This window comes from Scatophagus argus, chromosome 3, assembly GCF_020382885.2.
Source record: "Scatophagus argus isolate fScaArg1 chromosome 3, fScaArg1.pri, whole genome shotgun sequence".
In the NCBI taxonomy this organism is placed as follows: domain Eukaryota; kingdom Metazoa; phylum Chordata; class Actinopteri; family Scatophagidae; genus Scatophagus; species Scatophagus argus.
Window position 1 is genome coordinate 7,837,897 of NC_058495.1, and position 288,358 is coordinate 8,126,254.

At 40.0% G+C, this 288,358-nt stretch overlaps 7 protein-coding genes and 1 long non-coding RNA gene across 11 annotated transcripts; 3 read left to right on the plus strand and 5 right to left on the minus strand.

Annotated features, from left to right (window-relative positions):
- Window positions 1–7,649: 7,649 nt before the first annotated feature.
- On the minus strand, window positions 7,650–26,455 carry znfx1 (zinc finger, NFX1-type containing 1). Its single transcript, XM_046383179.1, has 19 exons — window positions 26,174–26,455; window positions 22,360–22,439; window positions 21,314–22,254; window positions 20,500–20,722; window positions 19,967–20,319; window positions 19,701–19,880; window positions 19,329–19,435; window positions 18,297–18,535; window positions 18,011–18,142; window positions 17,593–17,741; window positions 17,191–17,334; window positions 16,961–17,078; window positions 15,561–15,799; window positions 15,073–15,212; window positions 14,405–14,537; window positions 13,698–13,865; window positions 11,826–11,936; window positions 11,036–11,131; window positions 7,650–10,811 (listed from the first exon to the last, which is right to left on the minus strand). The coding sequence occupies exons 2-19, from the start codon at window positions 22,394–22,396 to the stop codon at window positions 8,367–8,369; spliced, it is 5,955 nt and encodes a 1,984-aa protein (XP_046239135.1). The 5' UTR covers window positions 22,397–22,439; window positions 26,174–26,455; the 3' UTR covers window positions 7,650–8,366.
- An 845-nt stretch (window positions 26,456–27,300) lies between these two features.
- On the plus strand, window positions 27,301–34,599 carry tbc1d20 (TBC1 domain family, member 20). The gene is made up of 8 exons (XM_046383181.1): window positions 27,301–27,769; window positions 28,055–28,240; window positions 28,426–28,506; window positions 29,671–29,857; window positions 30,017–30,118; window positions 30,987–31,128; window positions 31,423–31,601; window positions 31,714–34,599. Exons 1-8 carry the CDS (start codon window positions 27,724–27,726, stop codon window positions 31,970–31,972), a joined length of 1,182 nt encoding a protein of 393 aa, XP_046239137.1. The 5' UTR covers window positions 27,301–27,723; the 3' UTR covers window positions 31,973–34,599.
- On the minus strand, window positions 34,182–42,470 carry rbck1 (RanBP-type and C3HC4-type zinc finger containing 1). Its single transcript, XM_046383180.1, has 13 exons — window positions 42,220–42,470; window positions 42,075–42,122; window positions 41,640–41,784; window positions 41,220–41,316; window positions 40,582–40,780; window positions 40,118–40,287; window positions 39,856–40,029; window positions 37,976–38,136; window positions 37,700–37,796; window positions 36,524–36,703; window positions 36,288–36,386; window positions 35,807–35,950; window positions 34,182–35,705 (listed from the first exon to the last, which is right to left on the minus strand). The coding sequence occupies exons 2-13, from the start codon at window positions 42,112–42,114 to the stop codon at window positions 35,625–35,627; spliced, it is 1,587 nt and encodes a 528-aa protein (XP_046239136.1). The 5' UTR covers window positions 42,115–42,122; window positions 42,220–42,470; the 3' UTR covers window positions 34,182–35,624.
- An 870-nt stretch (window positions 42,471–43,340) lies between these two features.
- necab3 (N-terminal EF-hand calcium binding protein 3) lies at window positions 43,341–78,736 on the plus strand. The gene is made up of 13 exons (XM_046383182.1): window positions 43,341–43,776; window positions 50,005–50,029; window positions 58,131–58,239; window positions 59,819–59,844; window positions 61,558–61,655; window positions 63,738–63,874; window positions 68,098–68,219; window positions 69,137–69,216; window positions 71,370–71,423; window positions 73,787–73,899; window positions 74,388–74,465; window positions 74,996–75,087; window positions 77,700–78,736. Exons 1-13 carry the CDS (start codon window positions 43,654–43,656, stop codon window positions 77,726–77,728), a joined length of 1,086 nt encoding a protein of 361 aa, XP_046239138.1. The 5' UTR covers window positions 43,341–43,653; the 3' UTR covers window positions 77,729–78,736.
- Window positions 78,737–87,241: 8,505 nt separating this feature from the next.
- Window positions 87,242–122,012, minus strand: cbfa2t2 (CBFA2/RUNX1 partner transcriptional co-repressor 2). 3 transcript variants are annotated; one of them, XM_046383183.1, is made up of 11 exons: window positions 121,800–122,012; window positions 97,092–97,250; window positions 96,661–96,902; window positions 96,429–96,518; window positions 94,260–94,444; window positions 93,916–94,169; window positions 92,088–92,173; window positions 91,667–91,859; window positions 90,085–90,153; window positions 89,719–89,909; window positions 87,242–89,103 (listed from the first exon to the last, which is right to left on the minus strand). In XM_046383183.1, exons 1-11 carry the CDS (start codon window positions 121,825–121,827, stop codon window positions 88,768–88,770), a joined length of 1,833 nt encoding a protein of 610 aa, XP_046239139.1. In that variant the 5' UTR covers window positions 121,828–122,012; the 3' UTR covers window positions 87,242–88,767. The 3 variants fall into 3 exon arrangements, with proteins under 3 accessions (XP_046239139.1, XP_046239141.1, XP_046239140.1); XM_046383185.1 differs by lacking the exon at window positions 121,800–122,012 and adding an exon at window positions 108,567–108,977; XM_046383184.1 differs by lacking the exon at window positions 121,800–122,012 and adding an exon at window positions 99,727–99,925.
- Window positions 122,013–131,143: 9,131 nt separating this feature from the next.
- On the plus strand, window positions 131,144–162,223 carry snta1 (syntrophin, alpha 1). The gene is made up of 8 exons (XM_046383186.1): window positions 131,144–131,667; window positions 139,495–139,680; window positions 156,971–157,166; window positions 157,449–157,638; window positions 158,070–158,200; window positions 158,636–158,832; window positions 160,135–160,322; window positions 160,614–162,223. Exons 1-8 carry the CDS (start codon window positions 131,385–131,387, stop codon window positions 160,704–160,706), a joined length of 1,464 nt encoding a protein of 487 aa, XP_046239142.1. The 5' UTR covers window positions 131,144–131,384; the 3' UTR covers window positions 160,707–162,223.
- LOC124056088 lies at window positions 138,660–141,398 on the minus strand. Its single transcript, XR_006842950.1, has 4 exons — window positions 141,257–141,398; window positions 141,063–141,144; window positions 139,973–140,111; window positions 138,660–138,851 (listed from the first exon to the last, which is right to left on the minus strand). It is a non-coding gene; the product is annotated as an uncharacterized LOC124056088 (long non-coding RNA).
- Window positions 162,224–177,358: 15,135 nt separating the features above from the next.
- On the minus strand, window positions 177,359–269,353 carry tox2 (TOX high mobility group box family member 2). 2 transcript variants are annotated; one of them, XM_046383187.1, is made up of 10 exons: window positions 268,704–269,353; window positions 236,705–236,797; window positions 221,267–221,326; window positions 205,179–205,466; window positions 189,661–189,924; window positions 187,971–188,201; window positions 183,156–183,236; window positions 180,114–180,527; window positions 179,880–180,028; window positions 177,359–179,078 (listed from the first exon to the last, which is right to left on the minus strand). In XM_046383187.1, exons 1-10 carry the CDS (start codon window positions 268,794–268,796, stop codon window positions 179,036–179,038), a joined length of 1,716 nt encoding a protein of 571 aa, XP_046239143.1. In that variant the 5' UTR covers window positions 268,797–269,353; the 3' UTR covers window positions 177,359–179,035. The 2 variants fall into 2 exon arrangements, with proteins under 2 accessions (XP_046239143.1, XP_046239144.1); XM_046383188.1 differs by lacking the exon at window positions 189,661–189,924 and having other exon boundaries at window positions 268,704–269,350.
- Window positions 269,354–288,358: the final 19,005 nt, after the last annotated feature.

The following is a 288,358-nucleotide window of genomic DNA, read 5'->3' on the forward strand; positions in this document are numbered from 1 at the left end:
AGGTAACTTTTAGCATACTAATGACAATCCCAGCAGCCCTACAAACCTCTTTTCAGCATGAGTTTCATTTTCAGCATGATCCTTTTACATGAAGCACTCCTCGTGTTACTATGTGACTCCAGTTGTGATTTAAACAGAGTAAAGTAACAGTGCTGAGTGCTGTGGTTGCAGGATTAGCACCTGCTATGGGACAGCTTGGTCATGTCACCACCAAAGGACCCATGAAAGGAACACAGGTAATACTAGTTAATGTGGGACAATAATATGGGTTGTTAATAATTATGGAACAAACAGCACTGAGTGAGCAGGAGGGGCTGCCAGTGACACAGACACAGCAGGTGTTGAAATTAAGTTGCCCCAGTGAAATACTAACTTAAAACAACTAATGTCGAATGCTGTAAAGAGGCAGGTTACCAGCATTTAAAAGTGAAACATTTTCATGACATAATATTTATACCATTAGTTAAGAGTTGTTTTCCTGAGCTCTGGGGATAGAGACCTTACCTGGAAGTGTTTTCTAGTTTCAGAAGCACTAGGAACAAGTATTCTGTCTGTGTAACTGAGGCACTGAATGTCGCCTAAGCATTATCAGATGGAGTCCCAGTGGTTATCAGTGCCTAGTCTCTGTCAGCATGGACGCAGTTCTGTCACCAAAAGGTCTGACAAAGGGCTTTTCATTGGCCTCTCTCCTGGATCCCGTACTGCTGGCAAGGCACAATGTGCCTTCATAGCTGTCCATATTCACTCTCCCTGCTCACACAGTGCTCAAAGCCAAGGCTGTTTCTTTCCAGAAAACAGAAAAAAAAAACATAGCAAAGTTTTCAAATAAAGGTCTGTGGTTGAAGTCCCAGACTAGAAACATGGACTTAAAATAATTTACTGCTGTAGGCTTCAAAATATTAACTACATCATTCTGTCATTTTAAGGTATGAAGCTAAGGGGGTACTTTAAATTTGTGGCCACATTTGAAGCTTTGCTTCTGTGCAACTTTATTCAAACTGAAACAACCATTTATCATTTTATAGCTCTTTGACTCACTATTACAGGCTTGCAGAATCAATCAATTCTGTTTCACCTTGCATCCCCTCCAACTTCTAAAGTTGATCTGAAGTGCTGGTATTTTGCTCACACCATGTCCTACATTGTCTCAAATTGTCTCAAACAGCCTCGTCTGCATGTAGCTCCTTTTCAAAACCACGTGCTTTACAAATTAAATGTCAGAAAAAGAGGAAATAAAAGAGACAGAAGATGATTTATATAAACAAGGACAAGAGCTAAGAGTATAAAGTGAATGAAACTGGTCGAAGGTCAAAGAAAATAAGTGACTTTTTAAAGATGCCTTTAAAAAATGTACACTGATCTGCCTCTGCAGAAGACTGGTTTTTTTGTTTTGCTTTTTTTTTTTAATTCAGCTGCACACCAGTACACTGACATTAATTGGTTTTCAGTGTACGCATGAAGCTTTCTGCTCAGAAGCAACCAAAGAGACATTTAACTGCAGACTGCATTGTTTTTCTCTCTTCAGTAGCTTAAATGCACAGAGGGGAGAATGAGAATGATGCTGCTGTGAGTTATTAACACATGCAATATTAACTCTTTTTTTTTACCGCAATTTTATCTTTAAATATCATGTTTAATTAGGAAAACTTAACCTATAATTTGGTATTACCTAAAGCCAAAGGAATAAAAAACGTGGATCCAATTTCGGTGGATCCAACAAAGCATAAAAGTGTGAACAAGACACTGGTGTGTCCTCCCTGCTGGGAAAGGAGCAGTCAGGCAAGGTAAGGCTCACTGAATGCTGACAGTAGTAATCAAATCTGGATCTCTATTCTCTCTAAATAGGTTACATAAACTCCACTGAAGACCTCTCTCAAAGTAGAATATGGAAACAACTATTTAATATGCCTGGTATGAATAAAAGACCGATTTTAGTCTTCGAAATCCATCCTTCTGATGAACCTACTACAATACATGTACATACCTGCATTTTAAATGTTTCTTAAAAAATTTGAATACAGTTTTGGTAAATACCTGTACTTTTTGAGATTTTAGTTTTTGTTTATCCTATCTTTATTGTTTATTCTATTTTCTATACTTCGCATTTTTCTCCTTTCTTGGTCGGGAATACTGCATGTGCAATGTCTGTAAGAACAAGAATTTCCCTCCAGGGATTAATAAAGGAATTCTGATTCTGATTCTGATTCTGATTCTGATTCTGATTCTGAATGTGCTTTTGATGCATCACTCTTGTGCTTTTTGTAGTAAGTATAATGATAATAAAAGTTTCTGTTCAATATTGTTTCAGAAACACTGCGAAAGAGAGGACGGTTGCTAAAACTGAACTCTTGATGAAGGTGAGTGTGTGGCACAGACTGGTGATGAATAAGTAAAACCTGACAATTTGGCAGGATAAAACTAGATGTAATGATGTGTCACAGGGGATGGTAAGCATGTGGGCCAATTGCACAGAGCATTTGTCAAATGACAAAAGCCTCTCACTCCTTCAAAACTGAATGACATTATGTAATATTACTCTATTATTTGTACCAGTGACAATACCAGAGATTTCATGTCGTGTCTATGCTCATGCGAAAAGGTCAGCAGAGGGTATTCTGAGCTTTCAGTATACACATTGCTGCTGTGGCATTAGCCTCGTCAGTGGTACTGCTGTAGTTCTGAGCAGGAGCGGATGAGTTTGGTGGTGCACAAATCATTGAAGACAAAAAGCTGGCAGTAGCCAGTACAGAGTGGGTGCTGGTCTGAGCTAACACAAATACCCATCCAACTTCTCTAGGAGAATCAGTCGTGTCGGGCTGGCAGCAGGGGTGTGTGCATCTTTGCCTAATGTTTTCCCTCGTTGGAGCAGAAACATAGTTTGTTTTAGGCCTGTCATGGCCTGTTGGGGTTTTGCTCGATGGTGAGATGCCCTAATACATATTGATAATCATACACTGATGGTAATGGTAATAAACCACCTTTGTCACAGCACTCAGGCACAGGAGAGTAGAATGGATTAGCCTGGGTGTTATCTTCCCTTTCAAGGCCATATTTCACTGCTGCTCTGTGAAACACCAAGCCAAACTCATTGCATATTCTGCAAAGCACATATGGTGTTGTATTAAAAATTTGGAGGTAAATCCAGACTTATGAAGTGGCAGGAGCCGCACTTGGAGACCCAATACAGCAAAACAACTTAATGTCATTCACTAATCTAGTTGCAGGTGTTCAGAAGAGCAGAGCTCAATTAAAACCAAATTGGCTTTCAAACAGTTATTTAAATTAGTATAGAATCAAACACCCAGAAACTAAATATGCTTACTTGGGCAGAATCCCCCTTCCCTTTAACTCCCTCCCTGCTGCCATACCAAGACACTGTCAGGATGGGAGGAGCTGAAATAAAATTGAATTTACATTTAAATCAGCCTGGAAGCTGAACAAAAATGTGATCAGGGTCTGTGGTTTTCCCACTGCCTTAATCAAAGTTTTGATGTGATGACCCCCCACCCATGAGAAGTTTCCTGGCTAGTATCTCAAGAGAGCGCCAAGGTAATAAGTTATTAATGTGCTGCCCATGCCTCAATTAAGCACCAATTAAAACCACAGGTTGTGTGTCTGACATATTACCAGACTCTAAACCTTTTAAACCTCTTCCTGTCTTCTAGCTCACTTCTAACAGAGTCTCAAAGTATATTCCATATTCCCAGGTTATGTTACATAAAACTGAAATGTAGCTGTTCAGAAAACAGCATGCAAAGAGACATTTTCCATATTTTGGAACTTATTTTTCTTTTAAAAATGTTTCTAGCCAAAATGAACCGCAATTATTCTGAGCACTTCAGGTTGTCTTTGTGTGTATATCTACTGATCTGGGTGGTGCACTGTCTTACAGATAAAGTTATTGGGCTATCAGTGTTTCTGTAAATCAGATATCACTTTTCCTGAATGTAAGAATGTAAGATTGAAAAAAAAAAGTCATTACTAGTGTGATTAGATATCCCTAGAAAGAAAAATCATCAGTCTTCTCCTGTGGTTGACACTGCTGTAAGCCTCTGCATCTCAAAACCCAGCAGCTGCTTTGCAAATCTTAATTGCAAGATTCATAAATTTCTCGCAAACTCATTGAAGAAATTAAGCATGCTTTAGCTGGTGGGCTGAATTAATCACTTCACTCAAAAAAAAAAAACTCAAAAAAACAACAAAAAAAAACTTGTTGTCTCTGCCGTTCATCAGAAACACTGCTGATCAACATGATGCAGCGTATCTTTACAAAAATGTGTGCTATCATAAACATCAAAAAGAATGCATTTCTACTTTAAAAATGTTCTTCCTCTTGCATCACACCCCATGTACAGGTCAGGATGACAAGGTGTGGAGTTTAACAACACAGAGCTGAATGTCTGCTGAATGTCAGCTTCACTTTTATTCTTGTTGGTTTTTAGTTTCTCCTCAATTTTTAACCTCCATTCACCCGTTCTCTCACCTTTTCCTCTTTCTTTTCTTTTTTCTATCTTGATTTTTCTCTTTCAATCACATTCACCGATCCATGTAGGGGAGGATCAGTCAAACTACTCCATTCACTTCATATCAAATAGGGCCTTTTCTCCCTCCGTATCATCTCTCTCTCTCTCTCTCTCTCTCTCTCTCTCTATCTCCGTCTTCATTCCCATATCAGCAGAGTCTCTGGTGGACTCAAAGCAGATTAGTCAACACACCCCCCCATCCACTTGGACTATTTCTCTCTCAAAATAATCTTTGTCTGTCTCTTGTTTTGTTTATGCGAATGTGTGGGTTTGTTTCTGCCTGTATTTCTTTCTCTCTTTTCGGTCCAGGAGATGAGGATCAGTCAAATCCAGTGGGAAGTGACCAGCATGTTAACAAACCCCAAAGCATCCGCAGGAATCGTAGCAGAGTGGGATGGCCAGTTGAGGCTAAGTGAGCCTGCCACTGTCGACCAGAGGGACAAAAGCCCTGGTGATCCACTCAGTCAGAAACTCACACCTGAGGTTGCTGAAATATTTTAAGAAAATTAGGGCCAGTGGGAGAATCGAGGCAAAAGAGATGTAAAATGACACCTAATGAAAGTGTGACAACTATAGTCTGACAGTATATTTACTAAGGAAGTGAGGACCCAGAAACTCAGAATCAAGGACTATGGTACATAATGAGTTAACCAGGACATCCAATATAAATGAATCATTAGATATAGTTCACAAATACATAGACTGACTGCTTTCTGAGTCCTTCATGATCTACTATGAAACAGCAACTGAGTAACTCAGAACCACTAACCACTAATTAATTACTCCTGACTATTACTCTTTTGTGAACAATGAAGTGATAAATCATACCGAGGACTTACCAAGGAGCCCCTTATTACTCCATGTCACCCCCTAAAGTAAAGCAAAACATCATCATATAAAGCTAACAAATACCTATGTGTTTGAAGTTACTGCCTTCAGCTCCATGTCTTAACTTACACCTGTGTATAATCTCTTTATGACATTATATGACAGGAGAATACAGATCTAATAATTATCTAGTCATTCACTCTGAGTAAGTCTGAGTAAGTCTTACTGAATATCACTCTCTAATTACTCAATTCTGTACACTTTAAGTGTCATTGTCCATGTAAACAACCTCACATAACTTTAGAATCTGGAGACACTGTTCACCCTATGAAGAGATTCCTTTAGCAACCTTTCTTTGCATCTTTTTGCTAAAAGAGCAAGGTTTTGTGAATTCCATCCACCTGCAACAGTTTCTGTCTTTATGTAGGCACCTTAGACCTTAACCAGTTTTACTGATGAAAAGCCTCTAAGGGAACATTAATGAGCAATTTTCTGATAATACAAACCCATTACCCTTGTGGCCGACATAATACCAGCAGTTCATTCAGTGACTATAGACTTTGTTGCATTTTCCAAGGGCTGTGAGTAATGCTGAGTTTTTCTTTGGTTACAATTTACCTGCAAAAGATGACCAGCTAACAAATAAAACTGTTGCAAAGTAAAATTTCAGACTTAGATTGCCTTGATTCAAGACCGGTGTTGCATGGTATTGAATGCAAGCAAAGTGTACAACAAAAAATTGATGAAACAATGACATCCAACAGGAATGAAGTGTGACATATACACAAAAGCAGAAAATGTGTTTTATTTGTCTGTAATAGCAAATACGCAGTTGGCTTTGAAAAGCTTTTTCCCCGTTATCACTCATTACAATTCTTACTTTCAAACTAAAAAGATTTTTGGCCCTCTGACTTCTGTTCAAGCCTTTATGTTTACCTGTGACCTTGGAGATTCCTTGCTAAATCAAGTTTCAAATAAGCTGTCTGTAATTTCAATTTTCATTGTAAAATCTTTAAATTGTGCTGCTTCAGTATGAACTGAACCATTTGACTTGTACTCAACAAGTAGTTTCACATTTGAGTGAGCCATATGAAAGAAGCCACAGTCAACTTAACCTGCAAGGTCCACAGTGAAACATGTATACACCAAAATATGTTCGGCAAAGTCACATTTTATCTGACAGAGTTTAGTCTCTTCTCTCTCTTAACAATCTCTTCCAATGGAGGAGGTTGTTAGAGAGAGAAAGAGGTTGTTAAAAAGAGAGAGAGAGAGAGAGAGAGAGAGAGAGATCTATTTAACCTCAACACAAAGTGGGTATCTTCCCATCGCCCCAGAAATCAAACTGCTCGTTATTTTAACTTGTACAGGTATCGAGTACAGGTACTTGAATTCAAGGTCCACTTACCATGATTTGCATGGCCTGTTTAGTATCTTCAAAATGTACTTTGTTGTTTTTTACTGCTACATACTGTCTTAAAAATGGTCCAGCATGTTTGTTGAAGGTCCAACATGAGGAAAGACAGACTAGCTGAAACTCTGACAATAACATATTTTAAGGCCACCTGACATGATAGATGAGACAGTCCACCCTGTAGGATATTACCATTTCTCTGCAGTGCCTCCTTTCATCCAGCTCCATCTCAGTCTGCTGCTTGAATCCTATAAATACTGAAAGAGTGGCACCCTTTGAGTAGGAAAAGTTTCCTCGGTTTTAACACTTGTCTTGACAGATTTTTGTTGTTCTTTTTTTCTGCCCTTGCAGATAGCACGGTTTGCATTGGAACTGTTCTGTGACAGGAACACATTCATCATGCAATAAAGTGATGCAAGCTGTTACAAATGCCGAAATGAAACTCAGCTACCGCGAGTCTGGTACAGTAGTGAAGAGGAATTGGGGCTATTTCAGGGTTCTTCCTTTGACTTTACTGCCAATGATGTCCTGTTAGAGACACAACAAATTACGTCCTGCTGATAACCACTTCAGTGTGCGTTGCGTGTTTGTGTGTGTGTGTGTGAGAGAGAGAAAAAGATTTATCCATGCATGAGGTAGTTAATATTTCTACAGAATGACAACTGATTTGTGAATATTGATTATTCCCTTGTACAGTGTTTATGTACATGTGTCTACACTAGCTTTTCTACATATTCAGGTCTTGTAGAAACAACATTACAAGTTAATCATTTCTGCTAAGCTTATTGCTCTCAACCTAATGACAGCCCACAGAAAATATATAAACACTGCTGACCATGATAATATTTCTTACAACATGGCATGTTTGTAAAATTAAGACAAGAATATGCTTATCAATTCAGTTTTATTGCATTTGAACAAGTTGCAGGCTTGGAGTTGAAAACTATGAAGTCATTTCTCTGTATTTTCTTTTACAGTGTTTTACTGCCACCTATTGTTAAGGTGTAGAACAACTGTTACAGAGATTTGAACATATGAAGGAGTTATAGATAATATTTGACCAAGTATATAATAACTATGGCATTAACTATCACCCATCACATATCATCCATCCATAACTATGATGAGATTCCACACTGATTTGTTTAGAAATCCTTGGTAATTTGTAAGCATATTTAAAACAAAACTACTACCCACTATGTCTACAGCAGCAAATGTTAAATCTTCAGTGGACTGAAAGTTAATACAGTGTGACATCAATTCACTATAGAAATTAATAAAGTGAATATTTGTTGACGTTAAAGTGTCACAGATTACTGGTAATACAACTGAAGGCTGACATTTCAATAAAGGGCTTCAAAAGTAATTTTTATGCAACAACATTACAAGCCGACTGCTTTACACAATCCATCTCTGAAGTGACTTGAAGTAGACAGCTGCATTTTCTTCCTTTATATACACAGAGTACAGTAATCCTTGTAGAGATCCCTCCTAGCCTGAATTAATTTTATTCTTTACAGTAAAAGCATAACTTGTTACCAATCATAGATTTTGTAACCAAAACATAGGACTGACAATGAACCAACAGACTGCTCAGACAGCTTTCAGTAGAAAAGCTGACCAAAGTTTACACGGTTATTGTTTTCAGACCAAGCAGGATGCTGTGCCCCATCCATCTCAGAGGCGACTTGGTTACCACTTGCCAGTCTGTGACTTTCTCCACCAATAGTAGCATTACAATCAGGGCAGAGTCGACTCTCCATAGCCCCTCCACACTCTGTTATAAGATAGACATGGCCATTAGGACATTTGTACCAGTGTCCAGGCCGCATTTTCAAGGCTGAGACAATCATTTCTCTCTCCTCCTCAGTGATCCCCAAGCCTGTGGGTGGAAGCTTGTTGTCTAGCTCCGTCATGGCTTCTTTCACTCTGGCTTGATCTTGCTCAGTGAATTGGCCAGACTTTTCCAAAACCTCACTTATTGTTTTTAACTCAAACTGAATTTTGGCACTTTGTCCTCTCTTGTCTGCCATAGCACAACGGATGTTGAGTTCAGTCAAGAGGGTGATTCTCTGTAGCTCTCTCTGCAAATCATAGATCTGTTGGTCTGTGAATTTTTGGTGACGGTCATTAAGCCAGCTAGCAAACTGCTCAACATACTTTTCTAATGTGTGGCTTTGGTGGTTTTCCCTTTGGATCTTCCTTAGCTTTGCAACTCTTACAAGGAAATTCATCTTGTTTTCCAGAATCCACAAATCATTGATTGTGAGATCATTGTTTTTCAGTTGACCATCGATGTCCATATATTCCTCAAGATGGTCCACTGGATAGGGAGCAAAGTTGTCCTCCCACTGATTTTCAAGGGTATTCCTGTGCACTTCAGTGTCTGCCTGATTTCCATTTATCTTTTTCTTTACCATCTCTATCTCAGCCAGACTTCTGTTGATGTGAGATCCATAGCGTAGATTTCTGCGGATTGGAGTTCGACACTTTGGACATTCCTTCAGTTTTATGCCCATCTGCTCTCCTTCACTTTCCTGCTGGTTGTCATCCATCCCCATGTATGTATCCATGGCTGTGTGTTCAATGATGTGTCTGCAGTCCTCTAGCTCAATGAAGTAAGCCTCAGGGTCATCCTCAGTGCCAAAGAAAATCTCTGTGACCTCATCACGATTACAGATGCGACATTTGCTTGGACATTTGTCTCCACACAGACCTATGCACGGGTGGCCGCAATCCAGGATCTTAGCACAGGGTTGGGTACACGGAGGACGATCACATGGCTCATGGCAAAGCTTATTGCAGCTTTGATGAGGGCATTTCCAAGCGCAGGGCTCTACGCATGGAGCACAGGGCTGTCCACATAGTTTCTTACACTTGCTGTGGACACAGCGATTCTCACATGGTCTCCGACAGGGAGGACAATCCCAAGTGCAAGGCTCCATGCACTTGTGAGAGCAAATCAGGAGACGCTCACAACGGTAATTACATGGGAAATGGAACCGTCCCTGATAACACTTGCCACAGTTACCACGACACACATGGCCACATTTTAGCTGATGCTCACAAGGGGTCCTACATTCAGGCTCCACTGGCTCTGTTTTGTAAAAGCAAGCACCTTGTTGGCTGTGACCACACCTTAGTTTTAAGGTGACCTTCACCTTGCACTTAATGGTGCATGGTTCCCCACATCGTGAATCACATGGATGTCCACAGTCAAGCAACTTCTGGCAAGGCTCCTGGCATATAAATGTCTTCGGGTCCTGGTGGCATGGAACCATCTGTGTGTGTTGACACTGGGGTACGATCTTCTCAACCTTCACTGGACATTTCTCTGGGCATGGTCTGTGACAAACATATGTGCATCTGTGTCCCAGGTCACATAAAATCTTCTGGCACTTCTTGACACACTTGTACTCCTTGTGCTGAGGGTCGTAGGGGTGGCAGACACTTGAACAAACATGGCCACAACTCAAACGGAAGTCACAAGGCTGGGTGCAGCCACCCTCAGGGGCTTGTTTGAAATCCTCAGCACAAGAAGCCCCCACCTGTCGATCTGGATGATTCTGACAACACAGGGTCAGAGCATTTCCAACCTGGTCATTCTCTCTCAAGATGTAGAAGATGTTGCTCCACAGTTTCACTTGTCCCAGCATTGCACTGTTGCCAATACAGTAAAGACCTTTCTTGGCACGAGACAAAGCTACACAGACACGATTGGAAATGTTCAAAAAGCCAACTTTGCCTTGCAGATTGCTGCGGACAAGAGACAACAGGACAATGTCATTCTCTTCTCCCTGGTACTTGTCCACTACATGCACTTTGACCCCTGTGAACTGGCTGGCAGGCATAAGTTTGCGCAGACAGTGGAGCTGGCCTGTATAGGTTGTAAGGATGGTAATTTGCTCTGGTTTGTAGTCTTGAAAGAGAAGATAGCGACAAAGAGCGACTACAAACATCGCTTCATGCTTGTTCTGATGGCTTTTTCCATCTTTGATCTGTTCTTCTGGGTGGTTGTGCTCCACAAAGAATAAATTGGTATTAAGGCCCTGCAAGACAACATTTAAAAAATACATATTCTGTTATTCATCATATGCTTTTGAATTCAGTAATCTTGTATACATTAGCTGAATCTGACTCAAAATATATTTCCAAGTTTAAGACGCAATGCAGATACTTTTTATCCATGCAGGATAAATATGCAGGCAGACATTCATTGGTGAGAAAAACAAGCAGAATGGAGACGCAGCAGGAGAGCAAATACAATACACACCTTGATGTTGTCATAGTCAAACACAGAGGAATGGTTTTCCAGTTCTGAGTAGATGTGTGGGGTAAGGAGACGGGCAATTTCTGGCCTCATACGATGCTGTGGAACAAACCAAAATACAAAGATGGATAAACTAGGCAATCATGTATAGATACAGAGGAATGCATGCACCTACAAGCACACACAATATTATACCAATTCGAGTGCAACTACTTTTAGTTCGATTCATTGTTTTGGACCAATATCAATCAATACATCAATTCAATGATCAATGATCCAATATGATCAATCCAAAGAGAAAACCTACATTGGTATCATTGGCTTTATGATAAGTCCTTATGTTGAAATTCCCATTGCACTTAGTCACTGTTCTCATCACCTTTTTCCAAAACATTCGAACAGTGTCAGCGTGAGGTAGCATGGTGAGCACTCAATATACACTGAGGACATAAATTGCTTGGGTGGAAGTACTTTCATTTTTGGAGAAAAGAAGGTCAACAGGCAAAGCACATGCCAAAAGCAAGAAATACCATTAAGAGATAAGCTTGCTGCTCATGTTGTGACATTAACTGGTCTGTTTAAACAATTTTTAGTTTTAATTTTACAAAAATTTCCAGTTGTTTGTTTTAATGTTTTAACCAAAGCCATAATAGAAAGGTTTGGCTGCTTCTTTCTTAACTTGTATCGTGATGAAACTTGTCATTTACACTCTTAGTGCTAAGCACGTGTAAATGTTGTTGATTGATAGATTCTGCAATAATATGAACAAATGAACAGATGAAGAAACACTAACCTGGTAGTTGAGCCTAACAAAAGGAAGTCCCATCTTCACCAGCCTCTCAAACATGGACATCTCTAGGTTGAAGTTCTTAGCAAGTTCATATACTGTGGCACTGGGCCGCAGCTAAAAGAAAAAACACATGTTCATTATATGCTCCAAACACATCCGAAGCTATGAATTATTGTGGAAAAAAAGCAAAAATGAAAAGCATAAATTTCTTTTTACAGTCGCAACTTGCTTATTTATAGTTTTTGGCTTTTACCATCCAGTGGTGATTAATTTAATTTTGCAAGTTCATGGTCTTATATTAGCATATTTATTAAAGAGCCTGGTGCATAACCGTGTAAGTGAAGCATAGAGGGATAATGTTTACAGTAGCAGGCCTAAGGTGATTGAAGCATAGAGGGATAACGTTCACAGTAGCAGGCCTAAGGTGATCAGTCCATTTGCAGTTATGTAAATGCTAGTGAACACTTATTATACAGTCCCTAGATACAGGTAGAATCCACCACACGGGTGCAAGCCTAGAAGGGCTAAACAGTATTCTGCTATGGGTTTCTGTTTTAGGTTGACCTAATGGAAATATAGATGTATATGTATGCAAACGCTCTCAAACTTTCTTTTGTTGTCCTGTCGAGTTTTCGCTGTTTCCTTGTATGTATGTGTGTGTGTGTGTGTGTGTGTGTTTGTGTTTGGGTATGTGTGTGCGTTTGGGTGTGTAAGTGTCTGTGTATGTGTGTAAACATACTTTATCTAGAGGACAGAGTGTGATTGTGCATGTATGTGGGAGGGGTGTGGGGGAGGCAAGACAAATTCTCAGAAAAATGTGAAGCATTGTGTTCTGCTCGATTCTACACCAAACCTGTGATTAATGAACAGCACAACAATGCCAAAGCTTATTTTACTCAGAAAGTGTGATCTTTCCACCTCCATTACATGCACAGATTTAAGTTTGGCTTTTTCAAAGAGTCAAAGCGCTATCAAATGACTTTATACCCATCAAAACAGTTTAACCCATATTTGTGCCATCAGAATGCCTAATCTTGCTTTTTTGTTGTTGTTGTTTTTAACCTCAGCTGTACTAATTTAACTATCCTGTAGTTTCTTTTGATAAATCACAGATACTTTAATACTGATTTATGCATTTTGCACTAGTAGTACATCTGGCACCTTAAATTGCACCCAGTTGTATAAAACAGTAAAGGGAGCCTTGGACACAGTGGTAGATCACTTCAGTATTAATCTATCTATCTATCTAATCTGTATCTGATGTATAGAAATTATCATTGATTTCCAGGCCTGTGTTACAATGAAAAGCGATTTAGGTCAAACTCCATTTTAAATCGCATTCTTATACTTGCTAAACTTTCAGTACAACTGTGAGGGAGTGTAAAGGGTTTGTATGTATATTCAAATGCATGCATAAATTCGAGCATAAAGTTAGCAGAGTGAACAAAAATTAGGAAAAGATCAGACAGAAGCTACACAGCAATACAAGACCATGGCAGACTACTGATATGTGTGATGGAATTGTGCGTAGTTGTGATTGGAGTCAGATTGCTAGATAGGCTTCATGGCCATATGTCCTTGGCAGTCCCTAACAAGTTGTTAGTCTACTGATGTCCAGCATATCACTCCTCGCTCCTCTCTATCTCTAATGGTTAGAATGTTTTTTCTCTCATACTGCCAGCCCAAAAATTACACAATGTCCCTCATGACAGGCTGTCCTTTAAAATTTCACCTAGGATTTTGAATGGGGTAATTTCAGCCAGAGTGTGGTGTCTTATTAAAATACACCAGTGCACAAATTGTCATGCAGCATTTAACAGGATGCCATCAAGAGTTTTAGCAATCATTTCTGTATATGTCTATGTGGTTTCATACCTGCTGGTGGTCTCCAATGAGAATGAGATGCTGGCAAGCTTGGCTCAGTGTGGTGATGGTATGAGCCTCGAGGACCTCTGCAGCCTCTTCCACAATCACCAGACATGGACACACTTCCTGCAGAACTTTACGGTATTTGGCCGCCCCAGTGGTAGTCATGCCAATAACCTGATGAAAAGTGTATGCTGCCATTTTAGGATTCATTCTATTACAGCAAACGGATAGTCTGCCTGCCATACAAGTATAGTATTGCTAATTTTAACACCAGACAATTGGTGTTATGATTTTTGGTGGGCTTATGCCCACAGTTCGCCCCATAGTTTGCTCCACAGTTTGCCCCCACAGTTAACCTCTTAAAATTGTCAAAAAATATGAACTGTATTGTTTCACATACACAATTCCCTTAAAACTGGTGTAGTGTGTAGTGCTTGAAGTTTAGAGCATTTAGTGTTGCATACTTTCAGACCATAGGAGTGCAAGGTATGCTGTCATGATGTGTGTATTCTTAAATGTTCTTCATTATACTCTTCAAATATTAAGCTGTAGACTAAATGAAGCTGATACCCCATGAATTCAAAAAGTATTTTTACTTCACTCACATTTAGGCCTACTTAATTGCACTGACTGTGTTGAATGTGTGACGAAACAATCATCTACTATACGAGGAAATAGTTTTAATACTATTTATTACTGCAATTGTACTGTACCGTGGCTTGCTTAAGGAGACAGAGGCTCTCATGCCGTTTTACATCAGCCAGTCTGTCCACTGTGTTCTGATAGGCCTGTTCAGTCTCTAGCACTCTGGTGCAAAGTTCATACCTGTAGCGTGACAACCACAACCTGCAGACATAAAGTAAATTAATAATAGTAAATAACAATAACAATGGAGTAACAATGAGACAACTGACTCAATTATACAGAAGTCTATAAGACTTCTAACTCTCATTATTTCAGTAACTGCAGTAAACAATTAAACAAATATGGCAAGGCATATTATATATGTCTTGGCAGGAACTGGCCCTATTTGTTAGTTTAAATGATAATTAAGACAATGTAAACATGAGCTCTTACAGTCCTGTTTTCAGAGTAATGTAAGTTAACGTCTTAGCTCTCTGAGGTGAGAAGATCCTCTGGGATTTATTTTTCTGGTGATTAGTTAATTAAATTATACACACTGGGAATAGACTACTTCTACCAGACTGAGTTTGCTTTGGGGGTGACAAGCCGCAGAGGAAAGGGAAGAAGAAAAAAAGGAGTGAAAAAAGGTAGAAATGTGAAAAAGGTGCTGAGGCAGGTGATGGGATGTAAGAATTGGAAAAGAGGCACAGAGTTAGTGAACAGAGGAAAGGAAAGTGAAAAGCGTATGCAGTCCTACCGATAGAGTCTCCATCTGTCTGGCAGGCTAAGGGTCCAGATATCCCAGACAGCCTCTTCCTCTTCTTCTGTCATAGCTGAGCTTTTCCCCAGCTCTTTCCTGATTCTGTTCTTCATCTTTTTCTTCTGTTTCCGTTGGAACTATACAGATCAGAACAGCGTGAAGTTTGAACTTCAGAATTTAACTAATCTCATATACTGTATATCACTCTTTAACTGAAATACGATGGTGCATCTTCTTAATCTGTTTCAAATGAAAACCTCTAACACTAACATCGAAGGGTTCGGTGTTATTGAGGGTGAAGTACAACAAGGTAGCACAGAAATAGTGGGTAAACTGTGACTATGACTGAAACACAGTGAAGACATGGATAACTTGCAGAGAAGGATTAAAATACCATTCTCAGTCAGTTTGTCTGGTTGAATAGGGACTGCAAAGATGTTAAACTCATTGCAATCTCCACAGGAGAAATCTGCTCTTAACTTTACCTCATATCCTTCCTCGCTCTGCTCAGGCTGCATTTCAGTTTTATCCAGATGCATAGCCAGCATCAGTTCTTCGATTTCTCTGACAGCTCCTGTGGTGTCTAACTTATTTCTGCCTTGTCGACCAACTCTGGGACCAGTGTTGTCTTCAATAATCCGCTCTGCCTCGATCAGATCTGCCTCCTCTGCGATTTCAATGAGGTCCTCTTCTTCCAGCTCCATCGCTTCTGCTGCTGCTACATCTAGCATGTTGCAGTAAGAATGAGCATGAGAATGATTTCATTCACCAGTACAATAGATTTACTCAATTTTAGTTTTGCTAGACAACTTATAAAGCTGCATGGAGTGCAGTTAACACACAAGAAATGGTCCACAGATACAGAGAGATAGCATCAGGAAGTCAGGGGACAGATAATACCAGTCAGGTTCATTAAATAATCCTCACTAAAATCACTAGTCACTAAAATGTCTACCTTTCCTGGCTGCTGGATTATTTACTGTTTAGCTACAAAATCCTGCTAGAGTATTTTGCCATTTTGTAGCTCTTAAATGTTCATTTAAGCAAGTTTGGAGCCTGCTGAACTTGAACTGCAAGGACTGTATGGCTTAGTGGCTAGTGTTCAACTGCTGTGGACTGAAAAGTGAAAATACGTAACTGTGGGTTTTAAACTGATATGTCTACCAGTCAAGTCACGCTTTATGGATTTCGATGACAATCATAACTAAGTGATAAAAAACAACAAATATCTCTTAATCTGGTGTATTCAAGAAAACAGGCTGTAAAAAGCAGGGCTTACAGAAAAAGCCTGACTTCAGCTGCCATAAACACTGAGCTGAGACACTGAGCACTGATCATGTCAACTTACCATGAAGGAGGAAGGGCTGCCAAATCGATAAGGTTATATTTTACATTTCATCACATATTTTTTTTCTTTCCACAAATCAGTTAATTGAAACTTTGTCAAATAAACAATTTGGTTGAATTATTGTAAATTATATTCATTTGTTACACTTTCTCAGCCATGTTTATCAATCTGTAATGGTGGAGTGCAATTAAATGAGCAGAGGCACATGTCAACACTAGATATTCTGAAACAACACTAGATATTCTGTTATCACTAGGTAGGAGTAGGAACACATGGAAGTTGCAATGTAAATGTAGCTGTGTAAGCTGTTTGTTAAAACATCTACGACAAATGAGAATAGTCCTCAACTGGTTTTCATTTGTTTGCTTAGAAAATGTGAAGGCCTCTGTCAAGAGTGTCTTGCGTTGTTAAAATTCAAACATACTGTGTATAGTTATTCTTCTGAGTTGCTGTTTGCTTAGTAAATCAGTGACAAGAAACCAGATCTTCTCACACTGTTTCAGTAGAGTACCATCTGCCTTACATTAAAAGCCTTACCTTCATTTTCATTTGCGTTCTCTGTCTCCCTCTGCAGGAAGAAACTTGTACCCAAACTCAACCACTCCATTATCCGACTGGACTTCTTCTCACCCCAAACCTCAAAGTCATCCCTTGCCTACAAATCATTTCAAAAACACAAACACATGAGTTTTCACTGTCTTCTACTCTGGCTAGCTCAGTTTGCACATAGACAATATGTTAAATGTTTTTTATTCAGTATGACTTACAGGAGGTTGGTGCAGGGAATCCCAGTGTCTGTCCAAAATGAACTGCTTTAAGAAGCATTCGCGCAGGATGCCTTTCAGAGAACACTCGAGTCTCATACTCTGACTCTGGATCTCCCTCTCCTCCTCACACAGCTGTCTGTAAATCTGTTAAACAGGTCACAAACACAGGGACTGAGTGGGAAAATCACACAAGAAAGCGCATAATATACAACAACAGATGAATTTCAAAATATAAACTGAGGAATTTTGATAGAATATAATGGGCTCAATTATTCCTAATTAATCAAAATGATCACATCCTGTCACATCTCAACACTTTGCTATGCATGAGAGCACTGAACAACTTGAAACATCGGGTTTAATTACGAGAGTCACACCGTAGCTTAGACACGATGAACTTACGTCACTGTATGCACGACGCAGGTGAGACGGCAGCGAACGTTTGAAGTCAGGTGAATGAGTCAGTTCCCTTAGATTGAAACGTTTCAGGATCTCACTGTTGCTGCGGCCTCCTACTCTCACTATGCCCTCTTGCAGAAATTTATGAATACCTTAGATGAAGAGGAAAACCAAATAAACATCACAAAGGCCAAAATATAATGATCATACATCTTATTATTTTTATTGTTAATTGTCACCGAGAAGGAGTTCACAAAGACAAATAATCAAATTAAACTAAGTAGATGTTGTTTCAACATAACAAATATAGAAAAGAAAAGAAAGAAAAATTGTTTGAATTACAAATAGACAGACATCATTGTGTTGACAAGTGCTTGCTTTTTTAAAATCCCAAATCCCAAACACTTTAGAAACTTCTTACCCTCAAGGAACTGATCCAGGGCATGGTTAGTGTAACACACCACCAGCATTGGAGATGTGCGAAATCTGCCCCTCCAGAGATTCTGATTGGTCAGCAGAGCCTGAGCAATCTTAAGGCCAACATAGGTTTTTCCTGTGAAAATGAGTGGCCTGATTTTAATGTATCGGAGAACCTAAGTCACGAGTTGCAATTCCTTGGATTCTGTCATTTTATAATCATGGGAAATACATTTTCATTCACAAATGAATGAAGTCATCCTTCCAATAATGTGTTTTCAGTGTCTCACCAGTGCCAGGAGGTCCCTGTATGATGGCCAGTTCCTTCGTGATGGCCAGCTGGAAGGCTTGCATCTGAGAGTCATCCAGACCCAGCTCCTCCATTTTCGGCCAGGCCTTCTCCTCCAGGCTGTGAAAGGGCTGTATTCTGACCTTATACTCAGGGTCAGCAACACTGTGCAGGTCATAAGTATCTTGCCTTTGCAGATAAGCTGGGGGTAGCACATCTGTATTGCACTCCACAATGTACCTAAAAGAATTGTGGATAGGATTGTATGTTTTAGTGTCTACTACATGTCTATAATTAAGATTTAGAGACATGTATTTTTCTACAAAGAAAGTTTTTCTTAATAGGTCACAATTAAACACTTTCAGTAAAATCCACTGCAATAAACACGCAAAAGCTCAGTTTGTTCTTATCATCACAGTGAGTCTATGTAACCTTTGCTGAAGAGAGTCCATTGTAGCAACAAGTTGCATTTATAGGATAATGATAAATGCTAAAAATATAATGTAAGACAAGCACAAGTAGAGAAGAGTAAATTTGCCATTACCAGTCATACCAAGGTCACAAAATATAACAGAAAGCAGCTGTAGCTCTTTTTGATATATAAGTGACTGATAACTCCCATGGTGCAGTACTGAAGAAAAAACAGTTGAAAGTTGTTTCGGGTAGTCACAAGACACTGGGACAAATGTCCCTCAAAGTGGCTTGTATAACAAATTACTTTGTGTTATCTATGAAGGTCACTGGGTGTGCAGACGTAAGTTAACTTTTGAATTCATCCATGCATGATAGCTTTTTAGGAATATGATAGTGACATAATTAACTCATTCTAATTAAAAACTGTCAACAACTGTCTTTGTTGAAGTTACTCCACTCCCCTTTGAAATTTTGAAAAACGAAAAATGTGAACTTGTTTTGAAAATACTGTGGGCCTACATAAAAGTTATGATCTTGATGATAAAAATGTGAAACTCCACTCCACTCACACACACACACACACACACACACACACACACACACACACACACAGTCCTACCTCTGAAAGGGCAGCCTGTCCTCATCCTGCTCCTGTAGGCCTTCTAGGACGTATCGATAGGCCTCAAAGTAGGCAGTGGTCTCAATCATCAGGAACAACTGACCTTTCTGTGAGATAAACAAAGTTTCGCTCATTGTACATCACTTTCATATAAAGCATATATTTCCCCACCCTGCAGCTACAATACATGTTTACATTAATGAGGTTAGATTTAATTACCTGAAACAACCAATAAACTTGCAATTCAATGTAAATTTCAATTATAGCTTGTGTAGATTAAGTGGCTGAAATTAGACAGGAATATCATGTATCAACAACTGCATGCATTTTTGCCACAAAACAACAACTGTTGAACACAAATTACTACCACACCTGAATTCTGGCCAACTTCAATCTGCTTTCTTCAGTAAAGGTAATCTGGACCTGCCCCTTTTGCAGGTCTCTGGGATCCCGATCTGACACTGTAGCAAACAAGAAGCTCTCAAAATTATCACAAGACAAACAGACCAGGGAACCGTAAATCAGCCTCTTGGAGTTCTGCCAGCGCACGAACTGTAGAAAAGGACAGAGTACTGTCAATGTACATGTTAATGTATTTCATTCTAACTCCAAATGCAGTTGACAATCCAGAGGCTTACCTGAAGTGGCTGAATGTCAAACTGCACTATGTAGGCGAGCCCAGTCACTGTGCATTTGGGCACCACCAGCTGCGTGTCAAAATATACTCTGATATCATCAAAACGCTTCGACTTCACTGGATTGTTATTTCTTTCCATGTGCATTTGGTCCAAAAGCAATTGTTGGACTCCTTCACGAAGCGGCCTCACAAAATCCTCTCTCAGCAACCTGAAGTGTGTGTCAAGGTAGAGGTGTGTGTTTGTGTAGCGACGAGATGTGATGTTGGGTCTAAGGAACGGCCTCTGGTCCTGATAGAACTCCTCTGGAGTTGGGTAGATGGGTATGGTCCTGAAATCTTGTTGGTCTTCATCACCTGGGTTAGAAATAGAGGGACTGTTTTGTCATATATCAATAAATCTTTGTGGCAATTTGTGGCAACATCCCAAAATAGGGCGGTAAATTTTGCATTGTTGGCTTGAGGGAGTATAAAAATGTTTTGAAAAAATGCATTTCAGTAAAAACAGAAAAAAGAGCCCATTATCTAATTTATCACCTCCAGTGGGTAGGAGAGCATAAGTATCCTTGTCTGAGCGCAGTGTACCCTCCCTGGATCTCTCCTGGAGGTGCCTGATCAGGCCCTGAAGATTCTCCACGCTCTCCTCCATCTGAGGCTTGATTTCCACTCCTGATGTTTTCAGACTGTTGATGGCAACTTGGAGCTGCGTCAAAAGCAAACTCACTGCCTGGACTGAGCTAGCAGGGAATACGCTGAGGACCTAAAAAGCACATATTGTGGATAATTTCTTTAAGTATGTATTCAGCCACCAGGAGTTCAAATTCTAATATAGGAATTGCTAACAGAAAGTTAGCTACTCTCTTTGTTTTACAACCACTGGTTTAACAAGATTTATTAAAGGCCCTGAAAAACTATTTTTTTAGTTAGTGCCTTCCTTGAAGATGTAAAGTTTGCAAATTATTGCTTATTTCAAGTAAGTGTTTTCTGTGTTTTGTATGTATTTTTCTTACTGGTTTGATGAGGCCTTAGTTGGACAAAGATGATACCACCTAGGGTGTTTAAAAAACTGATCAAAAAACAGCTAGAGCTTTTGAGGGCTGAGCTGTCAGCATGAATGTTTTTTTGTGAACTTAAATTCTGATTGATCCTTATTCAGTCATGAACATTTTATGAAATGCATATAATTTACAGTACAATTAAAAAATACATGAAAAAGTCTCAGCTGCACATAAGGACTTCTGTTTCTCTTCTGGATCTACACAATTATTTCAGTGCAATCCCACACTAATAATTTATCCTTCAGTTGAATTTACTACTTGATGAGGTTTTGTTCAATCCTTTCTTCGTTTACCTCTGACTGAATAGCCAAGATGTTTTCCAGTTCCTGAGGATACTGCGCCCTGCGGACAGCGTTGGACTCTGACTCAATGCCTGCCAGATAGTGGGGCAGGACGGTGCGGAAGAACGCTGAATCTTTTATGATGCCAGCCAGATGCTGCAGCGTGCCTCTGTCTGCACGTGATTCAAAGGCTTTACTGAGCACCGAGCAGAGGAGTTTGATCAGGTCTTTCTTCATTATTAACTCACTCAGGACATGTTGTAGGGCAGGGTGAGAGGACAGAGTGATGGCCACTACAGATGATTCTTCTATAGACAAATCCTCCAGTTTTTTATAGCCCAGTCCATGGCCGTGTGGTGCCCCAATTCTGCCTGTAGAATTTGATCCCCCTCCATTGCTCACTTTTCTGTCTCCCAGACCGTCTCTTCTCTTACCATCTCTAACTCTTCTTCCATCCACGCTATGCATTCCACTCCTCGCACCCACTTCTGGCATCTTTCTTCTTGCTCCTTCTCTTTCAGCTGCACCTTGCTCTCCATTTCTTCTCACCCCACCTCTCTCACGCTCTGCCCCTTCTCCAATTCCACCTCTACCCCTCCCTCCTCCTCTTCTCTGTCTTCCTCCATCTCTTTCAACCCCTCTCACTGGTGCTCTTCCTCCTCTTCCTCTTCCCTTCATCTCTTCACCCGCTGCTCCATCCCTGCCTTCCCTTCCTACATCTCTTTCAACCCCTCTTCCTGGCTCTCCTCTTCCTCTTCCTCTTCCTCTTCCTCTCCCACACATTCCTTCACCTCCTCCTCCTCCTCCTCCATCTGTCTGCTTTTCAACTAGACAACCCCCACAACTTTGTGCTCTTCTTCTGCCCTCTGTAACTCTCGCTCTGTCTTGCTGTGCGCCACTTTGTCTTCTCCTTCTGTGTGGACCAGTATTTTCACTTTGGCCAGTGTCAGTACCTGGGGTGAACAGCATTCAGACCATGAGACATTGAAAATTAATAGCTAGGTTGCTAGACTTATACTTAGGTTTTCACTGGATTGCCTGTCATACTGTATAATTACCATAATTCCGTCCTCCCCTCCCTGTCAGTCGTTCCATGGTCTTGCATGTGTTGTTGAAGTTGTTGAAATGGTGATGATTACTGAGTGGGAAGAGATTAGAGAGTGAATATATATAAACAAGACATTTGAGCATGATCACACAGGAATTTGAAGGTTGCATACTTTCTGTATAAGCGCTCAAAGACAGGTGGCATAAGAAAGCACCGAATGATGTTTCATTCATTCATTTTTAATAGGGAAAGTGGTTACATTTTCCCCATCAAAACTATTATCAGTATGATCAGCAAGGTCACAGGAGTGTTGGAGTCAGATAAAGAGGGGCAACTTTACAGTTTATGGCTTGAGGAAATGGAAGCAATCATTCTGTAAGCTAAGTTTTTGCGTGATATGCATTTGAATGCACATAGTACTGGTAGTATTAAATGTATTGTATGACATTTGTAATTCAATTGCCTTTTCTAATATTGAACTGAAAAGTGAAACATTAGCATTGAAACCTTTGTATTTGAAACCAAACAAACAAACAAATGTTTCATGTATTGGCACGAAAACAAATATTTGGCACAGAAAAAGTTCCACTGAAAAATAAGTCACAGACATGAAATCGTGTCATTTTATTATAACTTGAATTTCTGTGTTTTTCGATGTTAATTCTGATTTTTCCTCATGCATCCTTTTTTCGATTTTTTCGAACTGTCAGTATTTTTTCCAGTGTCACTTGTTATTAGTTTCAACTCTATCCCTGTTTGACATGGAAAGGAGGGGTTTGAGGGGAGTGACAAAGAGATTGTGACTGATAGAGTGTGATTTTTCTCCTCTGCCCTGGATCCTCAGCCTCTAACATGATTGCATGTGTAGTATACTGCTTCTATGATTTCACCTGAAACTCCCAACCGTAGGTATGTTGAGTCTGTCTCCCTCTGCTGTTGTATTTTCACATAGAATCTGCTCCTCTGTCACGTCAGAGGCTTTTACTGGGGTCACCTGCCGTTTCAGTTTTGATTGACATAAATGTACGACTGTTTGGAACAGCAACAAAACTTGTATTTCAGTAATCCCTTCTCACATTTTATATACCAAATAAAAATGACATGTTACACATCATACAGGTTTACTGAATAAATCTTGCTCAATGTGTGACGTGACTAAAATAGTGAAAATGTTCATTTGACCATGTTGAATCAGAAGTAATTCAACTCTCACCTCGAAAGATATTGGAACATACTGACAATTCCCTCATATTCAAAGTTTCCTAGAAACTTTGACCAAGTAGCTCTGACTAAAGCAAGCTACGAGATTACTGCATAAACATAGGGAGGTCCAGCTTTCTCTTTTCACTGAAATCAGACATAATTGAAATCAGGTGAACCCCAGAGAAGGAGCTCATGCAATTTCAGCCCTCAATGGACACAAGGTAAAGAGGCCCCTGTGGGAGAGCCAAAGCGAAGTGAAAACAATGATCTTAACCACTTGGTTTACTGTGGGGGTTTACCATTTTAGATAGAAATGCAAGATCCGGCAAGACAACAGTTTGGTGAAGGCCCTTTTCTATTTCAGCATGACTGTGCCTCAGTGCACAAAGCAAAGTCCATAAAGACATGGTTGGATGAGTTTGGTTTGGAAGTATTTGAGTGGACAGCACAGAGCCCTGACCTCAACCCCACTGAACACCTTTGAGGTGCACTGGAATGGAGACCGTGAGCCTTTTGGTCCAACATCAGTGCTTGACCTCACAAATGCTCTACAACAATTCCCACAGAAACAATTCAAAATCTTGTGAAAAGCCTCCCCAGACAAGTGGAAGCTGTTACAGCTGCAAAGCTGTCATGTATTTAGAATGCGATGTCATTAAAATCTGTGTTGGTATAATGGTTAGTTGCCGCAATCTTTTCTCCATATCCCCCTGACTACCAGTAGTTCAAATTTGTCATCCATGAATATCTCCCACCCACTGCATACTATTAAATTAAGTCCTTTTGCTACCTACATTTAGGGATTTTCAATGGTAGCGACTGACTCTGCAGAAAGTTGGCGATCTCAGTGCACTGTGGGCCTCAGCCTCCGCTGACCCCGCTCTGTCACTTTACGTGACCTACCACTTCATGGATGTGTTGGTGTCATTCCCGATTGCTCCCACTTTGTTATAATACCACTGACAGCTGACTATGGAATATTTAGTAGCGTGGAAATTTCACGACTGTACTTGTTGCATATGTGGCATCCTATCACAGTACCATGTTGAGATTCACTGAGCTCCTGAGAGCGGCCCATTCTTTCACAAATGTTTGTAGAAGCAGTCTGTATGCCTAGGTGCTGGATTTTATACACCTGTGGCCATTGAAGTGACTGGAACACCTGAATTCAATTATTTGAATGGGTGAGTGAATACTTTTGGTAATATAGTTTATATAGTGTGAAATAAGTGACATTGCACCCACGGGTGTAATTAATTTGTATATTATGCTCCAGACCATGTTATTGGTCATGGCCATGTCCATGTTACTATGGTTGGACTTAAGCTGCTCATTACTTCCAAAAAGGGGATTTCAAGCATAGACAGAGAGAGAGAACATCAGGTGGATCAAGCCCCTCAAGATTAGGCTTCTCTTGTTGGGTGATTGGAGATTGTGGTGGGTGTGACTCCTCTCCAAACAATGCCCTAATCAGTGCCAGGTCAGGGCTACAGCAGAGGTGGTGGGCAGTTCATAACCAAAGTGTCATTTTAATATGCAGCTAGAAGAGCCCCACTGATTTCTGTTCATTCTTTGTGGGCTAACTGTTCTTTTACTGCTGCTGTACTGCTCTATATACTTTTGTTTTGACTTCTGGTTTGGATTAATTTCAGTTCTTGTGGTTTTGCCTGTGTTTAAACAACTTGGTTATTTTTAAATAAGCTTCTGTGTCATCCAGACTGTAAATAATGCTCATAACATCTGCAAGGCTGTCTGTTGTCTCATGCTCTCATTTTATACTCTGCAGCAACCTGTAGATGGTGCTGCAGTTTGTTGTCCTGGACTATAATATTTTGCTAGTGTTTCTTATTTGTATGCAAATATGCTAATAACTCTCTATCAATCACAATCTTTTTGTCACTCCCCTTGAATCCCTCCTTTCCATGCCAAAACATTAACAGAGATAAAACCGAAAACCAGTGACACAGAAAAAATACTGACAGCAGCTGAAAAGAAAATAACAAGATAAAACATGAAGGTTGTCATTGAAAAGCACATCAAAATACATACATATCTATATTTCAAAATAACATGAAATCATTTTTGATGTCTGCTTTATTTTTCAGTTTCATATATTTGTTATAAATAGACTGAGGGATATTCGGTAATGTCTCAATGCAAATGTTTCCTTTTTCCTTTTTTCAAGTCATGCTTTGTTTTGCCATGTGCCAATGCCATGTTTTATTTTTTTTAATGCCAAAATTCACTGTCACTGTTCAATGACTTAGCCCAATCCAATGCAATGACTTAGTACAACAGAAAAGTGTGCCCTCCACTGGACATACCAAGCACTTGCATGTGAGTGTCGGTTTCTTTTCACCAGAAATGGGATAATAGCTTTAACCACATATGATGTTTTGTTCAGCGTGTGGAAACACCCTAACGACTTACAGAGACAGTTACCAAACACGCTAGTAAATGTACACAACCTTTTTTTAAGTCATAATTTCCTAATATTTTGGGCTTATACTCCACAAGAATTCTATACATAACAATGACAAGACATTTTTGATTTTTAGGTCGGATCTTTATTCTCGATCCTGCATTTTATTCATAAAGGAAGAAAGAAAGAAGGAGCTTACCTGGACTGAAATGCTCTTCGTGTTAATACTCTTATCTACACCTAACAGTATAGTTTCGGGCTACAGTAGAAGGGAACCTGTTTGCTATTATTACAGCATCTATCCCTCGGTCGGCTGTTCAGGACCTCAGCTTCCCTGTTGTTCGCTCGGCTATGTGTGGGAAGCTGCTATTTAAATGCACCGTCATTTTCGTTTTCGTTTCATCAGAACAAACCCTAGTCAGTGCGCGACACGATTTCGTTTATGACGAAAAGACCCATGACTAATACAGACAACTATTCCCATACTGTATATACGGCCAGTCACTAGCAAGCTAGAGTTCATGTGACAGCATACTGAGTTTAGTTAGGGTACTGTCAAAAAAGACAGTGATGGAAGAAGTGTCGCAGTGAGAACACTACGTAGCCTACAAGAAAAAAAATCGTGCATGAAATGTTGATAAACCCAGAAGAAGATTTTAATTAGTTTATTCAGTTTAAGACCTATGATAATTTTCTCAATAAACATACGCTTGATTCTGCACTGTATGACATTCATATTCAAAATCACCAGGGTTGGTGACACGTTGTTTACACTGAACACAGGTTGGTAGTATGAATAAATGTAATCTGCGAAGTTACTCGTAAGTAAAGCTGTCAGACAAACGTAAGAGAGTAAAAAGTACAATAGGCTAACTACCTCCGACATGTGAGCTAGTGGAGCAGAATTATAAAGTTGCACCAAATAGAAATACGCATGTAAAATTGGCCATACATGCGATATTTTAGTAAATGAAATACATTCCACCTCTGTACTGGTTTTATTTAAGGAACTGGAAGAATTATTCTGATGTTTTTACTTAATATCTCACTGGGGAAGACCACATTAGAATAAAATTAGTATTCCACTTATGTGCAGTAAATGTATGAAAGTATGATCAGCAAAGCGTAGTTTTAAGCATTAGCTACCACATATTTACGTGTTATCTGTATTATCTAGTCTATTGCTGTAGCAAACGTAAGGACGTAAAACGTTCAGCAATTCCTCGAGGAACGTAATACATTGGGAAACTCAAAAAATGTCATTTAAAGTACACGAACACCTAAACGGCCGTAAAGGTGGGCGCCTCGTCATCGTCCCCCGCGTCACCCCCGTCATCTTTGACCCTACGTCACCATGCAGTCTGAGTAGGGAGGCTAGCTAAAGCTGATGGATCCCATTGGTCGCTTTCGTCAGTGTAAACATGTAGCCGTGTCACCGGTATAATCGTGTTGCTATTAAGCTAGGTTTCCAGAACTCGTTTGTCATTTGTCCGAACAATGATGAGTATGTCGCTTAAAATACCATTTTCAGAAACAGGGCAGCGTAATGTTTTCTTGATAACTAGCTAGCTAACAGTGAATAGCTAACTATCGGGCCGTCTTTGCATGAAGCTGGCCTTGCTAATTAGACAGCTAGCTTCCAGTTGGCAGCCACGGAAAACAGGCTAAATCGAGGTTAGCCAGACAAAAGAAGATGGCAAGTATTTTAATCTAACAAGGAGTCACTAACTCAAGAAGTGGAAGAAAAAAATGAAGAACTCGAGACGTGTTGGTGCCTCGTCACCTGTGAATAACGGTATGCGTTAAGTCTGGCATGTAGCTAAGTTGACAATAGCTCTCTTCTTTCTGGGCTGACATATGTTTGGGACATTTCATGTCACCATCAAGAATAGTCTCCAGATTTGTGTTTTAATGCCGAAAAACGTGACCAGTTTTGTGTGTTGTTAGACACGTACTTTTTATAACGCCCCTATACGTGTTAGTCTTCGTTAGCTGCATGCAAAATAAACGTTAACTGGTAAGATAAAAGTGAACACAGTCCAACAACTACTCAGCGTAAACAGTGTTTTCTCTGTCTCAGACTGGGACACCAGACGGAAGAGGAAGATTGCGGACATTACACAGGCCCTTAGCATGAATCCAGTGGATGTGGCAGCTTTGAGGAGGATGGCTATCAGTGAGGGAGGACTGCTGACCGATGAGATACGATGCCAGGTCTGGCCTCGGCTTCTCAACGTTCCTCTTCACGTACTGGATCAAGAGCCAGGTATCATGTTAGCTTCTTCTGCACAAACAGAGCAGTGTAGGCTAAACATCTTGTATGCATATACAATCCGTTTCACACTGTACACGGCAAATATATTAACACAGAGTCTTAAAAGGTTCAAACTGTCCCAGTATTTGACTCGTTGCTAGTGTATGGTAATGCTGATGGTGACATGTCTTGTCCAGAAACGGTAGAGAGGGAGAATAATAAGGACTACAACCAGGTCTTGCTGGATGTCCAGCGCTCACTGCGGAGGTTCCCCCCTGGTGAGTAGAAACCGTACCCGCTCGGAACTGCTTCATGAAACTCAACAGATGAACAGACACAACCAAGCTGTGGTTCCAACTATAGTTTGATTTACAAATAAATGTGTTAAATATACTGCATTGTCCTTTATAATTTGTAAATCAGGGGATTTTTTTCAGTGTCAGTAAACTAGAAAGGAAACAACATAATCGCACAGGAGTAGAGGGATTAGTTTTCATATGAAATTTGTTGATATTTCATGTGGTCACATGTAATTCAGTAGAACTTTTAAGTAAACTGAGAAAGTTCCAGCTCTTATAAAGCCCTTTACTTGCCTCTGCAAAGGACTAATGGGCTACATCCACATTTATTATCCTACAGATCAGCTTGTGTCAAAAGCGTTGCCACTACTTGCTGTTAATGTTGTTTTTACTGGTAGTCCACTTGGCTCACAGACAAAATTTTTGAAAGAGCTCTTAAAGGTTGCAGCCATATGGTCTCCACTGCACTATTTGAATCTCTGCCGGTCCATCTCACTGGTATTAGTGCTCAGATTGTCAAGTCAAGTTCTACTGATTTAACACTGTACTTGAAAGAGCTGCACATAAAATTCTTTTCTGGGGAGGAAAAATGTCTAATCCGAGTGAAGTTTGATCTGTGTCCAAATGACATATGTCAGAAAGTGGTTGCAAATCAGGCACATCTGAAGCCCATGTAAACTGCCTTATAAATAAAATGGTAGAAGTTATTATTGTAACTTTTGAAATGAATTTATGTACTGTACTATTTTTTTTTCTTCAATCAGTTTGCTTTACAGGTATTAATATATTAGTCAGAATGCAGTGGCATTAGGCTTTATCCTGACATTATGGTTTTACTTTTTTTTCCCATTAATTGTTTTGGGCATATTTGACTGACAAGTCAACTGTCAAACAAATGTTGCCCTTCATGCTCCTTATTACTCATGTTATATTCTGTTAAACTGTGCAGTATAATGCGACAAGCACAGTTTCTATGCTGGTTAATCATACACTAGTATAAATGAACACGAACAAATGGTGATTGAATTTGTTCTGAGTAATTGGTATGGCTGACATTTTATATTTATGGCGTCACTAATGTAGTGGCACATCTGAAGCCTATGTAAACTAACAAATCTGTTTTATTTTGGTGGACTTGCACAGGTATGCCAGATGAGCAGAGGGAGGGTCTTCAGGAAGAGCTTATTGACATTATCCTCCGAGTTCTGAAACGTAATCCTCAGCTGCACTACTACCAAGGATACCATGACATTGTTGTCACCTTTTTATTGGTTGTGAAAGAGCGCCTTGCAACTGCTCTTGTGGAAAAACTCTCCACACATCACCTCAGGTACTTGGCATATATATATATGCACATACATTGATCTGCAGAAGATTTTTTTTTACCCATTTTTTAAAAAAAATACCCTTAAATATGTACTCCTTCTTTGACTCGCTCTTTCACCATTTTTAACTCAAAAAATGCTCTCTATTTTGTCCTCTTTTTCAGGGACTTCATGGATCCTACGATGGACAATACAAAACACATTCTTAACTATTTGATGCCTATTATTGCTAGGGTCAACCCCGAAGTGCATGACTTCATGCAACAGTAAGACATTCTGTTGTTTTAGTAATAGCAGGCCAAATAAAGTTATTTTTTGTTATTTTCCCTCTTTTTTATTACTTAGAAGACTTGGAACTTACTTTATGTGCCCTTTGTATATAATGTGCAAGGTGAGGCAGCTATCATTAAGGCAGAATATTCAAAATATTAAAAGGCTTCACACCAAACGCACCTTTCTTTATGGTTATCAGCTGTATTACTATTTCTATCTACAAGTTTGTTTCCAGTGTTTCCAATGGTGTTTGCTGTCTTAATGCATTTTATTTACCACACATACTTAATGTGTTTCTGGCTGGAGCACTGTTGTCCTATATGTATCTTGTCTTCCCTTCAGGAGGGTGGCATGAGGGTTATGCTATCTGTGATGATAGTTAATGTGAAATATTTCCACTGTTGCGCAGGTATGCAACATCAAATATCAGTGTTAAAACTTTTTCATGAAATTATTGTGTCTTCATGAACGAGCCCCTCAGCAATGATTCAAATATTGTGGGCATTATTCAAAGAGAAATTCCATAATGGACCTTATGCCACTTAGATTAACTGTATTCTCCACCTTTAATACCTATAGCAAAAGTGAAGGAGTGGAGTGACTGTGCGATTACAGATACTGATCCTATTATGACAGCTCAAGTTACGTCTCTAAAGACGCAGCAACAGAGGTCATTAGGTTCTCCACTTGGAGGGCTAACATGACTGTTGACTTTATGCATTTCAGTTCCAGATCCCATAGCATAACATAAGTTTTTAAATCATTTCTAGTCCTTGATGCCATACATTGTCCCTGTCCCTGTCCCATGAGCAGTCATGTGTGCCAATGTTAGTTGATCTCTGATCTCTGATTGATTTCCAGGGCGGAGGTCGGCACAGTCTTTGCTCTGAGTTGGCTGATCACCTGGTTTGGCCACGTGCTTTCAGATTTCCGCCATGTTGTCCGGTTGTATGACTTCTTCTTGGCCTGCCATCCATTGATGCCCATCTACTTTGCTGCTGTGGTGAGTTTCCTAGAATCAACACTTAGATTGAAAATGAGAGGGACGGTTAGATTATTATTATTGTTGTTGACATTTCTTGTGCCGCATTGTGAGAGTTGTCTCAAAATATACAATAGGTTGCTAGAATGTGATGACACCAAAACCTCTCCTGTATTTAGAAGGTGCTGTTGATGGAGCAGTTTAATATACAGACAGTATTCAAAGTTTTTGCATATCTGCTTGGTAGTAGCCTGTTCAGTTATCAGTGTGTACTAACAAATGTAGCTGCATGTTTTATTGGTACTTGTGTTGCAGATTGTCCTACACAGAGAAGAGGAGGTGCTGGAGTGTGAATGCGATATGGCCATGGTTCATCACCTGCTGTCTCAGATTCCACAGGATCTGCCATATGAGACACTCATCAGCCGAGCTGGAGACCTCTTTGTCCAGTTCCCTCCCTCTGAACTGGCTAGAGAGGCTGCCACACATGAAAGGTAATTAACCATTTACAGATACATTTGTTGATCACTCTCGTCTATACTCATAGACAGTCACATTCATATTTGATTCATATTTTGCTGCTTGTCTGTGTCTTTTCCTCCTAAGCATGGCAACTTCTACCTTTAAGGACTTCGACCTTGCCTCTACTCAGCAGCGACCAGACTCTGTTCTACGTCGCCGACGCAGACAGAAACAAGCTGAACTGGAAAGCTCCGCTGCTAACTCGGTAGTGGCTCAACCTTCAGCAGCACGGCGGTTTGTTCGATTGGCTGTCATGGGTCTGACAGTCGCTTTAGGGGCGGCAGCCCTTGCTGTTGTCAACACTGCCCTGGAGTGGGCCCCCAAACTGGACTTGTTTCCTTGATCTACTACTGTTTTTCCCTTATGCTCCAGCTATCTGTCCTTGACTGAATCTACCTGGTGGGTCTGTTTACAAGAACCCTTTAATAAATTAATTAAACCAGAAACCATGCAGTCAGTGACACTGTTGGGAGCGTACAGTACTCTCTGAACCAGGTAACACTCGTCTTTTGTCCTCTAGGATGTGTCTAAACATCCTTTGTAGGTTACTTTTTGACCTCTGAAGAGCCACATTAGTGTGATGACAACAGCTGTTGGTGTTCTAAAATGAAGAATCCATCTGGCTATAAGGGTGAGAATGTACTTCCAAGAACTAATACAGATGGTGTTGTCATGAAAGTTTATTTATATTTGGTATTAGAATAATCTGATATTGAGTTACACTGACAGATTTATGCTGAAAGCTCGGTGAACTCACTATGCTTTAAACTGCTGCCAATCAAGAGAGGTGGAGTGAATGTATGAGGGTGTGTGTGTGTGTGTGTGCGTGCGCTTACGTGACTTATGGTTGTAACCCATTTGTTATCTTTTTGATACCTGGACCAAATTGAGGATTGCTAGAATCTTCTCTTTGTACAATTTAGTGTTTGTTTTATTTCTGGGTATGCAAGCAACTGTATAAACACACTGTCAGTACAAGCAGGCGTTTGAATAAGCCTTTTTAGTTAAGCAAAAAGTCTATTCTTTTCTCGGTCTAAGTATCTTTGAAACATGCAGTTGTCAGCTTTGACTACAGATTTTAATTCTGGCTCGTGGTTGGGATCATTTAAATTTATCTGAAAGATTTACGGAATATTATTGATGTTATCAAAGTAATTGTATTGAAGTCTGCTTATTTTATATTTCAAAACTTAAATCTGAGAATTAGGCCCCAGAATTGAGTACAGCTTTCATGGTCGACAAAGTTAAAAAAAAAAAAAAAAGTACCATCTAGAAAGCGTTTTGCTAGAGCCTTCCAATTACTTTCTTCAATGTCTGGTTGCACAACCATAAAAATCTGTCTGTTTCATGGCCCTAAATATCTAGGTTATATTTTCTGCATCACTTTTTCTGAAGAAGATGATAAAATCTCCTTATAGCCGAGCAATACGCTCAGTCACTCACTCACCCGATGCCTGTTAACGGAATATAAGAGTAGCAAGTAAAATGAAGTAGATTCCATAGTCTTTGTGTTTGCACAGTGGGGGACCCAGTTTGCACTGAAAGCATTAGTTTGGCAAAATCACTTTAAAATGAGTTTGACAGGTGCTTTGCTCACTCCGACTGTAAAGCGTGCACCTGTCAAATGAATGCAATCCAGTGATTTGTCCTAAACTTGACTTAAGTGTGTTTATTTGAAGACATGCCGTTTGGTAAGTTTGATTGCTGTAAGTGTAGCATTTACATTTCAGGGTCACTCTGGATCATTCCTATGTTTCAGTCACTTTCATTCAATCAAGTTTCAGTGGGATGGCACCTGAATAGTCAACTCTTTAAAACAAAAAACATAGCACATAGTTTGCCAGAACACTTAGTTCTAATTTAATTTGGTTCATCTGTGATCTTCAAGATGTATTTTTGCTTTACACTTCTAGGCCATCTACTCTGTATGGCACAACAACCAGTAGATTACATAAATCCTTTGACTTCAGTTGAAGAGAGAGAGGATGAGAGAAACTGTTTGTGCTATAGTAGGAACAGACTACTGGAGGATCCCATCATTATAGTTGATTGGTTTATTGTCTCTGTAGTGACCCACTGATTCAGTTTGTAAGGAATCTACAAAAAGAAGGTGATCTGGAACATGTCCGAGGATGCTCTGAGGTGCCTGAGAGTATAGTTGTTTATCAGTATGGTAATGCACCATGTATATGCACTCAGCAGTTTTCTTTTCATTGCACTAAATGATTTATCTGCCTTTTATGTTTATTTTATTGCAGTTAATCTGTCATACTGTCATACTAATGTAAAGATGTAAAAGAGAATGCTAATAAACTAGAGTGAAAATATTCATTGTATTTGGACACAGTAGACTTGCATTAAGAATTGCACAATAGATCTTGCTACTATTACAGCCTGAACCTAAAATTGATCACACAAGGAGTTAATAGGAGCTCAATTAAGTCAACACAAAGTGACTCAATTTTATTTACTCAAAAACAGTCTTTCCTCAGGGTACATTGGTCATTTTAGAATCTCTTTAATTGTGTTACAGCAATGCAAGAATTTCACGCTTGTGTTTGCTTCCAGTTTATTGGTATGTCACTTCAATTCACATGCCTGTGAAATCTATCAAAATTCATAGATACAAAACATAAATTGCATATGTAAATCTGTAACTTTGGTGAAACAAATGCTTAAGAAGGACAGATAAACACCCGAATACCTGAGAGAAATGCAGCATCGTTATTAGTCTACTGCGGAATGCTTAAACTTGAACTTGATGCTTCAATGTTATGTGACTCAGAGCAGCATGTTTTTCATAATGAACACATTCATTTAATGTAAACAACATCCTTCACCACAGTCAAATCTTGCTATTATATCTGCTGTTATAATGCTATGAAGCAAAACTGACAAACATACACTGGTTACAAAGTCATTTATGATGAAACATTATTGTCAATTGTAGTTAATTAGTTCTAGCCATAGTCTAGCCATAGAAAAAAACAAAAAACAAAAAAGGAAAAAGCTGTTAAGTGGCATTAATATTTACTGTATTTGAGTATTAGCCTTTTCTTACATTTTTGTCTTGCCAAATTAAAAACAGTATCAAAGCATGACGTGTGAATTGAAGCCATAGAGCTGTACAGTTTGTATAGCATGTGTATTGCATTTACGTGTACATGTATCTGTTATCTGTTAAGAAAGGCCGGCCTCAGTGACAGGCACATTGAGAACAAGGCTAAAAGTAAGTAAAATAAATCAAAGTAGCTTCAAGTTAAAGGCATAATATGCAACAATATCCGAAAAGAACTCAAACAAAAGTATTTATTCTCAATCATCACTTCTGGGCCTCGAGGACAGAAGTATCTGTATCTGCAGAGATCTGCCCTCTGTCTGTATTTCTTTAGTTTCTCAGGACTTTTCTGGCTACAGCCTTCATACAAAGCTGCGTAGTCCCAGCCAATAACAGCGCAAGGCTGGCACTCTATAAAAACATAGGAACCAAGTCTGCTGTCTCCTCTCTGTCTGTCATAAAGAGATCCAGGTCTACGAGTATGTATGAGCTACACATAGGCAGGCAGGCTGAGCAGAGGCACCCAGGGACAGGATAAAACCTGCACTCTTGCTGCATTCATACAAATCCCCGGATGTTTAGGCAGATGTGAAGACGTGTTTATTAGTGCTTTACAAAGTTGCTACAGTGAAAACATTAGAAAATAACTTAATTTCTCTGATTCATTGCTTTGTTTCTGCTAGCTGCTGCTCTTTCTTTTCATTCGCTGTTTAGTTTGCACAACAAGACAATTGAGTCATGGAGGAGCAGCCAACTTTGAATTGTGTGTTTACCAACAGCAACCAAACTATTCTCAATATTATGCCCTTAACTTAAGCAAAAAGTAAGTAAATAAATAAACACAAGAATGTAGCCAGCATTAGACCCACCGCCTAAGTATCAGCTGAGGTGTGTGTTTCTTTAGATAGTGCATGTATGTTTTCAAAAGTGTGTTGCCTCAGTGGCAATTCTGGCAGTTGGGGTGGCAAGGTTGATGATTGACTCGGCATCTACATCCCCCAGATGTGTCGCCCTTGCCCTGTAAAAAACAACAAAAGAAAAAGTCACATGCACAGCTTGAAACAGATGAGCTCACTTTCCTGAATACAAAACCATCACTATGTAAATAAATGTTTTTACGTTTGGGCCCCAGCGAGCTTGTTTGGTGACCCAGCAGATTTCTGTCTTGCACATCAAACAGCAGATCCAATCACAGCCATCTTTCTTCTGGACGATGATGTCACAACGTGGACATTTCATGGCCTCCCCATTCTGCAGCAAGCTCTATATTGAAATACAGTGAAATCACATGAAATGTGTGGAAAAGTAGCCATAGGGAAAAATGCATACAAACATAAAATCATTCAGAGAATCAGCACTGAATAACTCTTACAGAACGAAAGATGCAATTAAGAAGCTTCTTTAAAAAATGGCACAAAACAGCACCATTACACAGTAACATAATATGCTGAGCCCTGGAACACAGAGACAGGAGTGTCACTGGAGACACAAACATGTTGAGATGGTCATTAAAGAGTACAAACTAACTAAACCATGTTCAGTTCCTGAACAGCAGGCAGCCGGAGTCCAGTCTTAAGTTATCACAGAGAACTTTACCTACCTCTAGCATCTGTTTTGTTTGCTGAGCTGCCTGGTCGTTCTCTGCTCGGATGCGCAGGTCATCCTGGTAGTCCTTACAATTCATTCCACTATGGATGGCCTGCAAACACACATAACTTCCTTCATGTTTGGTGCTTCTACTATTACTGCATAGTAAGAAAATCTTTATGGAGTTTTATTGTTATATAGCTGTATTAGTTAGTTTTATAGTTGATATAGTGAATGTCAGAAAACTACCCTGCAGAGAATGCAGTTGATTTCATCACAGAGTTCACAGTGGAACTCATTGACTTCATCCTCATAGATGCACCACCCTCGGCAGTTGGGAGTCTGACAGTGAAAGCTGTGCTCTGAACGGCTTTCTGCGATGCTAAGACGCAACTCCAGAAACCGCTGGTGCTCCTCTTCTGTGAGCAGCTATATCCAGGACCAGACCAGAGTCATATAGACAGAATGCCGGAAGACAGAAGCAGAAAGAGAAAAAGATATACTTTAGGGTTGTCATGGAAAAGAAATAAAGAACTTTTTACCTGCTGCCTGTTGGAAGCTCTTCAGGATTTTTCCCCCAGGAGGGGCTTTGAAAAATTCTTTTAAAATGCAGGGATTTGATGTTTGAGTAAATGCCTACAGGCTAATATCTCTTTAAGTTCTTCACCTCTACCGACTGATTTGCCATTCACTCTAGATCTGCCATTTTCTGTTGCTCAGCATGTTGTAATCATTCTATTTTAAATAATCAAGATTAGCACACAAACACACATCTGTTAATCAAACGCACAGCAAGGCTAAAAAAAGTTAAGTTCAAGTTGGTAAGTGGCAACATTTGCTGATCCTTACTACTTTTATTTCAAACCGCAAGTTTTAGAAATGTTTGAGAAGAATGAAGCTTGTGTGATATTACTACAACACTCAATCAATGAAAGGGCTCAGCAACTGAAAACCTATGGGCTTCAGAAAACAGTCACACAATTAACACCACATTATCGAGAAATTCAGTTAAGCAGGTAATATCTCTTCTTGCAGAGACACTTCTGCCCAACACCGAGCATCACGCATGTTTTTATTTCACATGTTGTTCTCCTGCCTAACCCAACTCCTACGCTGCCCAAAAGGACAAGGACTTAGATTTTACAGGCAGGTTTGAAGAAGGAACATGAAATCATTGTTATCGTATTAGTTTGAGAGATATAGTTTGTGCAGATATACATTCACAGTGAGATGTCATATTACATTAGGTCTACATTTCAAAAGCTAATATGCCAATTGTAATCGGAATATTTGTCTGTAGACACTGTCCACTGAAACAACTGAAATAAAATCTGGATTATTGTTATTTGTTGTCTGTTGTTAGTGGCAATCAGCTGTTTTGAACATGACTCGTGAAAATTTCTAGTTCTTCAGTTTGACACTGACCGCTTTGATCTCTCGGTCCAGTAGCTTGCTCTCACATGAGTCTGGACAGGACACCTCAGCATCTTGACTGTTCACTATTGTCCCCTTTAGACACTCCCTGCACAAGAACACACGCATAAGAAGAATACTAAAGAATAAATGCAACAAATGATAAACTTTGGACATTTTGCCGATCAGTGCATGCATGAGGACACTGTAGACAAGCAGACAGAATATTTTCTAATATCACTTGTACAACATAATGACAAAGCTACAAAATCATTTACTGCATCAGACCTGCAGAAGGTGTGTAGACACTCTCTGAGCACGATGCCCTCTCCTGGCTGCAGGGCAGAGAAGCAGATGGGACAGTCTATCTCTGTAATGTTAGAGATGAGGTTCTGCTCCTCTGTTGCCAACAAGTGCAGGTAGTTCCTCTCTCGTTCCTCCTGCTGAGCCTTCATCACCCAGAAAGGACGGGAGCATTCACAACACAGAGATTCATTACAAACTGACATGACTCAGTTCAACCAGCATAATAATGTGTTTCACTGGAAATGGAAAGTGAAACAAATGAGGACTGCTGAGAGCCAAATTCTCTTGGCATCAGCTTTAATAGGTTCCATGAGCATCCCCAATGTTTTACCAACTCAACTCTGGTGGTGTTATGTTTACTTGCTCATACTTCAGTTTGTTTGGCTTTGCAGTGTACAAAAGTTATCTATTGTTTCTACATTCGTCATGCACATCATAAGGAGTGTTAGTTCAACTACTGAACATTCTCTTCTGCACAATAAAGATTAAGGGCACTTAAATTACCACAGATCAAATTTTATTGTGTGCTTTATAGAATTAAATCAGCTCTGAGGATTACAGCAACATTGTATAGCTTCAAAACTGTAATATTAACAAAACTGTGTCAGGGAAAAAAAAAATAAATGAAAAGATGACGTTATGGTTTGGCTTAGTATGTTTTCTGTTGTGCGTTTCTTTTTGTGCTCTCTCTGTTCCCCTTTCTATTTCTGTCTTTTTGCAGAGCCTGTGTGTGGCAGGGGGTGTGGCTGGCTCCCCCTGTTGGCAGCAGAGGCACACCTGAGTTCTATCAGCCTATTCCCTCCACTTTATAAACCCAGCCTTCACTCCTGCTTGCTGCCAGATTATTCTACGCTCTACCTCTGCGTGCTGCATTCACCTGTGTTACCTGAAAAGAGATTCTCCTGTGTTATGCAGCCGAAGATTTCTCCCTGCCAGCCAGCTCCCTGCCTCCACAGCCTGCTTTTGTTCTGGATTTAGTTTGTAGAGTGATTAAAAGAACCTTCTGTTCCCACTCACCAGTGTGTACGTCTCCGCTTTGGGGTCCTAGTCTTAAAAGAACCTAACAGATGATATCTGAATACAGACATTTTTTTTTTCTCTCAAATGGAAACGTGCAAACGAAGACACAGTTTACTACACTCAGTGACCACTTTTTGGATACACCTTTACAATCTAACACAACACCATCAACACCAAACAACTGTTCTGCCTTAAAGTCCATGTTGGAGCACTGAGGTCATAGCTGGTGGCTGTGCAGAGCTGCAGTTTTAAAACTTTATCATGTTAACTACTAAGGTCCCCCACCTGATGAGCATTTATATTTGGATGTTTTATTATAGAAGGTGTATGAAACCCATAACCTAAATAGTCACACATTCTGTCACTGTGTTACTTACGGATGGAATTATAGTGAAAATAAATGATTTCCCTTCTGCTAACATTCTACCCCGTCATGTATTACAGAAGGACAAAATATTAGACACTCTTCATATAATCCAGTACAATACCATCTTAAACTATGACCTCATTAATAAGCATACAACTGAATTTACAGCTTTCTAACAACAAACATTCAACATTACAAACTTTGTGAAGGCAGAATTTCAGGCAGAGGTGTTGTTTCAGATTGGAAAAGATTGTACAGGTGAGCCTAATCATATAGCCATTGAGTGTGCAGTGTGAGTGTGCCTACAACGATGACTCCCACTAAAATACTAGCCGTACTGTGTTGCAGCAGGTTTATTGCCAACTGGTGACTGCACAACAACCACTTTCAATGAGTGTCAGCAGCCTGGGTCAGGTTAAATTTTGATTTAAATTTGGCATCAGTCAGAAAAGATTTCAGGGATCCTAGCTGTTACCTGTTTGTACTGCAATGTGGCCAGCTGTTCCTGCTCAATTCGATGAGCCTCCTGCTGGTCTGGCTTGTAGATGTCAGGCACCCGGTAATCCTCTGGCCTTTCGCCTGCGCATATCTCACAGCCAGGACGCGTCGGTTTGTTCACGAACGTGCACATAGCACAGGCCCAGCCAATCTACACACAAACACACAAATTATGTGGACACGTACAGACTACAGTCAAAATGCAGAAATAATGTATAAAGCATGCTTTGTAGTCTGACCTGAGGTTTCTTAGGCACAGGAGGTTTGGTAGCATTTGGGCATTTAGGAGGTAAAGGAGGAGCAGGGGTAGGAGTGTGTTGAGTCTCTGGAGGAGGCACTGTCTTCTCATTGCCACTAACATCCAGCCCTCTGGGCAAAAGTTGCATCGATTCAATTGACCCCACAATGCCTAAGAATAGATTATCATTCTGTGAAACTAATTTAACCAGTAAGTTTACTTGTTAATTCCACCTGGATGAGTCCAGGGTATTAAACCTTGATGTATTTTCAGTACTGACCAAAATATCTTTGTGTTAAACAGCAAACACTGTCACACGAACTGTAGTAATTAAATGACAGCATTCAGCACTTAGCGCTCTAGTTGACTGACTTATAAAGCATTAATTGAACAAAACAAAAGGAATAAAATAACTATTTATGTCCTTGATCTATATGTGTGTGTCTGTGTGTGTGTGTTACTGACCCTCTAAGAGTTGTTGCTCATGGTCCAGCCTGTGTTGCTGTCGTGTGAGGTGGGCAGCATGGGCCGAGAGGATAAACAGGAAAGCTTTGTCTCCGTTTTGACGGACACCGTGGCTGAACAACGTATCCTGGTCCTGAGCCAACCGCTTCCCGATCACCCAGCGTTGCAGCGAGGGGTGAAACCCAAAGTCATGACTGATCTGTGAACAAAAAAAGAGAGAAACAGAAAGATTGTTCAGCGATTTATCAGTTTAAACATTTGTTGTTGTTGTAATCATGTTTGCTTTCAATAGAATGTATGTATGTTGGCTACATGTAAATAAAACCATACAGAAAACTCTATGCATGATACAGTTGTAGCATTACATTCCATGCCATCAAGATTTACACTGAACATGTAAAACTTCAAACACAATAACACAGGCCCACTGTCCTTCCACCACATACAATCGTAGCCTGATATCAATACAATGGAAATAACAAAGAAACATGTGAAAGATCAGCCTTGACAGGTCTCAACTCAGTTCAGCGTTTAGTAGTAGTATGTTAGTTTTACAGGCTGGTAAGATATCACAGATGTTAAACTAATAAAAAACACGGCCGTCAGAACATTTGGTGTAACTGCTAAAACACCAGTACCTTGTCTTTAAGTTGTGCAATTGTCATGTCAGGGGTAACCACAACAGTCACTGGAATGTAGGAATCTGACTGACCATCCTCAACTCCAACCCACAATCTGTAAGACAGAACACAGCATAACCAGCCTTGCCTTGTTTTTTGATTTTTTTCTAATTTGCAGTCTAATTGTTTATTTCCGTGGGCTACTTCTATCTAGTAACCACACACATATACACACAGCAGTCTACCTGCTTTCATACATTTTTGTTGTCTATGTTGTTATGCATTATCCAGCCTGAATGGAATTCAAAACACAATCATTGCCTTGCAAATGAAGAAAATCTAATTATGTTTTTTTGTAATGGAAACATTTGACCAAAATAAGGAAGTCGCACACAGACACGTTCCTGCGAACAGTTGTGTGTGTGTGTGTGTGTCCACCTTATGGAGTCCTGAGGGTATGCCTGACTGCTGATGGAGACAGACACAGGAACACAGAGTTGGGACAGCTTCTGGCACAGTTTGATTGCTTCCTCTCCATTCCCGCTGCTGAGGGCTTCACTCAGAGACAGGGCCAACTCCTCGGCTACAAAGGGAGCAAGGAAAGAGATCCCATCCATATGTTACTTACTGCCAGCTCACTCCAGCTGAGAACACAAGGGTATGACTAATCAAAACAATTACTCACTTTTTTTCACTATTCCTCTGAAACATGCTTATGATGGGAGTTAGACATAGATAAAACACACCCACTTATATTAATTGGGACAAAAGCCAGATAAACAGGGACTGTTGTCCCGTGTATTAAGAGTAGGAAATTTCACCAAATTACGTTAGATCCCCATGACAAAAATGAAACAAAATTGAAGCGCTCACCCTCTTTCAAATTGTGTGTCGGTGTAAGTTTAGAAGCCATAATTACACCTGAAACGACACGTAACACAGAGTTAGACAGTCAGGACGAAGTATATCCATGTGGATAAATACATATTTTTGCCATAGGGCAAAGGTAACGTCGAACCTTCTGAGGTCGCGTTGCTGCGGTTCTGTTCGCATCCGACAATCCAACACACACTTCCTCAAGTCGACTGACTGGTAAAGTTTACTTCGTTAGTTCAACCGAAAAAAACATAAAGCTTAGCGAAGACAAAATTACTTATTTCCTGCGTCTGTTGCAGCGTCCAGCTCTAACCTCGGTCACTGACAGCTCGAACGGAAAGCGAAACCTTTTCAACTTCAGGAAGAGAACATTGCAAATGATCGTTCTTAAGGCAATATTTTTTTTCTCAGGATGGCGAAGGAATGACCCACCCCCCTCCTTACTTTACCTCTGATTAGCTTGCTCTGGCAATCTTACCCAAACATTAACCAATCATTGCAAATCTTTCCGAAACCTAAGGAAGACGTCATCGAGCACTACCCAATCAGAGGCAGAGCAGGGGGGACATTCCTTCGCAATCCTATGAAAAGAAAATTGGCAACCTACCCCGCTCCTCCCCTCGTCTTAAACATGAGAAGTTTCCAGTTTAAGATGTCGATTTTAAAAACACTGAAAAACAAACGAACAATAAAATATTTTATTCAAGTAACTGATTGCTCATATTATTTTTTTTTCCATTTTGCAGCTTAAGATTATTGCAGAGCTGTCTTACACCTCAAGCAGGCTACAGCTGTTCAGTTCAAAAGGCAATATTTAATTTTAATAATAAAGGAATAGCATAGCATGTAAACCATTAGTTTTACCTATGTTCAGGGGTGTGATCACAATGGAATAGAATATATTTTTTAAAAAGGTTAGATGAATTACTCAAAACACCCAACAGATGGCAGTGTCTGTCAAATTTTGATGTGTAGAAGCGTTAATGCTCAAAGTTGGTGTCGGCATGAATGTGTTGTAAATTTTACAACGTTTTACAAAGTTTACAAAGTTTTGGGCCCGCATTCAATCCCGATTTTAGGCTGCCCCTCAACTATAAAATGCAAGGCATATGATAATAATTTCAATCTGTGTCTGCTTGTGTCAGTTTATGTTAAAATTGAACATCTCCTGGCATCACATTCATGTTCACTTCCTGTTTGTATCTTTGTTTATATTGTACAATCACATGCATGGTTCATGTATTGATGGAAGTAGGATAAATGCTGCAGAAATGGGTATCAGAGTCTCGGGAGCATTTGGTCCTGATCAAGTTAACAGTTTGATCCAGATGCAAGGCGCAGACAAACGAGCCAATCACAGCGGCTCCAGCAGGAGGGGCTGGCAGCTCTGCTCAGCAGCGCACCACAAAGTTGCGGAGCATCTCCGACTCCCCGCTTCCTTGGCTTCACTTGATATCCGTCGCACCTGCAACTCGCCTCTCCGCCAGACACCAGTCTCTACCTTACTTCGTCCTCTCCCCGTCAACACTTTGAGCGATCCGCTGAATATCAAGGTGTGTCTCGACTCGTCTCAGAGATGCTGGCTTGTGCGGAGATGATCACTATGTGCCTGCAGTCGGCCAAACAGAAGCATCTTCGGGCTCAGCAGCAACAGCAGCCGCTGCACATCGCAGAACAAGGGCTTACTATCTTTCATGATGTGAGTGAATGGACTCCCTTACTCATATATCACCATATAAAGTGCTTTTTATCCTTCAAACTGGTACAGCTGTTAGCCATTCCTGTCATTAATCCTAAGATTATGTTTGGTGTCTTTTCATTGACTGTAAAAGTCAAAATAGGCTCCATTAAAACTGCATAAAACCCTAAAGGGTGGAAAATATCCACTGTTAATCTAGGCACAATTTGCAAACAGTGAAGAGTATAAATTTTGATTTTTGTGCTTGTTTCTTTCTAGAATTTTCCATCCATGAAAGTGAAAACAGAAATGTTTTGTTGTTGTTGTTGTTGTTGTTTTATCCAATATCATTATCTTGTATACCTACAGAGGTGTTGTCATTATGCACCCAATGATCATACAGTATTTGGCTCTGTGCATGTGTGTGTGTGTGTGTGTGTGTAGAGGAAAGTAGGAAGAGCTGCAGCTGCTGCCTCTGCATGATAAATTAAGCTCTCACAGTCGGACAGGTTCAGGGGCTGCCGGGGGTTCTCCTCTTTTTGCTGCAACACACAAACACCTCTGGTCTTTCAAAAGCCTTATATGCAACATCACATAGCTTTTCACACCACACACACACACACACACACACACACACATTTACATTTATATATTTTTTAACAAAATATAAATAAACAGTTAAAGTTTACTGAACTCAATATAGGATGTTTTTTTTTTAATCCCATTGATTTTTGTTTATTGACTGCTGTGATTTTCTCTCTCTCTCTTTCTCTCTCTCTCTCTCACACACACATAAATATACACAAACATACACCCAAACACACCTATCCCAACTGGAGCTTAAACCAAGAACACCTGCTGCCTGAATGACCTGCTACACTGCATGAGAAATTATTCATCAACGTAGTCATCATGCGTCCATCATGCACTTAACAGTCTTATCTCTTGTTAGAGGCCAGTGCTGTGTCAAACTAGAGCTTTTCACTGACATCTTCCTCTCTGCTCTATCACTAACACAGCACGCAGGCAGCCTTGTTTAAATAAAAGCTAAATTGCTCATGTTTTGTCACTGTATCAATGCAAACTGTCCCTGAACGTGGTACAACACAGACATGCTTGCACATTTAATTTTCAGCCTTGAGTTTTTCTGTCGATGGAGCTCAAATGCACCAACAGGCACCCTCGACTTGATGGTTACATGCTCAATAACACTTTTTACACGCTATAGTCACACAAGGACACATTGTCTTGTTTCTGATTGCCTTCCTCTTCTGTTCATGTGCTGCGTTCCAAATCTGATGCTTTTTCTTTTTCTTTTTAGTACGTTCATCAGCTGTTCTTACAAAGTACTTACTGTCGCATGTATTACGCATACAACTGACACATACTACTTCATCATACCTCAACCCTGATCCTCTTGCTCATCCATCTCAGTTCATTATAGTCTGTGTATTAATATTTTAATTATACACATGAGTCACCAAAAATATATGAATGCTGTCATCTCTCGTTGCAGCTTGTGTCATCTGTCATCTGTCAATGAGCTGTCGTCTGTTTCACTCACTCACTCAGGAGCTCAGTGGATGTGATGTATCTCCTGCTGCGATTATGCATCAGAACAGCAAAAGCATGTTGCATACTGTAAAATGTGACCAGATGCAGTACATAATGCAGTAGGACATTCTGGTGTCTTTGGCAACCTGCATTTGACATACTGTGTCGTGGGATATACATACATTTCTTGTCTGGCGTACTAAATGGGTATGTTAGTATGAGTACTAGAGTGCAGGGTCTTTCTTTTTTTCATTTTGTTGTTGCTGTTTTTGTAGTATCACTATTTGTTAACAGCAAAACAGTGTTCAGATCCTGGAAATCTTATACCTGCCTGTAGGTTCCCCAGTAAGTCCACTGGGACAGTTGACAGATTTTTTTTTATCTCTGACAGATGTAAGCCTAGAGAGGGTCATGTGATTGGTCGTGTGTATGTGAGTTTGTGCATTTCTATGTGTGTATCATTCTGCAGTTTATCTTGCATACCACTGGACCTATCAGACTAATATTTCTTGTGTACATTTATGATGGCAAACTCAAGGACCTCTTGTGATTGCACTGATTCATAGTTTTTGAAACCCTATTGTATTGGCTGCTCTGTTTTAAAGTGCCACTGATTGCAGACTCCTCACTCAGCTTTGCCGGTTGGTAGGTGCCTCAAGTGATCTACAGCTGCTTTAATTTGGAACTTTGTTTCCTGTAGAAATTATGTACATGGTGGTCATGTTAGTTTTGATGGATTTTTGCCCATAGACACACATGGTGGAGATCTGCACTTAACTCTTCTAGTTTTATTTAAAGTCAGCTAATAAGCCTAAGAGAGACAGACATTAATATTTTGTCTGGAGTTAAAGTCGAGAAATTGATCAGTGGTGATTGATTTTCAGAGATAATGCCAGTAGGTGAACTTTATCACTCCAGTGATACTCATTGATTTTCAATAGTCTACAGGAGACCCAGTATAATCACCAAGTAGACTGGGATATTTATTTATCTAAAAAGTGTTTTCTCTGTTATAATCAGACCAGTTTATTTTAAAAACATGCAGGTCAGTTGCACATGCAAGAGACAGATGCTCTTTGCAGTTATGGAGCTATCAATACATCATTAGTAGGTCTATGTTCCTTAGGTTTATAGGTCTGTAATCATGTTCACATGGTAATCAGCCAGATTGTGATGTTAGAGATGCCAAGATTTATATGACTCACATTCCCTAAGTGAGAGAGAGAGCTTTAAAAGATGTCCTGTTCAAAGGCCAGGGACAATTAATGATTCTGTTGATGGTCGTGGGAGGTGGTTTTATCATCCACTTTGTTGCCTTTTTGTGTATACTGTGGTTTATCCATTTCTGAGGCTTCTTTGATTACCAGCACTCTGTCTGATTTTTTCCCCCCTTCTCTCATGCATATCTCTGTCAACCCTCTACTCATCATTACTCTCTCTGCTTTTGAGCTGCCGCAGAAGAAAAAACTACAATAAAATAAAGAAAAAGAAAGAAAATGCTGGGGAAGTGGAAGATATATAAATCTCAATGGTATGCAAGAAAAACAGCAAGAAGAAAACATTTAATAATGTGATTATTAGTAAGATCCAAAGTCATGCATCAAACAGTGTATCATCAGAGTCTGTCTTAATACCTGCCACCATGACTTTAGAGCGACAGGAGTCTGTGAAGCAGGTCTGACCTTTTCTGGGCAAGCTGTAAATGATGCATTATCATCTCCTGACACTGAGGAGTCCGAAGACACAATCAAAAAACAAACACATGGATATGGTCCTTGTTATTTGTCAGGAAGCTGAAGCTGTAGAGAAACAGACACTGACAGACAGAGGGCAGAAGTGCAGACCTTGAGCTTGTTGACCTATGGAAAATGAAAGTGAGGGGCAGGCTCTGCTGTTATTAATAACCTGTAGGTCAAAACTGATGGACATGTCAGTACTGGCCTCTGCTTAACAATGGAAAAAACAAACTGAGGCTGTGCATTTCTTCTATAGAAAATCTATGATGAATATTTATTCACGTTGGAGTTGTATCTTAAGCTATTGGTTTAGATGCATGTGTTAAATTAATTACAAGAATTATGAAAGTGGAAAGCATAGGCTGAAAATAAGGCATATTCAGTTTTCTCCAGGCTAATTTAATTTTCAGAATTTTCACAATTTCACATTTTAATACATCTCTGTGTTGACTTGAGGAAGATTGTGTTTCTCCATCTTATTTCTCTTATTTTCAGAGTTTTGATGATCAGTAACATTTTAGTCACCAGAAGTATTGATGCTACATGGAGCTGACAGTGATTTCTAATGAAGAAGATTTTCCCCTGTTAAGTCCAATTATCTAAACCACGTATTGGCTATGAAAATAAATGTGATCTTTAAGCTGTCAGTTGTAAACATCTTTTTGATTTTTAGGGGCTACTTTTTTTTTCTTCTTCTTTAATTACTTCAGCTTTGATCTATAGTTGCATGTGTCTATGCAGCTTCAATTCAGTGGATGATTATAATGAGCATTTCTGGGGACGCTAACCTTTATTTTCAGCCCAGATAAGTGGTTTAATAATTATGGTTGTGATGGTTGTTGGTAATTAAGGTGGTGAGTGAAAAGAACACAGAGTGCCAAACAAAACAAGAGATGTATTTTACGTCCTTTAATATCTGCATCTCTTTTAAAAATTGTGTTGTGTGTCGACTTTCTGAGAGGAATTTGAAAATGGAGTTCTCCTTTGTCACCATGGAGGCTCTGCCTGTTTTCAAGGCTGCCTGCAGCTGACTAACACCCTTCACATGGTCAGCCACAAGCCATACTGTACAGCCTTGTGTCTCGCTCATGCCAGCCAACAAATCACTTTCCCAGTGTTTGTCATCCTTTTACACTGAAGTCATTCTGTTGTTGATTTCAGCTTATTTGTGTCAGACAAGTTTATGTTGATCTGCATAAGCAAGGCTGTGTTAAACAGTTGCTGTCTTTCGTTGTTGTGAATTTTTAAACCTCTGTTTATCATGGGCTTTTCATCATCTGACACACTATAAGTTTCCAAGACAATTGCCACAACAATCCCTGCCAACACCAGACCAGTCATACAATCTGAACAATAGTGATGACAGTCAAAATTCTTATCAGCAAAGAAGAACAGATCTTTGAAAGCATGATTTTGCTGTGCAATGTCAGCCGGTCCTGCTTTCATTCTTGCCATATTCCTAATTTTTCAGGGGTTCAGGTTTTGTGCTTTTAACACTATGCATAACTACTTGCACATGACCTCACCTTAAAGTAACTGAACAGCATCAATAGAAAACAGCTTTGTGAAGCTCATAACAGATTTTTTTTTCCTTGAATGCAACATAATCTTATAGTAATTTTTGAGGTGGTAGGTATTTATCCCTGATTCTTCAGAAACATCATTACATTGCTGTAATAACAAATACATCTGACTTCAGTGTCGCAGGCAGCCTTGTTAACCATAAGCCATCACAAAGTGCAGGATAAACCGCCAAGAGTGAAAAAATCTAGCGCTAATACAACTCCTCAATAATGTCCAGATACATAAGTTAACAAATTAGACTGCAAAAAAACAAGCAACGTATGTGTATAATTTCAATCATGTAGGTACATCCAAAGGTTGCAGTGCAGCAGTGGCCACTTGCCAGCAAACAACAGCTGGCAGCAGCAAGAGCTCAAGTGGGCCTTGATGGCTCTGTTTAATTAAAGTGCACCAGTAAAGGAGCCTGTATGCGTCATGCCATGGCCCTGGAAACAGAGCACCTCGGTGTATTTCAGTCATTGATAATGATATGAATTCCACCTGTGCTTTTCCCTCTATGACGTGTCTGCAGCAAAAATGCTCTGTTGACTCACACACCGGTGAAGCCGGGGGTGGCGGGTGTGTAACTTGCAGTTGCAGCCACTGGCCAGTGAATGCAGTTAGCAGCTTCAGGAGCAGATAGCCGCAGTAGCAGTGGCAGACACTTTGAGGGGATTTTTTTAAAAAGACCACTCTGTTCAGTGAATTTTAGTGTATTTTAATGCTCAGAGACAACAGCTGGCCCCATGTCCCTGCTTCAGTCTGCACTGGGTGGGTACCACCGAAGCTTGCAGTCACTGATCTTCTGTTTAATGTTTATTTGGGTTCTCATTAGTTGCTACCTTGGCAGCAACTATTCTTCCACATTATAGTATCAACAGATGTTTACAGTTACAAATAAAGCAGTTACAATATCATATTAATAATTAATAACAATCTCAAATAATGTGAACATCCACACTTTAAAGAAGAGTCATTTTGCTTACAGTATTTATGCCTTTTCTTCAGAAATATGATCTTAAAGATATTTCCATTGAGCAGAATTCACAAGTGACGCACCTGCAAGATAATGACTGTTTAGCCTCTTTTCTACTCAGTGTCCTTGCGTTTCTTCTAAAATTACTATTTACTGAAGACATGATAATTGTTAAACCTATTTTAGACCTGACTCCCAAAGGACATTCAACCTAGGATGGCTCACGCTTAGGGTGTAACAGTTCTTTGTAAATATTTTTGTTCATGTTGTTTCTGTTTGAAGTAGCAGAACAAATGACCTTCTGCAGCAGATGTGTTTTTGATGAATTGTAATCTGTACCTTCTTACTGAAAAAATGCTTTTAAGGATGCTTTGCTGGATGTGATAACCATCTTCTCCTCCTCCTCTCCTTTTTTTTCAGATTTTCCGTCGAGCGGACAAAAACGGTGAGTAAACAGGTTTTGGTGGGGAATAATTTGTCACAATGAATGCCTGTTGTTTTCCCACATTTGTCTGCTTCTTATTACGCCTCAAATACTTTGGGCGGAGAACTAAAGGATTTGCATAAACAATTTCGCAAGTGAAGCTCCTTTCCTCTTCATGCTCCGACAAGTTTCACCACCCGTTTAAAATGATGCTCAGATTCCGGATTATACAACAGGGAGAGTGTGTCACACAAAATAAAGCAGCTCTCTGTCAGTGCTGACACAGATTACTTGATGCTGTCTTCGAATTAACGTGCCACGTTAGTTCAGGCTCAGTTATTTTTCTGGCAGTGAATCACTGATAATGTGGCTTTATTAGCAAGTGCAAACAAGGGGACGGAAAATGCTCCTCATACTCCAAAATGTATACACAGACAAACACATAGTTGTTTAAGCAGGCATGTATTTAAGCCTATAAGTACAGGTGTGGCCACTGCTAAAGTTTAGTACCTCAAAGCGGATAACTATGGAATGACGTCTATGGACTGCACACAGCCTTTCAAAGAACAAAAGTCACATCCACTTACAGCCAATATAGTGCTTTGGCGACCAAAGACATGCGACCAATACATACCAATACAGAATACAGAATACACTGGCCATCATCAACATTACAAGCACCTAATATACAGAACCACACTGGTACACCTATTATACTACACCTAGTATATATCTATGGTAAGTGCCATTTTTGTTACAAAGCAATACAACAACAACACAATCCACACATTCACTGTAAAATCTAAAACAGTCAACAGTTAAACCAAAGATTGCGACCAAGATTTCATGAGCCCTGTCTCACTTGGTGTGATGTTGTGCAATGGCCATGTAAGATGACTGTTACTGCGCAGCGTAAAGGGCCTTAAAGGTTCTGTAGGTTTGTAAGTTGTGGCGATCAAAGCATAGAAGCGTTAAGGGGAATCAAATGGTTTACTGAAGTTATGATTTGTCTCAACACCCCCTGGATACTCATACACTGCTGTTCATATCATTGGACTACGATGTTCAATTCATTCTCAGACTTGTATTGTGATTCACTTATTTTTTTTTTTTACACCCACGTTTCCTCAAGCTGTCTCATCTAATTTCCCTCGACTTTGCATATTTAAACAAATCCCTGGAAATGTGGCTAAACTTCCATTCAGCTGTGGGTTTATTATAATGAAGAGCCAATGTCTGTTGTGCTTGTGTGGTTGTACTTCATCATAATGTAAAAAATATACTGTTGAGTTTGGAAAGAAAACCGTCTTTGATTTTGTGGTACTGACATTTGTACGTGGAGTTTGTCACTGTTTTTGTCTTCAGCAAACAGACCCATTCCATAGATTGTCATAACTTTGCACCATAGGAAAAAGAATGCATATTGATAAAGCGATATTACTTCACCACACATGGGATTTTAAGTATTCTTTCTGTAATAATAACCATCTTCCTTTCCTCTGCTGGTGCTCTGGCTAAGAATGCCCTGCCTAGAAAGATGTTTATTTCTGTCTAACAACAGATGAAATAAGGTGCCAAGGCAAATTAACAAAGAGCAGACATCAACAGGACAGGGCCTGTAATGAGCGTGCCTCCATAGCAATTACTTCTCAACAGCTCTTAACCTTCGCTTTGACTAGTATGGTTCGTGGTGGATTGTTCTGTGGTTTCTGGCCAGATATATTCACTGTCAGATTTTTATTATAATGAGCTCAGCTGAGATTACTGAACCAGCTGTGGAAAAAGAATGGTGGTGAGAGGCAGGGAGGAGTGCTCGTGTAAAAGGAAAACACAAAGAAGATATGCTGCGCTACATTCAGTGCTCTTTATCTTCCAGTAATAAACACCACTGGGATTAGGCTGTGTATGAGATATGAGTGAGGTCTCCACAATTAGAATGGATGAATCTATAGATGAATGTATTATAAAATGGACTGAGCATAGAAGAAGAAGAAGAAGAAGAATCAGCTTTATTGACAGTATATATATTTTTACATACACTCCGATCACAAGCCGCTTTTCCAACCTCTAGGCCATGGCTGCCCCTGTGGCCTAGATACTGTGAAATGTTAAAAATGTTTAATCTGTTCCTTTCATTAGGTGCAACAAGATAAGAGCTATAAGCATGACCGAACAATCCCAACTCAAAGTTCATCTGCATCGCATCATTATATTGTCTTTATCAAATTCCACGTAATTTGTTCTCATGTCATGGAGATAGATTTGTCAAAAATATTATAAAGCTTCACTAATCCTGTGGATAATTAGCCATTTTATGCATTACCTAATTGCCAAAGTGGTCATAGATCAGTGTCTTGTTTGAAATTAAAAAGAAAAGTCAAAACAAACCTAAACTTCAAATCGGAAAAATGTTTGCTGGCTCTGTCCAGATATCCAGATTTCCACTGAACACACTCTCTGGTGCACGAGGATTTAATGAACCTCGTTACTTGCCTAACATGTGCTCCAGTGAAACCAGTGAGCTTCCGAACATTAGTGAAGTGGAAAATTGAGAAGCAGAAGGATATGCGATCTAAAAGCAGCAACCAGGCTTAAATCAGGATATGGAAGCTAAAATGCAGCTTATACCACAGATTTCCTCACAGATGGCCTGGTGGAACACATTCTAAGTAGAGCATTGATGCTAAGAATACCAGAATGGTAAGGGTATACAGTTATACATAGGACTTTGCCATAAAGAAACAAGCCACAACTCTCTTAGTAATGCTAGTTGCTTTTGAAGCTGTGATGCGTTTGTGGGAATTTATAAACCACTTAGGAGAGGCTGCAATGGGACTAACCTTTAGAGAGATGAGAGTGCGGCCTACTTTGTGACCTACTTTACAAGACTTTCTCACTTGCCCATTTGGTTCTTGTTTATTCTGATCCTTTGAGTACTTTGTTTAGACGATTCTTATTTTATTTTATGTTTTTTTGTTTTGTTTTGTTTGTTTGTTTTTTAACAGCAAAGGAGAAAAGAACACATATGTCCGGATGTGTTTCAGAGTCAGCACACTTCACCAGTCTCACACTTTCTTTCTCACTTTGAAATTCCGAAGTAGTTTTTCTGACTCAGTAATAGAGGGCAATTTATGCATAATATTTTTGCTCACATTATGAGTTATAGCTTCTTTCTTTCTTAATAATGGAATTTCCTGTGGGGATATGTTCTGTATGAAGGCTTTAACCGGTTAGATTTTAGTCCATTTTAAAGGAGGATATCACACAGCTGGATCAGCTGTGCTGAGAACACTGTCTGCCACACCTGTGCTCAACCTACTTGTGGTTTATTACCATACAGGAAAACAGCTGTACAGATAAATTGCTTCAGGATTAAAGTTCAGTGAAGAAGATATACAAAGGCGTTTGTTTTGTGAAAGAGCTCCTGTTCTCTTTAAGATCAGACCAACAACATTTGCTGATTCACTATGATTTATTTGATGATTAAGCTTTTCACAGCTTCACATTAACTTAACAGGAACAGTGCTTCAAATGTTGTGTTCATGGTATACATAATGTGCAGTGGTTTTACAGTTGCTGATCTACTTTGAAAACCCATGTGTGTTTCATAGGGCCGTGCATGAATGATTTATTAATTTAAAGGCATCAGCTGGTGTTTGTGTGGAAAATCTGTTTAGTAACTGGCAGCCCTGGTAGGCCTCTAAGAGCATGATATAGAGCAGAGCAAAGTCAATGACATTTTAGTGCACACAAATTTTAATACAAGCAATGACAACTAATTTAATAGTGATTTAATGGTGGATGTTGTACATGGGTTGATTTAAGGTAAAATGCACATCACACAGTTGAATTCTATGGTAGGACCCAAAGCAAAATGTAGGTAATACATTTTAGAGAAATCCAATTTAAAATACAACATTACAACACTACTTAACATTCATCCTGCATTCTAGACATTTATCTCAACTCTTTTTTGCTTATCAAGAAACCTCACATGGTGTCCTAATGCCAAAAATTATACAGTTGTGTAACACATTATGAATGGCAAACATCCCTTCAGAATGAGGCCTGACTGAGCAAAGACATCCCATTTGGCAAGTGTCACATCTATTCCTCCATCCTCTAATCGCACCCTCACATTCCTCATTTAAGCCATCAAAAGAGATGTATGTGATGAAAGAGAGGATTCAGCAATTGGAATTGAGAGAAGACCAGCAGGTATGAATCTTATGATAACACATGATCCCCGCCCACCTGACTGCAGATCTTCTCCTCTTCCTAATACTTCGAATGCCATCTTTTGATGCCATCTGTCACCATCATCCCTTGAGAACCTTAGTGAGATTAAAAGCAGGATTGCTGTTTAGCATTAATGTATGTGAGACAAATAGACATTTACACATTATACACTATATAGACAAAAGTATCTAGACACATTTTTCATGGGCTGTTTTTCAGGGGTGGAGCCCCTGAAAGACCATTCCTTCCAGTGAAGGTGAAAAGTGAAAATCTTAATGCTTCAGCATACCAAGACATTTTGGACTTCCCACTTCTTCCCACTTCCCACTTGCACTATACTCCACCCTGCACTACGTTACTTTTGAACTACCTCCAGTAAAATATTTATTTCACTTATTTTATTTTGTGTTACCTTATTCTATTTTATTTTTAGTATTTTTTATTTTTTATTTTATTTTATTCTTCAATTATATGTTACTGTTATGTTCTATGTATGCACCAATCACCAAGACAAATTCCTAGTAATGTGAAACCTCTTCACTTACATGGCAATAAAGTCTTTTCTGATTCTGATTCTGATTCTGGACAATGCTACACTTCCAACTTTGTGGCAGCAGTTTAGGGAAGGCCCTTTTCTATTCCAGCACTTTGTGTCCCAGTGCACAAAGCAAAGTCCATAAAGACGTGATTGTATGAGTTTGGTGTGCAAGAACTTGACTGGCCCACACAGAGCCCTGACCTCAACCCCATCCTTTGGGATGAACTGGAACAGAGATTGTGTGAGATTGTGATTATCATTAAAGTCCCTGAAATGTTATGTGTCCCAATACTTTTGTCTATATAGTGTATATAGATCAGACAAACATCACATGGAGCTGCTATTTCCAAAGGTGTTGTGGGACAAATTTATGTGGCAACAGATCTGATAGGAATCAATTATCTGCCAGTGTCACAAACAAAACAGAAAAAAAAAACACAAAACAAAAAACATAGATCTGCATTTTCAGGACTTTCAGGACTGACTAGTGTCTCCTAACACAGGGCTGAAGGTGACAGTGCCCTGCCATAGGTCACAGCCAAGCCTTCACCTCCAGAAGCCAACCTTCCAACTTGTTTTCTTTTTTGTACTCATTTGTTCACATGCACAAGAATGGTGTTTTGAGTTTGGAATTTGGAAATTCAAAATCAATGAAAATAAAATTTACAGGTCACCCAAAATCTTTTCTCTCTGGCAAAGAACTCTGCAAAGAGATAAGTATAGAGGTCCAGGCTTGTGTACTTGGTGTGGTCATCTTCTTTCATGAAGAAGACATGTATCCCAGAACTGTCAGAGTCAATAGAAGAGACTGCCAGCAGTCATCATTAGCCCATCAAATAGATTATCAAATATGTCACTTCTGAGCATATCCGCTGCCTGTCTGCCACTCCAAATATAGAAAGTCAAGACTTTGATAGCAAAACAAAGACATCTTTAATCTTAGATCCACAAACTGACTACAGATGGTATACATTATGCATTGATTATACATAACTAAATATAAATGTCATCAGGTGTGATATTATAACATGAGTATAGCTTCCCCAAAAATGCATGCATGAATGTTAAAGTAAGGGAATGTTTTATATCACATAGAAATATCCGTAAGTAATTTAAATTTTCTAAAGATTAGAAGCTCTATAGTTTCCTTACAATATGCAGAATTAGGACTGCAGTCAGCTATTCTGATTAATTCAACTGCACAAATCTAACAAGTTGACTGTGCAGGCTGGAGAACACCCTAATCTTTGGCCATGCTCATTGTGCTTGCCACGCTTATTAGAAAGACATTTTTATTCAGTGGACATTTCAAGTAAAGAACATGGAGTTGTATCGAGGTACACGTCAACTGTATGCTTGGTCTCTAATTAGAAAATCATGGAGCCACACTAACCGGATGACCTTCACCTTTTAGGAATTAACATAATGCTCTCCTCTTGCCCCATGAGTGTGGTGTAAGATGCTCATAAAGTGCTACATAGCTGTACAGATATGATGTTTAGATTCTTTATAGTGATTGCTATAGTGGTAGAATTCCTTTTCAAGTTTTTCTTACTGAATCTCAGTGTGACAGGAAAAAAAGTGAGAGGAAGATAAATAAAGAACTAAAAAGATTTATTTATCAACCAATCTATCTATCAGTATATATCCAAATCAATCTATCTATCTTTCTGTCTATCAATATATACATACATATATATACCATGGTGGTCAGTGCAAGGCACTGGCTCGGCCAGCACTTTATGCATTCTGGTCAGAGGTACTGATGAGCAGTGTCAAAGAGGCTCCCACTCAACAGATGGTCTTCAAGCTTGACCTTGAGTTTTTAGCTTCGCTGAGTCAGGCAACTGGAACTGCATGGTATATTAAACTGCTCTCCTTTTACCTTGTCTTTGTGGAGACTGTGTCATTATATGGGCAGATTACTCAATGGGGTTATGAAAACAGCAGTCATCTTGCATGCAGAAGATTCAGGACTGGGGCCATATTTAAAAAAATAAAAACAAAAGAGTGCTGATAGTTCCTTTATGAGTGCGGCAAAGACATGCCTGGCCTGCTTTTGTTTGTCTCAGAAGCTGTCCGAACCTCTATAACAATATCAGTCTGTTTGCCTGATTCAACAAATACTTCACAGTTATTTTCATTTGTCTGCATGCCATCTTGGCTCCTTTTCATCGCTCTGGTCTGTCTTTCGTTCACAGTGACTGTCTGAGTGCCCAACACTTCTGATTGCTTGAGTGTCTGTCATGGCTCAGAAATGTTCTCCACAGACAGCAGTCTATCTGTTGGTCTGGACTCTTTTATAAGTATTAAAACATCTAGTAGTTTCTCTCTGGCAGGATAACTGCTGACTGATCTGTGTAATCTGTGCCAGTAGACAGATTGATAGTAGGCTCACGAAGGAGCACTTCTTCACAGATGACACGCAAGCTATTTATCTGCTGTTATTGATTTTTCTGTGCATTGTCTGTCACAACAAGCTGTGCTCGCAGTTAACTAGTCTGTGGAGAAAATAACAATCTGCTGGCAATATGTAGCTGCACAGTTTTTGTAGTCATAAAATTAGTGATTAAGACTTTCATACTTAAACATACACCATATATAAGATTGAGATAAGATATGACTTTAATATTTGAGTACATTCCTTCAATCCAAATTGTAGAAACTATTCCCAAAACAACTAGTCGATATCGCCGAAAAAAGTATATAATAATGACAATTTTGAAAGTGGATTCATTCTTAACACCAAGACATAAATGTCTGATGTTCTGTGGTTCCAGTTTGTGAAACATAAGAATTTACCTCTTTTGTATATTTTATACTGTAACTTGACTATATTCATAATAATATTTATATAATTTTGGGGCTGATAGGTGGACAAAAAAAGCCATCTGAAGATGTCAAAACGGACTCTGGAATAACTGTGATAACTATTTTCTGACATTTGATAAAAAAAAAAAAATCAGCACATTTACTGAAGATGATTATGCTGTACAACATGGACTCTAGAGTGATTGTAGAATGGAAAGAAGAACAAGGTAGAAAGGACACAGATGAAGCTGAATACTTATGCAGTGAGACAATGTTCATCAGGTTGTTATATTAGTGTGCTGTTACACCAGACACAAGAGGACATGACACAATAGGTTACAGGGACTGGAGACAGTAGAATATTACAGCATAGGCTGTAGGCTTAATAATAACATTAATACGAACATTCAGAATTTTATTCCCTGAAAATGATCCTCGTGAGAATGTTTTTGATTACCATTACTTGCAAGTTACACTTCCCCTTATTGTTATTATCATAATGTAATGTTGGCCTGTGCTTCTCCTGTGTTTCAGATGATGGCAAACTGTCATTTGAGGAGTTCAATGCTTACTTCGCAGATGGAATCCTGACTACTGAGGAGCTACAGGAGCTTTTCTACTCCATAGATGGCCGACAGAATAAGTGAGATTTTTATGTAAAGTGGCTTCGATGCAGAATAATTAATGTTTTTTTTTTCTTCTACAAGTGCTTTATTAACTTGCCTCGCCACAATGCTTTTTGCAGTTAAAAAGAAGCAAAACAAAGCCTGAATAGCAAGTGTTTGGAGCTGTAAGGCACCGTTAATGTGTTCCTTTCAAGTCTTTAGTTACAAGGTAAACGCCTCACAGCTGGGTACAGCTCTTCAGAAAAAGTGAGCCCTGCAACCAAACTCGAGCAGATAGAATTAATGTTGTCACTCGTTCTTTGGACATAAAATACTTCAAGACCTACTCCTCCAAAATTGTAATCAAAGAAACTGGCCTGAGGGAAGCTGCTGAAATCACCAGTCTGCAGAGAATGTTAAACTCAATGCAGCCACATAGTACAAGTCAATGTCTCCCCTGTTAGGGTGCATTTAATTTAATTTCAGATTTCTTTCTTTTTATATGCTATAGCCAGTTGTCTCTATTGTCTTAGGCAGTTTAGGGGTTAGCATTCATAAGGCGTGAGCTTTTTTCCCCACTAACACTAAAAGGCTAAGCAAGATTTTGGCTTGTCTGTCAAAATGTACTGTATGTATCAGCTCACAAGCATAAACAAACCCCTGCATACATGTTACTGCATACCCAGTTTTCAGAGTGACTTTGTAAAACGTTTTTCTGTTTTGCACCCAACCAGTTAGGTGAGAAAAGTGTTTGGCTGCAGTAACAACTCTGCATTTATTTTTTGTTGTGTTCCATCACTGTGTGATAAATTGCTTTCGGTCATGATGTTACACTAGGACTGTTGATGATGGGGCACAGCAGCCCTCAGACCTCTAAGCACGCTTCAAGTTTTGAGGCAGTTAGAACGATCCGAGCTTTGACTTCAAATAAAAATTAATTCTTGTTTTAAATTCTAATGTTATTAGTTAATCATTTCTAAAACCTGCACAGGCTTTGATAATGAAAACACTGACGCATTTGAAAACCCAGAAAAACATTTAGAATCTCGTTGGTAAAGGCAGCCTGCGATAGATGTGTGAGTACTTATTGTCACTAATGGAAATGGAAATTTACAACAGCAACTAAGAAGAGAAATGCATTATTTTGACCACTCACTCTGCATGAGCTTTTTATAGCTCGAGGGATTAAGCAGCCTCACTTCTGGTTTGCATCTGACAGTGAAAGCAACAGGGGAACTTTTCAGCCAGTAATGGTACTACCTTTATCAAATTGTGATACTAAGAACAATTTAGCCATTATTGCTTTCTTCCATGACTGGTAAACAAAGAATATTGATTTTAATGTTTATTACCACAGAGGAGTAAGTTAAACAGAAAAGCCACTATCACAGCTGCAGAAGCATACATTTCTTGCCAGAAGACAAGACTATATTCTTCATGTTTTTTTCTGATTACTGATTGAACTATGAGTGTGAGTGTGTCCTCTTCTAGCTAATACTGTGAACTACATTGCTCGGAGGTGCCCAATTTATTTAGCAGAAATAAAAAGCAGCCTGTTTTGTTTTGTTAATTTTCCACAATACAATCCTCATTTATCTTTTCTGTTCTGCCCTGCAGCAATCTGGACACTGACAAGCTATCAGGTTGGTGGGAAAATGATCTGTTTGATTTTTTTATTTTCTGTAAAACTGCTGTCTTGAAAATTCGCCGCCATCAGCGAATATTTGTCTTATGTGTGCCTCCATATTTCTAAATGATTAGCAGCATAGAAATACATTTAGTTACTTTCTTTCAGAGAGTTAGATGAGGAGAGCGGCACCACTCTCCATCTTTCTGTTAAATATGAAGCAACAGCAGGAAAACTAGAAACAGATAGAAACAGTTTAATAGTGTTGTTTTCTTGCTTCACTTTTCCACAGTATTGCAAGAAAAGAGGAACAATGTGTTGTCCAATCATGTCTAAAGGAAAACCTATTCATAGCTGGCCCGAACAGAAGGCAGATTGAAACCCGGTCATCTCAGAGGGAGGGATAAAAACAATCACCTCTTCTAACTGAGCAACTTCCGATTAACTCAACCAATTTTCTTTTCACATTTTAGTTTTATGATTAAAAAGTTATTTTTGTTATTGAATTTAAGAGTGCAGGGACTAGCAAAATTGTTGTGAGTCTGTCTTAATTCTGCTTTTCAAACTGACTGTTTATAAATGCCAAGAAACTTTACATTGCCAGTAAATATTGCTTTATATACTATAGAAGAATCACATGAGCAAATTTGCGTCTATTCCTTGCTGAGCTTTAATTTTAGCCTTGACAGGCGTTGGTCACATCCCGAATTTGCACGTGTGACTGGCCATTAATATAGCATCACAAAGGTGTCAGAAGAGGTTGAATATATTTGCTGATAGCTGGCAGTAGCTTCACATTTGCTGAACAGCCATGAATGTGGTATCACTCTTCTCAACTTTCTACAAGAAAGCGAATAAGAAATTTTGGATTTTCCATAAATTTTTTTAGGTGTAATATCATTATTAACACTAAACAACACCACCATCCATCTGTGATACTGATCTGTAAATATGACACAAAAGTCTGGCCTATTTTTTTATTATCTTAAAAATACATGTGTGTGTTAGATGGCCTGAATAAAGTGAAGAAATAGGGCAGAGACCTGTAAATATCAGCAGTACCCAGAATAAAACTTGTGCATAATTTATTGAATGGGAATGGCATCTTTTCCATCTGACGTCAGATGGCTGTTATCCATGACAGAATGTTCCACTTGTCTCAGCTTTAGTTCACCGACCAGTCGTTGTCTTTATTTTGAACAAGTGTTTTTGAGTAGTATAATAAAAATTCAGGTGGATAACTCAGTTCAGTCTAAGGAAGAGGAGTGTAAAAGATGCTGCAGATCCATTAACCTTGGATCTCTGCATCATTTTGAGGCCACCCTTTGGTTATTTTTAATTAAGAATGAAGAACTAATTAAAAGTTTTTTTCTCAGTGAACTAAATAAATGACAACTTAAATGTGCATTGGCTCCTGTCACCAGCTGTACATAAGTGTGAATAAGATCCTGTGTAACACTATGTGATTGAAATGATGATTAAAATAACGTGGTGCTAGTTTCATGACATGGCGACCACCCTGATACATGTACATATTGGAACATCAAACGCTTGCAGTCCATGAAACTGTTTTTATCCATTTATATCCTCAGGGTCCTTGTCATGGTCATTTAACAGAACTCTGTCATGGCAACATACGCGAGAGTTTCTCCCATAACTTTCAAGAATGAAAATAAACTGTTTTAACTGTTCTGATGACACTGACAGCTGGTTTTCTTTTTCCTATTAGATTATTTTTCTCAGCACCTGGGAGAGTATCTCAATGTTCTTTCAGCTCTGGAGAGCCTTAATTTTGCCATTTTAAAGGCAATGGATAAAACTAAAGAGGTAAGTTTAGTTTGTGCTGCACACATATGCACACATTAAGAAGGTTTGGGGTCTGTGCTACAAATATGCTTAATGTAATGTTCAGTAACAAGTGGACCCAAATGCAGTGCACAGACTCAGAGAGAAGTTTCAAAAGGTTCAATGCAAAATCCAGAATCAAAGCATAAATGATGGCAGAGAGCAGTCCTTGGGGAGTGGATGGTCAGGATGATCCAATTGCTGGTCAGCAGGGAGAGAGGGGGATGAGAATGGCAGCAGAGAGCAGGCAGGTTGGTAGGTGGGCGCGAGCAGACTGGCAAATGAAGGCGATCTAGAGCACAGGAAGACACAGTACTAGCACAAGAAAATAACTATGAGGAACAAAAGGCTGGAGTCCGCAGTTTTGGCCTGAGATCGTGGCTGCCACTGTGAGTGACTGGGAGGAAAATGGGGGTCATTAGTTGGTACGTCCTAATTCTCTTAAATTGCATCACTTGCGTCAATGGCATCTGTTCCTTGTGTCTTAGTCCCTCCCACTGAGGATACATAGAGAGATACAAGGAAACCATGCAATGAGAGAAGAAATAGGGAAATATGTTGTAAGAGTAATGATAATCCTTTCCTCTGAAACATTTCAAGAAGCAACATATAACCTTGGCAACTGATCACAGCTGGGTCAGCTTTAACAGCTATCAAGACTTTTAATGAATTTGTGTCTGCACTTCCACTGTGCTAATACTAATAAAGGCACACAGTCATTACTACAGAGCAGCAGTGTTTTCTCTCTGTCACCTGTTACCTAATTAACAAACATCTGCTCATCTGCTGCTGCATTCTATATCTATGCTGTTTATTATGTCCTGGGCATGTTTTGTTCACCAATCCTCACTCTCTACAGCAAAAATAAGAGTTCTGATGTCTTACAAGATGGCAGACCAGAACGACTTCTTGTTCCACTTCCTGTGGAAAGGGACCTGAGTCAAAGAGCCACCTGTTTTAAGTGTAATGTGGCTATTAACAATAGGCCTTTATTTAGAATTCCCTCTGTTTGATAAGTATATAATAAAGCTGTTTTGATCTGCTCCTGTTTAAGCTATTGCATTGTGCTGTTACAAGCTTGTAATAATATAAGCTCAAGACTTCCTGAATCTGTTTCAAATTAAACACCCTGTAGCTTTTCAGTGAAGAGATTTGAAAGAACGTGGTATGGAAATCTAATTTGCTAAGACTTGTATTGATCTCAGCAAGAAAGTGAAGAAGTATATCTTCCAAAATATCCAGCTATTTTAAGTTTAAGTTTTTAAGTGTGAGATGTTCAATAAAATAATTTCTTATGTAACTACTGCAGAAAACTATTCATTTGATATTTGAAATGTCCCAATGTGTTTGAAAAAGAAACAAAAAACAAACAACAAAACAAAACAACAAAAGTTTAATGTACAACAATTTTACATTTTGCTTCCCATTCAATACATTATTTAAATGCAGTTGACAAAATATTTGGAAATCACCCCCACACCTTTTGGGATAAGAGCCATTAATTACAGACTCGGATTTAAACATATAAGAAACAACTTTGCTTGTTAAATGAGAAGAGGAGAGGAGAAATGTGCTGAGTAATTATGCATCCTTTCTTAATTAGATCACCTTGCTACTCTGTTCTGTCTCTTCATTAAAGCTTTTGGAGTCAAGAAATCCATAGAGGATTGCACAATTGCTAGTTAGCAGCTATACTGTCACAGATTGCTCTGGACTGCTAATCCCAAGGTGCATTTGCAGTAGACTCTACACGTCATTTTGAGTTTTGACAAAGAGCTACTGTACTGTTCCTTCGTTAGCACATTGCATAAATAAGAGTCTTTTGAGAATGCATAATCACATTTGTGTTTAGGGACTCAAGCAGCAATTATGTCTCCTATTAAAGTCCTGCCATCTTGGAATTTGAATATGCAGTGTTGAATAATGTATGATTTCAGTGAATTAATTAGCCCATTTAATTGCAGTTATCACGCATTCATCTGTAGTTGTTTTAGAGAGGTTATATTAGTTGTATCTAATCATTTATCTTTTTATCTCTGTGGTCTGTCACTGTCTATCTCTTAGGAGTACCAGGGTTCCAGTGTGTTGGGCCAGTTTGTCACCAGGTTCATGCTAAGAGAGACGTCCAGTCAGCTTCTGTCTCTACAGAGGTCACTTCAGTGTGCCATGGAGGCTGTGGAAGAGCAGAGCAGCCCTGCTCCGTTAGTACTACGCTATAATAGTTTATGTTCTGTGTGTTACTTGTGTTGCTGAGCTAGTGTTGCCTTGGAGTGTGTTTTTTATATCTGGACAATACTCTGACAGCATTCTGATTGGCTGGAACGTCTATGTTACAATCAGGTATTAGGTCAAAATAGGACTGTTTACATTTGTGCCAAAGCAGGGAGTAGTGTGATACTCTTATACTGCAACAAAGGTATCTCCACTAAGCTGTTAACTGTAGGATTTTTTCAGAACCTTAACTATGAACGTATCTCTATTTATAAATTCAGTCTTAAACATACCTTACCTTGGCAGTCCAGAAAGTTCATATGAGTTGTGCACAAATGAACCTCTGTTCATTGGTGTATTTCAAAACAACCAAAATGTCATCTCATAGCAAAAATTTTACACAGATATATCTTTGTTAATTTTAGTTAAAGTAAAGTTAATCAAGACGTTTTGAGCAGTGGAGAGCATCTTCCTTGCAGTTTGGAGCATGTAAAGAAACTGCAAGCAAGCTACACGAGCTGGCATGAGCTGCTACCTTCGGACATAATGCACTTTAGGATAGTATGCAAGTGGTAAGACATTTCTTCTGTCAAGTCTTGTACTATGTTGTACAATACTGCTCTGTATTGTATTGCAGTATTCTTTACCACACTGTCTTAGGAAACTTGTTTTTGGCAGACTGAAATTAGTATCAAGTACCACACAGACCCATGGTTTAGACTGTTGGTTTCATTTCCCCCAATATCACATCTGTTATCTTCACTCTGAACAGGAATCAATAAGAGCTGTTGCCCACACAGCTCTTATTAAGGAATATAAATGTCTGGTTGTTCAGCCTTTCTCAAGACAAACCTTGAAATGTCCAGCATCGTAGCTTAACTTCAAATAGGCCACAACTATCTTCACTGATGTTTCAGCAAAGACACAGAGCTCAATGAGCTGAGCATCACTGGTTGAGAAAGACATGTATGTGTGTAAAGCTCATGTTATTGTGGACTGCTTCCATGTCTTTTGCAAGGTGCAAATTCCAATTGTCAGCTTGCACAGATTTGTCTTAAAAGTATCCTTTTCAGTATTGTTACTGGGGTAAGGAAGCCAAGAGTGTCTCAAAATGCTGTTCACTATGAGCAGAATTACCCACTGTGTAAAGGGTTTCTGCTCAGCAGCAACTTGGAACATGAACAAATCTGAAACCTTCCAGGACTCTACCAGACTCAACTGGAGAAGCAGATCATCAATGGAGTCTTAGCCTTAGCATCTTTTTCTTTTTCTATCTGAAGGGCTGCTAGCTTGAAGCAGGCTTGTTTAAACTTTAACGTCACATTAGCATAGGATACTCTTGCTTATGCTTTTTTGGCTTTTGCCCATGCTCAAACAAGAGAGACTAGACTGACTATAGAACTGGTAGATGATGTACCTGAATGGGTGTAATAGAGATTGAAAAGTTTAATTCTTAATTTTAATGTTCTTGTTTTGCTATTTGACACTGTTGAAACCGCTGTGGCTCCTTCCAGTAATGAGAAGAAATGTGGCTTAATGAAATGAATCATGTTCCATGTGAATGCTCTCCGATGCATACAACTATTGTAATGTTGTGTTTCCATTGTAGTGGCCTTTCTAGAGGTCCCTGTGTCCAGCAGTCAACATTTACTCAAACAGCTCCAGGAGAACAATCATTCTGTTTCTGAATTTAATAATTATTTTTGTAAAAAGACAATGCATCTAATAAGTCTTGTAAAGTTGTAATGAACAAGATTATGAAGACACTATCAGGCTGCAACATTGCAACACTGACATTAAGTGAACCCCACTTGCTGTGTGTATGGTATGTTGCACTACTATTAACTGCCTCCAGCTGACCCACACAGCATCATGACCAAGTGGTGTGTTGTTGTTTTGGAATGATTCATGCTGATGTCTGAAGACTGATAGAATTGTCAGCTAGTTTACAAAAAAAAAAAATATCCATAGCTTTGTCAGGGTGCAGCAGTAAAGCAAAACACTATAGTATATATACTGTACTTCATTCCTCCTTTAATGTGTTATCAACACCATTTCTATTAAAAATAAAAATGTCACTGAACATAGCAATGGTTTAAGCAATAAGGATATTCCACTAATCAATGTCATCTCAGATTCTTTCAAGGTATGCGTTTCGGCACAAAGCTTTGAACCTGCTACATTCTCACAGTCTTCAAACAGTTGCCTCACTAATAAGCAGACTGCTTATAATTCAATAGTTCTGTCAAGCCCAAGGCTTTCATTAAATTTAAAAAAACATTTCTAAAATTAAAAAGATAAAGATCTAAATTGCTGTTACCAATTTCGTGAAGCACTGTGCATCAGTCATGTTGTAAAATCTATCAACTGACCCCTAATTTTGCAATGATAAACCTCTAATATATACTTTTCTGCACACGTTGTTGTTCATCAAAGATCGTGGCAAAGGCTCCGGCAGTTCTTTAACGCATCACTTATTAAAGAGAAACAATTCATCAAGGACATTTAATGAGTAGAAAACCATCTTAAAGTTAATATCATAACACTTTTACATGACTTTTAACATAATAAGGATACTTGTCCAAATTTCATGGCTGCCCATCTGGTGGTACAACTTGCAGCTGGGGTTGCACCACATGTCTCAGGGCTCAGAAGAGCTTTTCTCTCTCCCCTCTGGGTGCCACACCAGTATTATTGGAAATAATGGAGTGGTTATAGCCAAGGTGAATTATTGAGAGGGGACTCAGGGAGACAGAGAGGACGCAGAGAGGAGGCAGAGAGGAGGCAGAGAGGAAGCAGAAGGAGCGAGGATGATAATGTCGGCGTTGAAATACAGAGCAAATGAGTCATGGAGAAAACAAAGAAAAATGAATGCAAAAAAGTGAATGGATGACAGAATGGTTCAGAAAGTCTGAGATTAATAGAAAAAAATGACAGAAGGAGAGTACAAAAGGACATGATGATAAGCTTTTTGACCACAAATAACTCTTTTAAGATTGTTCAAAGAGGTATAGATTTTGGAAAGCGAAAGAGATTGTGCAAGAGTTGGGAGGGCAGAATTAGAGACATATTGAGGTGGCAACAAACAGCTTATTTCCCTCCCTTTGCCTCCCTGCAGTGGATTTATGGCTGTTGCAGTGGCCTTTGGGCTTCAGGCTGTTCTCAGCATGAAAACCTCCTAGCAATGCACTCCCTCTGCGCTGTCAGCGTGATGCTGCACACACACACACACATGCACACTCACACAAACACACACACACACATACACACAGTAACATGCACACATGAAGACACAACAAAAGGAGTGGGAGAGGCACACACTAACAAGAACAAACAAATGTGCACAGCCATTTCCGCACCCAGACAGTGAAGCACATACACAAGTGAAATCAAAGTACGCATTCTCACGTACACACACACACACACACACAGTTGTGTTTCCATCACTTTTGGCTACTTTACATCAACTTAAATTCATCTCCGGGAGGATTAACCACCACCTAACCTTAACAGTAAACTAACATTAAAGCAAGTCTTCACCCTAACATTTAATGATTTACATTGTTGGGGACTTGCATTTTGTCCCCATAAGTGAGGCGGGTCCTCATAATGTGACTGTGTAGACAGATTTTTGTACCCATAACAACAGTAATATGTTTACACACACACACACACACACTTTGTGAGTGTGTCTCAAGTGTTACACTCTTATAACCACACAGAGTACTTGAAGTCCTGCCTTTGACACTCTGGATTTTCAGACAGCAAACACTTTTCTATCTACAACATAGCTGTGCGTGCGTGTGCCTGTGTGTTTGTGCGTGTGTGTGGAAGGGTTCTTCCTCGTTAACATCCAAACTGTGGGCAAATAAGCACTGATGTGTACTCTTTAAGCATTGTCACCTCTATTAGACACCTTCTGCTTCTTGTGCACCGTTGACTGCACTCTCTGTCTCTCAGACATCAGACATTAACCTCATCTCAGTTTCTGATTCAAATCAATTATTAATGCATCCTCCCTGACCTCCTCTGCCTCTTCATCTTCTCTGTTTCCTCCATGGTTTTATTCTATTTCCTCTTCTTCATTCCCTGTGTGACCACATCTTTGTGCAATATCTTCAGTTTCTGTTTTATTTTTTCCCACATCCCTCTGACAGTTGCTGTCTTTCTCTGTGATGTTTGTTTCCCTGGGTCTCCACAACTGTCGTGGCAGGAGAGAGGCGAAGGCACCAGAGCTGACAGCGGTACAGAGGAATGGCAGGCGGTGTGGTCGCAGGGTCCATAATAACCTGTGCTTGTCCCCATCAGATCCCTGCCCTGGCATCCTGACCACAGGTAGGAGGAATATCATATCAAATGAGAACTGCTAGGAAGAAAGGAAGGAAAAACCTGCTGGATTTTAATTATTGTTATTGTCAATTAATGTAATCAAAAGACCAAAACCAACAACATATTAATATCTCACTTTCCTGCTGTTTGTGGCTCTCAAGCCCACAAATGCTTACATATAAAGGAAGCAAAACAATTTCCTAAAACAACTAGAAAACAAGAGTAAACCGTGCACTTGCTGCACACTATTTTCTAGTAAGAATTTATGGCAGCACGGTTTGCTTTACTCAAAATAAGCTAGAGTGCATATTTTCATCATAATGCAGAAACATGATCTATTGTACGTGAAACAATAGCCATTTTTCCTGCAGCCTGCATCCCCATAGCATCCTTGACTTGTAAATACATGCAGCATTGTCTCAAAGTCTTCCTACCAAATTACACAGAGTATTTTGCATAATCAGAGAAGGCCATAAGCTGTCTGTGGGAGCTTTTTTCACCTGCAGTGATAATATTGATATTCTCCAGAGACAGTTACTTTATACTAAGCCTCATTTATTTTCTTCTTCACTATTTATAACCCGATTGTCTTAAATTTAGCCAGTAAGAAATAGGATTATTCCTTTCAGTCGTTCAAAAAACTTTATAAGAATGTGTCATTTGAATCAGGAGTTGGATGTTTCTTTTTCTACTCACGTGGGCCATAAAGCCACTTCTGCTTTGCCTTGCCTTTTGTCTTTGTCAGCTGATGGAAACCGTTGGTGTGTACATGACTAAATGATTGAACGTAGAAGTATATGTCAGTACTGTGAAAAATAGACTACTGCTTATACTACACCTCCACAATTAATCCGGCTAGAATTGCATATTACATATTGAATGTTTTTGGTCATTCTGATGATTCTGAATTGGTTTGTCTCCAGGTGTGAGCGTGGAAGATGGAGAAAACTGGTGCTCTCAAATCAACAGGCTGCAGCAACTGCTGGATAAACTGGAGTGTCAGGTATGAAACAGGTCATTCCTTATATTTTAAAGTGGAATACAGTGTATTGATGAAAAGAGTCTGAATATGAGCACGGAGCTTTAATATTTTGTCTCTCTGGTCCGGGTGATCATCTATAGATTAAATGAGTACGCGAAGTTCCCTTGAATTCAAATGCATTATGAAGCAGTCATGGACATTTGGTGTATTAAGTCTGCTGAAAAGTTAATGGACTCAGTTTGACATGAAATACCAAAATAACACAGGCTGTGTGGGCTATTTGCCGTAGTGTCACAGGCCTGCCACCGCATTATTTAAAGCATTTTCACATTAAATAACTTGTGACAATTATGCACAGAATATGCAAAATAGAAATGTCTAGTGCATTAGCTCTGCTTTATTTTGGAACACAGAATGTTGAAATATTAAGAATACAGAGAAGCACACAACTGGGCTACACGACCAACACTGCTTACTGTGCCTATCTTCACAGCAGTACCCACAAATCTTTGTATGAGATAACTTACAGCATTAGGATTTCTTTGAACCATTTTGGTGTTGTGTGTTATCACCATCATCGTATGTATGGGACAAGGCATCAGCTGATTGCTGAATGGTTTCAGCCCTGATGTGCCTGTCTGAACTGAACTGTTGAGCAATTTCAATCATCCAGGTCTTGAAAACTGTCTATTATTTGTTTAACTTGGTATTAACAGCATAACTCAAAACATGTTTTTGTGTGTTTGTGATGTTCACAGAAAATAATGAGTGCACTCACAGCATGTAAAAACAATGCTTTTCTAAGAGGAGTTCTGTCGATCTGTGTATCTGTCAAACACAAAGCACAGTCACCTTTCTGTCTCTCATCTCTCATTCTGTATCCTACAATCCTTCTTCACTACCACGCCTCTCTCTCTCTCTCTCTCTCTCTCTCTCTGTTTCACACTCTCCTGTCCCACCTTGTGCTCCATCTTATTCTCTCTCTCTCTCTCTCTCTCTCTCTCTCTCTCTGTGTTCTTTAACTCCCGTTATTCCCATCCTTTGATGTTCATTCTTCCCCTATCTCTCTCAAAGCATTTTTCTCACTCTATAGTCCTTGGTTTTGCCAAACCAGAGGGACTCAGAGTGCAATATCAAAGCAATTCATAACCTGCAGGATGCTCTGAGTGCAATATCCATCCACACAACTCCATGCCACCTCCATCACATGTACCTCCTGTCCATCCTGCTCCCTTTCTCTCCTCTCTCAAATGCAACAGAATGAAATTTCTGAAGGTTATGTTCTCATACAAACAAATGCACACGAAGAACCATAATCTTTAAGATGGAGTGCTATTACCTGCACTGTAATTTATTATTCCTAACAGGATATCTTTATTTAGGCTATGTACTGTATATATTCTGGGGTCGCAAGGAGTGTGTGGTGAATGAAATCAGTGTGATCTTACTTCATCATTCAGTTACTTGCTAGTCCATTTTTAGTCCAGATGGCACATTGACATTACCGAATGGCTGGTGTTGTATAACATGTAGATCCCTGAAGGAAAATTGCCTCGGACAATGGTGTTTAAAAAATGTTCAGTCACACACATAAAAACATCACATATCAAACACCAGCAGAGTGAAAGAAAGCACTGGCTAGCACTGTAGCCTCACAGCAAGAGGGTTTTCTCCAGCTTCCTCCCACAGTCCCAAAAACATGCACATTAGGTTAATTGGCTACTCTACATTGCCCCTAGTGAGAGCATGTGTGTGTGTGTGTGTGTGTGTGTGTGTGTGTGTGTGTTTGTGTGTGTGTGTGGTTGTCTGCCTCCTCCCACACACATGCACACACACACACACACACACACACACACACACACACACACACCATCGACCGTATAGAAAATGAATGGATGGATGGACTGTGTTATACTTACTTTGTCCACGTAACTGTAGTACTACCCTGCTCTGACTGGTTTACCCTGGTATACTTACCATAACCCTGAACCACTTAACATTCCTCATGCTCAAAGCTAAAAAAAAATCCAACAAGTAAAGCCACATAATAACATAATAATAATAACAATGATTAAATTACCAATGCTCATACCTCTGGCTTCACTGATCTTTCTTATTCAGATATTAAACATAACCAAAAGCTTCTTCTTATGTTTGTCACCTTCTTGTTTCAGGGTCCCAAATTAGAGCCACTGAAAGAGGACACACTGGCCAGCACGTACAAGTCTGTAAGTCAGCACTTAGATAAGAATCTTATCTGGAATACTGGCCGCTTGTTTTGTGGCGAGTAGCTTTTATGAAGCCACTTTCATCAGTGAAGTCATTTGTTGTCGTGATCGCTGTTAACAGTTGGTGATTGCTTAAGTGGTGCTTGGATTATAGCACAAGCTTCCACATGCAAGGTATCATTAAATGTCAAAAGCTCGGTCATTCCAGTGCTAAATTTTAAGTTGATATGTTAATCACTGATGTTGGACACTCACACGAGGAACATGAACTAGACTGCAAGGGCTCATGTCAGATGTTCATATAAACCAAACCAAACATTTTGGACACAGCATCTCACACCACTCAAGGTCAAATTAGATGGGGAGACCTTTGCACTGTAATGTTGAAATGTGACAGCCCGGCTACTGCACAGCAGAACTATCATACAGAATATCTGTCTCTGCAGCGGACCATACAGTCGCTTCACTGCAGTGATTGTATCGCACAAACTCAGAAAGTAAAACTTTTGTTTTAAAGGGAATCAACCATGTACATAAAATGATATTATTTAGACTAGTTTAGACACATAATTGTGTCTCTAATCTAGTTTAGACACATAATTGTTTCTAAACTAGATTATTTTATTCAAAACATTTTTCAATTAAGAGCATATTTATCTTTTCCTGTGTAATTAACCTGTGGTAACACTCCAGTGTCCTCCTTTAGCCTTTCTGATCGTGAACACCTCCAGCAGTTATAGTACGGTCCAAAAAGCTGACAAGATATTGCTGAAGCCATTTTTCTGCTGTACTCAGCAGTCATCCTCTGCTGAAATGCATCCAGTTTGTTCCTTGTCCTCACTCTAAATGTCAAGCAGCACTCCTTTTCCTTCTCAAACCAAATGATACCAGAACAATCTGTACCAGCGATTCTAAGGTCTGTTTTTTGGGCACATGCGCACTCATTCAAGTTTGTTCCAGTTATGAAAATCAATAGCTGACAAGCTTCAAGAAAGTAGAGAGAGCACTTGGCAACTGGTGAAATTCATATCAAAATGTAGCAATTATAATAGAACGATAAAGTTCTATGATGGTGGAATAAGGGGAACACGGTTGAAAGAGCAAAGTTCTCTGTTTAGTACACACAATTTCAATGAACATTGTGTATTTCCATGCATAATATAAATCACAAGGTTTAAAAAGTAGTTTTACCCTGAAGATACAACACACGTTGGAATTAAAATGTCTAATAAATAACTAGAAAATTGTTGAATTATGTACTTAAATTATCTCGGTTGTTTCCATTGAGAGAAATCCATAATTTTAGTCAAGCTAACAGTGCATTTCTCTGTGATTATTTTAGCTTTTAAATGCTATGAGCACCATAAAATGAATTCCCTACTCCTCCATTGTATTGAGGTGGTGACAGTTTTGCGATATCATTCTCAAAATTCAAATGAAACCAAAATGATGTCTTTTTAAAATCTATCTGCACCAACTCTTTAAAGTACAGTTAAGTCTGGAAGCAGAGAGACATATTCCACTTTTTATTGCAGTAGTGACTCATTCTTTGTTGAGAAAGTAAAGAGGGTAGCAGGTTGAAGGTTGAGCTGGGGGAACCGCAGTTCAAGCCAGGTTTCCCTGTGGAGGATTCTGAATCACTGCCAGTTTCCAGGGATGTTGGTCGTTGGTCAGGGCACATCGATCGATAAAAGATAAAAATTCTCCTATTTTAAAGTGTCTTTTCCGTTCCTCTGACAGGAGGTTCATGGATTGACATGGAAAGAGTCAAGTTTTATGAGCATTTTCACGGCACATTATAAGTGTGTTGTCACGACTTCACCACTGAACAAAAAAATAACTTGCACCACTGACTCACTGCGCTTAGTTGAGAAGGAAAAGCCAACCAGCTGCTGTCATCAGTTTATTTAATGAAGAAAGTGAAAGAGTACTCTGGAAGATGTTAATGGGGTATCATGGCAACACAGTCATTATAGTACAGCAATAGTGCCAGTATTCATAGCTTAAAATCATTGAACCAATGAATTGTACTTGGATTACATTACAGTTTGAGCATCCATCTTACTTTTGCAGCTATTTAAATTTTCAGCTATAGTGACAAACTAACCTGAATGTACTGAAAAAGTGAGAACAAACCCATGTGACGCTGCATCTGTTTAATTAAGTCTTATTTGTTGTTAATCAGATATATACCCTGAGAAAAGTCATATCAGTTCCAGTACCTATTACCTATCCATACAGACATTATCTGCATGCCTGAACCGCCGGGGCATGATGTGGGATCGACTCCTCGCACACACCAGCCAGTGCAGTGTGTCATCTCATCTTGTTCTGTCTCCGTCTCTTGTCTCATGGCCAAACAGAACATTCTGCTGGTTCAGAGGCAGATGTCCGTGACCGACGACAATCTGGACAAGTTCCGGAAAGTTCTGAAAGGCTACCTGGATGCCACCTCAGCCCACTCTGACAACCTGCAGTGAGTATCTTGCTTGTTTGTCAGGTGAAGTATGGTGTCTTTGTAAACACTGTGTCAGACTCTGCTGCTGAGGAAGCTTTTGGAACACTGAGGCAACATTGGCTCAGGTGTTTGAAAAGTCAACAATGCCGAAACCGGTATCTGTGAATAAACTTGTTAATGAAAGCTCACCTTAAGTAATTTATTATTGATTATCTTTGGATATTAAAGCAGCTGTTATGTGACCCCAAACTGTGAGAAGCTTGATTAAAAATTAGAGTTTTAAAAAAACAATTCAGTATGTTGGCGACATACTATATGGAAATTAGGGCTCATTTTCTTTTCATGCTGTCTGCTGTCTTGCGGGATGCTTATTTGCTCCCTGCCTAGTTATGACCGAAAAAGATTCAGACTTTCTTGTGTATTTGATCCTTACTGAGTACAAACTCTCTTTCACTTTGTCTCCTCTTCTTGCCCCACTCTACTTTTAATCTCTGTTCTGCTGTCAGTGTGTCCGTTCAGAAGCTCCCGGGAAAGTCGTGTTACATAATGTATGAGTTCTGGCAAGACCGCATCTCCTGGATGAGGTCAGTATAGTGTGTGTGTGTGTGTGTGTTGTGTGTGTGTGTGTGTCAGATATTGGCAGACTGTTTGGCACTCTACACTTTTTGATGGAAATGTTCCCCACCAGTGAAGATGAGCAGATGGCCCACCTCTCAGTACGCACACACACAAACACACACGCACATAGCTGAAGTCATTTAATATGGTACAGTATATATGCCATACACATATGAATGAGTGAGAATGAGAATTTGCACATTTTAACATTTGTGTTTTATGAGATGTGATTGGATCTACAAATCTGCATGATTTTCAATAAAAACTAAGGACATTTACATTTTTTTGAAAATGTATGAATTTGATTTTTTCTTAGTAAAACAAAAATAATTCTCATTGTACCTTTAGGAACTCACTATAAACCAAAATACAGAAAAATGGAGAATATTTCCAGGAACCAATGGACAATAAATTTTTGCAACAAGTGATGAAGTCTGATTTCATCTCCTTTTCTCTTTTTTCCCCCTATTTGCTCCTTCGTTGTCTGTCTCTGTAGCTACCTGCAGTCCAACGGCAGTAAAGATTTCCAGCGCTGCATCATTGACATGTTGGAAGATGCCGAAGTAGTTTCTACTATGCTGATCCCAGGTTTGTGTATGTGTGCCCGTGAGTGCATCCGTGTGTGTCTATAGTAATAATGAACAATGAATATCTTGAGTGATAATAGAAAAGCAGGGGACACAGGGGAGAGGATGTTAGAAAGCCGGACTTTCCTGTCTGCCTGGATGCTCATTGCCTCTGTGGTGTGTCACTTGCCTGCTGTTTCACAGTGATCGTACTGCGCTTGGTCACCGAAGCAGAGCGGCACTTCTCCCCTGTGTCAGCAGCAATCCTCGTCTTTTTAAAAATATCTTAGTAATGTATCCCAGATGACATATGCTGTTTCTCAGTTCTATACTGAATATGTCAGTACGAACCTTCATGTGGTTTCTGCAGGTAGTATACAAATAATTCATGTGCTTAGCAATGCAGTGGCTACAAGAAATGGTGCTTTATTTTCTACATTTTTGTTATTATGTTTGCCTTTTTTTTCTGGAGCTGTGAAAGCACCATCTACAACATTTTTGGTTTGTCTGGTTTTTTGGGGTTTTTTTGTGGCTCCTTCATTTCCACTTAACACTGTGTTGAAGAACAATAGTGTAGATCAGCAGCTGAAAAATTCAGATTAGACCTTTGTGAACACACTGCAGACTTTCCTAGAAGTATTATGTAACACAGAATTTGGACACATGTACATGATGTCTCATGTCAGAGCCTTTTTCGCATTGTCTACTGGCCAACTGAAAGATTAGTTAATGTGATAATTGCTCTGTGTGTCATATTCTGCTGCTAATTGTGTAAAGTCCATTGGGCTGGATGTGAATGTGTTATGATATGCTAAGATGTATTGAAACCCCCCATTTTGTGGAAACCTGGGGTACATCCAGAATTTCTGGGCCTTTTGACAACAACTCACTTTGAGAATTAGGTCATTGAACCTAAAGGTAGGAAATGTTTTCAAATCAGGCATTTCATGTGTAAATATTGGATGTTCCTGAATAAATAATTAGCCAAGTGGGGATATTCTCTCCAAACGCCCTGAGCAATGTTCACACCGTGTTTTGAACGTGAACTGGTTCTGATGTTTTGATCACATGGCACAGATCAGGTATGTGCATATGGGCGTAAACAGGGTAGAATGACTGAATATCAAATATTTTCTTGTCCTCTTTTGAACACATTTGCATGTAGTAATAAATCCAGCAGGAAAACTTGCCATTGTGAATTCTCTCTGTTACACATATCTCATTTTGTCATCATCACTCCATCACCACGTGGCAGAGTCGCACAATTCACTGCCACTCAGCCCAGACTGCAATCATGACTCTTCTTTCTCAAATGGGCATTTGATTAACTTGTTGCGGGCTTCTAAATATGCTTCAGAAAGCAATAGTATTGACTATTATTTGGGCATTAATTATTATTTGCGTCCACTGTGGATGGTGATTCAGCTGTGTGGGCTGCACTAGTTGTGCACTTGTTGCTAGGCTACTGTATGTGCTTGTTTACTTCCTTATCTGTGGCTCACATGTATGCATGCCAACTGTTTCAGACAGTTCTGGTGTAAACAAAGGAATCAGATGTGGGTCACTTTTAAAAGCAGAAGTGGCTGTTATACTTTAAAGTGCTTCTAGAGGATAACTGCAGAAATTCAGCCTGTGTGTGTGTGATTAATCTACAGCAAAACTGAAACAGGTTTCTAAAATAAATACCAATTAAAATAAACCTGATATTGATATTGTCAGCAGTTGACTAAACTGAAAATGAAATGAAATCAAGAGCAAACAAGTGAAAACGCACTAAAACAGCAACTGGATTGTTTTTACTCAGTAGTTTTAGTTGTATTATTGCTCCTGGGTAAAAAAAATGAAGTTATAAAATATTAGAAGTTATCGGTAAGAGAGACTGTACTGTGTCACCATTAGTGAAAGCCCTGGCATTGAGCGGGCTTGCATGTTGTGTTTTTTTAATGACCTTTTTTCTCTGTCTTCTCAATAAAATAACTGTTGAGCTACTTCTTACAGAACAACTTGTGTATTTGCATTGAGAGAGACAGTGTCCAATTTTCTCAAAGAGAGACGTCAGTGGATTATCATGTTATGAGTCTCAGATGAGTCTGGCTGCTGAGAATACGAGTGAGGCCACAGTGCACTGATTGGGAGGAAGAGGGAGGATAGTTTATGATGTGCATGTCAGAAGCTCAGGAAAGAATCTGGCATCAATAATATATTTGTGTGTGTGTGTGTGTGTTTTGTGTAGGACGTGATTATTCTGTCAAACTTTAATTAAAGCTAAAATCATGTGCTTTGCTATGTGTTTGTCCTTGCTGGACTTTCACCTAAAAAAGACGTGGATGGTTTGAAAACAGCAGAATGATGTGCACAACCTTATGACTGTATGTCCTTTATCTACGAAACCGTTGCAGTTAAATTGTTTTAATTGCTCACATCCCCAAATGATGTAAATCATTTACACATTTGTTATATTTCTGATGGAAATGTATAACAGATAAATTGGAAAAAAACATAATGAATGTAACTGAGATGAATAGCTTTTGAATGGACCTTGACACATCCCTTGAGAATCATAAATTGCCCTGTGTTATGCAGTAGATTGGTGTGTGGTGACTTAACTCTCTTTCTGTATGTGTGTTTCCTCAGCTTCCTGGTGGATCATGACTAACAACTAACAACTGAATCCAGAATGTCACATCTACTGCCTACACTGTCACACGGACAAAGACACGCACACACCAACCCACACACACACACACACACACACACACACACACGCACACAAGAACATATACAAAACGCACACACACAGAGGAATTCAAAAGGCATCCATGTGTTTGAAAGCGACAGGAGACAGAAACAATGGCGTCACCCACCATTCTCCAGCAGCATCTCTTAAAGTTCCTCTGCCTTCGACTGCTCATTATTGTGCCGCTTAGATCAAAAGGGATAGTTGCACCGTATAGCCACTCTATAGACATGAAAGTGACTGATTCTCTGCAATGCAAATTCCCTTTGATTGAAGTTTTTTTATAACCCTGTCTCCCACTTGTGCTATGGCCTCCTCTCTCTTGCAGTGTTTGTCTGATATTATGCCAGTGGAGAGCAACCAAAACGATGCTAATATAGGCTACTAAAGCAAATCCAGTTGGAATGAAAATAACCATGCCAGTAGTGTTTTGTGCTTTTGATGAGTGGTTTACTGTTGAATACAATTAAAAAGGAGGGAAAAGCAGAGAAGATGAGGAGATGAAGAATTGCCGCTGTCTAAAAATGCATGCTGATGACTGTGGTCAAGAGCTTTCAGGAATAGTTACTTTAAATCCTGACTGTAAATGTTGTATGATACTGTACCACTGTGTTTCTCTCATTCTGCTGTCCAACTGTCATGTGCACAGAATGCCAAAAACAGGTATTATCAGAAAAAAAAAACGACATCTGCCCTGACATCTACTGTATCTATTGTTAGAGTATATTAGTTACATCTAAGGGAAATAAACACTTTGTGAGGGGATTTCACTGTATCTGTAAGTTATAAAGAGAAAATATAATTAATGTATCATGTATTTATTTTGATTCCATCTGTACATATGGAAATCACTTATATTAATACTTCTGTTGTGTTTTGGTTCAGTAATGTACACCACCAATTGTAAAACTGAAAAGCAACTTTAAATAAACCATTAAATTGCTTGTTTTGACAAGCAAAAATGCCTTTTCTTTAGTTTTGACAGATGCACTATATTTCTGGATCCCTAGATTGTTTGATTGACTTCATCAACAAGTGGCAGACTTGTCACTCTGCCGTTTGTTGTGATTTTATCAGCAGCTAAAACTTCAGAGTCTGAGTTGGGTGATAATTGCAGTTGTTTTCACAATACACATACGATTCAGCATTGTATCTAGGCTGATTGCATACACCAGACTAGTCAGAACTTAATTGGAGTGAGCTGCAGAGATCCTGATAACCCAATAAGCAATCTGAGAAAAATAAAAAAAACCCGTTAGCCTGAAGTTTGGCTCACAGTTAGTGATCAAAGAACCTTGTCAGTCTGTTTCTGTCAGTAAGTCTATTCATCAGTGTTCTGTGACTTGCAAATCCCCCACAGTGCTTTGTAATAAGAACAGCACTTAAAATGTATTTAACCAACTGTGTGAGCAGGATGCTGGTGAATTTTTGCACCACTGATTCCCAGCCCTGTGTATAGCTGTGCCCTTGTCATGGGTTGCATATATATGAGTTATGACCAGCTTAAGCCTGAGAAAGTAAAACTAAAACAAAAAATAAAATAAAATCAAAAATCTATTTCTATTTTCTACACTAGTAATCACCTTGCAGTTCCAGATTCATCTTATGACCTCTTGCAGGGGTTTTGAATCCCAGGTTGGGAGCCCACTGCATTAACACCAACATACAAATGCAGTCTTTTATCTTTCCAATGGTGCACCACAAGGGTTGCTACACAAATGTAGCTGCAGCGCAATGCAGCACACAGATTGGGGCTTGAAATGCTGCCTGCCTCCAATGTATTGTGAGCTGAACTAAGAGTACATATAGAGCTCAACAGAGGTCTGTATGCAGGTTTCCTTTTGCCTTTTGCAATGAGAATAGTTTGAGGCAAATGCTTTACGATGTCTGAATAACTGTAACACATGCAGCCAGTATGTTGTTATTGACAAAAACACATCATTACCGAAATTATGTGTTCCAAATTTGTAAAAGCAGACACATGCATGCACAGGCACAAAGGCTGATTGCTAGGGCTGTAATATTTGATTGCATGATTGAGACTGGTGATTTGAAGCCCTCTTATCTTTAGCCTCCTGTCAGGCAGGCTGTCTGCTGGTAAGGCAGAATGAATATGTAGTGACGATACGGGAAGCCATGTAGATGAGGCTTGAACGATGTGTACCCACACCTCCTGTCCCTCATCTGTTCTCAGAACATTGAGGGGCAAGTGTCGCCGCTACATGTATTACCCAAACTGGAGAGGAGGTCTGCGTTAAAGTGAGTTATAGGTAACAAAACAAAGCCTGTTGCTGTGGAATATTTCCAGCAGATATCACAGATTCATTACTTCATGTGATCATGTGAATTTTCTCTTTTAACGATTGAATGCTGCTAGAAAACTAACTGAAACACTGTTTACAGGTCATTCAAACCTGTTCCACTGATGCTAAAGGAATAGTTACACATTTTGGGAAATATTTGTATTCACTTTCTGGGAAAGCGTTTGATGAGAGGTTCCAAACCACTGTCATATCCGTCTGTTAAATATAAGCCTACAACCAGTATCCAGTTTGCTAAGCGAGGCTGTGTGTGAATACAGAGGGGTCTAAGCAAATGGTGTAAGAATAACACATAAATGTCTGCTATTTTGCATGTTATCACAATGAATTTTTTCACTTAGAACTATCAATATTACACAAACGTAAACAGCGACCTATTTTAATTTAAATCCCTAAGTACGTTTTAATATTTTTAACTTTTGTCACATATGCACATACTCTTTTTGTTCTATACTTAGCCAAGTAGTTTTAATGCCTAAACCTAACCAAACTGTAACTAAGACAATAAAGGTCATGTGACAGAAGTCACCTGCCTTTGTCCTTCATGTATAAAACTCATAAAATTTGGACAGCAGTAAATAATGTTAACAATAAAAGCCACTTTATGTAAAGGTAATTTATTAAATTAAGTGCATTGGCTGTTGCTGAAAATAACTGGACCATATGTATAAAATCCAAAAGGGTTGGATTTCAAGGCAGTCCAAAGGAGCATAATTTTAAAAATATCGTAAGTTAAATGTACAACACGGAGTTGTATAACTGGATGCTAACTATAGTCCCTATTGTTAGCCAGCAAACAAAAATTAAATGAATTTAAAAAAAAAATCATTTTATATTTATGTAGAGTGAGGAGGATGAATTCAGCTGAGGAGAGAAGCAGCTCTGTAGTGTGGTGGTACAGCAGTGGATAATTTCTTGCCAGACGGCAGCAGGGTGGACAGGCTGTCACAGGGGTGGGTGTTGTCCTTTGGTATCTTTTGGACTCTGCGTAGGCACCGCATCTCACCGATCTCACTGATGGTTGGTAGATGGATACAAATGATTTTTGTGGGCATGTTTAATAACCCGCTGATGAGCCCTCTTATCCTGAGCCGTGCACAAACCTTTTCATTTGGTGATGTTTCCAGTCAGTATGCTTTCCGTTGCTCTTCTGTAAAAGTGAACAAGAACTTGGCATGCCTCTAAATGTAAATCTTTGTCAGGAGCAAAATGTGTCCAGCTCTTAGTAACTTCAGGACACAAAATATACATTCATCCTGTAGCTATTGCTGTCCAAGCCAAACAGTGTGCATGCAGTGTTCTACCTGATTTATTATACATGTTGGAGATACATGAGGGATTAACTGGCACAGTCTCTGTTCCATTTTCTCAGACAATGTCAGGATTCCTTGCTGCTGCTGCTGCTGCTGCTGCTGCTGCTGCTCGATGAAAAATGCGTATACTGAAACCTCAGTGGAATGAATTATTCTCTCAAAATACAAGCCAGGAGTCACAAGAGGTTTCTTTTTGGAGTCATATACTTCGATAAGATACTGAAACATATTAGCACTAATGTATTCAATACATTGATTTGAATAAATGAAAAGGTTGACAGTAAGCACTGGCACATCTATTCATTTTAATTAAGTAATATTTTCCTATTATTCATTTCATGATTGTGAAACATGCTTTTCTTTGAACAGAATGTGGGATGCCAGTGAATAGCCGAAGTCAAGGTTTAAACCCTGCACAAGTATTTCAAATCATACGGTCCTCTGAATAACACTGACGTCTCTATGTGTACTTCTCCTTTAGCAGGAGAGAATGAAAAATAAAGGCCTTTTTCATCTTCTTTCAGGCAGGTGCCCTTGGCTCTGATGTGTGCAAACACATCTCATCACTTCAGAGAGTCAAAGGCCGGGGCTAAGGTGGCCACAGGACATCTGTTGTCCTGTTTCATTCCTCCCTGTTGTCATTTCCTTCCTTGGTTACTTTACTGTGCAGAAGGGAATGCACAGAAGGCATCCAAAGTCAAAGCATGCATCACCTCTCAGTGAACAAAAGTGAACAAAAGAACAAAAGTTGTGCATATAAGGGACGGCAAGAAAAAAGCTCAAGCTATTTTCAATGATTGCAGAACAAAGAAACACATGTAAATTAAACAGGGCACCAGACAATAAATATTTTTTGTGGCTCTGACATGTTCAAGTGCAGCTTGTCTTCACAGAAATCCAAACACTGGGGGCCAAAGGTGACAAAGTAACAGCTGTTGTCCAATTTCATGCCTCAGTATCTCCATTTCACCCTGGAAACGTGATTGCGTGGGAGGTTTCAGAGGGTGTCTCACCTCTCAAAGACTGAGTCACTAGTCCTCATTGACTTAGAGACTCCTCACACTGACTTGTGCCATACTTCAAAACTGTAAACTTAATTAACACACGCTAGTGGTGTGCTTGAGACCTAACAGTTTATACGCAAACAGTTTTTGCAAATGTTTCCGTACTGATCATACATTAGGACTGCATGTGCTGTGTTGCGCAGAAGATGCAAAAGCTTTCTACTTTCTATCGTTTTTTTCGTGAAGGTTCAGCACAGCAGCAGTGTCCAAATCTTTGCCTCACTGTCAATCACCATAAACCAGTCCTGACCTTGAAGAACCTTAAGTGTTCATAATAGCATTCAGTCAAAATCCATTCGCAAATCTTAGAGAAGGACCGAAAGGAAAGAGAGAAAAACACTGATAAGGAGAAACGTGAATGTGTGAAGATAGATGGGGTGGAAAGTTTCATCATCAAAATGAGTTTTTGATGCCTTGTGATGTCCAGCATGAGATATAGCTCCAATGCTCTCTTTGCCTCTCTGTGATGTTGCAAGGTGACCAATTCTCCAGTGCTGAGCAGAGGTGGCAGACACAGTGTAAGCTCCCCTTACACTGTACATCAAAGTTTGTTTGTCGAGTGCACTGGGTTTGTGTGATGCATACATTGTAATTTTGTGAGCTTTAGATTCTTTCTTCACTGCACTCTAACATCTCGCCATGATATTTAGTACAGATGTTAAGAAGTCTGACTTTGGTGGTCCTCTCAGCTTTTATCCAGCCTCATGATGAAACTGGCAAATGTGCCTTTTGGTGAGGATCAGTTGCCATAGAATTTGATGGGGGTATTTATGTTCCCCCACAAGGCGAATTGTGACAGCTCTGGTGATCCCTTAACAGGACAACCACCATGTCAAAATTTCAGTTTTGCTTGGGTATGTGACCCAAAACAAATGACATACCATTCATCCTCAGTACATTTTGTTGAGTGATAATTAGCAGCTGTTAGCCTGCTAACATGCCAAAGTTAGTGGTGAATATGGTAAAGTTTGCCCCTGCTTCATATCAACATGCTGTTATTTTAATTGTGTGTTAGCATGATAACATTTATCTTGAAACATGGTTATGCCAAATGATCATCCACTTACATGGCTGCAGACTCTTGTCTCTATTGTGGTTCATGTCTACCTCCTCATGATGCACAGAGTTTCTCTTGGTTTCATGTCTTTCTGTCACACCTTATGAACATTCATCTTTAAAGGAAAACTGTTAAACGGTATACATGAGTACTACATGAGTAATAAGTAATCCATTGGGTACTAGTACTGTTTTCCAAGTGCAGCTACCATCTAGTTCTGTACCTGTTCCAGTTCACATCTCTCACATATCTGTGCTGCAATGTCTTTACCTGTATCAGAGACGTATATCTAGGTTACGAAAATGATGATGTGATCACATTTCAAAAGGAGTTGAACATGAAAAGCTAACAGTATTCCACACATAGAAAGATAGAGAAGAGTTATTAAGTTGTTGAAGACTTTAATTTTCTTGTTGTGCATGTTTGCTGCATCTTTAAAGGTCATTGTAGAAGTAGTTAAATGTTATCCCTTTGCTGTGTGGGAGACTGATGATTCATTACATAAAATCATTAAATATCATCACATAACTGTATTAGTTTCAGTGATTATTATAGGAATGATTCACTTGCTATAAGAAAGATATAACAACGAAAAGTGAATAAAGAGATGAAGCATAAAAGAGTGAAAGAAGGAGAGAAATATTTTGTCTGTATCATTGCTTTGCATTGTGTGTTTTCAGACATCATGAGAGGAGAACACAAGCAGAATTTAAAGTGACTTCCATTACTCTGCCTCTAACAAAGAGTTGGGACAGAAACCAGGCACATAATTAAACCAGCCTCTCACTACAAGTATTGCAACATTGCATTGTGGCACTTGTGCCAAGGAACAAGCAGAGGATGCCCAGCATGACAGTCACAGACCAACTCATACAAACAAACAACTGTGTGTTCGCTGAGTCTAGTTTTTCCTGATACACTTGTGACGCAAGAGCTGCTAACTCATAAAAATAATAATAAAAACAATATCTTTGATGCGGGACAGAATGAATAATCAATCATTCTTACAAGATAAGATAAGCAGATTATGATAGAGGTAAGATAAAGATAACATAAACTTATGAACAGTTATTAATATAAACAGAGGGCGTTCCCAATACTCCAAACAACATAGGCCGATAGCTGTGTGAATAGGTTACACAGTGCCAGGCACAAAACCTCCAAGTTAACTTCAGAATTCTGCTGTGTCCATGCAACATTTGAAACCCAGCATGAAACCACTCAATATCTTATCTTCAGCATAATGCAAACGTCAGAATCCTGCCACTACACACGCAGGCACTGAAATAAAAAGCAACACTGATTCTGGCACACACACACACACACTGACACACACCCAAATACCTCTAGACAACAGATGAGTCACATTTCATTTTTAGATCAACTAATGATGAATTAATACTCTTTATAATCATGGGCTATTGTCCCTTAAAAATCATGAGACACAACTGAATGCTGCTTACCGAGACAAATGGCACAAGATTTTATTATCAGCAACTGAGAACTGTGCAAATACCCACAGTAATGCAGTATAACTATGTACATGTATTAATTTGCAGTACAAATTTGACATTCTTGCATGTTACTTGAGTGTTTCCATTTAATGATGTGTATATATTCCTCTGCATTTGTGAAGGAACTCCCATACTAACCACTACATTTATTTGACAGCTGTAGTTTTTAGTGAGATATAAAACAGCTGAAAGTAGCTCCACCTCAGCTAACTACAACACTACAATTTTACATATGCATAATTCATCAGTACTGATAATACTAGACTATGATACTATATAATTGAAAAACACTCACAGGAACCATTTTTCTGCTTAATGACTACTATTACCTTACACTTTCTGTAATTTTACTTTGCACATCATGGGGGTTGCTGGTCTACCACTGCCTCGCCAAGTTAGTTTGGTTGTATTATTGTGTGACTTGGTATTTAAGTGTTTTAGTATTTATTATTGTTATTATGGGGCGGCACGGTGGTGCAGTGGTTAGCACTGTGGCCTCATAGCAAGAGGGTTCCAGGTTCGAATCCCGGTCTGGGCCCTTCTATGTGGAGTTTGCATGTTCGCTCTGTGCCTGCATGGGTTTTCTCCGGGTACTCCGGCTTCCTCCCACAATACCAAAAACATGCACATTAGGTTAATTATTAGGTTATTAGTTATTAGGTTGCCCCTAGGAGTGTGTGGTTGTCTGTTTAAGAACTTTAAGATGACATACTTTAAAGGACACATTTGTCCCAAAGGTTACAATGCAGCCACTGCAGCCAATTTCTCACCGGGTTGCTGAGGCAATCTACTGGGTGAATTCCAAAACGTTTTGCACCGATGAGTCATTTGGACACCAAAATTGTAAAACATAAACAAACAAACAAACTAACAAATGAATGAATAGAGTCAGTGTTTACAAATAGCTAAATTACCCTCTGAGTAAAGGAGCTGAATGTAAAATATACGCCAAATGAATTGCTGCAGTTAAGCTAAAATACTAAAAATATTTATACTAGTATAATTAATTAATATCATAATGAGTATTTTGAAACTTTTGTTGCTCATACACTTTGTGAGACAGATAGCCCCTCAGAATAAAAAAGTCTTGTTAATGAATACGACCAGCTCCTGCTTTTCACCACCACAGAGCTTTGCAACAAGTCACCCACATATTGTATGGGTAGCAACAAGAAGGAAAGCAAAGACACGTCATTTCTCAAAGCATGGCTTATACTGCCACCTAATGGCTACACCTGATATTACACATTTCTCAGGTTGAGAACATTTTGCTTCTTTGCTGTTAAACAAAGTGATGACTACAGTAACTCTTTCTGTTAGTTAATCTCCTACAGCTTTTAATTTAGACCTTCAATATGAACTGACCTGAATATTAACTAACTTCAGAGATGGAAAACATGAAACATTATGGATGATAGAATTCCCATCCACTAGAATAATTCAGCCTCGAGGAGAGCCTGCTTATTACTTCATACCTTGATTCAAAGATGTCTCTTGCATATTTCATCAGGAGTCACTGAATGATTCATAACATAAAGACAAACAGGATGCAAAAATTAGAGACTTGTGTGGCTTTTGAGATGAATCCCGACTTCACAGTTTGGTTAAGAAGCAAATGCCATCTATAATCTGTTTTCTTCTGAAAAATATATATTTTAAACAATGAAGTGATGTTTAGACATCCATGGTAAGTAAGATAACTAAGCTATTTTTCAGAAAAGTGTCCTGAAGCTATGTTATTCACTGCTTTCAGAACCTTTTGTGGTTCCATATAAAGCTGGTTTGTAATGAAAAGGGCTGTTTTATCAAAGTGACATTTGTTTTGCTCTGCGCTCAATAAATCCAGCAGACCTCTGGAGAAGCTGGACACCAGTGACACAAAAAACTAAATATCTGAAAGTACTAAAAGCTCTGTTGAAATTCTTCATTAGAATATGTTCCCAGCAGAGAAAGAATAAAACCTTGATAAATGCAGTACTAGCTTAACAACCTTAAAGGTTAAACTCCACATTTTGGATTCTGTTTAATGAACTGTATTTAGTTTCTGAATGGTTTTGTAGCCTTTTGTATGTTATTCAGTACTTACAGAGATGTTTTATCTAATGCTTCCCTTCTGACACAATACTTTATGATTATTTCATCACAACATAAAGTCAATCAGAGAAAAGAATAACTGTTTTGAAGTATTTCTATTTCTTTATTTCGTACTTTGTGTCAAGATATCTTTTTTCATATGAAGTTATGCCTCATAGCAAAAGAACGTGTTTAAAGAACGAAGAAAATTGTGGCTCACAAAATAAAGGCATTCTCTCATAATATTTTTTACAAAGTCATCTTACAACAAACAAAAACAACGTCTCATTTGTAACAGCAGAGTACGATAAATCAAAGTTCCTCACTAAACTTTTGACTTTAACCTAACTGCGACAGAAGAAAAAAAAAGAACAGAATCATCTGTACATACAAATATAGTTTAGCTCCTGAGATTCTCCGTGGGACAGAGTCGCTGCTCTAAACCTGCAACACAGCAATGTAAGCACCGCCGGGAATTTTCTCCCTTCTGATGATCTGAAATAAAGTGAAACTGATTTAATCTGTCATCCTTCATCTCTTCTTTTGTTGAAAATGTTACTTAAAAAGCTGTATTACAACCTACCCTTGTCCTTTAAAGCGAAAATTGCAATGGTGGAAGATTTGGAGCAACATCTGACTCTGCCATACACAAGTGGTGATGTGAGCAAGTGCGAAAATGTAACTGCAACCAGAATAAAGTCTTAACTGCATCTTCCTGCGCTTACTTGATCCAATCACCATCACCTTTCTCTCTGTTCTTTGAAAGCGTCTCATCAGAAATGAAAAATAGTGTTTTTCCTGGTTAAGGTCATTATGAAGTTCCTAGTTAAGCATAGCGTTAAAGTAGATATGATGTGGGGTTACTGTATAATCATCATCTTGTTCACAAGGACAGTTGCAGGCAATGACAACGACTCTCTTTTTAGCGACTGAAAACTTTGGTGATGCAGAAAACGGTTTGAGATACCCGAACACTTCACTTTAATATTGCTTTGACAAAGGAATCATACGCTGTACAATATTCACTGACGGCACAACCGTTTGACATACGGATTCACACACATATGAAAACCTGACAAGAAGTTGGCGAGCAAATATTTATGTATACAGGAGAGCTGCAGAGATGACTGTCAGATTGTTTCTACAGGACGAAGACAGATGCTTTATGGCTGGTACTATTACACTGTTTACATTTCCCACCCCCACCTGCCCATCTTAAATTTATACACAACAAAGTGAGAATATTGGTTCAAGGGGGAGATGTCTTTATACTGCAGCCTGAGATAAACTCAGATGAATTGTCAGTTTTTTTCCGCTCCTCGCAGATCCAAGATTTGGGGTTTTTTTGGACGAAGACAAACACATTTCCATCTGTTAGGGAGCTCTGTTCATCCAATAGATGCATTCGAGACGGGTCCTTCTGTTCTATGCCAAAGCCAAAGTCCCAGTTGACATATCACTCAAACAGTCATCCATAATCTGTTCTTTTTTTATCTGCCAAAGAGTGTGATGAGAAATCTGTTATCCTAACTTGACCCACAAATAGTCTCTTTCCGGTGATTCGGTTCTTCCCCATTAAGGAGGAGGACAGGTGACGAATTCACTGCTGATGCCCTGCACCTCCTAGTGTCCGTTGACCTCAGCGGCCGAGGCGGGGGTGGAAGGAGTGGAGGAGCGAGAAGCGACAGAAGCCTTATCTCCACCAGGACTGGAGACTGGTGGCACACTGTCAGGTGCCTTGACACCGGCCAGAACGACAGGAGACACCCCTGCTGCTGCTGCTGCAGCTGCCCTGCTTGCAGTGATAGCAGAAACTGGTTTGGGTTGAGCTTGAAGTCCCGGGCTGCAGATGAGGTGATGCCTCTCCCAGTCTTTATGCTGGCAGAAGGAACCGCAGTAACGAGCAGCATTGCAGCCGCTGCATGTCTCGCTAGCCTTGCGACCACAGTTCCAGCAGCACTGAGGGAGAAAGAAGAGACAACCACTTCAGTTTCACAGGAATGTGAGGACAGGAATGAAGTATCACACATGCAAATATGTCTCTTTTTTGGGTATGCCTCTTCCAAAATAAAAGTTGAAAAAAAGCTGTGAACTCAACATTGATATGACCTTTTATGGTGATATGTTGAACTTTTGAGTCTACACTTGCCTATTGACACATTCAGCAGATATGCAGCAACATTTTTATTAATACTGAGTTGTGTTCCTGCCTGCATGACAAATTTAAGAAAAATATTCACTCTCCTTTAAGCTCTGTTAACTGATATATATACCAAGCTGCTAAATGTTCCATTATGTCCTTGTCTGTCTGTTGGTTGGTAGCGGACAAATAGAAAAATAACAGAGTTCTGGAGTTTTTTCAGTGAAAATGAAGGATGAAAGTGAGCCTCCTGTGAGTTGTGTCCCAAAAAAACAAAACAGCGACCTGAAAGATGCTGTATTTGAATTTTCAGCTTCAAGTATGACTGTGTACATCTAATTATAAACTGATTGCAAATAAAAAAAACAACCTCATGTGTTTGTGTGCAGAATGACTCTGTGCTTCATGTTCACAACTGTTATATTTCTGCTCACCTCACTGGAATCCTCCTGTTCGTTGATGACCATGATGGCATCCTCCTGAGCCTTCCTCTTTGCCTCAGCCAGAGTCTTTTCCATCTTAGCCCTTTCAGCAGCAATCATCTCAAAAGCCTTCTGTTCAGCCTCTGCTACTGCTTTCTGGACCTCATCCATGGCCTGACGCTTCACTTCATTCACTGCCTCTTCTACATATCGGGGGGACACATGATTTAACCTCAGCTCAGCTTGTATTGTATCAGTAAAAATCTGTAATCTTGACAGTAGTTCAAGTCAAATGCATTATGATTAGCTTTGCATTTAACTAAATATACTTGCATTACACATCAGTAATTTAAATTTAAAATTTGATGGTGTTCTTACCAGCTTTCCTCCAGATCTCATCTGTAACGTATGCTGAGCCTGGCCGTTGAGCGAAGTCACGCTGGGAGTCTGCAGGAAAGCAGACACAGAAGGGATTAGCACCTGCCAAGGCTTATAAAGATATTGAGATGATTCAGTGTTGAAATAATGGCCGACTTTGTGACTGACAGCCCAATCAAGGTTAACAGGTGCTTACAAAGAAAGGACACATAGGCAGGCAGAGATATTATCTTTGTCATCTAGACTTGTATTTTGTCGTTAATGCAAACAAGTCTGCATATCTGGGCCACACAATCAACATGAATGTTGTTTATCTGAGTCTTGGACTGATCTGAGTTCTGACAGCTTTAGAAAGGAATGTGTTTGGCTTGGAGGAAACTGCAGACCAACAAGCTGTGTCAACATTCTGTCTGTTCCTCAGATCTCCCTCTCTCCCTGCATCTCAATACATTTCTGTGTTGCTCCCGGGCTCTGCCTCTCCAACACAGCCACCTGACTCATCTCCTCTTTCTCCATCTCTTATGCATTGTGTCTCACAACCACTTTCTCCCTTTTTCCTTCATTTGCATCCTTTCTCTTCAACCGAGACTGCACACACCATCCCTGCTGCCATTTCCACCCCCACCACAGTCTTCCTCAGCCCAAGCCCAGGCAGGCAGGCAGGCAGGCAGGCAGGCAGGCAGGCAGGCAGGCTTCCCGGCTGGGGGCCCAGATGGTGCTCTTGTGAATCAGCCAGCTCTGGGTCTCTGTGCCTGCAGAACGGCAGGACAGCCCTTCTGTGGCCGATATGGCCGAGGCCATTCCTGGCACCTGTCTGTGACTATGGACCAGCAGGGGGACGACAAGGCTGGCACTCAGAGAGAACTGTGCCAGTACACAACAGACTGGAAGACTGTGGAGGGACGCACTAACACACTGACATGTGACTTTGCTGCATTTCTGTCAATGACCACTAGACGGTGTATGGAGTGTAAAATAGAAGACAGGCTGTCCCTAGTTAGTGTTCAGACCTTCTGTCATTCAAATACACCCCAGAATATTCACTTCACATCATTATTGCTATTGACCTGAGTATCCAACCTCTGTATCCCAGAGTGAAATGTCAGTAGTCATATCTTCCTGTCAAGATATTCCTGCCTATTTTATCATATATTCATATTTAACATAAAGGACCAGTTTGTCTGAATTAGAATTTAAAAAATATCGTATTTTACATGTTCTCAATATCTGTGTCTGAGATTTTTTTTTTTACCATTAGCCAATTTCAACTGCAGTGGCAACACTGTGTCAAGCATCCAAACCTCACATCACACAAATGAAATTGTATCCACTCCCATGTTCTAGTCTGGCAAAGGTTTAGGAGTGGATACCTCCAAACTATCTGCATGGCCAAATAATACAGTCAGGGTCAGTAAATGAAGTGACCCTTTAAGTGTAACAACTAACTGATTTCCATAGGCTTGGTTTCATCCCAGGGACCACAGAGAAACCTCCTCTTGGAGAAAACACTGGGTGCCAATCAGAGAAATGACAAAATCATTATCATACTAACAGCAACTGAATTGAAAATAGCAGTACCCACCCGACTCTGCAGAGTGGGGGCTTTGTGTCTTAGAGAAGGGAGCCGAGCCTGAGCCTCCTTTGCGTGGGTCCTCCTGCTCGCTCGAGCGCCGCCTCCAGTAGTTGAGCTCCTCGCGATCCGACTCCTGGCATCGTCTGAGCACGCTCACTGACCTCCGTGTCTTTTCCACCATGTCCACAATGCAGTTCAACACCTAGAGGATGAAGAGGGATGCACAAAATTTTACAGTGAATTTGCTTTCAGCTGTTTATGAAAGACATCATCCAAATAACCTCCAGATGTGCTGGAGATGTATCACTGTTTTCATCCTCTGAGAAGTTAAAACTCCGTTTAGAATAGGACTCCAGTAAAACAAATTAAATATTACATTCTTTCTATATCACAAGCCCTTAGGAGTAGTGGTGCCTGTCTACAGACTTACATGGTCCAGATGTCTCCATTCATCAGCCCACTCTCGGTCTGTCAGTCTGTGGTCCACCGGCTCCTCGCGGTATCCCCCGTTCGTGCCTGATTAAAACACACACAAGACAGACCACAGGCCAGTGTGATTAACATTCTTGTTAATGTAAGAGAAGCCACAGATGACATTAAGTGAATGAAAGGTATGTTTATTTCTGTATCTGTGGCAAAATTGTGCTTTTTTTTAAGTCAACAAAAAATGTATCAAGCCCAATCAAAAACTCACACAGTGGCTTCATTAATCCACCACAAGACATCCTGTGGGAATCATAAATTGGGTAAAAATAGTTTCTCACAGAGCAGAATAGACATGACTTAAAAAGTCAATGGCCTCAGCCTTTTACATCCTGAATTAAGAGTGACAGCAATGAAGTAAAGTAAATGAATAAGCAACAAAAGATGTGACATGGACCGAGGGACTGTGAGAGAGAAAGGTGGGGTGAAAACGAATAGGAGAAGCCTGTGATGCAAAACAGACTTCCAGCGCACAGAGCCAGCACACATCTGGAAGTCAGCTGTCAACCACAAGCGCACACACACACACACACACACACACTCTCCCCAAACTTCTTCCTTAGCGCCTTCCCTCCTGGAGCTCACAGCATTCCAGTAGGGAGACACTCAGGCTGAGTGGAGCGGCTCCACTTCTAAACACAACCAGCCGCTCTGACACTCACTGTAGACCATTACAGCCCTGAACACACACACATGCACACACTTACCGAACTATCTGATTCAGTTATTACACAACACTAGGACTTAAACAGTATGTAATTGTACAATTAAACAGTATTAATAGTTTGCATACACAAGGTTGTGCCCATGCAGAGCCCAAAACCTCTTGATTCATGTCCATACACACACAAAGAGTCAGCAAACCACACACTATTAAAATTGAGTGACAAACAGCCAACAAGAGGCCACGTGCAAACTAGGCCTACTTAAGAGAATAATGATTCCTTAACACACACACACACACACATAAGCACACACACTCTAGCCTTCCTCTCGACCTTTTCTCTACTCCTGGTTCTCATCAGTGTTCATCAGTTCAAAGCCACAAGTGTGTGGACTGATGTGTTTATGTGTGCCTGCGTGTGTGCGTGTGTGTGTGTGCCTATGAGTTAAGTGGCGGCAGGCAGGCGGGAGGCTGTCAGACAAGGGACTAAGACCTCGTAAACACATCACCTCTACCATGAACATATCAAGGTGTGTTTCTGTACGTGTGTGTCTGTGTCTGTGAGCTACTGCTGTTTCCACTGTGTGCTGACAAGCCCCAAATGGAGGGCAGATATACACCAGAGTAGATCCAACCCTCACTGCCTGGACAGTATGGCTCTGTTTATATGCACATGGACTCCTGAGATATGCAGGGAAAGCTACACAAACACAGAGACCACCCGTTATCCCTCTCAGACTATATCTGCGTGCGTTTCTGTTTTAATAAGTGTAATGTCTAAATTTGTCAGCCACTTGCATTCACACTGCTGTGAAGACCCATGTTAAAGTAAAGGTTGTTGGTGTTTGAGTGGTTTGCGGGAATGTTTGCATGATTGATAACTGGTTTAATGTCTATGAAGATGTATGGTAGCCAACTATCATTCACTACTAAGAAAAGTAGGAAAATGATGCCTGATGTTGTCTGTTTTTATGAATAGAATCTTTTCTCATGGTTCCAGCCATGACTGAGATTGAACTTGCCATCTTGACTAATGTGGAAGAAATAAATAAAACGTCAGCAGTCATTAATCCAAACACTAATGTAGTATGCATAATTTTGCATTACGCACCAGGGAGTCTTGGTCTGTCTTTGAGCTCACGGATCTCTAACATGCGCTGGCTGTGCTCGCGGTGCAGGATGTGTGGTGGTGCGATGTCATCCAGGGCATAGTGCTGCAAGGGTGGAGGGGTCGGGTGAGGCTGGGTGTTGAGGGGCAGCGGGTGAGCAGGGCTGTGTCGGGGAGCGGGGCTGATGGTGCAGATTCGTTTGGCGGCAGGCTCCATGGCTACTGGTGGACGTTCGTGGAAACCATTTTCTTTACCTCTAAAGAAGAGAGGACATTGGGTGGTTAAAAAAATGAGCATGGCTATAAATGATTGCTTTCGCTAACATAAATCATACTGTTGTTCTAACCTGCTGGGGCTGTGTCTCTTGGTACCAACTTCAGGGGGCTCCATCAGTAGCTCAGAGGAATCTGGAGAGGAGGCCAAGGTGGTGCTGAGCAGGAGATGCTCATGCTGGGACAGGTACTGGGCTGGGGTCTGCTTGGCTGCCCGTGCACAGTGAAGCAGCTCCCTCTGCAAAAGGGGAAGGTTTGCCTGGCAAGAACGAAAAAAATGGTAAGGTCTCATTTTAATTCACAGTAGGGGCTAAAGAAAGAAAATAGTTTTGTCCCAGGTTAATTGTCAGCCATCTGCCATTCACATATTCAGCCTTTTATCAGATACACTACAGACTCATTCAGAGGCAAAAAAGACAGAAAAAGAGAAGCACCACACAGCTTGTCAATTAAACAGACCAGAACTTGTTGAACAGTGTAACATAGCAAAGAGACAGTGTAGATGTGCCTCTCACGGGAGACGCCAGTCTGGGAAACAGGGGGCTTTGAGCACCACTGACTCTTTGAGGTCTGGCTGTAAAGTTTAATTTGGGTCTGGGTGTTTTTCTGTGGATGTGGCTTCCCTGGGCTCACATGGAGTTTTCTAAACTGCTGCTGAAGTTTGTTACTAATCCCTTGCACATGGAAAGAGGGCGGAGCATTATATGTTGGTCACAACATAAATATACACAATGACACAATGAGACAGAGACTTATAAACTCAAACTTTTCCAAACAAAAGAAGAAGATGACTACACTTCTCCCTCATTCCTTACCTTTTTTAAATATTTATTTGTAACTGTCTCCTATCCTATCTTTCCATCTCACTTTTCTGTTCCCCGTACTTCCCTAATTACGAACAGACTCTGGTGTGTTTGCAATTACACCACTTCCTCACTCCCTTTTCTCGAACAAACCAGCTAAATAACCATACCGTTCTCATTTCGTGACTCTGACCTCCTCAGATCACATAGAGCTTTCAACTATCATCCAGCAGATTCTGTAATCCTATACCCCTTTCTCCTCTGATCTGACCTTTCGACTAGCTGATACTTACAGCATCTTTCTCACACAACCCTATTGGTATACCTTCTTAACAAACATGCTGATGCCTTCTGCTTTATGTTGTACTATCCTTAACACTCTTGTCATTTCTTATGCTGATCCCCTCATGCTCCTCTGCCTCCTTTCTTTCCCTGGGGCCCCAGCTAGCGAGCACATGTGCTGTGCGTCGGTTGAGCAGAGAGCTCTCTAGGGTTCAGCGTGGCGGATGCTAGATTGGCGGCACCTTGGCAGCTGAATGCTCTTTTAACGGGACAGCGGCTCCATATGGCGCGCTGAAGCCCATAAAAAGCAAAGGGAGCGCTTTATAGGCATGTTTCACACTTCCGAGTTCCCACTTTTCTCTCTCTCCTCCTCACCCATCTCTCTCTCGTTTCCACTTCCTCACCCCATGACTTTGTCCCATCTGTTTATTTCTCCCTCAGCCTTTTCTCTCTGAAGACAGACCTCTCTCAGGGAGTTGGAATAAAGTTGTGTGGACCCCACCCTCTCGTAATAAATTAGTAGAACGAGGGGAACAGAGGATTCTTGTCTCAGCTCTCTCAGACAGACAGATGGAAGGGCTCCAAAGGTGAGTAAGAGGTAAGCATGGAGAGAGAGTAGATTTTGACTGCTTGAAGTTCCAGCGGCACAACGGACTGGAGATTTATGGGCTGCTTCACCAAGGGGAGCTCCTAAAATGTATACACTTGGAGACTCCCCTGGTTACAAATGGGGCTCAAGAGGCCTTTTAATACACACACTCATCTGTTGCTCATCAACACACACACAATCTTGATAGTTACTTTGAACTGCAGAGAAGCAGTTTGTTAAATTAGAACCTACACCGATGCCTATTTATAGAATACTGCAATGTGTCCTGGAAGCACACTAATAAAGTGTAATTAATCTATTAGTTTTCCTTCATGACTCATAAACTGTAATGTTATTGCCCATAGACTATTCTGATTATACTGACTAAGGGTTATGTCGATGTCAAGGATCTGTTATCTGACAGAGAACTGGCCAGCCATAGGGAGTAAGGATTAAAATTTAACTGAGAGGGAACAGAAAAAAAAACTGCTGGAAAAAAAAGGAAGTAATCTAACGAAATACATGAAAGCAAATATGCATGATGGAGAGGAGGTTGAACATATGTTTACCTTGAGAAAGGGTATAACGAAAGGCCGTAAGGGGAAGTTGGTTGCCTCCTGAAGCCGTGAATGAAACTCCTCGATAGTAACTGTTGAATTCTAGAAGAAGAGCAAAGTGAAGTTCAGAAAATGGTTATCAGTGTTAAGCTTTAAAAGGTTGAACACCAGTGTTAAAAAAGCATTCTTGAAGAGAGAATGAAATGCCAGACAATTATCTTTTACACAGTAATGAAGAACTTACCACAAGAGCCAGAACAAGGCTTCTGACGTTGTCTCCAATCTCAGGAGAGATGTCATTGCCAAACTGCTGCAGTGTGGTCAGGAAACGCTTCAGCTTGCTCAGCTGGCGAGCCCCACAGGTGGCTGGCAGCTGCTGGTTTGCCAGTGATGAGGAAGAGGAAGAAGACGGTCCATTGCTGTAACGCTGCGGTGGAGATGGCACTGCATTTAGAGTAGGTGGGGAATGATGATTCCCATTGGTCACTGGGGAGAAAAAAGTAGAGAAATGAATACGATCCTTTGGGTGGTCATAAGCTGTCAACCGACATTTTAGTGGTTTGGAGTCTAATCCCAAGCTACAAATGAAGCTTATGAATTTGAGGTGACAAGATACTTGCTGGGAACAGAATCAAAGAAAATACGGAAAAGCGATAATGACAGAATGACCCTCACATGCTGTGGTGGAGAAGGAGGCTGGCCGAGGGCCACTGGGATTGACGGAAGGCAAGGGTGGCATGCTGGAACTGGCGCTGCTGCTGGGGGCTGATCTGGAATGAGTCTTAGCATCCACAGGAGAACCGGGCATGGCAGGGCTCTTCTTCTCTCTACTGTCTGTAGAAATGGAAATACAGGAGAGAGGTTAGGTGTGCGTCAAAAATCAGAATGCCTTTAAAAATGCTATTGTGCCGTAAAAAAAAAATGTCACTGTATCTAAAGATTGTTTGAAATGTGTCAATTATGTGTAATTTACCCAGTAAATCTGAACAAATTAAGTGTTGTTTTGATATACTTTTTGTTTTTAACATGGTATCATTTTTTTCTAGTAAATAAACAGCACACAATTATAAGCACTAACTAAGTTTGGTGTTGCTAGTAGGAATTGTTTTTGTCCACATTACAAATAATAACAAGTCCATCTGAACTTTCTCTGTTTCTCTGCTTCAGGTCTATGGCCACAAATGAAAAGAAAAATGACTGCCAGCCACCAAAACACCATACAACACATACTGCCACGGCATCAACCACCCTACCCAACCCCCCCCTATCAAAGAGCCAGATGTCTAAAGTTTACCCCCTCACTCCCAACCATTCAGATCAATAACAGAAGAAATGCTGAAGAAGCCTATTGTGTGGGAGAAGAATGCCCACTCATTGAGTCCCTGGCCAATGGTGGGGAGGTCGGAGCGAATTCAATGAAAGAGAGAGAAAGAGAAAGGGACGAGGTTATTTCACGCTTTACTAACAAGATCGGTAAAGCTTTTGAATGTTAAACGCTACCTCTCAATATGCTATTGCCGCTGAATGAGACCACCAGATAAGGAGTATGGAAAAAGTGAAATGGGCGTGTGGTGGCGGGGAGATGTGGGATCAAAAGCTGTCTTTGTCTCCTGGAGATCCATGAAGGCCGGGTCCCGTCTCCATTTAGAGTGGATCAGACTTTTCTAACTGCTTCAAGAATGAACGATTAATAGACAAGCGTGGTCTCACAGGTCATGGGTCAGAAGAGAGCAGCTTTTTAAATGTGGATTCATGGTTTTAGGACTTTGGCTTCAATGGCACCCTTTATATCTTTTTCACAGCTATGAACTCTGTATGGTCATGAGCGACACGGTTCCAGTTTATAAAGGCTTAAGTTGGATGGTTTAAGCTGTTAGTGGGTAATTCAAACTCAGAAGGGGGAATTACACCAATTAAATCAATAAAAGCATTTAGAGTGTATTAAAAAAGAAAAGCTAAATTATACCTGAATACTTAAACATCCACATATAAAAGTGAAAGATGATCTTTCACAAATCTCATGACCATCTCTTACGTTCCCTGAAGTTGCTCTATCTGCACACTTTATTAATCTGGCTAGTGTAACTCATATGTCAAGTCTGCAGCTCATTACGTGGTGTTGACTGTTCTTCCTCCTGTTTGCAGCCGACGTTACCCGATTTCTTTTTTCTTCATTCTCTCTTATTCTTTCACAGCCCTGTGGCCTGCCTGCCATCACTCCACCTGCTCAACAACATAGGGGGCAGGAAGGAGGGATCTATACAGACATTTGGACAGCCATGCCCACCATACACAGAGTCTGCCAGTGCACTGTAGGAAGCAGCCTGCAGCACGCACACAATCTCGTTCCAAAGCAACACACACTCCAGCCGTATGGCCAGGAAATTAGACTGACATCTCAATAACAGAATCAACGGGGCATATGGCCTTAGCGTCAACACTGTTACCATGTAAACAACTTTACATACACACAAGAGTTTTGGGCATTAAGTAATATATAGCAGTGTGGCAAATGTATTCACAAGTGCGCTGTTCACATCATCAACAGATCATCACTGGCAGCGCACAGTAGTTTTGAGTCCAAATTGACTGTCATCCTTGTAAAACTTCCTGTCAGCCTATTGTGTGTGACTGACAGGTCTACATGAGGCCATACAATATAAACATGCGGAACAAATACAGACACATTGTACGCTTGTCTTACTGAACATCCAGAGAAAATTAGGTTACACCTGTGTCCATGCAATCTTAAGATGTGGCATGGTGCATCGTTAGCCATGCCAGAGGTAATGGCCAAAGCTGGAGACATCAGGTGTGTGTGTATGCAGTGCTGACAGCCCACAGAGAATTGCCACTGCTTGTCAATTAGACAGCTTACATAGCTGAATGACTTCATCTGGCTTGCGAGCACCTGAGTCCACCATATATAGTCACAGGGCTGTCAGGGGAGGCAGCTGTCACAGCAGCCACAAAAACACACACACACACACACACACAGAGTGTGTGTGCAAAGTGGTCTAATGTTAACTCAGGTGAATATTGGCTCAGAGGAGGATGTTTGTCTGGCCAAAATGCCACCTGTCATCATTGCTCTAATGGAACAAAAGCAAAGGACATAAAGCTCCTCAACACACAACAGCAGGATTACATGGAAATGCCATGATGCATACACAACACTTTGAGGTAAATTAGGACATGGGCAGACTGATGTACTGAATATAAAACTGGCAAGCAAAAGCGTTTATCTACTGTTTTTTAAAATACACTTTTGGCTGATGTAACAAAAAATAATAATAAATTCTGCTCATACCATTCTGTGGTGCTGTTTTTCCTGTTGTCTCCCTTCACCTCAAACAGATGTTATACATGCACCACAGTTTTATGTTCTGTATGTTACTTGAGCCTACTTATTTGTTTCTACAACAGTTGCTGTCGCAGAGATGGAAAAGTAATGTGCATCTGCGGCAATGGCTGTTTGTTGCTAGCCAGGTGTTCCTTGTTTGTTCAGCTTCAGGTGATACTCATCTGCATTAAAACATTCAATCAGCTTTAATTGCCTCTGCAGGTGATGATTCAAAATGAGGCTCCGACAGAAAAAGAAGAGAGAGATAGAGGGACAGAGAAAAACAGAACAGGGCTTTTCCCCACCGAGCCAGTACTGTGACTGAAAGCAATCCATTGAATAATGAAATCGGAAATAAGACAAAGTACAGAGAACATTTATTTACCTCCTTGCATAAAAGCAGGGGGAATAACTTACTTTGAGTCAGTAAAAATAAATTACTTGCAATGTGATATATAAATAAATGTGGATTATTAAGTTCATGGTTTAACTTCAGCAGCTGCGAGTCATGAGGCTTGTGTGGGCGAGTGTGTGGTGTTGTAGGATTGTGTGTGTGATCATGGCACACTGCTATCTGTCTGCTGTCATTGCAGATGAGGTGCGAGAAGATGTAACACAGGCCTGACTAATTTATCAATGAGAGCTGAGAGCAACTGAGAGCATGTGCAGTGCTACAACTATGGGCTCAGAGCACAGTCATGCAAATGACCACAGAAACACACACAAGCAAGCAATACAGCCAGTCAAACCAGCTTGTTAAAAGAGTACAACAAAAATTTACAACATACATGTTTTCTTACCAGGAATTCTACAACAAGATAAGGGCATGACATGTTTAGCCTAGCCTAGAAAAGACTGAGGGCCAACAAACACTGGAGCAAGAGGGAAACAAAGATAATTAACCCACATGGGTAAAAACATGCCTTACAGCAGCTCCAAATCCATTTCATAATGTCATGAACACATGCTGTATCTTTTGTGCTTAAAGTACTGCAAAAGAAAGCTCAACTTAAAGGTTTAGTTATTTAACTTATGCAGTAGCTGTAGTTGTCTAACTGTACCAACAGTAAAAACACAGCAACTCAAAAGTAGCCTAATGTTCTCAATTTCATAAGGCTGAATAAAAGATGTGAGGTGTTCCGGTAGCTTGACAGCTAACAAGTCATCACATGTAAAAAAAAAAAGACATTCTGAGTTACTGCAAGCTTTTTTTCCTCTTTTTAGGGGTGGTTAGCTTTTCTCATCCATTTCTGCTCTTTGTACTAAGCTAGGCTAAATGTGTATTAGACCATGAGTACACAGAAATGAAATATTTTCTTTCTAGCTCTCAGTAAAACATCATTCAAGTGTAAAAAATGTTGGTGTGTCTCTTGGACAAGAATCATCTTGTCGTCTACAATCATCAATCGTCTACAATCACACCCATACTTGCAAGGTAGATCTAACATTTCAGACATGAACAGAGGCAACAGTTGTATATCTGAAAAATAACTACTGGCAATAATATTACAACAAACCCCAGAGTAAACACAGCAAATGGTGAGACATACAGGGAGTGAAAAGCATGGTAAGTGTAGTGAAAGGATCAAAAAATCGAGAAGTTGTCTTGAAAATGGGGACAAGAAACGGGACAAGCTAACAGTCCCCTTAGCACCCATGCAACCGATGGGCATTTCTCTCCTCCTCCTTCCCGTCCTGTACCATATGGATCTAATCGGCCAAAAGCTGGCCAGCTGGGACCTCCAACAGTCACCTGTGAGGGGGGGGGGGGGGCTACAGAAGGGACTGCTGGAGCTTCCTCCACTAAGCCCCTCTTCTCCACACACACACACACACACACACACACATTTCTACCTTCCCTCCAAGGACAGGAGGATGTAGAGGGGAGAGGAGGGGAGGGGAGGGGAGGCCAGAGGAGGGGAGAGGAGGGGAGGGGAGGGGGAGGGAGAGGAGGGGAGGGGAGGGGAGGCACGAGGCGGCTGAATGCAAGTGAGTGGACTTAAATGCCAGGGAGACAAAGGCTGCACCTGGTCCCCGTCCGTCCATGCACACCACCACAATACAGCACACATCTGTTCCTCTATCCTGTGCTCCCTCCTGACCTCCAACAACCCACCCACACACACACACACACACACACACACACACACACACACACACAGAGCAAAGACGAGGGTGCCTGCGCCAACACCCACACAATGAAGATCCACTTATAAAACAGATAATTCAACTGTGCATGGTCTCTCTCAGTGTCAGGTTGTTATAACCTCATAGCTAAACAACAGGCTCAAGGAGTTAAGTATTTTAGAGACTTTTTGGCACGTGTATGGTGTCAGATTTCTGAAAATCAGGAGACACTTGTTCATTCTGCTTATTTCACTCAGTTTAATTTATTTTATTGCTCTCTTGGGACTGACCCCTCTTCAACTGATGCTACCATTGCCTCGCTTCCCCAGATGCAGCTACTAGATACTTTTTACGATACAGTTAACAGTATGCTGGTTTTACAATATAATGACAAGCTACATGTTACAAATCTATGCTTATATGAGTCATTTAAAAATATGTCCAAGTTGCCATTATTTTCAAATGGAGTTCAGTATTAAATCAAAAGAGTCATTTTTAGGTCTAAGATTTCTCTCTCTTTCACACTGTAACAACTTTGTAACACCTTTACAAACCATGCAAGAGTGTCGAACAAGCATCGACAGGAATGAGAAGTTAGGTGACATATTAGAGGCATCAGCATCAGAAAAGGAAGGATGCACACAGGGATGGAGGATGCCAACGACAGAAAATACTGTTTTTATTTGGTTTCATCTGAAAGACAAGTCTAGTTGTCAGACTCAGAGGCAGGCTGTTTTTCTTGGCTCTCATTACCACCTTCCAGCCCCATAGACTACATATTTGGACAAAATCCAATGTCAACACTCTGCTCCTCACTCTGCTCGGGAGGGAGAGGTGGGGAGGTGTCAAGGTTGGCAGTCACAGGGAAAGTGTGAGAAAGATGTATACATAGTCAAAGAAAATAAGAAGGGACAAGCTTGGAGGAAAAGAAATGTGTAGAGAGAGAACTGTAGGTGAAGGACAGGACAAATAGACAGAAAACATGTATGTGACTTTCATGAACATACAGCAGAGGAGCAGATGTGTTCCCGAAGTGAACTCATAATGGTGAGAAAAGTCCTATCCTCGACACTCAGTGAGATAATTGCAATAACACTGCTGTTATTCAGCATTGTGAAAAAAGGCGCCCAGGGATGGAAAAGTACTTAGTGGCAAAGCAAAAGAGAAAACGAAAGAGGGAATGGCAATGCAGACAGACGTCATCCATAAAAACTAAGATTGAGCAGTAAAAGAGGCACGGTGATGTGCTGCTGGAAGCAGAGGAGGGACAGGAGGTTTGGCAGAGGTTTGACATTGAGAATGGACAGTCTCCACGTGGACATGAGGTCAGACAGCAGGGACAAAAGAAAGGAGAATACTCTGGATGATATTTAAGGTTAGCGACTTTGCAAACTCTCCAAAACAACAGAGTTAGAGCGTGTGTCATTTCCGCTGCAATTTCAGAGTTGGGAACTTCTCCAAAAACACTGTATGAACAAGGACTGAAACTTAATCTGACAAGAGTAGCTCTTATAAAGTAGAAAGGTTCTGTTACTTTTCTGAACCGACAACTTAAGTGTCTTGAAGCACATCCAAGAACAACCACAACAGAAAACCTATAGTGCTGTTAAATTACCCAAGTGACTCCCATTATCCTATGTCAGCGGACGCTTATTAACAGCAGCACCTCTCAGTTCACAACTCCGTTGCTCTTAATAAAGTATAACCAAGCAAATATGGAGAAATATATGAAGAAATAAAGAGTTAAGATTGTAGATGTATGTATGACATGGACTCACACACACACACACACACACTTTCAGCATTAGACTCCGTTACAGACTCCCTTGTTACTGGGTCAAATTAATGCTATTGTGCTATTTGGAGTGGCACAACACAGACACACGCCTGCATCACACACAGCTGGGATGATGGGATGGGATAGAGCAGAATGTGTGTCATCATGTGTGTGTGTGGGTTGGCCCTATTTGCCAGGTGTTGAGTTTGTCATCAGCTGAGCGGAGAGAGGACTGTTATCCCAGAAGTAACACACGCCCTTGTGAAATGGCCTGCCTGAGGCACTTGTACACACACTCACACACAAATAACAACTGTGACACATAAAGAACAATTCAGATCTGTCAATCATTACCCTGGGCCACAAATGCTGTGACTCTCTCTCTCTCTCACACACACACACACACACACACCAGCTCCCTCTCTCTGAGGCCAGTAGATTATCTGCCTATCTGGTTACAACCCTTCTCACCTCTCCATAACTAATGGGTTAGCCTGCCTATCAATCATCATGAGCCTTGTGATTCTTAAAACCCCAGACTGCAAAGTGAAAACCAACCAGCATAACATTTATGGAAGCAGAACAGCATTAAAAATAAGTTGCATTGCCTGTATTTTCTTTTTCCCCATGCATGTTTATTCTCAGTGGAAAAAAAAAACACATGATGTCAGAACAGACTTATAGAGCTCCCCTGAGCCACAGTGGAGATGTATATCATCATGTTTGTCTGGACGATTAAGGCTTGGTGGCTCCTATACGTTATAAAGCCAGACAATCAACTTAACCTGCAGCCGGCCAAAGCACTGTTTTTGTCAACTTCGTACTTTAGTAGACATACGTGCACAGACACAAACTCTGAACTGGTTAGTTACTGCAGTCCATAAAACAAAATTCAAGGCTTATATATGAGACAACAAAGCACACACTAAGACTGGCCTGTTTCAGACCAGGTGTCAGAGGCCTTCACAGCCAAATGGCCCGGGCTCCGGTCCAACCAGATGTTCCCATCACCACAGGCCATGCTGAGGACATTTACACTGCCTTTCTTGACTCAGACAGAAAGTACTGGTGCAATAACTCAGTAGGTTTTGTTGTTTAGGTTCATCTCAAATCCCTTAAATCTACATTTTAGACATTTCATTAACATTTATTCAGAGCGACTAACATTGACAAGGCAGGTAGAAGAGCTTGACAGTAAACATGGTGGTTGATGGACGTACACAAGTTCATTTTTTCATTATTTTACTTTTCCTCTCGGCCATAAGCTATTTAATATTTTATTTTGATGAGATACATCAGGATTTGCAATGTTCTAATTGCTCTCATGAAACGTATTGTCTTGTGAAACCCACTGGACATGAGTCATATCACTGAGCACGTAAGCAAAGCTCATGAAAAACAAATAATTGTACTTTCTGTATTGTACTAAAACAAAAACATTATCCTTTTCCCCAAGCTTGGACTACACAGATGACTAATCTGTTACTGTTAGGTTTTTGGAATGCAGTGAATCAAAGCTGAGCAGCAGATATGGTTGTACTGAGTTCATAAACAGAGCTGTGGGCAAGCTAAGCCCAGCTGTATAAAAGACCAGAGCTCAACAGCCGCTGTGAGAGGCAGATAAGTAAAACAAAGAGGCCAGCTGTGCTCAAAACAATGAGGAGAATGAAGGCGAGATAGCTGCGGAGGATGGACGTATGTTTGTGAACGTGTGGGCAGAAGCGTGTTTTGATGAGTGTTATCACCGTGTACGCATATGGGTTTCAGTCCACATGCTTAAGAGCACATTGTATTTTTCGTATTCGAAAGGTAAAATACGTATTCGCAGCTCCATTTTCATTTATTTTCTTAAATTATGTGTTGTGCATGCCAAATACATCAAACTGGTGACACAGCTGTTATCAATAAGGGAGTTTTTTTCTTTTGTGAGTGAAAATTAAAGCCATTTCTGTCCCCACTTTCTAAGAACTAAGAAAGAATTACAGGAAAAGAGAGAAAATAATGACAATGACAGACATTTCATGGAGAGCGACCGCACCACCCATTTCTTGTCCACCCACAAACCCAACAAGACAAGTTTTTTTTTTTTTTTTTTTTTGCTCTTGCAAGTTCTCTTGAATATCAAGTCTTGTCTTTTGGGTTTGTGTTAAAAACAAAACACAAAAAAATCCCCTGAAAAACAACTGTTTTTGTAAGAATGTTACACAAGTTAATTTGCGGATTAACTGTGCATCCAGAGTAACTAAACACACTGAGAAAGAACACATATTGAACTTCCAGTCAATAGCCAGAAAAGCAACATCTTGAGCAAATCTCATGTCGATCTGTCTCTGCTTGGTGGGGAAGTGAGCGACTTTTCACGAACGCATTCGCAGCTGTGTTGTTGTGATTGTTTATGACTTATTTTGCACAAAAAACTGTTTTCAGAGCTTACTTACTTAAATCCTTTAAGTTTCCTATATTTTGTGCCCCTGTACTGTATCGCAGATATTTCTATACCAATTAAATGTTGTATTCTTTTATTAACACACCAATTCAGTACTACAGAACTTGAATTGTTTCAGTTGAAGAAATCAGCTGAGGTCATTTTACAGCCTTTTAAACATGTGCTGATACTCTTCCGTCTCAGATCACACCAGCCCAGTAAATAAAGGTCTTGTCTTGGGTCAATGAGCGGCTCTCTCAGGCCGGCAAAAGGTCACTAGACCCCCGACTCACACACTTAGCACAAGGACATTGGCTCCTGTCAGTAGGGTTGCAATAGGAGACTGGGGAGCGCAGGTGCTTAGATGCTCATTGACAGATTTGTGTCTGCTAACACACATGCACACACACAGCCATTTACACATTCAGGAGACATTCTCAGTGATGAAGCAATCTTTCAGAATGCTACTTGTAGTGAGTGAGTGGTTTCTGTTGAGTAAATGGCCTAACCCTTTTATGTCCACATACAAACACATAAACGAGCCCGCACATTCAAACACACAACCTCTCGCTGAACCCCCCAGGGCAAGATATCACAGTCCTCACCACTGGAACTAATAGAGCACTTCCTGCATCAAAGTCTTGAAGCAGCTGCTCTATTCTGTGTCTATGTGCGTATGTGTGATGAAAAGGAGGGGTGGGGGGGGTCTATGGATGAATTCTTCAGATAATAGCATGGTGAGCAAGGACCACAGTGGTCTGTTTCTCCATTTATCACAACACTTTCAGTAGATAAACTCACAGCTGGGATTGAGGTCAAAAAGGAAAGCTACAAGACAACCTTGCACTCCAGCAGACATAATGTCTACAAGACACCTGGTACACACATGCACAATCACTTCCTCAGACTCAACCGCACACTTATCAAGTATGAGATCAAAAACTTCAAAGCCATATAAATACGTGACAAAAACAGTAATTATCCATCAGGGCTAAATGGGGGTAAAATAGATTTTTTGAATAAACTGAAACATCACACCCTCATTCTTTGCGCTAGACTCCTGTGCACACAAATACACAACAGTGCCTGCTGTCAGGAGTGTGACAGTGTCCAGCAGTCCAGACAGGGGTCTCTGGTTTGAGACTGTGCAGCTGACAGTTAGTCTCTCCTATCTCCCTGATGGACTGGCCTGGCCTGGTGTGACGCTAGCCAGGTCTCTCTGCCTTTTCTCTGTCTGCTTCTCCCGCACACACCTCCTCCTCCCTCCATGCACAAAAATACAAACACATTTTCTTCCCTAAGGTACTATCGATTAAAAATAAGTTGTCCATATCACAAAGGGGTGTTCCAACATTATAACTTTGGTTACTTGTACAAAATATCCATTTTACGACAATGTGACATTCGCACTCTGTTGGGATCCACATTCCCCTTGATGTTGGTGTTGTATAACATGTAGGCACAGCATGAAAGACAGAGACAGCAGTTCCCCTCCTCTTCCCATATGTCTGGGATACTGTACAACAGATGCACACGTCTTCTTTGCCTATTTTCTTCTGCTCTGCTTGCCATGTGGAAAAACTGATTACTATCTCAGTAAATGACAGCTGAGCGAGAGAAATGCCCTTTTCACACATGGAGCCAATTACATAGCTGGTTTTATTTATCCGGTTGAGGAAGCAGTTTTTGATGTTTACACATAAGTATTACTTTTGGAAAAAAAAAATCATTCCAGGTAAATTCGACTTTTCATCTTCTTGCCACAAGTGGAAGCAGATGGGGAGGATCAAGCTGAAAAGTAAAAAAGCAACAGAAGGCTCCATGTTTTGGCTGCCAGACCTGAGAATGTAGCTGCTTTGTTCTCACTAAAATTGTTCAGAAAGTTTTCTGGAAAAAGCACTAAAACTTCAGATGTCAGATTGATGCAGCATCCAGCAAAAACTGCACTACTGCTACTAATGTGACCACATGTCTCCAAACATTGAAAGTTGACTTGCCTTGCATGCAGCAGTTTGGTAGTGGACTACATGGGGTGAGAGAGACAGAAAAAGGAAAGAGAAAGCTTGGACTATCAATGTGCAGCTACAGTGACAAACTCTTCCTCAGTAACACTCAAGAAAATCAACATGATCTTCTAAACGTTGACCTCAAGACAACAAATGTCTCTGAAGCAATCTGTATTTTGTCCATAGGTTTTTGTGCACTGATAAAGAAAGCAGGCAGACAAATTCAACCCTCCTTGCATCCTGCCTCAGTGGACAAGGATGAAGAGATGAAGAGATAAAGAGGGAAGGATGAGGCACCATCTGTACAGTAGAGAGCAGTTCTGGGAATCAGGATGGAACATGCACACACTACACATATAAATCCACTGTTTGCAAAAGCAGACACACTGACATACACAAATAGAGGTAAATGGCCACTATTCACTGAAAATGCACCTGGACATTCCAGGTTGAAATCCCTCTTCTCTCCTACCTCCACTCTAGTAGAGTCCACTCTTCAGTCCTTTGAGAAAGTCAGCTGCTGTGGTGGGGTTTTGCCCTCTTATCCTTTCCTTTTTGTCACTTTCTGTGACTCCACACCTTCATATGTCAGGCATGTGTTTGCATTCCCACATATGCGAGCTCCAGTGTGGCGAAGGCCAGAGCCAGAGACACAGATGGCACCCAGATGGAGACAGATAACCAAGCAGACCAGCGCAACCCTGCACTACACACACACTACCTCTCTGTCACTTTCTTTCCGTGTCTTTGCCGTTAGTCCTCCTCTCATATGAAGCTCACTTGGTCACTCTCACTTTCTCCTTCACTCAGTCTGCCTCTGCTGTTGTGCTTATTTTCTTCAGCTCTCTCTTTCTCTCTGTGAATTTGCGTCCTCTCTTGTGCTTGCGCTCTCAAGCTCTGAGCCTCCGACTCTCTCAGTCTCTCTCTTTCGGCTCAAGCTCCTCCCCTGTTTTCCCACACACTGCTCTCTCCTCTGTTTTCATGGGCCGGGTGCTCCTGCAACGTCACCACCCCCCCACCTCCCCCGACCCCCACCCATTCCCCCATGGAACCTGGCCAATCGTCCACTGCTGAGTGGTTCTATTCAACCTGCATTCACCGGCAATGGCCCCTGCAATTAACATAACTAATTGCTTTGGCACCTAAAGGCTAAACAAGAGACCGTGCCAAGTGAGACAAAAGTGTGTGTGTGTGTGTGTGTTTGTGTGCATGCATCTGCGTGTGTGTGTGTGAGTGTGGAGGTCCTTTGCAAGCCCATTCACTACAACCCTCCCCTCTGCCCCTTCAAGAGAAGTGGGGATCTCCTTTGGAAATGTTTCTATACTAACTACCCCCCCACCCCCTCCAGGCTCTTTCATTGATGCTCTCTTTTGTCTCAGCTCCTTAATGTGGCTGCCTCAGCCCTGCCTTGCCAGCCAACCCATTGGGGAACACTTGAGGAGCATGAATGAGTTATTCTTCTCTCCTCTTCCACTCTCTTATCCTCTGGGCTCCATCTTCACTGAGTTAAACTTAAATCACTGTCTGATTTATGCCTTGCGCACAAGTGCTGATGTCGAGACAATGCAGGTTAAGATAATGGAGCCTGGCTGAGATTGGGCAGCCTGCATGTTTTATTCACTCCTGCCCATTATTCTTTTCAATAGTTTACTTCTAAAAAAGTACAGAGGTACAGAGTGCTAAGTTCATTCTTTATCCTGGGATAAATAAGGCATTAATCTGTTTTGAATTAGACAACTGGCAATTGAGAGAACATGATCAGCATGTGAGGATCCACAGGCATTTGGCTGTGTAAACAAACAAGCAAATGCTGACAGTGACCGTCATTAAGAGAAGGTGCTGCCCCTTCAAATACACACGACTGAACAGTACTGAATAACTTACAGTGTAATTCTATCAAAATGGGTATCAGAAACCCAGGTAAAGTCAACACTAATGCTTTTGAATTGTTTCTGAGCAATCATAACAGCTTAATTTGGGTTACCATATTTCTGTGGGCTGTTCAAAAATAGATTTGACTGAATAATCACCCATAATAACCTCTATCTCCCCTCCTCTCTCCATGTAGGTCTGGTCTATTCAGGGTGCATCTGGTCAGCCAGCAGGCTCAGGCAGGCCCAGGTGGCTGTGATAGAGGGAGAGAGGGAGGGGGTGGAAAGATAGAGAAACGAGGAAGGCTTCGCATCTGAAGCTATACACTGTAACCCACATGCTACTGCAGCACGTAGTTGGTGGTGAGCTGCAACTGACACCACTGATGGACAAAAGCTACTGGCATATTTAGATTACAACCCATGTGCAATGACGCAGGTGGCAGATTAGTGAGCATGCTCATTAGAGTCCTTTGCCTTTTTCTCCATCGTATGCTGAAAGTTCATTTCACTCAAGTTGCACCTCAATGAATTTAAGCTAAATTATGTCTGATTTCACTGTAGCCATTGGTACAAATAGCTGTGTGGGAACTAACAGAGAATATGTGTGCCAATATAAAAAGAGAAGTACTCCAAATTTGTATTCAATGTGTCTATTACAAGATAAGAAATATAATTTTGAGAGAGCACCAAATTAATTCAAAGGTTCTCCCTTATCGTGATTTTAAGGCACTGAAACAAATAGCTGATTATATACTACTGACCAATCAGTTAATCAGCCAATTATTGAGGCATCAAATGATGCCAACAACCACAATAACTTCATCCCATGATTTATCACTGCCACAAAGCACACACTAAGTTGGCTATACACACAAACAGTACACACACATTGCGTCATTAGACCGATTTCAGCCCTGCATGAAAAAACGCAGCTCCTTTATTCAACACAGCTGGGGTGTCGAAGTTGAACCAGGCTCAATTTTTGTTGCTTCATGCGACGCTCGTTTTTTTAGCTAGTTAAAAAATTTGAGTGCAAGCACATATTCCTGGCAGTCTACTTATGCTGTTTTTCTACTGTTTAACTCACGACTATTGTGACAGGAGAATAAATAGTTGCTGCCACGGTAACTTTCCAGAGTTGTAGGATCCTGTCTGTGAGTGTTACCAACAAGACTGTGAGGCAAACACTTGCAAAGTAATCCAGCAGGAATGTGTTATTGCATGTATTCCATGGGCCATGGAGCACCTTACTGGATGATGCTGTGGTCCATTACAGCAAAAGTTGACTTAAAACTTTTTGCCCGATGACCCTGCCCTGCATTACTCTTACGTCATCTTGGGGATTTTCCATTTTTCTTTTAATGATTTTCTACAGATAAAATACACCATTATTTCGTCACCCTAGGCCTGTTTTCCAATTTTGCTTAAGTTATTGCTAATTCAGACACTATTATATATATATATTTATACTGTACTTACTTATCATCTTTGTAATGCAAAATCAGCTTGCTGCTGTGTGTTTGCATACTATATGGCTTCCTTGTAATGTAGCTGCTCAAGCCTCATGCAGCTGTTTGCCATTGTCTCTCTCCCTCTCTCAGTGTGTGTGTGTGTGTGTGTGTGTGTGTGTGTGAAAGAGAGAGAGAGAAAGAGAGAGAGAGAGAGAGATAAAGAGCAACAGAGTAAGAGAGTGTGTAGCATCTGTTTCTGTTCACACGCTCCCTCGCCAAACTTCCACTTTTAGAAAAAGTAAACAGCCTTTTCTAGAGAGGACAGAAAAAAGGGAAGAGGAGGAGGAAGAGAGGGAAGAGGGGAGAAGAAGAAGGAAAACGCTTAAGTCACTTGGAGAAATTCTACCTTAAAGACATTTTCATTGCTCATTGTGCTATTTAGGTAAATAAGAAGCATCGTGGCTTCAGCCATATATTTCCTGCACCAAGAAACCAGATTTGTAACTGACAGTAAACTCCATCCATCCATTCTAAGGTCCCATTAACATGACAATAGATGCCGATGCAGTCTGTCTATGGCTGCATGAAAGCCGTACAGAAGTGGTGCATGTGCTAAGAATGGCAGACTGCATCCGTAAAGGGGGACTAATGGGGAACCTCCATTTCAGTAAAAGGCTTATTAGGTCTGGATAGCTCGGCTTTCACACAACAGCAGCAATACAACAAAACAACACAAGGCTCTACTGATGTGGGTATGTAGCAGCAGGTAAAGAAAATAAAAAAAAAGACAAGTTAAAAGGCTTAACAAATGCAAATACACAAGATAGATTGTTTAAACTCCTTTGTGCCAAGGCTGCACAATTTTAGAAAATCAGTTGCAACAGTGTATGTATACCCATGATCCTGATGTATGTCCCAATCTATGCTTAATATTTTCATCAGCAGCTGTCTAGTGCAGCGAACATCCTGACTGAAATTGGAACACGTCACGTCATCCTGAAACAAAGTGTCTGAGGCAACATGCCACACCAGCACCACACGGTGCTGAGGAAAACAAAACCTCTGTTTGCAACACACTAGAATCATCTTCACAAGGCAATGCAACACACATAGTGAGAGCATTTTGTTCCCACCACTCACTGAGGAGTCTGAAGGCATTACCAGGGAGATGGGATTTCACTGAGAAAGTTGCTGCCAAATCAGTGTGAAGTGATGACATAGTGTTTCATAAATTTCATTGAAAAAAAGTTTAGTGTAGCTTTGTATTTTCCCAGCCACAGCTTCCTGCAGTCAGAAGCTTTCCCACTCCACACTGCATTAAGTCAGTCTTGTGTCTTGTCAGTGCTGTGTGCATGTGATACATGTGTCAGTGATGTGAATGTGGCCTTATCGGTTGTCAAGCTTGTCTGTCATCATACAGCATGAAAAGTGAGCCAGAACAACCACCAACTCTTGACTTCTTGACTAGTCAAAACGAAAATACGTAAAAACTTGCCAACAAAAGCTAACAGGCTTTGAGACCATCTCTGTGAATCTGTTTAAAAAGCAGTGCGATAAAAAAGCTGCAACTGGCACTTAAATTTTGCTTTGCAGTACCCTTGTCATTGTCGGCCTACAATCTTTTAATTGTGGATGACAAAAACAAAATCTACAGCTGAAAAAAAAGAGAAAGAGAAGTCAGGCTTAACAACTAATCAGATTGCTGATTAGGTAAATGACTTGACTGGCTAGAGTCAAGACTACCAGACACACAGCAAAAAAAAAAAAACATTTACTACTCCAGCCTATTTATAAAGTTATCACATACCGAAATGCCTCTCTTCTCTCCTTCTGGATTCAGATGAAAATGTCCCTTTTGATTAATTGTTCATGTTCTTACTTTTCCCACTCCCACAAACCCTGATCATTGCTGCCCCTCCCATCCCCCTTCTCTAACCATCTTACCATCATGTCTCCCCCTCCCTCTCCTTCCCCTCTTTTCCCTCCATCTGATCATTGTTCAGACTCTTGATGTTTGCTAATCTGATGCAGCCATAGATTTCCCCGTCTGATTTCACATGGCCACATTTTCCATTGCACATTTATCTAATAGGAACGCGTCATTTTCCAGGTCCATGTCTGTCTGGAGGACCATTTACTGTAAAAAAAACGAAACAAAAAAAAAAAAACAAACACACAGCTTGATATCAAGTAAGATACTTCTCTGTAGTAATCAAGCTAAAGTGCGGCTATTTTCTCTCTGTCTGCCGGGCCTGATGTGTGATAGGTCATGTAAACAAAAAACAGATTTTACTGTATGTGTTGGTTCTGGGCAGTGAAATTTAAAGATTAATATTGGAAGATGGCAAAGGGAAGGATGAGATTCCCGGAACATCACCCTCCCACCAGCACACTTTTGCATCTAGCCCATTTTAAATACGAAAAAATAGGACAAAAAAAATCTATTCTTCCTCCAGTTATTTTTGCAGTTTTACTCACCAAAAAGTGTGTATCCTTAAAATCTAATAAACTAGTGCATTAGCTTCCTCATTTTAAAGCCAGCACTGTTTACATTTGTTAACTACCTAGCAATTTTCTTCTCCCCTGTGTTTGTTACACATTTGTACATATTTTGTCATATCACAGCTACCTGGTGATCACATTATGCCCATGTGTACACAAACTAAACAAAACCCAGTCCCATTTATCACCACTGTCAAAAGTTCCACAGTGAACGTTTAAGCTGCAGCTTGCAAACCCCAGTAACTCCGTTTCTATGCAAATACGCTGGTTTGGTTGGGCTTGGTTTGACTCTATGCATCAGCTGAGCACAGTAGACATTTGCATCTCCTTTATAACAGGACTACCCACTTGAAGAAGCCTCTTTAATTAATTGCACGTATGTCTTGAGTCAGTTACATTTAAAGTCAGTGGCATTACGCTGATTACTATTTCACTTTGCCATGGGTTTTGGTTGCCAGATATTTATCATCATGGATTTTCATGCTGTTATAACTGAGCTTGGAATCTATAGCCTAGTGCTTGACAAACGGAGAGAGAGGATGACAAAGAGGAAGATTACTATTCATCCCTGAATGATGATAAAACCCATCTGATGTCATCACAAACCACTTTGGCACGCTCAATCAGGCTTTGACCTGACTACGGAGATGGTCCGTCACTGGCACAACTAAGAAGAATTTAGGACCTTTTAACTAGTGATGGAAACACAAATCAGTGCGGGAAAGTCTGACTTCCATGGGAAAAGCCCTAGAAATTGTTTCAGGGTAAAGCTTCCAATTCTGTGCCTCGGTGCCATCACTTATTATGTGGTTTGATACAGCACGTCACTGAATATGTTTGAAACCTTTGCTGTTTTACCTGTTCTAGCAGTTGTCTTCTCTGTCTTTTGTCAGTGCAATGCTACATTTCCTGTTGCATCGTGACATCACATCACATAATTTTCAATATATTTTTAAATGCAGTCCCTTTTTAGGACATTTCCAACAAGATCTGTCATTTTTGATGGTAGTTCAGATTGAAGGCCATACAGGGGGGGAATTATTCAAATGATCTACATTAGTTTGGACGTGGCCTAAGTTCAAAACTATATTAATTCCCTCAAGACTCATTCACTCCTCATACCAACGACATTAACAACAAATGGATGGCTGGTCAGGGGGGTCCCACGGTGATCTGACACAAAAAAACCAAGGACTGGTACTTCACCCCCTCCTGACATCCCACTAGCCCAAACATGCCTCCCCCTCCCCTGTTTCCCCACAGTCCACCAGCCCGCCCTTGCCCCCCTTCTGTCCTTCTACTCCATAACTATTGTGCCCTCCTTTTCAGGCATCCTCATATCACCCAAAACAAATGGGTCCCGTATTTTCCTCTCTCCTCCCCCTCCTTTCTCTTATTTTCTCTCTCTCGCTCTCTCTCTTTCTCTCCTTCACTCGGTGCCGATGAAAGGCAGGCATTGAGCCGGCAGTGGCATTCCAAAACCTCAGGCCTCGGCTCCAGTGTGTCTGGCTATTCAACACTGCTGGGAGCCATTAGTTTAAGTAAGGTCTGACCCGCCTACTCGCCCACGGAAAACCCTCAGATCTCCTGTTACACACTGCACACAGAGGGGAGACACACAGCTGCTCTTCGTATGCAACGAGTGTCTGTATGTGTAAAATGAAATGAAAAAACAGGACAGAGGCAAATAGAGATGAGTGAATATAAGAAGTGCAGATATGACAGAGAGAGAGAAAGGCATGCATGAGTGTGCACCCATAAGAGAGAGGGAAAGTCAGAGTTTATGTGCTGGTGTGAGAGGGAGAGCGAGAATGAGAGAGCGGCTACATGTGTGCTTAAAATTTATGAGTGGTGAGTCTCACGCTCACTTGGCTGCATCTTCCTAAAGTTTCCACACAGGGAGTCCAAGTGCGTAGCCAGACGCCAAACACTTCTCCCCAATAACTCTCCTTAAACGATATTCAACATCCACACACTCTCTCCAGATGCTCTCCTGTTTAACGTACGTACCAGAAATGTCGTCAGGGATATTCATCTATGGCAACAGTCAAATCCATAATGCAGCCTTTTTGCTAATTAGAAAATGATACCACAGATCAGAACTTTCTCCATGTTAGCAGCCTCACCCAATTGTCGGCACATAAACATAAATAGTTCTCATAAACAACTCCATATTTGGGGCGAAGTTGTGTTTCAGATGAGTGTGTGTGTTCGAACAAGCCCACACACAGATGTAACTTACGTACTGGACATCCCCCTCAGTACAACACACTGCGTTTTAGTGACAACAACGTATCTTGTTCGCGGCTGGCGAGTAAAAGGTTTGTGACTTTTCCACCTTTTGATGGAATTTAGGAAATTACTTAAGGTACAAAACTGAAATTTGTCAGTTGCATCACTGATATAATGAAGATCCATGTAGAGGGTGTCATAAAGTCATTTTGAGTGTAAAAATTAGTTCATAACTTTTCTCTACTAACATCAAAGGTGGCAAACTGCATATATTTAGCATTTAGTCTTATATGTGCCAGGCAACTATAAGCAACAAAATCTAGAAGAAAAAGCTGAAAAATTCCTTTAAATGCATCCAAAAGCCATGTTACACGTTAGTTAATCATTGACTCTGCATGTGGTTGCCTTCTGATGTTTGGCTGTCCCACTAATTGCCATTAACAAGAGTAATGAATCAAGCCTCGGAGGAGAGGAGAAGAAGAAGAAGAAATAACAGAACACAAAAGGATAGATACTGCTTTCTGTTTTGAAACTCATTACAATAAATGGCCTTACTTGTCGAGGTTACTGTGTCAGGAATGACTCCTGTCAAAGCCGCCACACTGATAAAGGCATATTGCCAGTGGACTGCCAAAGGGAAAGTTGTCTTTACGGAAAGGCAGGCAATGACAACAACCCCTGCAATATGTTACTTTATGCTGGACATTTTTGAGTGATGTGTGTGTGCTTCCTGCTACCAGCAATTGATTCTATTTAAACCTTCCGTCTCTCTTTTTCTCTCTCTAAGGCTGTAGGAGCAGCTGTGTTGTTCTCTTCCCTGGCGATGGCCACACCTGTGATCTGCAGGTGGTTCATCTGGCAGCAGAGCTGGGAACACCTGGCCAGGCAGAGAGATAGAGCCTGCAGGCTTTACTCTACGTGTGTGTTTGTGTGTGTGTTCGTGTGTCTAATAGTTTGGGGGATTTCTGAAGGGCTCAATTAAAGTTGAGGGAAAATAACGGCTTTCTTTGCACACACACACACACACACAGGCATGTGTCTGCATTTCCCAAGGTTAAGCCTCAGGGATGTTTGGGCTTGTCACTGTGTTGCAATACAATCTTCGATGTGAGTGTGTGTGTGTGTGTGTGTGTGTAATGGAGAGGTAGTGTATTTACAGTTTTACCAGCTCTAGTTTTTGTTCATTTCAAGACATAACACACCAAACCAACCTCCTCCTGCCTTCCCGGATGTCCCTGCTTTGTTTTTCAGACCAAATCATACCAATATCTCCTGACAAAACAACCAGGGACTGTGGCAGCACCTGCTTCGTTGTTGCTTTGCAGTCCCACCATGGGTATGACATCTTGCTACAGTGCTGTGCTCGGACAAACAGGCAAAGACAACAAGCAGAGACACCAGCTGAGGACAAGACACATAAACAACAGCACCCAGAACACATTCCACCCTGGGAGCAAGAGCAAACAGAGTGCAATGCAAGTTTACGTGTGCAGTGAAGAGAGCAGGTCCTGTTCTCTGACAGCACAAAGCCCAGCAGGAGTGAAATCAGAGAAGGGACAGATGAGGTGAACTTGACAAAAGTCATAAAACTCACAGAGGAGCTCGAGAGTGAGGTTGGTTTAGGCTAAGATCCTCTTCACTGCCTGATAAAGTGAGACTAGGCCAAGGCCACGTAGTCATTATCTGACAGGATGCGTTTCAGCTGATAAGTTATTCCAAAAAACAAATCCATGATTGCAATGTGTAGAAATATTACCGACAACAGTAGGAGTAATACAAATATATAATATATAAATAAATACTTAATAAAACTATCTGAAAAAAATAAGGAAATATGGCAAATGGAATGAGGAGGAAAAAAGAAGACTGGGTAATAGAAAGTATGATATTGCCTATTAAGTCAAACCATGAAATGAGACTCTTCAATGAGAGCTTATACTCAGTTGGATGTCAGCTTTCCTCTGGGCCATGACAGGCCAGCTGCAGTTAGACTCCCTGCATGGTGGCTGAGACAGCTGAGTGGGATAAAGACAGATAAATGGAAATGGAAAAAAGATTTGTAAACAGAAAGATTGCGGGGAAACAGAGAGGGATGGATGGAGGAGGCCGAATGTCAGGCAGACACAGGAGGTGAGAACGACGCACTGGAGTAACCCCGGAAGGCACGGAGAAAAGGGGGAACTGATGCTAACTGCTGTTTGTCTGAGCCAAGTGGGAAATGATGAAAGGAGGGTGAAAGGCATGAGGAATGGGAACAGAGAGACGGGGCATTAAGAAAACATAATGTCATGATAAGTTCTTTTCTTTTCTTTTTTTTTTTTTTGCCTGATCACTCTGATTCACTCTGAAGTGACTGGGCCCTTCTGTTCCCAGCCAATGTTCCTCCACTTAAAGTAGAAGACAGAATAAATGCCTGCACACAATCCTGGGACCTGCTTGCCGCGGTCCTGATAAAGAATATGTGATTTTTTTTTTTCTGTGATTATTTAAATGAAACACAGAAGAACACACAAAAGAAGCTTTAATCCCTTTTGGCTGAATGTTTCAAAAGCCATATGACAAATATGCAAAACCACTTTCAAACCCTGCAAGCTGCCTTTTTGCAATAGTCAAATGTGTCAAAGCAATGTTTACGCTACTTTGTGACACCTGAATACAGAGGCCACGGCGGTGCCTGGCGCTATAACAAAATGACAGTGTTAACAACGCTCAGGAGCCGAGCTGGGACCTGCAATCAAGAATAAAACGCACAGAGCTGGGTTATCTTTCAGAGGCGGAGAAATGATGTTTTGTCAGGAGGTGGGTGACCACGCACACTCTAATGGCCCTCGTCTCCTGTACGACTGAGCGTTTCTGAGGACTGTTATTGGCGAGTGATCCTCGGCACAAGATCACATCTGGATCCTATCGTCCCAGCCGCTCCGTGCAGTGCCGCACAGCAACAAGAAACAGCTGTGCAAAACTGGCTTCAATTAGCCTCACATTCTCCCTGACAGTTAATCCCTTTCTACTCTCCTTCTCTTGCTGTTTTTTTACTTTACTGTTTGGTCACTCCTTTTTTTCCCCCCAAAGCTTTGCTTCAGGTTGCCACAATGTCTGAACTAATAGACAGGGGAACGCAGTGTGCTGAATTGGAAACAGACAATGTGACAGAAAGCTCAAAGGTCTCACGAAACACAGAACATTACAAACCCTATCTGTTTGGAAAGAGTGATGGTGTTGTTTTCTGTTGTTTGGGATTTGTCACGAGGGAGGGAATCTGATGATAAGATACAGAGATTATATATTTATTTAATTTTCTGTCATTGGGTAATAAATGCTTCGCTATAATTAGGGTTCATTTAAATGTTAGTCTCCAATTTTCACAGCTTGTGATTCTTAACAGCAATTAAAGTCTGTTAAAATTGTCATTTGGTTGCATATTATTACTTAAGCAGAGGATGCCAGATCCTTTGTTGTGGTTCTCACATGTGGAGCGCCGGGCAACAAACTGACCCCATAAATTCAATGTTTAAACATTACTTTTCCCACTAAAACCACACTTAGCAAACACTTAAGTGTGATCCAGAAGTGCAGCACACTGAATATAATGTTGTCGCTCATGAGTCATTAATCAAACCCAGCCCTGCTCACATCAGTTCAAATGCACACCATCTTGACTCAGCTAAACTGCACCGGGGAATCCAGCTCAGATTGGTCCTGTGATAGGAAATGGGAGCCAGATTTTAGGTAAGGGAGCTGAGCTGATGGGCTTGATGAGCAAATCTGGAAGGTTCTGCAGTCATTGTAGCTCTGGGGCCTGAGTAAAATACTAACAGGTGGTAGTTCTGGTGGAAAAGACCCACGCAGAGACCAGAGGGAGTGAGAAGGATACTGGGCTCACAGCCTGACACACACAAACGCGCACCCAAGCACACACATAATACAAAAACACAAACACAGCCAAAGACATGCATGACACATAGCAACACACAGGAACAGGCGTTAGCAGCACAAAGAAAACAGACCAAAAAATAAAGAATGCATTTGCAGACCATTGCAATTTAAACATAAGTACCTGGAAAGACACTTCTCATGCATATGCAAACACATTCAGAGGCACACATGCACACAAACAACCCACAAAGACAAGTAGGGATGACTCAGAGAGGATCTGCAGGCACCTCTCTCTACCTCCAGCACAGGCACATTCTCCCACATGGCAAAACACAAAGGGCCCACGTCTGGCATCGCTAACAGCCCACTCAAGCCAAAACCAATTAGGTCTCTAATGCAAACCTGCAGGGCCCCTTTGTCGTTTATTTCCCCTTTTAATGTCAGAGGATTGGAATCTGACTCTATAACCCACCCCAAAGAAAAGAAAGAAAATGGCAAAAGGGGAAATTATCAGGGGGTTCCAAATTACCCACATGTTTTTGAGTAGGACTAATTGAATCAGGGGAGAATGTAAATGATTGACCAGTGTGAGCAATGTTTAGCCTACATGCTCCTTAACACATTTTCTCCCAGTGCACAGATAGCAACCCTGCCTCCCAGAGAGCTATGTAGCTTTCTGCATAACATCAAATTACTGCAAGTAAACAACAATAACAATAGCAGATTTTATCTGCTTTGGGCTTTAGTTGGAACCAAATTTTCTAAATCAGGACTTTCAAACCCAGAACCCATCGTGTTTATAGTTTTATATTTCAGTACCCCCTCTGCTGCCTCCTGGTGGTCACTGTAGCACCACCATCATCAGCATCATGGTCACTACCATCAGCATTACAGTCATGTCTTTGTCATGCTATTATTTGTTTCTATGTACTAAAAAAGTGGACCAATAGGAGTCGTTAGAGTGTCACGGTGACACACGGGGGCCTACAGTCGTGCTCCCTGGTCCTCGAGTCCCAACTTGCATTGCATGACTGTACTACTGACCCCTGATGTAAAGCAGGCAGAAAGAGCAGGCAAAAGGGGAAAAAAATCTCCTCCTGGCCTGGCAGCAGCTCCAGCCTGGTTTCACACCGCCTGGTGTTTTTGTCTTAAAAAGCTGTAAACTCCAGATGGCGTAAAGGAGAGAGAGAAAAAAAAAACTTTGCCTGGTGGATTAAGGGCTCCAAATCCTTCACTGAAAAGACACATAGACCAAAAGCTGCTATTCAATCAAATGGGAGCATAATAGCTGTCTTGTGGGGGCTATATAAGGGATAATGCGTCCAATAGAGTATGTGTTATGCATAGTTTATTCTCACTCTTTAATGGATCCTAATGAGCGTAAGATCTCAGCAGACAAAGGGATGACTGGGTTTTTGTTTGGTCATTACAATGATTTGATAGGATCTGAAGTAACACATTCAAATGTCTTTTCTGAAGACTTAGTCTGTTCTGGGAGATGAATCAGAAAATAATATGGAGGGGGGTTTTATTTCTGGCCACATTATGTAGCCTAGATAAAGCATAATTCTGCTAAAGTTTCATTACGAGGCAATTATTGTAATTATTATTGTAAAACACAAAAATGAGATCATTATATGGACCATATATGGAGTCATCTGCAGCATAGTGTATGGTGTGCAGGTGGGAATACACACAGCCTACCTGTAGACAAATGATGCTGTTTTAACTCTAACTCAACATGTTAAGAATAATTCAAAGCCTACTCACAATTTAAAACACTCGGCATTCCGACCATGCTCCTGGTGTTTTGGAGTTCTCTTCTTTCGGACAGCAGGATGGCTGACGCGATCAGTCTTTTTGAACTCCCTCAGTTTCTCTACGGGACGAAAACACTTTTCAAAACGCTTTTGAATCACATTAGGCTGGAACCAAACCTGCTGGAGACGATCGATGCGGATCACACAGGAACCAGGTCCCTGTTCTCAGTGTAAGAGAGAATATTCGTGTGGGCGGTACTAATTTAACCAGAAAGCGGATAACGCTGCGCTACAGCGGGGAAACGCTGTCTCAGTTATGACTGAGTCCGAGAGGCAACAAGAGGACACCAGAGCTCACATCATATAATCCTCACAGCAGACACACTCCTACTGCCTTGAGCAAAGTCGTTTATGACCTCGACTTGTATTGATTCTGTTTTTCATAGCCTAAATCTGTAGCCTGGAATGACACCACAAATTGTAATTGAAACAAGGAGAGGGACAGCCCGATGAAACTAAAAATGATGGATTGTATTTGATCATATGTAGCCTTAAGGAATGAGTTCGTGTTTCACTTTAAAATGCTGAACAGTGTAACCCTGCTTAAAATCAGAGACAAACAGTTGGCTGCTCGGTGTGTCTGAGAGAGCGTGCTGAGCTTTGTAACACTGAAACCTGCACTGACACTCTGACTCCGTCCAGAGTCTGACAACTTCTTCTTCTTTACAAGCATTGGCTGAGAAGGTTGTGAGCTATACCACCCCCCAACACACACACACACACACATAATCACAATCACATCCACACCATCATCTTTCCACCCCCCCTCCCCTCGAGCCACCCACATATGCCACACGCTCCTGTCCCCCCCCCCCCCCCCCACCCCGCCCCATCCTTTACTCCTGCCAGGCTGCCACCTGCTCTCTGCAGCATGCTGCACAGCTGCTCTGCTACAATAACAAATTAAGGTCCACCGTGGCAGGCAGGAGTCATTACCCACAGCTCCTGCTATGGATGAGCCAAGGAGCCATCAGCAACCGCCTCTGTGTGTGGGGAACACCATGTACCCCCCCCCTGCACACACACACACCACCTTCTTGTGTAAAGCAAGGGGCCAAGGGCCGCTAATTGTTGTGATGAGGAGCAGAGGATCAGGGGTTGCTACAGTTTGGGGACACACAAGCCAAGAGTCACCACTTGCTGTGTCACTGTCAGGAGCAAGTCATGTGCCGCAGACAGTGCTGTTTGCATAAACAATGACAGAAGTAGAAGAGACATATCACACCCTGAATCCAGAATAATTTATTGTTATTTCACACAAATTGCTAACTTTCAGATTCAAATATTGCTTTCCTGTGGTTATGTTCTTTTCCAAGGTGATAGAAAATATTATGTTCTTGTCAGTCATTCTGCAGTAACACTGTGCAGCTAAAACTAGTTTTGAGTTGCCAATACCCCGCATTAGACTTTTGTAATTAATTTATTCATTTGCTTGACAAATACAGTGAAAGCCTTAATTGACATGTAAAGCATGAACCACATCAGAAAAAAAAATTAATTTTTGGTTTGTTAATGACTAGACAGCAGCGTACTACTATCTTACTGAAAAGGGGAGAGTCTGTAGCTCCACATTATCACCCGCATAGCCTCCGACAGGTGTATTCAGTGAATGGAAGAACACAAGACACAACAAAGAGAAGAATACAATGTAACTGTGATACCTTGAATAAACTGTTTGACAGCTTGTTCTTCTTCTCAAAATGTATTAGATCATTGACTACTACCTCTGAGTCAGGACATTTACTCCACCCAGGGTTTTAAACATTTATTGCATCTATGACATGCATTTTATTTTGCCATTATGTCTTTCTGCTTGTGATATTGGAACAAATTTGTGCAAGAATCAAACTGTCTCTGTGTTCACAAAACTTCCTCTAGAGCTTTTAGATACAAAACTTTAAATTGAATACAACTTACACTGAAAGGAAAATTTCCATTATATTTAATGGAAGTGAAAAGCTTGTTGATGTTGAAGGAGATGCACTGTAACAGTGTATAGAATATGGGACTTTAAAGTTATTTCTGTGCACACAGGAGCAAAAAATGTATGTATCATTATCTTTCACCTTTTATTATTCAGTTGGTGTAACTTAAATCAGCATGTGCAGTACGTATCCACTGAATACTCATACAATGAATCAATCCACACTAAACCTTTGACAGTGACAACAATGTCCTATCCAGCTCATCTTGTCAACCAGCTCTGTGACAGGTTAACAAAGGGATGACTAGTCAGTTAGCAGGAGGCTGAAGTCAAAAAAGAAACAGGCTCAGACGGAGGTGGGATTTGACGTGGTCATTATGGTCCCTCTGTGTGACAGCTGGCCATTGCCCCCCCCTTGATCTCCTTTCAGCGTCTTTGTCACAGCCCCTTTAATCACACCAACAGGACTGTTACACTGCAAATCAGCTGGCCTGACCTACTGACTCGGTGTCTGAACATCAATATCAATAATAATGAATATTTTAAGACCTCAGCTCAGTGTTTTGGCTCTCTGTTACTTTCATGTTTTGGTTCATCCTTTGCTTTCTAAAAACCCATTGTGAGCTAGCTAAGCAGCACCTAACGGCAGAAAGACAAAGTTAGCAACTAGTAGCTGGTATAGCCTATGTAATAGAACAATAGGACATGGACATTTTCCTCTGGAGTTAGAGAAGACCAAAAAACACAGCTAAAAACTTGGATATTGGAGGTACATTCATCCAGTGGACAGAACCACAGCAAACTGAATGCTAATGTTGTCCCTTATCTGTTGGCTTTGTAAGTTGCCACCTCTTTGTTATTTTTACCACATCAGCTTGGAAAGGGACATAACATGTCACAGTTGTTCGCAAAACTCACATCACCAAACATCAGTTACTGCAGGTTTTAACTGAACAAAACAGCAACATTTCAGTTCGAAATCAATCAGTTTAAATAAAATTGCTATGACCTCTGAATTTGGTGTTCGACTTTGATGAACGTTGACCATTTGCACACCATTTTGATATTGCTAACGCTTGAGGAAGAGAAGTTAACTTGATTCTAAAAATCGAGGTAGCCATGATATGTCACACCACCTGCAAATACGCTATGTCACCAAGCTTCAACTGCCACCTATTTTATTAGATTATGCTGTACTATTTTCTGGTGTGATGGACACTAAAAGACTAGGAATATATTATCTTCTCTGCGTATGGTCACATGCCATAGAGAACCTGCTGGACTGTCTCCCACTGGCCCCACATGTGTCCTCCTCAACCTCAGGAGGGCCTGGCTGCCCCTTCGCTCTACTCAGTCTGCTGAGTTAAGTAATCTCTGCCTTGTTGCAATCTGGCAGTTCATCAACACTGTTAAAAGATGTCATGAATACATAAACCCACACATTTAAAACACACATATCTGCTGTACAGTGGTTGACCTGACATGTTATTAATCCCTATTAGGGAATTAGGGAATTTTTTTTCTAATTGTTTGCTCCTTCACTTCACTGTACTGAATCAAGAAGGGGCAAGTCATTAGCTAGGACTGTTTACCCTACTTTCTCAGCAGTCGTGCCATCTGCGTGAGCTCTGCAGGTTGCATAAGGCCTTGCAGATATGACACCTCCACAAAACCTGTTCGCTTTTATCCATTGTTTCAGTCTGTTCTTTCCAATATTATCTTTTCTCTCTCCTGTGCCATCTTTCTTAATTGCTCTGCTTGGCTGTTCATGATTTCACTCTCTTCGTCAATTATCATATCATGATTTATTTCTCCTCACATATTGCACATCTCCTTCATTTTTGATTATGTACATCTTTTTGCTCCTCTCCTCTCCTTTCCTTTCCTCTCCCCTCCTCTCCTCTCCTCTTGTCATCCCCAACAGCTGACAGACCAGACCCTGCCTGGTGGTGACACTTCACCCACGCCGACCCGAGCCAGATCAGTAGTCCATGTGGGAGCCAGAGCCAGGGCCAAGGCCATGGTTTCTGCAGGGGGGGGTTGCTACCGAGGCCAGCAAGATGGCCCTAGTCATCATAATCATTCATTGCCTGCTGGTCCTTCTGTCCTCTCCCTCCTCCCATTCCTCCTGTTTTTTTGTCCTCCTCATGTCGGGGCCACACGGCACACGTATCAGCTGAGCCCAGGATGGTCGGAGTCAATGGGGTCATGCGGCAGACGCCTGGTTAATTCTCCTGAGGCTGCAAAGTCCTCATATCATCTCATACAACTGAAATACACAGATAGATGCAAAAACATGTATTCTCACTGATACACAGAATTCATAGCACCAAATGAGTCAGTCTCTGCAGACTGTAGATGATATTGTCAGAGCCAAATTGTAGGGAGGTTTGATGAGGTTGATGGGACACTGAGTCTGTCAGACAAACAGATAGATCAGCATTGAGAAGGAGGAGGGGAAGATTAGAAACACATGACCAGATGGAGAGAGAGATAGCCCTATTATGTAGATCCTGTCTCCTCTCCTCCGTTTGGATCCCTCATGCATATATACCTTTACATTATTCAGTAGGTTATAATGAGAGCAACTGAAAGTGGTGGGGGTTTAAAAAATGGTTGCTGGGTGCTTTCGACGGCAGAGGGTGGGCCACAGGTGTACAACCCTGAGACTTATTCTTCTGTTTGACCTCTCATTATCACCCCTGAGTTCTCATTTGTTTTAATCCTATGTCCTCGGGTGTTTAGGGAGCAGCGTGGTGTGTCTGTCTACCGCAGTCTGTTCACCACGCAGTCTGTCATTCATATTTTGAAAATAAATTATTCCATATTTTTTAATCTATTATTGTCTGCTCATCTGTTTGTCTGTTTCTTGGGCTGTCCATCTGTGTTTCTGTGTTTTGCCCCATTTTCCATCTCTTCCTCAACTCTTTGTTCATTTTTACCACATTTTCAATGAAAGGTTTTATGCTGTTTTTGTGCTTATCAATGGCCTGATTTACAGCTGCTCCTCACTCACCTGCATGTTCGATTGAAATTTTTTTTAAAACCCTGTCACATCTGCACATCTCTCATCTCCCTCTCAACCTTTTCATCTTGTGTTTGTGATTAGTTATCTATCAATCCACCAGCCTGTTCTGGATGGCCTGTACAGGAGTAATCTGGTTTGTTATTACAGAGGAACAGGTGGGGCAGGCTAACAGTCCATGCAGGCTGGAATCACACACACACACACACACACACAGGCTGCAGGGAGGCAGGCAGTCAGCCGCTCAGACACTGGTCCATATGGTAGACCTCTGGAGCTGTTGCCCTTTGCAGAGTAGGGGAGGGATAGATGCAGGGATGCAGAGATGGTTGGAGGATGGCAGGGGCAGGAGGAAGCAGAGGGAGGTGGGGGGAGGCTGAAATTAATCAGCAGGCCATCCCAACTGTCCACTGTCTTTGGGGAGTTGAGACATGCAGTCTGATTGAACTGGGGGTGTGGGGATGGAAAGTTGGGGGTTGGAGTGTGTTTTTGTTGCATTGTTTTGAATTTTGATATTTCATTTGGTTTTATTTACTTACCTTTAGCTTTTAGCTTTAGAGCACCCATTGCATTAGAGTGAGCACATTCTACAACCCTTCATATTTGCACAAATAAATGATCATTTTTAAAATAGTAAAATAAAAACAGACATGAATCAAACAATTATATATAATTCATAATATTTTCTACAAGTTTTTGCTTATCCTTCAAGTAAAAATCATAAAGTAACCAGTGACTACAGCTGTCAAATAAATGCAACTGAGTAAAAAGCATCATATTTCCCTCTGAAATGTAGTAGAGTGGGAAATATAAAGTAACAGGAAATTAAAATACATAAGTAACAGTGCCTAAAAACGTACATAATCTAGTACCTTACCAGACAATATATTACTTTCCATTGCTTGATTTTTAACAGTATTAATTTTCACAGACAAAGCACAGTGTAACTCTCTATTGTGTAATAGTATTGCAAATCAAATACTTTGACAACTAGACATTTTTGCTGTATTGGCTGTGTATCCCACAGCACAGCTGGAGCCATTTATCAATACGGGACAATGTGTATCAAGAGCTACAAATCATGTTCATACAGTATGGATACAAACACTTTCAAACACCCTTGAAGCCAAAAGTCAGCACTTTATTGTCTGATCTCAAGTAAAACATGCTGGAGAGCAGCCAAAACACAATTATGGAAGAGTTATGGAAGGGATCGTACATATGTTTCCATATGACAAACAACTTTTCAGTATTATGGCCACATCACTTCCAAACTACAAATGTATTTTCTACAAGACGATTCTTTTGTGTGTGAGAACCCCACGAATCCTGCTGTTCCATTCACTGAAGCTGCTCCTGCAAAAGATAAGCTGGCCACCTGTCGTTCCCATCACAAAGGAACAGACTGACAGATGTATAGACAGGGGGTCAGATGGTCAAACACTTTGTCATAATGGTAAACATCATTAGGTAGATGCACTGTTGTTGAAGTCTTATTCATCCTTACTGAGCTGTTTGTGTGTTGTGCTAAACAGTACATCCAAGTGTTTCTGCCTGAGCAAAGAGTTGTACAACAGTGGTGAACGTTTATGGGTTGATAGGGAGACATGTCAATAGCTTAAATGTTAAAAATAAATATTTCCTCAGTCAATTGTCTAGAGCGTTCACCACAATATCACCCCATCTTGAATGTTGTGAGGGACAGTCTGTCTAAATATTAAAGTGACTTTGTGGCCACTATTGGAACATAAACTGAGTTTGATCAAAGAACAAAAGAAGTCAGTTTTTGCATGTGAACTGCTGCACAGTATTCAGCACAAGATTTATATCCGAAATACTTATAAAGATCTATTTATTAGTATCAGGCTTTAAATCAATTAAACCACCTGTTTAATCAAGTACTTAATCTCTAAAAACTGTGTTGTCAGATGATAGCCGTAAGGTTCCAAGATTCAGCTATCAGCAACAAAAAAATGCCAAATGCTTACGCAGTCTATATTATCAGACACATTAATAGTACACATTGGTAAACATGCTGTAAAACACAATTAAAAACACTTTCAAAGTCTTAAAATCCTGCAGTAGGATATTTTCTAAATCAATATTCCTTTAAAACCTGCCTTACTGGAGCTCAATGCAGAGATGTGTGTTTAGACATGTTGTCATTTTCATTGGACATAAGGTAGGACACATAAACTGTGCTGCATTCAATCCTGGGACAGATTGAGGTGGTGTCATGTTAGTTGATGACATAGTATTTTTACAGTTAAAGTTAAAATCAACAGAATATTGTATCTATGACATATGACATATATTCTTATAAAGCAGTGAAAATGTGTGTCTTAACAATATCAAATCGAAAATAAAGTTTTAGAGCAAAAGGGAGAAATGATGCTGACAGAAAGTCAGCACACTGTCATTCAGAAATCTTAAAAGTCTTATATCCTGCCAAATATCTGTTTCAAACTAGAAAAGTGCCCTTGTTTAGCAAGCTGTTTCAATTAGTAGGTTTAGAAGTAATGGAGCCATTCAGTCACTAGAGGGAGACAGAGGATTGGGAAGCAACCTGTCAAAAGCCTGCCCTGCATTGAGAAGAATATCCAGTTTGTAGTTTGTGCTTTATGTTCAATGGATACATGTGATCCAGCTACAGAAAAATATACTACAACACAGTGTATACAAAACATTAACAATTATAAATTAATGCAGCAGTTTGGTTGGTGTATGTATCTGCTCAGCTGCTTTTATGTTAGAAGGAGGTTTCATTAACAGATGAACATCTTTATACCATCTGCATGGGTTGAGAGCAATTTTCAGTAAATGTTCCGAACTTGTTTTCATTAAGGGAGCAATTACCCCTCACCAACCCACCCGGAAGAGTGTTTTCTAAAATTGGGTGCTGCAGCTTGTTTGCTATTTCACCTGTTGTGAAGCAGATGCAACACAGGCTGCCACACACACACACACACACACACACACAGCTAAGGGGCCTGCAGATTACTTGCAGATGCAATAGAGCATAGGAAATGTGGACTGCTTCATCAGCTTGTTTTAGTGACTCATGCATGTTCTTAATGTCTACTCTGCACAATTAAGTGCCCTTCTGCTGAGTCACCACGGCAGCAGTACTTATCCATGTTGAGTTGGAGTCAGGACCAAATGGCTTGGTCATAGTGTACTACTGCTGAAATCATCATATTTAGCTGCAATTTCAGTGATTTTTCAGTGTTATTCCACATTGTTTCAAATACCGATGACTGAAAAAAGCAAAGTTTACAACTACAGGTTTGGACAGAGTTGTTTGTGCATGTCGGAAGCATAATCTTTGCAAATAAACTTGTGGATTGAAAGTAAATTGAACTCTTAGATCAGACTGATGGAAGGTGGAAGAAAACTGGAAAACAATCATAACAGAGACAGACAGAAACTGAAAAACTGAGGTCCCACGGGATGACAGAAATCTTCACCATCTATGCCATATGTAGAACATTTTTTCCTATACTCTGTAACATTTGCATTTCAGGAATGGGTATAGCCACAGTGTGAAACAAATTATTCACTCAACAGTGAAATTCTTAGCCAATAATATCACATATATTTCTTACATAAGTCTTTTTCCTCACTCTTTTTGAAATTCCCAGCCGGCACATCAGGTCCTTTGGTTTTAGGGCCAGTATTGATTAAGCTTTGTCAGTGCTCATATACTGTGCTGCCAGCTCATTTGGTGCCTACCGGAGGGAAGCTCTGAGCTTAACATCTTTTAGAGAACATCATGCTTGTGTGTCTGCCTTTTAGTAAGATTTTGCTGCGTATTGACTGGATGGTTTATTTTCCGCAAGCGGTTTAACTAAAGAGGAGTTGTCGCCATAGCTCAATCGTGATACTTATGCACTAGTGTCATTGTCATCTGCTCTTTCGAGACAAAATCAACCATTTTTCTTTGTGAGTTATATTTTGAATGAGAAAATGTTCGTCTTTGCTTTCAGGTGAGGGATTCATGCAGAAACGTGGTATAATCTGGTTTCTTTACTGTGTTGTTAACATCACACTTATTGTAAGCATGTTTTCTGTCAGCAGAGTTCAAAGTGAAGACGACTTAAGGATTTCATGTCTGATAGGAGCTCTGTCCACAGGAAAGGCTGTGGCCTGGGAAGCACTATTGATCTTGTTTTCGTCATGACAGGACGTCTCTATAAATCAGTGTAATGGTTTTGAGTTTGTTGGGCACATTGCAAATTACATCTGTGATCTGAGCCAGTGATCCAATGTGCTTTAAATAAATAAATAAATGAGTGAATCAAAACATAATTATATGTGACTTGACGGCACACAGTTCATTAATGGGGCGGCTCAACAAGAAGCTCTTTGAACTTTGAGTGTGTGTGTCAACACCGTTGCTAATCGTATCATCCTCAATTAACTTTACTTCTTACAACTTGATAAACCTCTTTGGAGGGGGACAAAGTCTGGGGAGGGAGGGGAGGGATTGTGTGTGCGTGTGTGTGTGCCCCCTACCCCTTCCCTCCACCCCTATCTCTCAACAGGACTGGCAGCCCGTCTAGAGTTATTCCAGGAATGCGTTGAACATGGCTGCCGCGATGAAGGCGCAGAAAACGGGACTGCTGGAACTTCGACTGACCGTGGACCGCTGGATCCGTGTGTTGGCCACACTTACCGAGGACACGCTCACGCTAAACCCCGGGGACGGTACCGACGAGCCCGCGAAGCCCAATCCGAATCCCGTCGGGGCTATCAACGGAGACCCCCCGAACCTTAGCTCGTCCCCGGTCCCGGAAACCATCACCAACGTGAAGCGCACCGTGCGAGTTACCAAGCAAGATGTTGGAGGGCTCGGAATCAGTATCAAAGGTAAGATAGTTGGAAGAAGTAATGCAACACGAGTCCGTGTCAGTTAACATAACTTTTGGCTAAGTTAACCTAATTCCTGTCAACGACTGCTAATGCTCAAACCGTGGACTTGTCACGAACTGTTAGCTTAACTTCAAAGACATCGTTAAAACCCACAAAGGTGTGATAAACTAAATTTGTCTACGACGTTTTGTCGAGACTAATCCTTATTTTAACCCAACACTTTATACATTTAGAGTTGTTGCGTGCACACAGAAAAAAAAACTGACAGCCGAGATTATCCCAAGCTGTGCTTCACCTCAACGGGGAACCATTTCAGTGTCCCAGTGTCACCGGAGACGGCAATTACTCTCATAACGTCAGGCTGGTCGTAATAGACGGTGAAAACTCCTAACTAACCCGGTGAAGTTCAGAAAAGGAGGAACGTGTTGCTGCACGCTGCGTGGCAACTTGCTTTGGGTTAATAACTTTCCTCAGTTTCCGTGATACAATGTAGAAAATCAAAAATTTCTTCCCTCAAAGGTACCTGTATTTTTTTTATTTTTTTTTCATTCATTGTTGTAATTAAAGGTCACCAAAGTCAGATTATATCTTAAAATGAGACACACACGTACTTACAAAAGGGTCCTAACGTGTTATAAACCAAGGGCTGCAAAAACATATCAAGTGCTGGCAACTGTGTGGGGTTATTTTGTGTTACTTTGTGTTACTTGTGTTATCTTTTTACCTCTGTCTTAATTTTGAGCCATCTTTGAAGAGTGCTTGAACATGCACAAAAAGAGAATTGCATTGTCACTGGAAGGCATGACTGTGAAAATGAATTATGTAAGGGAAAGTGGAGTCCCAGAAACAATAGTAGATCCATCACTGTCTTGGTTGGCTAAAGTATCTTTTTCGCTGATGAACCTCGAATGAGCAGCTCCAATGCGTAGCCGAGACAATATACCTCAGCTTCCTCATTGTAGTGAGACCACCGTGGCTCCTTAAACTTCTCAATGGAAAAAGGTTGTGACCTCTCAGTATCTTATATATGAGGCTTGCATACCTGTTCTGCATGCTGATAAAAGCCTTTTCGTTGTCCTGTTTCCGCAGCCTGCAGCAACAGGCTGCTATCTCAGTGGAGATCTTCAGGTGGAGACTGAGAAAGCCCAGCATTGGGCAGCTGTGTAAATGCACAGTATGAAATAGATAGGACAGTCTGTTAATTTCTTTCTTTTTTTACTTACTTACTTTTACTTGCTTTATTATGATACCTATTGTATCTTTGTCTCACTCTTGCAATTTAGTTACCAATTTCCCATGTCTTAAACAACTTGAATTATTTGGTTGAATGATGGTTAAGTTGTAATCGTTTTTGTGACTTATCTTGTTTTGCGATTCATGGAGAACAGCAGTGATAAAGAAGAAGAATCAGCTTTACTGGCAGTATATATATTTTTACATACACACTGAATTGTTCCTCAGCATTTAACCCATCCTTGGTTGCCTTGCTCAAGGACACATCAACCGGCTAATCGGGGGCGATGAAGGTCATTAATCATCCCACCACAGCCAAATTTTTCCTGCTCATCTGGTGGGGGAATCAAACAGGCGACTCTCCGATCACAAACCACTTCTGCAACCTCTAGGCCATCGCTGCCATGTATGTGTGCACATTGTTGAACTGGCATGCATGTGTGTTAAAACTGTCACCTCCTGACAGTGACTGCATATATTGACAGGTTATCAGTTGGCCATTGGCTGATGCGCAGGGTAGATCTGATGGACAGCTGTGCACTCGCACCACTGTCAGGTCACAAAGATGGCTCATCATTGTGGAAGCTGGTGAAATGCTAATTTTGCTTCCATCAAGGCTGCCAGCAACAACAACAACAACAAAGCCAGCCCCTAATGACATAAATGTAATGTCCATCTGTGTGGAAATGGGTGGCTTTGAAAGTCAGACAGCATGTTATTAAAATAAAATCATAGCTGGCACCCTGTTGGCTTGTCATTGTTGTGGTGCTGGTTGTTCAAAGGCAGTGATGAAGAGGGGGAGGAAGAAGGCTGTAGTAAAGGGATAGAAAGAGAAAGGCAAAGGCGTAAAGAGCAAGCCATAGATTAAATGGGACTTGGAACAAACAAAGGAGTAGAAAGGAAAAAAAGAATCAAAAAGAAAGTAAGAGTAAGAACCAGTAAAGTGTTAACAAGAAAAAAAGGGCGAATCAAATGAAAGAACAGTGCAAAAGTTGTTGTGGGCTAGCTGACACCACATTGTGAACAGCTGAGAGGAGCAGCCCTCAGCAAGCAGTTGTCATTGGCCAAAGATGAAAGCTATGTGGCTAGGAGTGGAGTACTTCTCTGGTGTTAATTTTAGGGAGCCCACTCCAGCTTGGACGCAGTCAGCCTTTACTCTCACGTGTCTAAATATAAGAAGAGAGGCTAGGAAGCGAGGCTCTAGGTCTCCAATCGGCCTGTCCAGGTCTGGTCAGGTTTCTTTATACAAATATATATATATATACTTTTTTTGGTTAAACCCCTTTGGTGTTTATAAAGATGAGCGTGTCTCCACCTCCTCCCACTGTACAAAAATTAAGCTGAAAGCCCTGCCATATTGGTGACGTCATTTGGAGCTAGAGTCTGCTCAGTTGTGAGCTGCAGGACTGTGTACAAACCCATACACCCGGCCAACTCAGTCACAAGCAGGGCTTAGCTGGCAATCATGATGTTTCACCCCCTCTTTATAGCAACAAATAGGTAATTAAAACAAAACCTCTCATGGAAATGAACACATACATCCGCATGAAAAGAAATACCTAAAATAACTGAAACCATCTTTGGGAAAAATTGAGATATTTTGGCTTTACGGGAAGTTTTCACTCTTTCAGAAGACTTTGACAGTGAAAGTCACAATGTGTCAGTTAACGAGGCTTAGGTGCAGTGTTACGCAACTCATTTCTTATTAAAGATGTATTTTCCCCTTGTGTCGCTTGTCACATTCATCAGTAATATGTATTATTTTGGAAGTTTATGTAAAATGTTTTTTTTCTGCTGTTTGTTCTAGTGTTCAGCAGCAGTGCATGCAACTCAGCTGATGCAGTCTGGTGAAGCAAAGTGCTGATCATACTGAATTCTTTGAAAGGAGCATCATCACAGCAAACACACTGGTAGTGCAAAATTACCTAATTAGATACATGTCAGTGTTGTATAAACCAATACCATTCATTTACCTGTCATGGGTAGTTCATGTGTCTCCACCCCATCTCTACGGCTGTCACCCTCCTGTCAACTGCCAGTGGGAGGATGCTGAACTGTGCTTGACGTGAAAAGTAGGAGTAAGAAAGGTGGGGAGGCAAAGGGAATGTGGGAGGATTAAGGTTGTATAGGAATGAGACATAGTGACAGTATTTTTCCGACAATATATGAAGGATGTTTGTTCGGTATCATGCTGGTTAGAGGTATTTCAGATTTGAAATAAACTTTTAAGTATGTGAAGAAAGGAAGATAAATAGACACTTTGTATGAAGGTGGAAAAAAAACTGTGTATGGTACTTTTCACTGTTGTTGGCCCTCCTTCTGCCCCAAGGTCAGACTTAACGCCTATTCAAAGTAGATGGTGAAAGCGGCCTTGTTAACCTTCACTTACATTGAATTATTTTGTCTCTGTCAATTCAGATATCCACTATGTGTACCTTTATCACTTTGGTGTAAATGCCGAATAATTTTGACACCACTGGCATGTTCTCATCACTTTAAATGACCAGGCTATCGCTTGCCTACTTGTCCAACCATTTATTTTAAATACATCCTTGACATAAATTTCCATCATTCATCAAGTAAAAGGAGCTAGCCCTGCAGTAGGTAAAGTGGGAACATGCTGCGGTGAGCACTTTGTTAGCATGGGTTTGGTACCTGAGATATTAGCATGTCAGTTTTAATGAAGCTGAAAGGTCACTGATTGTGTTCTGCTTTGGCAAGACCCACCCTGCCTTAGTGAGTTTTCAGTTCGCTTTGCATCAGCAGTAATGTGCTATGTACTGTAGTTTTACTATAGCATTTTTTTGTATTTTAAATGTTTATGTCTTCAGGTTAGTGGACACGAGGGTACAGTTGTTTACTTTTTTACTGTAAATTCTATAAATACTTGAAATCCAGTAAAGCTTCTCACTGAATCCTGTATTGTAGTGTATTCTAGCCCTAAAGTTTGTTATCAATACTCCACTGTAACATCACCCATCGGTTTGTGGACTACAGTTTTTAAGCCTTATTTCTTAGTTTGACATTATGGATATTGCCATCTTAATTTGTTGGAGCCTGAAGTGGCCAAATTTAGATGAGAGACTGGAGCTTGGGAAGATATGCGTTGCTATGCCTCTATTATCTGACTGAGAACTCGAAATGCTGTGGCTTTATCAGCTTTTTTTTTTTTTTTCAAAATGGGACCAATTTCCAAAATAAATGTTGTGTTGTATTGAAGAAACTTGGAACTAGTAACTGGGACCATAAACTCATAAGCAAACTGTTTACTAAGGAATGAGAAATTGGGTCACTATCTTGTAAGTTTACATACAATAAGACTGCAGCTAGGGCCATTCCTTGCTGGCTAGAAAGAGAAAGTTTAAAGCATTTCCGCATTACTGTTCAAACCTGGGTGGTTTGTTCATGAATGCAGTAAACTCACTAGCACTGCAGCCATTAATTAGTAATCAAGTAGTTTACCTCCAATGGCTAAGAAATACGTTTTCCTTTTTAAAGTGCAATAGTAAATACACAAAAGGGAAAATAAGTAACAACTTATTGTTCATGCAGATTACAGTGAGGAGGGTCAGCAGGTGTAAGGCAGCCTTTCAGCATATGAAATAAACATACAGTCTGGCCTGCTCTGTTTGAACTGGATATGTAGACTGGGCGCTTTCTGAGGAGATTGTGTAAGTGTTGATGTTCTGTGGTGGTAGGTTTGATTTGATTTGATGACGGACGTTGTTTCAGCTTGCAATAATCCCAAACCTTGTACACTCTCTCTCTTCCTCCATTTTGCAGTTTGTATTTTGCTTAGCTGATATTGATGGTTTGTACGTGGTGTAAAATGTACAATCCTCAATGATTAATCAGCCAAGGTGTTTATTAATCAGCTTATTTCTAGTTGAAACCATAAGAATAATACACATTTTTGTTTAACTGAGTTTTTGTTTTACCACTAAGACTCATTTTCAATACCTTTCTTTGTCATCTGTGATGTGAAAACCAGAGATTTCCATGCTGTCAAAGAAAGTAAAAGTGTACGTCCTGTTCCTAGTTCAGTTATAAAATCCTAGTGCACCACAGAGTTTCTCTCCTGCCAGGCTGCTGACAGCACTGTCAGCTGAAGAGTCAATCACGGCGGATGGCAGTAGAGGAGGTTGTACCACCATCTGGTTCAAAAGTGGTTTAGCCGACATTACTGACAGTCCTCACTGGAGCAGAGAGCGTCTGAGCAGCCAGCAGACTGGAGTAGTGCATCCCTGCCTCATGCTGTCCAGTGTCACGCAGCCTTCTGTTTCTGTCACCCTTCTCTGCTTCCATCACACTTAGTTTGGGGTCATTTTGAGAGACTTGGTTTGTCAAGGTTGCAGCATGCCACGCTGCTGTTCCTGCATTGCCTTGTGAACAATAAAAGCAAGAGCCGAAATTTGTTTACCAACCAATCCATCTTAGGTATCAATTTCTCTCATCAGTTAAGCAGGTTGATTTTTTTTTTTATAACAAGTACTCCAGCTAGCGTAAGAATGCATTCAAGGTTGCCTTCATTTATAATTCCTCATTGAAATGTTATCCCTGTGCATTTTAATTTTTTTCTGTTTTATCCCACCGTGCAGAATGACTAAAAATGCTAAATAAAAATAAAACTTGAAGAATCTCAGTCTACTGAGAGATGTCTCAAATGTACTCAAATGAGCACCTGTAGATCCTGAAAGCTCACTACATTGAAACCTCACTCTTCTTCATGTAGGCAGTACAGACCCTAAGCCTGTAGTTTGTATATTGCCAATAGTACAACACAGTCTTTATATGCCTAGAGGTTACTGAGCAGTGTAATTCAGTGCATTTTACTGTGTGTGTTGGTGCAGATTGGGGCAAAGGTAACCTGAAGGTTAGAGAAGCAACCTGTGACTGGAAGGTATTCAGATTTAATCCTCAAACCAGCTGGGATAGTTTTGATGGCTTGATGGCTTTGAGCCGCACAATGACCTCACAGGGCAGCAGACCATTTAACTTGACATTCAGAACCACAAATGTGTTTCTATTTTAATTGTGTTAGAAACTGATCAGAGATTTGCTAATAAGTACAGCCATGTATCAGCATGACTGCAAACTATCTAAAATGACACTCCCTTGTTGTCACTTTATTCTCACATTTAATTTGAAAGTGGCAGCTTTTCAATGCAATGTGGTCATCTGTCTCATCTGTCTCATGGATAAGAGCTAAGAAGGAGTGAAGTAGAATAATCAGATGACATGGTATCCAGTAACTAGAGGTCTTGAGTGCGAATGAGTGGTCCTTCAGCTCATTCAGTTTATGCTTTGTGTTGAAGCATACCCAGACAGAGACCACTGGTCATGCCTAAGATTTCTAAGATAGTTCACAGCATTGGCTGGTGGTATTGAGGCAGACAGTGCTCATATCTTTTTGGTCTGCCTGCAGATTCACCCATGCAGAGCAGTCAGAAACCGTGTCTGACAACCTTGGCTTTCAGAGTCTTACGATATTCGGCACTCGCTAAACCTCTGTGTGACGTGTCTCCCCATGTCATTTCTGACATTTTATGGTACTCTGGTAGACTAAGATATACATGTATATATATTGAAGTTTTGGTGAGATATATCGATGATAACCACCAGCACTACTGAAGATTCCCCTTCACCTCATCTCCACTTCAAAGTTTCCATTAGCAAATCATGATTCAGAGACTCAGAAAGTATAAGTCATTACCTCACTTCTGATACTCAGTCATACACAGAACAACTATCTGATGCCTCAAAGCAGTCAAGTCGCTGGTAAATCCCTCTTTCTCAAACCTGTACGGCATAATGATTGACATGGGGAGTAGGGAGGTGTCAGCTCAGTCCTGGAGTTTTGTCTTATTAGGAGCACCAGGCTGCGGCTTCCAAGGAAGGAGTAAAGTTGAGTTGAGTTAAATCCCAAGAAATCACACAGAGCAAGCGACCTGTGGAAGATGTATTTAAAATTAATTAAATGTAATCCTCTTTGAGATAATTTCTTACCAGCCCGAAGGCCACAGTCCAACTGCCAGCTGACATTAATGACGATATTTCTCATGAAGAGTGGAAGCCCACAGCAAGAGGCAGATCCATCAGCTTACTAGCTGACCTTCATTTAAGAAGAGAGAGGAAGAGATAGGAAATTGCAGAAGTACTGGGGGGTAATTGCTGCTGTCTGTGTCCTCATATGCTCTCTGCAGCTGAGGTCACAAAATATTGGAAGCGCAATAGGTTTAGGGTGGTCACAGCTACTTTATCTTTGTCTGTCTGCTAAGTTGTGTTTATGACACTTAGCTACTGGACAGAACAGTGACATCTTAACTTCACAATATGAAGATTCGAATTCAAAGCACGCAGGCACTGATAATACACTGTGGCTTTAAATTACACCAAGTTGTTACTGGGTTTCATTGTCAGTATTTATTTTTGGTGTTTCTGTTATTACCAGATGTGTCAATAAAGCTGGTCTGATGTTAGAACTTGAGGTTATGGTTGTGCTGGTCAAGTCTGAATGGGTAATGTGCAACTACTGTAGGATTCCTGAAAAAAAGATGAAACAGCAACATTTCGCCCCCTCTCATCATATAGGTGGGAAGGAGAACAAGATGCCAATCCTCATCTCCAAGATTTTCAAGGGTCTGGCTGCTGACCAGACTGAGGCACTTTATGTTGGTGACGCCATACTGTCTGTCAATGGCTATGATTTACGGGAGGCCACACACGATGAGGCTGTGCAAGCACTGAAGAAAACTGGCAAAGAAGTCATCCTTGAAGGTAAGACATTTTTCACTCAGGAAAATAAATCAAACCCAGAATTGACTCTCTGACTTTCTTCTTATTCCAGTACAGTCTTTCTTTTTCTTGTCGTCTCTCTATTCTGTGTCTACTTGTCTTGGAGTAACAGGAAACTAGGACTTTTCTCTTGCATGAAAAAGTACTTAATATTTCTTAAATAACACAATCCGTAAAGTAGGAGAGAACAGAATTTTGATCTTTTATGAAAAAGAAGGAGCACAACACACCTCCAAATAGATACATAGATGGAAATGATGGGAACTTTTGATACCTGGATATGTGTTGATACTTTTCTCCAGCGCTGTGGTTGATTCTTTCTTAAGGGCGATATGTGATGAGCTGAGAGAGACGATCCGTAAAATCAGAACTTTGATCAGACTTCCTTGGAAACATCCAAATAATGAGCTGAACTGAAACAGCAAGAGGAAACCAAAGATTCAGAATTCAAGAATATTGTTGTAGCTCACACCTCTGAGCATCTCAGCATGCTAATGAGCAGTCTTCCCTAACATCAAACACCTTTGACACTGATAGAAGGTACTTGAAGTTTATGTCAGAACTGAGAACTGTGGAGAACTTAGAAAGCAAGACCTAATATGCACGGTAAGGTATGCAGTGGAGTCAGCAGATGTTTTCGTCTTACTCAAACTCATTCACGTGCTGCTTCACTGTCTATTTTTGTGTGTGATCTGGCCAAAAAACTAATATCACGATCCATTTGAGTGCGGTTAGGATCCCCAATCTAAATCTTAAATCTTTTTTTAGTAGGTTATTTCTTATTTTACCATTTTGATGCTACTTAATTCTCTCTCTCTCATCTTGCTTTTTCCTTCAGTTCTCGTTCCATTTACATTTTGTGTTAATAACGTAAATAAAACTTGAATTTCCCTCGGGATCAATACAGTATCTATCTATCTATCTATCTATCTATCTATCTATCTATCTATCTATCAAAAGGCTCAAGGATCAAGGAACTTTTATTGTCATGCCAGCTCACATTTACATGTAAAAGTAACTAGTTTAGAAAATACTAGTTACTTTAATTATCAAAATTATCAAAAATTCAATATTGTATAAAGTAGCAAAAAATGGAAATACAAATGGATATATAGGTGAAGCAAAAGAACCTCAAAACTGCATTTAAGGATGGTACTCGAGTTCATTGTACTGAGTTACTGTACGCTCTATCACTGGTTATTCTAAATTTTCAAACAAAGATTTTTATTTTTACGGCAAATGTATATCAGTTCCAAATATTCTTCTTGTTTACTAATAGTCATATCGACCCTGCAAAAAAAAACAAAAAGACAACAACATCGCTAATTGTGTGTCAAAGTCTGTGATTGGGAGAGAAAACTCACCCACATAGTCTAAACGGAGGCCAACAGATATGTTCAGTGTTGTTGAGCAGACGCCTCAGATCTCAGGTGCTCTTAACTTATACTGCCAGATGAAAAGCAAGTTGAAAACATAATAGTAACAAAGTATAACTCAGTGCATGAAACGTGAGATAAACTTTCCATTTGGGAAAGTACACTTAAAAAGAGGAACAAACCAGAGTTCCCAGTTTTCCATGTGGCAGCATTTCTGTGGGTTAACTTGCGCAGTGGGCTTGCGTCAGTAACTTCAGCCAGCAGAGCAGATACAGCTCGAGCTACAGCCAGGGGAAATCATTGCAAATCCCCCTGCTTTACTTGTCCACAGTCAGGCAGAAAAGTGTTGATATCAGACGGCTCAACCAGCGCTGCTCTGTGATCCGTCGTGTCAGGAATCATTTCACGGGTTTCCTTTCCCCCTGAGGAACTGATAGAGGAGCAGAGAGACGGGAGAGGCTTGCAGTCTCACTGAGGGGAGAGGGTTGAGTGTGTATGTGTGCAAACATGTGTGTGTTTGTGAGTATTTCTTGATGTCTTCTGTTCCCTTTGCTTGTTTTTTTGTGTGTATGCCTGTCTGACCTGAAGATCACACGATGCAGAGGGAGAAGTTTTACAAGTGTTATTAGGTAATAAAAGAAAAAAAAATCTTTCAAAATATGTGCTTTGCTACCATTTCTAAGATTCAGATTTTATTTCAAAATTATTCGTGCATCTTAAAAATACTGGTGAATGTGTGTCTCCCAGTTCAAATACAATATTTATTTTGGGTTTGGCATTTTATCAAGATATTCAGAAACATGGCCAGAAACAAACCACTTCTTTGTTCAACTACAGTGTTAAAGGTCAGGGTGACAGTCTATCTTAAATGTGCACAGCAGCAAACATCCACTACTGCTGTGCTGAAGGCACTTTCTATTGCTCTGTGAAATTTATAACACAGAGGGCCTTGACTGAGATCAAGGAGAAACGGCTTCACATTAAAATATCTGGAATATGTGAACAGTAATGCTTGAATCTGTCAAATACGTTCTTTCACAATATTAAAGGTTACATTAGAAGCCTGATTGTCATTCTGTGTGGCAGGATTTTTCCCTTCTCTTTTGGAAATGAAGAAATATTTTTAATAGCTTATATTAAACAGATCTCATTTGATTTATGCAGTTTTTATCATTGAATCAGCATGTGTAAGACATTAATGCTGAGCTCTGCCTCATATCTTTAGCAGTATAATCAATGTGAAGAGTGTTTTCAAGTATACTGCATATCCTACAAGTGCAAAAGCTTAAAACATCAGAAAGCAAGGTAATTGCTGCTAACACGTGGCAGAGATACAATAGCATTACCATTGTTCACTTAGTAGATTTTAATAATTAATAATAATTTGTATAAATTATACAATTTTAATACCCCTCTCAGTTGCTTAGCAGCCAACAGCAGAAGATAGGGGCAGCACTGGGCAGCTCCCAGATGCGAGTGTGAAGATGAAAACAAAAAAAAAAAACACCCTCCTCCTGCTTTTGCCAGATCTTATACCATAAATAAGAATTTGTGCAAAGTCAATCTGTCTGTTGAAAGAAGGAAAAAAAATACGCTCACCATATGTTCCTAATAAGATGCCCTTTGGTCCTCTTCCTCTGTGTTCCTGTCGCACCTCACATCAAAATGGTGATGGAATAATCAATGTGTGTGTGAGAGAGAAGAACAGTAAACACCTGAAAGGGTCAGATAAATATAACAGACCAGATGAAGCCATAAAATCACAGCTGCCTTCATTTCCTCCCAACGACATTTACAGCTTCACTCTGCGTGTGTGTGTGTGTGTGTATACGTGTGAGTATGTGTACTGTGTCCATATGTACGTGTGTGTGTTTGTGTTTTAATAGAGAACAGAGAAAAAAGAAGAGGATGGAGAAGATAGGTGCAAAGGTCACCTCGACATTTTCCCCATCACAAATCCCTTATTATCACACCTAAATAAGCTGTCATAGTAGAGTTATGGATTCATTTCCTATGGGGTTTGGTCAAAATAAATTGGGATATTTCTACTCATTTTGCAAAATGTTCAAAATGTTGAGTGTGTGAACTTCATGAACCAATTAGACATGTCTTTATGGAGTAAAAATGAACAAATGTGAAATGACAAGGAAAATGGGACAGAATTAAATGAGACTGCAGACATATGTGAAGTGACTCTACAGGGACCGGATAAGCTGTAGTATGTAGTGCTGTCCTCTGAACTGCCCTGCTGTGTTTCTACCCTATTTTAATTTGGTTTCAACTCTCACTGAAAATACATCCATCTTTGCCACCAGCTTGTCAAGCCAAGATGAGGCGCATTCCATTACCGTATGAAGAAACTATGAAACAAGGGAAGTGTGTGTGTGTGTGTGTGTGTGTGTGTGTGTGTATGCGAAAGAAAGGGTGGGGGGTGGGCATAGTTTGCTGGTTAACTGGTTACCTGGGCAACCAAGTTCTGAAAGTGAAGCGCACACACAAAGCATATGACCACATGTTTCAAATGCTTACACACATGAAAACATAACACACACGAGGTGTAAAGCCAGGACACTAAGATAAGTGTGAATGTCGATGGGGGCAGAGTGTGAGTATGGGTGAGTGTCATGTGTATATACAGGGAACAACAGAAATATGTGTTCATATGTATCATCAGACTCAATGTTAATCTGTTAATATTTATCAATAATATTCTAAATTAAATTAATCATTTTTCTTGAGTTGATCTCTGTTTTGAATTGCACATGTGCAATACCAAAAGGGAACTGGGTATCAGTACACTGATGTCAGTGGGATATTTCCAGTTGTTACTTTTTGACTGAATGATGTTCAAAGTATTTATGTGTCAACGTAAATAACCTCAATGTGTGTCATAGCACTTTGCCGGAAAAGGGGAAGAAAATGTTTGTTTTTACCCGGGTTTCATATTTACATTGCAGCTGATCGGAGACCACCAAATGGGTCTAACTATGCACGGTCTGAGATAGTCTCTCCTCAGAGCCATTCAAGGTATTTGTACTGAAAAATGATACCAGTTGCTGTATGAAGTGGGCAGGCTTGTAACTTAGTAAGTTTCAGACTGTTACACAAACTGCTGTATGCCTCCCCTCAATGCCGCATCAGAAATCGGTAGCTGTGGGGGGCTTCGGGCACTGTGTGATGATCTCACAAGCATACCATTAAAAAGTATGTTTTGGTCCTGATCTGTGTTACCATGTTGTTCCATGTGATTAGATTTGTTTTCATACTTGCTGAGAGTGTTGGATTAATGCCAGCCTGAATTTCAGCAAATGTTCATAGGATATCAATATCATGGTGACATAATGTTCTCTGTGTCTGTGTGTATATGTGTGTGGGGACAAGGGAGAGGGCTGGTTTCTTCTGCCAAGACATCTCTGCACAGTGCTGGTGTGTTTAGGCTAGTTGTGCTCAGGCTCAGTGCACACACAGACTTGTATTAAGTAGGCTTAGTTGTGGAAGTTCTGGTCTTTCCTTTGTCTAGAACTTCTTTCAGCAGGGAGAGCATGTGTTTTGGACATGTTGTAGCTGTATCAAGTCTCCTGATTTCTGTTATTGACTGGGTCAATGTCCAAGATTGAGCTGTTTATCAACTTTGTACTAAGTCCATTGTGCTTGGGGAAAGTATTTCACATTTAAAACAAATGAGAAAGAGCAAAAACAAGTGGATCGCATTCTACTTTGATCAGTGACTACCAACAGCACAGGACACACTGCATCTGTTACCAGAAAGGATCATCACCAATGTGGGTATAAAGGGAAACTGAAATTGTCATAACCTGTTGGTAGTTTTGCTTTGTACAAACAAGTAACTACAGTAGGGGTTGTCACTGGGATGGAGGATGAAATAGACGAAAGCATTCTGAGAAAAAGTTCACTCATTCATTTAGTCTACAATGGAGACATGAATGCAGATTCCATAAAGTGAGGCTTCATTTTCCCAGAAGATTTCCTACCCAATGACAGACACAATTGCACAGTGAAAGCAAGTCTTGTAGAGAACCAACTGAATCACAGATGGTGTCGCTATTTTGTAACCAATACGTTACGTTACTAAATGTTCAAGATTTTTTTTGGTTCAGTATAGTTAGCACCACAATGAAGCAAAACATTTTACAGGCTCTCAAATTTTATCTCACTTACTGACAAATGTGTTCATAAACTAGAGTTGAACCTCCAAAACACACTCAACCAGAAACCACATGCATTATTTTTGTTTTCAACTGTATAAATCAGCATTTTGTCACATTTCTCCTTGCTTCATAGAAGTGAAAACACCTGTCAGCCTGTGCGGCATAGGACAGGTGATACATATCAAAGTACTCACAGAGCAGTCAACATAATGTAGACATAGATTACATAGAGAGGTAAGGTACAAAGCAGAGCAAAGACAAGTCTCCAGAACAAACTGTTTAATTTGAGTATTACATCCCCTTTTTTTCTGCTTTCTTTTTAGCCTGTGACTTTGCTCATTTTTCGATCGTGGACATATGAACCATTGAATTTGCAATGCATTGCCTCTCTATGTGATCTGTTTCTATTTCAATGCTGATCACTTACTGATTTGACTCACCTGTTCTACACACCTTATATGTCACTCGAAATCACATGTAGGGTTTTTTTCTTTTTTGAAAAACCAAAGAAAGGCCCATTTGTTTAAATCCAGACTCTTCAAATTCTGTGTGCTGTTGTTCAGCAAACTCTGTTTGAGCTGGGTTTATGTGCCATGCACACCTTTCATGTCGGCTGCATTTTGAGTCAAAGTTTTATTACAGCTTTTGATATGATGTCCCAGGAGACACAGTTGTTGCACTTGTGACTACATTTAATAAATGTAACTACACTGACTGGACTGCATCATTCCTTTAGAAAAAAGTGCGTTAATGCTACTTTAAAATTCTTAGAATGTAATAATTCAGTGTGCATAAGCCCAGTGCTTTAGGAGTGCCTGCGGTGAAATTAGATTTGAAGAGGTTCATTTGTGTCTGTGATGAATGTTAGCTGATGCTTTGTCAGCGTTCCCAGACCTGACCCCAAACCTAATCTTCTTCTGTCTGATGCACATGAACATCGCTCATCCTTTTTCCTGCATCAAATCCTTTAACTGGCTTCATTTGTATTGCATGCATGCATACATACAAGTGGTGTTTTGATCTCTAACTGCAACACCGTGTCCCTGTTCATATCACTGACTTTGTAGTTGTGATAATCACTTAAAATCATGTTCATTATATTGCATTAATATTGCCTGACTTATGAATAAAAGGACAGAACAGGCAGCCCTCTAGAAGCCTTAAAGAGAGCAGACTAGCAGTTTGTTACATTTCACTCTGAGGGCTAAAAATTGTATTTCCTATCTAAAAATCGAGCCCTTTGAATATAGCTTCTCAAAAGAAGATACCATACAGTCATTTTAAACCGGGCCAGCAGAAATATATATTCCAACCTTATCTTCTTTTTTGCTGATTCAAGTCTGATTAAATGAGTGATTTATGGAATATAATGACTCTGGGGAGTGTAGATTTAAAACTCCTCTCTGGAAGACAACGTGCTGCCTACTAAGACTGTCTGCACTATTCATTCCTTGTCTAAAATTACTTCTGTGCAAGTTGAGGTTCTGATGCAGCATGCCTCAGTCTGTCTGTTCATACATAATATAATCTGTAAAAAGACTGTGCTCATGAATGCAAGCACATGCACATGAATTTACTCACAAACACATTATTTCTACCTGTAGTGGTAATTTACTGGGTGGCCCAAGTCTCTTTTGGACCATGCCAGATAGGCAGACAGGGAGGCAAGTGAGATTTTTTTAATTCACAGTTTCCAACTGTAAATTCTCAGGTGGGGTCTTCGGGCCAACCTGCCGTGGCCCAGTCACAGATGTGAGAGTTGTTGTTCTGTGTTTTTAGCTGATCTGTTCATCTGGCCCAGTATTTTGAAGTGTCGAAGTTCTGTTATTATTCTTGGTTCTAGCTTTTGTGTAGCTCTTTGTTGTCTGCAGCATGAGAATCCTGTCTTTTCTCTCCTCAGTCAGGCGTGCTGGATTATTACATTTCTCATACTGTCACCAAAAATTGCTTGAATAGCTTGTCGTGCTGTGTTGGTATAGTCACTGGTGTGCCCTCTGACGTAATGGTCCAGTCTGCTGCCTGTCGCATTCCTTGCTTTTCTGAATTTCACTGGCACCTAATGAAATATATCTTAGGAAAAAAAAACATGTGCACAATGGTGTCCATGAGACAATGCTTCAGTGTTATCGGTTGCAGATAAAACTACTTCTCTATTAAGTGAAAGACCAATTTACAGTCCTGGATTGGACAAGTCCTCTTTTTTCATCTTTTTCTTAATTTGACCTGCCTGTCAAATTTAATTGCTACTTTAGAAGCACATCTGCATGTGACATGTCCATGAAATCAAACCACCAAACCACCAGTTTCATGAGCCTTGCGCAACTGATACACACATGGTAAACTTGACTATGTGATCAGATTCTCAAATAGATGTATCTGCTCAAAATTTATTTTGATGAAATGTCAGTGTAGATGTAAATGTATGAATCCAACCAGTGTTTGTCCTGGATCTGCCTGTATGACTGGAGTACCATCACAGCCGTTTGGTGTTGATAGCCCTGGCTTAAGCAAACTGAGCGACGTCATGACTGCCTACACTAACCTATAGTAGAGCTGATGACATGTATGTACTTTATCACCTAATTAAAACTTTCTGGCTCTCACCCATGTGACAGTATAATTATTACTTTGAAAATAAACCTTCCCCATTGAAGCCTGACTGAATCCCTCAGCCACATCCCTCCAGTTTTATACAAAGCTTCGCTCCAATAGCTTTTCTCTTTATTTCAAATTTAGCATTGTTTTCTAGAACGATCTGAAATTGTTTTGTAGAACAGTTCAGCGCACAATGCAGGTTTATCAAGTCTTTATTTGGCTGCAAAATGAAATTCTCTTCATTACAGTGGTTCAGTTGACTATAGTGTATTTCAGCTAACCTTCACTGCTCTTTGGGAGTCTCATTTGGAGATAAAACTTCTTTTTTACATTATTTCTTTCTGGAAAGAAATGCCATACAAAGTTGCACACACATTTTCCAGCGTGCAGTAGCACTGACAACTGACGAGTTCTCTTCTGCATACATCTCTTCAGATTTCCAATTATAACAATCTGTCATGTCTGTCCTTGTAATTTATGATGTTTACTGCACGTATGTTTCTCTCACTCTGTCTCTTTCATCCTCTCTGTCCTGTCTACCCCCCCCCATCACCCGGCCGACTATCAGCAGGATATTTCTCCCTTGCAAGCCAGGTCCTGCTCAAGGTTTCTTCCTGTTAAAAGGGAGTTTTTCCTTGCCACTGTCTGCTTGCTCGGAGGTTCAGGCTCTGGATCTCTGTAAAGCATCTAGAGACAATTTTGATTGTATAAGGTGCTATATAAATAAATTGAAATTGAAATTGAAATCTCACCACTGCACATTTGAGGTCAGCACACAAAAACTGACTTAAAAGATACACATAAAAATTCAACTTGCGTCTGATTTGACATTCTAAGATGAACTCACTCAGTGTATCTATGCTGACATACATTGCATTAGTGGGAAGCATCATTACAGTATTTGTTTCCATATTCTTTCTTTTACACTTCTTGTACCTCCTTTCTTGCCTGCAGTGGTTTCCTTTCCCAGCTGAGAAACCATGGGGCAGGTCATACTTGAAAACACTTTAGTATGTTAATGCCTCTATTACATGGGTCTTCCCAGGACACATGAAGCCATGTGCTGTTATTGACAATGAATGTGGAACTTCCTGAGAAATAAATCCCACCCATCTGGAGCTCCAATTTTTGTTTTTTTATGTAAACATTCACAAATGTAGCCATGACTCAGGAAAGTCAGACTTTCTTGCTTAAAGTCATTTGGGAAAAACCCACCGTAATGATACACATCTTAAATACTGTATTATTGCTGTCCTGTAGCTATACTGTCCTTTATGTTGTGGATAAGTGTGTAAAAGTGACAAAGAATGTTATTGCAGCAAGTCCTGTCCTGAAGTACTGGCTTTGTTTTCAGGAAAATAAAATATACAAATCCTTTTATTTGCAAAGTTGCAAATTATGCATTACTGGATTAGTATCAACAGTCCAGAAGGCGCTACAAAATTAATTTGGAGTATTGTGTTTATTTTAATCAAACTGGACAAAATCAGAATATAATTTCTTCTGCAGTTTGAGATGTAGTGTAGCTGTTTCTGTCCTGAATCTGGTGTGAAACCTCAAAGCCTGTGGACACAAAGCTTGGTTCCTCTTCCTTCAGAGCTGCTGGCCCATGAGGACATTGTGCTTCCACTCACAAGGGAATGGATTAACCCACAAAATACCATAGCTTTATTAAATCACAACTATCCCTCCCTCTCTCACTCTGTAGTGTCAAGTTTGCTTAACAGGCTCCCTCTGAACCTCAGTGCCCTGAACCGGGGCCCCTGATAAATTGGTGGGTCAGGCATTGTGCCACTCTCTCGCTTCATTACAGGTTTAGACTCCACTGAACCATCTCACAGTTTTGTGCAGCATGTGCATGCTGGGGATTGAGGAGGGAGCAGGTGGGTGGGGTGGTATATGCCCAGATGTTCAAGTCAAGTCTCAAGTCTCTTATGGTTGTAATGTGCTTTACTGTCATCACCCCTTTATCTATTAGCATACATCACTGTTTTATTTTATTTATTTACATTTTTTGGAGGAAAAACTTCACTTCAAACAGGATATTTCAATGCAATATGAAATTATGCCCAGCCATTGAATCATGCGTGTTGGCATATTACAGAACTCCATATGCGCTCCAGTAGTGCAGCACAGTAGAAGATTTAACATTCTACATGAAGCAGTGGAGGCTGGGAGATGGGAAAAAATAAAGCCAAGTGTGAGGAAGAAGAAGAAGGTAACACTCTGCAACAGTGCAGAGTAAGAGTATGGAAAAAGGCAGTTGTCCGTGCACCAGCAGGCAAGAGGATGGGTTTACAACGGAATTAACCAATATCAATCACTCTGACAAAATGCACAGTACAGGTTCAGTCATATAGAAAAACAGGAGATCCCACAGATAAAAGCAAATGAAAGAGCAGAGAGAAGACCAAGGGAGCAAAGCTCAGCCAGCACTCTGTGCAAACAAGTCTGGCAAGCAAACAAACACTCATCTTTTCAAAATATCCAGCAAACTCCAGTCTAATCACGTTAACCTGCTTAGCTACAAAGCTAGAAGCAAGCTAACATTAGATGCTGTTCTATGTTTGCTCACTGTCCATTGTCTAATGTTTAACTTTCACATGAAGTGACTCACCAATCCAGGTGCATTTTCTGGTGCCTGATAAAGTTTGACGTGGTTGATGCAGAATACTTTGAAAAGGAAAAGTTGGACAGTAAAGTGGAAATCTGTGCAGCTGAACCTCCCTTTCACTCGTTTTTTGTCCTCTGCCGGATCCTGTTCAAGTTTCATTCGCTTTCACTTTGTTGAATTAGGATAATTAACTCTCCTGACACACTATGCAAAGTAATCAAATCTGTACTTTGGCAGTATGTGAATTAGTTTAAAAGTCTGATTTGATGTGCTCTCCCTCTCTCTCTCTCTCTCTCTGTATTTCTGTGTCTGTCATACCGTACCTTACACTCACTGAGGTTGGCATTTATCCATGATTTTAATGAGATGGGCTATAGGAACGATGAACTTGCATGAATCATTCAGAACAGGGGGAATCTTCTTTGGTTGACTGACATTTCCAGAAAGAGACACATATTAGTCAGTGAAACACTGGGGAAATGATACACACACTACACACACATCTCAAACAAGACATCAGTAAACTTGAATGTTTGGTAAATCATAGCAGAAAACAAGGCATGCGTTTCTCTGCACAACAAAGCCTGACTGAGAGTAAACATTTTAGGTTGACATGGAAATTTCTAATTTGGTTTAATATTAACGATTTACATTCATCAAGTGGACAGAAACACAACTCCAAATGCGGCATGGCCCCAAAAAATCAATTAATGGAAGTTATTATTGGATAAATATGAGCATAAATAAGTTGAAGCTGAAAAGTAAACTTATTTATGCTCTGTGATTAGCAAACTTTGTAAAGGCATTTATAAATTAGAATGAACATACACTGTCTATGGCATTTCTGTGCAATATCTGTTCCTTGTCCACCAACATTTCGTTTATACATTCAGAAATGAGCTAAAATTGGCTGACAACATTGTCACTATTGTTGGATTGGTCAGACTGTACATGTTCCTATTTTTCTCTTTTTCTACATATGCTTATGGGCTCATGAATGTCTTTTTGTTTTTTTTTTCTTTTACCCTGATTGACCTCAGTGTACCCAAACAGCGAGTGCTCCATAGTGTTGGATAGTTATTTATGATGTTGTTTTGGCCCAAGACATCTTTCCTCATTAGTGGTGTAACACTGGGACATTGTTCGCCTGACATGGTTTACAAAGCCAACAGCATGCTTCTGAGGTCGCTGACTGGCAAGTGACATTCCAGCTGCTCCCACAGTAACCATTGGTAGGGGGAGGAAGGGTTTGAGTTTATCTTCAGAGCACCGTTTCTCCAATGGTACTTTTTGACTGCAGAGTCAAGAAGCATCTTATTAACGACCAACTACATCAACCTGCTGGTGTTCTGATTTATACCTTTCAAATGAATTCTCAGAATTAACAGTTGAAGTATGGATGCAGGGTTTGTTTGATTTAGCATGGCTGTGTATGTGGGTATGTGTATATGTATGTCAGACCATCAACACAATAGGGAGTACTGGCAGCGCACGGTTTGAAATTTTATACTCGTGCTTTGGCAGTTTAGACTGTCCAGGGAGCTGGGAACGAAAAAGGAAAACCTTTTCAAGCCACAGTTAAGTGAATTGTGTCAAAACAGAATTGGCTGAAAATGTCTGGACAGGATTTGTGAGGTTCAGTGTAAAGACTTTAGCAGGAAAAGCTTAGTGGCAGATTCTGCAGAAGAAGCAAAGAAACTCTTCTCTCTCGCACATGTGCGTGCACACACACACACACACACATACACAGCACAAAAGTAGTTTCAGTGGCTGCCAGATAAGCTTAAGTAATAACAGTGCCATCTCAGCTAATTTTAGCTCTGTATTGAATGTGCCGCCACTGGTATTCATGGCAACATTTCTGGCTGGGCTGAGCTGTATGTTCAGTCTCTCTCAATTGCCTGTCTCACGGTTTCTTATTTTCTATTCTTACTCTCAGTTTTCTTTTTTCCCCATCTCTCTCTCTTTTCTATGTTGTTAATTCCTTTCCTCCTCCCCTTAGATTCCCCATCCCTCGTGCCTCTCCTTTTCATTCACCACTGTTTGAAAGCTATCTTGTTATGTGAGGCCACAGCTAATGCTTGACGTTTCTAGCAAACATTTCCACATTGTTTTATTTTTGCTTGTTTTTTTTTTGGTATAATAATAAAGTCAAAATATCTCGTTATACTTGCTATGATTGGTGTTTTCCCCTAGAATATTCTGCTGAGCAGTTAGTGCAACATGAAACACAGACATAAACTTTAAACAAGTCTCACATAATAAAGAGTAATGACTACTGAGAATAGAACACTGTTTACCAGATATTAGAACCTATAGCCACGCTTACATTTTCTCTTTTTCCAATGTTTTCAAGAAACTTTCATTATTCAGAGCGTATTATGTATTAGCCACCACTGAAATGCCAGTTTTACCTGTTTCTGCCACCCACGAGAGGACGTTATTGGTTTAGGAGATCTTCTGTTATGACTTCCACTTGAAACAATAGTGTAGGCAATTCCCATTTCCATCCACAGTCTGAGGGCCTAGCCTGCCATATTGAGATTGACCACATCAATTTTGAATGGCCTTGGTCCAGCAACAAGGAAGCAGTTGGCCACCCCATGATACAAACATCAATAGGTTGGCACAAGAACAAATGGACAGAAGCTCATTTCCATGAAACATTACGTATGCAAGTTGACAGCTACTTCAAAGCTGTAGCTGGTAAATATTGGTTGCAGTGCTTCATATGTGTTGTTGCATTGAGCTGATTCTGCACAGTGCAAATTCTCATATGAAAGGGAATAACAAACTTTTATATCTTTTAAATGAATGAGTGCGAGTCTATATGTATTATTTCATATATATTATCTGTGTTCAATGCCAACTTTGTCATGCTATGGACACCAGGCCAATACCTAAAACAGTGGTGAAGCTCAGTACAACACATTATAACAGTTTTTGGACATAAATTACTTTGTGTGCACATTTGTGTGTTTCCATGTGTGCTTACCCATGCAAGTGTTTGAGAGACTGTTTGCGTTAAACCCAGAATGTGTGTGTCGTAAATGTCTCCCCTAGGAAACCATAATGGTAGACCATACATGAAAAGGATGCAGTTAAACCAGCAAAGAGAGTGAGTGAGTTTGAGAGACAGAGGAAGATGGGGTGGATGGAGGCTGGCATTAAATTTCAATTTCAATACTCTTTTTTTTTTTCTTATGCAGGAAAAAAAGAGTCATTCTTCTCTATGACTCTGAGGGAAAAACCTGTAATGGCGAGACATTTTTAGCTTCCAGGTATTGAAACAATCCTCTTCCCCAACCAATCAGATGAGTTACTGACCTCATCTCAGAGGAGAGGCACAGAAGGAAAGATTTAGAGACAGACTGGAGATTCAGGTCAATATTTTTGAAAAAGAATGAAAGTTTTCATAAGAAAGAAAGGTGCAGCTGGGAGTGCAGTGAGCATTTAGCTGACTCAGAGGAGCTTTTGTATGTTTAATTTTCAGCATTTAGCCAATGTGGCAGCTTAAGGCCCCTTCTGACATGTCCCCAAATGCTCTGCGAGTTTTCAGTATTGGCATCCTGTTTAAAAAAGAACAGGAGTTGGGTCTTTTCATAAACGTTGTGGCAGTTTTATCAGGTAGTATCATGTTACATTGGTCATTGGTCTGTTGCTCAACTGTGTGAAGGACAAGATAAGTGGACAATCTCTCACTTTGCTCATCATACATTGCTTCCTGTGATGCCTCTGCTCAAGGGCTGGATGCCAATTGTGAGCATTACATCATAGTCAGCATGACACATGCCAACAGCGACCTGTGCGTGAAACCTAAAAGCTATGGCTTAAACTGGCAGCTTCTTTACAGTCAGTGAGCAGGTGGGGTGCTTGGAGCTCTTCCTCAAAGATATTTCATACAGACTCTTCCGATACATCTCTTCAATGACTGAGCCACTCTGCCACCCCCTGATTAAAGAGAGAAATACAAAGCTGAATTATTTCAACACTTAATAGTGAAGGAAAACCATAAGAGAGAAGGTGCCACTACACAGTCCTTGATCGGATGTTCAGTTTGATGCTTCAGCAAAATAACTGTATGGCAGGCTGCCTGCTTGCCTGTCTGCCTGCCTGGCAGGGCCTCTATTTTGGGAGTGGTAGAAGCCCCCCTTTCAGTCCTGTTGTCGTGTGCTGTGACTCTTCGGCTTGCCCTCTGACTGCATGCCTCTTGTACTGTGCAAGAAGAGCACTTCACACTTACCCAGTGAAACCAGAGCTCTGCCTTCAGCCTTCAGTCTCATGCCTTGCCATGTCCTCTGGGCTATTTTTACTCCAGCAGTGGCTACTTCTGCCAAACCCATACCACAGCCTACTGGGCTGGAGCTGAGGCCGTGTGTGTTTCTGTGTGTGTGTGTGTGTGTGTGCGTGTGTGTGGGTGTGTGTATGTAGGTGTGTGTGAGTGGTAAAACTGCATTTAAGAAGAGATGCGAGCTGAGAAGAGCTGGATGATGTGGTAACCTAACACAAATTAATTTGGTAACAGTAGATTATATCCTGCATGTCCAGCATGTAATTATAGGCCTTGGGACCCATATCACAGACTGCAGTTTTGCTGGTTCGAATCCAGCAGAGGTTCTTTGCTGCCCTTTGTTCGTCCTCTTTTCCTGTCTTTTCTCTCTCCCCTTTTTTCTTCTGTATTACTTACAAATAATCATGGGTTGCAATATTGTCGTCATTGGGAGACCAAACAACCGCTGTAGTTTTGAAGAATTGATCCCAATTTTCTAATCAGTGGTCACTGGGATACTGTGGTTATGAAGGTGGTACAAAATATTAAGTCTGTGTACATGTATAAGAATTTACTACACATGAAGATCTTAATTATTGGGTTACATTTTTTAAACAAGTTTTGAAATTATATATGGCAACTGGAAACAGACCAAGAAAGTTTTTTTTTGCTTTTTCGTTGTTAACACTATTGAATTGTGCTATTTTTATCAGAACATGTCTTCTGAATGCCCACACCATAGTTAACCCTGTTTGCCCCGTGCTTCCTGTAGTTATGGCAACATTATCTCAGCTCATCACATACTGACACTTTGTCACATGCGCAAGGTACAGTTTGGCCAAAGCCAACAGCCTATCCTTTTCAATCTGTCTGTGTGCACTTAACATAAAATACCACTTTGTTTGAGTTTTGGCACAAAATTATGTGGTTAGGAGCCACTTGTCAACCCCGACCTCCACCCCTTTAAATGTTACCTTCTACGAGCGGATGAGCCTCCAAAGAACGTGTCAAAAAGCTGTTATTTGACACCCTGGGAATGAGATGGGTCGCATTATGGATGTACAGAGTAGGGCTGGGTATTGTTTAAAAAAAAATTATGGTAGCAGTACCAATACCAGTACCCTGATACCAGTGGAATACTTCATTTGATACCCTTTTTAATCCTTGCTCGTTGAGGTGCTTTACCATTTATTCCCTGTTTCTCCTGAAATAAGTGTTTTTGCTCTTCATGCGTTTATTTCTATCAGATACCACAGACCTGTGGTATAGTCATACTTGTGAATGTTTTGGTGGCATCTCTGCACACTGGACAAAAGTCAAACCAAACCAGTCAAATACACCATGCTCAAATTCACCACATCAGGTTATTGCTGCTGCCATAGTGGATCAGTCACACATCACATTACAATCAAAGAAGGCCTGCAGGAATTGGCTGCAAGCAAAACCATGCATATAGTCCTTTTGTTCTAGATCTGGGTACAGGAAGGATCTAATGCAGGTATTGTTTGACTGGAGAACTTTTAGTAGTATTTCGTAGTACTTGGTTGGGTAATTTGGTCGATACATCAAAAGTATTGAGTACCAGTACCCAGCCCCAGTACGGAGGCCACTCTGTTAGTCAGAACTCTGTCGGCACAACATCATGAGCAGCATTGTTGTTGTGAATAAACCAAGTACTATCAATGAATCACTTTAGGCTAGACAGAATACAAAAAAAACATGACTGCATCTTCAGATATATAAAGAGAAGTCTATTCTAAAATGTGTACATTTTGGGTTGTGGTTTCCTCATCACTCATGTCAGACAGTGTCAGTGCATTGACATAGGAAATCACATGTCCTCTCTGCCTCCAGCCTGTGCTCAACACACGTCTATCCATGCCAGATTCACCCACATAAAATAAGATACATTAAAGGATAACAAAAATAAACTATTGCTGTTTTTTTTTAGTAAATCACACTATCGATCTACTTGTCATGATAGGAATAGATTTTCTTCTTGAAAGAGCATGACAAGCTCTGTGTAGTAGCAGCAAAATCTTCAGTAACAGAATTCTTCACATATGAATTTCTGCACCTTTTAAAAGCTGTTCTTAAGTACTGCTACAGTTTTCAACTCATCTCTGAACCTGGAGGCTCCACATTCATTTCCCAAATTCCTTTTCTCTCCGTCCTCTGTCTTCTTGTACTGCTTGTGCCTGACTGTTATCTAATTCTCTCCCTCTCTGTGTCTCACACTCTTCTTCAGTGAAATACATTAAGGAGATGTCGGCCTTCTTTAAAAGCTCAGGGTCCCCTGGAGCTGCTCTCCCCTGGGACTCTCCCCCCTCCACACCTCAGAGGGGCACCGAGCTCTCACCCACTGAGGTGAAGGAGCCCCGCTGCATCCCCCTGAAGATGTGCCAGGTGTCACGAAAACAGTGCCCTCCAGACACAGAAAACAGGTGCTGTATGTTACAAGTTCACAGCTTTACGGTAATACTTGACTTTCAGTTGGTACAGAAAAAAAATGACAGACATGGCCAAAGATAAAGGCCTGGAGAGAACAATGTAAAAGAGACTTCTTACCTTGTCTTACTCACTCATTCTCTTTGTTAATATCTGAAACTTCCCCTTCACCCTCAAGCTTTTCTTTTTCCATTTGTGTTTCATTTCTCTAAATGTGCCCCCCCCCCCTCTTTTGTTCTGCTTGCTTCTTTGTCCTTCTCTCTCATCTCATCTGCCAGGTATTTTGAGGTGATTTCATCCAACAGAAAGAACTCTGTGTTCCTGCGAGCAAAAGACCCAGCCATGGCCCAGTCCTGGTATAATGCCATCCAGGCTGGCACTGCCAACCTTTTATCACGAGTGAAGGAGGAGATGAAGACCATGCAGCCTGGCATGGAGGTCAAACATCTGGGCTGGATTACAGAGCAGGTATGCAAGAATACAAACGTTCATGTTCCACATGTTCCATTCTGCATGACCTGCCCTGCAGTATTTTGTATTTTCTTGTTCGTGAAAAAACAACCACCAGAGCCCCATGAAATACTACAAGCAATAGTTTTTCATGGTGTTTTTGTTTTTCTTTCTTTTGTGCCCTTTTTCATGTGTTTCTGAAGCAAAGACAATTTTCTACTGAGGGACAGTTAAGTTGAATCATATCCTAAAGTGCATGTAGCAGTACAGCAATACAAGAGGCACATATTCATTTTCATGTATGGTCACGTTTAGCAACCTGATCCCTATACCTAACCTACTGATGTCCATGAGCATCATTGGTAATGGTAATCGTGGTGATCATAACGTACCATTTGAGTATATTTATATGATTTCTTCAGCTCTGCTACAAATGTGCATGTGTGTAGGTGACCCAGGGTCCAGAGAGACCAGTACTGGCCGTGCTGACTGACAAAGACCTGCTCCTGTATCCCTGCTTGCCTGAAAACAAAGAGAGCCTCAGCAACCCCACCAAGAGTCACCCGCTCATTGCCACCAGGTCACACCACATACAGTTCTATATATTAACACACTTGTTCTACCTCGCTCTTTTTTACATAAACATATTCACATTTGGCATTAAACAAACTGAGTAGATCTGTTCTCCACCCTGGGCAGCCCATTTTAGAGTTAGCAGCCTTTTCTGTGGCTGTTTTTGGCCCAGTCAAAGAGCACATGCTCACTCTTTCCATAAGTGTACTACTGGACATGGCGGCACATCACGTCACATTCATTTGGAAAAAATTCGTGGAACCAGAACCTATGAGTCATGAACCACGTTTTTCCTCCCTTGATTCTCTGCTATCCACATCTCTCTTTTCACTTGTGTAACACTTTCTCTGTAACACATAAATATGCATACCCCTTCATTTGCTCTTCTAGCCCATCTTAAGTACCCTCTTTTTCATCTACATTCTTCTCGTCTCCCTTGTAGACTGGTCCATTCTGGCCCAGGGAAAAGTTCTCCTCTCCTGGACTCTGACCTCTCATTTGGCCTGCGTTCTGGCACAAAGCAAGGCGTGGAGACCCATGTGTTCAGGGTGGATTCTGCCAAGGAGCTGTCTACCTGGACTCATCTGTTGGTGGAGGGTTGCCACAATGCTGCTGAACTCATCAAGGAGGTCACCACGGGTACAGATACAGATTTGTTGACTTCCAGAGTCTTTCTGCACAATTTTCTCCACCAGTCAGAAAATTCTACTTTCTAAACTGGTCTATCAGAGGACACAATACAAATAAATATATATGCCACTTTGACTCCCTTTGGGGTCACCCTTTGTATAAACTAATCTTCTGATGGTGCTTTATTAGTATACTTAGGACCTGCATCAGAAACAAAAGCACTTCATTATATAAGCATAATTAACCTGTAATAAAAGGAAAAATAGAAAGATGATTTCGCTATAAAACCCCTCCAAACCTGACAACTCCAAACACAACGCTGCTGTCACTCTAAAATTGATTGACAAGTCTTTTTCACTGATTAATGTGTAACGTAAGTAAATCTCAGCTGGTATGTTTCTGGTCTTCGTAAAAATTTATTTAGCAGGAAAACATGCCTATATGTCATCAATTCTGCTCAAGCATATCTATGACTATACCTCAAATCTACTTAATCCCAACAATTACTGCACAAGACATAGTTTCTACTGAAGAGGGACACACAAACATCTCAATTTAATAACATAATAGGAGCCTCTCTCACTTTATTGTTTCTTGCACAAAGATGTAGGAACTGTACTCTTTAGCATAATGTCCTCAATCTCTGGAGATTTCTGCATGCATGTCGCACAAAACATTTGAACCGGGATTTAGAAAGAAAAGCTTTGTGTGATAGATTTTGTGAAGAGCTTGACAGGAGACAGAATGTTTTGGGGTTTTTTTTTGCTGTTGCTGTTTGTTTGTTTGCTTCACTTACATCTGTATGGTATATATATGGTATCTTACAACCTAATCCCTGCACTGATTAATTGTACAGCAGTTTTTTCTTCTGTGATCCAGATTCTGCATTTTAGGAGTTTTTTCGGCTAATCTTAAATCACACTTTGTGAGACAGGCACCAACTCGCTAACAGCACTGGGTAATAATATTATTACATTGCCCTCTGCTGGTAAATTGTGTTGGTGCAACAAACTTTTAGCCTAACATGTAATAAATGGTCTGTTTTAGAAGAACTAGGATGCAAGTTCCATTTAATAAGCTTTAAACATGTTCTCTTTTCTTGACAATAAGCATTATTTATCCTTACAGTTCACTAAGGTGTCACATTCACAGGATGCAGCCAAGAATGTTAGGCTCTGTGTCAACACCCAAACACTGAGCTCACAACTAAAAATAAAACAGATTTATGTGACAGATTTATTTCAGCTGAGCACTATAAAATCATTACATTCCCTTCCTTTGTAACCCCAGTTTTGTTTTCCTCCCTGGCAGCCTGCAGTTGGAATGGGAAGGAGTGTACCCTGGGAGTGCACATTGATGACGGTTTTACATTATTCACTGAAGAAATGGGTGTCAGGAAAAGTATTCTGCTCCAGCAGCCCTTCGAGCGCCTAAGGATGTCCTCAGACGATGGAGTTCGCATGATGTTCCTTGACTTTGGAGGCCCTGAAGCAGAGATTGTAAGTTTTGCATTGGACAGAACAAAATCTAATGGTAATGATCACAATGTGATTCATCTGAGTCAACAATTTTATTTGCTAATGACCACCATGACATGCTAGTAGTATTTCCAAGGTCGAGAATGAACTTTGATGTTAAAATCACAATAATTTTACAGTAAAGTAAATGTTAAAATTGAGAATTGAAATGATTGATGGAGATGCAACCCTCAATGTCATTTACAGTATTTTCAATATATTCTTTTTTTCTCTCTCTCTCACACATTTCCTATAACTATCACTTTTTTTCAGCAACTGGACCTCCACTGCTGTCCCAAGACCATAGTCTTCATCATCCACTCTTTCCTGTCTGCTAAGGTCAAGCGACTTGGCCTTCTGGCATGATAATGGCCAACCAGAACATCTACAATAGGAATATTCAATAAAACACACAGCCCAGAAAGAAGGGAGACTCACCAGTGGATGTGACCCTGGAAAAAGATGCTGACCAACCCCTTCTTTCCAGCCTCCCTGTAGGCCTCTAAAATGATCATCACTGGTCAGGCACCTCCTGCTCTTTCTTGAGGGATAAAGAGAAAACTGTAACACTGATGGATCTCTGTTGAGCGAGTATTTGTGAGGTAAAGAGAGGTTGTACAGATGGCGTAGCAGCCATTAAAGGAATCTATCATCTGTCAAATCTGTTACAGTAGGGTCAGGACACTTTATGATTGCAAATCGTGTGAATATGACAGACAGCATCTTAAAGTTTCTTAGCTTAATGTTCCCACCATTTCATGTTTTTTGCCTCATTGTTCAGGTTTGTTTTGTTTCATGAGTCATAGCAGGCCTTTGTCATGAGCATCCTTTCATCTTTCAATCTTTGCTTTATGTGCTGTGAGCAGTAATAACAAAAGTTATTTCACAAATGCCCTGATTGATGTTGGGCAAACGTCTTTTTTTTTTTTGTTTTTTTTTTTTGATAAAGGCAGCTTCAGTGGAGTGACAGAATGACATATCACAATGACAAATCACTACATGATCAATGGTCTGTACTGAACAATGTACAGAGTGCAATTATAATTTGTTTTTAATTTGGATGCTTACGTTGCCTTTACCCTGAAGATTAATGAAATGCCAAGTCACATATATATTTTTTTTTTCATTACAGCTATTTTCCTCTCTGTCTCTCTCCTTCTGTTAAACGTGTGCTCTTAATCCATGGCCTAACAAAGAAAAATGACTAACAATATATTATAAAAGGCTTTTTAAATCGTGTTTTAGCTTAACCAACAAAGTAGATGAAAACATTTCCTAGCAAGAAAGGACACCTTATTTGAATTTAGATGGTCTTTGTCAGACAATATAACTGCTGTTTCATTTAATTTCAGCCCATGTCAAGTGCAAAATGAGGGCTCTTATTTTTTTTTTCAGACCACCAATAAAGGTTGTCACATAATACAGATGATAGATAGTAGGCTGAAATATTGCCAGTCCAGCTAAGCTATGTTTCCTTCACGGATAAGCTGCCATACAAGTACAGAGTGTAGTTCTTAGATAAACCTATTTAAAGTACAGTGTTAATGTCTGTAATTCAGAATTTAATCTCCTGAGCGGACAAACATCAGAAAGCACGGATGGTCCATTTTCTGACCAACATTTAGAGATGTTAATTTACCACATAAAACATGTTGTTTACATCATAAAGTGTTTTGATTGTTTTTTTCTTTATTGTGTCGACTTGACATCCACAGCTTCTCTGTGTCACACACTAAACAGACTTATAATATATATTTCAGAACTAAACCTTGTTTGCTTTCGAGAATAAAATGTATTGTATATTCTTATTTAAACAAAGGTGTGCCTTGCAGGGTTGTTTGTATATAAACATGTAATAAACTTTGTTAACTTTTATTGTTGCCGTGTGCTTTATTAATATCGCATCAGTGTCACTGTGATTATTTGACTTCTTTCTTTTGCCTCTCTTAAGACCTATCTACTTTGACAGCATTTTTTTCTCACTAAATGAATATTAACCCATGAACCTAATTTATACCTGTACATAGCATATTGATTAAAGCAGCAATAGTAATAAAAAAAGTATTTAGCAAAGGCTAAATGTATTATGTTGAAGGTATCACTAGCGGTGACAAACGAGCTCAGCTCCATAGAGTATTTTAACATACATTCAGCTCTTTAGTTTTCCACCCTGCAACTTGGGATTCATTCATACCACTCTCACTAACAGCTTTCTAGCAACAGCACACCTGTTTTTAGTTAAAAACAAATAAATAAAAACCAATCTCTTAAACCCTCTGCACATTACCTGCCTCGGGATTAGTTTGTGACGATAGTGACACTTGCAGCAAGCTTAAGAGCCAAATGTTTTCCTTAAATTTATCCCTCCATCTGAATAGCTCTTAAGCTCAGACAGTCCTTTTAAGTCGATCCTAATGTATCTCCATCTGTAAGTTCTAATGTCATATCTCACAGTCTTTAACGAGCTGCTCCACTGAACAGCAGATCAAGCCTTCGTGCCGTCTTTATTGGTCCCAGTTGGTGGTGTGACAGTTTTATTAAGTCCAGACAGATCTGAAGAATGGACGGAGCAAAGATGACGACGAGATGCTTAAGTCAGCGGGGTGTGAGATGGAGACAGTTAGGCCTGCTGCTGGTCGTTGTAAAAGGAACATGCAAACAGTTCCCTCTTATAGGCTTTTACTGCAGTGCTATCAGTGAGGCACAGATGTTCATTGTTACTCTGTAAAGTGTGCGTGTGCGTGTGTCTATGTGTGTGCAAGATGTGTATTTGTATGCGTGCGCCTGGAAGCTGGAGAGTCTAGTAATAAACTGAGTTGTATATCAGCTATCAAATCAGAATAGAGTTGTTCACATTTGATCATATCTCCTCTGTCCTTACTCCCCTCCCTCCCCTTCCAGCTCTCACCCCTCTTGTTGAGAGTGTCACCATGGTAACGGCAGCTAGCTCTCAGATTGGCTGCATCCGTCTCTACCCCTGAACTATGGTTTTGCTGCTGAAATTGCCAATCAGCCTCTCAGATCCGCTGGCGAGGAGGAGGAGATTGTGTGAATATATTTTGATTAACAAAAATGGAAGGGCACTTAGGAGGGAGAGGAAGAGAGAGAAAATGGACAGAAAATGTGATGTTAGTAAGTGAAGGGGCTAAAAGAAGATGTTGCACCTGATAGAATACATTCTACAATCCTTTCTTTTGTGTCAAAGGCAGGAGAGCAAAACATTACAAAGAGAAGAAATACTGACTAAATGAGACTGGAAAGACTGTGTAATATTTTTCCCAGTCAGGCATAATGGTCTTCCTGGAAATTCCACAACAACCGGGAATATTCAGTAAATGTATACATAAAAGAATCAAAAGCACAGAGACTGGAGAAGAGAATAGTCTGGGATGATTGCAGTATACACACTCTTAAAGGAACAGGATGGGGTTTTTGCATTGTTTTTGCCCAGATTTTATTTATGGTGTACTATTTTATCAAATGTTTGTACCATAATAGAAAAGAATTTCAGATTAATCAATTTCCACATTCAGCCAACAAAAAGACAACATTTACTGTGATGAAAGTCTCCTCTTCAGATTTGTTTTTCTGCATTTTACCACTGGGATAAAATTGGAAGCTTGTTATCAGGAAGATAAAAAGAAAAACGATCTCAAATGTAGAAAACGTACTTTAGCAAATGGTTGGCAATACAAATGGACTAAAATATGGCCAAGCACTCACATTACCTAACTGTGGTAAATCAGAGCCAAGAGTTGTGTCCATTTTCAGTACTCCAGCATCAAGTAAACAAAAAAAAACTGAGTACCACATGAAGTAAATTCAGCATGTTGTGTGTTTTAGCACAGTTTGCTGCGCTGCAATCAAATAAAAGCCTGATTATCATCTGTAAGATCGAAAACCATTCATCCCAGCTCCTGCGTGCAGTCAAACATTTATTTCTCTAACTGTGGCTTTGCTCTGTCTTTCTCTCTCGATGTCATTCTTCCTCATTCTCTTTTCATTTTTAATCACTTGCATTGTGTCAAATCCTTTGAGCCATTTTTATTTACCCAATTTCCCCCAGGGATCAATAAAGTCTAAATGTGATATTTCAGTTGAAATCAAACACAGTGGATATGTCATTTTTTTAAATGACAAAATTAAAATATCTTCTTCAATAGCTGCAACAATCTGAGAGAAATTGACATATTTTTTTCACACTTAAGTACTCCATTAGAGCTTCATCAAGTAAGCAAGACTTTTGGAAAATGACCAACAATTACTGCTAAAGGTGTTGAATCAACTACAGCTCTATTTTTTTTATTTTGGTTACTGTCTCCATCACTTCCTTTGTTAAGTCATCATCACAGTCATCAAGATAATCATTATTATCATCAGTGCCATCATCATTGTCATTATGAAAGCTTGTCCTGCGGTCTGATTGAATCTTCACACTGTATACATACCAGCAGGTTTTACTGTGCATAATCAAAAGATCAAGCATGGATGTGAATGCAAATTTTCTCATCAAACTTGAATAGTTTCAGTACCTTGTAGCCAAACTCCTGACTGTGTGCACCTGAGCTCAGTGCTGCAGTACAAATCATTTGAGTATTGCAATTTCACTTTACCACATTTTAAAGGTAACCATGGTACATTTGGTATTCATAGTAACCAGTTTCTTTACTGTCTCAGATTATACAAGCATTCGATGACCTTATAGAATATGAATTCCTATTGTTTAAACTAACACTTTACAGTAGTTAAAATCCACTCCACTTTGACAAGCTACAGCCACATAAAATGCTATTAATAATGTATTAATGTATAATTTCCAAAAGTGTAAAAATGAACACCTTCTGGAGACATCTTGTACACCACAGTTTTGCTGATAGTACTTAGGTACTATTATTTTAGTAAAATTTCAAATGCAGCACTTTTCTTTGTAATGACATATTTTTACAGTGCAGTTACTGTTCTTGCATTTGTGACAATCTCTTTATTATAGAAATAGTTACTGCTCACACAAAATGCAAATGTAACAGACAAATAAACAGAATCAAAAACAAAGAAAAACCTACAAGTACTGCATTTCTTAGATACTTAACAAGTTTATCTTACGGAGTTTCATATAGAATTTAATTAAATCAGCAGCTGTCTTAATAGCAGCCCTCCTCTCGTCCTTGAGAGCATTCACAGAAGCAATGAATGTTTCCAAAACTAAATAATTACTATTAAGGGGTTTCTTTCACACAGCAATAATTTACCTGTCTGCTGTTCTCTTTTCAGAATGCCTGTAAGGATATAAATACATGCAATGCCCAGGTTTAAGACAAATATGAGATCAGTGCAGAGAGATTTGCCTGCTGTGTATTATATGTGCGTACATGCAGCAGGATGTTGTCTGATCCTACACTGTGTATCATAGCAGACAGATGGCAGTAGAGTATTGAGGGAAGAGAGAAACATCCAGGTCTGACAGGTTTTAATGTGCCTTCAGAAACAGTAGGGGTCTCTGTCTCTCCACACGGAGGAATGACAAAGAAAGCATTAGGTGGGGTGTAGAGAGAGAGAGAGACAGATAGAGAGAGAGAGACAGATAGAGGGAGAGAGAGGGAGGTATAGAGAGAGAGAGAGAGAGCATTTAAGCTTTGATTGGTCCTGACCTAATTCAGAACAGGACATCCCAGAATATTCAATACTCTACTTCTTGTTTTCTCTCTCTCTACACTATCTTTTTTCTCCCTCTTAACACAAAAGGACTAGAGAAAGGAAAGAGGGCAAGAGATTAATGCTAAGGCTCGAGCTGAGCGATTCATATTCCAATTGGGAGAGCATGTTATCTATTTTCTCACACTCGCTCATTGTGCTTTTCTTCCTGAGAGGCATTCGAATCAAAGCAGGATTCAACAGGAATCAAACAGGACTTTCAAGGAACTGAGCAATGGCGACAACATTTAGTCTGGGAAGAACGTTTCAACATTGCACAGACTCCAAAGGAAACAACTGCACAATCACTTTCACATCAGCTCCTCACTAACCATGTCAGATATGTACAGAGGGATGGTGTGAGGCTGAATCCTGTGTCACTGGAAAGTCATTCATCCAAACTTAATCAATCTGGGTTGTTTGATTCAGACTGCCTCCCAGGCAGTAGAAGAGAGCGAGAGAAAGGCAGAAAATGAGAGCTGAGCCGAGCTGACTCTAACTTTGACAAGGCTTCTCTCTGTGGCTCTCTCATCCTCCTCCTAGAGGCAGGAATTATAGGTACTCATTTCATGCTAAGGCATAGCTTGGATTTTTTTTTCAGTCACTGGTATTTTTTAATATTGTTATTACTACTGTATGTCTTAAAGAGCAGGTTAAGGTTATTAAATATGCCAAAGCGAATTGTATTTTCGCTCAAGTAAGCTCCTTGGAAATATTCCATCAGGGCACCCTTTTATTCTTTCCAAATGTAGTTATGAATTTTAAAGTAGACTTGTATTACTGGAGGAGAGAGGTGTGTGATCAGAATACTGAGCATAGCCCAGATTGGAATTCCTTGTTCTTGGAGCACTGAAAGAGAGACTGTTGCTGACAATGGAAGAAGTAAAAAAAAAAAAAACTATGAACGAGGCTTAATACTGGTGGCTGAAGTTTTTCTTTCTCTGTTTGAGGCAATTGAAATTGACCACACTACTTTCAGAAAGGTGTTATGTCAAATCGTTGCATAAAATGAGTGCACAATACAATAGTTTATGGGGAAATTGCAATAAAAATGTTTCATTTGTTATATAAAACTGCACATCTTCTTTGCCTGTTTTATAGGGTTAAAGTGCTTTTTTCATAGCAACGCCATCATACAGACTTACATTCACCGTACCACCACCACCACCAAATTCTGCCTTCATTTTTTTTTTGGTATTCATGAGCATATGCTTCTGTGTGAAGTCCCCTGTCAATAAATATGCACAGTCTTAATTGTTCCCATTGTAATTAGACTACAGTTCTGTTCTTTTTGGCTCAGGTGTATGTTAAAGCTTTTTCTTTTGTTTGTGGTTTGGCACCTCTTATGATTTCCATGACAATCATTTGAGTGAGCAAGGAAGCGAGAAAAGGGGGGAGAGAGAGAGAGGAGGTGAGAAACAGTTGCTGGAATAAAGCCCCATCTCAATCTGAATAGCTTATTAATAGAGCTGGTCCCAGGCAAACAGATGGCAGCTGCCAAAAACAAACATAGAAATCACAGAAATGAAAACCCTAATTCAATTAGGTGGGAAGCATTCCTCACCGCAGCAGTTATTGAGCAGTTTCCATTAATTTGATAATCCATTTTTTAAAAGAGATGTATTAAAACGTGACTTTTCCAGAATGTTCTCTTGTGTTTAATATCTGAGGCTGACAAGCAGAGAAAGACGAGGCCGCGAGCTGCATGTATGTGGGTGTGAGAAGAAAACAGGATTTAAGTCATTACTGGCTCACGGTTAACAAATGCAATTAAAGTTAGGAATAAGTGATTAAATTGCAGTGTTTATATCATGAATTTATGGTTCAAAATGAAGGGGTTCATTAGATTAGTGAGTTCTGGGCTGTTCACGTATTAGCAAATTTCCACCTATATCAGGAGCCTTTTATATTTAGAGAGAGAGCTGATCCTCTTCAGTGGAGTCGACTGTGTTTCTAAAGTAGCCAGAATCGACAAGCCAGATACTGGTGGTAGAGAGTTTCACTGCCAACATAGGTTCTTCTGCATTTTGGAAGGGGCTGGGGCGCTTCTGACATCAGCATGTTAGTACTGTCACTATAAGCAAGATGGCATACTAATGCTAGTATATATGTGGGGTTACATAATTAAATGAAAAGTCATTGTAATCTATAATGGGGAAGGTAATGAGGAAGAAATATGGAATTAAATTACAATTACCAATTCAAATTCTGGTGATTAGACAAGGCTTATGTCCAAATGTAAAGTATATCTACAACAACATAACTTTCATTCTGTTGCTTTGCATCTTTTTGCACTGCTGTATTTTGTCATATTCCTGGATGTCATGCATCAGCAAAGCCATGGAGACAAATTTGAGTGCAGCGCCATCCAGGTTACAATTGCCTACTAGGAGCTTTTTTCTGGGTCTAGACAGGCTCCACTTTATGGGGCAGTGTGTGCTCAAATTTTGAGCATTGATTTTCATTGGTGCACACGTTTGAATTTGCACAGCCTCTCATTTGCCAGCCAAATCACTGCACTTTGCTCTTGGTAATCTGAGTCTGCCAGGTCATCGGATAAGAGCGCTTTTCAGTGCTGTAAGTCCAAGATTTTCTTTATGAAATCAGAAAAGGGTTCTCACATCACTACACTGTGTAAAGCTTCTTCAGCTGCAGTGAAACACTGTCAACATGAAGGCTCCAAGTCAAACCCGGGGAAACACCTACAGGCAATTCAAATGACCACAATTAGTCATATAAAATAAAGTACTTCACGCCTGACTATGTTTGTATATTTATGTGTGTTCAGGATATAATTTAGCTGATTTCAATGTATGTTTATAGGACTCTTCAGCTTTATTGCCCAGTTGAAAATATTAGAAAAGTAATCAACAAGTAATCAAATGTAATAAGCTACGTGATAAAGCAAATAAAATAATTAGGCTACATTCCTTATTGCATTTCTAAGTAACTAGTGAACTGTGCCCTGTAACATTTCAAAATAACCTTCCCAGCACTGCTCAGTACAGCCTCAAAGAGCTGCTAGCATGGCTGTACACTCTTAGTCTCACTGTGATACTGACACACTGTACATCTGGATAGTAGGCATGTGCAGGACTGTGATACTGCAGACCGAATGGGCATCCTGATTCCACATGTGGTTAGATTTAGGGACATAAAGAGCTGGAGGTTAGAGAGAGACTGTGCTTTTAGTCAGCTGTTAACAAAGTAAACTCATCCCGTATCATGTTTCAAACCACTTTGGACTACTTCAGTACTTAACCAAGGCCATGAGCTTTCCCTAACCTGTCCCACAAAAAACTCTGAGCACACCTTAGTTCGTTAAAGTGAACATAGTATTGCAAGAGCAGCATAGCTGGAAAACAAACGAAGTGTGGTGTCTGTTTTGCATTTACACTATAAATCAACGTACAGGACTTGTCACATATGTTAACTTTATATTATTATGTGGACAAAAAAACATAATTCAGGTGCCATCACATTTCTCATAAAGTGTATTTGTTGTTGCAAAGTCGCACTTTACAATAATCGTAGCTTTGTACCTTTTGGAGCTTTCAAAATTCTCACAGACGAGGTAAAACCCAACAATTCAGCAAAATTTAACTTCCAGTATTTATCTTGCATACTTTAAAGACTTTGAAGTCTCTGAAAACATTGGACATTAACTCCTGACCTGTCTCACACTCAGGTGGAGTGCTACAGCTTCAACAGCTGCTGCTCATGGCAGGTCTGCTCATTACTGAAAAAGTTATTCTCCTACAACCACTTCCTGTACTTCCTTCACCGACGCTCTAATGGGATTCAAAGAATGCAGGACTAACATCAAGAAAAAAATTAAATGTTTTAACTGAGAACAAATATTTATTTGTAAAACCCACACGCTGTCTCCATGTGGCCTTCATTGGGGTTTATGCGCAGGCACCTGGAACTCTCCTTGAATGATTTAGCCCAGGATGATCCTTTCATTTGAATCCAGAGTTAGAATTCAATCCACATTTTTTCACCTGCTCCAAACCTTTTAACTCAATTTCTTTAAAACCAGGGAGACTGATTGAAAAGACTTTGGAGTGACAGAAAGTATCATTACTTGGAAGAGAGACCGAAAACAAAAAGACTCAGAAAAACATGGAGAAGATTCTGGTGTATTTGATTCTAATGAAAGCAGATGCAGCTGACAAAAATAAGTGTCCCCTGGGAAGAAAGAAAAAGTTTGTCTCACAGACATAAATAGAGAGTGATATGACTTAAAGATGGAATGATATATTGGATTTGAAATATGAAAATTGTAAACAAGCACAAAGAATTCTGGATTTTGCAGGTACAAAAACATTGTAATTGGTAAAAAAGGAAAAAATTCTTGTTGCATGTTTCAGACAGACGCAAAGCAGCGCACTATTTACAATTTAACTTGTCCTGACTGTAGACTCAAATTAACTAACCACTCTACAAAGTCTAAGCTTGTTGGCGGAGTCATATGTAGTTTGATCAACCTACTGGAAAGCAGCGTAAAAACCTTGTAAAAACAGATTCTAAAGTACATAACAGCTACATAACAAAAAAATACATTTACATTTATCTTTGAATTTCAAGTGCAAGTGAAACTGTAACCAAAATTGTTTAAAGTGAGTCAAGGAGCTTTAAAAACTGGTAAACATTTACGGTCACTGAAACCCTGGGGCTCAGTAACGTCACCTCAATGATCTGTCCTCCTTTGTTGATGGACTTTGGCTTTGCAGCAAGGTACTTTGTAACATGTTCAGAGGGATCTACAGAGACTCCATATATGACAGTACAGTAAATAATCTGGTTTAAAGAATCTATACAGCAAAATGAATCAATTTTTTTGTTGTTTCCTGGATTAAGCGGTTATTAAGAGTAACAGAACAAGCTCGCAAGATAGCTAGCATACTGCCTGCAGTTAACATTTTCAATTTTCTGTTTTTAGACTTCAGTGATAATTATTTCATCTTCCTGGGGAAGAAAAGGAAAATTAATCAGCCTAGAAAGGCACATTCTAAGGTGCATTTCCAGTGGAGAAAACGCAACAGATTCTCATCCAAACGCACAAGGTACCCTTTAGTGTCTGTGGTTGATGCGAAAAGTCTTCAAGCCACAAAGTCTTTCCAGCATGTGGTTAACATGAAACAGCACTTTGTTTAAGTTTAGGCTCAAAATCTTTGTGGTCAGGTTTAGGAAAAGATCAGTAATGCTTGGTTTCACACAGGACGCGAACCGAGTGAAATTCAGGTGTGATCTGCTCTGATCATCTCATCCTGACACTGATGTGTTTTTATTGGCGGTACATTAAACTTCAGTGCCTTTAAATGGGAAAATAGTTAATAGTTTCTAGTGTGTTTCACAGACGGGTAGTAGTTATACTTTAAATGTGAATTGCATTTTTTCACATTTGCTGCGGGTGCCCTTTCCTTTCTTTTTTTCCTTCCATGGCCCTCAGACAGACTGAGTCCACCTATGGCTGTAAAAGCTTTTTTTTTCCCACACTAGAGGTCATTGCAGTTGTATTCTGTTGCTATCAGTGAATCAATACAGTCATTGATTAAACACTCAATATTCAAATAAGCAGTTCATGTATTTATTTTCACAATTGTATCCTAAAGGTGTTTGAATTCCGTAAATGAAGAGATACTGTTTCAAATCATAGCAGGGATTCATGAAGAAAAGTAAAAATATATTGTGAAGTTACATTTACTGTATATTGGCAGAGCATGTTCCACAGCTTGGTTGCTATGGTGCCGATTTTAAGAACACAGACCTTTTTCACCAACCAAATGTTAGGACTGTCTATTATACAACATGCCAACATGTTGCACTATATTCAATTGAATCTTTTCCCAATCTCATCTTCAAGCCTCTTCGAATAGTGCTACATGCCATGTGCATGACAGAGCTAAATAACTCACTTCCTGAGTTACTATATTGTATTTTTATAACAAGCCTTTAATCCCAAACATCTGGGCCAGAACCTTATTACACTAACACAACACTCTCTTCAACATGCAATTATTGGCGGATAAGGTGCAGCATGTGTGGGCGATATTGTTCAAAAAGAGCAGCTGCAGTCTTTAACAAACATCTGAAATGACTGCATGTGACTGGTCTCATTTTTGTGGCTCCAGTTTGAGCTGATACAGAGCATAAAGAGATATGACTTTCACAGACGACTGCAGGGGTGATGAGAAAATAGTTATGTGTGTGGTTCTCAATCTGACTCATCTCCACTTCAAATCAAGACTTAAGAACTGCTGAGATGGAGAAATGTGAGGGACTACTATTTTACCTCTTGAGCACAGTGGTTTCTCTTCAGGGATGTGGGCTCCTTCTCTGTACTGCCCACAGCCAAATGTGAGAGAGACAGACAGACACAGAGGCAGAGAGAGACAGAGTGAGAAGGGGACTTTACTTCTTATCAAACAAGTCTCGCTTCTGGCCACCATTTGCTTAATGCTCTGTCTTTCTCAACCGTGATTTCCACATGCCCATAAAGATCAAAACTGTGATATCAGCCTGTTCACATCACTTTCTATTCCTAGTAATACAAAAGAACATACTGGGTATACACAGCCCCTGAAATATCACATACTTATTTAACAGAACTGTCTTTTAATTTAGTATCATTCTTTTTTGACATGGCTCAAGCACCAAAATTAAAAGTAACATGCATTTCTAGGAATATTTGGTACAATGTGCACCATGTTAGTGCAAACTATGTAATGTTTTCAAATCAATTGAATTAATGACCATTTTTGCCTTGAAATTTTGTTTTTATGTTGCAAAACATAATTTTATACCTTCATTTTTTGACAAAATGTACCATAAATTGTATCATATTGAGTATTAATAAAGGATTTTATGGCTACTTGTGGACAGTGGAAATGATCAGTTAGCACAAAGCTAACACTAACATATTATTAGTTGGTATGACAAGCTTGTACACTATTAACAGTTTGTAAATGCTTGCCTATTTACACACCCAGCAGATGCAGAGCTCTTGATGCAAATGGTTGACTGTTTAGGTGCATCCTTGGTGACTAGAAATTCTGTTTATTTAGAAACAATTTGCAACAGCAAGTATGTTTAGGGAAACATAATGGTTACCAATTACATTTTCTCTTCACATAATTGAACACTGGTGATAGATGGTACATGATACATGATACATCTCACATGGATGATAATTCTTTCACACATACATCGATATCACTGCATTTTTGATGTGGTAATATTGATTATGACAGCAACAACATTAGTAAATTTGAAACCTGATATTGGCTATGTTGGCTTGATCATTCAAAGGAAAAAGACAATCCAATTGGAAGCACAAACTTAAAAAAAACAGAAAGTTGATTGCTGGGCAAAGGGGATTCCACATGACCACTCCACCAAAATGAAAACCAAGACAACTGTCCAACAGATGACTTGTCTGTCTCACCCTATGCACCACTTGGGTAGCTTATTTGTTTATTTAGTTAGCTAGTTAGTTATTCAGTTGCATCAGTCACTTTTGTACAAATGTTTATGTTTTTTTTTTAACATAAGATGTCATGGATAATACCATACTCTATGATGATGAAGTGTGCGAGGCAAACTAGCCAAATTGATACTGAGACATTCGAATTGGGTTTAATCTAGTCATAGAGAGAAATTCTTCATCACCTGATGTTTCAGAATGAATGTGAAGGGATTTTTTTTTTATGTTAAAAAATTCTACTACCGGTTCTTTAAAAGACAATGCAGCTACTTTAAGCATTTAATCACTAGTAATAAAACAGGAAACAGACTAAATTGGGGAACCGCAGGTAGCATCTGCCTGATGGCTGTCAAAGGTGACATCGCATATATGCTGGATTACGTAAATATCTACAGGTGTGAAACCACAAGTGTGCTTTGTGCCTTATGTCCTATGTGTTTGCTTAAGAGTTTTTATGCAAGGCATCTTCCATGCAAAACAAGCAAAGGACCATTAATAACTTTCAGCTTTTGCTAAATTGCTTAATATGCCAGCAAATTCTGTACAATTAAACAAAGTGTTATGGTTCAGAAAATTTGCAGACAATATTGTGTTTTGTTGATGTACTAGTTCATTTTGTGCAGCACAGTCAGCATAAAAAAGAAACCTTTAACTGATTGTGAAGACAAAGTGAAACCCATTTCTTGTTAAAACCACCCACATTTCCTGCTGTTTGTTGCTCCACCGCAGCACCAAAGCTGCAACTGTAACATTTTGTCTGTATGCTATGGTAGCTGGTCTGTGAAAAGCCTGATGTGTTTGCTGTTCTCCAAGTTTATGAGCATTTAGTTCACCCATACCTCTGACCTTCTCACCTGCATCAGTTTAATCTTAAAGGGGAAAGAAGCTCCAACTACCATATTTATATACCACCTGGCATGAAAAACAGCGGTGATGAAGTGCACCACCATAACAACAAGCCAATAAAATACATTTTTAAAAGAAAATAAGAGGTTTTTGACAGAGTGGATCTTGCAAGTCTGTGACGGAAATTTTCCACTGTTGGCAGCATCATTCCTAAAATGGTTGACCTCATATACATCATGTTCAAAAAACCTGAGCCTGTTGTACATGCATTGTTTTGACCCTGAGTCATAACTGCTATTGTAAAGTTCTATAAGCTACTCTTGCGTAACAGCACAGTATTATCTTTATTAAACTGTTGCATGTGTAAATAAATAACTAGATAGATGAATGATCTGGCAACCATGCACACTGTTTCCAACACTGAGCGGAACTTTCTTTGTTTTACTGAGTCATTCAGTCTAACATCTAGTTCACAATTTGATGAGGGATGTGTGGTGATGCCACACCCCTTTGTCTGCAAAATAACCAAAATGCATTCCCCTTGTTAACCTGACTTCCCTCACAACAGTGTTTCTATTTTGTCATTAGCTTCTGACTCAGAGTGTCTGAGTAAGTGGTAACCAGCAGCAGGAGAACGAGTAACCCGGTTACATCAAAGAACCGGTCTTCTCAGCAGTAATTGCATGGGTAAAAAAAATCATCTCGCATGATGCTACTTAGCCGGTCGAATCTGTACGTTGTTATAAGCACTGCAACTCAAGTCAGTGAGCGCAACAGACACACAAGCAGAGAGGGACGAGAGACAACAATTAGGAAAATAAGCGAGAAAAGTGACTTCATGTGCTCTAAAGAGAGAAAATACACAGCAAAAACAGAGCTTTTAATCAAGACTGGACAGAGTCGTACATGTTTATTCTCCTCAGTTCAGTCATTAAAAGCAATAATAAAAGATTATTTAAAGCACTGATGAGAAGCAACACTAGACAAAGCAAAGGGCATCTGTTTAACAAACATACCCTTCATATTAAAATTGAGGCTTTAGAAGTTAAAATTTCATATGACAGTGAAGTTAAACATTATGATGTCTGGTCCCTTGCTTGGGGAAATTTTCTCTAACTAGATTTTTTTTTTCTTATTTTATATTTGACAGGCACTTTCTTCAGCATTAATCAAACCTCAAAAAACAATTTGGCAAAGCCTCAATAAAAATTAAAATCTGTCTGTTTGCTCATTCTGTGTAGCATGATGATCATATCAAACGCGCAAAAGATACACAAAGGTGAATTATCATTTAAATTCAATTTTGATTTGAAGTTTTATTGAGCTGTTGTGGCTGGGCTACTAAATTAAGATGGATTAATGTCAAAAATATGAACTTTATATGAACCTGCAAAAAACAATTACACTTTTGATTCAGTGAGTTTATGGAGATTTTGCGTCACTTTTATTTTGCTCTCTCCCAGATGGATACCACACTGACCTTGTCTTTGTCAACCAGCCTCCCATCACTGATGTCATCTATTTTGTTGCTGCAGTGGTCTTTTAAAATCTATGGAAACCAACAAGACTGCTGCATTCACCTTTTCTCAGTGGCACCCTCCACCATAAATTGTAGCTTTTCATTCTCCGTTGCCCTCATGACTTTGACTCTGAGACGAGGGATGGGATTAAGGGCGCTGACAGAAGTGCCAAATTGATACTGTCTTCTTGCAGTATTTACTACAGTATTACTACAGCCACTGACTGTGAGCACATCTGTGGATGACAGAGAGAATATGCAGTAAAGGAAATTGTCTCAAGTAAGAAAGAAGAAGTGGAATATTGTAACCATGTATGCACATGCACAAATTTACCTCCAGCTATAGCAGGGAGAAAAATACATAAGCAGATATTCCTACAAACACATGACTGTATGCACACACAAAAGGCACAGAAACAGGGCTGTGTGGCTGCACCCAAAACCTCTTTTATCTGGCATTGCATTAAGAATGTATGACCATGATTTTCATATAATGTGTGTCATATCACAAAGTGGCAGCTTTTCCAATTGTCCAATAATGATCTATTTGGCAATTCAATAGTATTGAGGAAGAAGCGGCAGGCAGACGTAACATGAATTAAACATTGAATGGAGGGATCGTGACAGTTTCATTTCAATTCCTCCTTCTCTCTCTCAGAAAGTCTCTAAGAAGACACGTGTGCAATTGGGGTAAAATCAGTACTTGGACGGTTGCCTGAGTTTGTGTGCACATTGCATTTCTCTGTTCTCTTTATCTCACACCAAACGCCTACGATGCACCACTTTCACAAGCAAAGCAAACGTCTCTCGCATCTGCTCTCCTGTTTGTTAAAATAGTTTACTGGCAATATCTGCGCTGGCTGGTGCACACTGCATCCATAGCTAATTAGCTAATGCCATTGGAGCCCTGAGCTAAATATAAATATGGGATACAAATGCGACCTTCTTAAGTGCAAATGCACTGTAAGGTACAGTAGGATGTGGGTGTTCGTGGATCTTTAAAACAATGATTATCATGTCTTTAAGAAAGGGGAAAAAAAAGTGTGATCATCTTATTCGACAATGGGATAAAAAGAGACCAAACGCATGCTGGGAAATTACGAGACATCAGACACGTTCACTTTTAAAACTTTTTTTTTTATTATGCAGGTTTGAAATAAAAGAAGCACTGTGACACAAACAGATGCTGCTGGCAAGGAAAAAAAGGAGCAGCACCCAAAATGTAAAAAATAATAATAATAATAATAATAAAAAAAAAAAAAAAAAAAAAAATCAAAAAATCATTGTTGTGGTCATCATCATTTTATCAAACAAGAGGGGAAAAAACAATAGAATAAAAATACATCTCCATTGTAAGAAGCAAAAGTGATCTAATTTCTGTCATAAATAAGAAAACCTGTCAAATGACTGATGGGCAACTAGCAAAAACAATATATTGATAACCATTTAAAATATTTATCATTACTGGCTTTACAAATAAAATAACTACAATTGGCAGGTTTTTTTTTTTTTTACACAATTTAAAATGTTATAGTTCTGTAACAACAAAAACTGAAATTATGCTACAGTAAAGAGATAAATACAGATGTCTGTCAGCAAAATGCATTTCTGTTAATCACACAAAAAGTTAAAAAGATGAGATAAACACAACCAAACACCAACTAGAAACTTATAAAAATCACTGTAATGTGGATGTGATGGCTCCATTCACATATTTCATTACTTCACTTCTGCATGTCGAGGAGACAAAATTGACATTATGGTCAGACAAAATAAGAAAGGGGGAGGGGGGGGGGGGGCATTTTGAGGCAATATCATCTTTTTATTCCCATATCTGATTTTATCTCACAGCGTTTCTTTCTCTCTTTCTATCTCTTTCCTTTCTATCTCTCACCTGGCTCTTTCCATTTAATGATCTGCAGGACACATATTGTGTATTCAGTTTTAGATTGAACTTTATTGGAAAAAAACACACCAGTGAGCACAGATTTAATGCAAGAACGAGAGTGTGAAATACTCCTCTGAAATCCAGCTGCACAAGGCTGTTAAAATTCACGAGAAAGACTCAACACTCGAACACTGAAACACTCTTGCACGCAAGTGTGTGTCCCTTCACATACACACTCAACTGCACACATCATGAATGGGGTACATTCTAACGTCCAGACACACTCACACACACACACAGGTGCATGCGCGCACGCACACACACACACACACACACAATGACTTACATGTAATATTAAAGAAGAAACAAATCTATCTGGACTTCCAATTCCCAATTTGATCTCATAAAAGTGATATTTACAATCACACTGTGACAGCTCAGTAGACCTCAACAGGTCTTTAATATTAAAAAAAGAGACTTTTTTCTTTTAGTTCTCTTCCCAATCCAAGCTTTTTGTATTAATTTGCAGGCCCTTAAGCAAAGCTACCATAACATCTAAGCCTGTGCTGAACCTACTAAAGTTAATATTTTCTACAGTACAGGGCCCAATGCTTTTTGCCAAAAAAAAAAAAAAAAAATTAAAATTAAAAAAAAATAATAAAAAAAAGGAACAACTTTGTAAGCCAGATTTAAATAAAAGAGTAACAACAACAACAACAACAACAACAAAGAAAAAAATGATTAAAGAACAGGAAGAGTATTTTTTTTCTTCTCATTCTAATTAAAGCTGGATGGGGTCCCTGAGGGGACTTTGATAGTGACACAGAAGATGAGTGCTCTACAGCCCGGCCTGTATCAGAGAGGGCCTAGAAAACACAACTCAGAGAGGAGGGTGGGAGCAAGAGGGAGGGAGGGGACGTGGGCTTCGTAAGTGCTTGGCAAATTTTAAACAGCAAGAGGACTGCTAATACATTAAGTGGTACAGACAGCAGTCATCTAGTCAAAAAACTCTGGTCACAAGTTCTTCTAGAAACTGAGAGAAATAATAATTACACCGACAAAAAAGGTGGGGGTGGCATCTGGAATGTGAGTGTGTGTGTGTGTGTGTGTGTGTGTGTGTGCGCGTATGTAATTGTACTGTATGGTAAGCGGGAACTGTATGTATGTGTGTGCATCAGAAGAGGGTTGACGGGATGGGGTGGGGTGTGGTTGAGAGAAGACTCCTCGGTGTCGTATTTGTCGACAGAGCGCGATCTTCAGTTTCAGGTGAGGTAGAGTGGCTTGTCCCTGCCAATCATGCTGCCACTGGAGGGAAAAAAACAAAAATAACACAGGCTCAGGCTTGATTACGAAACAAAGGCACAGCGGTAAAGAAAAAGAAGGATTCAAATACAAAAGAGAGCGGTGAAAAAGAGGAATATTTTCCAATCATTGCAAATGCTTCTCATCCGCTTATGGCCACATTTGAAGGCGAAACATTAATTTCCTTAGCTTCTACCTTGCTCTAACCAAACCCCAGAAATAAATGAAACATTTCATAGTGCTTTAGCATGACGAGCACTGTAAACTTCCAGTGCTGCTGAAATGCACAGCCTGCCAAACAATAACAGTGAAAACTAGTGTTAGGAACATCTGTTTTTTATTGCTGTCTGACAAACACATGACAAGCTCTATTATCTCACCATTACCTCTCCAGCTGTCTCCTCTGTCTCACTGGAATGGAGCTGACAATTTTCAACACTTACATTGTGAAAGCAGTGGGAGAGACGTGCGACATGGCTATATATGCTTATTTCAAAGCGACGTCTGGTCTTAGACTGGGATTGGACCTTATCTATCTGGCAAATTCAACCTTAAATCAAAACAGTAACAACCGAGTCACATAATCTTGGCATTTTGTACTTGTTCTCAATATATTTTTTCCATTACTTTGACCTAATACATCAAACAGTCAAATAAAATCTCCCTTTGGCCAAACTCAATTTATTTGTCTCCATTCCAAATGTCATTCAAGAGTAGATGATTTGACGAGTTGCAGAAACAAAGGTTATTATGGAAAATAGACTCTGGGAAGCAAATAAAACGCTCTTCTCTGTCTCAACTGACCTGCAGTGGTTGCCACACTCCCGATTGCAGTATTCACTGTCCCAGTCATGGCTCTGAGCCACTCCAGGGCCTGGACCAGGGCCAGGGGCTCCTGGAGACTGGGAACCCCCAATGCTCTTCTGATACTCTGACTGGAGGTGGGAAAAGCCCTGGAGCAAAGAAAAAAGAAAATTAAGACAACATCTTGAAGTATAAACTATTTCACAGTGGCAAGTGAGTTTTTTGTTGGTATACCTGCTGCCCAGGAGGTGGGGAGTGAAGGGAGGCCTGCAGTCCCATCTGGTGAGAGATGATTGGCTGGGACTGGACCTGCTGCATGCGGATAGGCTGGTTGAGGAGCGAGCTCTGAGCGTGCAGGGAGAGCTGCTGGTGGGGGTGAAGGGGTGGGCTGATCTGGAAAGAGGAAGGGGGAGAGGCACTAATGCTGGGCAACATCTGCGATTGGCTGAGCGTCTGCGACAGCGTGTGGCGAGGGGCGTGTCCTGCGTAGCTCTGCAGGTCGGCGAGAGGGAAGGCCCCGGGGCCCAGGTAGGGTGATGACGGCTGGGGGGGAGGTGGCACACTGTACAGGGACTGGTTGGCTGGCATCATATGTGGGGAGGCCTGGCTTGTTTGGGCACTTTTTGTCTCCACGGGATCATTGTACGTCTGGGGGGGAGAGAGGTGAAGGAAACTTCAATATTTCAGCTTCTTACTCTTGTATTTTTGTGCACTCAAAGTTTTCATTGTGCAATGAGGGATGTTTGTGTTCTCACTCTCAGTTTTGCCTCCAAAGAGGTTTAGATAACCTGGCAAAACTGTTGGCTTGTTTACAACTACATTTCTTGCCCTGTCTGACTTATTGATGTTGCAATCTTCCCAGATGTCAGGAATTTCTTCATCGAGTACAATATTATCAGAAAGGAGAAATGAGGGACGCAGCTACAAAAATAAGACCCAAGTTGTAATGAACTACGATTATCTTTTCAGGATAAATCAGTATTTATTGAAATATTAGCACCTTGCTGAAAGGATTATGTAACTGTCAGGAATATTTAACACTATAAAATTTGTAAACAAGCAGTGTAGCCAATATAATGACCTTGTGTCCAAATTGCTTATGATAAATATTGATAGTATTATGTGTAAATATAGTTTGAGACTGATATGAGCATGAATGCAACAGTTGAAGAAGCTGTTGGACACTAGGTGATAAAACTGTCCCATAATTCTTTGTGCCTCCTTATTTCCACGAGGACAACCCTCTCAGGGGAGTTTTTCAAAACAATATGTCCATTAAGCAAAGGAAAAGGAGCAGCTGGCATCGGCAAACTCCAATTCAAAGACAATTATTTAAATAACTTCATGAAATTGAAAAGTGACTTGACTCCTCTTCCAACAAACTGTTATCTGCTGTGACAATGTGGCTGTGGACAGCAGTACAGAAACAGTGTGCACTAATTCAATGCTATGCATATAGTATTCATTAGCTAAAATACTTATAGTATGTTTAGCCATTGTGGCTAATGCTACGCATGGTCACTGGTTTGCTCCTCTTTATTTATCTATTCCACACAAACCACTGTTAATGCTGTGAGACCAGACACACACACTCATTCACACACACACACTTTATTCTGCAGATCCTTCTGTCTCCCTTGATGGTGCATGTATGAAATACATCCAGTGTTTCTCATTAACTGTCAGACCGGCTGGAGTGATGTGTGCTGCTCTGCTATTTAGTAATGACTCACATCCATCCCTCTGAACCAGTGAAATAATCAATGGACATAGATGGAGGGATGGATAAAAAAGGATAAAAAAGGGACAGATAGATTTGCAGGGTCAAGTGGAAAATAAAATACTGAAGAAATAGTGTGATGGGAGAGTGAAAGAGTGAGAGGATGGGGAGAAGATGATTTGCTGAAAATGTAAAATTACTTTATATTCATCGGAGGAGATAAATGAATGGTATACATGTTACATTAAATTTTATGTTTTATTATGAAACATTCATGAAATCTGTGAAATTTACAATATAGTGTGTCTTTTTTAACTTAGACTTCTCTTTAAATTCCATCCTGTACTTGGAGTTTTTCAATTAAAGTGAACACAAAAGAAGTGCAATGACACACAGAGGGAGGCAATCAAACTTTTGTTTTTTCTCCTCCTTCCAAACAAACCGACATGCATCACAAAACAAAAAGGCAACAGGTGCACACTGGAGATGTGAATCCTTCAAATGATACTCCAATTACCTCCAATTCCACCCACCCCAATTCACTTTGAAAAGACTCCTTCATTGGTAATTAAAAAAAAGAGAGTCGTGTTGAATCAGGAGATTCAGCCCTGCACTCAGATTGGCTCGTCCTGAATGAGTTAGGAGGGGAAGAGGGAAGGGGAGGGTGGTTGCAGGTTTATTTTTGTCAGTCAGTTTTTTGACTGGCAATCTACCAACATATAGTATCAATCAAGCCTCTGTATAGGAGCACTGACATGAATGTCTAATTGCACCAAAGACAAGAGATAAGAATAGTCTTTTTAGTTGAAAGTATGCCACAGTGAAGAGACTGATGAATTAACTATTCATGCCTTAATCAAGGTGCTTGTTTTCGGCCCATGAGCATGAGAGGAAGTGTGGCGCTGTGCGGAGGGGAGGAAGGACGACAGGGGGAGGGAGGGAGAAGAGGAGGAGTTTGGTATATGCTAATGCAATTTAGAGTTGTGTTTTTTGTAAACAATGCAGCAACACTGAAATGAAATGCAGTGCGCCAACACACCGAAACAACCCTGTGCTGCGATAACTGTTGTATAAGTCTTGCACATGTAAGAGTAACAATGCAGATCTGTTTTTTTTTTCAATACAAACATGGAAAGAAATGTGTTAGTGTTCTCAGCTAAACTGGAGTAACCTGCAGCAAAGAGAGAGCAGTAGGTGTGTGAGAAAACCTCAGCCAACACATTAGCAGCCCATCAGGGAGGACTGCAACACCAGGAGGACAGCAAATGATAGGTAATGTCCACTTCTACTCTCACATGTGCGCACAGACTTTGTACTGTTACTTTTCATTTCTCCCCAGGTTGCAAATCGGGTGTGTTTGAGTCCTAATTTTCACTGTTCTCCTCTGAGCACATAGACCTAAACACACACACACACACACACACAAATATACTAACCCCTCTGTGCAGCAAGTGGGCCCTTTCCTTGGAATAAAAGTGAGAGGAATTCTGTCTAATTTATCATCCCTTATATCGCTGCTGACCCATGTATATCAAAGACGTGACCCCCGTGGTTACCTTGGAAACCAGACTGGCTCTGTAGGCGGCCAGGGCTTTCAGGTACTCCTTCTTAGCAGCCTCTGTTTTCCTCTTGTAGCTCTGCAGGAGCAAACAAAACAAAAACAACGATTGATTACAAGGTGATGCCAAAGGCTAAAGTGACCATGTGGTCCACCCCGACTGATGTGGATGAGCTTTTGGGAGTCATGGTGTGATTGTGTGACCCGGCAGCATGCTCTGTGATGAATAACATATCATATACATTCATTGCACAGCTATCAAATCAAGATTTGATCTGCATGAAGTTGCTGCATTTGAAGCATTTACTCCTTCAAACCGTCCAGAATGAAATGCCAAGAAAGCTTGTGCGCAATAACTCGAAGGAGTCTGAAATATCATGGAGCCAAATGAGGAGTGAGAAGCTGTTTGTCATTTTGTGCACTGCTTTTCAGCCTCTTCCTCCATTAAAGCTGTTGCTCATCTCTTAATCAGAGCTGATGTCCCAGCCAGTCATTCAGACGGGGGGGAAAAAAATAAAAGAATTCAAAACAGCATTAGCGAAGAGGCAATCTGAAGCCTCCTGAATGAACCTCAAATGATGCGTTAAGACAGGGAATTCGAGTTAATGTCATCACATGTCACTCACAGGCTCTTTATAACTGCCCTTGCTTTTTTGATGCTGGGAAAACATGTTGCAGAAAGTCCACCCTTAAATGAATGAGGAAGACTCAGATCTCAGCTCGTCTCTGAAGCATTTTAATCTGCAGGAGAAGGTGTGTTTGTGTGTGTGAATGCAGTGGGTAATTACTGATCCTCAGTGAGGGACTGTCTGTGGCTCCGTGGACGGGGTCATTTCTTTCAAAGAGGTGGGGTAGGATAACCATTAAGCATTCATGTGTTGCCAAATGCACATAGGCTGGCAGCTGCTAACACAGTCAATAAACAAACAGACATACACACAGAACAGCAAACAAACTGGGATGAAGACGGATACAATCTCTTGCTCAAACAGCTGATGTTTATCCTCTCACTCATCCCTATTTACAATATTATTATTATTTCCCTTCCATGACATACATTTAGACTGTACTGAATTTGGAAGTCCAAAAGACTTTTTTTTTTAAAAAAAAAAAAAAAAGAAAGAAAGAAAGAAAGAATCCACATTAAGAATTACAGTTATTGTAAATAAATCATAATAAAAACAGACAAAACAAAAAAGTGACAACCTTTCCCCTCACCCGTTAAATATTGGTAGAGTCATGGCTGCCTCTTTAATGAACCCCAAGCTACTCGAAGCAGCTTTAATTTCAAATTAATTTAACAGAGCTAATGATTCGCGCAACGACGGATATTTTTAAATAAATTACCATGCCTAAGGATGTCTAATTATTCCAAAGTGAGTGGATTCATTAGCAATTGAAGCCGTCAGAGGCTGCAGGTCAGTATGAATTAAAAATAACAAAGCTGCAAGGGGAGAGCATATGCCTCCATCGTAATCCTGACACAGAGGTGTCCCGCCTGAATTAGCCCCTAATTGTACCTTAATGAAATGTTCTTGTTTGATAACCAGTTAATTACAGGAGACAATAACTCCGCACCCTGCTGACACTGAAGGGAGTGATTACCCCGACGACCGAAAGACCGAGCGACCGGTGGGAGGAGGAGGAGGAGGAGGAGGAGGAGGAGGAGGAGGAAACAAATGGGAAGTAGAGAAGGTGGAGATGAGAGGAGTAAAACGGAAGGCAGTGGAGGAGACGATGCTAAGGTAGAAATTAAAAAAAAAAATGCACAAACAACTCCATATCAAAGATAGACAAAAAAGTATGAATACCAGATGAAAAAAAAATATGAATGAATATCCAAGGAGAGATGTCAAAACCCTTACAGGAAGTTTAATATCAAAATATGCTGCCTAAGCAAAGTGACAGCGTTGTTTTCCTTCTATGTCTGACCTTTCACTGATACAACAACACAGCAGACTCAATTAAATAAAGCTAAGGTCTCTCTTCCTTTCTCCCTGACTCCATTATCACTGTTCCTCTCCACTGCTGTAAAAAAAAAAAAAAAAAAAAAAAAAAAAAAAAAAAAGATCTTAATCTTAAATAACAAAAATAAGAAAAATGTTCTTTTGTTTTTCTGGGGCAGCTTTAACATGTAGTCACCTTGAGGAATAACGCAGCCCAAATAACCCATTGATCTTGCACATATGAAACAAAAGCCTTTGGGAATTAAAAAACGCTGTATAGAGTGCAGGCATGCGAAAATATGAACATAAGCATAAAAAAAACAAAAAAAACAAAACACTTTGTTGTACCGAACTCAAGGGCGGCACTGGAGAATATACAACAACATGAGCGATGTGGGGGAAAAAAGAATCACAAAATGAACACAAATCACAAACAGTGAAACTTCTGAACATTTCTTCAGTAAAACAGAGCAATAAAACATGCTGCCTTCAATGCATTTATGTGAATTCTGCTACATGGTGTGTTTGAGGAGTACTACAGGTAATTGGAAACAGGGGCCGCGTCTTAGTTCAAACAAAGCTGTGTGTAGGGGAAGGGTTGTGTTTACTTTCTGGTGCTCCTGCATGGCTCCAGAGGGTCTGACTGTGACATTATAGAATACACCTCATAGCTCCTATATAGAAATGACGTGACAGCCAGTGTTGGGGGAAAAAGGAACTGCAGAACAGCATATACATCACATCATATCATCAACAGATCAAGAGCAAGGAAAGATAGAAATTGAAATATTGAGAACCTGGTATGGAAACTTTGCATTTTAAATGTGTTTCATTTGAAGATTAATGGTCAGCAGCTGTGGATAGAGTACACCATTTTATGTTCTTATATTAAACAAAAGACTATTATTATTATTTACACTCTGTAGACACACGGTTAACAAGTTTATCCATTTGTTGTGCTGGAATAAGTGACAGTGCTAGTCACAGAGAATAATTAGAGCAATCACAGTGTTATTGCCCAGAAAGGGTACTACATTTCATTCCATAATGACATCATTACCTCAAGTTAATTATGTGTCTTGCGAGGTGACACGTTTGATTAAACACATGAATGCACAAACAAATCAAAAAATTAGCTGTGGAGCAGCACAGTAAATGGGTTGATTTTTAATGGTGGAACTGCCCTTTTGTTAGCTTCATCTCTGTTCCCAGGTAATACTGTGAAGGACAAATGCATTTAAGAGAGAGAGAGAGAGAGAGAGAGAGAGAGAGAGAGAGAGAGAGAGAGGGAGCACATTTCATCTATAGTGCAAAATCGAAGGTGAAAAAGAAGCCAGGGCACAAAGGGTTAAGAAGCACAAACAATAACATTTCAGGAGCAGATGTCCTTGAGGCAAAACCAAGGACAAGGCAATTGCTAATCTTGTATTCCCAGCATGATCAAATCACCAGGCAACAGATATAAATAAAAGGACAGGAAATGAGGAATTCACATTCAAGGGTGTCAGCGGCAAAATGAAGATTCATGGTGAAGAGCCCCGGTGAAGGCGGCAAAAATTAACTGCAAATAAAAGGGACAGACGGCCTCCAAAGTCCAGCGTGTAAAGTAGGTTTGGGTGGAAGAAAAACACACACATCCTAGATAGGGTCTAGTCGACGGCGGCTGGTGCTGAGGAGAATGGGCTGCACTTTGTCATGGAGACAGGTGCTTTTATTTGACACCCAATAGGCTGCACCCTGACTGGATATTCTAAAAATATGAGTCTGCGCATGATCATCAGACTGTCTCGTTTTCCATTCATTTCACACCATCATTTGTTACCACAAACACATAGAGACCCCTTTGACTTTGTGTGTTGGTCTGGAATGCTGAAGTGAAATGGAAAATGTGCTGGATGGAAATGCTCTAAACTGCAGTAGATGTTAGCTCGGTTCCATATGCACAGGTCAGGCTGTAATAAAATTAAATTGACTCATGAAAATATTCAGGGCAATATATCTACACTGCAGATGGGAGAAAACTTTTCACTACTTTCCATATGTGATTTTCACAACATTAAGACAGGATACTAATGCCACCAGATATATTTCTTTCAGTTGATTCTGTACTGTTGGTGCATGTCTAATTCACAAATAAATGTGTAAAAAGAAGATTTCGAGGCATTGGATACATGAGTCTCACTTCAGAAAGGAAGTATTTTTCATAAAGTTTAACTCTATGCGGTCCCAGTATAATTCAAACTTTTGATAATAATTTGCTAAACGGTATGTGATAGCATTCTTATACACAACTTAACTTGGCCACATATTCAGTTAACACTCTCTTTGCAGCTGCACAAGACAAGACATCTCAGTTTGTCCACTGTGTGTTACAATAGAGACTCAGCAAGTTTCAGTGACCACAACCAAAAAATTTAAACTGGGCTGCTAGAATGGTTCAACACTGATTTCAGGCTAGTAAGTAACATGTAATATGCACTACATCATTTGACTGGTGGTTACTCAACTATTGGTCTACCCATTGCTGTATCTTAACTGGAACGTAGGAAAATATTGTAACACCTGAAGACAGTCAAATGGTCACATTGCTGAATTTATATTGCACCCACTATGAAAGTGTTGGCCTGATCACTGGGACCAGTCTGGGGTTTATCTTGTTCAAGGACACTTTGACATGGGGACAGTATGAGTGGACGACCTGCTTTATCTACATAGCCACAGTCAACTTCAAATAAATTCATCTCTTCATTTGTAAAAGGAAAAATCTCTTATCTCTACTTCCAAAGGTGATACATTCCTATGTACAAAGATCAATCAGCAGTAAAATCTCCATACTCTGAGTGTACATGTATACAATATTCATTTACCTGTTTTTGTTCCTCTCCCAGTCCATCCCACATGGAAGCCACTATCTTGGATACGTCTCCAAAGGTGGCATTTGGATTCTGTCCTTTAATGGCTGCCTGGGTGTCTCTGAAGAACAAGGCGTAGGCTGACACAGGCTTGGTAGGCTCATTGGGATCCTTCTTCTTCTTCTTTTTTTGGGGTTTGGGCTTGGGCTTCATCATCTCTGAAGAAGGGCGCTTCTCGCCAGTGATCTGGAAGGCCATCAAAAACAGACATAAAACAAAAGAGCCTATTGACAATGCAGAAACAGATTCTACCAACTGAATGAATAACTGCATCTCTGAATGCTTAGAACAATGGGTCCAGGTGAAGCATATAACTTCCATTAAATCCATAATTCAAACTCTCTCTTCAATACCCGTGTAGTCAGCGTTTGAATATCGCAGAAATGTTTCATCGACAGTAGCATTTTGACAGATTTTGTTTTTTCTGCCTTACTCTGTTCAAAATAACATCTGTTAGTTGAATTTATCTAACCTTTTCAAATCTTTATTTTTCAGCTGTTCAGCAAGTCATAAATTCTGACTTTTCATGCCAGGGGTGAAAGGAATTTTAAATCACCTGCTGTATCTGCTCTGGCTTTGATGTGGTCTCAGAATGAATTGGAGAGAGCAAATGGAATTACTTACTGATAGGAGAGGCAGTAATCATTTTTAGTCACACACACAGTGAGAAGCACAGCAGAGACGTATAGTCAGGGAAACATATTTTCTTTTACCAAAGAATCCCCTTCTCGTTATACTGTATCACTGCAAGCTGGTGTTTAAACACACAATAAATCTGAAATCTGTGGTGGTGGCAGATTCAATTATATACTCATTCACATTCCCTTGACAGAAGTGAAGCAAATCCACAGAGACATTGGTTGGTGGGCAATTTACGAAAGCAGTTTTACAGATTTACATAAACCAAATGAATGTAAACAAGTGTCCTGCTCTTCTCATTTAAATGAATGAGTAATTTAAATGAGGTTTCAAAACAGGTTTCAAAACAGGCTGCATATAACTCCAATGATAAAATTAGATAGGATCACCAACACCATGTATCTCTGTTGTTCGTGATCACCCCTTTAAAACATCCCTTACATCTTGTCACTTTTGAAAGTACATGTACAATATTTTTAAAATTACTTCAGGGAAAAGAATTTCATTTCATGTGTCTCGTGTCACGAGTTTACTGACAGACTTACAAACATGCCATGGTGGTAATGGATTGTCAGCTATTCACAGCTGTGCAACTGAAAAGGTGAAATTATGTTTCACAAAAGGTGCAAGAGATGACTGTTGCTTTTAAGTGTGAGTAAGATTTTGGAAATAAAGAAAAGAGGAAGATGGAAAAAGTAAAACCAAAATTAAAATGATTTGTACCCTTCAGTTCAGTCCGGAACAAAATATTTCAAATTAATTTTCTTTTCAAATGTGAGTCCACACTCCACCACAACATTACATGCACAACAGCAAAACTGTGCCACCAGGTGAGTTTTCCAGCCAGTCAGCCAGTCAAATAAAAAGCACAGGTATTGGCTACGCCTGAACTCCTGTTTAAACTCACCACTAAAGTTAGCATGCAAACCATCTCTGAGAAGCACTGCCAAGCCCTAGCCTCCACCTCCACCACTACAAGCCAGAGGACGTGTTGCCACATCAGTACCTTCGAATGAGAATCAGTCTCCTCTTCCTGATTGGAGCTTGAGGGGGAGGGTGTGGCCGATTTACTTCCGGGAGGTGAGGGGGAACCATGAGGCAGTGCACTCCGGCTGACCTGAGGGTTTAGCTGGGTCAGTGCACTCATGGGGTTGGGCAGTATCGGAGGTGAGTTGTTTATCAGGGGGTGGTTACGGGCGGCGTCATAATGAGAGCCGTCTGGGTGGTGATGGTGTTGCTGTTGGTGGTGGTGCAAAGCCATCTCCTGCATCTGGGGTGAGAGAAGAACACCAGCTTTACTATCTGCTCCTCTACTAAAAATACTAAAAGTTTGCCAATTAGCCAAATATGGAAAGATGTAGAAGTGGAGATGTCATTTTAAAATTTGAGAAAAATATGCATATGTGTTGGAAAAATCTAAAAAAAAAAAAAGTAACTAGTAACCATAAGTGATAGTGCAAAAAAATGAGTTTGAGGTATGTTGTAACGAGGGAAATACGTCTGTTGGAGGAAACAAGATAGACTGTTGAACTGCTGGTGACTAGACAGCTTCTCTTTTCTTTCTCAACTGTCTGTTCTTAAGACAGTAACAGGTATTATTTTCAGACTAGTAGGTTTGTGGCCTACAAATTTATTTTTGGTAACTGAGAATCATACAAGGGGTATTTTTGAATACTGGAAAGAAATACCTCTCTCAGCAATTAAAAAATACACAATCTCTCAAGCCAAACCAACCACTCAACAACTCACTCAGATATTGAAATTGCTTTTAAAAGAATAATATTTTTCACTTTTAACTAACTATGCTACAAAAACTTAATTACAACACCTGTGAACCACCTCCTCATTGTTTTCCAAAGGCATATTTTGAAGCCTGGTAGCGTTTGGGTTTATTGTCAGCTGCCATGCTTGTTACTGGAACCAGAAATTGTAGATTTTCAAAGATTTCTGCTTACACAGCTTACACGCAAATGTGACACATACACCTACCATACATAGTTTACATTTTTAAAAATAAAAAATATTGGCAAATGCACACTAGAAGGAGTGAAATCTGCTTGAGACTGAGAGCTTAAAGTCTCCTATTATCAATATTTCTATTTTAACAATACAACAATACTACATTAACATGTGTTTCCCCACAGCATTTCAACATCCTTTCCCTCATTATTTTTGGTTCACTTTTTTGCAGTTTAATAAAGATGTTTTTCCCATTCAATTCAAGTCAAGTTTTGAACGACAAGGTGAACTTAATCTCAAGCCAAATTTTGAGCCAAGTAACTCACAGGCCCATTATTACCTCATCAAAATGACATAATTTTTCAAGAGGACTCTCTACTACAGTTAAAGGTAAAATCCATAACCTCTACTGATTTTTAGTTCCAGAAAGTGCAGCAACAAGTGCAGGCCCTTCAGGGACCTTGAGACACTGTAGCCTTGTTAGTGGTTGTGGAAAGACTTTAGTTCTTGCTTCTGAAAACTCAGCTTTAAAAGCCAGAAATCTTGCAAAGCAATCAATGCTTCAGTGGCATTGCTCAACAACAGTATCAACTCATTGCAGATATATTATGCCCAATTTGTGCTACGAAAGAGAAAAACGTTACTTACTGCCACATACACTGCCGCACCTTTTCTAAGTTTCTAAATATAAATAGAACCAAAAATGGTGCTCAGAGCATGAGAATGATATCAGAGTGGCTACAGAATCAGACTCACACAAAGTTTTGCACTTAAGAGTCTTAAAAGATCTCCAGTAATAACTACATCAAAAGCTTTTCTTCAAGATTCATCAGGACATAACATGAGCAGGGACCAAAGGATGCTTTTAATGTAGGCATAAATGGGAATGTTTGGTGATTTACAGATCAGAAAGTGATGAACTAGCATTTGTTAGCTCCTTTAAACATTTATGAGTTAAATAATACATTACACATTAGTGAAATACTAAAAAGATCAAACTGAAAAGGCCTGAGCATATGAGGTCTTGATAAACACAAGTGGAGGTTCAGAGATGAAGGCTTGACTCTCTAATCATAATTGGTCCCAGTAGATTGCTAGAATAAAAATGCACAACAAAGTGATGTTGTGCGAGGCTCTGGCCTGCTTTGAAAACTCATAATATTCACACGACATTAGATTCTGTGTTTGCCTCAGAAGCTGCTCACAAAAGGCAGCCATGAACAAAGACATATTCCTTTTGCATTTCAAATAACCAAGTTCTAACCTCCCCCATCCATGGCAATCTCCAACTTCCAACCATAATTCAAAACACCATCAATACACTTCTTAAAATACCAGGAAATAGCTTCAGCAAAATAAGCAGTAAGACAGAAAATAGAGGAAGAAAGGGGAAAGAGAAGGAAATAGAAATCCATTAATTTTCCATTTTCCATGGACTTGCTCTTTAAGGGTCCTCACAAACCAAGAAGCATTGAAAAACCAATTAATCAAACATGAATGGGCTATCATAGCTATGGCAGACGCGTTTCCATAGCAACAGCCTCCAGGCAAAATTGTCACCCTTTAATCTGAGCACCACCATGTTTAATATCAACAAGAAGGAGACATGCAGAGCAAAAGAGTTCAGCAGGGGAAGGGTATTGGGTGTCAGCCTCATAAGAACAAAAACAGAAAAACCTTGGGTCACTCAGACTTCGCAGACCTACATATTTCAACATACAAGTTCCTTTTTTAGTGAATTAATTTGAGACACATTTTTTTTTTGTATAATTTTGTCAGTACGTTACATATGAATTCACTTTCTACTTACGGAGGAAAATTACAGAGATGGAGGGCCTTGTTGTGGGAACCAAAGCATGTTTGAGGACAGAGAATTACATGCCTAAAAACCACTGTATTTTATGTACACATCTCGTCTGCTATTATTTATATTCACTCTCACATTTGGTAGTATTAACTCCAATTTTCACATGAGCTGAGAGTTGCCACCAGAAGAGAAAAGCTGAAGCTACTGTAAAGGTAAAAACAGATCCATGGAAGCTTAAAGAAATGGATTCCTGAGTATCAAAGTGCATTACCTTCTTGCAGTTATTAAAAATATCACAAAACACCTACTGTGATCATTTATTTCTCATAGCAGTTCCTGTGTCATTCTTTAAAATGCCTCTTGAGTGCTTTTAGTCAGTACTTTTACCTATGCGAGACAGAAAGAGCAAGAAGTTATCACATAGCGCCATCAAGCCAAAGCTAAATAAAGCAGGCGGCAGACAGCTGTACAAATATTATGAAAGAATCTGACAAAGGTTGCCGGTTGCCATAGGTACTGTATGCTAATTCCTAATGGTATCAACCGAATAGCTGGCCAAGTGGGGGGGGGCATGCATGGTGAGTAACAGGATTTGGTTGGTCACTGCTCTCTGCCTTTAGCATGTAACACACACTGACTTTTCATGGACTCTTAACATAGACGACGGGCCTGATTTCATTCCTGGATATATGACTTGGTCTGTGAACCAAGATGAAACAAAAATACTTTTAAAGTAGGTTAGCGCTGATAAATAGTTAGAGGGAGCCCATATTACAAGTAGTCTCATTCTATGCTGAAGCAGCTAAGTCACCAAACACTTTGCTCATCATTGAGCTGTTTTTTTCTGCTGTATTTGGTGGTTAACTATAAACCAATAACTACCAACTTGAGCAATGAAATGGCCTAAATTTTTATAGTTAGAGTATTTATGAAGTTGTATTCTGAGTTCTCTTGGGTATTGTCATATCTGTGCTTAGCCTCCAGCAATTTAGTTATTTGCTGTAAAGCCCCAGGAGATCAGAGTCCCTCATAAACACGAGAGGCAAAATAAGGGGGAAGGAGAGAGGACATTGGAACAAAGTGAGAGACAGAAAGACATAACAGGAAAAAAGCAGGGAAAAGCAAGAAAAAAATACACACACACACACAAAAAAAAAAAAAAAAAAAAACATGACCTGAACCCATCTGCAAAGTTAGCAAGCGGACAGTTAGATATTGCCTTTTGGTGATGAGCAGCCAGGCAAACCTAAACTGTGATGTAAAGCCAGGAAACTCGGTGTGAACTTGTTCCTCTGCCATCGTTACGCCTGTCGTGTTTGTATTCACATCTTGTACATCATAGTCAAATGGGAGTCAAATAACAAAGGCTTTCCAATTATGTGTAGCACATTGTGTGCGAGATGGAATATCACAAAGCCATTGTTCCCCTGCTCCTGCTGACCTTACCTTTGAAATGGTTTCACGGCTGCTCCAATTGCCTGCACCATTTGATTTAGCTAAGGGGATTTGACCACCAGCACAGAGATGAGAGAAGGGGAGAAGAGAGGCCTGTGCAGCTACAAGGACCAAGAGAGGAGAGAGAGTGAAACAGCTAACCTTGCTCTGTCCTTACGATGATTATACCAGAGTGGCATCTGTTTCATCATTTAAATAAGCGGGTTGATTGTTATGCAAGGTTTTATTGCCCTGGCATCATAATAAACCAGTCTCTCTATGCTAGAGAATCAATAAATGTTGTGATTGTGTTTCAACTCATTATCACCATCTAAAAAAACAACCATCAAAATAAGTCCTCAGTGTGGGTCAGTACTTAATTAAGTGCCTTCTGTTGAGCTGAGTTGAATCACTTTTCTTCAGTTGCTTCAAAATATAAATGAAAAATTAAATGTATTTACAAACGACAGAGCATTCCCCACCACAATGCTGCATGATTTCTTTTTATTATTTGGATTTTAAAGAAACATTGCCTGCCTAACTGCCTTAATCAGCACTAGCAGACTGTCAGATCCTCTGTGTCCCATCCTGCTCTGCTAAAATATACACTGATCAATGCTTCTGTGGGTCCTGGGAGACTTTCCTCTCCTCGCCCCCTGCTTGACTGGAGCCATCTTGTTTAGAATGATGGCTCACTCACACAGGTTCACGGCTGCTATTGTAAAATCACCCAGCGTTTAATTGAAACAAATGACTATAATAATAGAACATTATCCCTACAGGCACCCAGCCATGACAGCTTTAATTAGAGCCGCGTTCAAGACTGATCCTTCAAAAGCACAGCCGCCGCACAACACGGCGGTAAACACGCCTTTAGGTGGGGAGCCAGCCCTGGGCCTCACAGCCCTCAAAGCTGCTTCTCATTCGCCCTGAGGGCAAAGCACTAACAACTCTGTTCCTCAAAGAGCCTTCCAGCCTCCACCTCCCACCCCCCGCACTCCTCACACTCTCTCTTTCCCTCTCTTCTCTCCCTTCATCCATGTCTTCGGTTTATCAAGCTTATATACACCCAGGAGGGTCATTTACACAAGCTGAGGCTGATTAATAACAGAGCGGACTTATGAATCATGCACTATTTAGGTATGAAAGCATATTCAAAATGCTGCTTCTGCCTTCAAGAGGAAGATGCTAAGTATGGAGATATGATGGGCAGCAGATGCTGAGATGTTTGAGAAAAAGAAAGACAAGTGAGTTTAATAATTTGTTGAAACGCAAACTGGATGTGCCTCAAAAGTAGATCACCTAAAAATATTATTCAGAAAGACAAGGCGACTTTGGTTTCAATATAATATGAAGCTATGATGCAGGTGTATGCCAGCCAACTGTATTTTGCAAAACACTACAGTATGAAAATCTTGTTTTTTATCTAGTAGCTTGGCAGTCACTCCGTGTTGCCAAAACAAGACACTATAAGGTCACTTTCAATCGTTCCAATTACATGGTAGTCAAAAGGAAAACATATAAAATGCTTGCTCTTGCACCTCTTGCTCTGAACTGTGATCAAGTAATTAATCTGGCAGAAAAATAGCAATACCTCACAAACTGACAGCATAAGGAAATAATTACTGCAAACTTGAAAAGAGATAAGAAGCAGTTTATTCCAAGAACGTCTTAAGTAGCCGCACTGTTGAAATGGACTTTGCCATTCTATCTCTCAAAGCCAAACAGAGACCACGCCAACGCATCTGATATTTTCTTAAAAAGTAGAAATGACTTGTAAGTTGTGCCACACAGATTAAAAAAAAAAAACAAAACACACACACACACACACACACACACACACAAAACAAACAAAAAGTAAATGGCACAAAGGCTAACTTTTACAATGTTGTAAATCTAACAGTATGGCTGAAAGTGTTTGCACAAAGAAGATGTCCCTGGTTGTGATTGACTGCCAGTTTGAAAAGTACTGTACCACCCTGAACGCCTCTCAGAGTGACTCTATGGCAGCAGCAAGGCAGTGGTTGATTTGCAGATAGTAATGTCATGATGTCCCCCTCGGCACCATGCTCCATGTTCCTCATTACTGCTAATGTCAGAACCTCCTTTGCTTTTATTTTCTCCCTGTACACCACCCCTCCTCCTCACCACCGTTCCTCAGCCTTTTTTATTCGCTCTCTCTCTGTCTTTCTTGTTCTCTCTCACTGTCTCTTTCTCCCCCTGTCCCGCTTCCTCTCAGCCCGGGTGTGTCTCTGAGCTAACCTCACAAAGAACAGCGTCAGAGAATCAGAGTCTCGCCTGACATGACATGTAGGAGACGGTTGTGAGGAGCAGTAGGGACACACCACACTCTTGACAGCAGAAGGGAAGGCTCCTCTGCTCCCACTAATGAGACCCTGACTGCTGTGTCAAACACACTTTGTGTGTGTGTGTGTGTGTGTGCGTGCAAGCCCATGCTTGCAAAACAAAAAAAAAAAGAAAAAAAAAGAAAAGAACATAGATACAAAAATAATGAATACAAAAACACAAATGATAAGCAGGTGCATACAGTGCTGTATGTACCAAGCAAGTGGAGGTCACGTCAAGGTGATTTGCATGTGTGTGAAATCCTCTCTGAGAGAAATTTCACACATTTCTGACAGAAGCCATCTTTAAATTCTCCAGCTTTGAACTACATGAAGCCATTGCTATTGTTGTGTTATTCATGATCACACGGTTCACTGCATCACACCCTGAGGTACAGCATGTTTAAAGCTTATTGTTTTGCTAATTTATTTTCTCCTCATAAAAAACTACTAAGAAAGCTCAGAAAATAGTTGAGCCACTGCTCTACTATATATATATACATATATATATATATAATATTGTATATATTATATATAATATATACAATATTGTGTGTGTGTGTTTGTATAAATTACAGTTTTGTAGCTCAAGTTCCCAAATAGAAAACAATCAAGTCCTGTAAATGCTATGAAAATTGACTCACAATAGGGATACTGTATACTTAATCTTTTGCATCTTTGGGGTGGTTTTGGCCCTGCATTGCTCTCTATTCTATCAAATACAAACTGTCACAATCATCTCATTTCTGAAGAGATCCTTTTGGAGAGAGATCTCTTGCTTGCCACCATCAGGGGTGACTGCTAGCCCATGAATTTTGCCTGTAGCTCTTGTAGGCTGTTGGCCTTGGATTACACAGTACACAATACACTTACATGAATGCACAAAGTATTTTAATCACCCTAAGTCTTGCTCACATGCAGACAGACAGAGTGGCACTGCCATGTTGAACTGATGGCTGCTGGCCCAGCAGGAGAGCCGTCCCGGAGTGAGATAACAGGGGATGGCTCTCCACCGCCACCAGGGCAGAATATTCCTGGTGGTGAAAGCACAATGAGCTGATGGATGGTTGAGATAGGGCACAGTGCAATATGGACACGATTTCATGGCATGATAAATCCCAGCAGGGCCCATGGCTAAGTGTAATATGAAATCCCTTATCTATGTATCTGCTTCATAACACCGGCTATCTGTTGCAGCTGAATCTGCCTTTGTTTCTTGTTTCTTTAGCTTTGGTTCTTTGCTTGAATGCCACTGTTGATCACATCTACAGCATGGAGGAGGACGATGACAACAACATGTGTGATAACGCATCTTTTACTCAGTTGTTTTTGAAACATGATGTGAGGAATTATCTAAATTGAAAATTGTCACAGTAGGGATCGTCTTCCATTACCTGGGATCACACTGATAAGCAACGTTATTAGAAGAGACTTTGCATAGCACTCGTTACTGTAAAAACTGGCCTGTGTTTGCACAAAACAAGTTTAAATTGCATCTGCAATATAAATGAAATGCAACTTGATTCACAGAACTGATTCTTTTAAAGTTTGGTGTCTGTGTTATTTAAAACCATCTCTTTAGAATTTCTGATTAAAAAGAAAGAAATTAAGTCGGCACCTTATCCTCTGATTAGCTTAATCCGATAGGTTAATTGACTTTATTGGAGCAGAGGAAACAGATGATCTGCCATCCCAGCCTGCAATAAAAATCCCTCTGAAACGATGAAATTGGAAAATAACCTATATTTCTTTTAAGATATTTCTTAATATACAACTACAGTTTCATATCACATTGCCAGAGAAATAAGGCACTTTCTCCCAGGAGATGAGAAAAGAATTGAATTTTTCCTTATCGGTCATCTATTTTTCCACAGAATGCTATTACTTGCTGCCTGCCGTTGCTAAGCAACAGGAAATATTAATAGGACCTTTTATTAGCTAGGCTTTACCAGTGGAGTACTAAAATGAGGAAGTGGAAAACATGAATGTGTTACATAAATCTCTGAACCTTTCAGAGTTTGCACAAGTCTCTGTTTGTCCAGTGATTTATGGCTGTGATGGTTCATTTATGGGAGAGGGAGGTGTGAAATGCCAAATGGAACATTAGCCTAAGGGACAATTTGAAAATAAATAATTACCACCCCCCCCCCCCCCCCCCCCGCTTAAAAAAAGAAAGAAAGAAAGAAAAGGGTAGCAATTTAAAGAACTGTCCAATATCTTTTCCCCCTGCAAATTTCAAGAGGCCATCAAACATGCGATATTTTTGTTCTGCTGGAGGCATTGATCATTCAAAATCATCTGTGCCCGAATCAACATTGGAATAACTAATACAAGTCCCATTTTATCACTAGGTTTGTTGAACTGTGGTGAAAAGAGACAGACATTCCATCATTTTCCACAGACGCCCTAATCCCCTTAAAAAATGACTGAAAATGAAGGTCTTTCAAAGGAGAAATGGGTTTTCTTCATCTGAATGAAAAGTACAGAATGAGGCAAAGCCTCAAAGAGCAGAAAGCCTTTAAAGGCAAAAGTAAGACAAATTTAAAGTCCATATTGGAAAAGTCTTAACGCATTTAATTGCAGTATTTCAGAAAAGTCAGTCCACAACAGTCCAGGTGATACGCAGCATTCATTTTTCAGACTCAGAATTAGGAAACCAAGATTGTCTCTGTGAATGCATCACTTTATCTCTAATCCGCCTTTTCCTCTGTTACATGTTTATACAAAAACCAGCAGGTGTACAGTATGTGATAATACGTTTACTGAGACCCTCCATCAGAGAGAACACATTAAAACACACCTCTGCTCTCTTATCATTAATTCATTCCAGCTTGTCTGTGACAAGTTCAGTTGACATTGCTGCTTATATTTCATTCACACAGGCTTGGAGAGCGAGCACCTGCCAGGAGCACTTAATACCTTGTGAGTAAAAGTAAAGAAATAAAAGAAAACAGAGGCACCCAACTTAACATGACAATCACGGTGGGATTAACACTTGATAATTAACCTCAACAACTGAAGATAAAGAGCTTGTGGGGAATTTCTTACATTTAAATGTTGCAGACAAAAGAAATTATGAAGTACGAAGTATGAATTTGAATATGAATGCAGCCAGCAGATCTTTAGGGTGCCACAATGCTCATTACAGATGAACTGACCCTAATTCAGGCAGATTCTTGTGTTCTGGAAAATAACAAATGAGATAATACGTTTGAGAGTTTGATGGAGCTGTGTCTGCACATAGCTCTTTCTGCTAATACATAGCCGTTATGCATAACCCTCTGGCTGATTATACATTCATCATCTGTTACATATTCAAAACATCACACTCGAGCCAGTTTGATGATGGCTAATATTGCATGCATCATTGAGGAACAGGAAAAAAGAAAGGAAAAAAAAACCTCAATCAAAGATAATTTATTCCAGTTGCAGAGACAGGTCATATGAATTTAAGGAGCATTTTAAATATACGATAATTGAATATGGAGCCTTTCTGTTCAAATAGATTGCAGATGTAGTCGTCACAACACAGGACGTGAGACTTGTGTAAATATAACTGAAATATGTCTCCAGCCAATAATGAAAGAATTTTTGCTGTTGGTTGGTTTTGGTGTAAATAAAGAGACACAATAGATGACAACAAGGCCACTCCACTTGTGAGTCCAGAAATTACTCACTGGCAGCAGCAGAGATGTGTATCTTTCAGGGCTGTATTGATAAGATCGATGCAACCTGAGCTTGGCTATTAAATGTCTAATGTGTTTTGGAACTTGTAGATGCTATGACAGTGAGGGCATTAACAGAGAGAGAGAGAGAGGGAGAGAGAGAGAGAGAGAGAGAGAGAGAGAGAGAGAGGCCCTGCCAAGTGCATCAGAGTATCAGAAAAAAAGAGCTCTCTGAAAGTATCAGGTGTGGCCAGGAGGGGCTTCAGACCGCAACATAATAAGAATTAGCTGAAAAAAAAATTATGAATTGAAAATGGCTTCTTTGAAAAATTAGGGCAGTACAGTTAATTATGTCTTTCAGGATTTGAGAGTCAAGTAAGGAGGAAAAAAAATCGAAAAAGTCACCACCTGTTTAGTGAGTTGGCCTCCATCAACTCCTCTCGTTCCTGTTCACAAAGCCTTTAAAGGAGTAGCAGTAATATAGTTTTGTTATTACCACAAATCCCATGAACCCAATCCAAACTCATTCTGAAGTATTTCTGCAGACAATTTTATTATTGATTTATCTGCAGATTGCCTTCACATCTAGTTGATTAATGGTTTTGTATGTGAGAAAAATGTGAAAAATGTCAAAATTAATGTAAAAAAGAAAAAAATAAACCTCCATATCTTCAAATGACTTGTTTTGTTCAGTAGCAATCCAGAACCCAAAGATAAACAGATCAATGTACCCTCACAGGGCACTAAAAACTAGCAACTATTCACATTACGAAGTGAGAACCAACCACGCTTTTTCGTACAAAATGATTTCAACAATTGATTATCCAGTTAATTTTTTTCTTGACTGAGTTGTGGGCTCAGCTTAGGATTCTAACAAGTATTGCCCGGCCAAAGCCCGATGGCTGATGTGCATTGTTGTTAATAAAAAACACAGGAATCGCGGCTGATCTGGCTGACATGTTTCTTCATTACTGTGAACATGGACAGTGTCAATTCCACATTCACCATCCTGCTGCTGCAGGAAACTATATATTTGTCACCAATTTGTATATATTAACATCTGCTACAGGAACGAATGGGCTTGGGTCCAAAATACTCAGACAGGAAGGGGAAGTCAGAAACACAGTCTTGTTGGTTTTGGTCTTTTCATGCGATTCTCAGAGAAGAAGAAAAGCACAGAATTATTACTGTGTAATATTCTCTGTTATTTAATTGAAAATCTTGAAAGTTGTCAATGGTCAGGAGGATCCATACCCACCTAAAGACTTAAATCTAAAAACCACTTAGTTATGTGGTTCAACTTATCAACACAAAAGAAACACACACACACACACATGCCTATTGTGTCCTGCAGCTCCACGACCATGATCAACTGCTACTTTAATACTGCTCTAAATCCTTTTTGTTACACAATTGCCCTATTTATTTTATGTTTATATTGTTACACTTGCAATGGAGTACTTTCAAATGTCCTCATACTTGAATCATGTGGGCACACATTTAAAAACCAGAAGCTCTCAGCCTTTTGTTGAGGCAGAATAACCTTATTTCATCTCAACTGAATTATCTCTAAAATATCTTATAATGAAATCCAGGAGGTACAGAAAACTGGAGGTATATGCTCATTTTGAATAAGAGTTACCTCTTTCCTCTTTGCAATTTCTTCTTGCTTTCCTCCCCTTTCCTCACCCCTCCTTGCCTCATCCAACTCTATTGCACTCTTTTCATTGCCCAGCTCACGTATTGAATCTGCCTGATGAAAACAGATCTCACTGCAGCACCACAATAGAATGGCTGATGCAGGAAAGATGAACCCTAATGGATTTTTTTTTCAATGTGCTCAAGATTGAATATAAGGCCTGACCTCCAGATGTAGTGGATCCATTTCAACAGCAGAGATATTGTTTATAGTGAGGACGCAGAAACACACAGACACACATGGAGACACACAACGTCAACAGAGGCCACAGCCAAATCCCTGTCTATCTACATGTAACACTCAAACGCTGTATTTTTGAGCACGTGAAACTGTTTAAAATTACAATTAACCCTTGTTATTTATATATCCATGTCAAGTGAGGTATTCATTATGATAGCATCTCATGTTTGAACTGCAGAGTTAGCTTAATTACTCTGCTCAACAGACTGTGTCAAGGTGAGGCACCAGTTTAATAGACACTCCGTGCTCAGCACAAATGAACCTTGCTACGGTTTGGTGGTTTCGCCAGGCAGGCTATTTGATTTAAAAATTTCTGAGTTTGCTTTATATGCTGCTTCTTGTGTTGTGAAGTTGAAGCAGAGCCCTCAAAAATCTCCTCTATGTTCAAGCAGCCTCTCTCTGAGCCAGATAGAAATATTGAGGTTTGGGAGGTTTAAACATTTTTACAGATCCCTGATCACCTGGTTAACACCTATTCTAAATTTGTTGTTTTCTTGATTTATTTGTTCCTAAATTATACCGGATATCAACACAGTCTGGACAATACATCACATTTGCAATATGTGTTGCTCTTCTTATCTTTGTGTCTCCACTTTCCAAAGCATAACACCCTTCAAACCACCAGACCTGGTTATCAGAATAATAATCACCAGCAGTTACCAGCATTTAGCTTATATGCGTTTCCATGACATGTTCATCGGGTGTCATTTCAAACGTTTCAACTCTCATGCATTTTTATCACACAACCTGCAGCATTCAGTCTGTGAAACCACTGAGGATGGCAGCAGTAACAAATTTCCTGACTGTCGAGAGAAAGACTGGCCAATCAACCACTGTCTCCACAGCAAAGGTCATGACCAAAATGTGAAATGAATATGAAGATAAATGACACATGAATCCAAAACCTAATAGGGAATATTTCAACATCATATATGATATATAACATGTTTATGTTTCAGATCCTTATCAAACTGTATTTTAGCTATATACTGAGTGTAGTTTATGCTTATCTCCTCTGTTTAGGAACATTATGATACATTATACTGCACCTAGATATTCATCTGTATGTATCTGATGTATACTGTATCTAATAGATACTTTTCAACATACACAATGCTGACTTGTCACTTCTGATGATGCCTCCAACAGAAAAAGACCGACATGAAATATGTACCATATTTGATATATGAAAGGCAGAGCTGTTGAACGTAGCTATTTCTGCCTGTCTGTGTATGATATCTCAGTCAATGTCAAGTATGGTATGAAACTATAAAATTCTGACCTTCAGACCCTAAACGTAAAAACCTTTGCATGTGTTAATACTATTGACCACATGCTTTTTCTTTATGCAAGTGGTCTGAAATCAATTTAAAAAAAAAACCACATCTGATCATACTTTAAACAAAACCACTGAATGATTCATGAAACGCTAACATAAATGTTACCAGCACTTTGTTCAGTCCACCTCTGTTTCAATATTTACATTTTGGTCACTGAATAAAATCTGAAAACACTACTTTAAACTGCACTCCTTTACTCAGCTCAGCTTTATCTTGCCATGTAGGGTTATACTGTATGTATACCATGACAGAGACTGCTAACTAGAGAAACATTGCTTATTGGAGCCTATAGAATACATTAGGTTTCACGTATAAACGTTATAAACGTTGCATAGATCATATAAAAACCTGCTTTTTCCTGCTGCTCTCATGAATGCAATTATGGTGTGGAGATGCCAATTTGTGGAGGAGCAGTTTTGTGTGCGGCTGAGAGAGTAATCAGCACGTATTCATGTTTAAAAGCTTGACAGATTGACCGATGCTTGCTGTCGAGGTAGATATGATGCTGATGGATTTACCCACAATCCCTTTCTCCTTGCATCAGAGCTGACATGACAGCCACTGAACAATCACTCAGATGAAAATTGCATTTAGCTTATAAGCTTGTAATCTGTTTCATATTAGAAAGCACTTTAAAATTTAATGTAATATCCAAAAAGCTTTGAAAATCATTTTAAAAGTCAAATTTTTCCAAGTCTCTCAAGCTCTCCACCAACTGACAAGTCTAGTAAACCGATGAATGATTACAGGTAAGCTAATGATAACAGGAGAAATGAATCATTCCATCTGTGACTTTTTAGCAAAGTCTGGAGCCCCTAGCATGACAAGAGGTAAAAGTACCAAACTATCTGTTTGCTATTTTTTCTTTATCAGACTTTTTAGCACATGATGCAAAAACCTAAGGTAAAGTTATCTCCATGTTATTGCGCCTAACCCGTCTGCTTTGGTTGAAAAGGACCCTTCTGCATCAGTGTTGTTTATTTGGTTGATTTGTGTGAAAGCCGTCAATCAAACCCTGGTCAGCACCAAACAAAGGAAACAAGACAGCTTGAAAAGGTTAATGTTAATTAATGTTAAAATTGCTGTGCTTGTATCCTCTTCGTGTACTTCGTCAGTTCCTGTCCATTAAAAAGTGTGTGACAGCAATCCCACAGTAATAAGCCCTGAATCATTGCTGTACAAGACACCTTCCTTTCATCCTGTCCCTACCTGTTAGTCATTATTCATAACATGCTGTCGATTTTTAAAATTATTAATAAGGCTTTGAGACCTCTTTGTGACCCCACAGAACACGAGTAGAAGAATTAAAGTGCTGCATGAACGTCTGGATACATTCATCTGCTGCAAGATTTAACCTGTTGCCAGCCTACAGTAACTCAGTTGAATCAGGAACATTGAAATAAATTCTAATTAGCTTGCTTTTACTACAGAAACATCTGTTGTGGCTTGATAAGTTCAGCACAAACATATTGCTACGACTTGTTATAATGATGGTAGGGTGGATATATTCTGCGTTGTACATAGGCGTATTGTGTCAGAGGAAAAAAAACTCTCAAAACAGCGGTAATATTCTGTAGCTTGGAGCATTTACTCATGTAAGCTTCTTTGTTACTGCAGGAATGAAAAGAAAAAAATGCAGAATACACTGAATAATGTTTGATCTATTCAACCACTGCCCGAATTAATGTCATACAATGTTTGTGTTGTAGTGCATCATCCCAGCCGCTCCATTGAAAACTGCCTCGTGTGCCCTCATGTCCTCCTGGGTGTCTCAGGTAGAAAACACAGTTTTAGTATGTATATATGTGTGTAAGTTTTAGTATGAGTGGAAATCACAACACCAAACTAAAAGGATTTGGTTTCACTCAAACCTTCTTCCTCTGAGGCGTCAAATTATTTTTACTGTAATTACAGGCTAAAATTGTCAGAAATATTTGTGACCATCCACAAAATATTTACTGACTTCTTAAATGTGTTGTGTTAAAGTGTTTTGGTGGCCCCCATGGAGTGGTTCAGTCCACACAGTGCTACTCACCGAGGGCATTTGGCTGGAGACGAGGTGGCTGTCCTGTGCCAGCATGTTAGACATCATGAGTGTGGGCAGCTCTGGATAGGAATAAGGGTTGATGAGCCCATTGTGTGGCAGTGAGTGGCAGAGGTAGCCTGTAGAATCATGCTCCATCAGGTGAAGAAGAGGAGGCTCGGGGTGGTTAGGTGGAGTGATAGGGGGGATCTCATAGTCTTCGTCCCCAGCTCCATTTCCACTGGCCGTGCCACCACCTCCGCCTCCTCCCCCGCCACCGCCAGTCTGACCTGTGTAGCTCTGAGGGAGAGACACAGAGAGAGAAAAAGTGACGGTTTAAGGATTAAAGAAGTGGTGGATATTGGATATAAGTAAGTTTAAAATAATGCTAAGTCATAACTCATTTCTAGATGACACTATTCCATATGGGTTACAGATGTAGAAATAGGTATTTCATGCGCCAAGGGTTCAAAATATCCTGTTCCCACATCGGCCAAGTTTGGTAAGTGGAGGACTTCCAAGGTACAGATGATCCAGTCAGATCATCAGTATCAAAAAAGAAAAATCAAGAAAAAAAGCAACTGCATTACAAATTATCTAATTCTTTGTAGAAAAAAGACACAAGGCCAAAAGTCAACTGCAGCTCTCATGGTGCATTTCATTGAGAAACATTCAACCCAAAAATATATTCCACAGTTTAAATCAGTTTACTTTTGGTTTCTTTGTCAATCTTGGATGAATTTGGCAACAATGGTGCGAGTTTTTCTCCCAAATGCAACAAGAAGACACTCTAATTCACGCCTCTAATTGGCATCTTCTCCACAGCAATGGCAGCTGAGGTTCAGGGGTATCACAGTACTTTGTATGCTCTGGAACATGAAGGATATTGTTAAGGGAAATATGGGAAAAATAAATGGGAAAATAAAATAAAATGGGAATTTCTAAAAACTAGTGTTATTGGCTTGCTCTTGTATATCTCTCTGCACCAGTCAGAGTCTGTCCAGACCGTCTCTCATGAAGACTTGAAAGGAATTTAATAAGAGGTGAATGTAGTCCTTCTTGAAATGGAAGTTATCATTATATTGGCATGTACTGTATGATGAATGGAGAATATTTTTACAGAGGAGTACAGAAGACTGCCAGAGAGCTTTGTCACATGCTGCAACAACAGTCACCTCCTCAATATCAGCAAATCCAATGAGCTTGTGGTGGACTACTAATGTATCAGTATTCATGTTTAAGTTCATTGAGAGAAACAAAATGACCTTATACAGTATGTCTTCACCTGCCTGGCAAAAAAGTTGATAAAGCACAAAGAAGCAAGTGTGGATCCTTCACAAACATATTCAACCCAGCTGCACAGAAGATCTAAACAGTCAGCTCAGTTTCAAGATGGACACCCAAGATCAGTGTCACCAATTCTGTATCTGATCAAAAGTAAAATATGGTCACAATCTTCCCCTCTATTCCTGAGTAATGCTGTCGAATAAAGGACAGAAAACATTGTGATGTCACAGTGAAAGTGACCTTTGACCTTTTGGATACAAAATGTCATCACTTTTTAGTCATTTTAGACATATGTGCAAAATTTTGTCCAAATTAGCATATCATTTCTTGAGTTATGGCCGCAAATGTTTTGTTTTGTGAGGTCACAGTGACCTTTGACCCCCAATATCTAATCAGTTCATCCTTGAGTCCAAATAAAACCTTGTGCCAAATTCAAAGAAATTTAATTTGAGCGTTCCTGAGATATCTGGCCACAGCTATCACTGCTCCAGAGGCACTTTGCAATACATGGCTAGATATTTTACAGGCCTAAAGCATTTTTTTTTCTTATGGACTTGCAGGTTTCTAATAAAACTGTATAACAGCGCACCTCCAAACAGTTCCTTTCTAAAAAATGACTTTAAGAACCACTGCTGTAAATCAATGCAAATAGTACATAGCAACAGTACAGGTTACCATTGGTAAGTAAGCATATCTCTTAATGACCGATGTATTAACTAACTAAAGTAGCTGATCAGTGACAAAGCAAATGCAAAATTTAGTTTTTCTTGGATCCACTGACCACTGCATCACTATTTCAGTCAGTGCATCCTCTGCTGTATGCTATCAAAGAGCAGGTTCACTACAACATCCTGTGTAAAAACTTTTACAAAATGTAATACTGACATCAGTATAACCTTTAAAAAGCACTGGAAGCATTCAATCTTTATTAATATAACTATTTTGGGGGAAAACATCAGCAAAATAGAATTACTATATTATAATTATTATAGCTTTATTTTATTTATATGTATTTATTAATATGTTAACATCTTGTTTCAGTTTCCTGTCATTCTACAAAAAGCTTTATAAACTGTTTAAATTCTGATGTGTCATTTTGTTAGAATAGGTATAATTTTGTTTCAAATGTTGAACGTCTCATTTTGGAACAAAACTCCATGCTCAGCCATCAGTAATAAAGAAGACCAACAGCCTCTGTATTTGTGTGCTGTCACGCTAACACAGTAAGTCCAATCAGATCAGAGTTCTGCACAGAGAAAGAAGAAAAGAAAAATAGCAGGGAAATTCAACGGGGAATGAAAAGCAATTTTGTCTGAGACGCTCCAACTTGACTCCCATTGTAATGACTGAGTCAAATTAATCATCACAAATAATATTCTGGTGTCAGCCATTCAAGGGTTTTTTAATAGAATTTTTATGATTCATGTCTAGCAGTATACATCAAACAGTCAGTTCTGCAACATTTCTGAAATCAATTCAATATCATCTTTGTGTAGGCTGTCATCCTCGGCAGCAGAGTGGTCATTTATCTCTCAAACAGATACTTTTAGAAAATAAGGGGTATGGGGAGATGGATGCACGGAGAGGGGATACAGGGCACATTTTTTTCTTCTTTCTTTCCTCCCTTGTTTAGTATAAAGGTGAGTATACAGGCCTGTTCTGTAATTTTGTGCTCATTCAAATTATAGGTTTGTTAATATATAGATATGTAACTGAAAAGGTTGACCTCCAAATGACAAATGAGCATTTTCTGCTGCCTGGAATACAAGATTAGGTTGCTGGATTTGGTCATTGTCGAAAGTTAGCGTTTGATAATTTTGAGCAGCTTTAAATCCTTGTGATTAGGGGAGCTAGGCTTTTTTGCCACACATTGTGTCCAAAGTAATGGACAGTCTTTTTACAACAACTGCTTTCAGGAGGATTAAAATGTATCTAATGACTTTGAAAGGAATACCAATCTAAGGCAGTAAGTAGAAAGCCAGATGAGAGGAATCTCATTAAGTTACAATGGCTAAAACACCCATCTTTAATTTGACCACAATAAAGGACATTAGCAATGTTTTATAGTGAAGCAAGAATGTAGACATGGACTTAGCGTGTAAAGCACACTTTCATCTTCCTACATGTTACACTAAATGAAAAAAAAAAGAAGAGAAAAAAGAAGTGCAATTGCCTCAATTTGGTTTACTTAGTCCTGACAAGGCCTGCAAGCCAGCTGATATTAATTTTCTGGACTGTCCTTTGAAGACAGATCTTTCTGTAAACCTGTGGGGATAATGTTATTGTTTGGTCTAATGGACAAGAAAACGGACATTTCCTGAGATTCAATTTCCCTCATAATTGTTGGAAGGAAACTAAATTGTCTGCTGTAAACATTGGAGCCATTGTGTGAAGCCAGTCCCTGTGTGTGTGTCCCTTCGCAGCCGTTTGCATGGTCGTCATCTTTTGCTTCACCATGACTGTGGCTGACCGCTGTGTAATCTAAAGACCGCCGCGCTTACCTCACCATCTAGCATGTTCATCAACCTTTTGTTTTCTCAGTGTATGACTATATATGCACACCAGAGAAACATTTTCCTGCCCCAGCCCGTTGTTTTTGATTGTGCAAACGTACGAGGACTGTACGAGGATGTGTCATGCGTTGGATTGCTGTGAGGTCTCATCCAGTGCCCTTGATGATAAAATGTAAATACCAAGGACGTTCCCAGTTGGATTGTGGTAAGATAAATTATTCATATGCCTGTATTCAGAATGAGCTTGCATGTACCACATGCACACTCTGGCTAATGTATACTCTTTTCCCCTTTAAAAGTAAAATCCAAACAAAGGCAATGTATTTGATGGATCGTATGGACCAGCACGTGTCCTAGTATGGAATTGGCTTTTCAAACAAAAGCCTCTTCTTTTTTCCCCCTTGCTATGAGGTTCTCGTCATTGGTTTACATTCAATAGTCAGAGACACAATCCTATCAAAAGCTGCATTACACAGATTCCTTTTTCTCAGTAAAACATCCTTTATTTTCCTCCTCTGATCAATACCACACACTATAGGGAACTTTATTTCCAATAGACAGTATGCTCAGTCTTCACAGTGAGCGAAACACAATCTGTAACATTTTAATTAAGAGACGGATCTCTCGACTGTAAGTGTTACATAGCAGCACACCTTTCATTTGAAAGAAACAGATGAATAGACAGTTGGTCTGGGACTGAGAGAGAAAATAACATTGATTGGGGAGCTTTCCAGCTTGTCTTTTATTTGGCACAGATCCCTCCCTCCCTCTGTAACACTGCCTGAGTATTCAAGGCCTTCTGGAGATGATATTGACTGTGGCTAATGGCTCATTATCTTTACATTCTTCTTCTTATTAGATTATTGTTGTAATGCCTACAGAGATTTGGATTTGGAACATAATTAATGTTAAATTGTATATTCATCCTGTAAAATGCCAGATATAATTCTTGTGTACAATAAAAGAGCAACATGCATTTTAGTGTTTGTAAAACACTATATTATCTTGACAAAGTGTTTAAAACTGAAGGGATCAGCAACTATTTTGAGCACAGGTAATCATTATTTCAAAACATTAACACTAAACGTTCTCTGCTTCTCAAATGAGAGGATTTTCTGTGTTTTATGTCATATGAAACTGAATATTTTCTTTTATTTTTGGACTGTTGGTCAGACAAAAGAAGGCATTTTATCACTTTAAGCTCTAGGAAAGCATTTTTTTTTTCCACTGTACTTTGCCAATCCAGAGTCTAGATAGCAAATGAGAAAATAATCAGCGAAATCAGGCATAGACATAATTTGCTATTTTTTTTAGAATTGGGAACATCATTTTTTTTTAGTAATTCTAAAAACATTATTTAGCAGGTGGCCAACACACTGTGAACATTTTCTTGAAAATTAATCACAGAATAAGAACATAATTCAATAAGTACATTGAGGCCAGTTGCTCATGTGCCACAGAGACACAGAGTTTGGAGTCCTCTCAAGTCGGCGTTCGTTTCGGGAGGGGGCGGGACCGATAGCTCGGAGACAGACGATGACAGATCTGCCTTACCACTAATGTGCACTTATCTGCCTATTGGAGAGCTTTGTCACAGTCATGATTTATGCTTAAAATCCCCCCACACACTACCACTTCCATCACCTTCGACACTCTTCGTTCCAACACCTTCACGTACCCGCTGTGCAGCGCTCTGCACACAGAGACAAAGTCAGGCCCTGTTATCTCTCCTTTCCACACAGTCCAGTTTGCAAGGAAAATGCTGGATTTATCTCTGGGAACAATTTCTGAGTCTCATCTATTCTCATTCACTCAGTCATTGCCCTCCCAAAGGAAGATTATACTGTATATTTATGAATGATCCTGTTTACTAGTGTAAACAGAGCTCTTGTTTTAATATAACACAGCAGAGGCAAAGAGCTGTTGTCAGACTACAAAGATTACTTACTTTCAAGCACTTAATCTGAACAGCATGAACTGATCTGCTATTTCTGTTACCGGGCTGTTTGTTTTTGATACTCTTTTTTTTCTTTATCTCGTCTTCTCTCTCTTTATCCATCCATCTCTCACAGTCAACTCAGGTTTAATTAAAGCCATAGCCGTTCCTCTGCTACAATATCATGTCAGGGGGTATCAAGGCACAATGACTTCTCTGGCAGAGCCTAAAGAGAAGGAGGGGGAGATGGCCAAGGATCCAGTTACAGCTACCCTACACCTCAACTCTCCTCTTCTTCTCCTGGCTCCTGGCTCCTGGCTCAACCAAAGCCTGTTCTGCCCCTTACAGAGCCCAAACAGTTCTGGTCCTCGCTCCACATCCCCTGGACCCTGATCACCCCCACCCACACACCCATCCCCCTGTCATCTCATCTCTCTCTAAAACAGCCAGGCTGCATTATTTATCTGTCACTGTGTTACTGTTTGGAAATCATGAAAGAGGCTGTGGGGATGTGGATGCTAAACCACTGTGTACTTGGTTTCTGGCCAGTGAATGAATGGGACAGGAGGGTGGATGGAAAAAGAGAGGTGGGAGAGAGAGGGGGGGAGAGAGAGAGAGACAGACACTGAAAAAAAAAATGTTAAAGACTTTCTAGGAAATAAAATCCAGCTACTATCTCCTCGGGCCTGGCCACAGCTATGTAAGAAGAAATGCTGCTCTGTGACAAAAATGCTTCCCATTTATCATTGCAGGGGAGAATATATGGAAGGAATGGTGAGAACAATTAAAGCGAGTACCAAGTGCCGTAAGTCCATAACTGCAAATGTCCCCATTCACCTCAGATACTGAGCTGATTACTAACTAACCTCCCATTGACTAAAACCAGCCTTTGTAATTGCATATATTGTCCCCCGTTTTCTTTCATGTTTCCTTCTCTACTTTTCCCTCATGTATCCTGTTCCCAGTGCTCGTCTCACTTGTCAGTCAAGGTCAGGAGGTCATCCTCATCTGATCGAGTGTCAGAGCAGATTAGAATCAGAGCTTTTGTGCCATGTCATATTTCATTATGCATTTGACTCATCTCGCAGGTCAAGGGGTCAGTGTGATTTGATTGGATGACAGAAATGATATAATTTGTGTTTAACCCTAGGCTGTATGAGGCTCTGAGTGGCGTACTAATGCATTTTGCAAAGACGGGGCAGGCCCTCTCCACAAGCGACTAATTTGAAGTGGCACACCGCAGAGTTGAAGGAGAGCCAGAGCTATTGCACAACATGCTGAGGTTATAAGGGAGGCTTTATCAAATAATAAACACAACCTCCCTTGTACCTCTGTTTCTGTCTGTCTCTCGCACGCTTTCTTTTTAGTCTTCAAACTGATGCAAGTGCCCAGACATTAGCTGCCTTTTGCGCTTAATATGTTACTTTTCTCCTCCTTTTTTCTTTATTTATCAATTAGATTCACTCAAGATGTGTCACTGACCCTCTTCTCTCTTGTTTTTCTCTTTTGTCACTGTCTCTGTTTCTTCCTTGCTTTCTAATAACTCTTGATATTGGCAAGAGAGGAGACTAATGGAGAAGTGCTGTCAGCAACAACAACCACATCATTATTGCTGAACATTCAACTGGAACACAAACAACATTTAAATAGCTCCCAAATGACTACACAGTAGAACAGAACAGAGGAGAATAGACATGTAACAGTGGCAAAAAATCAGCTCAGTTATTATTTTAAAAAGGAATCACAACAAGTTTATAATCAGTGTTAATAAATCAATATGTATTCATGTCCTTCTCTGCTGGTTTGCCTCGTGTGCACACACAGAGTTCAGGACCTTGCAGTAGTAATGATATGCAGATGCTGCACAGTGTCAGTGAAAACTCAACTGTGATCTCCACCAATGCGGCCGGAAAACAAACCATTGGTGCACAAGATTGCTCAGGTTTCCCAGTAGTCGTCTAGAGTGATTGTGATGCCGATGTTGATACTGCTGTGGGTGATGAGGGGTGGAGTAGAAAATGTAGATGAAGGAGCAGAAAAGGCAGGGGGGGAGGGAAAAGAAATGAATCCAACATTTCAAATGAAGACCATAATCAAACTTATTGCCTGACAGGGTGAATCTAGGATTACAATGTTACATTGGCAGACGTGCAGTATTATTTCCAGCGTCTCCTCTGTCTCATCCTGTGTGGAGCAGCCATGCCTCCCAGAGAGGGAAGCCTTTTTACCACTTTTCACCACTGTCTTGTTCTGCGGTGTTCAAGTACAGCCACTGCTGCTGCTGCTGAGTTATGACCATACAAACGCCACCCGGAGACTCGATAAGGCCAAAAAACAGCAGCCAGTCAACAGTTTTTTTTTACATTTTTAATGGCTCTTCAGTTATCTACTTTTCTACACTCAGTCAAATCATTATTAGCATGTGCACAATGGTGCTACTGTGTCTGAATGACAAAACTAATTATTGTTGTAAGAGCAAGTAAATGGACAAAAAAAACCCAGCACAATAAAGGGCTGGTGGATCAGTACCGACTGACTCTAACAATGTTGAAAACAACAAAGGGAGCGCTGATGGCGCAGTCATCCAAACAAACGTGCATTATTCTGAGAATTGTTAGGATCCTGTCACCCACAAATAACTCTGCCATACACCAGAAGGAGGGGGTACAAAGTGCATGTGGCTGGTGAGAGTGTGTGTGTGTGTTCACATGCTCATGTACGTGTCATTTAATGTCATGCATTTCTTCTTGCACAGAAGAAGAGTGTAATAGTTCTTGAATGCTTTTGTGAACACTTTGTAGGTATCCCTCATGTTTTTTAAATAATAACTTGCTGTCAGTGACTGCCTGTTCTCTGTGTGTGTGTGTGTGTGTGTGTGTGTCCACTCCCTGGTTCAGAGTCAATGAGGCTGTGTATCAGAGGCTGGCACAGCTGGTGGGAGCAGGAGACTAACATCTGGACCCTCGTACTCTTGGTGCCATTGTCAATAAGAGGCTGGTGGGGAGTGGAGGGGAGTGGAGGAGACGGCTCTCCAGTGTCAATGAACCTCCCTGTCTCTCACTAGAGCTCAGCACTGCAGCTTATACTTGATGTACGACAAAAGTGTCCACAAAGGGACCTCCAGCATCGCAGCATATCTCTAACCGAGATTTTCAGAGTTAAACCTTTGTTTTTTTTTTAGGCATGCTACCAGCCTGCTGCTATAGCAGTGTTGGTACATAACGTTGCTCCAGGCTGAAATACACCAAGTATTTGGATGGACTGCCATGAAATTTTCTGCAGAGAATAAATCCAATGGAACTGATTTAGTGATTTAGTTTCTTTTTGTCTCGCACCACCATGAGGCTAATCACATTGCAGTCGGGATGAACTGTAATAACTTTGGAGATCTATAAACTTCATTATTTTCAACTGGCCAGTACTTTGTTTTATGTTCAAAATTAATGATACTCCCATCAGTCTGTTGTATTTTGTGTTGTGGTTCTAATTGGTAAGTGTGATGAGGATGGTGAATATACCATGAACATCAGCATGTTAGCATTGTCTTTGTGAGCATGTTTGCATGCTAACATTCGCAGCCTCACAGAGGCGTTCGCCTTACCAGGATCCACTACAGACAGCAGCCAGGTGGTGTTAACTGCACCGGGACAGTATGGGCACAGAAAACCACACTGAATTAATCTTCAAGCAATTTCCTATGCTGGTCCACATTTTCTCTTTCTGTACTCTGTTGCCTAATTAACTCCATCTTTATTGCACAACTAGAGGCTTAAACTGACACAAACGTAAATAAATGTTCAAGTATAAATCTGTATGCCTCAGGTTTTGTATCAGTATGTTTACTGTGTTCTACTTAAGCAGGTTAAAAACGATATTACCACATCTCAGCTTTCTCTGAGCTGAGGAAATAAGTCAACATGGATCGATGTCAGCTAAGGGCCTCTTTCATAACTTGAAGATACTGCATCAATAATTAACCAAGCACTTTTGCTAACGAATCTTGGTTCAATGGAACATTTTCCTCTCTAAATAACCCAAAGCTTTTTTTCCACAGCAATGAGGGCAAATCAGTTCAAGGCAAACTTTGTACATTTTCTTTTTAAAAAGACATAGAAAATCTTTGTGGCTATGAAAAGGCTAAATACACACCAGTCCTTTCATGTCTTTTATAATACTCTGGCATTTGATCTAGGGCAAAAGTGAGTGCATGGTCTCTCATCATTCTATCCAAAGGGGTGAAAGGACAGCAAACACATTAAGGTTGTCTTTAGTTTCATTTGATCACCTTGGGCAACAATGAAATGGACAGCTTGCCAGAGCAAGGGCCTTACGCAAACATACACATGTGCATTTATATATGGTGCCATGTCCAAAGAGTTTTTTAAATGGAGGGCTTTTCCCCAATGACTGTAAAAAAGGCCACGGGGAGAGAGCTTTCCATCTTTCTGCTGCTGTGACAAATATGCATGCACATCTTTTTGCATTGTCTCCATTCCCTGCTTCGTCAGCGAACAGCTATAGAAATATTTTGGCAGGCTGCTCTTTGTTTTCATTTTCACAAAAGATGTAGTGAGGGAGAGAGGGAAAGAGAGAAAGTGGGGGAGGCAGGTGGGAGGGATACTGGGTGAGAAAGGCAAATGAATGTTGTTTAGGGGGGACATTTTGAGAACTGGAGTATAAGGCAAAATAAGGTGGGTGAGTGTGTGAGTGAGGCGGAAAGGGGGACAAAGATGACATAGGGGAAGAAGAGCAGAAGAACAGGTGAGAAGTACAGAGCCAGTGGGGGGGGGATATAAATGAGGTAAATCAGGTGAGGTGGCATAAGAGGAGGAACTGACAAGGGATTTGGAAGCTTGGGGTGATGAGCAGAGGGTGAGGCACAAAGTGGGAGTATCAGCTGGGAGAGGAGGGGGCAGGTGGAAGAAAAGGGGAGGAAGGGCCTGCCACTCTGGTCCCCTGCTCCAGTCTAAACAGACGGAGGAAGCTGTAAATCAGACTAATGCGGCAGAGCTGTAATTCAGACCAGCAGGGCCAGGCCACTGGTACGGGGACCCCGAGCGGTGGGAGTTTACAAAATGCCGCCGCAAGGCTTTAATCAGTCCAGTGATCCGAAGATACCGTCTCTCCCAATCAGCAGGCTTCCTGTCAGTCACACACGACTGAACCTGACCAATCAGGCTCCACCAGGGTTCCAGACGGGCTGGCTGGGCTTTGAGTTGCTGCCAAACAAGAGAATTACTCATCTAAACTGGAAAGGTGGAATGGGCCTTTAATTCAGAGCATAGAGGGACGAGGTGATGGATTTGTCAAAGGTCGAACGTAAAAGACTATGGGATCATGTTCTACAATGGTTCATCAGAAACATATGGGGGAAAGATGAGAGACACAGGGGAACAGTGGAGGAAGACTTAATCACATTGATCAGACTTGACTTTCTGCAAGTCTGGGCTTTAAAACTGCGTGACAGACATCTTATGTGACAACAAGGCATCTTACACTACTAAATCTCTCAATAAAAACATTAAGAATAACAATACGGCTTCATTATAAGTTCAGTCTGTCAATGTGTTTTACAAACTTATTCATAATCACATGTGTTTGCTGCCACGTAAAAACTTTGCATCAATCTACAATCTGTCTCTGCTTCCTCGAGTGCCACAGATCTGCTTTTGGCACTCAAACACCTCTTTAATTACAATTACGGCACCCATGGGGGTTGGTATAATCCTTGCCAGATATGCCTAACAACATAACAAGTGAGACGAGGCATAGCATCGAAATTGTCGTTAAAACATAATTTGAACTCCCCACATGTAAAACAGGCAGACAAACTTTCAAATCACTTGTTACCGGAAGCAGCCTTTTCATACCTGCATTTTGCTCAAAGAGGAAAGAGGGCAATGCATTAAGTTAAAAGTGAGTGGAAAATGCAAATGTAGCCCACTTTATCATCAGGCATTCAAATGGACCCTTTCAACTCGGCAGTCTATAATATTTCAGCTTTGATGCTCAGAAAATGGTCACAGCTCGATGGTAACACTGAGCTGGATTCTGCTCTAGTAGTAGTAGGACTAGTGTGACTGGCTGGGCTACACACACTGTGCATGTTAAAACCACATGCAGCGTCTTGGCAGCAAAGACGCTACAGCGGCAGCCAATCAATAAAACCTTGTTACACTAATTGCAAGATCATAATCTCCGTTCCTACTTCTGCTGAATATCCAAACAGTCACTCCATTAGCCGAATTATTCCCCTGTGTAGTTTCTCCACCCCCCACCCCCACTTCCATTTCCTCCTTTTTTTCTTTGACATATTTCTCTCAAACAGCAGTTCTGCTAAATGAATTCATAAGTCAGGGAGAAAGACATCAAAGCATAGCATTGTCAAGGTAAAGTGCTGATGAAGTGTACCGTTTCTTTCACTTTACTGCAGAGCTATGAGAAGGCATCTCCACGGTGTATTATCTTTGATGGCATCGCTCTGTACTGTTCCGTTAAGTATTAGCAAGAGTAATCCCACTTCAGGTAAAAGGTCTACTAAAGCTTAACTGAAATTACTGCCTCATAGTTGCATGCCTCTGCTAATCAGTCAAGTTGTTGTTTGGATCTATATCTGTCCAGACTCATAATATACCATATGTGGTCAAGACTTTGAAGATATTTACTTACTACATAATTCTTGGTTAAACTGAAGTATGCTGACATGTATGACTTAATCTCCAGTTCCAGAAATATGGTCCCAATCTGCCCTTCTATTCCTGAGTTATGGTATTAAATAATGGATAAAAATGCCATCAGTTTGTTATTTTATCCTATTAGACATTTGTGTAAAATTGTATCATAATTGGTGCATGAATTACTCAGATGTGGCCAAAAATGAGTTTTGTGACCAGAATCTAATCAGTTTATCCTTGAGTCCAAGTCGACTTTGGCTCCTGGGAGACTGCTTTAATGAGAGTGGGACACAGACATGGATGGATGGACAAAAGGAAAACCCACCAACATAATGTGCAGAGGCCTAAAAAAGACTCTTGGAACTTGGAAGATACACCTGATGTCTTGTTAGTGTTCTGCTGGTGGTTCAGATCAGAACTCTGCAAAGACAAAGAAACAAGCTAGAGCTTCTTGACGGTGGTTACCCTTTTCTGCAGTTGTTGCCACGACAATGGTCAGTGGCCACAGGGGCAGACAAAGAGCTTGCTGATGCCCAGACCAGGGTCCGTGACCTTGTCATTGAATCACTAACACTTTGTCACTCTGCTGGGAAGGGGAGGCTGGAAGAAACACTACAGAGAACTAACCAGGGTCACACTACAATGCTCATGGGAACATCGATATGACAATGGCTCTGACCCCATTTCCTTGTGACTCATCACGAGAACATACCCATCTAATCATCTTAGGCATGGTTACAAGACAATGCTAATGTTCTACATGAATGTACCTTGAGTGTAAAAAATTTATGTATATAGGTGAGCCAGACTACATAGAGTGATAACGTGAAGAAAATGACGTGAGAAACACACTTTCACACAGTTTGGAGGTGGAACCACTGACCCAAATGCATTTATATGCAACGGGGGGGTAAAAGAGAAACAGAGTGAGAAAAGAGCAAAAGAGGGGGAGTTGGAGAGAGCGGAAGAAAGACAGAGAGGTAAAATAAGATAATAAAGCAGCAAGCACAGAAAAGTGAGCTTTAGGCAGTACGATTTGTTTTCATTCAAGATGGAATATATTAACAATAATACAGCTTCTGTATATCCAGTTTCTTGAGGAATAAAACTAGTTAATAAAAAATTATCCCTGCAGCTACCTTATCCTTCTGTTACTTCTCACAAGTCCATTTTTATCTCAGCACTTGCAAACAACACAAACATAAACACATTTGCAGCTTTTTACAGCTTCACTTTAATCAGTAACAAACCCAAGCCAATGAACCACATGAAATATGTATTATATCTTAATTTTCATGGATTTTTTTTTTTGTTTTTTTTTTTGCAGTAAGCACAGAAGACATCAAATTCACTTTACCAACATGTAGCAATAGGAAATGACGTAAGGCAGCTGCATCGCAAATCTATGCTACCTTTATGTCTGTATTGTAAAGCACCATTTGTTGGTGAGTGTGCTGTTGATGTGAAGTATTCTCCCACAATGTAGTGCACAAAGAAACTGAAGAAGCTCCACAAATATCTGAGAAAACGACTATTAAATATTTTGGAAAAACATTTTACGGTCTTTGTTTGACAGCTGAATTCTAAAGTAATGATTTCACTGACGTCTGACAGCGTATTGTATTGTATTGCATTGTTAATTCAAATTTATGAGATATCTTATGTTTGATTGCCATGATCTTCCTCTGTCCTTTTCACCACCATCTGCACTTTATATTTTGTGGGGCAACAGTGTATCAGCAGCACCCTAAAAATATTCTGCATTTTTAGTATGGACACTGATGTCTTGGAATATAATTTCCCAGTGTGAACACACCACATAAAATGATTTTTATATTTCTCTCATCTCTATGTTTTGTTGACAGAGTGTGTGTCCACCCCTAAGGCCCTCCCTGATTCTAGCTGTCAGAGGGAAGGAGAGGCTAAACTTGGTGAAGCGGAGAATAGAGCAAGGCACATGTCAAATATGAGAAGATCTTGAGTAAACAAAGTATAACACACAGCAAAGCAAAATCGTCTCTCATCCCATCACCATCTTTCACGCTGTTTCCCTCTCTCTGTCTCTTTCTCTCTTGCTTACTTGATCCCCACCTTTCAGTCTCTGACTATCTTCTATGCCACATTTGCGATGTTTTATCTGTCCCTCAGTAATTCAGCAAAAACACTGTGCACATCAGCCCGACTTGTAATCAGTCAATCAGCACTGCAGTAAAACTACATGTGCTGAATCGAAATGGGCGATAAAAGCATTGGTTCTTAAGATTTTCCAGACAGCCAAGTTCCCAGCATGAGAAATGTGTCAAATAACAACACTGAAAATCATTTTATGTAAGACATATTTGTTGTCAGAGTTATCGAAATGAACTTAAGGATGCATGTACACCAAGCAGCTATGTTTCTGATTCTGGGCCTTGAGCCACATTTTAAAGAGGTACAGAAAACAACAAAGCAGAAATTAAGCAAAACAGCAAACGCAACAGAAACACAGGACTACTGTAGCCTATGGGTCGGTTCTAATAATTGCAATTGACACGGACAAATTCCCTGCTCCCCTGTGTATGTCAGATGGGCTTATTCCCAAACTCCACAAATCCCCCTGTCCAAACACAACCATATGGTCTCCCAGTTGTTCGTGACCAGCTGTGCTACAGTGTAGCTGGCATGGTTGCCATGTACTGCAGAAGAGCGCTGACTCCCTCTCCATTTGAACTTAATAAATCCTTTGCAATAAAGCCAAAGCTCGGTCAGAGTGAAGCAGCGTTTTCTGCTTGGATTTTACCAAAGTGAAAATTTTGCTCATAAATGGGATGGATTGAATTTTATGTTGGCACAGTTAGCTTTAATGGTTGACACAGTTGCCTTTACAAAAAGAAGGTCCCAGCACATTCTGTTTATAATTTGTGCTGAATATCTGTGATGGTTTCCTCCTACTGAATGCAGAAATGTAATTATGAGTGTCTGACATAGACTGTGAAGGACTATGCAGGGTGTTTCAAAGCCTTCTGCCTAATGCATCCTGAGACAGACTCCAGCTTCAGTGTATGAAACATGACAAATATATACGTTTACAGAAGAACCAGAACTACTTATTTTAAAAAGAGATCATTTGTCATCCATATGCTGTTTTTGTAAACTGGTCTTTAACTTTGCAAATTTAAGTGAAATAAATTTTTTGTCAACTGCTCTGCATGTTTGTATGTTTGTACATTTGATTCTGATGTTATTATGGATATTATACATTATAATACAGACCCCAGGATGTGTCACTGTAGCGAAGGTGGTAACGTAAATGAACAACAGTCAATATAAAAACATAACAGGAATCTCTGGCAGGCATTTGACTATAGTTACACTCCAGGTTCTAGGATTAGCCAAAATATGTTTCTGTTTATTCCACCCCGTGACCACTGCTTGCCAATGCACTGAAGAATATTTTACATTGCATCTGTTGGCGTAAAACACGGATGAACTAATTGGCATATTTTTTTGAAAGGTTCCAGTCCTTTTGCTTTCAGCTGATGTCATATAGCTCAGTGGTTGTTTCAGTAACAACACTTTGTCGTCCATCATAACAAGCCTGAGCAATAGTGGGAGGAAAATTGCTCTGCACCAACTCAGGCAACAATCACTCGGAACAGATGAAATAAGAGGAAAAGAACAGGTATTCCATTAGGGGAAATTTAAACTCACCTGGTTTGGCGGGAGGAACTCATGGTTGTTCTCATTCATGTACATGTTGTCACCATCAAACTGCAGGGAGAGAGAGAAAATGAGAAAGCAGTTAAGCAGAGATGACACATCACAACAGGGACGGAAAATAGAGATTTTCAGTCAGTCATTGGAGATACAGAAACAGTGTAACACAGCAGCCTAATGACTGCAAGTCCTTGGCTTATAGACCTTGATGCTCTGGTGGATGTCAGTAATTACAGTTCATTAGAGACACGTATAATTAGGCCCTGTCAAAGCTTGTGTAACTTGCAGTGTTTGTCTCAGCTTGCCTCCAGCTTGAGTCTGTGAGTGTAAGTGTGCACACACCTCACTGCTGCAATTCCTCGAGTGTCACAGGGCGACAAAGGCACAACAGAGTCATAATCGCAACACTGAGAGCACAACACTTGCCCCAATGGCCATCTAATTAGCCAGCCAGCAAGTCTGCCAGTCAAATCAAATTGCTGGCAACATTTATGCAATCAAACAACATATGACAGGTAAATCAGCCAGGAGTTGACAAAGGAAATGATCAGCTGTGCCATGCATCTACATACATTTCAAGGGACTTACTTTAGGTGTTATTTGGAAGCTGTCATTTGTGCCATCATTTTACAAATCCCTATAAAAGGAAGTAGTAATTAAAACAATTATACAAAGCCCTCCAGTCACAGAAGCTGTTTCCCACATAGACAATCACTTGAACTGATCAGTAGGCCTAACATGGCTGACACAGGACAAATCAACACTTTTAGTAACCCTGCCAACCAGCCACCCAACTAGTGATAATGACCACACGGGCTCTAAGAAGCGAGAGCAGAAAACGAGGACAGGGCAACCCCGCTATTTCAGAACGCAGAAACACTCAAGAAGTCTAAAGGGGGGGAGGCTCAGGCTAGTGGGAAGGTGATAGTTTGAGGTTATGGGGATGAGAAAGAAGAGGTCAACCCCTGAAAAAATGGTGTGGGAGTGGGTAGAGATCATGTATAAGTGGCAAGTACATTAGCAAAGATACTGTAGGGGTGGAAGGATAGAGAGAGAAATAAAGAGGGAAGGTGAGGACAGAGAGAAATGGAGTCAGAGAAGAGGAGAGTTGTAACAGTAATAGTGACGATAGAGCCTGTGGTTGTTCTGGCTGTAGTGTGATTAACACTGGGGTCACAGCCAGAGGCCGCAGCTTGAAACACACAGGCGTATAAATGTGCACACAAACACACACACATGCACATGCACACACATTCCCAGAGGCCTTCCCTGCTTCTCTGTCTAGCACTATTTGGCAACAGCCATTTATGAGGAAACAAAACACACCTCAAGACAGCTAGTAGTGGCTGAGATGAATTACCGCTGCTACTGTAAGGTCAAGTAACGGGATGGATATGTGCCTACAGTAACTTACTAGGGCTGTTTCTCAAGCTGTGTGAAAGGACCAAAAAAGGTCTTTTTTATAACCATGTTTCATCACATGTAATAAACCATGTGTTCAGGGACTACATACAATCTGCTGTAGTTTGGATTCATTCAATATGAGCCATTCTGGAATTTTATTTTTTGAACATTTGAATATTTTTCCTTTAAATCACAGTTAGATTTCTCTCCAGAGTTGTCTTGCTTTTCTGTTTCTGCATGACTATCAGAGCACCAAACAAACCAAAGTACAAAGGCAATTCTTTGCAACATTACTCAGTTGAAAGCCCCAATTCCATTTCCACGTTATCATTCACCCTTTGATGGAACTGTTACTTCTAGTGCAATGATTTCTGTCTGATAGCACTATTAGTTTGCTGGAGGAATAATCACTGTATTCTGCAATGAAAATGAAATCATTTTCTTTATTGCTCCTGGAAAATGATTTTACATGCTGTCCTAATCACATCGTGCTAGATGTGATGGTGTCTTGGAATAGCTTATTTTCCGATGAGCAAAACAGGGCAAGCAAAAAAACAATTACCGTTATGCAGAGTGTCAAAGAGCAAACTGATGCACAACGTGAAGAAGTCAAAGAGTGCAGAGTTGTTAAAATAACAAACAACAAAATAAATAAATAAATAGTAAATAATCAGTTCCTTCCCCTTTGTGCTTAGCAACTGGTCAGTTAAGTGTGCTGAACTCATGATACAATACAGGAGGGGGATGGTGCTAACAAATCTCTGCATGACCCTGGGTTTGCACTTACACAGAGCCAATTTGAGTTTAATGATCTTCACTAGACTCCAGTGTGAAGTATGTTAAAAGGTATAAGGATTGGGAAATACACTTATTGACTTCCCTGCCTGAGAGTTAGAGAAGATTTACAAACCTCTAAAGTCTGTACTGTAAATATGAAGCGAGGGCCAGCAGATGATTGGCTTGGCTTGGCACAAAGACTGGAAACAGCTCACCTGGTACAGCAGTATTAGTTCTACATTGTGGGAGGCTTCAAAAGGAAAAAGTTTACCAACGATTGTAGAATTTGCTTCTTTGTGTTGTAAAAATCACTCTGTGACCTTTGTTACCTCTCAGTTAACCGTATTTAAGCATCCACTCTGGAGAGGTGTTCTTGAGTGGGACCCTGAACACCCACTTCGAGGTGTGGCTAGTTTGAACCTGACCTATGAGCTTCATTCTGTCTGTGGCTCCTGCTGTTCATTTAACATTTTGAACACATGGAAGATAAGGAATCCGAAATTGTTGAAACATCCATTGCACTGACATGGAGATTCATGATTTCTAAAATTATTTAATGAACCAAATAAATGACAACGAAACTGCACTATAAGAATAAATTACTAATGCATGTGGGCTTTACAGTAGTGGTCTGGGAAAGCTGCTCTCTCCGTCAGGTGGCAGTTGTTGTCTGCAGAAATCAGGCTAAATATTGTGCATATATAATCTTCCTCACGTGTTATCTGATTCTTATTATGTAGATCCTTTTTTCAGAAGTCATATCGTGCTCAGAGTGAACATATGAGCAGTTGACATATGAGAAAAAGGGAGGTTTGTAAGAGAAGGGCAAGCTTGCCGTGTCTCTCTCTCTCTGTTTGCTTTCCTGCGGCTTTGAGGTCATTAATCATAGCGGTCAAATCTACAGCAAAACAATTGAGCAAAGGAAAACAGACAGAGAGAAAGGGAGAAAGGGGGAGTGAGGGAGGTGGAGGCAGGGGGTGGAGGTGAGAGATAGGTAGAAAGCTACAGTGAGATGGAGGACAGGGAAGTCAGGCAACGAAGGTGAGAAATTTTGAGATAGACTGAGGCTTGAGAAAGAGGGGACAAAGTGAGGCCTGTACAACTGACGCACTTGACACGACACTCGTGTTTGCATAGCAGAAATGCAAATACATCAGAGGGAGAGAGAGATAGAGAGGGAGAGAATGGGAGGGAGAAAATAGAGTGGAAGAGATGCTATAAATAGCTTTGTGTTTGCGTAAAGCCAAACCAATGTCAGTTTGATGCAGGAAGTGCACCACAGTCATTGAGGTTATAGAACAACTGTTGACTGGAACACAGCTTATCAGAAACGTAGCTTTCCAAAGCCTTCAGACAAAGCCTCGGCATCTCATAATTTACAATTTTACCCCAGCCATTAAAGCTTAAATTATATCAAAGAACTTCTGTGAAATGTGGCAAGTATTATGATTCACAATGATTTTTTGACTTTTTAATGAGGACAGTGAAACTTTAGAGTTTTAGTCCAATCTAGTTTGTATCTCATGCTGCATATGAGTCTGTGTTGATATGTTTTGGATATCTGTGGTTTCGGTTTAGCTTTCGTTTCTTCCTTTTGCAAGTATGCTAATGTGTTGGGAAGATGGAGTCTAGTGCCCATTGAGCCTGTTATTTGTAACTGATGGGTTAAAGCGATGACATGAAATTGTTTCAATTGTATAAATTGTAAAGTGTTGTATTACTATACTCAAGACGCTTAACCCTTGTATTATGTTACGGGTCAATTTGACCCATTTCAGTTTTCATGTTGACCAAAGTACTGGTTATCCTTTCTTTTTCTTCCTGCAATTTTGTGACTTTTCCTCATCTTGGGTCATGAACTGGTGTGTAAAATCTGGACTCTTTGATGTGTAGTAAAATGCCTGTGCAGAGTTTGTATACGAAGATGATGTTGCGGGTCATTTTGACCCGGACACTTTAATGTGGGTAAATAGCTGTTTAGATCCAAATTAAACACTTTGATCTCTTTGATATACTTTGTTTAGATTGCCAAATTATTTGTATTTTGAAACAGAGGCCCAGGTGTGAATGGAGGAGGAACTTTCTCACCCTTGTGCTTGTCACTGTTCTCATGTCATCTCTTTGACAAACACACCAAAATGAGCTCCAGAAGTTTTACAGTTGAAGAAACTGTGGCACTGATGTTGAACTGGGATAGTGATGCAGAGGAAGAGATTTCAGAGACAGAGGATCTTTCAGAGACTGAGGACAATGTTATTGATGATCCAGATTGTCAATTTTCTTCCGATGAGGATTCAGAGGACGAGTCTGCCGTTGGATCTCCATCAGCTGAAAACCAAGGAATGCAGCAATCATCATCCACAGAGGGGACATGGACATCAAAAGATGGTAATATAAAATGGTCAACATCACCACACCAAAGCCGAGGTAGACTGTCATCTTCCAATGTCATCAAAATGACTCCCGGTCCTACACGATTTGCTGTCACACGAGTTGATGATATTCAATCAGCATTTCAGCTCTTCATATCGCCAATAGAGAAGATTATACTGGACATGACCAATTTGGAGGGGAGGCGTGTATTTCAAGAGAAATGGAAGCCACTGGATGAGACTGACTTGCATGCTTACATCGGAATTCTGGTATTAGCTGGAGTGTACAGGTCAAGGGGAGAAGCAACTGCAAGTTTGTGGAACGAAGAGAATGGAAGGCCAATCTTTCGAGCAACAATGTCTCTGGAGACATTTCACATGATATCTCGTGTGATCCGATTTGACAACTGCGACACAAGAGCTGGTCGACGTGAAAGACACAAGTTAGCTGCGATCAGAGATGTATGGGATAAATGGGTTGAAATTCTGCCTTTGTTGTACAATCCTGGTCCCCATGTTACTGTTGTTCCATTCAGGGGGCGCTGTCCTTTCCGACAGTACATGCCCAACAAGCCCGCCAAGTATGGCATCAAAATATGGGTAGCTTGTGATGCAAAACACAGCAACATACAGCTGCCAGCGCAAGACTGCCCGTTGGCCCTTGGTGATTTTCTATAACATTGTGGATGTGTCTGCTTACAATGCCTATGTCCTGTGGACTGAAATCAACCAACAATGGAATGCCGGAAAATTGTTCCGACGTTGGCTTTTCCTGGAACAACTCGGCAAAGCACTTGTTACTCCTAATATGCAGAGTCGAGCCAGGCCACCTAAAACCCCAGCAGCTGCGGCTGTCATTGAAAAGGTCAAGCTCACGTCACCCAACCAATCTGTAATGGATCCATTAGATACAGGTGTGAAGAAACGGAAGAGATGCCAGGTCTGTCCCCCCCGAGATGACAGTAAAACAAGTACCTGTTGTGTGAAATGCAAGAATTACATCTGCAGAAAGCACACAATTACATTCTGTCCATCGTGTGGAGAACAATGAAAATGTTGAACATTGAAAATGGGGAAAGTCAAATGACAAACAAAAGTGTTCGTGAAGAGAGGAAAATTAAAATAAAGATGTTATTGGTTTTAAAATTAAATAGTTCTTAAATATAGTGTTGGGATTAAAAATATATTGTATGTCTCTTTTCTATATGTTCCTATAATCTAAAATAAAGATGTTATTGGTTTAACCTGTTTTTGTTTTACTGTTTTTAGTTGATTTACACAGTACGGGTCAAAATGACCCGCAACATAATCAATGTCATTTTTTTTCAACATAATACAAGGGTTAAAGATTCAGATTTTTTTTTTTTTTTTTTCTGAAATCTCTTTCTTTTCCAAAACCTTAGCGGTGCTCCTCTGCTAATATTGAAAATGTGGGTAACCTCACAATGTGGAAATCATTGGGATAAGTGACACATTATAATGTGTCATGGGGGCTGTGGCAATAAAAACTGAAATTCCTGTTTACTGTGATGGATTTATTTCATAACATTGAATTTTATAATGACATGGACAAATAAATTTCAATTTATGTGGATTTAAGGTTTATGTGGACTAAGTCAATAATGTGGATCAAGTTCTTTCTTACAAAGACACAAAAAAACAATAAAAATTCAGTTGTGCACTAATTCTGTATTCTTACTCTGCTAACTTGCACTGATCTACACAAGGGGCTTTTCTCATAAGGTTGCTATGAACCCAGCTGTGCTTTCCTGTGTGTACTGAATACCAAATCACAACCAGGGATGTTTCAGATTTAAAGAAAGATGAGGCAGGAGAGACGGAGAGAAGAGGACTTAACCCTCCTATAGTCTCTTTTCATTTTTACAGCGTGTGCCTCCCTAGTTTTCCACCCCAGCGTAACTAATCGCGTGTCAGTCAATGCGCCGATGGAAAGGGGCAGCAGTCAAAATACCTGTGTCAGGACTGTGGTCATTAGAGCATTCAGTGATTTGTTGGCAGGCGCACAGACACACACACACACACACACAGATGAAAACACACGTGAATGCACGCATGCATACAGACATAACCAAAGCACAAAGAGTATGGGGGATGATGTGCTGTAAAGCAGATATGGACTGCATGTGTACATGGGTGGATATGTCTGTTGCTGCATGTGTATTTCACCTTTATGTGTTTCGTATTTGTGTGCATGTTTGCATACTGCATGTACAACTTGGCTTTGACTATGTGCACATTGCATGCGTGCCTACATGTTTGTGTAATATATCCTGTCCAATAATACACACATTGATCCCGGTGAGATAAAGATAACAAAGTTAGCCTTTCCATAATATTTATTTTCCCATAACAGACCTGCTCAGCCACGCCTAGTCATATAACTCCATGCAGATGAAATATGGTCTTCATTACCTTTAAACCACAACACACAGAAAGTAGTGAGGAAAAACAGAATTGCCCTTCTTTCTCAACTGAAAGAGCACGAAATGAATTGGAGCAGCTGAGAATTTTTTACATTACCATGACAAATACAGCAAAATGGGGAGGTGAGAGAGAAAAGGGAGGGAGAGAGAGAGAGAGAGAGAGAGAGACATGCTGACAGAAAAGGGCAGATCAGACAGAAAGACCAAATTGTGTGAAAAAAAAATTCAGCTCAATTCGTGCTCGAGTGTAAGCTATGAGCTGAGAGGAGAAATAAAATAAGGCATTTAGCTGGGGATCATGTTAAACCATGCAAGTGAACGAGTCCCCAGAGAAGAGTGCTCTCTCTCTCGCTTATGATGGACTTAATTGCCTCTATCAGTGTTAAGATATAACATTCATCTCAGGTTTATTGCCTGGCTTTATGGTCTTGTCCATCATACTGAGGGGTTTCGAGAGGCAGGCCACCCCTCAAATGGCACCTTAAAATAATGAGACAGACAGATTACAAAGCAACAAAGGGATAGGTAAAATAAAAATGGGGTGGGGGGCAGGGGGCGTTACAAATAAAAGAACATCATTTATATTTATAAAATTTGCATTTTACAAGACGGAGAATATCGGTGTACGAGCGAGTGGGAGAAGCAGAAAGGTCTTGATGGTATGCTGGATGGATTACTTTGGTTTCTGGGTCTTTGGTTTGTCTGGCTAAAGGCACACACATCTCCCCCACCTCTGACCCCCGAAAACTCTGGGTAGGTGTAGGGTTTCAGATGGCCACACAATCATACCATTGTGCTCCTGTTAACACAATGAAAACAAAGCTAACACATTGCTGACATTCAACTCCCCCCACTCTGCCTAACCTTGACTTCCAATACAATTCAGGTGGAACACAGAAATGGATAATCAGACAATACAGAACTCTGAAAAGAACTGAAAAAAACCCTGAGAAACCAGTGCATACCGTTGATAATGTAGAAATAAATTCAATGGATTCAATCGCAGTGTGGATCCAGAATGTTAAACATACGATCACAGCTTAATATGCCACTAGGGCAACGCGACATTGACATATCATTTCATTTCTTAAAGATGTGGTTCTGATCTCCTAAAAACAGGCTGCTTCTCATCACATGAGGGCTTGAGAACCATGTCTGCATGTTCCATTAAATCTATTAAATCCACTTGCATTATATCATAGTGCTTACCACACAATGGGAGCCTTTCAAGGGCAGTCCCAGAGGAAGCCAACAAAGGGCCCTCTCTTTCACAGACTATTTTTCTGTGTATGTGGATCCTCTCCACCAGACTTACAAGCAGCAATTTCACCAAGTCAAGAAAAAAGACACAGAGCAGAAAAGAGAGCAGCAAGATACCTGTTTTTTTTCTCTCACAAGTGCCTTATTTAAAAAGACACTGGGCATAGTAGGGAAGTGTTCTTCCATAAAATAGTCAGATCCTTGCACAGACATAGCACAGAAATACAAAGAAATGCCAGGTAGGCATTTAAGAGCAAATGAGGACTGATTATATTCAATAAATACCCTTGTTTGCATATACTGTTATAATCGCCACAGAGAAAATATTTTCAGTTATGTCTGTTTGTCTGTCTGTATAACCTTATCACCATACAAGTTCATTCATTGACACTCATTGATTATATTTTTTTTTTTCTTGTCAAATGCCAAGGTTTATAAAATCCTGTGAGTTTTCTTCAACATTCACTTATATGTTACAGAAAAATAATGTGGACACGGAAAACAAAAAGCTATGAGTAAATTATGGTTGCAATTAGGCGACTAAAACCTGTGGTTAAAGGCTGTGATGGGACACAAACTCTACTGTCCTGCACAAACGTTGGACGTTTTACATCTCTAACTTCCTGCAAGTCAATGGCACTCTTACTCCAGCAAAGACACTGAATGAAGACCCAGGCATACAAGACTGGTTTTTGTACTAGTCTGGTAAGTTCAGTAGATGTCAAAAACACAAAGTGTCACCTTTCAGTTCAAGTTCGGTGGGTATGTGGGTATCTGTAAAGACCTAACGACTTTACGTTGGCGACATTTCAGCTAGTTTGTTAGACAGCTGAAGACCTTGGGTTCTGGCCAGTCATAATGGACATTTTTCACGATACCTTCTGAGATTTTGTACAAAGAACTGCTAATTTAAAAATCAAGAAGATAATCAGCAAATTGGTCGGTCGTGGAATTAATCATTAGTTGCAGTACTAATTTCTCCTCTAGATGGTGCTGCGGCAATATGATACACATATTATTAATCATCATTAATTAAGTAAGTCTGGTGCATGTGAAGTAAGGAAAACATTTCTGCATGCAGTCTTATTATGCCAACACACGATTTAGACATTCTCCAAAAAGCACGACTACAAATCATTGTTTGATTGTCTTTCGCTGTGATATTTGATTTAAATTCAAACGTAGATAAAAATTTCTAAACATTTTCTAATAAATTAACAAATTAAGAGGATTGTGCATCCTTGGCAGAGGTATGAGCTTTCTAGTTAGGGATGACTTTTGGAGAAATTTTCATATAACCCACTCAGCCTTTTAAGTTTGTCCCCAGAATGACTTTTATGACCTTTACCATTCAAATCGCAATTACTGTCTCTTACTTCATTCTGCAGCGGTAAAGAATAACGTTGGTTGTTTAAGAAATGTTTTCCCAAGAAACCAAACAGTGCGCACAAGTACAGTAATAACACACAACATAGCACCACCAGGGGAAAAAAAAAGCTCTTCTTTCTGTATTTCGGACCTCACCATGTATTTAAGTCTAAAAGCGGCATCCAGCATCGCCTACTTCTGTCAATAGGGCTTAAAATAATTCACTGTTCTTTCATTCACTGCCATGCTGACTCCACATCCAGCCTCTGCCACTAGCATTCAGGCAGAATTTTTTATTACCAATCTAATTGCACATTCCACCCTGACAAGAGCTCATTAAACCTTAATTATACACATGTTGTTTTCTACAAACATCTCCATTTGGGTCTCTCTGCCTTGTAATTGTTCAGCAGGGACAACCAGTTGAGATTTTGCAGATTGAGAGTGGATAAGAGAGAGTGAGAAAGAGAGGGGGAGAGAAAGCGAGGTAAGGAGAAAGAGAGAGAAAGAGAAAGGGGGATGCATGGGGGGGCTAGCAGAGAGAGAGAAAGAGAGAGAGGAGTGCCTGGAAGTAGGTCATGCCTCACCATAAACAAGGCATGGTTTCTAAAATAATATACCCATCCAGTGGAAGTAATGCCAAACAACTGAGCGAATGTGGAGCTCATGTAATATTTACAGAGCACTAATACATAGATGGCAGGTCTTTTTCTCAGCCCCACCACACCCCCCTTTGCAAAGCCAGAGGTTTCTCTTTTTTTATCTGTTTCTCTCTCTCTCCTTCCATTTGAATTTCAGAGAAAGCCAACTACATTGATATATCTGGTGGGGGGTGTTAAGATGTTGAATTTCTCCTCTCTTTTTTTCTCCCTTCTTCTTTTCCTCTCTTTTGTGTTCCTACCCTCCCTTCGTCTTTCTCTCTCCCTCCCTCCTCTTCCTCACTTCATTGTTCCCTATGCTCTGCATTGGCTTTGGCTGTGATGTTTTTTCACACATTTGTTACATTTTAGTGAAGGAAAGTGGGCCTTAATCCAGACTCTTTGAGGCATGGGCTATGATATTACAGTGGAGAGTCAGCCTTTTAAAGACTTCTTTAAACTCCAGCTGGTGCGGTAAGGTCACCAAGAACTTGTTCGATGTCGAGCCCAGCATGATGCTTCTGGGCTTGGGACTAACTGACTGTGTCAAGTCCAGGCCGGGCTTTCTGGGCTTTTGACAGCATCTGGCAAGCCTACTGCAAGAGGGAAAACACTGTAGAGGAAAACCTCTTCAGCGTGTTTTCTGAGCCCAATCACTGCAAGAAAGCCGAATCTCTCTGATTATTATTTTGATATACAAGAAATTTGCAACAGTTTACCTGGTTTGGCAACTAAAGGGGATGCCTGGGTACAGAACAGCACAATTCCTCCAGTTCAAAGCTGAGAGTATTTGTGACTACATTCACTGGAGTCATCTTCTCAAATTTGAGTCTGCTTTTATCATTTTATACAATAGTTAACCGAATATCTTTTGGTTTTGTCTGTTGGTCAGACAAAACAGGGCATTTGAAATTGTCATTTTGGAGAAATTATAATTATTATATATTCATGTCTCCATTTTCTGACCTTTTTGCAAACAGAAAAACAATAAATAATAGCTGTTAGTTACACCCCAACATATAAGTTAAGAAATTTGTTTGATGTAATGCATAAATATTAAACAGAGTTCAATGTATTGATGTGTCATTTACATACACTTTCCACAATGTCACATACAGTATATCAATATGAACCTCATTAATATGGTAAGATTGATTTCAGCCATGTAACCTAACACCACTACATTGATAATTTGAGACTTACAAGAAACAGTCAATATAACAAATGGTGAGTGCTATTATGTTTTCAAACTGTATTAATGTGGGTTATGTTCGCAACATATTAAAATCACATGCTATTGACAATCTGTGGTGGCATGAAATGAGATGTCTGTCACAGACCATCCGGTGTCACTGCCACTTAGCACCCAAAAAGCATCACAAGTGTCCACACTGAGCCTCTCAGTCATCACTGGGGACCTTCTCAGCCTGTCACTGGTGACACTTGCTGTATGCATCATTGATACCCACCCAGCAGCATAAAATAAATAGGCTGCCATCAGATCAGTCCTGCATTGCAATATTACAATTATCTTTGCTTTTTACAGCAGGCATTTGTTTTGTGTCTCTGTTTTGTTTGTTTATTCAGTTGGTTAAAATATTCCATTCTTTGCACAATTACAGTGGAACATCACTCAGTTCTCACCAACATCAAACACACTCACTGTACGGTGTGATGTGAGCCATGTCAAGATAAACAAACATGACATATTAAACAGGAAAATGAGTCGCTCTTATTATCTCACCAAAATAAATCTGGAAAACACTAATTATAACAACCTGTGCCTGATTCTGATTGATTCACCCCTGTTCTCTGCCTGTCTCTGTATGTATGTATGTACAGTGTGTGTGTGTGTGTGCGTCACATTCTTCTGCCGCTGCTGCCTTAATAGGCAGTCTCTTAGATATTCGCTACAGAATTGCGCTCATGCAATATTAATATCGCACCAAAATATGGAAGCCGGAGCCCCCACTCCATCACTCTCTCTCCCTACATAATTGACTATGCAAGGCTCCAAATCAGCTTGGAAAAGAAGAGACAGACACAGAGAGACAAAGCAGGAGAGAGAGACAGAGACAGAGAGAGAGAGAGGGAGAGAGAGATGAAGAAACCCAGGGAAGCAGGGAAAAAGAAGAAGTTCTGAAACGATCTTGTCAACTGTGTGCTACAGCAAACTCTGAACAACAACAGCAAAAACTACAACAACAATAACAACAACTTCAACAGTCGCTCAAACAGTCTGACTACCTGCAAAGAATACACACAGCCTCCAGTGCAGCACTTTTTGCATTTCAGTTTTAAATTTAATTCTATAGATTCCCGTAGTTCCATTTAGATGACAATTGGACGCATTATATCATCTAGTGCACCTTTAGACCATACTAAGTCGATTTTTTTTTCAACACTGAGTAGACCCAGACAAGCTGTTTCAGTCTGCTTCTACTCTTTATGCTAAGCTAGGCTAATAACCTCTGGATTCATATTCAACATTTCCTGATAGTAGTCAGGCCAGTAAGCAGTAAATAGTCTTAGCTAGTCAAAATCACACAGTTCGCATTCATGCCTAATGGACATTATACTGTGCACTTGGGATTTGGGCCAGATTCACTATTCGAACAATGCGCACTGAAATAAAGAGTAACTTCTCATTCATGACATAGATCCTGTTCAAAGCCACTAATACAAAGTAAGCCCCCCACACCGTTCAGGAACATGCAGGGATGGCAAGATCGCTGGAGAGCACTGGAGGTCACACCCTCTGCACTGAGCATTTAAAAAAATGAACTGTAGGCATTTACAGCCAAAACTGATGTTGAGAGAAAGAAAAGGAAAAGGTTGCGGGGGCAGAGACTGTGGTTAGGGTTGGGGAGGGGGAGGTGGGCAGTGCACCTTGACAGGAAACATATAGGTGAAGAGCAGAGTTGGAGGTTAGTTTGACAGAGAGAAAAGAAGTGATGGTGGTGGTGGGGAGGAGGGAAGGAGGGGGAGTCACTGCGGAAGTGCCAAGCCCACTTTTAACTGAACTGAGGGGTGGCGAGTGGAGGTGGGGAGGGGAGACAGAGATAGAGATCAGGGGAAGGAAGAAGGGAGGAAGGAGAGGATGGGTGAGAGGAGCTGAGGGTGAGAATTGTGGGGAAAGGGGTGGGGGGGGCAGGGACCTACTGCACCTTGACACTTGCTCTCGCCGCAGCACCTGATAAGTGCAATGGAAAAAAGCCTGGTTTCCTCCTGCATGTTAAGTGGTTTATGTTCCCCTCCTCTCCATGCAGTCTGTATCTACAGTCTGCTACTGTACTGAGGCTACACACAGGTAACAACAGGCAAAAGGAAATGACAGAAAACCAAAGTGTGAAAGAGAAAATAGCACATCTTGTCTCTTTTCGTACTGTTTTATTTATTTACTCTGTTTAATGGTTTGAATCTGTGTGCCGAATAAAGTGTTGCCAAATAGACAACTAGCCGATTTAGAAATTTTCCTCCGTTTACATAAATGTTTACGTGTCGTTTGGAACATGGTCACTTTGTAAACAACTTCTGCATAGTGATTTAAGTGCAAATTTTTATTTGCGCAAGGATCAGATGAAAGTGGATATATATCTTTACTACCTCGTGCATGTACTGACAAGGAACTCATTGCCATGATTTGTAAGCGGGTCTCTCCACAGAACAGCATTAACAATATTCACTTTAGATAACATATGATTCCAGGCTCTAGGAGAGGATGGGTTTTTTAGAAATGCTTTGTTAGCACTCTCCCCTTGATAAATGATTGAGGACATGTGGCCTGAGACGTCAATACAATCTCTGTTGTAATTAAAAAAGGTGCGCACCAACAATATTATACAGCTTTGTCTGTCTGTCTGTCTCTCTCTCTCTCTCTCTCTCTCTCTCTCTTTCTCCCTTTCTTCCCTCTGTCTCTCCCTCGCTCACCTACTCTCACAGTGCCCTGGAGCAGAGAAGAGATAATTCAAAAAAGCACTTGCATGGAGTGAAACATGAAAAAAGGAGACATATGAAATTAAATTCTCTTTTTGGTCTATTGTTCTTTCATTTTCTTTCCTTTGTTACATAAATGCATAAATGCATAAAAGCAAGGCAAGCTAGATTCTAATTATGATTTTCACAATACTAAAAGATTTTTTTATTAACAAAATGAAAGAAAGGTGTCACAAACAAAGCAGACATTCTTTTCCAGCACTTTGTCAAAGTCAAACTGCTGCGAGTGCTGCATCACTAAACTTTTAAAAACTTTTTTTTCTTCTTTCCAAGCATCCTTATGAAAAAATTGAAAAATTGATACTTTGATGTCCCAACACAGATTCTTTACAACAAAAAAAGTGGAAATAAAGGGAAAACCACCAACATATTTTAACTTCTATACTGCTAAACAACATTTGCCCTTCTGTTTTTTTAAAGTTAAATGGGTCAGAAGCAGAAGCATTGTACCCAGACAGCCGCTCGCAGGTCTTTGTTCTGTGTGAACACAAATACAGCAGGAGACGGTTGGTTGGTCTATCAGCTGCAGCAAAACGCTTCAGTGAGAATCTACCAGGCAGCTACCACACAAACCACCAAGTCAGATGGGTGCTTTACTGGGAACCTTGTGGTGGCCGATGATGGTTTGAAGATGGAGGATTGAGCAGGTTACCAGAGTGAGCATGGTAAGAGCCCATTGGGTGGGTGGAGGTGGTGCAGGATGAGATGTGGGGTTCAAGGATGAGGTGGAAGTCATGGTTTAGGAAGACAGAAAGATAAGTTTAAAACAATGTTGAACTTTGGTTTTTACTGATTCCTAGCCATGATTTACGACTAAGTCCAAATAGTCACAGTTGCTTTTTGGTCAAAGTTTTCTGTCACAACATTAAGAAGTCCCAGATACTGTGCAACCCAGGGGTGCATACTTTTTTGTCAAACAATAAATAAATAAATAATAATAAAAATCCATATAAAATAGTACAAATGTCAAAATCTGCACCGTCTCCGAGCTGTCCTTCCTATCCTGTGTTTGGACAGTCCTGTTGTGCATATGAGGGAAAGCCTCTTTGGCGGTTCTCACTGCATGGGCAGGGGTTAAATAAAGGCATGTGGGTAAATGTAGGCATGGATGAGACCAAGGGGTCAGGGTGCAGGGGTGAGGGGGTAAAGGAGGCTGGATGAGATGAATCTTACCCCAGTAGATGGCAGTCTCTTGCCGTCAGGGTTTGGGCGCATGGGCAGGGAACTGTAGAGCCTCACGCCTCGATCTGCAGCACTGTATCTGCTCTGGAGGAGGAGGAGAGAGAGGTTTTAAGTATATTTTCTTCTTTTTACAGAGAATTTAGCGTGAAGCACGTGGCTGAAACGCTTCAAACAGTAAAATAAAATCACAATCCAAAGATCCAGATTTGAATTGAATTTGCTTCAAAGTAATTTAGTTTCAAAGTTTTATTTTCTCATTCACATTGCATGGATAAAACATACTGCAGTTCTTCTCAAAGTGCTCACTTTGTGAGTGTTAGTGATTTATAAATTTCTGTCAGGTCGGGGAGCCATCACACTGGCTGCCATGTTAAATCACATTACCTCATGGTGATGTCCCACACATAATAACTGGATAAGGTTGGCTCAGTAGCGGCACTAATGGAACTAAGCTGTTGTGTTTGGTAGTAGCCAGGGTTCCTGCGCTCTGCTCCACAATACTGCACTCACTCCATCTTTCTATACATTACACAGCTGATAATTAGAGTGTAGTGGGTTCCATGCCTGCTGACTCCCTGTACTCCTCCACGTGGGCTTCAGCTGAAAACAACTTGAAGGAGTGATGGCAAAGCCCTCAGTGGTTGGGAAGCTAATGATTCGCAACAAGTGGTCCCTGCCAGGGAGAGACGGTGCAGCTCAGTGGGGTTCACACCATGGCCCACAACCACAGCGGGAGGTTCATCCCAGGATTCACTCCAAATCTCACTGGCTCTATCTCTCCCTCTCTCGTCACTTCACTCTCATCTCATTGCACCTCTGTGACTGCTTGATATTCTGTCAGTCTTACATTAACATCTCTCTTCGGTACCGACTGCTCAGCACAAGTTTGTATGTTGTTTCTGTAAACTGATTTGAGTAAAGGTGATAACCTGCTGCGATAGTTAACAGGTAAACTGAGCTTTTTCCTTTTCTTTCTGGTGTTGGAGTGTCTATTTTAGCTTCTGTATACTTTCTTCTGTAAAAATAAATGCTGCAACTGGTCGTTCTAATAAATAAAAGAAACATAAAACATAAATGTATATTTGGAAAGGACTACGGCAGCTCCCTGCTATGTATAGTTCTTAATGTATTTGTCACATTTGACGCATACAGTCTGCTAATGAGGGCGTGATGTAGTTTAGGGATCTGGAACAAAAATACATTATGTTTGACTTACTTTACTCTTTCTCACCTCCCTTCTACCATTCACTTTGTCAACCTCAATCAGTCAACACATGCACATTCACATAAATGCAACCAGACACGTATGTAATCACACAGACACAATGGCAGGGCTTCAGATTGCTATGCAGTGAGACTGTTTGACTATATTTAACAATTGAGTGAGAAAACATCCCTGAACCAACCAAAACTCGAGCTGCTTTTCACTTCTAGTCAGTCACGTGTTGCAGGCAAACATGTATCCAGTGCACACATAAGCAGAGCAGGCCTCAGCTTTTAAAATGGATCTGCCATTTACACACCTTTTCAGATTCTCTTTATGGACCTAAAAGCATAGTGATTACCACCCAGTAAAATCCAAACTAATGCATGCAGAAAAGATTATGTAACATACCATGCATTAAACATATTCAAGACCTCACAGGCTCATGGAGCATGATTTATGCCCTATAAGCAGTGCTGTATGCAGAGCAGTGTACAGTATGGACTAACAGTGCACTGGTCTAATGGCATAGACCTATCACAGACTGTAGACAGTGCAGGCTATCCCCTGAGGCTGAGTGAGAGTACTTGCTGTGTAAGGTTTTGATTTCCTGTGCTCATTATGAGGGGTGAAAACAGATGAGTAGAAAGCAGTGGTCATCTTGTCGATATGGTTCGCATAATGATGACACTGCGTTATTAAAGAGAACTCTCATTTACACCTTTCCTAAAAGCTGCACCATCCTGACAACCAACAACCTAAAACCCACAGAAAGCAACCCTTCTGTGTGTATGTAAGCTCAAAATTTACATTGACTTCTTTATTGCAATGGAGCTCTGGGAGAGGCTGTTTGTTTGCAGATCTGACTTGAAACCATGCAGCTCTAGGTCACCAACATGACCCGGTATGTTGTGTCTTGTAAATCCTCTACAGTCAGACATTTCCTTTTCTTTACACCCTGCAGAGGAGCTACTGTATACTATAACTGTGTCTCTCAGTGGAGACCCTGTTTCGTGGGGTTTAGGTAGCTTGCCAGCACTGAAGCTAAATGAATGCCTCGCAGAATAGCTGCTTTAGCCAGTGAGGGAGCCATAGTAAGTGAATGTTTGATATTTCTCCAGTGTGCCAGGCTAATCTGGCCCTGTGGCATGCCATTACGGGGCTAATAACAGCTGTCTGCGGCCTGGAGGGGACACAAGCAGTCCTGGCTGCGCTAACTGGCCCTGACAGACTCATTAGGAGTGCTGGCACCCAGAACAGCAACAGCCGAACTCCTCACATTTCCTTGCTGGCTCACAACTGTTTGCAAGTGCAAGAAGCATTGTTCTCTACACTTGTTCCCTGACACCTTTCTTTTGTTTTCTAGTCCTCACCTCAGACACTCTCACCCCTGTCACCTCGCTTTCATTTTCTGGCTGGCACTGGGTTTCTGTAATATTTCTACCAAAGTAGACGCTGCCAGCCGTTTAAACTGCCTGACACCATGTTGGGTCTGACCACTTTTTACACTATTCTTTTTTCTTTTTTGTTAAATCCTGCGCACGCACACTCTAGTTCTGACCAAAATACAACAGAAGATTCTTCAATTGTCTTCTCATGCTACACAGCCTCTCTGAGAAAAGCAAAGTTGAATAAATAAATACCTAAATAAATGACCCTGTAACTCACTTGCAGTTTCTAACTAACCTTGGTGTGCAGGCACAGGAAGATGATGCATCACACCAGGAAGAGACTGGTATCCTCTGAACTTCGTGTCAGTTACTGTAGCTGGGCTCTGTTTGGGGACAAGAGGGACTTCCCCAGGCAGACAGCAAAAGCAAACATTGTCCTGTCGCTTGGCAGGTTCGAGCCAATCGGTGCAAGCTGAGCCGGCAGACAATAAACACAGAGAGCCAATGATGGTCGTCTGGATGTAGAACCATTAACAATAGAGGGAGGGATACAAGTTGGGCTGTGATATGGTGTCTCACACGACTCCTGTCATGTGACGAACTTGTGGTCATGACACTGATTATACTGATGCACAATACAGTTGCATATGTACAGTCAGATAAGAATGTTTTATTTGCAGCGTCTGTGCACGTATCTGACTTACAATTGGCTTTCTCAATTCAACTATACCATATTTTTTTTTCTGTGACTATTTAGTTATTGTAGTTAATACTTAACCATATATTTATCACATCTTTACTTTTACTGTCACGTAAAACAGCAAAGATTATCTTTCAATTGTGAATGTCTTAAATCAGACATCCTGTTTGTCACATAATACAGTATTTATGTTAGGAATTTTTATTTTAACACAGAAACATTACAGGAGGAAAAAAAAACTGAATATTGCTTGATATATTGTTATCTGATTTTCATTATTCTCAGTATCAAATTTTGCCCATTATCTATTGGGTTGAGTTATCTACTAAATATTCATCATCTTTATTTTTAACCAAATCAGCAGCCCAAAGCTCAGTATGTGCTACATCTACTCATTACGATATCAGCGCTGGTTTGCCCTTTTATAGGTGGGGGTGGTGGGGCACTGTAAAGCCTAGGGCACAGCTGTGGGGGTATAGTTACCTGTAACGTTAGCTGTTGCATGTTATATTATTTACGCAGATCTGGATTTAATGGAACACATGTGTGTCTGCAGCCGACATTCTTCCCAGATTAGCTGAAAGGCCTGCACACATCAGACTCCACCGATGAGAGGAATGCAAGGCCTGGACCGGCTTATGGGGAAACTCTATCACTCATCTGTGGTATACAGTGAACGTATGCACACACACAATCATGCATATACACACTTACTGTATTTATACATTATGGAGACAGTGCCTCATACTGTATGTACAGTATGCACTGAACAATGCATGCATACTGACATCAGAGGATCAATAATAAAGCATTACCCTCACCAAATAGCCACCGAGTGCCTGCATTGTTCAATTCTGCTGTTGTTCCTCATATTTTAACTGGTAAAACACATTATCCTGTCAATTCTGTTGTGGAAACATATTATATCATATCAGTCAGACTTCTATCTGTGGTGGTCTAACAGTCAATAACAGAGCGTGAATCACTTTTTCTGTGGTTTTTTAAACACTTTAGTCTGAGACAAAACCATCTGCAATGTGCAACATTGGTTTGCATATTGCATTGTGATGAATCATCTTCATGAATTTTGCTCGGCATGTGATATTATTTAGTTTGACAGCAGAGGACACAGACATTATTTCCCCTATGTTTTATGAGTGACAATTTACATGTCTATTGCATTAATACTTTCTACATTTATATATGAACATAAGCAAAATTTCTGTCTCAGTTTGTGGAGTGCACAATATGTACTACAATTTCATAATGACAAATGTCTTAACCTTATTAAACCAGCTTTAGTCTGAAGGATTAGGTGACATCCTTTGATGTTAATTTATACACAGTATCCCTGCTGCCATCTGTGAGCTCCAGCCTTTAGACCTTGGAGACATTTAAGTGTTGTTTATTTCCAAGGGAAGGACAGACTTGAACTACACAAGTATACCAGAAGCAACTTGCATAACTTTATGGCTCAAGATTCGTGCATAGGAATGTGTTTAGGCTGTATTGTCAGCGTAGTACTTGTGTAATGTAGTGAATCAATACAAAGGATTGATTACTGTAAGATGGATGCTATGGAGCAGAATTTGCAAAAACATGTAGCATTTGCGCACATTGCACACCCGCATGTATATGTTTGTAAGTGTGTCTGAAAGCCACGTCAGCTGAGGCCTAAGCAGCTCGACCATAACCAGGACATGAACCCAGGGGCTACCTGCCTTAGGCCACTACTGACAGTCAAAGCACTGATCACACCACTGGGAATATCCAGCCAACACCACCACATCACTGCGGTTATTTATAGCTAACCACAGCTTTAACAGTGACTCTCCGTCCATTTCTGGTGCAAGCTCATGTGAGTTAGTACGTACATACACATTTTCACTTCTAGGCTGTGAACAACTGAATATATAATAACCACTATAATTCAAAGCTGATTTTCAACAACTTTGTATCACGTCTTTTCTTGTGCTTTTCGGTTGTCACGTCTGTTCTCTTCACACCTCCCTGTACCTCCACCCTTCCTTTTGCTGCTTGATCGTCTGTTTATATTACTCAAATAGTTTTTGTTGTTGCATTACTCAACAAAGATCATATTTTACACACAAGCACAACACATCAGTGGAAGATTCGTATCTTATGCTGAACCTCTGGCCTCTCTGTACTGTACTTTTACTCTCTTTCTCTCTACTCTCAGCTCAACTCACCCAACTCACCAACTCATGTCATGTCAGTCATTATTCTGACTGTATCACTATTAAGGCAGCTCTTCCCCTGGACTCTAACCGTGGCATTTTCGACACATGCTAGATTTGTCAAGACTTGACTGTAAACGATCCTTAGCAAGTGATGAACAGTTAAAAATGTTTTGCTAATTTTGAGAAATACAAAAAATAGTGGGGGTTATGTATTTCCAATGTAGTTTGGGTTTGTGCTCATTCCTCAAACTTTTATACTTCTATGACATTGTACTGCTCTTCTTCCCCCCCCCTTCACGACTCTTTCTTGTTGTTTCTAACTTGACTTTGTGTGTCTACCTGCAGCTACTGAGGGCTGTCACAGAAAGTAGATTCTGTATCCACTGGAACCGCAATGTTGAGCCTGGCTGCATGTTTTCAGGTAGACAGATAGGAAATTCAACAGCACCATCTAAAATTGCACCAAAGCTTAGACACTAAGCACAGTGGGTTGAGTGGATTATTGAGTGGATTAAATGCTGTCTTTTTTTTTTTTATTTAACTCTCCGTACGGCAAAATGGAATAAAAGTTATAGATGTAATTAAAGATTTTTTGCTCCAGTCAGTGATCACATACAGTTTGTCGGAAGAATTCATCCAAGAAAATTTAAGACAAAAGAGGTTCAGTTCAAATGAAAGGAAACATAATCAAGCTTCATCTACGCTGAAGTTGAATGCTGATGAATTAGTTACATCAAAGGCAGTTTTAAAGGTGCCATAAAGACCTCTATAAGCCCACACCTCTTACCAAGGATGACATGTAGTGAAGGCAGAAATGTGCTCGCTTTCATTTCTGTCAATTTCCCTCTCACGCACACAAACAAACCTGGCCTTTTTATTACATTTGACACAAAAGCGAGGGAGATGGAGCACATTAATAAAGTGCAGTCGGTGCCCTTGCTCTCTCTCTCTGATACAGAGTAGAGAAAATACACTTTTCATTTTCATTTATCTGTGGGTTTTTTTTTTTTTTCAAAACCTTCATCTTTTTTATGAGGCGGTTTCCTGAAGGTAAAACAACATGGTGTTACAACAATACAACTTAGAACCAACAACTGGCAAGCAAAACAAGCACCTCGGCTGTGCGCTGGCCACAACTATTGTGTTGCAGCCAGAAAACAGATGGTTGGGAGAAGATTTAGCTAATAAAGAAAAACAAGGCATTTTCTCTTCTCTTTTTTTTTTCAGAAAGAGGTACACGCAAAAGCTAGATTATTTTAATACAAGCAGAGGCTGTGGTGGACAATTCTTTAATAAATTGGGAGTGCTGAGAGGAGCAGATTTGTGAATGTCAGTTTGCATTTGTCTGATTTCACAAGAAATTATGTGAACATGGCATAAAAATTCTCATGTTTCCCTTAACAGAACTTTGCAAAGATAGCAAAGTCTGGATTTTTAACAACACAGCATTTATACTGATATGACAGGAAAAGGAACTGTGCCGAAATGATTAGCTGGAAGTTTAATGGACAACTATTTTGTGATAGAGGAATTAGTTGTCAAAGAAAATGCCAAATATTGACAAATGTGACAGCTTGCTGCATTATTTTAACCACTTGTGAATTTAATATTTTCATATTTTCAATACTGAAGCCACTCGTCATTTAGTCTGCATTACCAACATGCATGACAAAACACTTAATCTCATCTCCAAAACTCACTCCGGCCACCAAAACACTTCATACATGTCTCAAAATAAGCTCAACAACCATAACTGTGGCAACAGTTCTCACCCTGAAGGCATACATTGTCACTCACAACACACTGACCTAAAAAACATCAACACCAGGCATCTTTGCATATATTGTGAAAACAATGAGATAAAAAAAAAAAATTACAGGGATGCAATAATAGAATTAAACACAAAAGGAAGAAAAAAGAAAACTCAACAATAACATGTATAGTCTAAACACTTATTCTCCCTTATGATCACTTGTTCTAGTTCAGGAAACCTGAGTAGGCTTTCAACTGCGTTGTTCAGTTAAAAGTAACAAACACAAAATCAAGATGTACTTACTCTGCACCATGCTGTCAGTGCAGTAACATAGGAAAGCATTGTTTGATTTAATTTAAATGTCATGACGATTTACCTTACATTAGTGTTACTTTTACAAGATGTGAACTGCAGAGGAAGTCACTGTCTATGTTAAGCATTCTTGTACAGTAAGTCAGCACTGGCAGCATATTTACAAGTTCAATCACACATCGGAGGGAGGGGGAGAGAGAGACCGAGGAAGGAGCGAGAGAGAAAGAGAGAAGCAGTGAGGACAAGAAAAGACAAGGCAGCAAAGACACAGAAGAGATGTGATAGAAGAGAGAGAGACAAAGGCTGCGGGAGAGAAGGGAAGAGAGGGGGAGATAGGGAGAGAGATTGAGGGAGAGAGTTAGTTGAGAGTTGATATGCTGACTACAGGCAGTTGATTTGGTTTCAGAGAGCATTGTTACGGTGCTTTGAATTAATGCCTCCCAAAGAGTCCAATTGTGATTCTTGGGCTGTGCTGACAGAATATTTGACAGCCTAGGGTGAGCTGCTGATCTCAGCTGAATCCTCTGTTCTGTGTGTGTGTGTTTGTGTGTTTGTGTGTGTGCGTGTGTGCGTGCCTGTGTGTGAATCAGCGTGTGAATGTATGGTTGATACCTGACACATTCATACACCTACACGTGTTCAGATATGTGTGGATGTGCAAAACAGTCAAAACGCCCACACGAATGTGCTCACACACACACGCACACATACAGAGTGGACAGTGTGCAATACCAGGACTTAAATCAACAAACACATAAATCAAATCCTAAATGCCTGTTAACTAAGCGCTATCATACTCACACAAACAAGCTGCGTATGCAGGTAAAGTGAGCACACACACTTCATCAAGATGAAATATTTCTAACAAGGTTTTCACTTTTTTGTCTTTTCCCTGCAGGAAACATGTTGTCCCTCTGGGCTGAGGACAGAATACTACTACTAACAATAATAATAATAATAATTAATAATTAATAAATACCTAAAAAATACCCAGGAAGGCCAATGGGATCACTAGAGTGACGGGGAAAAAAAAGATGCTCCATCAAATTAAACACGCAGCACAGTACTGGTCCAGTTTGACAGCTTCATGAAAAATCATTTGAGGTAATGTGATATACCTGCAGATACTGCACATATGATACCAAAGCCATTTTTTATCAATTATGCTAAAAATCTGCTAAGGAGGTGGATTGTCAACAACACAGACTAAAAATATAAAAATGATACGTGTTTAAAATGGCCTTACCAAAGTAGATCAACTTGAATAATCCTTATAAATTTATATAATAACAATCAATAAGTTTTGCTAAACTTGGGAGCATACACAGAATCCAAGGCACACACGGGTGTACTGCATTTGAGCCCCAACACAGACTCAACCATCTTGAGTGCTTCATGTATATATAAATGTAGTCTCTGGTATGGTTCATATATTAGACATCTCATTATTTACACATTCTGCAGAGCACAGTAATGATGCATTTAAATGCAAGCAGATTTCACATGTGTAGTTGTCAAGAACTGTATATGGCCCAAATGTTTTTTAGCATGTTTTCATTCACTCCAGTTCAGTTCGCACAATGAAACTACAGATAGCTTCAGATCAAGTCAGACAAACTGAGTGACAAAAATGAAGACGTAAGTCTTGAGAAAAGACTCCTCACAATTTGTGAACCTCAATTAATAGGAAGTGGTCAGCCATAAAATAAGAAATATTTTAATTCTGACAAACATGAAAACCTCTCATAGCCACACACCTTAAATATTCAATTATGAGGCCTATGAACTAAAGGGGATCGTCTCAGCTTTGTAAAAAAAAAAATTGTTGTTGAATACCCAATTTGTCAATCAACAGAAGAGTTATCATAAAGCATTCTGATATGAATAATCATTTAAGTAAAAAATGACACACATTTGTTATTTCCACTTTCACTTTGCTGCTTTTCTTTGTTTTACATCACTGCAATTTCTACAGGAAATTGTCATGGGGATTTTTCACAATTTTATGATAATAGTCAGATAATAATTGTTGATTGCTGTCCTAGTTCAAATGCTGTGTTCTTCTAATGATCAACTGACAACTTATTTATGACTAGACTTTGACAACACTATACTTGATTGTGACTACGTGTGCCAAAACCCAAAAAAAGCTCAGACCACCACGAGGAAATTCCTGTAACATATCAACCAATACAAAATGATTCAGACTTGGTTTCAAAATGTGGAACCGTCCTGAATACTTTGCATCTATGACTTGCCACAAGTTATTAGACAAATGTAACGACTAAAGTAGCAGATGAGTCAAAGGCAGATATTTATAGTTTACATTCAGTGCTCTTTCTTTCCCCCACGTGAAACTGCCATTTTGCTAATTTGAGAACTTTACTCACCACAGTGTCATTAAAAGCTTAGTATCAATTTGATTGCAAAGTCTTTGTGTGTCCATCATTCTTGAGGTTTGAGTTCTCAGTGTTTTTCAGAGGTTCCCACAGTGAAAACATCATAAATCTGGCCTCAAACAAGAGAAACCTTTTATATGGATCATTTTCTGAGAATTCTCAGTAGCCAGTACTCTATTAAAATTAACTGGATGAGGAAGAGGGGAAAAACAATGGGACGAGTTTGTCGAGCAGGAGGCAGGAGACCCACCCAACTGAAGAGTTTAATTGTAATGCAGGTGTTGATTTCATGTATGGATACTTCTCTTCTTTCACTCCTTTCTGTCTTTAGCTTTCTTCTTCTCACTCTCACTTTACTCTGTGCTACCCATTTACAGCACCTCTCTGCCTTCCTCTCTCCCTGCCTTTACATCTTTCTCTCCATCTTGAGTGCTTTGCCTCACCCTAATTAGAAATTCCCCCTCTGACCAGCTGAAATTGAATTGCCCATCATTTGCATAATGATAGCTCACCAGGCTGACGGCCGATTTACCGTGAGATGAAATGTAGCAATCACTTAAGAGAGTGACCATGAGGGAGTGAAGGTAAGGAGGGGGGAGAGAAAGAGAGGGAGCGGGAGAGAGAGAGACAGAGAGAGAGAGAGAGAGAGAAAAGGAGTGTGGATGAAATGGGATCACAAAGCTAGAGTGAGGTTAAAAAACGCAGAGAGAAATCCGACAGGTATTCAGGTTATTGTCTCATATAGCAGTATTGCTGGAGGGAAGGCTGTGTCCTCAATATGACAGCAACTGGACACAACAAGGACACATAAGGACGTTTATGTAACGTCGTTCCTCTTGTCAATGTAAGCTCTTCTGTCTTTCAACTCTAATTATCATAGAGCATATTTCATACTATTCTGAGAGTGCTGCACAAATCCTCTGTTCCAGAACTCAAAGCGATCTTTACCTTCTCATTTTTGTATTATTCTTGTTATTCCAAATCTCCAGCTGCCTTCTCTTTCAGGTCATTAAACTTTTTCTTTTTTATGTGGCAGACTATTTATAAAAATAAAAAAAGAGGAACAGCAATGGACAAGTGTCAACAAGTTACTCTTTCATTTCACAATAGCTTATCTTCTATCTATCAAATTATGATCAACTCGATCAACCACTCAACCAAAAGTCTGTCAAGCTAAGTTAACAGCTGGCAGCATTTCAACCCTCCATCTGGCTGGTCAAGAAACAAAAAAGATTGATATGCCTTTTAATTTCTTCCAAACATAAATTCAGCAAACAATCTGATATAAAAGATCGAAGACTGATCATCAGGAACTCCAGAACAGGAGTAAAACACTTCAAAACAATTAAATAATGGCCTCCATTGTAGGTGTAAACGTTAAGCTGTCAAGTACTATTTTTGGCCTCTTCAGTAGATGTTTGGCACGTTCTGTCCCTGCATGAGATCAGCATCGGGAACTCCTGAACCACCCATGGTTTATAAGAAGTGGTCAGCCTGTCAAATGTGTAGTTGTCGGTGAACGCCTTATCAGTTCTGTAACTGCCATACCATGTACAAATGACTGTGATCGACGATGTGATAATCATCTTGTTGTCTACCTTCTTCCGGGACATTGATCGTACATTTCACTACGCCTGAAAATTTGATCAGTAAAAAAATCCTGATAAATCTTGTCTCTGTGTTAACATGTAACAAACCAAATAATGCAGCATGATCAGTGTGATGTGGCAAACTTCTATCAAAATTGCTTATTCACTGAGTGGGTTGAGGCAAAGTGGTGTAAAGGTTATATTGTTGCTAATAGTCACAGTGATATGTCGGGCTATCAGGTTGGAAGCTCTGCCCAGGCTCTGATAAGGCCACTGTTTATTGTCTAACTTCCACTCTTTAACCTGAGGAACCTCAGACTCTCACACACGGTACTTTCCACTCCTTAGCCATTACCTCAACACAGTGTGTGTGTGTGTGTGTGTGTGTGTGCATGTGATGTAAAGTACAGTTGTGTGTATGCCAGTGTGTTTTGCGTGCGAGTCCTCATGTGTGCAATCTTTGTTTTCCATCTCAAGTCTTGACCTAATTAGAAAGTCCTGTCGATGCTCAATAACTGACAAATCATCAGAGAGCACACAAAAGTGTGAGCTCACACACGCACGCGCACACGCTCAGTGCTCAAATCATTTATTCAATTCGTCAATCTCCTCTTCCTCTGTCCATCTCTACATAAGTGATCAGTGATCACATGTCGCATGTTAAAATCGGCTGGCCCAGACAGGAGGGAGTTAAGTCCCTTATCTCTTCTCCCCAGAAGAAATTCCTACTAGAGGCCTCGCTCTGCTGGTTTCCTGCCTTCTTGCCCAATGCCCTATTTTTACTCATCGGGGCTCTAGAATACCAGGGGCAGCTTTTTCCTTGTCACTAACATATTTCCTGCCATTCTCACTCTGACATTTCTCCCCGCCGCACACTCCGTTCAAATCGTTCCCCCTCTTTATGGGTCATAACCCTTCAGTCGGGGCCGTTCAAATTCAAATGTACCTGCTGATACCAGAGTCGCAGGGAGCTCACCCGTCACTCTGGTTCGCCTTTTTTCGTGTGTTCACAGGTTTTTAATATCAGCATTAACTAGGTGTTAATTTCAGATGTTTCTGAGTGCTGCCAGGAACGATCAGGTCCACTCTGTGCTTTGCTTTCAAGTTGACGGAGTGTAGAGTATTATGGCTCATCCACAAAACCATAAGCAGTTTGATCTTTCAGGCTCTAAATTTAAAACACAGATGGTATCCCTTATTTTTCTTAGTTAAGAAGATAAAATAATCCATTTATTTTCAACAATTTAAAAACATGCCAAAATTGGATTTAAAAAAAACTGTAAAATACCACAAGAACTGGCATGTTATCTGTTATTCAGTTACACCTTGTCTCCATTTTTCTCTTAATTTTTAAGGATTTTTTGACTGCCAACAATGACGGGACTTTACTCATTGCAAACCAGGGTGATCAATGTCTTCTTTTAGCCACAAACCTACATTACATGTGCATGATGACACAAAAACTAGGTGAACATTTCAGATTTAGCTGTTTTTAAAAAAAAAAAAAAAATATCTGAAAAACCTGAAAGTAACAAACTCATAAATTAAAGTAAATCTTTCATTCTCTTGAATTCTTGTGTCAGGAAATAGAAACTATTACCATACAACAGTTAACCATTTGTATATTTTTTTCCATTTACTTAAAGAATAAAGCCTTGAAGATCAGGCCAAATTTGGACACAGTGGAAACAGTGTCTGGGCCTCTGAGAGGGTGTTTCCATGGCTGCTATTGACTGACATATAAAGGCTGACATTGCTAGCAGATGCACTCGACTGGAGAATACGCTAAGCTACCGTAGCTAGCACTGATTCCAATTAGACATCATCTTTTGTTCATGTTGTTTCAACACAGCTGAGTGCTCATTAAACTAAATTAAAATGAATTAAAAAACCACCGTGTAAAATACAGTTTTCATTTTGTTATTTTTAAGTTTTTCTTTCCACTCATCCTCTCTGCCATAGAGACATAAAGATTAACGACTTAATACTGTTTCGTGATGTTGCACTGCCTGTCTGTGTTTTATGTGTTTATTATTGTAATGTCTGCAAAGACACCTTTTAGTAAATAGCAGGTTCTGAAATTAGCTTCACTAAGTGTTAAGCTAACTGACTCGCCTAGATCACCCTATTTAACTGTACAGACACTGTACGGCGTCACACTAGTTCACAGCAATGAAGGTAATTCATCAGATAGGCAGATGTTATTTTGTAAACCCCCTCCAATCAAAAGCTGCATATGAAGACCTAGATTTTCTACTAGTTCTTGACTTTTCATGACCAGCCTGTGTGACAAGACAAAATCAAATGTACTCCACTCAAACGTACTTCACTCATGAGGCTCAGGAGTCCATGATACAGAATGTGCAGTCGAAGAATTCAAAGTAAAAGGCATAAGAAGGCCTGAGGAGAGGAATGAAAGGCAGTCTAATGAATATCTGGGGAGACTTGATATCACTGACAGGCTCTCTCAGAGCGGCTTTCATCCTATTCATACACCAACAAGGTCTAAATGCAGGTGGATCAATGCTGGTTAAAAACACTAATGGCACATAAAGGGAGCACACTACTGTGTTTCTTTCTCACCAAGGTCTGATAACTCTTAGGCTATTAATGGAATGCAGTTCTTGGTAGAGAATATCATGCCAGCTACAGGTGAAAGAAAGTGAAGTATTGTCTTTTCAAGGCTACTTTTTTCACAAAATGGTGACATTGACAATATGGCTTCTCATTCATGTTTGCAGTAACGAATGTGCTGCCATTCATCCTGATGGGTGGGATATGGTGATACCCCGATAGTGGACACCTGTGCTCAAATCAGACCGTTCTTTGTGATGCTTTTTTTTTTTTTCTTTACCTGGTACATTGATGAATATCAATATTATTTTCCAGTAAGAGGTAAATGGCATTGAATGGTTGCCAAGCTGCTGGAGAGGAGACTGCTCAGCTGACTAAAAGAGCCATTCTCTATTTTATCTCTCAGTCAGTGTGCATGTGTGCATGTGAATGTGAATGCGTGTTCATGTGCCTGAATGCCATCCTACTAGTGTGTATGCACAACTGTGTGTTTGGTTTTGATGAGGAGCAGAATGAGCCGGAGCTTACTGCACCACTAGGCCATGTGAGAAAAAGTTCACGTGATGCAGTCAAATACAGCCGGTCTTCAGCAGGATGGAAAGGCTGTAATCAAACCATAAATCAGAAATCACTGAACTGCCATCCTACCACCCCCCATCCCTCTCTCTCTTTCTCTTTCTGTCTCACTCTCTCTCAGTCTTTTTTGTTACCACCCTCCTACTCCTCTCTTGTAGAGCTCCCTGTATAGCATGTCATGTTCGGCATGAATATAATGCTCAGGAAGAGCTGAATAGCAGATCAATGAAGAATGCATTTTGCCCATATCAAAGGTATGCATCATGAAATCGTCCAGTGAAGCAAACATACAGTGCTTTTTGTGTAAGCTCTGTTAGAAAGCATGTATACGATGAAATTGGGCTTCCGTGTGCATTAGAGCCACCTTAATACATTAAAGATATCATATGTAGCGTTTACATATTATAATGTCTAAAAAGAGATAGACCTTTGTTATATTTTTTGTTCTTGTTTTTGTTCTTAGATTATCCCAAAGCCCAGAGAAATCCATCATTTCATTCAAGGTAACGACATTTTTCATTGCAGTTGCCTGTCCCTATAACCTCTGGGAGAGAGTCAGGGAGTGAGAAAAGAGGTGCGTGAGCGCAATCAGATGTAACATGAATAAATGTTAAAACATTACCTTGTCTGTGAACATTTCTGAGTTAGGTCAGATAGATTTTCGATGAATACAACAACTCCCATGCTCCCACACTATGTATGTCTTTTGTTTTTCTTTTTATTGAGAGACCCTAGCAAAAGAAACTACATATTGTGCATTCAAACAAACAACTCTGCAAACAGCAGTCATATGTATGTCTTTTTTTTCTTGACAACTCACAAACACATGAGGTCCATATTTGTCTAGTCATGACTTTCATAGTGAACCACCTGGTGTGTTGTAATATCAGGAGAACAGTGGGGTCATTGTGAAGGGGCTGTGTGATATCAAGGAGAGTGACCCATTTAGAGCCCAGCCACAGAGCTGACAAGCCTCTGTTGTGTCTAGGACATCTGGAAGGCTGGAGCCACTCTCTCCACTCCACATATGAGTCTTCAGACATGGTCACAGATATTTTACATGTTTACCTATAAGATCTATTCAGGAGAAAGGAGTGTAAAGTGGTGCTGATAGTGACAAGGATTTGTTACAGTGCACCGAGAAATCTCAGGGGGAAACCAAAGAAAATGTAAAGCTGTTCTGGTCATCATGCAGAAATTTTAGAGGGCTGGAATAATGGTTCAGCACTGTGCTTTGTGCTGCTATGCAGAAGTGCTCTACAAAGATCAAGTGATCAAGGGAGAAAAAAGTTCTATCTCATTATTCAAAGGAGAATTACTTTTTCAGTGGTTGATTCAATCCAGAGATGTTCAAAGGGAGCTTTGAATATTCTGCAAAATAACTGTAGCAGGAAAAACTGACTGCTTAAAGAAAACTGAATTCAGAGAAAATAAACGTTACCATTCCGGTATCATACACAATGCTGTCCAGAACAACTCATCCAATGAAGCTGCAGTGTTGCGCATTATATAAACGAATACATGAATGCATAATGAGAGGCCAAAATGAACCAAGGAAAGCACACTGAACAAATCCCCCAGGGGAAGGGAAATTATTCAGAATAGACAAGGACACAATTCATAATAATACTGGAAGGGAAACATTTTTTTGTTTGTTTCTTTATTTAAAGTGCCTTAAATATAAAACAAGAACTACCCTACTTGTATTGAGTGATTTACTTTAGCAGCAAGATAGGGACTTTAAAGTATGTTTACACTCAGTTCCATGCCTCATGAATTAAGACAAATAAAAACATACAAGCTAACCTAACAATGTATATGTAAAAGAGAAATCATTTCACTTTTTGCAGCCTGAACAATAAATCTGTATCATGAGGTAATTCGTTTTTGCATGTAGAAGCAATTGGCTGCAAAGATTGAATCATCAGCCCTTGTTTCATTTTCCTTGTAATTAAATCAGCTTCTGAAAAAAAATGGTGTAAGCTGGCACACAATTTAGGGAAAATTAGCATTTTTAATCACAGTACATTACTTTAATAACTCAATAAATCTGTGGCAGCTGGAGCATCTGAAAATGTTGTCACAGCCACTTAGTTCTGCATTTGCAACTAATACAGGCTGATGAGAATCAGCCAGAGAGCGAGGGGGAATAAAAAGAAGGTTAGAGAAAGAAAAAAAATCCAACAGAGTGAGAACGAGAGAATGACAATCCAGGGAGACAGAAACAAAAGCACGGCAGGTGAGAAACAGGGGCAAGCAGAACCACGAAGAAAGAAATATCACCGCTCAGCAGTTGTGTCACCTCTTTCAGTTATTAACAGTTAATCCCCAATTAGCTTATTCGTTGCCTCAGTGTCGCACATGAGACCCGCTTACTCCTCATGCTGCTTTGTTGCTTGAGAAGCGATAGTAGTTGCCAAATACGCAAAACAAGCCTGGGTGACTGTTCTTTTAATTGTAAAGGATGTCAAGAAACGGGAATCCCCTGAATGCACAACAGCACTCAACCAAACTGGAGGAATTACTACAAATTAGAACTGATATTCCAAGACCTGACCCTTCAGCAGAAAGAGTGTGGTCTCTTTAAAGTGAAAAAAGAAATGTTATTGTAATGTGAGAGAAGCTGGACGAGTTGCTGAAGGGTCATGGATTACCTCTCTGTATCTGTTTTTGCCTATTTTTTTCCAACAGCGATTAATGAACAGACACCTTTGTGATCCAAACCACAATACTGTCACAGCCAGAAAACCAGAAGGCTGTCCTCTCTAGAGACTGGAGACTGATCATCTGTTCAAACAGAAGTACCTGTGCTTTCATTTAGTGCTTCGTTCCCAACAAGGATAGGATGGATGGTTTGTATCTTGTCTCTGTCTAATAGTTCAGTGGTTTTTACTGGGGATGGAAATAATGACTTTTTCTTGTTTCAGTTAACCTGTACATTGTGGAATGTACATTTGAGAAGGTGAAACCAGTAAGTGTTGTTTTGCTTGACATATACTATTAATCAGTTATCAAAATCAGCGTTTGATGCCGACCACCAAAATCAATAAGCATTTCACCTGTACTTTCCCTTTAACATAACAAAAAACTTTTCCTAACATTAACCAAATGTTTAAATTGCCCAACCTCATTTTGAACTCTGCTGACAACAACTGACTTAATCATTTGTCACGAACAACTTTTGCTCGCGCTGTGGTCGGAAGACTGATGGTGCATGTGCTCAAATGAAAGTGAGAGCTGGTGTCCTGCACATGCATGCCTGTGAAAGGGGTCTCGGTTTGTGTGCATGTGTCCATGTGTCTTTTAAATCTGTCATATTCTTTTTTTTTTTTCTCTGTAAGTTCGCAGAATTGCTTGTCAGCCCATTCTCTCGACCAGATAAAGCACTATCTCTCCATCTTCTCTTCCTCTTTGTCAGATGTTTGTTTTCTAGTTCCTTGCACAAGTACACGGCTGTAATAACAGAAACCTACATCACTTTACAGTATAACAGTGTGTCCCTAAGTTTAGGCTCACACACAGACACACATACACACCCTCACACACACACACACACACACGCACGCACGCACATGCACACACACACACACTTGATCACATCTTCTCACATCGTATATCAGGCAGGGCACACACACAATAGGCAACATTTTAAAAAATCCTACGCCTTTATTGAGATGTGTGTTTACATTAGACATAGGCAAAAGAGGCACATGAAAGCATTATGGACCACAATCAATGCCCTGAAGGTATGCTGGCATGTGCCTGTGCCCATTTGCGCTATCTTTGCAGCTCCATTGAGGAGGCTGAGAAGCCTTGTTTCTACTGATACACAGCTTTTTGATTCACTTAGCAGGCTTTGTCATGTGCATGTTGGATTAAGCCTCTGCCTGAAAATCAACCGTGCAGCATGAGCGCACACACACAAACACATGCGACAGCAACCACAAACCCACAAACAGTCATTAGCACTGTAGTGGCAGACCCCACTAATTAGCTCATCATCTCAGCACCTCTCTCCCTCGCTTCATGGATCTGATTTCAAAGTACACCGCCCAAAAGTGTCAGAGTGGAATGATGCCATTATGGCGCTGGACATACAAGTGTATTTCCATGTGCTCTCTGGGGAAAAGTGGCGACACACAGGACTTGTTTCCTCTATCGACTGTGTGACTAACACTAAAATAGCACCCAGAGAAGCTAAGTTGATTTGACAGGACACGTACAAGGAAAAGCTATTATAACGCCATGCCAGGCTGATTTTGTAAGAAGGGCTCGGCTAGGCATCTCGATCCATTTGCAGATCAGGCAACAGTGGATCAGAGGCAGCTGGATTTTTTAAACACTTCACCACAAACACACAACAACCTAACAGCTCACATTTACTGTTCTGAATTTATCTCCTGAATCCTCCCTCTCTCTCTCCATTTTGTTCACAATCTAAATGTTGGAGCATTTTCACACTGTTGTGACTGGTTGGAAATTGTTGCTATTATGCGGTCTCAAAAAATGCTTCAAATAAAATTGTGAAAATTCTCTCCCAAAAATCTCTGACACAAATCTGAGTGCATTTGTTTTCTTTTTTGCGGTTCATACTTCCTCTGATGTCATTCGGAAAAGAGGAAGATCACGTTGTACTTTTTGAGAGCCAAAACAGCCTCAATTGTCAATTACACCGCTAAAAGGAAGAAAGTGAGAACACAATGGGTTTTCCTGACACTGTGTATTCACTATTCGACATTGTGGATAAAGCATTAATTTGTTAAAATGTTTTCTGTTCTTTCTGTCCTTCAGTTTAAGAACAGGTTACTAATGTAAGCCGAGGGTGTATTTTCAGTGCTGTAGACTGACCCTCACTTAAAGCTTGAGAACGTCTGCAGATGTTGAAATATAACCACAAATATATACCACTGTCACATACTGCTGTTCCTCAGTATCTATAATTTCTGCAGCAGCCTCAAAGCTACTTTCACTGTTCTAATGTTTTGGGGTTTTTTTATGTCTGTAATTCAGACGGTTATTACTTTTGAATTAGAACGGCTGGCAAAATCTGTTACATGTCTTGGTATGATTTGGCTGCAATGAGGAGGAGCAAAGGAGCCGTTGAAAGATTCACACACTCTATATGGTAAACAGTGGCCTTGTACAGTTTCATATGTAGGCTAGAACAACTTGGGTTTACATGTGCCTATACATACAAACATTATTACTAAGTCTCTTTCTTCACCATAGTCTCCTGGTTTCTGATATGGCACAGCCAGTGAAATGGAAGAGAAGCCAATTTACAGTTTTTAATTCAACCACACATCAATAATAGAAAAAACAGATTACAGTAAATCCATGGTTCAAAAGCTGCATACCTTTGAAATGTCAAAGGGGAAACCACAATGGATAACTCATCTCAAAACTCATTTCAACTGCACAGTGCAAGCTGTATTACAAATATTCAACAGCCTACTGTTGCCTCCAGGTATTTTTCAGCAAAACACTCTATACATTTTCATTTGAGATGAGAAAAAAGGAATGTTTTTTTTTTTTTTTTCCCCACTGGCAAGCAGCCAAACCAATTTAATTACATTCCAAATGGGCGCAATCTCCACACAGCAACCAGCCAGTGTTGTATTTCTCAAACTTCAACAACCTTCTTGACTTTCTCTGAGTAATTGAAATCTTCCACTCTCCCACCCTCGTCATTATGTGGAGCACCAGAAAGTACAACAAACCAAACCAAAAGGAACAAGGAGATCTGGCTCTCAGAATGGGCTGCTTTAGCCAATTTGTAACTTCATCAGCACATCTTGATTCAGTTTCTCTGAAGTCAATTAAAAGAATATTAGGTGGTGAATATCTGAAAAGAGCTAACGCCTTTCTCCTGCCAAGAAACTGGTGATTGCCCATGACTGGTGTCAGCAAAATCCTGTCAAAGTCTGATGAGAGGTCACCGCTTTTCAGTTTGGATTCATCCAAAATACACAAAAATGATTCCTTTGATGTGAAAATATTCGCTCAATATGTATCCGAATGCCGCTGAAAGTTATCAAACTTTGTAAACAGTACCCGATGCCAAGAGGTAACATTTTACTACAAACAAGTAGATATGGAGTAATTAAGAACACAATTTGACAAATTACAAAACAAAATAAATGCTTTCCATTTTGTTTCCCAAATCCCTAATCATTTCCATCATTACAGAGATGGTGAATGTACTTCCAATTAATGTTGCAGTGCCTGATAAAACATCAAAAGATCCTTCAAAAGAGCTTACTGCAAAAGAGTCTGACGCTTTTTTTTTTTCCACTGCAAAGACAAACCATAATCACAAAGAGGTCCTCCCTACCCGGTGGGTAATTATGGGATGGCAGGCAAATAAATTATCCATCCCAGCAGCAGTCTGAACTTCTACAACAGCCCAAAATAAGGTCCTGAGGTGACCAAAGTACAAGGCATGGTATCAGTCACACCATCCTGTGTTTGGTTCAGGAAATCCTAATAACTGTCTGTGACGTTCAAGGCTTACAGGAACCCTAAAAAAGGTAATCTTCCTGTCTAGATAGAATAAAAGACAAAAAATAAATAGATGTGAAAGCTTTAAAATGTGAAACCTTTTAAGCAATTATCCTGCTATTTATGTGCACAGACCTACACCTTTCTCTCTTTTTTTCTCACACTCACTGAATCTGTGTGAGAGCCCAGCCACATGCAAATGCCTTTGTGTTACAGATGTGCCATATCATATCTTTCACAACAATGCTGGCATCATTTTTAAAATTATCTTTTTTTTTTCAATTTGATCGTATAAATGGCAACATTCCAACTTGCTCATATAATGATATCTCAATCATACCGTTATGCAGAGCAACAACAAACATGGCAACCCTTGCAGTAAGACAGTAGTGATGTGTACAGGAGATAGAGGCTTCATCAGCAGCAATAACAGCATTTTTTATAGTGAAAGTTCAGTAGTTTCAATAAAATGCATTAAATGCAAACAGCAATGGTATCACTCAACGAATAAGCCCTGGTTCACATATAGCCAATCATATACCTTGAGCGACGAGCAGTCAATCAGCCAGTCATTTAACAGGTACGTTGTTTGGTCGATATGTGATGCAACCATAACAGAAAAAGTGTGGTGTGAGTACACACAGTCAGGAAATGCTTATAGAAAAGGAAAAGTCAGCACAGCGCTAAAGGAGGAGATTTGGCCACATGAGACTAACTTGCCTGTATGGCAGTTTTTTAATCATACACGTAAAACAAAATGAAGTGGTATTTCAAACATTTTATCATGATACATTTTTCAGCTATAGTGCCAAACCCTAAATGAAAGCAAAAGTAGCGCTGCTATCGGCTTCACGGTAGTGACTTCGGTAGTGTGGAAGCAGTTTGGTTACAGAAGATCAGATGTGCAACAAACCATGGAAATATGTAAAAAGTTCAAAAAGACTGTAACAATAAAACAACAAGTTTATTTCACCAACTCAAACAGAAGTACCTAATTAGTACAAGGAGAATCAACAGTTCTATGAGGAGAGCTTAACAGTTATTTTAAGTTCAAAACCAGAAACACCTTTCAGTGTTTTTTTCATATTGTCAAAAATCACAGAAATATGAAATTACGAAATATGAAATGAAACCAGAAGTGTCAACAATGTTGTGTTTGTACAGTGAACACACTCAGCTGCACCAACAAATCACATTACATCCCATCAGCATGCTGAGCCCTACAACAGACCTGAATCAGCTACCACAGCTCCAGAAGCAATATCCAGAGGGTACAAAATTTCAGTAACAATTTTAGAGAATTTAAAGTTAACTTAAGTATCAAGCCCCTATGAATGTTATTGAAGGATTTTATTCTTCTCTGTGGAGATTTCAAAAGAAATGGATAGAAGTCAAAATCAGCAATTCTGCTGCAAATCACATCTACATTTAAGTGTTGGGTGCAGTTCTACTATAAGATTAAGTGCTCTTATAAGTGAATCTGTTATCTTGGGTCATCACTGAAAATGAAGGGGTAGCAAAAACTCAACAACACAGTGAAGGGAATTCCTGGAAAGTGAGGCAAAGCTACAATGAAAATATTATGAACAAAGCCCAAAAGTGCCAGAGGTGGTTTACTAGACTGAGGCAAAATGGGGCCTGGGGGGACTGTGGGTTTGTAGTGATAGGGAGGGGAGTCTCTCTCTCTCACACACACACACACACACTTGGTACAGAAGCAAACAGCACACAACAGAGGGCCAATCCATGGTGGCCTAACAAGTCAACTAACTTCCTGTGCAATCCTACAGTAACTAAAACATGATCTATGTACAAAAAACATTTAATAACGTTTAATCATAAGTGCCACTAGTTTGAAAGTTTTTATCAGGTTTAACATAGCAATATTACCCTGTAATGTGGTTATTCACACATTTCTTTTAAAGAGCACTTTGTCAAGCAGAGCAAAAAACAAGCAACTGTGTGAAACTAAAAATGTCTAACAAATAAAGCGAACTTCTCTTTCTGATCAGTCTAACGAATAGACATGTTATAGCCATCTTTTTAAAAATTGGTTACACTTTGATAATAGGGTTAAATGTTAATGTGTAAACATTTATATTATAAAGCACAGAACTCACTACAACAGTTGGGTCTCCCTGTTGTTCCACAACAACACGACAGCAGCACTGCTGTGGTCTCTGCGCTCACACATGTGTGCCTGTGTTTATTTATGCTATGCGAGTGCAGACATGCTTGGATCTGCATATATGAGTGTGTGTGTGTGTCTACCTGTGAGAGAGTGTATGTGTCTGAATGTGTGTACTCAGCGGGCTCGTGGTCTCTGAGCGTGGACCTGAACAAGCCATCTCCAGTTCTGTTTGCACAGGACATGCCTCAGGAAGCTAAGACAACTGTTCATGTTTGCCCATGTTGCGAACCTCTCTTAATACACCCGACAGCTGCATTCTTCCAGAGCGCAGACACTATGTTTATCAGTGTTTTTATACATTCATCCTATGGAATCTGTTGGATCACACCAACCTCACTGACCTTCTCAAAGGAAACACCCATCAGGAGTGGAGCAAGGGGATTGAAATGCCAACAAATGAACCATGTTCCATGTTTCAGCTCAGACAGGCAAATTCCCTACGCTTCTTATATATCAAAATGTTTATAACCTATATCTGGGTCAACTGTCAGCTTACTACCTAATACAGCAATTGGGTCAATTTGGTTGCAGTATGCAGTATGTGTAAAATCTCATATCCCGATTTAGGTCCTATCATATCCAGATAATGATGCACATCACCATGTAGCACATGTTCTATAAACTCAGTGAATAAATTGCTTTTATAAAATAACCACACCACTGAAAGGCCTTTTCTATTGCCTCACAATATATATCATCGTATCAGACAGCCATGTATTTCCAGTATTTCTTTTTAATGTGTGATTTGCTGTGTTCTTCTTACTCAAGGTTAATAGAAACACCATTAACTTAACTTTCAAGTCCACAACATGTCTAAATTTCCCCCCTCTGACCTTTCAAGATGCCCAAAAATCTGCCTTACCCCTCCCTCTCCTTCACTCCTTCCTCTCCTTAGTGTTTCATTTCCTGCTCATAGACTAAACGGCAGTCTCACACTCTTTCACACAGAGCATGATAGACCATGATAGTACCAAAACATAGACTGTAATATACCATTCCCGGAGAGATGAAATGAAAAACAAATTGTTGGATGAACTGTGGGCTCTTTGCAGAGTGGCTAGTGTGAAAGTCAGAGATGATGAGCTCCGTCTGTGCTTACTGTGAAATGTTGATATGGGTTTCTCATACGATGATTACGCTAATTTATGTACCAAAGCCTGTTTTACACAAATCTGCCAAGGCCAATAACTGCACTCATAATCTCCAGCATCTAGAATAATCACTTTGCAGTCTATTTGTTTATAAATGCAATGAAGCAATTATCCTAATGAGGATCAGCTTTTTTTTTGTTTAGAGAACTACAGCAAAAATGTTTTTTTGGTCTTTGTTGCATCCATGTTGGCGAGCTGATACCTTAATCATCAAACAATAGCAGCAACAAAAATGTTACTTTATGCTAATTAACGACAAGCAGTTCACAGCAGGGATGCTGAAACTGTTGCAAAAAAGAGAGTTGCGCACTTCCTGGCCCACAGTCTAAACCACATGCATGTGGATGATGCTAAATGTCAGCATCAGCACTCAGTTTTGTTGTTGCCCTTAGTGAACCAAAGATGTAAAGGTGCACAACAGAAAGCCACAGCAGTTTGAGTGGTAATATTGACTCTGTGTCATTGTTTTAATGAAAAACTGAGCCTACCATATGACACCTTTATGATACATCGTCTTGCAGCTAAGTATGTTCACCATACTGAAGCCTGTTATGCAGTATTGTTTTGGTGTATATTGCTTTTGCAGATCTCTCAAGGCCACATTCTGTAGATGCCAAAGAGAAACACTGATAAAAAGAATTCTGTTTGCCTTGAAAGGTTACTGTAGCACAGTGAAATGCACCCCTTCTCATCAGCAGACGGAGCGTGGAACAGAGTACAGAAATGGTTAAATAAATCACGTGAAGCAGATGCTGCTCTCTCTCTCTCTCTCTCACTCACTCTCTTACACACACACACACACATATTCATTAGTGAAATCCATCAATCAGCATTTCATGCAGTTTGGATCTGAACCACACCAAATGCACTAAAACAATAAACGTCTGTCTTTCAAGTCGCTATTTGGACTGGAACACATCTGGTGGCAAGGCTCATTTTGGTTTCCACATCGTTGAATGACATTACAGACTCAATGGCGAGCTGAAAAATAAAGTACCTCTAAAAATCTCTCTCCATTTTCCCTCCATTTCCAGCCCCTTCTTTCTCTCTGTGTCTCTTTACACACACCCCAAATCTACTTCCCCCTCCCTGCACTATCCTCTCAAATGCTATTCCACCATCCCATCCCCCACCCAATCAAGAAGTGAATATAAAACAGCGCAAGGAAACTAGGCAGCGGGGCAGGGGGTAGACAGACGGGGAGAGAGCCAGACAGACAGACAGACAGACTAGACTATTGCTACTTAGGAACCAGTGGCCCCCTGAGGTGAAGACAGTTTAAAACACCTTGGCACATTGAACTCCTTTACGTAAGTCAAGGGGGTGACACACACACACACACACCCAACATCCAGCTGAGGAGCCAAGAGTCAAGCCTGACTGTAGTATTTGGCTTTCAAGGGGCAGTGATGATAATTAGGGTTAATGTGATTTAATGAGGGGCACGAGTCGGCCGGGGCCGGGCTGCTTCCATTCGTAATCAGTGTCAGAACTGGAATTTCTCTGACATCTTATGATGTGGCAGTGTTTCGCACTGTGTTACAGTTTGCCATGCATGTCACCAAGCCTGAAAACCTGCTATCAGTCTGCTGTGCTAAAAGCAGTCTGGTAGTTTCTTATAATAAACCGACTTTCTGGCTGATAGATTGCATAGTGATGGCAGCATAGAAATGATTTGGATAGCGGTGGTATATCACAAAAGTATATTGGGAAGAGTTTTAAAAAATGCAATGTCATGAATGAATTCTTGGTGGTTAATACAATCAATCTTCGACATAAATAGCCTGTTTCTATGGACCTAGGTGATTAAGTAGCTAACCAGGCAGGATAAACTATACTATCTATTTTCAGCCATACATGACTTATGACCCTCTTAACACCTCTAGTAGCTCTGAGTCATGTCTGGTCTAGATTATAAAGTACAGAGCACAGCATCGAGAGTGCAGCAGAGTCCGGTTGAGGCTTTGTCACCTTCATTGTCCTGTAGGTTAAACTGAAGTCTGTGGTGGTAAATCCCTGTTATGGACTGTATTCTATTCTCTCCGCCTGTTCTCTAAACAGTCCGCTCTGTTCTTAGATACCTCATGAAATCCCATGTAGGGGTAGCTGCAGAATTAAAGATAAAAGAAAAATATAGTATCACTGATGTGGTGGGATCAGTGTATGTGTGTGTTTTTTCTTTGTTGTGACTATGCAGTAACATGGGTGAATAACCATAAACAGATTACGAGGAACGTGAGGTTTTGTGTGCAACTTACTTATCCACATATTTATCCATCTTATTCTTTTCAAAAATGTACTCAACAAAGTTCTGTATTTTCCTGTCTTGTGTTTTGAACAAGTGAGAAAAAAGTGTTCATAAACGTAGTTTTCTCCTACTGTAATGGTCTGTGCGCCGAGCACAATCTAAACCCCACTGCTCCAGAGAATAACACTGTAGCTACTTATCATTAACTCAAAGACACAATCAGCCCCCGGCGATCCGGCTTCCCTCCATAACCTTTTGACATTGCTGCTGGGAAGGTACGTAAATGAGAGAAGAAGTTCGACAGAGAGAGGGGGAGAAGTTGGGAGACAGAAAGACTTGATTATGAATAATGGCCAGGAAGTAGTTAGACCAAAAAATAACTTCACAACAACACTGTCTGAGGGGTTTTATAATTACAAAAAACATAATGCCCATTCCATGACTCTATTTTATGTTATCTGTTATTTACACTGAGTTAACCGCCTGGAACTGTATTAGAACAATAAACTTGCCACTCTGAGTATTCCCAGTTCCAGCAGCTTCAGACTGTGTTTTTCTCCCTCTGCTGTGCATTAGAGCCATGCATGGGTTAACATTTTCCCAGTGAGGACGGTTGGGATATTGCAACTCGGACTGGCCAGTCAGCAGAATGTTATGAATGGGCACAATGAAAAACCCCCAAGTCCACACTGTCGACCCAAGAATGCTTGCCTCCATGTAATTAACTTTTCTCTGTGTACAGAATGAGGTACTGCTGGAATAACTCTTTCTTTTTCTGTTTCTATTACGGTCATGAGTTGAAGAGGAAAAAAAAAACACACACACACACAAATTCTGAGAATTCAACATGGAAAATATTTTTGCCTGTCCATACTTTGAAGTACCCCATGACTAATACAGTGATTTGCAGTGGCGAAAATGGAACAGTCAACTTGACAAGGGATGGTACGTGCTCTGCAAAAGCTGGCCTCATTGCTTCTTTGGGTGGACAATTGTCAACTGCTTGTTACTTGCACTCATATAAAGATGTACAACGAAGCATTACAAAGTAGAAAATGTGGGAAAGCCTGGATCAATGTATAAATGAAGGTTTATCTTGTCGAACATGTTTCATACATCTCACCTCAAGTTATATTAGCAATTAGATATGCATTGCACACACACTTGCCCGCATACAGTCCTTCACCCTACACTCACACATGGCCATGCTTTACTTGAGATATCACTTCTGTAAGTACTTGCACTGCACAAAGTGTTTATCAATAAAGTGTTTGCTCCGCACTGCAGTGGAAATGGGTTCAGCATATATAAATAACGTACAGTTACTTGGAACAGACTGCAGCTATGTAAAGAATAACATCTGCAAACCATTGGATTATAAACCTACAGTATAACTACAGTATAATTACATGAGAGCCTCTCTCTTGGGCACTGTGCTGTTAGAGGGAAGAGGGATGAGGAGAAAGTGGAACAGTAATCTATCCAACTTCATTTCACCAGAGTGATTCTGCCTTGGGGTATGCACAAGTCATAATGCATTTGACAAATAGTCTCCTGCTAAAACAGGCATTTGCGAAGAAGTGGCCTTCAGCGCTGGTATACACAGCTGAGTGTACGCTGAACAAACAAGCCTCCCACTCAGTGAGGAAAGATACAGAGAGGCTTCAAAAAGATTAGGAGAAATCTTGGGCGAAAAGTAAAGATGACTCACAGTGCAGGACAATGCAAGTTGCATGGAGTTGAGGAGAGCAACAGAGCCGTGGGGTTCATCGCAAAATACAAATCGATGCTTCTCTCATGTGCTGCTCTTTGTGTTGTTCTGAAACGTGGACGCACAGGTCAAGGAATTTACAATGAAATGTAGAGGGGCACAATGGTGTTTTTGTCTTAGATTATCTCCTTATCATTTTGTGTTTTGACCACGAATTTTGGTTTGAAAAAGGAAATCAAAGTACATCAGACTTAATCACCAATCAGCACTCATGATTGTTATATACCGTATTATGTGGATGTTTAATGTCTAATTACTGGTACAAGAAACACATTGCTTCAAATCGGAGGTCAAGTGCATTCATAGATTTGTGGCATTGACTTATCCTGTCAGTGTGATCCATATTTGCCCATTGCACGCTTCAACCAATCGTCAGTGTCAATGCGGCCAATCAGCTCGAACCAGTTTCAGCTTTCACATTCTTTACATTCCTTAATTCAGGTAGAAAACAGAGTGACTGCAGGTCCAAGCACATGCACATACACACACATGCAAACAATATTCTCACAAAACCTAAAAGTGTGTTTGAGTTTACACTACAAGAACAGGGAGTGATCGGCTTTTGCATCTGTCCCACTTAGTATTATGCTCACTTCCTGGTTGATGTCTTTAATACTGTACAGTAATGCATAACACATCTTCTTCAATCTTCTTTTCAATTTCCTGTGAAGCATGCAATAGCTATAACTAACTATGCAAAGGCTTTTTTTTTATCATCTTTGCAAGCTAACACCTGCAGGTGAGGTAGCATTAACCCACTGGGGCACTGCTAACACTGCGCTACACCAGCAGGTCAACTCCATCCTGCCCCTGAAATTAAACTGCCATTAAAATGAACTATTTCTAAACTGTCTTATAAAGCTCCCTACGTGTAGTAGCAGCAGCACAGCACAGACAATATGCCACTTAACATCTTAGTCACAGCTGCTACTTTCATAGTGACAATGTTATACAATTCTGTCCTTGAAACCCAAACCTGCTTCCTACCGGGCCAGCGACCTCCGTACTCGCAGAATCATGTAAACTAGTACAGTTGATTGTGTTAACACTGCCCGTAAGACATGTCCTGGGTCAGACAGTCACGTCTCACTGTGATCTTAAATATACATCTGCAACTATTGTGGCTATGTATGCCTGCGTGCACGAGACGGATCTAGTTATACACACACTAGCAAACACGTGTGAACACTGTTAGGAGTTTTCGGACCTGGAGTTCTGCTTCAGAGAACTGCATACTTTCAAGAGCATCTCTTCTGTTTGCATTCACAAGGCCAATAGCAATGCTGAAGTTGCCAGCCAGCGCTTTGGTATAGCAACATCATTTCTGCACAACATAAAACAACAACAGCCATTTGTCAGATGTTTTTTAAGGGCATTATTACTACCTCTTGTTTACCAGGCTAATTTTCACACATGGTTTTACAAATGGGGGTTGACAGTGCTCCACTGGCTCATGTGCTCAGCAAATCAATGTACATTCATGTCTGGACCAGTCATCATATACATACATCACTCAAGGTTCCACTTGTGTTGGGAGAGTACCTATGCTGAAGTAGGAGCTAAAAAAGTTCTAAGGACTACCATCATTCCTAGTTCTTGCAGTGTGGATCCAAAAAGAAAAGGGAGTCTGGTGGGATTTAGAACTATGAAAAGGTTCCTTCGGACCAAAAATGCATGGTGTCACATGGGCAGAATTATTACAAAAACAATTCTATCTGAGAGTCCTCACTAGATTCGCAGGGTAATTTATTTTATGGATGGTTTGAGGTTAACTCCAGACCTAGGATCAGTTTATGTTAGAGTTAAAGGGTTGAAGTTGATGTTTAAGTATTTAGCTTTAAAGGAATGACTGTAGTTTTTGTGAAGCACTCGTATAATTCATTGTAATTCAAACCACTCTGCAAGAGAGAGTGTCTGTGTGTGCAGCTCACTGAGTGTGTTGTTCATGTATACATACAGGTGACTGTGTGTAGGAACACAGAGATTAACAATTCAAATATTGTACTGTACTGTAATGTTTCACTTTGTCATCAGCAAATGTTAACTGGCTGCTGGCTCTCATCCAGGTGCTAAGGCAAGCAAACCTCTTTGGATGGCGGTAGGTATATTGCCCTCTTCTAGCTCTGACAAACGCTTACACAAGTTTTACCTTGAGGACATGAAAAAAAGCTAGTTGCTTGTTGCATGCAATCTTTGACTATTTGGCAGGTCTGTACACTTGTCATTTGTCTAAATGCAAAACCTTTATCAGTCGGCCTAAGCAATCTGCCAGCACCACTGTACACAACAAGGAAAGACTGGAGCGGTGAAAACGATGCTCCATCAACACAAATATCTATAAATGCACAATTCAGAAAACTTGACAATAGTTAGCTTGAAAATGATGCCGATGCAAACTGATTTTGCAGCACTTTCGTTTGAATAAAAGCTTGACAGTTTGTAGCTTATGACATTTATTCCCACTTCACTTTAACAATGTAAGTGTCAGAAAGAGGTTAATACTAGATCCGATTTCGTGCGTAAAATCGCTTGTGCAATTCGTAAATTCTTGCTGTTGATATGAGCACAAAGGTTAATTTATAATTGAAAATATTTCATCCTTTAGAATTTTTAATTTTTTATTTATCTATTTGTTTTTACAGATCGCTGATGAATAATTACTTCTTAAAAACTTATTATGTGCGTTCTAACAGCGCAAAAAGGCGTTGAGAGCCAAGCGCGTGAGAATAAGCTTCTGTATTCTTCATGGAAACACTTTTTTTATCCAGCAATGAGGCAAATGAAGCAGAAGAATACGCAGACTGGTCTGTTCCAAGCTGCACGATACACACCTCAGAGCATCTCAAATGGCCCCGAGCCATTACATGCATCACATTTAAACGCTACCTTGATAGTTGTTAGTTGGACTAATTGTGCACTGACCCATATGGCCCCGTGTGGACCAGTGTGTTTCCGCAGTCAGGTCGGCAGGGTTTAAATTAATCAGGCAACAATTTTTACAGTATTTGCAGTGCTCTGAAGAGAGTGGTGCGCTCCAACTCATGCAGGACAGCTACGGTACGAGTCAGCCTACTCCAAAATTGTATACACATGAACGCATTTGCAAATTTGAATAAATGGAGAACCTGCGGGAGCCAAGAGCAGGTGTCTTGTCTGATTTTCTGCAGAGTTTAAAAGACCGTGCACATCAGAAATCCAACAAAGTTCAGTGCTAATGCAGCTAATGGAATCGTTTCGATATAATTCACTAAAAGTGCGGCACTTGGCACTAATGTTCTTCCTAATTGCGCCGGGTCCCATATATATATATATATATATACGTGTATGGGCCACCATGTGTAACTAATGTATTTGTGCACGCGTGCATCATCACACCGAAGGCTGCAGATGGGAGCGACTGTAAGCTCGTAAAGTAAAGATAATTGTTACCTTGTTGGAGTGGTAATAGTCCAAACCGGAATCAGTAGGTAACGTACATGAACCCACGCTTGAAGGGGGAGCTGGATAAAATCTGACGTCCATCTCAGAGTCCGCAAGACTGACGGCATGAAAGCGTAGCTCCAACAAACCGGTGCGACTTCTCTCACTCTCTCTTGCGCGCTCTCCCTCCCTTTCTCTCTCTCTCGCTCTCTCCTGCACACACACACACACACACACACACACACACACTAAAACGAGTAAAAAGTAGTCGTAGTAGTAGTCGTACAAAAGAGAAAGAAGAGAAGAAAAGGAGGACCGAGTCTCTCCTGTCGTTTCCTCTTCACAATGGCCCTGCACTTAGTTCAGCACTATCTGGGATTTCAGCACGGTGATGCTCTGATATAACATCCCTATAAAGTTCACTTGGAGAGACGCAGAAAGAGAGGGAGAGCTGTCCGTCTCAGTAGTCACAGAAAACAAACAGGAAAACGATCACTGAAGTTGTTTGACAACGAGACGTGCTGCAGATGAAGATGCAGAAATGGTTTTGTCGAGAGTTTCTCCAAAAACGCCCGTGCTCCGTCCCTGGTTTCCACGCGCACTGTAGCTTTGTCATGTGGAAGCGCTCGGATACATCCATGCGTTCCCGTCCACGGAGAGACTGCTATGCTACGACCTCTACCGGTCACACAGAGGGGTGTAGTTGAGAATGAGTCCTGTTAATCTGAGGTCCTGTTTAGACACAGCCTTTGCATTACAATCCTAACTCTAATTGATTTAGCTCTGTTTGGAGTCTAGTAAATCTGATTTAAAGATCTATCATCACATAGTTGGTGTCCCACTTGTTTGTTTCCGAGTCAAGATCAGAACCAAGTCCTAACACACCTACTGGTTCTACAACTCCCCTGACATTAAAGTGCTTTTAAACTGAACATGAATGTATGTGTCCACATCCTGTAATTGAAGGAGAATGCCTGTTCAAATCTTTCCTCCGGTGAAAGTAGCAGTACAACACTGTAGTAATACTCAATTACAAACAAAACCCTGCATTTAATTGTATGTGAGTATTTGCAAAGTACATTTAAAGCATACAGAGTAAAACCCCAATTTGTGTTGGAAAAATCACATAAGTTATATATCATGTCTTGTTATTATATAATATGGAAAAATGGTTTTGTAACTCAAAATCTGTGTAAGAAAAAAAAATCTGGACTCAAGCTGCTTACAGCAACATTAGCTCATTATATTCCAGACAAATTAAATCCCAAATGCCAATAAACCTCTGCAGCCCTCGTTGTCAGAATTATCCTTGTGTTTCTTTATAATGTCACTGACTGCACTGTCATGGATGTCCATTAACACAGCTACTGAATAGGAGGGACACAGCAGAGAGTCAGTGAAGAATAACACAAGTATTATATACTGAATATTTGTCATGTAGTGGCAGTAATGCCAGTAAAATAACATCTTGTTGGTGGTCATCAAACAGCAAGGCTATAGGGCTTAATAGGCTGTAATAGCAAAAGGAAAAATATTAATCATATTTTCATAAGTCAGAATCAGAAATACTTTATTGATCCCTGGGGGAAATTGGGTTGTTGCAGTTGCTCCAACCAAGATTAGAAGTCTAAAGGCCAAGGAGTATTATTAGAAATAGTATTCCCAGAATATAGAAATAAATATTTTTTAAAAAGTGCATAAATATGTGTTTTGTTATTTGTTTTTGTTCCTTTTAAGACACCGCACTGGAATCATTCACATCACATGAAATTCTCATGCTACCTGATATAATCTACATTGCTACAGTACTTCGGCTTTGACCCTTACACACACACATGCAGACACAAATCGCATTTACACACACCTGGACAAAACATACTCACACAGCGGTCGACACAACAGGATGTAAACTCTGAACAATGTCCAACCAGAGCTTCAAATAGGTGCAGAGAGGGGGAAAAAACATCACTCACTGCCAATTGTGTATCACACTGTTTTTAAGATTAGGGTGGAGTAGTGTGATGTGCCCACTCATACGTGTAGGAAAATGTCATTAGTGTGTTTTTGCAAGGCAGAGCAACATGTAAGTTGAATGTTCCAACCAATGTGTGTATTTCTTGTTTTTCTGTGCTTTTGGTGCATGTGTGGGAGTTTTTGCGCAAGTGTGAGTGTGTGTGTTTGTGTTAACCAAGCTGCTATTGTCATCCCAGTGGGCGACTTGTTGGCCCCCTCAGGACTGTGTCTATGTCCGCATAGCTATTATGCTGCATGGTGGCTCTGGCCCTGGGGTGTGAGCATGCTTTAATACCAGGCACAGATGGGTCACACCAGGGGCTTGCTGTGGCAGTCTGCCATCAGCTGCCAGCTCAGGCTGTCCTGACTCCAAGCTCATAAGGTTAACTGTCACAAAGACGCCGGTTTCTCCTCATTCTGTACCTCTGCGTCGCTGTCTGTCTGATTCTTCTCTGCCTGTCTGTCACTTTACTGTCACTTGTTCCCTCTGTCTCACATTGCCTCTCAATGTTACAGCATAAGATATAGGGCAGTGCAAAGATTTAGCTTTCATGAGTCATGGGAATGTAGGAATGTAGTTTTTTTAATGCTGCATCACTGTGCAACATCAAGTATTAGCCAGACAGATCAAAAATCATTCTCAAGGAAAGATGGTTGATAAAAAGGGGGATGGAATAAATTTTGTAAAAGAAAAAAACAGAGAAAGGTGGAAGCGTGAGAAAGATGTCTGTGAAGATGGGGTGGAATTGGTTTTCAGGTGAAGACAAGCAGGGACTGGTAAACTGGTGTAACATGTAAATAAAGGGGAGATGACACAGGGAGAGAAAAGTCAAAGTCACGCAACTTTAAATATGTGTAACATTCAAGAGTAGTTTTTTCCAACGTAGGATGTGAATCACACCGTCTACTATATCGTGTTGAAATACATTCATCCAGTAAGTGCAATTAGCAGAACAAACACTTTTTATTGCCTTGGTAAAAGCTCCTGCTAGCACCAGGAAATGGGAGGAAAATATCAAACAATATTTTCCATTAAGGGTTACAACCCTGCCGGTATGTAGATGATGTCAGCAGTACTGCTTTTATAACTTCTTTCAAGCGTCAGTGGTCTTATGTTTTGAAAATTGATAATTTTCCTTTAATAGAAAGATAACCTCTTGGAGTGGCGACTTCAAGCGTTCAAAAATGTTTGTTTCTTTAGCAAAGGTACTCAGTTTATGTTCAGCAGGCTAATTGCTTTATGCTTGTATGGGAGCACTTGGCCTTGGAGAGAAAAACATGAGTTTTAGTGAAACGGGTGCGCAGTTTCCAGGTAGAGCAAAATGTTTTCAGAGAGTGGCACAAGACAAATAGTGAAACATTTTCTTTCACACTGGCCCTCAAATTTTGTCTTGCATTTAAGTGAGCTGTCAATTCTTCTTCAACATGGAAATGTGCACTGATTACCAAAATGTGATAAACAACACAAATTAAATCATTCTGCCTTTTAGAATAAAAAAAAAAATGCATGTATTTATTCTTTTTGAATGCTCATCCTTCCCTTATTCTTGCATGCTTTGCACCCTCTACATCCTGTTGCTGCTGTAACACTGTAAATTTCCCAGTAATGGGACTAATAAAGGATTATCTTATCTTGTCTTGTCTTGTCTTATCTTATCTTATCTTATCTTATCTCAAGACATAGCTATCGGCCTTTTGTTCATTTTTTGCTTTTACCCTTCTGCTCTGCATCTATATATAATCAACAAGTGCGTTTATCACACCGAGATGTTTTACTGCATTTCCCTTGTTTCATTTTTTACAGCAATTGCTTGCTTGTAACTTTCTTCAACTTGCAACATTATAGCAGCATGTGAATGTGTGGAAACATACATAAAGTATATTATAGATATACACTTCAAATAAAAAGCTTTGAAATAGTGTTACAATAAAAGTTTGCATGGTAATGTGACTGTCAGCCACTGACAGTGAACACATTCTGATAATTTTAACAACACTAAAAGATGAGTGCGCAGCCATGCTAGCAGCTCTGTGAGGCTGTACTGAGTTGAAATTGTGTTTTGAGCTAAACATCAGCATGCTAACATTGTCATAAGGACTATGTCAATAAGCTGATGTTTAGCAGGTATGTTGACCATGGTTACCATCTTAGCTTAGCAAGCTAGCATGCTATCATTAGGTGAGTAGCACAAAATGCTGTACAAAGTGTAACTGAGGCTGGTGGTGATGTCAGTTTATTAGAGGGGCAAATTAAAAGGTTGACCTGGAAGATGGTGTTAGATGAAAAGCCAGAGGATCCCCAAAGTTTTAAAAGTGTATCCATTGCAGAACAGGGTTGACTGACTCAAATTTCACCGCAATCCATCCAACAGTTGTCGAGACATTTCACTTAAAATGATGAACCTCATGGTGGAGCTATAGAAAAATCCAGGTGATCTCTAGGGTCAGTGAGATTTATCCCTGTAGGTGTTGAGATATTTCAGTCAAAGTTAAGTTTCAGATGAAACCAGAGGGGACTATGAGACAGGATGGGCAGAGGCAAACTGGTTAGCACAGCACAATACACACTGCATGTCATTGACATAACATCAAAACTGTTACTTGTTCACATCCAGTTGTTAATGTTAATTTATTTTTGGAATGTTTAAATCAAAAATATGCCCATATCTTACAAATTGCACCTTTAAAGAAGAAGAATTTGGTTGTTTCTTCTTGGTACAAAGTCTAAGAAAACTATGAAGACTATATTCTCCACACACTGTTTATTTCAGGGGTCCTACTGTGCACTAATTCAGTGTTTCTTAAGTGATCTCCTCTTCCTCCTCCACACGAGAGAATACACATTAGCCTACTCTCTCATCTGTAACAAATAACCAGAGTTATGCAAGTGTTATTTAATGTCACTATAATAAGACCCTCAGTTCCCCACTAGTTATGGGAAGTGAAGTTGTCAAGGTGCAGTTTCGTCAGACACCACAGGACTTTCAGGGTTGGTCTTTTTGTTTAAAATATTAATGCTTATCTTTTGTAAAACAGGTCAAAGCTTCCAGGTTTTAGGTCAGATTTTTGCCTGTAGTTTTAGAGGTTGAGTACTTTCCTTGATAACATCACAGCAGCACATGGTGATTTTCCACACGGATGTTGCTCAAAGTTGTTTTCCATTCAACCCAAATTTGAAGTCCTAAATGTTACTATCTTTCTCTCTGATTTAATTTAGCACCAATGTAAACGTTCTAAAAGCATTGCTTTGGCCTGCTGCTAGCAATTCCATATAAGGCTGTCCTGAAAAAAGCAAACAGTAAAGCAATGATAAACAGGAAATGGTTCAATAGGTCCACTAAGCAGAGAGATGACTCAATAATGACCTTAATTTACATTGAAGATCACACAGTTTTTGCTGTATTACACAGAAGCTGCACGTCTGTGGAAAAAATGAAAATCATGGAATCTGATTATGCTGAAAAGACTCACCTCTGCTTTGGTTTGTGGGCTCTGATGCACCTTGTGGTAGAGCAGCTTGTAAAAATGCTTTGTATTTGCCTTTATAAATGACTTTGCCTTCGGTTCTCTTGTGATGAATTTCACTTTATGTCAATTTAAGCTCCATCAGACTGGTACTCTGGTATTTAATTTTTCACTTTTACATTTCCGCTTGTCTCTAACTACCAAAATATGGTGAATGAAAAACAATTCAGCTCGGTGTGTTGGGCTGTCCCTCCTCAACAGTGCATGTCAGTGATTTCTTTTTTGTTCAAAACCGCCGTGATCATAACCGGAAGACAAGAAAGTGATTTTAAATAAGATTCGGAAAGTATTGTAAAGACAAACAATGGAAATGATGACATGACAGTGTTTGGGTTTGGAGTACAATTCTGGGTTAATGGGGCATAAAATGGTTCCAGACATCTAGACAGCAAAAACTGATACACTTCCCAAAACCTTACAAAAGACCCCATTTTTGACTTAAACTGAGTGTTACTGACCTGCAGTGATTTTTATTTGCTGCTATATGAGATCATATTTGCATATGTTATTTCAGCAATACAGCTTAATTGTTGTAAATTCACAGAGTTGCACTAATTTTTCTTATGTGTACTTTTCTAGATTCTTTTTTTAGATTTATATTTGTATTTATGTATATATCCTGTAGGCACCTGGAGGTTTGCTTCATTGTACATGCACAGTGACAATAAAGATCTTATCTTACAAAGATTTTAACTTCAGTGTGCTCAGTTGCACATGGTGAGTAAAGATGTACTGTACACGAAAATCTGTAATAAAACAGACATTTCACATGCAAGAAACATTCCCTATCCCAGCATCAACTGAATTTAAATGTGCAAATAAGCTAAAATGTATGGCAGTTCCAGCATAACAGCCATCACATGCCAAAGAATGCTTTGCAGAATTTGCACTTCTCTTTACCCAAGCACAGCTGATTTTTGTATCAAAGCTTGTGTGAATAAATTCTGTGTGAGGCCACGGCAGGCGCACCACAAAGGGCCGTTCAATGGTGAACCTTTGCTAACCTTTTCTAGCCACTGACCTTCAATAATGAAACTGTGTTGTCTCTTGTTCCTTTGGACAATCAGCCATTGAAACAACTGCCATTCATGGAGTCCACTCCACCCTCCATGTGACCTTTTTTCATACTAGTAATTAGCTGCTGTTGCATTTCCACCAGATGCAAACCAACAGCACACAATATTTACTATTCATGTACAGATGTGTGACATTTATTAAATTATATATTATTTGTTACACAATTTACATGTCAAGTATATGGATAATTTGTGGGTTCTGACTTGTCTGTTGGCCAGAACACAAAAAGTCCAAATCAATTATTGTCATATTTCCATGATATTAAAATAAAAGGGAGGGAGCACAATGTTCTTCCTGTTTGATGTAAAACAATTAGAAAATGTATGTTTTTTAACCTAGATTTCTTCCTACAAAAAATTATTTTAATTCTAGGTTTTGCATCCCCATCAAGTCCTCATCCTCCCACTCCACTCCTGAATAAACCCTCCGCTTCATCATCCTCTCATTCTCCGACCTTCTACTTATGTTGCACATGAGAAATGAGAGGGGGATGGGAGGGAAGATGAATGAAACAGGGAGTGGGGAATGAAAGGGAGGAGGGGGGGAAGAAGAGAGCAAGATTGGGAAAAATGCCCTTTGACTGGATTTAAAAGTCTGTGGCATTTCATTTTCAGAAAGAGGGGAGCTTCATCTCCTTCAGATCCTTTAAGGGCCAACCTAATTGATTAATGTTTCCATCTCATTGGGAAGAGGAGGGTGACCATTTGAAGCTTAACTGGAGCCTTTCACATTCTCAAGTCTTAAAACAGAACCACCACAGAGAGAGATGATGACAGAATGAGAGACAGAGTGATGAAACAAAGGTCTAAAATTCCAGTAGATGAGTGAAATACGTTGAAGGTCGACATCATTTCAACACTGCACTGAGCATAGAGGAACGGGGACGTGTCTTACCATCTATTATAAAATCCCCCTGTAATGAAATAATGTACATGGTTTTAGAGTGTATTCAGGTTTCAAATCGGCTGTTTAGATTTCTGCACCTGTCACAGGAAGCTGGCAGAAAGCACTTTGTGTGATTGCAAAATCAAACCTAAGAAAACTTAATGCCTTTCTATTGAAAGTGAAGTCTGAGGGGAAAAAAAACTCACCAAGGATAATAAATCTGTGTTCGAAAGGGAAATAATAAATTTATATCTTGATAATTTAGTGCTTTGGACTGGTGATGCTTTCCTCCGGTAGTATTTTATTTTTCAATTCATGACACATGGTAAATAAGGTCTTAAACTAATTTCAAACTTTGCATGCCCTAGACATCAAATCACAGAAACACAAAGCTGATCATGTATGAACAGAAGTGATGGAAATAATGAGGAGAAACTAACAACATTATAGCTCTGCATACTCAGGTGTAAAGTAATCAGTCTGGTAGACTTAGAAGTCTAAAAAAATGACTTACTGAAAATGCACTATGATTACTTGCCCTTTGCATGGTTTTGACAGCAACGCTGAAATATTTATATATCGGAGACTCTGTGGGCATTTCCCATCATACAACAAAACCAGTGGAGAGAAGCCAAAACAGTGGTGACCTTTACCCAACATGGTATACCAAATATGAAAGGTCAGCTTGCATGATGGGGGAGGGTGGCACTGAAGCCTAGCGCATGGAAGACATGGACAAAGTACTGTAATATCTATCAGGCAGGTCTCCTTGCTGCCTTCAGAGGTCATTTGAATGTGAACAGTGTTGGAGCAAGAGGAAAGGAAAGACACAAGCTGCAATCTCTCATTCATATCCTTGTGCTGCTATGGAATTTGAGGCTCTGTAGCATGTTGGACATTTTTATAAACCTAATGAATCATGCAACTCTGCTCTCTAAAGCTGTTGTTAACATCTGTTCCATTTACTGAGATTAAAAATACCACATTTTAAAATAAATTGTGTTTATTTGTTCACTAAAAAAATAGGAAACTCCTAAATAACAGCCATAGAAATGATTTGTATTTTCTATATAATGAATGCTCAGTTTCATAATTTAAATGCCTTTAAAAACCAGAGACAACGACTGAGCTGCCAATCACTCTGCTGAAAACAGTTACCAACAAAGCACAAAATAATACTTCCTATGCATTAGCTGTTGTTGTCTGGAATGAGTTACTGTACAATAAATTTGAGCTTTCTGAATAGCTAAAAATCACTTCAGCTATAGTTTTATGTTCAGGATTCCATTAAAAAAGAATACTAGTTTGGATTAAGACAAACGTTTATATTTTGATGAGATTTCTTATAAATTACAATTGATCTTCAAAATGACATAGTCTTTGAGTTCATTTGGGTTTGATATTATCTGCAAAACGCTGCTTTCAATCTCATATCCCCACGCATGAATCTGATTCTAATCAGTTTAGTTAATTAAAACATTTGTATGTTTAAAAAGAGAGTAGTAGTTTGAGAACTGTTCATACAGATACTGACACACAGTGTCATATTGCCCAATTATAAAATCTGCTTTTCTACATGCCAACATTACATTCTGAAATATAAGTTTTCATATGGATTTCATACTAGTGTCCTATTGACAAACCTATAGACGACTGTTGATAATCATTTAATGTCATTTGTAAGAAACATCCAAAATGTAACATATATCCAAATATTAATTACTTCTCTGCTGTTATACAAGTATGTGAGTGTATTTACTTGTGTGATATGGGCAGAAGAAAGCCTAAGCATGGGAACTGATCACAAAGTAGTACACACAGGTCAGGTTAAAACAACATCTCATAGCCCAAATAACACATTTAGTATCACAGTGATTAAAACTTATCGTGCGTTGAGGTGCACTGAGGTGCATTGAGGTGGTTCATGTCAAACATTTAGTGCTTTTAATAATCACTGGAAAATGTCTTCAAAAGGAGAACAAACTGTAAACACCACTGGGAAACTAGAGCACGTTTCAGGATACCGAAGTTTGCAATAGAAGTAGTGATGTTTCATAGCCATATTATAGACAACTATATCCATACATGACTGAGGTTTATAGTGGATTATAATGGATAGCAGGGGTTGCAAAGAATATTGTCTTTTAAATGTGGGCAAAAGAAAGCTGTATTGTTCATACATGGAGCCTCTAAAACAGTGCAGGCCTTGTTGTCCCACATTTGGTGTAGAAATGTAGACTGCAGAGGAGCTCGTACATAGTTTTGGTGATTGTTTTAGTTTCCAATGCAACTAATGGCAGCCTACAGGAAGCAAGAACTCAGTAACTTCCTGCCTTACAGTATCCCTTGCTCGCACTTGTGACTTTAGTGATTTGGAAAAGTGAGGAGAGGAAGCAGTGACCATAGCTGGACTGACTGTATGGTGTTTATTGTATCAATTAATCCAGCACTAAACATACTAAAATTGCATTATGTTTTAAAATAGTGACTACTTTACCTCTTCCTGCACTGTGTGCAACATAGATTTGATTTGTAAATATGAATATTAAAGTACTGAAATGTCATTTGAAATGTAGTGTGCCCTGATGTTCAAAAGGGCTTGGTAACTTGCTTTCATAAGCGTACTGACCATCTGGAGTGCCTAGAGTTTCCTGGTGGCTAGCCGACCTGTAGGGCAGGCAGCAAGCCAAACAAAGCTGATACAAAAAAATTTAAAATGTCCCTGACTGCTCTGACAGCTAGAGGGCCAAGGGCAGGAGGATGAAGTATGAGGAGAAAAAACTGAGACATGTTAAGGAAGATCTAATTAAATGCCACAAAATGATTTATTTATGTGGTGGCCTAGCACAAGCCATTAGTTCAACAAGTGTTAGTTCTGCTAAAATCAAGTTCCTGCATGGCACATCGATGTTCACTCTTAATGCAGCAACACTGCACTGTTCACCACATATGAACCACCCAACAAATACGATGATAATATTATTACGTAGTCATTATGGTGATAAAATCAGAAATGTAATTTAAAAAAATATACAAAAACACAGTTTTAGAAGTATTGGTGTGGAGTAGAAGTAGAAGGACATTTATTTTTAATATTACAAGAACTTTTCTGATTCAGTTTTAATGTATGAATATAGTTTAACTGAGTTTTTTAATTGCATAAATTGCTTTTCTGGCCACTCGGTATGGAGTTAGAACAGTGACAGTGAATTTTGGCATCAAAAATAAAATTTGGCATTGGAAACAAAACATTAACCAAAAAGGGAAACATTGGCACCGAAAAATTTATATTTGAAAAAGTTATTGGCACTGAATTAAACATTTGGCACTGAATGTTCTACTGAAAAATAAAACAGAAAATAAAATTATTTTATTTTATTCTAACATTTTTTGGTATTTTGATCGGTTTTAAATTTCATTTAGTATTTTTTCATTTTTCCTTCATGTCTGTCATCTTTGAGTTACAGGTTTTCAGTTCCAACTTTTTATCATCGTTTTGGTGGAGAGGAAGAGTTTGAGGCAAAGGGCAAAGACATTATGGGTTCTAAATCTATATGAGAACACTCCTCTGGCTCTATGATCTGCTCCAGAGCCTCAGACATGGCTCTAACATGCATACATTCCTAGCATAGAGCTTCTATGATTTCACCTAAAATCCCCAAACCACAAGTATGTGGAGTCTGTCTCTCTCTGCTGCTGTATTTCCACATAGAATCAGGCTGGTTTAAAGTTAACTTTTAACTGATGTTATGCTGGTCTGCTGGAACAAGATCTGACATTAGCTTATGTCAGCTATCATAGGTAATATTAAGTTTCATGTAAAAAAAAAAATACGATGGCAGTAGAAAAACAGATTAAGTTTTGGGAGTTTCAAGTGAACTCATGAAAGCCATTTCTGTATTCCAGGAGTAGTCATATCAGAGACTTTGACTGCTGTCAAATCATCTGCCATTTGGAATTGGATGCATGTCTATTCTTGCAGTTACGACAAAGCTGTTTGGAACTGAAAAAGGATGAAGACTCGTATATCAGTCATCATTTTATATATCCCTTTTTATATACATAATTGAAATGTCATTATATTACACATTATCATTAAATTAGCTAAAAAAAACCCCAACACAACAGAGAAGCAGACTCAGCATAGTGTACTTGTAGTGTGGGTGTTTCAGGTAAAATTGTGGAAGCTGTTTTTTAGGTATGTGCGTGTGTGCATATATGTGTGTGTGTGTGTGTGTGTATGGCTCTGGTGCAGACCGGTCCAGACACACATGTCAAATCACACTCTCTTTGCCCCTCCCCTCAAACCTCTCCTCACCATGCCAAGTGATGACAGAAAGTTGAAAGACAGTTGAAACTGAAAACCAGTGACACTAAAAAAATACAGACAGTGTAAAAAAAATTTTTAAAAATCATTGCATTAAAAAAATGAAGAAAAAAATTGTCATTGATAAACGCATCAAAATGCAAATTTATTTTTAGTGCCAAATATATTTCTGTGCCAGTACAACTTTTTCAAATACAATTGTATCAATGCCAAAGTTTCCTTTTTCAGGTCAGGTTCTTTTTTCAACGCCAAATTTTATTCTCAAAGCCAAAATTCACTGTCAGAGCAGAAGAACTCCTCAACGAGATGAGACATACATACTTCTGGCAAATTATTGCTTTTGTTTTTCTTTTCTTTATCATGAGAGTTCTTCTGGATTTAGTGATTGTGACTCCAAAACAAACCGACAGCAATCATGTTGCTCCCTGATAATAATTTTTGATATTTTACTGACGATATTTTTTTCCTTAGGAAGGGAATGGATGGAAGGGAATTACTAACTACCTTTGACTACTAACTGTACTTGTTCTCCACCAGCACACCAAACTCTATGAGGAATCATAGCAGTCAGTCAATGTTGCTGACTGGTGAGGTCCATAGTCAGGATCTGACCACCTGTGGTGTCATGACAATAAATGTTTTATATCTGTAACTAGTTCCTCACTCAGAAGTAAAGTCAGTTTATGTATTACAATGGAGAAAGGTAAACAGCCCATTCCACCATACTCTTAGATCTGTGAATCAGACTGAATGCCTTCGGGTTATGTAATCCTGGGGCAGCATTCCAACCACTCATCCAGAAGCAATCATAGTGACGGGTTTATCTTGACTATTTCATTGTTTACTCTCAGGGAAGGTCTCGAACAAAATTCTTACAAATCATTAGGTAAAATTCTGTAGTTGTCTCTAATTTCCTTAATCTTTCCCTGCAGTTCTGTGAATGACAAATGAACAAACAGCCATGAAGCTCTACTGTCATCAAAGGACTTTTCATTCTTTGTGTGATGACAGGGAAAACATTAAATATGAATATCTGAAAAAAGAATGTCTTAATTTCTGTTTTCCTTGCATCTCACTTCTGACAGGAAACATTTGCAGCTATAGAGCTGCACTGCATCACATTAATTGTGGTTTAGAAAAAAAGATTTGTGGAGAAACTAATCTTACGCATGATAATCGAGGATCCTTTCTCACAGATTCTCTGCGAGCAATTTCCGTCAGCACAAAAGATGTATCTTGGATTTTAGATAAGTGAAAAGAACAGAGTATCTACAGATTTATACCATCTTGTAAAGTTACATAAGCCACTCTCAGCTCATGACATACTTAAATAAGCAAAGGTTATGTAACAGCTTTATAACCGCACTTTACCATTGAGTAGCAAAGCAAATTAAGTAGGTGCACAGGAATTTACAAGTGAAGCAAAACATTGTACCAGATTCCTGCTTTTGTTCTCTGTGTGCATTAAGTCAGGTTTTCACATAAAAATAAAGCTACAGCTGTAAAGTATTTCCTCCACCGCTGGTGACTCACAGGAAGTTAAAGGGAAAAGTAAAAAAATAATTCAGAGCTGCACAAACACTGAGCTTGCACACGCACGCACACACACACTGTTTGTATGTGTGTGAGGAGGGCAGAGACAGATATGACTGTGTGTGTTGTGTACCCATCTATTAAAAGAAAAAAGGGTGTAGTTGTGAGAGCTGGGAGAAGTTATTTATCACTATTCTGTGTAACTGTGGGCCCTTAGATATTCAGAATAGCTGCCGTTATGAGTAAAGCCTTTCATGGAGTCATTAATATTTGACAGAAAACATAGCCTTTTTATCAGACGAGCATTTCTACCATTTCTTTTCTCTGCTCTCGATGTGAGCCTTGTGTCACGGCGCATTACAGGGTTTTGCTTTTATCTCGCTTGGTCCTATCAGTGATTCAGCCACACACCTCCATGAATCCCATTCTCCCCCTCAGTGATCATGAATTAAAACTTCCGCTTATGTTAAAAGACAAAGCATTTAAACCTCCTCTTTGGTCTTAAATTTCATCTGCCGCAGTCATCATGTTCTTCAGTCATGTTTATTTTACTTCTGTTATTACAACCACCAGCACACCTCAGTCATTTCCAACATCTGCATCATTATCACTGATTCGTCACTGTCATTGTTTTGCTCATGGTCAGTGGGCAGGGAGGTTATACTGAAAACCAATGCAATAAAGTGCATTACAGCTTTACAATGACAGGGGCTTATTGTGTTTACTGTGGTGTGTTCACACTGTCCCTATAAATGTAACTGACAGATCACAGGCTTGTATTTGGATGAACACAGGGCCTGTAGGATGTTGAGCCAATCATTTTAGACATCACATATAGTATCGGAGCTGAAATGAATTGTTGATGAATTTGTTAGTCGATTGGCAACCAATGTGATGACTGATCAAATATTTCATTCATATACGTTATGATAATAAACTTTAAGGTCTGGACTGATGGTTGCACTTAGGATCTGGGAAAATAAATTATGATTTGAATGATGATTTTTCACAATTTCTCATGAAAAAAATGAAAATTAAAAAAAACATAACAAATTAATCAACAATGAAAATCTTAAAATACATCCCTGCTATAAATGTCTCATATAATGAAAGCCATTTTGGCCAGCAGACAGTTTATAACTGACTTAAACATCTGACATTGCTAAGAGCTGATTGGCTGTTAAAACATTGATTTCGGACATATGTCAAATGTCTGAAATCTGGCTTGACAAGCCTGACCAGGTGATAACAACAGCCAGCTTGAGTTGAGACAGTCCAATTTACACCATTATGAATCTTTGGTCTGAACTGGGCTTAACTGACATTACTACAGCCACCATTTTGTCCAATCGATAGGCATCCATCCATCTTTATTTTTAATTAATCAATTTAGTTTTCACTGAGTGCAGTCTTTCATTGGCTTATCCTGACCACAGGATGGCAATTGCAAGCCGTGAGCTGCAGGCAGCCTACACTGCCTCTCCGAACTCACATCCCACTTGCTACTCAACTCGCTATTTCGGGCAGCAGCCGAAAGCACACATTGACTGTCAGTTGCTGGTGAATATCTTGAGAATGATTTGGGGACACTGACTTGGTTGGATAGCTAGATAGTCCTGCTGCGGTATTGATTTTGAATCTTGTTAGCATAACGCTAGCTTTCTGGCTCATTTACTGATCCAGAGTGAAGCAGGTTCACATTACCTAGCAAATTATGCTAATAATTATGTTAGGGCATGGCATTACCATTTGTTGTTTGTTTGTTACTGTATGTCATGGGAGTCAGTCACACTTTGAGCAGGACCACTGGGTCTGGGGTGTGCTGAAACAAGCTACAGACACTTCAGGCAGATAGGTTGTTATGCTCAAAATATAAAAGATCTTTGGGGTTATAAATTAACACTTAAAGGAGTCATTCTGCATACCAAGGAGGCAACTTTTTCTTTGCTTATAAGACTTCTGCACTTTTACTTAAGTAGAATTTTTAATGCATGTCAGTCTATTTGACTATATCAATTGGGATATTTTTTCATCAAGGATTATCATATATGAAGAGTATATTAACTTCTCCAGGCACCACTACACCACCCTGCTTACGCATAACTGAAACTTTCAGCTCCTGTCAGCGCTTCCATTTTAACTGCTAATTCAAACTCTTTCAGTATTTGTAATACAACTGCCTCTTCAGCTACAACTTTAGCTGTTTAAGTATTACATCTATTTCAATTGAACTGCAAGGTTTCATCTGTGAGCACACCAACATTGTCTTCAGAAAAGTCAACCCTTTTCTCGCTCTAACTCTTTATTATGGTATCTATTTTTTTTTTTTTTTTTCTGATTTGCTATTGCCATGATTAAATTTAGTGACCAACATGCTTGATGTCAGCTTTGATGTTTACTAACTGAATATAAGTTCTGTATTTTGAATTAAACCAAAAAAGCAAACTAGATGAATAGTATGAACACCTCCAAATCTCGTGAACACCTCTTGAATCTTTGTTCTATCCATCCTACTACTGAATAAAGTGGCATAAAATATTTATCACAAACAGCCGTATTAATCATAAATATTCATTGACACAGGACTGTTATCCTCTGAGAAATTTATTGATAGAGCTGGCATAACATTGTCCAATTATCTGCAGCTAATGTACAATAGAGAAGCACGCCCTTACCACATCTTATTCACCTTATACACCTTACTATTTGTTCTGATCAAATATTCTGTGTATGTATCTCAGCTCTGGTGCCCTTTCCACTATTCCGGTGTTTAGTTCATATCTCACTGGTAAACAAAATAGGAAAAGTTCACAGTGTAGTAGTTGTTTATTTGAATGTCAATGCATCATACAGTATATGATAAAATAATTCCAAACACGACAAATAGATTGTGCAAGATAACTAACCAAAGATCGGGGCTGAGCATAAAAACAAGTTCTATTAGTCATTTGTTGCTGACAGCATACTGAAAAATGAAACATTAGTTATCTCAGCATCACTTTTGCATATCTGCTAATTAATCTTCTTCATTTCTATCATCTGAGAAAAACATGTAATGTAAACTCGGTGCTGTGCAAAACCATACAAAATCAAGCAGCCTCATGTTCACATCTGGTCAGCAACAGGCACACTGTAACAGTTGCTTTCAGTCTATTATTTCTATCTATAATGTGCACAGGTGCAGCTTAATTCAATTGGAAGACATTTCTGCTGCTATACACAAATACGTCTCCATGTTACCAGTGAAGCCGTTGTCATGGAGATGATCAGGCTTATATAAGCACAAATGTGTTTTTGTTCAAAATGAGTGCTTTGTCTTCACTGTGCTCATTTCATTATAATTTGTTTATACCCACACATAAAACCACAATTGATTCAACTGTCTCTGTCCTTTTTTCAGACAGGCAGAGTATAAAACAAAACACTTTAACATGCATTTTTTTCTGGATGGTTTGCAAGGCTTGAAGGATCTGTTTTCAGGCAGAGACACTTCATGCCATCTGCAAAAGTTGATAACAGGCATTTTGCATTTCCTTTCAGCATCAGTTTCATCAGTATCACTGTCACAAGCTGAGCTGCAGCCTTGATATTAAAAACTGGTTTCACAAAAAACAATCAGATTCTTACCTCTCAGCCAACTATGCTCCGACAATGGCAAACGCTCTGGAAATTGGGGGTGGGATTGTCATCCGCTTCACCTTTAACCTCCTGTCTGCCTCTAGATCCAGCACCAACCAGCTTTCAGCAGAGGATTAAACAACTATTGACAGAGGAGTGACGTGATTGACAAGTTAAGGTTTCCTTCTTTGTCAGAAGGGCCTCCGTGTCTGTCTGGCCCATGTCTTCCCAGACCTCACATTTCACATTCCAGCGTGACTTGAACAACTTCTGAATTTCTGTGCTGTGAAATACAAGGGAAATTTTTGGAGCCTCACTTTTCACACTGTTTGTCTAAAGTGATTCCTGTACGTTGACAGAGGGAGGATAAAATTCTTGAATAAACTAGCATTTGAGTGTTATGTAAAGTTCTTGCATTGCAGTTTGTGTGCCTTTAAACAAGGTTTCTCTCACGGTACCTATGTCCAGTATTCAACAGCGCAACAACACCTACAGTCTGCAGCAGACACTTGTCTCAGAAGAGGGAATTTACAGCCTCAGTGGAACATGTAGGAGTGTATTACTGTATATTCATTGTAAGCCTTTGAATGTATTTCAACTGAAAGAAGGGCAGTTGGCGGTGGGTATCACTTCTTGTGTTAAAACTACTTCAAACAGACACTGACAAAAAGTTTGAATAAGCCCTGTTTAGTTATGATTTTGTATGGAGAGCCCCTACAGTCATAGACACAGCTTTCATGCTTTATGAATACAAACAACACTGTTAGAACATGATAAGCATTGTGTTTCTTAACAATTTGACAGCTAAGTAGAAAGGAAACAGAATGCTGGTCAAAAATGAAGTGACGTTCCTCCTAATGGTCCTGTCAGATGATACAATATGTATGGCAGGTAAGTTACCTCTTTATCAGTGAGAAGGGACAGAGAATAATAGCACAAGGCGTAAAGCCAGAAGGACTTGTCTCTCTGTCTCTCTCAGTCATCTGGATCCACCTGTCCACAGTCAGAGCCTCTCTGAAGATTTGCTGCTGGTAGGGGAATTTGTGGCTGAACGATGCATCAGGGGTTGTCATATAAAAAGTGAGTGCTTTCCCCTGAGTAATTTAATCAGACTTTTATGGAGGCATCATCCAGCACACTGAGAGACAGAGTAAAAGGATTGTAATTGGACTTTTTTCATTCAAAGTAATATATGGAATATGTGGTATAATTACAGCTCACGGTAATGGTCTGCGGACGGCTGAAATGCTAACGTGCAGTAATTGATTTAATGTATGTGTTCATCAGGGGGAATTCGTACTGTATCGACTTGAGACTTTTCATTGGTGATATTTTATTTAGGCTCGTCATTATCATGTGACTTTCATAACCTCGCAACTACTCATTGCCACCATCCAGGATGATGAAATGATTGAAAACTTTGTCTTCTCAATAAATGAAACTTAGCTGAAATGGTCTATTATGTGCCAAATGAGTAATTTGTGTGGGTGATGTCTAAGGTCAACTCTGCAAACATTAAAAAGCTCTTGAATAGTCTCAAACCCCTCTTATGCAACGGTGATGTTTGAATAGAAATTGCTGCCGATTTTATGGCTTTTTAGCTATCTTCAGTTCGCCATCTGCTTGACATGACATTTTGGTGACAGCAGATTGTTTTTGTTCTGCAGCCAAGGAGAAGTATTTAATAGCTTAACTGAAAAAGGTACAAGTAATGTCATCACCATTCGGCGCCTTTTGTGTTGATCCATAAAATGAGGTGTGACAGACTGTCAATTTGTTTTTCTCATGGCAATTTGTAAAAATCTTACAAATAATAAAACAAGGTCCCACAAAATCAGTAAAATACAAGTGTATAAACAAAACAAGTCTCTATTTTGACGAATATTTGACAATCATACTAACTTATATAAAATTATGTTTATCAATTGACTGTCTTTCCTAATTCTCATGTTTATTATACACCCTATAAGCGATCAATATTTTACCAATCTTCATGTGTGTCTGGTCTACGGTGACCCCGTGGTAACTTCTTGTTCCTGACAAATTGTACATCAAACACTAACTGCATTTGCAGTGACAGAGAAATAATTCTTTACTGGAAACCAGGCTGTTCCTGGATGGCTTGGGAGTTGTCACGCTGCATGCTACATGTTTACGGTATACCATGGGCCTTTCCATTCACATCAGCCAACTCATTTTTCTGTTTCTCAGCTAAACCAATCAGGTCATTCGGCTGTTCCACTCAGCCTCTGTGCAGTGTGTGTGTGTGTGTGTGCTTGCAAGTATGAGCATGATTTTATGTATAAAGTGTAAGTTATATGTAACATAGATAAGTCAAAATCACAGACTAGTGTTTTATAGTAATTTTCCTCCACACGGACTTGTAAAAGAGGTTTTTATTTGTGTCATGTGACCTCCTCTAGATGAGGTCCAGACCTCTGCTCTATATTTACGAGAACGAGGAATGCATTTTGTCTTACAATTAGCAGAGTAATGTAACCTGATGATGGCGCCACCCCAATGTTCAAAACACTAGGTCTAGTCACACTTTCCATCATCTCGCTCATCATCAAACATTACTGAAATGAGATCCAAGAGAGAGAGAGACTGTGTGTGTGTGTGCGTGCCTGTGTGTGTGTGCGTGTGTGTGTGTGTGTGTGTGTGTGTGTGCATGTCTGATTGTGTG

Bases quoted from the DNA above. Each gene is read 5' to 3' on its own strand.
- tbc1d20 (XM_046383181.1), top strand. From the start codon at position 27,724: ATGAAGAACTCGAGACGTGTTGGTGCCTCGTCACCTGTGAATAACG. The intron at 28,507-29,670 runs GTGAGTAGAAAC...GGACTTGCACAG, and splicing joins ACTGCGGAGGTTCCCCCCTG to GTATGCCAGATGAGCAGAGG. The intron at 31,602-31,713 runs GTAATTAACCAT...TTTCCTCCTAAG, and splicing joins GAGGCTGCCACACATGAAAG to CATGGCAACTTCTACCTTTA.
- necab3 (XM_046383182.1), top strand. From the start codon at position 43,654: ATGCTGGCTTGTGCGGAGATGATCACTATGTGCCTGCAGTCGGCCAAA. The intron at 43,777-50,004 runs GTGAGTGAATGG...CTTTTTTTTCAG, and splicing joins GGCTTACTATCTTTCATGAT to ATTTTCCGTCGAGCGGACAA. The intron at 73,900-74,387 runs GTGAGTATCTTG...TTCTGCTGTCAG, and splicing joins GCCCACTCTGACAACCTGCA to TGTGTCCGTTCAGAAGCTCC.
- znfx1 (XM_046383179.1), bottom strand. From the start codon at position 22,396: ATGGAACGACTGACAGGGAGGGGAGGACGGAATTATG. The intron at 20,320-20,499 runs GTGATAAATTAG...TTTCTAACCCAG, and splicing joins TGCTCTCCTACCCACTGGAG to GTGATGAAGACCAACAAGAT. The intron at 18,143-18,296 runs GTGAGACACTGA...TCATTTTCACAG, and splicing joins ACAGGGACCTCCTGGCACTG to GAAAAACCTATGTTGGCCTT.
- rbck1 (XM_046383180.1), bottom strand. From the start codon at position 42,114: ATGGCTTCTAAACTTACACCGACACACAATTTGAAAGAGG. The intron at 38,137-39,855 runs GTAACAGCTAGG...TGGGTGATGAAG, and splicing joins CCACATTGCAGTACAAACAG to GCTCAGCAGGAGGAACGAGA. The intron at 35,706-35,806 runs GTAAAAACATTT...TGTTTTTTACAG, and splicing joins AAGCTCGCTGGGGCCCAAAC to GGCAAGGGCGACACATCTGG.
- cbfa2t2 (XM_046383183.1), bottom strand. From the start codon at position 121,827: ATGGTCGGAATGCCGAGTGTTTTAAATT. The intron at 97,251-121,799 runs GTGAGTAGGCTT...CCATTTCTACAG, and splicing joins AATGCCGAGTGTTTTAAATT to ACAGTAGAGAGAAGAAGAGC. The intron at 90,154-91,666 runs GTGGGTACTGCT...GCTTTCCTGCAG, and splicing joins CCCCCACTCTGCAGAGTCGG to ACTCCCAGCGTGACTTCGCT.
- snta1 (XM_046383186.1), top strand. From the start codon at position 131,385: ATGGCTGCCGCGATGAAGGCGCAGAAAACGGGACTGCTGGAACTTCGA. The intron at 157,167-157,448 runs GTGCTGTATGTT...CTCATCTGCCAG, and splicing joins CCTCCAGACACAGAAAACAG to GTATTTTGAGGTGATTTCAT. The intron at 160,323-160,613 runs GTAAGTTTTGCA...ACTTTTTTTCAG, and splicing joins GAGGCCCTGAAGCAGAGATT to CAACTGGACCTCCACTGCTG.
- tox2 (XM_046383187.1), bottom strand. From the start codon at position 268,796: ATGGACGTCAGATTTTATCCAGCTCCCCCTTCAAGCGTGGGTTCATGT. The intron at 221,327-236,704 runs GTAAGATTCATC...CTCTCCCTGCAG, and splicing joins AGAGACTGCCATCTACTGGG to TTTGATGGTGACAACATGTA. The intron at 180,528-183,155 runs GTAACCACGGGG...TCTCCCCCCCAG, and splicing joins GAGCCAGTCTGGTTTCCAAG to ACGTACAATGATCCCGTGGA.